We start from the raw sequence: 264,356 nt of genomic DNA, 5'->3' as shown, positions 1-264,356 counted from the left end.
CTCCAAGCATATCTTTATTGCTCCCTGTTCCCTTGCCCTCGAGGTCCTCAGCAGCATTTTTCTCTTAATATTTGCTCTATTATGTTACCAGGGATGAAGCTCTGTTGATGGGCAGTAATTGCCTGAACTACCCTGCCTTCCTGTGATGAAGATTGGTACCTTACCAGCAGCTGCCTCCCTGCTCTCCTGTCCTTCATCACAACATTATTGACTAGGAAAGTTCATTAATGAGACTCCTAATGACTGCAGCCGTGCCAGCCCAGCCCACAATGCTAACCTCCCATGTTTTGCCTTGGTGGCTGATGGTAGGAGGAGGCACTGCAGGATGTTTTCTAGATGTTTTCTGCATCTTTGGAGCCATGTGGGTGCCTGAACCACTTCTAAAACCCTGCTGACTCCTTTGCCAGAGAATGCTGCTCCTGCTGGGCTCTCATTCCCCTTGCTTTTGGTGTCCAATCCCTCCATGCAGGCTGTGCTAGCCAGACAGTGAAGGGGAGGTCAAGGTCAGCAGTGGTTGAGAGGTTTTGGGGCGTCCTGGGAGCATTCCTGAGGCTCTTCTGTCCTGGTGTTTGCTTTTCTGCCCACTGTCCCAGCACCAGCAGCCAAGAGCCAGGCTGGCATCCAGCCAGGCATGATGCTGGGATTAGGCACTGCCTCCTACAAATGAGCTGTTAATTATCATAATCTGGTAATTGAGAAAAATCTAATTATGCAAAGCTAATGGATTTAAAGCTGTGCTGGGGAGCACAGGCCAGGGGAGCACAGTTGGGCAGGGCCAGTGTCGCTAGCCCGTGGCTACAGACACCGCCAGAGTCTTGCAGTGCCTTTTGCTGCACTCTGAGGCTCTGTGGGTGCCCAGCCAGGGCCAAACATCTGCAGGAGAGAGCCCAGTCCTCCTGCTCCCCTCCAGCCCCACTGGGCCTGGGAAACACCTCTTCCCTGTGCCTGAGCATCCTTACCTCTGATTTCCCCATCAGCTCTCCTGGGAAGCAGGAGAGCACAGCCTGCTGTCCCAGCTGGTGTGCCCTCCCTGGCCTCACAGACACAGCTCTGCTCTGGGCCTCTGCTCTGCTCCCTGACAGCAAACTGGGGCTGGGGAATCTGCTCAGACAGGTCCTGAATGGTGAGCCCAGTAAGAGAAAGCAGCATCTTTTACTAGAGCAACTGAGATTGTTCAGAAAGGGACACAAGCTTTTGGGTACACAAGGCTTCTCAGCACTCACAAGCAACTGTTTCTTTCAGCTTCAACACTGGCCTCATAAAAGATTTTGCATCTTCCTGTGCACTGTGGACGTGAGGGATGCTGAGTGGTGCTGGGCCCTCTGCTGTGTGAGATGTCCTGGCCTTGAGGTAGCACCATAGTAGAGATCCTGGCACCATCCCTGTGGTGGTGTGCAGGTGGTGCCAGCACCTGGCACTCCCCTGAGGTCTGTGTCACTGCTCCCATGTGCTCTGCCACCCCTCACTCTTGCCTGTGCTTGTGGCAGCCTGGGCCCTTTCAGCTTTTGGGGATCCCAGAGGAGGTGTTTGAGTCCAAGGGCACAGGAGCTGTGGCAAGAGTGACAACTGACATCTTGACTCCTTGGCCAGCCCCATGAGCTGTTCTTCAGAGCTGTGCTTCTGCAACACTGGTGCAGAGCTTGGGGTTCTCCCACATCTCCATGCCCCAAGACAGGCTGACCCCCAACACAAGCCTGCCCAGGCATCTCTCCTGAGCCCAGGGCCATGCAGCCCTGCCCAGGTGGCATCTACATGTCCTGGCAGGGGAAAATGAGGAATTTGCCTGTCTCCCCCTTCCCCGGGGAACCCACACTAAGTGCACGGAGAGGGTGGAAGTGAGCAGGACTCCAAGTAATTGCCCACAACCCCGGGGGACAGGCAGTGAGAGTGCCCTGGGCTTTGCAGGATGTTTCAGCCTCTGGCTGCAGTTCCTGCAGGATGTGGTGATCGCTAAGTACATCTGCGATCTCGGCACTCGGCGAGCTTCCCGCTCGGGGCACGGTGCGGGCGGCACAGTCCCGCCCCGGCTCTGCTGCGCATCACAGCCGCACCGCCCGGGGCTGGGACGGTCCTCCACCCCTGGAACCTGGTCCGGCACCTTGGTCTCAGCGCGGAGAGGCAGAGCCGGCCGGCAGCATGTGGCTGGAGGAGGCTCAGCGGCCTCCCCCACGCACCTGGGGTCACCCCTGGCCCTCTGCAGCCCTTGCTGCAGGGGACTGCCCTGACAGGCAGCCAGCACGCAGTGCCCCAGCCCCACGGCAGCCCCCGTGCAGCCTGGAGGAGTTTGCCAGCCGTTCCACCCTCCACGGCATCCATCACATCTTCCGGCACCGGCGCTACACCAGCCGCAACTTGCTGTGGCTGCTGGCCTTCCTGGGCTCGCTGGCCCTCCTGATTCACGCCTATGCCAAGTGTGTGGGCTTGTACTTCCAGTACCCCCACAGCACCCAGCTGGAGGAGGAGACGGAGCACAACAAGATCTTCCCCGCCGTTACCATCTGCAACCTCAACCCTGCCCGCTTCTCGCAGCTCTCCAGCCATGACCTGTACTGGGCAGGGGAGATGCTGGGGCTCCTGGATAGCGCTGGCCGGCCCCTGGTGCCGGAGAGCCCTGAGAGGAGAAGGCTGGAGGCTCTGCTGGGGACGCTGGCCGTAGGTGGGGAGGAGAAGAGCCGTCCCTTCCACCTGGAGGAGCTTTATGAGCGTGCGGGCCACCAGCTGGAGCTGGGCGAGATGCTTGTCCGCTGCACGTTTGCCAAGGAGGACTGCAACAGCAGCGACTTCCAGACAGTGAGTGGCCAGGGCTGGGACATTCTGGGGGCAGGGAGGGCTAGGCATGGCCCCTGGGCTGGCACCACAGCCTAGTGCACTGCTGTGGTGCTGATAAGGAGATCCTAGCCCCCAGTGACCAGGGATCAGGGAAGGGGAAGGATGTCAGGCACCAGTTTTGGTGGGCTGTAAGGCCTTCGGTTTGCTGGGGCTGGGGCAGAGCCCGTGCAGAGCTGGGGTGCACCAGGCTGGGCTGGGGGGGCTCTGGCAGTGCTTGTGCTGTGAAGCCAGGCTGAGAGGCACCGAGAAAGGGTGGGCTGGGGGCCCAGCCTTGGGATTAGCACAAACTGGATCAGCCCCAGCAGAGGCAGGCTGTGACCCGCAGCCTTCACCAGCCTGCCTGGCAAGCCTGGCTCCTTTCTCTGCCATGGGCTCTGGGGGAGAGCCAGGCTCCTGAGGGTTTGCGGAGGGAGGGGAGGTAAATCCGGGCCTGGAGGGTTTTAGAAGGAAGCAAAGCATATTCCCTCCTGGCAGAGCAGGTACCACGAGATGAACTCAGGCAGTGGTGTAAGTGAGCAGAGGAAGGCACAATCCTGCCCTTCCAGTCAGAATGGGGACATGCCAGGGATGTGGGCACAAGGAGGTGGCTGAGCCCCTGGTGTTATCAGAGCCAGAAGAAGTAAAAACCTCATGGAAGTCCCACTGATGGACACCACACAAGTGCTCTTGGCACAGACACCTGGCACAGGTTTGTGGGATCTCAGTGGGGCCAAGGGTGAGAGAGAACTACAGCCCTGGCCCAGGGCTCCGAGCCCTCCTGGGCTGGGGAGAGCTGACACACAGCTGGCAGGACTGTGCAAGGCCAGTGCCCACACCCAGAGTCCTGCCAGCCCTGCCATGCCACTGCCTGGTGGGCAGCCTGGGGGCTGCAGCCTCTCCTGGCAGTGCAGGAGTGCCCACTGCCACTGGCTCTCCCAGCTGGCAGCTGCTCCAGCTTGGCATATGCAGAGCTGTGAGCTGGGAGGGTCTCTAATCTAGCATGACGCCTCTGCTCATCACCCTAATGAGAACAAAGCGGGGCTGTCACACTGGGCCCTCCTTCCACCAGGTGTCAGGCAGCAAGCGGGGACCCAGCCGTGTGCCAGGAGGGCAGGGCTGGGCAGAGGGGACCTGTGTGAGCCATGGGGCCATGGCTGCTGCCACAGGACTCCTGCCACTGTGCCACCTTCCCACGGGCTGAGAGACTCCAGCACCCAGCGGGTGTGGCTGGGTCAGCCCAGTGTGTCGGCAGGCTTGGGTGGGATGCAGGCAGGGCAGGGGCAATGCCCAATGGGAGCCATCCCTTCCCTTCTTTCCTTTTTGCTCCTGAGTCAACATAGGAGGATTACTGGGCTGTAAACAAGGGGATCAATGGTGCTGATGGGAACATTTCCTGGTAATAGCTCCGGCCTGTAAAACACAGCGCAGGGGGAGGAAGGGGAGGCTCTGCTCTCACAGCATTAACCCTTCCCACCCATGCTCTGGCTTCTTGGTGCCTCGGCTTGGATCACTGTGGCTGGGCTGGACGATGCCTTGGCTTGGGCAGGCACTCAAGGTAAACCCTGTCAGAGGTGATGCCAAGCTGGCAATACTGGAGGAAGCATCCTGACCTCTATGACTGTGGCTGAGGTGGCTGGGCCCTGCTGCTTGGAGATGGCTGTGAAGAGGCAAGTGTCATCCCAAGGAAATGCTTCCAGCACTGCTGGGAAATGTTAAAGCCACTGTAGAAAGATGCCCAACTCTGGTCTGTGCATGGGAAAACAGAGCTGCTACAGGCAAGTGCAGAGGTGCTAACAGCTGCTGTAGAATCTCCTGGGTGCTTAGGAGAGCAGAGAGTGCCATCAGCCCTTCTTGGCAGCCCAGACTGCAGGGCTTTGGACAGGTGAAAAGGTTTCCTCCTGCTGGTTGTAGGGAAGGATGCCCAGGTAAGAGGTTTCTTTCAACATCCTTGAGCATCTGCCTGAGCACCTCTACTGTGGATCTCAGCTCTACCTGCTCTTCTCACCACCACCCCTCTAGGAGTAATAGCACCCAAGTGGCCCCAGGCTCAGGCCCCAGCCCAGTCTGAGCTCACTGCCCTTCCCATGCCACAGCTTCCCACCTCACTGCCAGCTGCCCTGCTGCCCACTTCCACACACAGGCAGCCCTGAACACACCAAATCCCCTTCACACAACCTGCTGTGCCATTGCCCAGCATCCATGCTTGTGTGTGCCCAGAAGGCACTCCTGCCTTGGCAGGACTCCCCATCATTGGTGCTGCCCTGTGACACTGTCCTGCTGTCACAGCCACACTGCTGAATGCCCCAGGCTGTCTCTGCAGTGTGGTGGTTTGCAGGGGTCCCAGGATGAGGGAAGAGATGAGAATCTGACTCCATGTTTCTGAAGGTTGATTTATTATTTTATGATATATATTATAACTATACTAAAAGAATAGAAGAAAGGATTTCATCAGAAGGCTTGAAAGGAAAGAAGTGGAATGATAACAAAAGCTCGTGACTCTCAGAGAGTCCGAGCCAGCTGACTGTGATTGGCCATTAATTAGAAACAACCAACATGAACCGATCAAAGATGCACCTACCTGTTGCATTCCACAGCAGCAGATAATTATTGTTTACATTTTGTTCCTGAGGCCTCTCAGCTTCTCAGGAGAAAAAATCCTAACGAAAGGATTTTCATAAAATGTGTCTGTGACACTGCAGCCTGAGCAGGATAGAGGGTGACGAGTGCCTGGCACTCGAGTGGATGCCTGCATCCCTCTGTGGACACAGGCTGGTCGTGGTGCCCTCTGCCTGCCCTGCTTGGGGCTGGCAGGTAAATGTCAGCCTATTTTTATCTGCTCCCCCATAGGGTGGCTGTTCCTTCCATCCAGATGAGCAGACGTGCCTCCATTTTCCATCCCACGGGGAACAAGGTTAATCTCCCTGATTTCACTTCCACGCTTCCTGGAGCTGCCCTCCCTGGGTCCGGGCAGCGGGGGATCACGGACTAATCCTCCCGGAATGAGTCAGGCTGCGGTGGGCTCTCGGCATCGCAGCACGGTGGCTCCCAAGGGCAGCACCTGCTGGTGGTGACGGCCAGCTCCCCGCTCCAGGATGGCAGGGCTGCCTCCTCTCGTGGCTCAGCTAGGCTGTGTGGGGCCAACCTGGCTGCAAAAGGTGGAGAGGGCACTGGGGTGGGGCAGATAGGTGCCATGGGATTTGCACAGTGCTGGTTTGTTGTGGGACTGGGCACACAAGACCTAGAGGAAAACAGGCAGCACTGAACGGCATCAGTGCATCGTGTAGCCAGCAGCACAGGTAGTGGAGCTGCAGCTGGGACACTCCTGGTGGGCACTGTCTCTGTAATTATACCTGCTTCCAGTGGTTTTCCCGGCCAGCACGGACCGCCAAGGGGCGGGCGTGGTGGCCGAGCCCCGCTCTGAGTGATGGTGTGTGTAATAGCAGGGCTGGCAGGTAATAGCAGCCTGGGAGTCCATCAATAACTGCACTCTCTGATGGATGCCGCCCTCCCCTCTCCTGGCACAGCCCACAATTAGCTACAGCAATGCTTGCCACTCTCCCCTCTGCACTGGAAAGGTCCCGGTGGGGGTTTTGGCTGGAGCAGGAGGTAGCTGTGCAGGTCATCCAGGTAGCCTCAGCTTCACTCCCACCTTCATGCATCACACAAGAGCAGATAGTTTAATATTCTATTAATAGTTTTACCCCCTTAAATTATTGATCAAAATTTACAGTCAGAGCTGCCAACTTCAGGGATCAATGTGGCATCCTGCATAGTGGATTGGGGGCAGAAGGGAGGCAGAAGGGACAGCTGGCCAGGCATGGGGCATGGTGTGGGGCTGGGCAATGGGGGCAGCACGGTGTGGGGCCGCCTGGGAGCCCTGCTCTCCTCCTGACTCTGCTAAACTCTCTCAGAATGACGTGCTCAGTGCTTCTCCTCCGTGAACAGCCCAAGCCCTTCCCTCCCAGCTGGCAGGTGCCAGCAGGCCCTGGGCAGCTGGCGGGGACAGCAGCGCTATCTCTGCCACCCAGCCGTGCCTGCGGGAGCACCTGTGCCCCCGCTCACCTCCGTGAATTATTTACAGCTTCTCCGGGTGCTGCAGGAAGATAACATCAGAACTGGGGAAGAATGGGAAGCTGGAGGCATTGGGCAGCTGGTGGGGAGCAGCTCCTGCCCATGCTTGGGGTCTGTGGCAGCCCTGGAAGCGTCCCTCTGCAGGCAGGCTGGCCTTGGCGACAGGAGTCACCCCTCAAGAGCAGCTGGCGTGGGACTGCGACCCTGGAGCTGGAGAGGAGATATGACCAACACAGGAGTTGTTACCCCTCCCACAGCACCCAGGACTGTCCCCAAGGGTGCAGGCAGGGACCCGAGGCAGGCGGAGGTGTCAGGGCCAGCCAAGGTGCCCCAGCGTGGGGGCGGTGAGGTGGAGGGGCGCAGGTGGGTGGCCCCCGGCCCTCTCGAGGCTGATTGCAGATCCGCCTGGCAGGGGATGCGGAACCTGCCGAAATAGCGGATTTAATTATCTCCGCGGAGCAGCGGGAAACCAGCGAGCAGGGAGGGGGTGGCGGGGACACGGCGCTGGGGCGTCGCAGCAGGGGAGCAGTGAGGGCTTGATCTAGCCAGGCTATGCCCCACGCAGCCCCCAGCCCCACAGCAGCCTCTCAGCAGCCCCATGCCAAGAGCCCCCTTCCCGCTTCTCCTGTAGGAAGGATGCAGCCCCGTGCTGCAGAGCAGCCCCCTCTGTCAGCTCTCTGTCCCCACAAGGCTGGGGACCCCCTCAGCCGTGCGCCCCCCTGCAGCCCCCTCCCCAGCCCCGGCCCTGCTCAGTATGCTGCACGCTCCCTCTGGGCACTGGGCAGGAACTCTTCATTTCACACATCATTTCCTGCTGCTGCTGCAGAGCCACCTGCAGCCCCATCCCCGTCCCCCCCCGGCTGCCCCCATCCTCATCCCCTTGGCATCAGCCCCCAGCTGGCCCTGGGACTGCTTCCTGCACGCTGCTGTCCGTGTGCCCTTGGCACTGCCCGTGGCCATCGCACGCTGTCCCCTGGGAACCGCTCCTTTGTCACCACCTACCGTCCCCCTACGCTCAGCCCTAATCCTTGGCACGATGCCTCATCCCCTCTGCGCTGCTCCCTTATCACTGACTGCCATCCTTGTGCCCTTGGCTCCTCCAGCCCCTCTCTGCCCCCTTGGCCCTTCTCCTTTCCAAGGGGTGCTCCTAAGTGCCAACCCAGCCAGACTCCCCCTGCCTGCTCTGCTCTGAGCCCCAGACAGGAAAAAAACTGCTTTTCTCCTAGGAGATGGGCCCTGGCATCCCAGGCAGCCTGGACCCGGCGTGCTCCTTGCTGCACCAGCTGCTGCAGCACAGAAGGGTGCCTGGCCCCGGGGGCCCGCCGGTCTGCAAGGGTTAACAGGCAGGGGCTGGGAGGTGAGGGAGCAGCAGGAGCCACCAGGAGTGATCAATACGGTGTGCTGGAGCCGCGCACAAATCGCGGCTCGGAGCCATAAATCTGCCTCCCGTCACATGCGATGAGAATGAGCAGCGAGCTCATCTCCTGGCTGCGGGGCCGCCTCTCTGACAGGCGCTGCCGGGGGAGCACACCCAGCCCGGTGGGAGCACCCCACGGTCCTCACAGTGAGGGCTGGGTCAGGGGTGGGAGGCTGGCACCTCCCAGGGTTGGTACGGCCCGGTTGCATCCATGAGGAGCGCTTTTGTGGAAGCAGGCATGCGGATTCATCCTGGAAGCCAGGATGATGGACTGGCTCTGGGCAGACATCCTGAAACAGCTGAAGGCACCCTGGCTCTCTGGCTGCTCCTGCCAGCCACCTGGGATGAATCACCCAGGGCGAGTGAGTCACCTGCCGGCCCCCCTGGCCTTGGCCACGCTGGCGGCAGAGCCTGGCAGCAGCACCCACTGCACTTCCTCACCCTCCCCTTGGCACAGCAGCAGGGCTCTTGCTGCTCCGCTTTCTGCTAGGGAAGAGCAGTGAGGAGATGTCCAAGGGCTTGTGGAAGAACAGGCAGCACAAGACACATGGCAGGGTTGCCAATAGTGACTCCAGTGCCCTGTGTGTCCCTTCCCTGTCACCTGCCAGATGCCAGGTGACCCCCATCCAAGCAGCAAATGCTCCAGGCAGGCTCGGACAAAAGGCATGTGGCAAGCAGCCTGCTGCTGGCGTCTGGCCGGGATCAATTTAATCTCTCCAATCCAAGGAAATCCAGCTCATCCAGATCTGGAAAGCACCAGTGCCTGGAGCAGCAGGCAGGCAGGTGGGCAGGTAGGCAGGCTGCACCCACAACCCCATTCCATGACCCTGGCCAGGCTCCAGCTGCCCCAGTGCGGCGGGGCCTGTCATTTATGGGAACTGTGGTGAGGCCAGGGCTGCTCTGTGCTGGCAGGCTACAGCCCAGAGCATCCCTCAGCTGAGCCAGCTGATGACCCTATGGCCAGAGAAGGGCATATATGCTGTCACCTGCACCAGTGCCTGTGAGCCCAGAGGCTCCTGCAGCCTCCAACCTGCAGTGCAGGCAGCACTGGGCAGTGTGCCCTGGCCAGGGCAGGACCAGGACGTGTCACCGGGTGCTGCCCAGACCCCAGCAGCAGACAGGATTGGCTGCTGAGGGCTGGCAGCCATCCTTATCCTGCCTGAGAGCCTGGATTGGTGAGGTGCATCACTAGCCCAGTGTGACATCAGCCAGGAGCTGAGGCCCTGGAGCAGGCAGGCATGGGTGCCAGGAGGTTCCTCACCAGGATCTCCCAGCCGAGCTTACTGTGCAGTCAGCAGCTGAGCTGGCATTGATTTATTGATCCAGCATCCATAGGGGTGGCAGCTGGGAGGGGCTCAGGCTTTGATCAGCCTCCTGCAGAGGAGACAGGCATCAAAGGCTGATGAGTGGGCAGCAGGGGCCCCGCTCTGGGACAAGGGGGAATTCCGGCTGTTGTCTTGGTGGGCATGGCCTGGGCTGGGGGCCTGGCTGCTCAGGTAGCCACAACTCTCACCCACACCTTTTCTGGTGCTGCTGGGGAGGGGAAAGGGCTGGCAGGAGCCAGGGAACCCCTGGATGATGCTGAACCCCAGGCAAGCAGGGGTGCCACAACAATGGGCAGACAGTTTCTCTCCAGGCAGCAGTGTATCTGCCATTCCCAGCAGAAGAAGCAGACCTGGCTTCAACTGCATTCTGGGGTACAACAGGCAGTGATGTGGGGCACTGTGGGCCCCATGGCTGTGCCCAGCTCTGCCCTGAAGGTAGATGGGCAGGAGAGGTGAAGGGAGCAGGGCAGATGTTAGTGCAGCTGCTGTGCAGGGGTGACAGGTGGGATAAACGATCCTGGGTTCTCTAGGGGCCAGTAAATTAGAATCAATAGGAAGCAGGAATAATTTATTTGTTTGACATCGCCTGTTAATTAACTGGGCTGATGAGTGTGATGGGGAGTGGCAGGAACCCTTCCACCTGCTCATTTGGTACCTTTCCACAAGGGCTGGGAATGGCATGGGGGAGTTCCATTCTCAGAAGCCCAGCATCCATCCCCACCCTCAGCAGTGGGGAAGGAGGGGACAGTGTGCAAGAGCTCTTGGTGATGGCCTGACCAGCTGTGGCAGGACACAATGTGGGGAAAGGCTGAACATGGGGGTGCTGCACGGCCAGTAGGCCAGCAGTGCACATGGCCCCTGCGTGGTCACCTTTGCTCAGCATTTCCTCCAAGCCCAGGCACTGCTAGGCCTTGGCTCCTGCACCTCCCTGGCTGCTGCAGCTCTGGTGTGGCCCATGTGTTTGCCTCACCAGCCAAGCATGCCTGCACCCAGGGCTACCTCTGCAGGCTGCCTCCACTCCTGCCCTGTCCCCAGCACAGCTGGTGGCTGCACGGGCAGGGTCACTGGCTTGGCGCTCCTCCACGTGTTGTCCACACTCCCAGCACACATCCTTGGCTCTGCCTTGCCTGCATCCTGCCAGGCTCACAGGAATCCTTGGCAGCTCCATCAGGAATGGCTGCAAGCACAACTGGCTGGGGATGTGTGCCTAGGCAGTGCCACCCCCACCAGGGCGCGGGCACAGAGCTGTCCCCAGCTCCCCGCTGGCAGGGTGCTGGGCTGTCCCTGCTCCACAGGCCTGCCTCAGCCCCAGGCAGCGCCGTCACCTCCCTCTGTTTTTTTAAAAAGAATAACATTTCTGCTAAATACTTTAATCAGATTAGTAGCAGTGTGTCTGCAGTGCTGTTAAATCAATGCTCCCCAACACATCTCGGCGGCTAGAAATCAATTACTGTTTAAGCCGTGCCTTGGTCCCTGGCCTGCGATCAATATGGGAGATGTATTACTCTCCCAGAGACTTTCCCACTAAAAACCTTTCATTTGTATAACAGGAGCTCAGGCAAAGTGCTGGTGCCCTCCTTTCCCACCTGCCCCTCAAGGACCAGGCGGCCCCATCCCACCTTCACTCAGGGTGGCTGCTGGGGCCAGCTGGCTTGGGGGCTGTATGATACAGGATTAGGACAATCCCTGCTCCAGGAGGAGAGGTGCAACACTGGGCCAGCACAAAGTGTGTGAGACCGGGTCCTGCACACGATGGGGTGGCAGGTTAGAGACCCACAGGCAGGGCTGCCTGGTGCCCCTGGGGCCTCCTGGGCCCAGTTCCAGTGTGGCTGAATCCTCTGCCAGCCCCAATGCCCACTGCCTTGGCTTCTGCCCACCACTGCATCCCAACCAGGGCACTGCCAGACCCACGCATCCCACAAGGAGGGTATGACCCTACTCTATATGCCCCTTCCCAAGAGCTTTGCCCCTCTGTAGACCCCTCTCAAAGGGCATTTCCCCCCCTCCTCCATCTTTGTCCCATAATTTGGAGAGTGATTTCCATTATTCATGATAAGGATCTTTAATTAGCTGTGAATATTAATGACTTACTCTGTAATTAATCATGCTTTGCATGCTGGGGGGGGGGCAGCTCCTAGCACCACCTTGGCAAAGTATGGGTGTCTCCAGCAGTGGCAGCAGCCCCAGGGTCTCACCCCATCCCAGGTCAGCACCCCCACCCACCCCGTGGGGGAATCTGGCCCTCCATAAACACACTGGCAGCTTACATTTGGGCACTCAGCCCCACACCCCCAGGCCAGGGCTGAGGGGTGCTGTGAGGCACTGAGGGGTTGCTCTCACCCTTCTCCTGACCAGATCCTGCTGGAAGGCTCACAGCCTGGGCTGTGCTGGGATCATATCTCCTTGCCCAGCTCTGAGGGTGCCTGTGAGGAATGGAAAGTGGCTTTTGGTGTGTCACCTGCTCTTCTGCCCCATGCAGAGTGCTCTGACAGGCTCTGGGTCCTGCTGGGGCTGCTGGGCCAAAGCCCTGCGGGGCAGCTCTGCAGTGGCCAAATCCATTGACCAAATCCTCACCCCTACACAGCTGCAGGTGCCCTGCCTGAAGCAGACAGGCACCATCCTTCTTGCAGCTCCCTGCCCTCTCTGCCTGCCTCTCTGCACATTACCTCTCAGCCTCTGCTCTCAGGGAATTTATGCAGTCCCAAATCTTGCCTGGTCGCCCCAAATTTAGTTCTAGCATTGTCTGCACTGAGGAGAAACTGGGGCTGGTAGTGCAGGGATCACTGCCCATCCCCATTCTGACATGGCAGGGATGTCCCAGGTGCCAGTGGGAGTGCCAGGGTTGGATGTGCCAGGTGCCAGTGGGAGTGCCAGGGTTGGATGTGCCAGGTGGGAGTGCCAGGGTTGGATGTCCCAGGTGCCCCAGGTGGGAGTGCCAGGGTTGGATGTGCCAGGTGGGAGTGCCAGGGTTGGATGTCCCAGGCGTGTGGGTGACGGATGGCGAGCAGAGGCACCCGCTGGCCACTGGAGGCTTCTGCCTGCCTGCGCCGAGCGCTCCCACGAGGGCAGAGTTTGCTTAAACAGAGACAGATTTAACTATTTCCATTACAGCTAAATGATGAGCCCCATAAACTTTATGGCTCCATGCGCATGAGAGCGGCTCTAATGGCCTTCACCATCTGGAGGAGATGGCTCCGTGGGGGACCTGCCGCCCGCTGCCTGCCCACGGCCAGGACCTGCACGCAGAACCAGAACCTTCCCAGCTCCAGCACCAGGGCTGGCACGGGGCTGCCAGCACCTGCAGGTGGCACGGTACCACTGGCTGTCAGTGTGGGGCTGCCTGTGTTTGACCCCAATGTGATCCTGCTGTGAAGTGCTGAGCTGTACCTGCAGGTGGCCCAGTTAGCTCTGGGGTGGCCCTGCAGCCCTGCTTGCCCCCACACTGCAGTGGGTGGGGGAGAACACTCCTGGGTGCCTTTTCCTCCCATTCTCTGCCCCACAACTCTGCCGGGGCAGGCTGGGAGCAGGTACTCACTGTGGTGCTGCCTGCACCTCCAAATGCTTCCAGCACGTTCCCTGTCACTTCTCTGTGGGTACAGTGCTGCAGGGTTTGTCACAGGTGGGTGCAGGAAGGCTGCCCAGCAAGGCTGTGCTCTGAATACCCAGCTGCCCCTCAGCACTGCCCCTCCAAGGCCTGCTGCTGGCTGATTGTGCCAGGTTTGTAGGGGGCTGTGGGGCACCTGTATCAACCATCCTCTACAGAGGACTGTTGGTATGACTGCAATCCTTGCAGGGATTGGGCTGGTGATTCCTGATGGAGCTGCCCAGCTGCTGCTGGGCTGGCAGTCCAGGCAGGGTACTGCAGGGACAGCCCTGAGAGGTGGAGGGATGGGCAGGTGCAGGTGAGGACCCAAAAGCCATCGCCTCTGTGCTCCTAACCCCTGTTTTTGTGGCTCCCATGGCAGCCACCCCACGGTGCAGAGCATTCCCCACGTCTGTGGCTGGTGGGTGTGTGGCTGCATGGCCATGGCCAGCCAGGGCAGGAGGGCTGTGGGGCTGCCAGCTCCCAGCCTGGAGCTGAGAGTGAGGAGGGCTGGGGCTGCTGGCACAGTGCTGCAGTAGAGGATTAGGTTTGGTGCAGGAGAGCCAGAGAGATGCTTTGAAGTCTCATGAATATGAATCAGTGGCTTGGGGCAGGAGCGGAGGGTCTACGGCTAATCTCTCCCTTGCCATGGTGACAAGTGTGACAAACAGTGTGTGGGCCTGGAGGCAGGGCAGGGAGCAGGCAGGGGACAAGGGATGGCAGGAAGGGCAGCCCTGGTGAAGGGGGGCATGCTGCTGGCACAGGCTGGAGTGCTGCACCAGGTGCTCTGCAGTGCCCCCCGCACAGCCTCCCCCATCCTTGTGCCCACCTCAGCTCTGGAACCCCACTCTGAGCAGGGTGCTGTCCCCAAGGATGCTGGCACCCCGCGGGGCTCTGGGTCCCAGGGCAGAGGTGCTGGTGTGGCTGCTGGCAGTGCCCATGTGGCACGGCACTGCAGGTGCCCCAGCTTGCCACTGGTGGTCAGGCAGGGAGTGCAGCTCTCAGGGCAGGCAGGATGCAGCTCTCAGGGCAGGCAGGATGCAGCTCTCAGGGCAGGCAGGATGCAGCTCCTCAGGGCAGGCAGGATGCAGCTCTCAGGGCAGGCAGGATGCAGCTCTCAGGGCAGGCAGGATGCAGCTCTCAGGGCAGGCAGGATGCAGCTCTCAGGGCAGGCAGGATGCAGCTCCTCAGGGCAGGCAGGATGCAGCTTCAGGGCAGGCAGGGAGTGCAGCTCCTCAGGGCAGGCAGGAGTGCAGCTCCTCAGGGCAGGCAGGATGCAGCTCTCAGGGCAGGCAGGGAGTGCAGCTTTCAGGGCAGGCAGGATGCAGTTCTCAGGGCCAGCAGTGTGGGCAGGGACGGCTGCCCCAGCTCAGCCCTGCTGGGCATTTGGCCAGAGGCTGGGGTCAGGTACCACAGCTAGGAAAGGAACCCAGCCCTTTCCTGAGCTCATCCCTCCACCAGCCCAACCTTGTAGGAGCTGGTAGAACCCCCCTGGGCCCCAGCCAGCCCCCATCGATCCAGGTCCTGGTGCCATCTGCTCAGTGGTGCTGTGGCCCTGCCTGCCATAGCCTGGGCTCCATGGAGATGTCATGTTTGGGTCTGCTCCTCCTGTGACAGCCTGAAGGCCTCGGTGCTCTCCTAGGAGACAGTAACTAGAGCAGACGCTTGCTCCTAGCAGGACATGACTGGGGCTTGCAGGAGAGTCTCTGGGATCAATTTGGAACTTGTTTTGATGCTCTCCTGTTGCAGCATGGCGGCGGCAGCTGCCTGCTCTGCCCAGGGGAACTGTGCATGGACAAGCACTGGCTGGCAATGCTCGGTGGGGCTCAGAGGAACTGTTTGGGCTGGTGCAAGCCACAGAGAGGCTGTTGGCTCTGCAGCCTCTCAAAGACTGTGGGTGCTGGCAGTGAAGCTACTGTTTGCTCCGAGGGTGCCCAGAGCTGCCATCTCTCTTCCAGCACCCATGGCCCAGGATGCTGTGGCTCAGGGCCAGGACAGAGCACTGAGCAGGGAATGCTGTCCAGACTGATTGCCAGAGGACAGGGAGGGGGGAATGAGGGCTGGAGCGACATTGTGGCAGGAAGACAGACAAATGCAGAGCAGATGTTTAATTATCAGCACAGCGTTCTCCAATCCCTGAAAATCTCTGCATCCAAATGTAGATATTTTATGGGAACATACGCTTCTGCTAAGAGCTGGAGCTGTAACACAGTGCCCACTTTCCCATGGGCTGTGCATCACCAGGGCTGGCACTGTTTGCTGTGGATGGGGCAGCTGTAAGGCTGGAGGTGGGCTGGAGAGGGCCATCAGGAACTGTGTGCCATTGTGGGGATGAAGCTCACAGCCCCAGAGGCATGGTCCTCCATCCATCCTTCTTCATTCCTGTGCAGGGATATGCTGGGATGCAGCAGCTGCCACCCATGCCCAGCTGGGGGCCTGACCAAGCACAGGGCCAGGCAGGGGCTGGAAACTGCCTTCTCCTTACATCCATCACCTCTGAAAGCTGGTCCCTACTGGCCCAGGCAACTTGCAGAGATTTCTTAAAGTCCTCTGAGACCTCTGTGGTCTCTGTTTTATAGTGTAAGACTTGCAAGGTGTAGGTGTACATGTCATCCCTGCATGCAGGCTGTCTCTGCTCTACCTCACGTCTCTGCCCTGGCCCTTGGCTGTTCTCTGGCAGACCTGGAGCAGTTGGAGAGCTCTGCCACTGTTAGAGTGGGAGCTAGGGGAGGCTCAGGCAGAACAGGAAATGGAGCCACCCGGGGTTCTGGGCTGGCCTGAGCTTTGTGCACCACTTGCCTCTTTGCTGTTGGAGGAGCTGGAAAGGCTGCCTGCCCTGCCACGGGCTCTGGACCACTGTGTGTCCCTCAACACAGGGATATGCTGTAGGTCCCTTGAGATATTCCAGCTTGAGGCTGCAGCCAGACATGGGGCTGGTCTGCAGCACAGAGCCCAGTGCTGCATCTCTGTAAGAGCATCCTGCAGGAGAGGGCTGGTGGAGGGCAGCCCTGGTCTCCCTGCCTGAGCACTGGGGCATGGCTGCCCGACTGTGCCAAGTAATCAGCGAGAAGAAACAAGTACAGGCTGGTCCTCACCCACAGGCAGGTGTGAGGGGCTTTGGGGCAGAAAGCACTAAAGACCCCTCTCTAGGATCACTGTGAAAGACCTCTGCAATCCAGGAGAGCCCCCATGCTGGGGCTTTGCCACAGGAGAGGGTTCAGCTCAGGGGCAGTGGGCTTCCCTGAGTCTCCCCTGGTCTCACATCAGGTACCAGTTCTGCAGAGCTGCTGAGGGGATGCCCATGCGGAGGGAGAGATTTCCAACAGCACATTAGGGATGGCAGCAGTCTGTCCCCAGCATGGAAATCTCATCCCAGGCAGCCCAGCCTGCCTTCACTGCTCCGCAGTCCCTTGAGGCTGTAAACATTTTGGATTCCCTGCCTCGCCTGCTCAGGCACCTTGTAGATTCAGGGCATGTTGCTGTCTTAAAACCTATCAGGTTTCCTGTCACCTCCCAGGGCCCATGAATCTGTGGGCTTGATGTAGCTGGGACTGAAATGGTCCTGCAGGCGAATGGCTCTGCACACCCTGCACACCACCACCTGCTCCCCGCATGGCTCTTCCCTCCACAGACCTAAAGTCCCCCCAGCCCATGGGAAACTGTTCCAGCATCATCCCCAGCAGGCTGGAACTGGCTGCTCTTCTCTAGGTTAGCTGGAGTTCCCAGGGACATCCTGGGCATCAATCAGGTACCACATCCAGCTATAGCCAGGACTGTGCCTTGCCTGCCAGATCTGCCAGTGGGCTTAGAGCTGGGGCAGGCAAAGGGTCTGTCACTCTTGACAGCCTAACAACCAGGACTTAGATTCTGGGACATTTTTCTTGCCACTGCTATGCTGTTTCACTGTGTGCATCCCTGCTCCTGGGGAGGGGGGAGCTGGTGATGCTGTGAGTGCTGGAACCCCATCAGGCAGCGGCCAATAAGGGCTGCACGTGCAACCGACAGCTCCAAACCCTCATAAATCTCCTTTGCATGGCCCATGGCTCACCTAAGTAGATTTGATTTGTCAAATATTAAAATTAATTTAGAATTGAGTGGCGGCCTGTGTGCGCACCCTGCTCCCCTGCCTTCCCCCCGCCGCCACCTCTGCTCCTGCCCAATGCATCATCCCCGGCCCCGCGCTCTCGCCCCAGCCGGGGCGCCGGGAGCCGGGATAAATCATCCTGCCGCCACGCTCAAAGATGAGACGATTGCTTGCTCGGCGGCAGGGGATCACAGGGGAAATCACACCGCGTGCCACCCGCTCCGTGCCGGGGGCGGGGGAGACGCCACGCTTAGGCAGAGATTTATTTATTTGATTTTACTGGGCTGGGATTTTTTTTCATCTCTCAAACACCCACGAGGGAATTGCAGCCCCTGGAATATTAATGCCACACAGGACGCCAGCTCGTTAAAATGTCACCTGGCTGTAATTTCTCCTGTGTTTATTATTCCCCAGGGAGGGCGAGCTCCCATTCCTCCCTGCTCGCGGTGGTCCCGGCGCACGGGGCAGCCCTGCCCGTCCCCTTCACTGCAGCATGAGCGCTGCTCGATCACATCACCCAAAATGTTTCTGGCCCTCTTCCACCACCGCAGAGGTGGGCTGCACCGTCTCCAGCATTTCCTGCTGAGCTGAGCCCCAGGAGCCGATGCTGTGAAAGGCAGCACCGGCACGGTGCAAACCCAGCCTGGCTGGCACAAGGGATGAGGGGTGGGCAGAGCTGGAAGGGCAAGGGGTCGGCCAGCGGCCAGTGCCGGCATAGGCTGGGGACGGGGTGGCACAGGGAACAGCTGCCTTAAGGAAACTTTGGCTCAGTTCCTGCAAATTGATGTTTTTTTCCCAAACAGTTTCCTGGCGCTAAGCGCGACGCGGGGAGCAATTATCTTTAGTGTCGATGTTATTACCATAAAAATTGCATTGAGGACTTTTCTCCTCCGATTAGAAAGTTAACGATCATCACTGCCTTCATTGTTCCCCGCACCGTGCTCGCTCTAATAAAGAGTCTGTGCACTTTACTTTTCACTTAGCATGAAAATTACCCAGCTGCTGCTGTGCACGGCTGTGCAGCCCCCGCGCTCACCTCCTGGTGACGGGCCCTTGGCAGGTACTGGCACGGAGCAGCCGCCAGCTCGGCTGGGATGGACGGACGGACTGCCTGGCGGCTGCCCCGCCTGCCGGAGGCCAGGGCTTGGCTCAGGGCAGGGAATGCTCGTGTCACGGCTGCCCAGCCTCTCTCTGAGCCTCAGGGAGCGCCTGAGGAAGCTTTTCCATGTGCTCTCCTTCAGGGATGTGCTGTCAGCAGTCCCTGCCCATGCTGGGCATCCTTGGACCCACAAAAGCCAAACCCATAGGGGATCACCCCTCCTTCTCTTGCCAAGGGCTTGGGATGGGTCCAGCCTTGCATGGTGGCTGCACTTCTACTTGAGACCCCACCATGGCTCTCCATCCACGGCCAAGCTGGGGCTGCCTCCTGGCCATGCTCCCATTTCCTCTCACGGGCAGTGGCACAGGTGAGCCCTGCTGCTGTCACCTGCTGCTGGCCTGCCCTGGGTGCCCTGCAGACAGCACAGCATCGCTGCTTGCAGCAAACCAGTGCTGTGCCTGCCTGTGGACATCCAGGCTCTGGCACTTGCTGTCAATCCCACCACCTCTGATTTTCAGAGGGAATATTTGCATCGTTTTGCTCAATACCAGCATAGCTCTTTAAATGCTTGAAGTGCTGTAAAAATCTTAGCTAATCTTCAGAGAGCTTTTTTTTTTTCCAAAGCTCTTCATTACTCCCTAATTGTTCAAACTTCTCTTCTTTTCCTTCTGATTAAAAGCAGATTTTAGAAGTGCCGTTCAGTTTCTCAGCTATTTTCAAGTCAAATGGATTCCATCCCCCTCTCCATGTATTAATAACCTGTTCTCGTGCATCCCCCAGTGAGCCAGTAAAAGCCCTTCTGAGCAGAGACAAGGTGACAGCAGCGCTCCGGAGGGAGCGATTGGAAGGGGGTTACAGCTTGGAGGGAAAGAGATCCATCCATCCAGCTATCTATCATCCATCCTGCTATCATCCATCTACCAGAGAAATAACATTTGCAATTCTGCTTTAGCTCTTCCTAATAATCATTAATATTTTCTTTTACCTTCCCAAGCAGTAGTAGGAGGAGATGCAGGGGTTTGGGGCGCAGCAGCTGCAGGGGCTGGGGGTGTGAGAGGAGGGGGTGCAGTGTGTGTGCCATGCTGTGTCTGTGTGTGCTGTGTGGGATGGCTGCACTGCTGGGAGGGGAGAGCAGGGCAACCCAGGGCTGGCCACCAGCACACCCTGCAGCAGGAGGGACCAAGTGCCAAGCAGGAGAAGCACCTTGCTGAGGGGATTTTAGGATTCTGGAGGTGATGATCGTACAAAATGCTGCTCTGGGCTCTGCCCCTGCCCAGCAGGGTGAGCTTGATGTCAGCTGTGGATCCAAATGGTGCAGTGTGGTCACCCACAGCACCCAAACACACTGCGTGCATGATTCTCTCCCTGTCTCCTGGAGTCCCACTTTCTCCAGCCAGTCATGCCAGACACCACACCCATCCCAGAGCCCCGTCCTTGGCCAGCTGGCCTGCCACAGGAGATGGGACAGTGATGGATTGCAGCATTTACACATCTTCCCAGGGAGGAAATGCCAGGTCCTGCAGGGCTCCATCAGCTGTCAGCAGCAGGCAGGGAGGAACCGAGGCCATGCTGAGGAGTGGGTGCTGATTTCCAATGAGCAATGCAGATGGCAGGAGGGGGAATCCCGTGTGCCACTGCCCAGGCTGAGCACCTATTGCCTGTCTTGGGCACATTCCCTCCTTTTAGTTATAATCAATCCCACTGCCTGCCTGGGGCTGGGGCCATGGCCCCATAAAGCATACCTGCTCATCTGGAGGGGTCTGGGGGAGACCCCAGCATGGCACAGGGCATGAGCTGATGCAGTTAATGGCCCTGCTCTGCAGTGGGCTTCAGATCTGCTCCCATGTTGGTTTGCATCATCTTCGAGCCACTTGTTACTCTCAGATCACCTGCCAATACCAGCAATTATAAAAGTTTTAGAACTTGTGAGCAATCTCTTTGGCTGCCAAGGTTCTTCAGACCCAAGCTAAGGCACTGTTCTGCAGCTCTGAGCTTCAGTGTTACCCTGGATGAGCACACAGCAGCTCTGGATCCCCAGCCACACCCATAACAAGTCCGAGATGTTTCCTGCCCTGCTGGAGCGATCTCTTCTTCAGGCCACCCATGCCTCCCATGGAGCACCATGAGACAAAACCAGGGAGCTGATAGAGCTGGGAGGCTGGAGAGCCAGGGGTGGTAGCAGTGGCTGGCACCTGGTGCCTGGCACCTGGGAGAGCCTGCCAGCAGGGTCACCCACCCCAGCCTTCAGGAGACGCCAGCAGGCTCAAGGCTTTGGCCAGTTCCATGGATGGAGGGATGCTGGTGGCCCAGGCTGGGAAGGGCTGCTGTGTGCCGGGTGCCAGCATGCCCTGAGCTGGGCTGTCCCGGCAGATGGCAGCAAGGATGCACCACAGCCTGCAGCGCATGGGGACCTGTCTGGTGCCCCGACCTTGGAATAATCTTCAGTAGGATTAAGAGCTTAAACGTATCCGTGTAATTGCCAGGCCCCTGCTGAGCTGGAGAGAGTGTGAGTGCCAGCACAGGGAGGCAGTGCCCAGGAGTGCTTGCTCCTTCCTGCTGCCTGCTGCTGCCTCCTGCCATTGCCACCACTGCGGGCACCACCAAGAGCCACCAGCCACCCTAAGCATGGATGGCAGGTGGCTCAAGAGAGATGGTGCCCAGGCACTGACCAAGAATGGGCTCCAAAGGAGAGTTTCAAGAGTGCAGAGCCCTGAGCGTCCTGCCTGCACCCCCCTGGCATGGCTTCAGTCCTCCTAGACATCCCTCTGGATGCCCCTCTGGCATCCCTCCAGCTCTGTGTCCAGGAAAGAAAATGGATCTTCTCCTGTGTGTGCTTTGAGGAGTAAGGAGGATTGGCTGGGATGCCAGGGTCCAGGAAACTGTCCTGCCAGGCTGAACCTGATCCTTTGGTGATCCTTTAGGGTTTGTTCCTCTGCCAGAAGGGAGCAGAACATGCAGTTCACAGTGTCTGCATCTCTAAGGTGTTTGGTGTGGGTTTTCAGCCCCCATCAGAAATCAGAAGATATTTGGGGCTGACAGAGGTGTCAGGGAGTCTCAGACACCCCCAAGGAGCACCCAGGTGCTGGACTAAGGACACACAAAGCACTATTGTGAGCCATGCCAGCAGGGTGCCAGCACCCCAGTCCCAGCCCCTCTGTCTGATGCAGGGCTTGGCACAGAGTGGGGAGCTGCCATCCCAGCCCCCTCACTGTCTGCCTAATGGTCCCTGACATTTAAATGAGATTTAGTGCTCAGCCCGATGCTGAATATTCATGAGCCCATGCGGCCCTGACAGCCCGGCTGGGGCTGCTCTCATGATTAATAATTTGTTTTTCCCTTTACTGTAAACCTCACCTGCACTCGCTGCTTGCTCTGGCACTGCCAGCTCTGTCGCTGCTGGGAAGCACCCATGCCCTGGCCCTGCAGGTCCTTCACCCCCCTGCCTGCTCTGGAGCACCACTGCAGGGCCAGGCACGCCCAAGGACCCAGCCAGGGTGGCATCTGCCAAGCACCAGGAACCTCTTCATTGCTCTTAGTGGGCCAAGCCCTATGCACAGGAATGAATATCCTGTGTGCTACCGGAGTACAGGCCGCCCTGGATGTCTGGCCTCTGTAGGAATTCCAGTTGTCCTCACACAGAAACCCCCTGGAGAGATAGAACCAAGTTCTCCTGCTGCTTGCATGCCGGGCTCCCCCTCAGCTGCAGCAGCTCATGTGGTGCTAATGCTTCCAGGCTCTCCCAGATGAACATGCAGGAGGTGAGTGGTCCACAAGCCCAGGTTCCAAGACCTGCTTTTGGTGCTGTTCATCGGGTTAGTGTCTAGTCCAAACGTTCCCTCTGCAAACACAACACAGCATTGTCCAGCCCCACCTTTGACACTGAGGTTCCTTACATCCATTCCCACTGCTCCCAGGACCCTCATGTCCCATCTTTCTGCTGGCAGTGGTGTCCTGGAGGGGTGTGCAGCAGCCCAGACAAGAGGGACCAGCCCCAGGGAGCTCCCCAGGGGACCCAGGGGCCCAGGCTGCCATCTCCCCTCTGGCTCAGTAGATCGGCTCTGGCAGCTCTGCACAAATTGCATAAATATTCATGGCGAGCTGAAGGAAATGTGACTGTCCTGGCTGATTATACGCGCCTGTCCTGAGGGCTGCGGCTTCTCTCAGGTGCTGCTGGCGCAGCTGCTGTCTTACAGTGAGATACAGCAAGGGTGCCCATGGCGCCCTCCTGCAGCGTGGGGCTCGAGGCTGCTAGGGCCTCACACAGGGCTGGAACGAGGCCTGCGAGCTCGAGCCAAGGATGAGGCTTTTCCAGAGAAGGGCCAAGATACCCAGCGTTTTCCCAGAGCATCACACCAGTCTCCACACACAGCCCAGGGACTGCCCTGCCTGTGGTCATGGTAAACCACTCTCCAGAGAGATGTCACATCCACTTTGGTGAGTCTGGCACGTTCAGCACTGCCTCTGCTCCCTGGTGCTTTGGGCAGAGAGTGGGACAGAGCTTCCGAGAACAGCCCAGGGAGACTTCCCAGGGAGAGAGCCCAGCTGGGATCTCTACACGCTGTAGAGATTAATCCCCTGCAGACCTGAGCAAGGTGCTGGGCTAATAGCCTGATTTATTCCTTCCCGTCTCTCTGGAGCACGGGAGGTTCCCCACTGTGTCCTGAACGACCTCATGCATAATACCATGCACAATCCTATTAATGCCGCCCCGCCACGCGCTCCCTGCTTAGTGCCGCCACTCGCCAATGCAATTTCCCCATGATATATGGGAAAAATAATTGAAGTATATTTGAAAATATATTGAGAATTATGGCACGCACACGACGGGATTTATAGGGGCCATATTTCACAAAACCATAGCCCTGCACACCAAGGTGCCCGGTGTTTCTGGGGAGACACCCATGGTCGTGGTGGGTGCCTGTCCAGGGCAGGCAGTGGGGGACCAGGTGCCACCACCCTCGTGGGTCTCAGTATGTGCCCGTGGGAGTTGGTACAGGGTGCAATGGGATCTGGCACAGACCGGTGCCTTGGGAGCAGGGGGGCTTGCCCCAGGAGCAGGCGGTGGGTGCAGCAGGATGCAATACCCGGCTGCACTGGGAGTGGAGGAGGCAGCTGCAGCCACACATGCAGCTGTGTGGGCATGGCCACTGCCAGCCTGAGCTTGGCTGAGCTTAATCCCCTCCCAGTGGGAGGGAGGAAATGCTCCTGGCATGGTGCTGCCTGCTCAGCTGCATGGCCTGCTCACTGTGCCAGGTGGCCAGTTAGCCACATGCTGGATCCCCTGGCCTGCCCTGAGGTGTCTCCTCAAGGGACTGGTGGCTCCCCACCCTGAAGGAGGTGGGGAAGGGGCTGAGGGCTCTGCACAGAACTTCCAGACCTGTGATCCTCTGCAGCTGCCTCTCTAGCCCCTTCAACCCCTACCCTGACCTGTCTGCAGAGGAGCATTTCCCTGCCCAGCACTGGATACACAATGCAGTGACAGGGCACAGGGCACATGGCACATCCTTTCCCTCCTCATGCCACCTCTGCCCCCTGCATAGCCCCCCTGCTCTCTGGTCAAATGCCCCAGGCACCTCTGCCTGCCCACCGCCCCCCCAGCTCCCAGGTTTCCATGCTGGGCACGTCCTCAGCACCGTGGGCGCCGCTGGCACAGGTGCCGCGGGGAACATTAATCTTTAATTTCCTGTCAGAGCCTCTCGCTGGAGAGAGCAGCACCTGGCACGGGGGTACCACAGATGCCCGCTGTGATGGGGGGCAGGAGACAGGGTGCCCCGGGCACACAGGGTTCAGATGGGGCACTCAGCCCTCCGCTGGGTCCCACAGCTGCGCAGCCCTGTGCCCGAGGCAGGCAGGGGAGCAGCAGCAGCAGATGTGTGCTTGCCTACAGGAATGAAGAGGAGAGAGGCAGCTATGCTGCCCAGATGGAGAAGCTCCCCCAGGACCACTGGCTGCCAGGGCTGGGTAGGGAGATGACCCTGTGGGAAGCCCACTCTCCCCCTGGCCCTGGCTGATCCAGCTGTCCTCAAGGCTGTCTCTGGAAGGGGAGCATGCAAGGATGGGATGGGATTTGCTATCAGCTCTCAGGGCTGAGGGGTCACAAAGCCTTCATCTCTGTGGCCCATTGAAGGGATCCCAGGGCATCACTGTCTGGAGGAAACTCCCAGCATGCCCTGGGGAAGGGGAACTATAAATAGCTGCTCAGTGAAGGGCGGAGGGGGACTGTTTGGGAAGCTGCTTTGTGAACAGGACAAAGAAGAGGCGTCTTTGCACTCGCTCTTCATTAGCTGCCTTCCTCTGGCTGGCCGGGCCAGGATGCGCTCACATCGAACGACAGCAGGATGTAGCTGTCGGTGTCAAGGACGCGAACAATAAGGGCTTTAAATAGCAGCACTGCCTTTGAAACCCACTCGCCTGCGCCACAGACAGAGCCCGGGAAAAGCATGCGGCACAAGAAACTGGGGATGTGGGAGCTGAGGTGCCCCCACCCCAAGGAAGGCACCCCCAGTGCCACAGCTGCTGCCCGTAGGCAGGTGGTCCGTGGCCAGGACATGGGAGCCCTGCCCAGAAGTGCCACGGGATGCCTGGACAGATGCACCCAGCCCCTCTGGCAGCTCCCAAGCAGCAATGTCCAAAGCTCCCACTGCACGGTCCCCTGAAAGTGGTTAACTGGCAGCACCTCCTTGTGCTGCCAGAAAGGTGACTCTTGGTCGCTGTTTCCTCTCCTCCTGCTCTGGCTCCTGGGCTCTCAACTCCTCCTACTTTCCAATAGGAGATGAAAGAGCCCCGAGGGACTGCCGGTGGCATTCCTTCCACACAGGGCATGGGGAAACCTCTTCACCTCCATGAGGATGAGCCGAGCAGCCAAGCAGCATCACTTGGTGGCACGTGAGATGGATAAAGAAGGTGCTTTGCTTTCCTGGGGAGCCCAGCTCCATGGTGTCCCGGTGCAGGACATGGGGTAAGGTGCTTGGGAGCAGCACGTGAGACTGGTGGAGACAGATCGGAGCCAGCGAGCCACGTGTGAGCACGTGTGTGTGCACGGGGGGGCCCTGGCTGTGCGTATTAGCAGGCCCTTAAATCAACACAGCACTTCAGACAGGAAGGAAATAGGCTTTGCCGACGGCAGGAGCGGCACTTGCTTTGTGCACATTACAGAACATCAGGAAAATGTCAAATTTACATAAAAATGATACAAACTCATTGGAAGAAACATGCATCCAATTATCGGCCCCAGCGCTTCTGGCGCGGCTCCGCAGCCAGAGGCTGGCCAGCGGCTGGCTGCAAGGGACCCAGCCCCGGGCCATGCATTTCATCTCTGGCTGTTTAACATCAAAGCTGCAAACAGCCTCAGCTCAGCTGGCCTCCGTGCTCACCCACTGCCTCCCACCATGCCATGGCCACGGCCACTGCCATTGCCACGGCCACAGCCACTGCCACAGCCACTGCCACAGCCACAGCCACAGCCACTGCCACAGCCATTGCTGCACCACTCGGGCATGTGGGGGGCAGGGCAGGGGTGGTAGTGCCCAGCTGAGGATAGGTGGGGTTCGGTCCCGCTCCTGCCATCTCCAGTGGGGAAAGGGCTGTGTGATTGCAGCACCCCTGTATGGCAGGGGCTTTGAGGGGAGCACAGCTGAGCAGCCTGGAGTAGCAGGAATGGAGATGGTTTTGCTCATACAAAAACACCTAGAGATTTTTCTGGCACCAGGTTGGGACCCTATTCCTGGCTCTGCACTAGGTTGTCCCAGTAGGCCCTTCCCTCCTTTCTGTTCCCACAGTATGGCCACTGGCATCCCAGGCCTGGGGAAAGCCACATCTGGCCCATCCCTCCTGCTGTGGCCCCTCAGCTGGGCAGCGTGGACTGGGCACAACAGCCTGCATTCTCCTGGGGCTGGGGGCACCCAGGGGCACCAGGGGTAAACATGGGGATGTGGGCAGGGGCTGTCTCAGTGGGTGCCCTCCAGCCTTGCCTGTGCTGGCATCTCACCCTCCTGCCCAGGACTGATGGCCCATCCTGCTGCCCCTTCCTGGCACGCTGAACTCTCCATTTCTGTCCCCGCCACCCGACAGGATTGATGTCTCACTGAGCACAGGCAGCAGCTGTAACTCATGCCCGGGAGCTGGGCTCTGGCTCGTTGCTCACTGGGCACTGTCACCACTTGAGTTGCAGTTCTGCCTCGTGCTGGGCGGGATCAGGGCAGGGTGAAAAAGGCTGAGGCAGGGCTGAGGCAGGGGGCAAACCTCTCTCTCCAAGCCATTCCTCAGGCTGGCATCCCCGGTACACCCACATGCAGCCTGCTGACTGCCTCCCTCCCTGGCTGGGAGGTGGGCACGCATGGCCCTGGGGTGTGATGGCAGGGTCCTGGCAGAGGTGGAGGGTGGCACCACAGCTGGGATTCCCCGTACCACACCCGCCAGCTGGTGCCCAGGCTGCAGGAGTGGGGGAGGCTGACGAGCTGTTAATTACAGGTGCTGCTTGGCTGGTGCAGCGCGTCGCTGCTGCTCGGCTGGCAGAGCCGTGCGGCGGGTGACACACTCCATGATAAATTGATATCCCGTTTAGCATCAATTTTCCCTTCTCTGGTGGCAGACAGCTGTGCTAATGGGATGGGACAAGTGAAAATGAAATAACAGGCCCTGAGCACACCGGCACACACCACACTGTTGGCACTACTGCATGGCTGTCGCTCCCCAAGAGACAGGCAGGACCCCACGCACCCTGGTGTGGGAGAACCTCCAGGCTGAGCTGCCTTTGCCGTAGTTGCTGGGGCTCACCTGGGGTGGGTTTGTGACATGTGCTGTGTCAGCACTTGGTGCCACCAACTCTGGTGTTCGTAGCACCTGGAGAAGCTGCTCCTTTCAGTGGGCATTGAGGCTGGCACAGGAAGAGGTCTGGCTGCAGCATGACCAGTTCTCAATGGTCAGCGTGAGACTGCGTGGTGTCTGCATCCACTTGGTGTTTGTATTAGCATTAGAGGGTGGTGACTTGGCACGTTTCTTATAGCACAGCACATAGCTGGGAACCAGTGAAGGATTTGGTTGGCATTCAGTGCCCGTGCTATATTGGGCATTTGCAACGCACACAATGCCTGAGCTGATGTGTGCAGCATTCCCAGGCATTCTGCCTGTGCCAGATTTGGTGTTTGCAATAGCCTGTGGCACTCTGTACCCATACTCACATGCTCTTCAGTGCCCTCAGCACCAGCCACATGCTTGTTATCAGGAGTGTATTTGTCAAATTGGTGCCTGCAGTGTGTTTGCAGTCATGGCGTGTGCAGCGCTTGATGCCCACAGTTTGCTTGATAATTGCAGAGTGCTCAGCACTTAATACCTGTGGCATCATTGTTATTTACACAGCCCTTGCACTCAGTGTCAGCAGCACTCGGCATACACAGTGTGCTCAGGATGTGCACCCCGCCGCTGATGATGTTTGCAGCACCTTCAGTATCTGGTGTCAGCTGTGGTTTGTGTTTGCCAAGCGCTCAGCAATCTCTCCATTCAAGGTGTGCCCTGCGTCTGTTCGATTTGGCTTTGGAGCACAGCCCGTGCTCCCACCAGCCAGCTCTCCATGCTGTGCTCAGTGTTTCGGTTCCTGTGGTGTGATAAGTGTTCACAGCACACTGCTGGCACTGTGCTTGGTGCCCAGTGCCAGTGCATGTGCAGTGCCCGTGGTGAGCTCAGTCTTGGTGCCCGTGGTGGGCTCAGCCTTGGTGCCCGCAGTGGGGTGCCCACAGCCTGCTCCCGCTGCCTGCACACTCCCGCTCGCTCCCGCAGGTGTGAGCTCGTGCCCTGCATCCCTCCCCAGTGCCCAGGGTACTGCTCACTCACAGCGTGCTCTGTGAGTGCAGCCCATGATGTGGTCAGCACAAGGTTCCTGATGCTTTTGCCATTTACAGAGCTTGCAGCACAGTATTAGCGGTGTTCCTGCTGTCCAGCTTGTGTGTGGTGCTGGACACTGGCCTGCTTTGGAGCAGCTGCACAGTCTGTGAGCACTGCTAGCACCAGCTCTTGTGTTAGCAGTGCCAGCAGCCTGTGCTGTCCCTGTTGAGGCTCACTCCAGTGCACTCAGAGCTCACAGTCCGTCACACATCCCATGCTCACAGCACAGTTTTCAGTGTCTGTGGCACATGTGGCTCCAGCAATGCCCTCCATGCTCAGCACCAGCTGCCAGTCTGCAAGGAGATGGCACTTGGTGCCTGATGGTGACATGTTTGCAATGGCCCAGCTCACCTTTGAGGTCGATGTTTCCAGGGCGCTCCACAGTAGGATGTTTTCCCTATTTGCAGAATGCCGCAGATGAAGAGCAGTGAGATGTTTGGAGTTTGCAACATGCACTTGGTGCCAGCAGCGTGCCTGGGGTTTGGAGCACACAGGGTGATGAAGGCACCAGTTCCTCAACCCCTGGCACAGCATCTGTGCCGTGTTTGCCATGTGCTCTACAGCCAGGTGGGCACTTGCCTTGCCCTCAGCACTCATGACCAAAGTAGGGGCCCATGCAGTGTGCTTGGTGGCCACGTGTGTGCTGTGCCTATGCTGTACTCAGTCCAGGGTCCCCTTCCCAGGGACTGTCTCCAGTTTCCCACTCACCTTGCAGACCCAGTCTGCCCACCACATCTTCGTCAGCCATCAGGGGGCAGGGGCACTCCTGGGCTCCCAGCCCCTTTGCCCAGCAACCTGGAGAGGGCAGGCAGGGTGCCCCCACCATATATGCCATCAGTGGAGCTATGGCATTAAGGTTGAAGTTTTAATCACACAAATGTTGGAAAATGGGGAGCGATGGTTCCCATGGTAACACTAACTCTGCCCCTTGCCCGTGGCGCACGGCTGTGCACACGCAGGACCGTCATGGGCACCATGCAGCTGAGCTATGGCTGTCTGGGGAACCATAACTCCCAGCCTCCTGACTTGGGTGCATTTAAAACCTCAGCCCTATTGCTGTGCTGAGGCAGCTCTGCTGGCAGTTTATGACTCTGTTGTTTTTAGGAAAGCCAAATGGGAAGCAGGAGCTGCCTTGGTGAAGTACAGCAGATGGTGCAGGAGGAGCAGTCCAGGGCTAGGAGGAGTCACAGGGTGCTTGACCCAGCACTGAGTACCAGTGACTGCAGGGGTTGGGGCAGGATGGGGCCTGCAGGCACAGCTGAGTGTGAGGGAGCAGCTGAATGATGTCTCTCAGGGCAGATCCGCATGCTCCGCTGGCTGGGCACACTCCTGTCCAGCTTCTCCCATCCCTCAGGGCCAGAGATGGGATGGAGGAGTGGGGTGCAGCCCTGCTGCCCGGTGTGGGTGCTCCTGGAGTGCCAGCATTTCCTGTGCCCTGCCCTGGGGCTACTTGCAGGCTGCCCTTCTCCAGTGAAGAACCTGGTGCTGGGCTTCCTGACACTGCTGGGTTGGCCTTCAGCCCTGCAGCGTTCATCACCCTTCCACTCTGCCCACCCTCCAGCCACCTTTGCTCAGCTGTCACTTGGGAGGGAGTTAAACAAGGGGTTGTCCCGCTCACAGCAGGACCTGGGTGAAGCTTGTCCATCTCTGGCTGCCTGACTGGAGCATCTCCCAGTGCTGCCCTCTCTGCCCAGCTGCTGCAGCTCCCATAATGTATTCATCCCAGGATGCCCCGCTGCAGCTGCAATATAATTATTGGCGTTTATTACACCATTAACTTTAAAATTTTATAAACCGCCAGGCAGGTGACAAGTGGTGGAGGTGGGGGGTCTCAGGCTCTGGACAGAGGGGCTGTGAGGGAAATAGTGCTGGGGACTGCCCCAGCAGGGGGCTGAGCCTGTTTCCCTGCTGTGCTGGTGTTTTTGCTAGCAGTGGAAGCCCAGTGGCACCCCAGGAGGGTGCGCCACTGCCGAGCTGCTCAGCACAGTGTGGCCATGTGCCAGCCCACCCCACTGCCCTCCTCAAGATGGCAGGGAGAAGGGAGCACCAACCAGCTGCAGCAATAAAAGGCTGTAAAACCAAATGGCTGTCTCTGCACACTGCACCGATGGCTCCCAGGGTGCCTTCCCCTTCCTAACAGTGCTGAGGGCAGGAGGGACTGTGCACATCCCATTGCCCATGCACAGAGCCAGGGCTCCTGCTGCCATGCAGCCGCTCCCTGGTCACGTCTGCCACAGCCTTTCCAGCCGTGGGGGATGCTCTGAGGGTGGTGAGGCCATTTCCTCCACTCCTCCCACGCAGGATTGGAGGGCAGCGTCAGCTGAGCCTGACCTCCTGCTGGTCATGGGCCAGCGAGCATTGCCAGATCCGGAGTCAGGAGATGGGTGCTGGGTTGAGCATCCTCCTGGGAAAGCTGAACACCCTCTGTGCTGACATCTGGGCATCCTGCTGGGGAGGATACTCTGTTTTGCTCTTCTGCATAGATTTGGGAGGCTTTTAGATTTGTTTTCTTTCTATGAGAATGTTTGTGCCGTGCAGTCAAGTGAATGGCTCAGTTTGGGGGTAGTTTGTACTGACAGGGTCAAAGCAAAACATGGACAGGGGGTGCTGGCTTTCAGCCTGGCAGAGCCAGGACAGCATGGGTCTGAGGCACGTGGGTTGTCTCAGGTGGAGACCAGAGGCAGGGGCTGCTGCACATGGGTGGGAACTCCACAGTGTCCACTGCCGCTGCCTCTTCCTGGGCACAGGGGCAAAAGCTGGCTGGGTGAGCATTTCTGGGAAGAGGAATTCAGGAGGGTGACAAGTGAGATCTCACCACTCACCAGGATTAAATACCATGGAATCAGCCTGGGCTCAACCCTTTTCTCCCATGATCAGACAGGGATTGGACCCATCATCCCATTGAGTGTCCATGGGATTTAACCCAGCTCTGATGCAGGCATTGTCCTCTCAGCCATCAAACAGAAGCTCCTACACTCAGATCCTACCGAAACCCACTCCTTAAATTTCTGGAGGCAGGACCTCAAAAGCCATATAAACTCAGTGCTGCTTTCCTGGCAGCAGCAAAAGGTGTCCAGGGCACCTTGTGCGAGCTCATGCACACAGCTTACAAAAGAGACTTTGTAATTGAGGTTTTGTGCTTAATGAAGGAATAAATTGAATGGGAGTGTTGTCTTTAATTGGGGTGTTGCATTAATTAAGGTATTGCACTTAATTGGGGTAAAGCATTTAATAAGGTATTGTGTTTAATGGGGGTAGTTTACGTAAATAGGGTCAGTGCGTTAATGGGGTGCCGCATCTCCCATGTGTCTGCTGACCCTGGCGGACCCTTCATCTGTCACAGTGGGCCAAACTGGGGACCAGGGCCACCGGTGAGGCTGGTGTGCACACTGGAGCTGCCATCTTCCCCATGCCAGCACGATGCAGCTGGTAACAGTGCTCACATCAATGGCTCTGCTCCTACCCTGGTGCGTCCAGCTCCCTCCCACCACTCCCAGTGGGTGCAGGAGGATGCTGCAGAAGTTTCAGCAAGTGGGGTGCAGGCAGCATTACTGCTCCTGTGCCTCCCCCCAGCCAGCTCCACAGCAGGCACTGATGCCTGGCATGCTCATCACACTGTCGCCAGCCCTGCTCTCCTGTAATTGGAGTGGACATCTTGTCATCCCACATCTCCCCACAGCCGAGGCACTTGCTGTCCTTGCTGCACAGACTGACCTGCTGGGCAGGCGCCGGTAGCATGCCGGGGAGGCCATGGAAGGAGGCTGTTCTTGTTAAGCCAACGTGTTTGCAAGGGTCTCAGAGGATGCAACTTGCATGAGGCAGAGCTGAGTGCTGCGGCCAGCTGGGCTCCGCAGTCACGTTCCCTTCAATTAGATCAAAAGTAATGATTGCCCCAGATCCACTTCCCTCTGGGCGTGGGGCCGTGGCCAGCGCCAGCTCTGGAGTGTGAGGAGCTGGCGAGGAAGACGTAGCAGCCAGCTCATGGCTTGGGCTGGCAGTAAAGCACTCAGCAAGCTGCATCCATATCCTGGCCAGTTTGGCCAGCAGGATATCAGGTGGGAGCTCCCTGATCGGAGTCTCCCGTTGGACAGCTGCCTGCTGACCACCCAGGTCTGTAACTGTCTGGTCACCCATGTCCCCCACCCTCCAGGGCTGCCCCTGCCACGTCACTCTTGGTGCCCTGAGCTGATCCCCTGTGCCCCTCCTGAGGAGCTGCAGTCCCACAGGCTGGCTGGGAGGGTGAGATCACTGCAGTGGCACAGCACCAGTGAAGGAGTGCAGTGGGAGTTTGGGTCTTGGTATGGAAGAGTCAATCCCTTGGCTGGGTGACAAGAGAGGGAAATCACATCCAAACCCTCATCTGGACTGGGCTAAGAATAGAAACAGCCAGTGCCTGTGTCTTGGAGGGGATGAATCACCATGAGGGTGCTGGAGGGCACCACAGCAGGGTTAGGTTCACCAAGCATCCCTGCAGACTGTGGGGCCAGCTTCTCCCATGTGTAGGCTTCACCTGTCTCCTGCTGTGTTCTGTGGGTGTGTCAGAGCCCTGATGTTGTAGAAAGCCCCCTCCTTCTGTGCTGTTATTTTGTCCATGGATACAGCCTCTTAACCCCCTCTGCTCTCACCCAAAGCTCCAGTGTCTCCAGCCAGTTTCCATCACTGCTCTCTGTTACTGCCATCCTCTAAACTCCATACAATTAGTTTGGATTTTTCTTGATGTGTGTCCCAGACCTGACACAGGGCTCCCAGTAAGGCCTTGCCGCCAGCAAACGCCTCAGATGCCTCACGCTGATTCTCCTTCTCACGCAGCCCTGAGCAACATTGTCCTTTTCACTGAGTTCAGTGCAGTTGCAGGGCTGCCAGAGATCCCACATTAAACTGATAGATCCCATATCCCAAATGAAGGAGGTTTCTCCTATTTTCTCCTAACTCCCAGCTGCTTTTCCAAGCATCTGCCTGGCTGCTGGGCATCTGGAAACAGCTCCTGCTCACACAGATAACTGCACCTGCAGAACATGTCCTGCCTGAGGGTTCCACCCCTCTGCATGCCTTGTTTATCCACCTGGGATTGTCCTGGGGTCTGGTGTTAAACTCAGACAAGCAGATGTTGCTGCCCACTGCTGGGCCAGGCTCTGTCCTGCCCTCCTGCCCACTTGGCAGCCCTGCCCTCCAGCCGCTCGCCCTCTGCTTTCTGGGCAGATTTGCTTCCCACCCCAGCCCAGCTCTTGTCCTTTTGAATTGTATCTGATTGTTTTCAGGCCATTTCTCCGATTTGTCAACATCATTTTGAATTCCAGTCCTGTCTTCCCTGGCACCCGCAGCCTCCCCCATCTGAGTGTAGTACATGGGCCCTGTGCCAAGTCCCTGACGATCAGCATTCCCCTGGCTGGGGGGCACAGGGGTAACCAGGAGAGACTCCACTCTCCCAGTCTGCTGGCAAGCCCTTGGCTGGCTCTCCCATCGTGTTGGCTTGCACAGTGGCTGGTGAAGTCAGCACAGGAGCCCAGGGCATTGTGTTTCTCCTGACTGTTAGCATCCTATCCAAGGAGTGGATGAGGGAGCATCAGGGGGTGAACAGACTCTGTAGCTGCATGTGGCCAGGTGAAGGGGCAGATGACCCCCACTATACACTACAGAGTCCCCCCATGTGGCCTCATGCCTCCATGTGCAGGCACTCAGCCACAGGTGAGAGGCTCCAGTGTGGAACCTTGGGGACCTGCAGACGTGTCAGCAGCACTGACACACTGCAGACAGCACCAGCCATTCCTAGCGCATGCTTTGTTCTTTGCCTTGTCTGGGTAGAAAGCAGTCCCTAAGCCCTACTGCCTGGCTTCCCAAGCTATGCTGCTTCCCCACTCCCTGCACCTCCATCCCACTGTCTCTCCCAGCATGCTCTCTCTCCCAGAGCTCCCTGGCTGTGAAGCCATAGTCCTCCCCTCTCCATGGCTTGTAAAAGGCCTGCAGCTGCAGCTGGGCATGGGGCTTGTGCTATGGGTGCCACTCACTGGGGCACAGCTTGATCCCAACCCACCCTGGCTGCACTCTAGCCTTGGGTAATCCTGCAAGGAGATGAGTCCCCAACATCCCTTTGCCCTTGCTGGATGGGCAGGCAGAAGCAGAGTACAACACGAGAGGAGAGCCAGGAAAGGAGATGGGAGAGGACTTACCTCTTTGGTCACTCAGGAGGGGATCATGCTGTGGGGATGGTGCTGAAACATGTCCCCAGTCCAGGTGGCAGTTAATAATGGAGTTGAAGACGCCCAGAGAAAGCAGGGGGATGTCATCCCCTTGGTATGGGGGACAGAGAAAGCAGGGGTATGTGATCCCCTTGGTATGGGGGATAAAGAAAGCAGGGGTGCGTGATCCCCTTGGTATGGAGGACAGGGTCCTGGGGGGAGTTAAGGGACAGTCCTGCTCCTGTGCCATGACTGTCCAGCACACAGGACATTGAGCTTCAGCTGGTCCCACACTCACACAGCTCAGTTTGCCCTGTACCTCAGGGTCTGTGCTTATGGGGTGATCTGCCTGGCAGACCCTCCATGCCCTCATGTCCCTTGCCACCACAGCATCTGAGAGGTGCAGGCAGGGTCTACACATCCAGCTCTGCAGACCAAAGACGCAGGGCTGGCCATTGCTGACTCCATGGAAACTCCTTCCACAGGATCAGGCTGTTTCCGCCCATGGTCCCGGCTGGGCCAAGCATCCCCCAGGGAGCCAAGGGTCCCTGTGGAAGCATCTGGGCCCTGGTGGCTGTGTGGCTGGGGCACCTGTGGTGGCAGCAGTGCTTGGGTCACCTGCCCAGCCTGCTCCTACCACGTCCTTCGGAGCTGGAGGTGCAGGGCTGGCACGTGCATGCTGCATCCCCTGGGCAGGGAGAAACAGGCAGCTGGGGCTGTGCGTGCTCCTTGCCGGAGGCAGCCTATCATGCTGTATTGACCCACAGAGAGGCAGAAACATGTGTGCCATGCACAGATCGATGGGAAGATTGAAGATGCATGTGCGCTTGCCGGACGGCTGGGGAAAGCTTTGCCGTTGGCATTGGCAGCACAGTGAAGGTCACGCTGACCTGCGGCGCAGTCCCCGAGGAGAGGCGAGGCCTCTGTTGCGCTCATGGGCGGCTGTCTCATCACTTGTCCTCCGGAGACCCTGGATTCCCTGCCAGGCACGCACCTTCTCAGCAGAGCCCTGTCTGCTGGGGGGGGGTACTCAGTGCTGGGCTTGCTCTGGGGACAGGGAGATGGCGTTTCCCCCACCACTGTGCCACAAGGCAGTGTCACGGAGGGTTGCTTGACTTGTGAGTGAGTGGGTTGGTTCAGCAAACCCTCCGTCCCCAGCTGGTGAAACCAAGGCAGGAAACTGGGAGAGATTAAAACTTGCTGGCAGAGATGTTGTGCATTGGGAAGAGACAGACCCAGGTGCCATGTGGTTGGTGCCTCAAGGTTGAACCCATCACCTCATGACCGAGCCAGGCTAGCAGATCCCACTGCCACGGGCAGGACAGGACGGGGCAGGAGGACACCCTGCTTGTCACGCTGCGTGCAGGGCAATGCTGCCTCGGGGGCTGGGTGCTGATGGGGCTGTTCGAGGGTCGACGGCAGCGTGCCCTGGAGGGAGCAGACCCCGGGAGGAGCAAGGGCTCGGCAGGGCAGGACAGGGTGAGGGCTACCCCGGCTCAGCCTTTCTAGCAGAGTTGGTCCCTGCCTGTGGTGCCCCCCACATGTGCGCTGCCGTGGAACAATGAGGAGCACCGAGGGAGGGAGGGAAGGGGGCAGAAATGAAGCCGTATGAGCCCATCCCGAGTGCACAGCGAGCGCGGTGGAGAGGAGGGCGGCGGACACGGGGCGCGGGAGGCGATACTGCCGCTCTCCTGGCTCCGGGGCACCGAGGAACACGGCGGGGCCGGGGGGAGGCACGGGAAAGTGCACCCCTGGTGCCCCGTGTTCAGCCCCGCTCCGGGGGCGTCTCGCCGGCCGGATCCCGCCGGGACAGCCGGGGCCGGGGCCGGGACGGCCGTGACTCGGCGCTGGCCGCCGTGGGTCGCGGCGGGCCGCGGCAGGGAGGCGGTTAACGGCCAGGGAGCCGCCGAGGCAGGAGGAGTCCGCAGGCGGGCGAGCAGGAGGGGGCCGCCGGGCGAGCTGCCCGCAGGCTGCCCGCCCCCGCCGAGCCGCGCCGCGCTCTGCCCCGGGGCGCACGGGCCGGCGGGGCACGGCGGGGCCAGGCGGAGAGCGCGGCGGCAGCGGCGACGGCGGGGGACAGGCTTCGTGCCCCGCCCGCCACGGCTCGGCTCGGCACGGCTCGGCATCGCACGGCGCGGCGCGGCACGAACGACTCGGCATCGCACGGCGCGGCACGGCTCGGTTCCGCTCGGCACGGCTCGGCTCCGGCGGCTCCCGAGCCATTCAAACAAGTGGCTCCGGCAGCACTTCGGGGCCGGAGCTGAGGAGAGGGCGCAGCGTGGCTCCCTGCCCCGGAGGCGCCGGGCCCTTCACACTGCCTCTTTTCTCTGACGCTTGCTCTTTATTTGACGATGAAATAATGTTGACATGTCTTGAATTATTAAGTATTCCCTGGATTTTATTAGCACATGATGCCTAAATGCTGCCTGTATCTGCTGGGGTCTTAACCAGAGAGGAGCGAAGGAGAGAGGCAGAGAGACAGAGCGAGGGAGAGGAGAGAGAGGGGTTTTTGACAGCTGTATTTGTGCTGATAAGCGAAGGCACAAGGAGACGATCGACTAGTGAGACAAGAGGGAAGCGGCGGCTCGGAGCTGCTGAGAGGGGCTGCGCTTCCCTCCCGAGACGGCTCGGCCCTCCCGGTGCCGTGCTGGGGCTTGGGGGGGACCCGAACCCCCTCCCAGCGCCTGGCCGGGCTCTCGGCCGGTGCCTGTGCCAGGGGGCAGCTCGCTGGCTGGGCACACCAGCTGCACGGGGCAGATGCCGATTGAGATCGTGTGTAAAATCAAATTTGCTGAAGAGGATGAGAAGCAGAAGGAGAAAGAAGAAGGGGACAAGGAGAGCCTGATCGAGGAGCCTGCCCGGCCCCGCTCCCGGGATCTGGCCACCTTTGCCAGCACCAGCACGCTGCACGGCTTGGGACACATCTGCCGGTCGGGACGGCTGGGCGTGCGCCAGACCCTCTGGGCATTTGCCTTCCTGGCCTCCCTCGCCTTCTTCCTCTACCAGGCGGCCAAGTCGGCGCTGCTCTACCTGGAGCACCCCCACGTCATGGCCCTGGACGAGGAGGCCATCCGTGAGATGGTGTTCCCGGCCATCACCATCTGCAACATCAACCGCTACCGCCACTCGGCACTCACCGACGCCGACATCTTTCACTTGGCCAACATGACCGGGCTGCCCCCCAAGGACCGCGATGGTCACAAGGCCACGGACTTGCTCTACCCTGACCCCGACATGGCTGACATTGTCAACCGCACCGGCCACCAACTCGACGACATGCTCAAGAGCTGCAACTTCAGCGGCGAGAACTGCTCATCCCGCGATTTCACTGTGGTGAGTGCACACCTGGCTCAGCTTCCCTAGGGGCCCCTACCGGCACGGGGGGCACCCACCCGATCGCGTCGCACCGGAGCAGGGCTCCCTGGCTCACTCCGGCTGCTGAAGTTTGCAGCTCTCTCTGTTTGAGTTTCCCTCCAAGTTTCACAGGGAGAGAGGGAGAGGATCCTCCGTGGGAGCTCTCAGCAGGGCTCTGCGCCACAGGACTGGGCTGTCGCAGGTCTGTGACTGAGGGGCTCATGGGCAGGAGCCGCGGTGGGTGAGCAGCAGGGTCCAGCGGTCCCCAGGGTGGGTGTGCGGCGGCCAGGGGGAAAGCTGTGGCAGAGAGTCCTGCTCCAGCCTGCTCTTCCCCCGGATCGAAGTGCCCTGACACAGGATGCTTCACTCAGCGAGAGGGGCTGGAACAGGGGGGCAGGCAGAGACCCTTTGTACGCAGGGGAACCCTCCTGCATTTGTGGGATTAGCACTGGGATGTGTGTAAATGTGGGGACTGCAGGCATTGCACACGCACGTGTGCACATGCCGAGCACAAATGCCGAGCCGCTCCGCTCTGGAGGCACGGCTACAGCCGGGCGAGCGGGGGCTGCCCGGGGCTGCCACTCACTGCCCGGGACTGGCAGCACGGCCTCTTCCAAGCAGCGCCCAGTCTGCCCAGGCACAGAGCCCCTGGCCGACCGCCGCCAGTGTGCAGCTCTCACCAATATTGAGCCTGGAATCATAAATCCCTGCTGTGGTTTGGGAAAATAAATGTGCTGAACGGGCGGAATACCTGATGGGACCCTTTTCAGACCTTAATGACTCTGGAAATGAGCCGCCTCTCTCCTACGGCTGCCAGGGGCTACTGCTCAGCTGGCTCCCGCCTTCTCAGGAGCGGCGCTGCCAGCCGAACCCCGCTCGTGCCGGGGAGTGGGGTGTGATGCCATGGGCTGTGCAGGATACTGGGGAAGAGAGGAGGCTCCGTGGGGCTGAAAATGGCTGATGCAGCATGTTCCGTTTCACTTCGTGCCCATCGGTACAAAGCCTGCTCAATGTGCAGAGTGATGCTGTCCCTGGGAAAGAGACTTTGCAGGGGGGAGCTCCCTGTGCGGGGGGTTGGTGGTGGCAGGGGACACTGCAGTGGAGTGGGAAGAAGGAGCCGGGGACAGCAAGCGGGCAGCCCCACTCCTCCTCCTGGGGATTTGCTGGGCTCTGTGCCTGCTCTACGCCAGCTGCTGGAGTTTGCCAGGGAGCAGTGTGGTTCAGCAGGGTTTGGAGCAGGAAGCTCTGGTGCTGGACCGTCCTGCACGTGGCTTGGCCATGCTGACTCCAGCCCTGGGATCCTCCTGGAGGATCCTGCACAGCCTTGGTTTGCGGGGGAGGCAGCGAGCCCAGCCTTGTGCTGGGCAGAGGCACAGCGTAGCAATGGGATTTGGTGTGTGCTGAGCTGCACTGTGATGTTGGCAGGGCAGAGCTCAGGTGGATGGAGCGGTACAGGCTTCCCACAGCGTGGACAGAGTGTGTGACATGTGCTTGTGCTGTGTGGCAGTGAAGGGTGACCACCAGGACAGTCACTGGGACCCAGTTTCTCAGCATGTGGCTGTGCAGGACCAGCTGGCCTGCCTACCTCATCTGCTTATGAGAATGCCCTGGGGATGCCCAGGCAGCCAGGCTCTGGTGTGCTGGCACTCTGCACTGGAGCACGTTTCAGGTGTAAGAATGGCTAGTGCCAGCCGACCCATGGGCTTATGCCCAAAGAAGGGGAGTATAGGGCTCCTAAACCCTCCACCCACCCTGTCCACAGCTCAACATTTCTGGCCTTTGAGGTATCAGGGGCTGTCAGCAGAAGGGGGCGTACCTATCGCCTCTTACTTGCCTGCAGCAAAGGGGTGAACCTGGGGCAGGAGAGGCTGCAGAGATGAGTGTGGGGAGGGATGGTGAAGATGTGATACAACTCTCTGCCACATAACATGTCCCAGAGCCCTTCCATGCAGCAGTGGGACCTGTCAAGGCATCACACCATTTGCAGCTGGAACCTTCTACTCCCATTCCCTAAGCCAAATCGGTCCCTTGTGCCTCCTGGGAATGACTGAAACACAACACAGGCTTCTTGGCAGGCGGGTTGAGTCCCAGCTGTGCTGTGTGGGCTTGGGTACTCCTGTGCCTCGTAGCTGTGGCCCCAGTGAAGGCTGCTCATGTGGTGGGGAGCTCCAAGCTTTTGGTCCCATTTCTGGGTCCCCATGTGAGCCTTCATGTTCAGCAAGCTTTTGTGCCTGCTCTGCTGTGGGCGAGTGTGTGAGTCACAGCATGTCCTAGCAGTGATGGGGGGCTCCCAGACTGCAGCACATCCCAGTAGGGCAAATGGCTTGGGGTCCCAGGGCACTGAGCCCACAGTGAGCAGCCTCTGTAGCAGAGACTGTCCCCCAGTGACACTGGAGAAGGGAAGGAGCTTTCCCTGCAGCCATACTTGCAGGCGTGCTGGAGTCTTTCCTTCCCTCTGGGCACGAGGTGGACTTTGTCCAGAGGCTGGAAGTTTTTCAGCATGAGAGTGGCCAAGCTGTGGGGCTGCCGCCGACTGCCTGTCCAGGAGCAGGAGCAGTGCCAGGGCTGGAGCATGTCCCCTTGCACTGCTGCTTGCAGCCCGTGCTCACGCAATAAATAACTTGTGCGGATCCTTTAAGTAAGAGCCGTGAGTGCTAAATGATCTTCCCCTATTCAACGTCACAAATCCACATTCTTTATGGGACAGCAAATTAAGAAACTATCGGGAAAAAAAAAAATCCCCAGCGTAAGCATCTTCCATGTAATAAAGCCCGGCTGGGCTGTAAATCTCCCCAGCGGCGGGGACAACCCTGAGCCGCAGCGAGGCTCCCTGCAGCCCTGCTGACAAATGTGCCCCCGTGCTGGCTGCTAGAGGGCCGTGCTGGAGCCTTGGCAGAGCCTCTTCTGACCCACTGAGCTGTGCCTACCATGCTGCACAGCCCCCCAGGCCCTGCAGTGCTCGGGGCACTGCCCAGTGCCCGCTAACACGCTGTCCGATGGGTGCCTTGGTGGGGAGCACTCCTGGCTGGGCAGTGCAGCTGCAGAGCTGAGGGTGCTGGTGCAGGAAATCCGTGGTGCTCTATACATGCCACTCAGCAGGAGGCTGGGAAGTGTCCCCACGGGGCTGGGGCTGAGCTGCCGCGGGTGGCTTGCATCCCCTAAGCTCCCTGCCTGGCACCCCGGTACAGCCACAACCCGAGGCCAGTTCTGGCCATGTCAGGTGGCACTGAGGCAAGGGGGAGCCTTCCCGACAGTGCTCTGGAGATGGGGGTGCAGCCAGATGGGGTGTGCAGGAGTTTGGGGCTGTGGGAAGAAGCGCATGGAGGGGCCCCCCTCAGCTGGCAGCAGCATCCCGCCTGTTTGCCGGCAGTGGCTGCAGCAGGAGCCTCCGCTCTCGCGGCCGGGAAGGAGCCCAGTGCCTTTCTCAAAACCTCATTCGTTGTCAAAAGCCTTTTGTTTGTGATGTGTGGCTGCCGAAGCCAGTTGTGCCGGGGCTGGAAGCTGGGGGGGAGCAGGGAGGTTGCTGAGAGCTGGCAGTGCCTCTCGGAGCTGGCAGCGGCCCCGGCTCTCCATGCTAGGCCTCCTACCTGCCCGGGATTTGGGCTGTGAGAGGGATCTCCCCAGCACCCCATGCCGACCCCAGAGGGGGAAGCCCTGTGCTGAGATGGGCAACATCCTCAGCTGCATTCCACATGCACACAGGAGATCCTGGTTCAGGGGGTGGGCGGGGGCAGCAGACTGTCGCCTCCTCCTAGCAAGGCTCTCCCACTGTTCCTGACATGGGAACTCTCTGACCTTTCCACCAGAATCGTACTTAATAAATGTCACATTTTCAACCTATTTTTACTGGGTAAAAGAGATGGACTGATTGTTTTTCACCTGCCCTGCCCTGCCCTGCCTGGTGCCTGCTCAGCCCCTGGCATTCAACCACTCCATTTTCCCTGTACTCCTGTGCAGGGCTGGGCCTCCCTCAGCTGCTCAGTGGGCTCCAGGTACTGCAGAACCTGCCCTGGCTGGGGCACAGAGTGGCTCTTGGGGTCCCAGCACAGCATCACCTCCTTTGGAGAGTGACATGGCCGTGACTGTGATGGGTGTCCTGCCATGCCTGGCAGGGACTGGCTGGGTTGGGGCTGGTGGTGTCATTGCCCAGGAGAGGCTGAAGCATCCCTCACTGATCCCATGCCCGCGAGCTGCTCAACTGAGCCCATCTGTGCCCATCTGGGTTACAGCATTCCACTCACTGCATCCAGTCCTGCAGTCCCAGCCCAGCGCCTGAGCCAGCTACTCAGGGGCTCACAGCCCATCTGGAGCCCTCCATCCTCGCAGTCTGGCCACTGTGCTTGTGCCTTTCCAGCCCTGTGTCCCGGGCAGTGCAGACGCGTCGCAGGTTGGCCGTGCTCTGTCCGGAGCAGCGCAGCGCCATCTCCGGCGCTGTTACACATGAGCCGCCTGGGCACGGCTCGAGGCGCTGTTTGTGCCAGAAAACGGGGGACTTTAATGCAATTCGTTGCCATTTAATTTTACACAATTCCTGCTGCTTAATCCGCTGAGAAATGCTAATTTATACAATTCACGTCTAAAAATAAATGTCAGTCCAGCAGCTCCCAGCAGCGGGTAGCTGCTCCCACCAGCCCCCACTGAAGCCTTCTGCAGGGACCCCAGTGCGGAGCCCACTTTGCTCCCTGCCAGCCATGCTGCTGCTCCTTGTCCCAGGTGCAAGTGTGTGGATTTGGGGATAATGGGATTTTGGGACACTGTTGTAGGAGAACAAGGGGTTGGCTGCACCTAGGGGTGTCGCTGCAAAGTCCCTCATGACAGTGGGGTGGGGTGACAAGGGGACAAGCAGGCGTTTTGGCAATCTGACTCTCTTTCAGATGGCTGGGAAGACGTTATTGGTGTGGGGGTCATGAGGTATCTTTGAGACCACTGCTTCCTCATGGATTCCCCCAATAAATCTGGGAACAGCCCCAAGTGCAGCTGCACCATGGGCTATGGCTGGGGGTGCATGGAGCAAGAGGGGTGCCTGGTGCAAAGGCCTGGCATGCACATGAGGGATCTGGCCATGGGTCAGGGCAGGTGCCACCTAGTTGAAAGATACTAATTGGTCACAAAGTGCCATTAATGAATGTGGGATGGGAGGCAAGCATGCACCCCTCCTGCCTGGGGAGTGATGCATCATTAGGTGTCTGAGGAGGCTGGTCTGCAGGGGACAGCAAGGGGGCTGGATCATGGGGACAAGGGGATCCATGGCTGGGAAGAACCTATACGGAGCTCCCAGCCTCCTGCCTCTTGTGCTTGAGCATCTCCACACCCTGCTGCCCTCTACCCCACTGCCACTGCCCCTGCCATCTCACACCCATCGCCTCCCCTTCCCCTTCCTTTGCTAAGCGGACCCCCATGCCACCTCCATCCAAGTGGGGTGGCACTGACACCAGCAGCAGCACTGCAGAGAGGGTGCCAGGGCAGTGGGGTAGGTATCAAGGGCCATGGTGGTGGGTGCCAGCTCCCTGCAGGAGGGGGGCGAGGCGGGGGAGCAGGGGGGTGCGGAGGCGACGCAGCGGGGGAGCAGAGATGCTGGAGGAGCCGACGGCTTTCCCACCGTCTCCCTGATTGAGATCGGATCACCGTGAGCATAAAAAAGCTCTCTTCATAATTATATTTAATGAATTGACTTTAAAAGCTCTTATGCTCTTATCTGGGTAATTTAATATCACACACTTAATAAGCCTGTCTCTGATACAGGGGGAGCCAGCGGCCAGGACGCCCGCGCCTGGTGTGTCTCCCCAGGGACGTGGGACGTGCCGTGAGGCTGGGCCCACGTGCCAGGCTGAGTGGAGGGGGACAGTGGGGACAGTGCTGCCCCCTGGGGCCAGGGCACCCGTGGGGTGACTGTGGGGCACTGCTGGCTGCAGAGGGGGCTGGGCACCTCGGATGGCTGCGAGAGGAATGGGGACAAGATAGCAGAGGGGATTGGCTCCAGGAGCTGGTGCTGGCTGGTGCCTGGGGCCACAGTGGGACCATGGGGCAGTGGGAACACAGGGCAGTAGGGCTGACAGGGGGCAGGGTGGCAGATGGGGCAGGGGGGTTCATGGGGTGCTGCATGGCTGGCTGGGCATGGGGCAGGGCTGGCTGTGCCAGCGGCATGGGTGGATGACATGTGACCCCACTGCTGAAGGGCATTGCTGTGACCCCATCCTTTATGCCAGTGCCAGCTGTGGCAGGGGACCCATGGACAGCGCTGGGGACAGCCATGGGTCAGAGTGCACCACAGGCTCCAGTGCCATGATGCTGTTAGATCCCTGTCTCCTTCTGGCTCCAGCCCCTGGGGTAGTCAGCTGGGATGTCGTGGAGGTAAAGGAAGGCTTGTCACCACGGTCTCTGCAGCTCTGTCACCTCCCCACCCCCCCACCCCCCCCCCGTGCCCCCCCCAGCTCCTGGAGTCCCAGAAGGGGTGTGGGCTGCCTCCTGCAGGCCGGCATTGCTGCAGCCCCAGTAGGAGTCTCTGCACCCCCGCCCCCCTCGCCACCCCGCCACGATCCATCGCTGCGGGCAGGCGGGTGCCTGCGGGCGAGCCGGAGGGAAGGCTCTGCCATATGGAGCCAGGGGCCCTGGGGACTGCAGGAGCCTGGGGCTGGGACCTGTGGCCATGGGGGCAGCCCCCAGGATCCTGCACTACAGACGTTCACTGGGCAGTTGGGTTGAAAGCCATGGCCAGCCTTGTGCTCTCTGCATGTCAGAGTTAGAGCTGCTGTGAGCTGGTCCGTACCCCCAGCCTGGCACCGTGTCCCCAGTCACCCTGCGCCCTCAGGTCCCTGATTCCCAAGTGACAGAGGACAGAACAGCACCTCCCAGCATCCATGACTGTGCTGCCCCAGGACAGGTGTCAGGGACAAGGTCACAAGGGCACAGTGAGTGATGTTGGCCCTTGGCCAACCATCCCCAAGCTCTGGAGTGCCTGGCAGTGCCGGCTGCCATCCTGGCACTTGGTGCCAAGGCTGGGCGGGCTGGAGGGAGGCACATGCCAAGGCTGTGGGGTAGGGGAACAAGGACCCAGCTGCCACCTGGCCCTGCAAAGGCACCGGGGTACAGCCCCAGGCAGAGAGGGGATCCCAGCTCCTCCCTGGGGCATGGGGCAGCCGTGCCGGGTCTCCCTCCATGAGGGAGTGTCTGGGGAAGGAGGTTTACGGAGCTGCACTAAGTGACGCAAATGGTTTGAAGCCCATAAAGAGAGACGGTTTTATGTAAGACGACTATATAAAGCTCTGCTGTTCTGCCATTGATGAGATATAGGCCTTTATTTATAGAAGGCAATGTTTGCGGTGCGAGTGCTGAAAGCCAGCCAGGGACCCGCAGATAGGGCGTAGAGTCATTTGACATGCAGCTGCCGTCGACACTGTTCACACATTAAAGAAAAAAATTAACAAGTTTGCAGCCAGTCAGGTGGAAAAAACAATAATTGTAGAAAAACGTATTTCCCCCTTTTTCCAATAACAAATAACTGGAACGCTGTTGGGGAGGCTTCAGCTCGCTTTCCCTCTGGGAAAGGATGGGCTGAGGCTCCAGTCAGGCTAGTGGATGGAGTGGGCAGGGGGAGGCAGACAGGGTGGGATGAGAGCTCAGACAGGGGATGCTGCCACAGGGTGGATGTCCCTGCCTGGGCATTTTTATGTCCACGACTGGAATAACAGGGCCTACAGGCAGGGATGAAGGCACCAACAACTCAACATGGCCATGTGTGTGCTGGGGGATGAGGAGGGGGGAACAAACACCAGGAGCTGAAGGTGCTTACTACATGAGGGGCTGCAAACCAAACCCCACTGGATTTTTCTGCCTGGCCTAGCATTGTCTCTCTCCACCTGCACACACAGGGATGCTCTGAGGTTATTTCTTAGCCAGATGTGGCTGGGTTTTTACTGGAGAGCATGCAGCCAGTCCCTGTGGTCAGAGTGCCCTGCCAAATTCTGTTTCATGCACGAAAGGAGGAAAAACTTCTCATGATTAATTGTGCAATAGAGGAAAACGTGCATCTCTAACCTGCTCCTTGCCAGTTCCTGGCCTTTTCTCCCAGGCACTGCCAAGGGAGGGTGAGAGGACAGGAGGGTGCTGACACCTCTGCCATGTCCTGCCCTGTCCTGACTCTGCCATGACCATGAAGGGTTCGAGCAGGGAGCAGGCAGGCTCAAGGTCAAGTAGCTTCCCTGCAGCTCCCTGCACTGTTCTGTGAATGGCTGTCCCCTGCTCACATTGCAAAGCCTTCCCCCACCATGCCCTCTGTGCTGTGCCAGGCACAGGCAGGGCTCTGCCAGCCCCATCACCCACCATGCCACCATTGTGCCAGCAGAAGGCAGAAGGTGAGGGTAGAAAATGGCACTGCTGGATTGGGTCAGGGGACTGGACCTCCACCCTGGTGCACTGGGACTCAGGGCTGCTGCATGTGCCTGCTCTGTCCCCAGGAGATATCACTGGCTGCATGGCTGATCCTCCCCTGCCACCCTGGTGAAGCCCCTCTGCAGATGCTCTCCAGATCACTTGGCTCATCTCTGGGCTCTCAGACAGAAGCCTGAGCACACTCTGCACATGATGAGCATCAGCTGAGCTCAGCTGGGCTCAACAGGTTTTCTTCCAGCAGAACAAAAGGTTCTCACCTGATGGCAGCTTGGGGGAGGTGAGTGGAGGAGGAGCTGGGGGACAGGAAAGCCAGTGGCTGGAAGGAGCTGTAGGCACTGTGTCCCAGTGGCACAGGGGTTGGGGACCCCTCTTTGTGTTGGAGCCGAGTCAGGCAGGGAGCAGGGTCTGAGGACACCCTGGTCACTGCTGGCCACTTGCTCTTGGATGTGCAGGGCAGGAAGGGAGAGGAGGCACAGCCTTGTCAGAGTAGAGCCTCTGATTAATGACTAACTGCCGGCCCTCCAGCCAGCAGCTCATTAGCAGTTTAATTCCCGGTGCCCGGCATGCAGGAGGGCTGTGCAGCTCTGATTGAGCTGGATGCACTCATCTGGGCAGCTGCAATCAGTGTGACCCCACTCTGGTCACAGTCACAATCAGTGGCCACGTCCCCCATGTGCAGGGTGGGCTGGATAGCAGGTACTGTAGGTGATGCAGGTGCTGCAGATGCTGTGGGTCCTCTGGCCAGGCAGGGGTGGAACACATCGGTGGCAGGGGCTGCAGAAAGCTTGTGAGCAGGGCCAGGGGCTGGAGATGTGCCCATGTCTCGCTCTGTATCCGTCGATAGTCTGGCTGTGCCTGGAGTGTGGCGGTCCCTGCGGTGTCACGGGGCTGGGAGCAGCTGTCAGTGGTGTCAGCAGCCATGCAGAGGCACTGTGCTCAGCTGCACGAGGATATGTCACCAGCCTGTCATCTCTGGGGTCAGTGACACCCTGCACATCCCTGTACTGCCCCGTCCCTCTACCCCCCCACAGGGCAGCAAGTTGAGGGCTGTGGTCCCTGCCTGCATCCTGGTGTTCCTGCCACCACCCCAGGGTCTTTTCTCCCCTGGATCTTCCTCCTCCCAGACCCCTTTACTGATGAGATGGGGGGATTCACCTGGGTCATGGGAGCAGCACTGGGGCAGGAGGGAACTGAGTGTTCCAAGAAAGAGGCACGGTCTGTGGATGCTGCCTTTCTCTCAAGGACCTTAAACTCCATCTGGGCATACAGAGGTGGGCACTGCCATGCCCCTCCCAGCTGCCTGGGGGTGTTTGCAGCTCAGCCTTATCCCTTTGCCCTCCAAAACTTGCTGCGTCCTTCACTCCCAAGCTGCTGTCTCCACAATTTCTTCATAGCACAAGGAGTGAGGGAGAGACCACAGCAGAGAGAAGCATCTCCATCTGTCTTCAATGCTCCAGTGGCTGGAGCAGGGCAGGGAAGGGGCCTGCAGTGCAAGGAGGGCTAGGGTGCATGTGGGGGCAAGTCAGGGGCCATGCTGGGGCTGTGACTCCTGCAGAGGAGGCAGGGCCAGCCCAGCATCTGGTGCTGCTGCCCCTGGGAAAGGCTGGGAGCAGCCTGCCTCCCTGAGCAGCCTGGGACTGAGGGCACTATGCAAATCCAGCTGAGATTGATGCAAGTATTAATTATGTCCCATCAGCTCAGCACTTGCCCAGCAAGGCAGGGCAACAGGTCGTGCTGCAATTTGTGCAGGAAAGATGGATTTGCACTGGCGGCATGTCCCCTGTGCTGTCCCCCTGTCCACAGCCTGCTCCCACCACCCTGCTGTGACTGTGGTGTGCCATGCCAGGTCAGGCTGGCTCTCCCAGCCCCATGGCACTGCCTGGCTCGGGGGTGAAGTCATCACTGAGCAAGAGGGTGAACAGTCTGAGGCAGGAGCAATGCAAGCACTGTCAAGCAGTCTGCCATACCCAGCTCTGAGATCCTGCTAATTAGAGAGTGTCTGCAATTACATGTGCTAATTATGGGCAGGGGTTCACGCTAATTCCTGCCCTGTTGGCATGACACTGGTCACACCAAGATGCATTGCTTCTTCATAAAGACAGGAAGAAGTAAACAGGACTGTTCAGAAGGCTCTCCTGGCCCAGGAAATGGTGTATTACCAGGCCTCCTGCCCATCCCCATTCCCATCCCATTCCACCCCATCCCCACCCCACTCCACCCATCCTCATCCCCATCCCGTTTTACCCCATCCCATTCTCTCCTGTACTGGGCATGGTACAGCATGTACAGTGCCATACATGGAGCCCTGCCTGTGTGGCCATGACAGCTGCTCTGTCCCCGAGCACCTGGCTGATCACATCTCAGTGGAGCTGCTTTTCAGAGGGAGTTTTTCAGGCTCTGACCCCCCTGTGCTGCTGCTGCTGCTCTGACATCCTGTTTCCTTATCGCCTGACATGACCTTAATTAACTCCCTGTGCTGATAATGCTCTGGGCTTCTCCTCCAGGAGCTGTATCTCAGCATTGTGTCCTGTCTCATCCTCTTATGGACTACTGCAGAGACTGCACAGGCAGCCTGGAGCAAGGGGGAGAAAGGGATGTGTGGTGCAGGCAGGGCAGGGCAGTGATACTGGGGCCACTGGGATGACATGGAGTGGATGCCCAGCGCTGGAGCCAGGGCATTGGTGCTGCATTGAGAATTTCAGGGAGATGCTGACGTGGTAGAGATGGCTGTCATGGTGCAGAGGTGGGGGTTCTGGCAGGAGGGGGGGCTGTGCTGATGCCCAGGGCAGGGTGGCAGAGGCAGTGGTGCCCTTGGCAGCAGCATCCATCCCAGGCTCCAGAGGAGGTGTGCACCAGCATGGAGGGATCCTGGCTCTCCTTGCACTGCTGCAGGGGGCTTGGTGGGCTGAGCTGGCAGGACCCCCCACCCCTGGGAGCTGCCTGACTGCCCGGCTGCCCCTCCACTGCCAGCCTTAGTGGACTGAAATTCCGGCATTAATGACTTGTAGCCACTTTATCTCCCATGCTTGGCAAATATTGGCAAAGAGGAGATGTTTCAATAGTGAGGTTTGTCGATGGGAATCTCAGTGTGTGATCCTACCAGCTCCATGCTGTGCAGCAGCTCAGCGGCTTCTGAGGCAGCTGCTCACCGGGGTTGAGCCTGGCACGGGCACAGTCTGGGGCCCATGGGGGGCTTCCAACGCCTTTTCCCCATGGACTGGTTCCCAGCAGGGTGCTGTTCTGAGCTTACCTGTGTTGCAGGTCATGTGTCATCCTCCAGCACAGGAGCAGGGCTCTGGAGTAAGGTCCCTGATCAGGGCTCCTGTCACCTGCAGGTAGCTTTGACCTGGCAGCAGCCGGGCCAATGCCATGAGCCCTGCAAAAACCAGAAGTTGCAAAATGCTCTCAGACAGTCTCCTCCCAGCTTGCAGCCCCACAACCCTCATCTTCACTCATATTCCCCACAGCTCCTAGTCCCCAAATCTTTAGTCCTGCCTGTCTCAGGTGCTCAGCTCCCATTCCCAGGCCCACAGCCCAGGCAGTGATTAGGAGGAAGGACCAGCTGTTCCTGGGGCAGGAGTGAGCAGGGTGCATTTTGACCCCTCTGTTTCTGCTGCCTGCATACACAATGGGAATTGTATTTTTCTTAAGCTGGCCATGCAATGGAAACCTCAGACATTATGGAAAGTGTGCACAGATATACCTGTTCCCAGCATGTGATGTATGGAATACTGGGAGCAGCATACAGTCCTAGGAATGAGGCACTGGATCCAAACAGGGGCAGGAGGAAATGGTCTGAAGAGAGGAGGTGGGAGCTGCCAGTGCTGCTCCCCTTTGAGTGGGAGACAAAGTGGTGTAAAGAGGGGAGAAGGAGGTCCCCAGCTGCAGGGGCAGGTTGCCTTCCCCCATTCCTGTCCCTGCTCCCACAGCAAGCCCTGGGAGCTGGGAGGAGCTGAAGAGGACAACTGAGGAGCTCCTGCAGGTGCCAAGGACCATGGGCAATGTGACCCAAACATGCAGGAGAAGCAGATGCCTTGGGAGTCCTGAGACACACAGCCCATCACCTCCATGGAGAGCAGACAATGGGGACGACAGGGACAGAAGGATATGGGCTGCAGGTTGTCCCTGCCTGCCAGTACTCGCAGCTCTTCCCCTTGCCGGCAGCCCCAAGGAGGGATCCCCTGTCAGTGCCCGGGTGCGGGGGCTCTCTCCATCAGCCCCTCTGCCCAGGAGCACCCAGGCTGGGGAAAGCCAACCCCTATCATGTTTGTTCCATTGATTTAGCACCGCGGAGAGGGTTTAATCAGCCTTTAGCCTGCACGCTCCGGCATTAAGAACAAATCCATTAGCCACGAGATAACCACAAAGGGCTGCGCTGAGGCTGGATGAGGTCCCAGCGCCTTCAAGATGCAAATTGGCAATCAAAGATCAAAGCAGTGCAGCTCCCTAATCTCTGCTAAAAGGGCTCAGCTATTAAGGAGCCCTTTCCCACTGAGCTGTGATCACCCCACTTCACTAGGACTCCCTGTGTGCTGTCGGGTTGCACCATCATCCCCACTGGCCTCTCGGCCCCAGGAAGGGGGTGCATCCCTGGCCCTGAGGAGGAGGGTACATCCAGGGCTCACTCAGGCTGTTTGCTTGCATGTTGTTTCCTTCAGTTCTGACATATTGGAGTCAAATTCATGTTGTCAGAGAGAGCAAAGCCCACAGCAGTTTCGGGGGTCAGCGGCTGGAGGGGAGGAGAAAGGGAAGAGGTGGGAGTTTGGATGGGGCAGGGAGGTGTGAGAGCTGTGTGGGGCTTATGTGGTGCCTTCAGAGATGGGGAGGATGCTGGCAGGTGGCTACCCCTCCTGCTGCTTGGGGATTTAGCCTGGTTCAGCCCCTGCCTGGTTGCACCAGGTGGCTCAGGGCAATCCCTGCTGGCCCCAGGGAAATCAGTGGTGGGGAGCGTGGCCTGGGGGCAGGCAGCAGGGAGCGGGTGAGGGATCATGGCACAGCAGGGTGTTTTGGAGCCAAGTTCCCCTTTTGAGGGTATTCCTGCTTGTCCCATGTCACCCTGGAGCACAGGGGTGCATGAAACCCTGGTTCCCATAGCCACCCTGCCAGTTTCTGGTGCTGAATTCAGGCTGCAGGATGCAGTCTGCCCCCTGCTCCCCACCCAGGCCATATTGCCTGTGGTGGCTGCACACATGGCTGCCCCAGCAGCCCCATGAGCCCCGGTCACCTCACACTGTGCAGGAGCGCCGCAAAGCTGCCGAGCTGTGACAGGACCTGCAATGCCAGCACTGTCAGCAAATCTGTGGCAGCACAGATGTGTCCTCTGCTCTGCATGGTCCAGCTCAGGGACCAGTATCCCCTGCATCCTGCTGAAATGGTCAGAGAGTGTGTGAGGCATCTTGCAACAGGTGGGCAGGGAGCCCATCAGCCCCGGCAGCGGGGAGCAGAGGGTCATGTCTGGCTCTCCTTCTGTTTGGGGACCCACTCTACTGGCAACTGCTCATTGAGGTGCTGCTCATCCCCCTCACAACACTCCCCGGCAGGCAGCACAGCCTTGCGAGAGCAGCAGGCAGAGAGGTGCTGGCACCTCCGCCAGGGTGACAATAAATCTTATCAGTGCAAACCCATCCGTAGGCAGGAGGATAACCCCCGTGACAACCCGGCAAGAGCAGAGGCTTCATCTTCACCGTGTCAGTGCTGTGGATTTACAGATAAATGCCACGGCTGGAGGGACCCCCTCCTCTCCCGCCTAACCCGCCCTGAGGCGGCGGGAGCTGCCAGGTCCAGGCCGGTGTGTCCCAGGGACAATGGCCATGGTGTGCCTGGTGGGAAGAGCGGGCCTGGTCTGGGACTCGGCAGGGGGATACCTGGATGGGTGAGAGTGGAGATGCAGAACAAGATGGCATTGCCCTGGCTGCTGTCCTGACCCTAGGGTGCTCTACATGGACTGTCCCATGGAGCCCTGCATCCTTCATGAGCCCATGGGGGCTTGGGCATCGTGCTGGCTGGACCACCGAAGCTCAGTGATCAGGAAACGTGTGACTGAGTGTGTGACACCGGCAGTGTGTCCCCGAGGCCGTGTGACAGCGCCTGGCGTGAGCAGCATGCTTCGTGGGCGCAGGCTGAGTGCCCATCCCCGCGTGTGCTCCCCCCGCTCCGGCCGGGCTCCGAGGGGTGCGGTGGTGCCAGGAGCGGGGGCTGCTGAGCGGGGCGGCAGGCGGCATCCCTGCCCCGGGCCCCGCTCCTCGGCTCAGCTCCCCCATCTCCCGGCAGCCGTGGGAGCAGTAATGAGATGGAGCAGCAGAAGGACGGCGAGATAAGGCTGCCTGCGCTGCCCCAGCAGATTAAACGCTGGGATTAAGCAGGCGGTGCCAGCTCTGCTGCCTTTTTATCTCGCTGCTTCTCCCCTCTTATTCTCCCGCAGTCGATAGAGAACGGTCTCCGAGCTGTCAGCAAAGGAAATTGCTTGTTAACCCTTTGGGGACGGGCGGCAGAGCTCCCTGTACGGCTGCTTTCAAAGAGAAGCGGTCCCCGGGGGATGCGCTGCCCGCGGAGCCAAGGGGGGATGCGGGGCCACATCCCCGCAGGGCCCCGCATGCGAAGGAGAGCAAGACAGGGCCGGGGGTGCCCAGGATCTGCAGCCAAAACCCACCAGCGCCCAACCAGCACCATGCAGAGGCACTGGGGTTCCTGCGAGGTGACAACAGTTGAAGAACAGAGGCTGCCTAAGCTCCACAAAGGAGCCCCGGGGACATTGCATACCACGCTTTCGGGTATCCTTGATGTTCCCTGCTTCCTCCAGCCTGCAAGACGTGTGGGCTCAATGCTACATCTCTGTGAAACCACAGGGCTGGGGATCTTTCTCTGGTCCTGAGGACAAGTGGCATGGGCCAGCTGTGTCTGCACAGTACCGTGCCTGGTGCTGGATCTCCTCCAACTGCCAAGGGGAGCCCGCTACCCAAACCCATAATTATTGCTGTCCGTGTATGTGAGTGTTTTGTTGGGTTTGCAGCAGGGAGGCTGAGCTGCAGCCCATCCCAGTGCTTATCCCTAGCGTGCTGTGCTGTGCTGTGTGCCCAGGAGCAGCGTGCCTGGCGCGGGGGTGTCTGAGGGTGGGAAGCCGGCTGGAGAGTGCCGGAGGGTGCACAGAGGGATGGCAGGAATGCTGCTCAGCACACTCCAAACCCAAGCTGCCAAGTCTTGGCAGCTCGACAAACTCGTTGTGGCATTTTTGGGGGTGTAGCTTTGGTGCAGTCTTTCCCGTGGGGACCCTGAGCACCTCCTGAAGCAGGAGGCAGAAACATGGGGCAGAAACCTTCTGCAGCTCCAGCACCCCACTTGTACTAAGGGAGAAACCAGGGTAGGTGGGCAGCATGCTATGCAATTCAGAGGGGTTTTCTGGCTGCTAACAGGATGAACTGGACTTCCCCAGCCCCTGCCCCCTCATTTCACTGCTCTTGCCTGCCCTCCTCCTCATATCCCTGCCTTGCACTGCAGCATGCCTTGGCCACTGGCACTTCATCTTCTGCAATTCCCTTGGTGTTGGTTCCTTCACCTGCCCAGGTGTTGCTTTTGGTGGATTCTTACAATGAAAACAAGCTGTATGAAAGCACAAGCTGCCAGGAGATCTGCAGGGAGCAGGCTAGCCCCAGCTGGGGCAGCAGTCCCAAACGGCTTGGGATGCTGCCCCATGGCTGCTGTGGAATGAGGGGCAGAGCTGTGTGCGAGCTCTGGGCAGGCAGGGCTGAGGAGCTGGACCTGATGCTGTGCTGGGCAGCCGGGCTGTGCAGGCAGGCAGAGGCTGAATCAGGAGAGGAAACCAGAAGCAATTGGCACGTGAAGGCTGGCAGGCTGGAGACTGCGAGGGGATAGGATTGCTGTTTATAAATACATCAAGGGAGTAAACACAAGGGAGGAAAGAGAGCTATTTAAGCTAAGGGACAATGCTGGCATGAGAACAAATGGTAAAAACTGGCCGTGAATAAATTTAGGTTGGAAATGAGTGAGATTCTGGGACAAATTCCCCCCAGGAGCAGCAGGAGTAGAAAGTACAACCACATGATGGCACTTTTCTCTGCTACAACAGGCTGTCATGTGTGCACAGTGTGCTGCCATGCCTGTGCAGTGAAGTCAAGAGATGAGGAGCTGGGGTCCCCAGCTACTCCCCTCTGTGTCACAGCCACCCTGGCTCCATGTGGCATGAACAACACAGCTCTCTCCAGCTTCTGGCTTGGCCAGGGCAGGACTCCTGAGGCAATGGTTTGCAGAGAAAGGTCTTTCTCTGGCACACGAGTTTGGGCATGCTGTCACAGGTGCTGATCCTGAAAGCTGGATGGTGCCAACATCCCCCTGCTTTAACAGCCACTGGCAGTACTGGGGCAGATATTCCAGGAGGGTGTCCTTGCCCATGTGCATGGTGCACCCCTCTGCCTTGCATTGCATCCCTATGCTCCTGAGCCACTAGGAGCAGGAAGCCTTGGCCTAGATCCTACCTGCTCCTGGGGACATGGGTTACACACTGTCCCTGATGCAGAAGGCTGGTTGTGACATGCTTGCCCTGCCCAGTGCCGGGGCTGGGGTGTCTCCCCCTGCTCTGGCTGGCCAGCAGCACAGCCTGCAGCACAGCTGAGCTATTGGTATTCCAGCAGCGAGCCTGCTTGGCATGAAAAGGGCTCTGCCAGCCCCACACGCCCACATCTCCACTGCTGGCTCAGGCCTAGCCAAGGGGACTCAGCTGGCAAGGGCTGTCCTGTAGCACAGAGAGAGGCACAGCTGCAGTGGCAGGAGGGGTCCTGGCCTTTCTGGGATATGCCTGCAGCAGCCTCTGACCACCTTGCCCCACACTGTTTTCCCTCTTTCTTTGGAGGTAGATCAGGGAGCCGCAGGAGATATTCCAGAGCTTAGTCCTTCACAGGATGGGGGAAACAAGAAGCCTAAACCATCAGTTGTGTGTGCTGTGCCTAAGGTGCCCTGCTCTGTTTGGGCTGAGGATGCAGAGCCTGGTGCCCTGTGGAGGCAGCAGCCCCAGACCCCATATGCAGGGCCATGTGTCCTGCAGGAAGCATCCCAGCAGCTCTTTGTGGGGCAGGGGGCTGCACTGAGGGGCTGCTAGTGTGGGAGATGGTTGTGCTACTGCCAGAGCTGGGGTCGAGCCAAACTGGCACCGTTCCCCAAATCCTCCTGGGAGCGGGGAAAGGAAATGGTGCGACCATGCATGAGAAGGGACGTTTGCAGTGGCAAAAACATCCCACTGGCTCAGAAAATTGCTGCAGAATCGGGCTTGAAATGAGTTGAAATTGCTGAATCCAAGCGGATCTCATATCCCGGGCAGTTGTAATGCTGGCGTCAGCGCTGCGGCTTCCCTCCCGGGGCACCCAGGCGGGGCTGGCTGTGCTGTGCGGGGGGGAGTGGGCTGGTGGGGATGGGGGCTGCCTCAGGGGGGGCCTCTGGCATGGGGAGGGGCTCCAGCAGAGCTGGGATGGCCACAGTGTGGGGCAGGAGCAGAGCAGGAGGCAGGGTGCGTGGGTGTGCCATTGCCCCAGCTCTACCAGTGTCATACCAGTTTGGCTCCGGCTCCTGTGCGATGTCTCCTGTCCAGGAACATCCCTGTGCTCCAGCTGCCTGCACACAGGCAGGAAACAGCATTTCCAGTTTTGGAGGCTGCTTTCCTTTGTGCCACAGCCTTGCTCATGATAATTTGCTCTCTGGGCTTAGGTACCTGGACATGCCCCTCAAGGTTACCCCTGGGCTGGCATCCCCACCAGGTCCAGGTGGGCAGCACTCCGGTGTCCTCCCATTCCTGTCCCCATCCCCATTATGCCCCAATGATGACTGTTCTCAGGGGTGCTTCTACGCTGGGGTGATTGCTCCTGTGTGGTGTGCCCATGCCCAGGGCCTGCCCGTCAGCTGCATGTCCCAGTGGGGATGTGGGAGCAGGGCAGGATGCCCCTGCAGGTATGTGGGAACAGGGCTGGCTGTCCCAGTGGGGATGTGGGAACAGGGCTGGCTGTCCCAGTGGGGATGTGGGAACAGGGCTGGGTGGCCCAGGCACACAGCAGCAGGACCCGCTGGCACCACGCATGTTGCAGCTCGTTCCCCTTGCATGAAAACATTTGGCTGGAAGCTTAGTGCGGCCTCTTGTCTCCTCAGAGCAATCAGGATTTGTCACTGCCTGCAATGTTTAACGTCGTCTTCCAGAGGCTAAATACCGTGGGGAGCCGTGTAAGCCATGGAAATACCTGCATGAGCTGGGATCAGCCCGAGGCTGGCACAATGGGCTGGCAGCACTGGGGATGGGGGACTGGGAATGCCTGATGTTGGTCCTCGCCCCCAGTGCTCACGGGTGGGCTGGCATGAGCCAGGATGAGGATGCTGGCGGTCAGCATCTTGCTCCCAAAAGGCTCCCTGCAGCAGGGGGGCTGGGAGGCAAGTCTTGGGAGCGTGGGGGGCACTTGGGGGACCCTAGAACTGTGTGGGTTGGGGAAGAAGATGCTGGGGTCCCCAGCAGTATCTGACTGGGATCTGCCTGCCGAGGCGCAGGCAGCTATTTCTGTCAAGGTCAGTGTGTCTCCATGGGAGAGAAAGGAAAATGAGGAATCATGTCAAGAAATTACCTCCCTAATGGGGTCTCCCCTGCATGAGAGCATGGCGTGGGGATACCGGTATGCACTGGCTGTGCAAGGAGACAGGCATGTAACACGGGAATGCTGCATCTCTGGCCCTAAGACTGTAACATGCTTGGGTGCCCAGCAGGCAGAGCCAGGTGCCCAAGGGCCCATATCTCAGTTGCTATCCTTGGCTGGACATGTGTGCTTCAGTCCTGCAAGGTATTTTTCTGGGTCAGCTGCGGGAAGAAAATCCTGTTCCTGGTACAGGCAGGCTCTCCTCTGCTCTTCTTCCTCCTCCTCCTCCTCCTCCTCCTCACGCGCTCCCTGTTATCTAATTGGATTTGTCATGCTGGAAAGGCAAAGCCCTTCAGGACTGCACTGTGCTCTCACCAGTGTGATTTCACAGCTGGCCTTGGCACCCCAGTAGCCGACAAGTGAGTAACTCAGCTGGACACCATGGGCACCCCTGCTCCCCACCCTCCCCGACAGCCATGCCCACCTGCCTGGAACACGGCCACCACCACAGCTGGACCTGGGCCTCCAATCCTGCCCAACACTGGTCCCTGTCCCTAAGATCTGTCCCCATATGCCCCAGCCTCTGCATCCCATCCCCATCCCTCACCCCCTCCAGGGTGATTGCCATGCCGCCCGGAGATGTCTGAACTGACACGAGATGGAAGCGTTCACAGAAATGACATTTTCTCCAGCCTGGGGAGCTTATCCTCCGTTTAAAGAAAACTAATATAGAAGCTGCCCTGTTGTGCCGTGGCTGATGGTATCAGGCTGGCAGCCGCCGGCGCTCAAAGCCGCGATAAATCTCAAAGAGCCGAGCTGGCTGCAGCCGCCCCACAGAGAAGGGCTGAGCCGTGTCCTGGCGCTGCTGCGGGGATACAGCGCTGAGGGGACAGCTCAGGGCGGGTACCGTGGAGTGACCCACAGGGTCCCGAGCATGCAGGGAGCGGGGAGTCCGCGGCGGGGATGGTCCCAGCGCTGGACTGGCCGGTGGCGGGGCTGCAGCAGAAGCCGGAGAGCTAAGCAGCCGCCCGGCGAGGCTCAGGAGCTGCCTTGGGGCTGGGCCGGGCCGGGCCCGGGGGTGGCGGGGGCGCGGGGCAGCGGAGCGCGGGGCGCTGCTGCCCCCTGCCGGGCAGCGCCCGCCGAGCACCCGGCGCCGCGGGCGTGGCCTGTGCGGGACGGGACGGCGGGCGCGGCCTGCGAGGGACGGGACGGCGGGCACCGCCTGTGTAGGGACAGCGGGCGCGGCCTGTGGAGGGACGGCGGGCACCGCCTGTGTAGGGACAGCGGGCGGGGCCTGTGGAGGGACGGCGGGCACCGCCTGTGGAGGGAAGGCGGGCACCGCCTGTGGAGGGACGGCGGGCACGGCCTGCGAGGGACGGCGGGCACCGCCTGTGGAGGGACGGCGGGCACTGGCCTGTGGAGGGACGGCCTGCATGGCCCTGCCGCCCTTGGGTGCTGCCCGCTGCCTCTGCTTGTCCCCCTCGGGGCCTGTCCTGCTTCTGACCAGCCTGAAGTCCTCCAGCACCTGTAACCAAGCTGCCAGATGGGATCCTGGCCGTGTCCCCATCATGGCTATAGTTACGTGTTGCTCAGGCATCAAGGCCTGTGGCAGGGATGGTGCTGGGGAGTCACTGCTGAGGTCATCAGGAGTTCCCTTTGTTCCAATCTCTTCTGCCACCACTGGCCTTTTCCTGCCCTGATGCTGCCCTTCACTGGGCCCAGTAGCCCTGACTTGTCCTGGAGCTGTGGAGGATGAGGGACACCCCCTCTCCATGCCGGCCCACGCTGGGTGAGTGCCAAAGGTGGATGCCTGGAAGCAGCAGCAGCAGGAGATGAGAGGCTGAGGAGAGTACAGTGCTGAGCTTTGAAGGCGCCTGACAGGCTGTCGGGGCGCTGCCAGCCACGCTGACAGCTGGGTACAGACACCCACCCCCCGTCCCCGCCACTGCTGCGCTCTGATCACAGCCTCGCCGTCACTTCAAAGCACCCGCCAGATGCAGGTGGGTTGTCATGCAGCCTCCCACCCCATGGTTCCACTCCTCCTGACCCACAGTCTTGCTTCTCCCACCCCACCTGGCCCAGATGCACTGAGGACCCCAGCTCCAGGGACAGGGAGACCAAGGTACAAGGTAGACAAGGTCCCAAGAAGAACTTGCAGCAGGTGATGGCCTCCCAGTGCTGTCACTGTCCTGTCTCTGTGGGGCAGAGTCCCCAGCCCCCAGAGACAACTGGGGACCCTTGAGGTCCAGGCAATATTTTGTGGTGACAGCGAAATGCATGGCAAGGGACAAGGAGGAGGAGCTGAAGCATGACATTCCTAGGCACAGGGTTCACACAGTGTGCCTGAGACAGGTCATTGCTATCCAGACAGAGATGCCCACCGTGCTGGGACGCTGGGGGCTGCCAGTTCAGCTTGCCTGGGGTAAGACAACACACACCCCTGTCCCAGCCCAGCTCGAGAAGGAATTTTCCATTCCCGAATGCAGGTTGGGGAAAGGCGTGTTTGCAGCAACCCCCTCCTCTCCCTCCCCTCACCCATCACTGAAGCAGCTCAGGAAGGCGCCTGCCTTGTTCATCTCCAGGAAGGTGCAGAGCAAAAGCCTCCCAGGAGAGAGAGATCCCTGGAGGGGAGCAGGGACCCTGGGCAGCTTCAGGGGCAGTCTGCAGCCCACTTTCCAGAGGAGCCACCCTGAATGCAGCCATGCCGCTGCCCCTTGCCTGCTGCCAGGACGGGGAAGTTCTGACACGACCCCAGGACAGCAGCGCGCCCCAGCTCGTTGTCGGCATCCTGCGAGCCACCCGGATCCCCGGGCTGCACTACATGTGTACCCGGCCCCAGTCCCGCCTGCGCCGCCTGCTCTGGAGCCTGGCCTTCCTGGCCTCCGCCGGGCTGCTGGCCACCGGCACCGCCGACCGCCTGCACCACCTGCTCTCGCGCCCCGTGCACACCCGCGCACGCCTCGCCTGGGCACCCCAGCTCCGCTTCCCGGCTGTCACCCTCTGCAACCCCAACCGGGCACGCTTCCTGCACCTCACCAAGCCCGACCTCTACTCGGTAGGAGAGTGGCTGGGGCTGGCCCGGGAGAACCACTCGCTGGTGCCCGAGATGCTGGCCGTGCTGGGGGAGGACCAGCGTGCCTGGCTGACACGTCTGGCCAACTACTCGCGCTTTCTGCCACCCCGCCGCTCTGAGCGCACCATGCAGAGCTTCTTTCACCGCCTGGGCCACCAGATCGAGGACATGCTGGTGGAGTGTCGCTTTCAGGGAGAGCGCTGTGGCCCCCAGCACTTCACTCCTGTGAGTTCCCTCCTGGAAGGTGCAGGACAGCTGGGCTGCCCCATGGGTACTGGGAATGATGCTTCACCTCCACTCCAGCAAGGGTGGAGGAGTGGTACAGTCAGGAGTCAGGCTGAGATGAGCCTTTCCAAAGGTCATGAAAGACTGTACCTTCCTTCCATCACCTCTATGGAATCAAAAAGGAGTTTCTGGACCTCATCCTTCTTGCAGAATACTTGACTAGATCCCTGCCTGCTCCCTTACCACTGCTCTCTCCATCCCCAGGTCTACACACGCTATGGTAAGTGCTACACCTTCAATGGGGATCGGAGGAATCCACGTGTGACCCGCCAAGGTGGCATGGGCAACGGGCTGGAGATCATGCTGGACATCCAGCAGGAGGAGTACCTGCCCATCTGGAGAGAGACCAGTAAGTGGGGCTATGGCTCAGGCAGGGCACAGGTGATAGGTGCTAGGATGCAGGGTTGCTGGGCAGGCAGAGCACCTTGTGAGGGGATTATGGATAAAGCAGGGCATCAGAGGGGTGCAGGTGCTGGGTCAGTGCAGGCAGGCATGCAGCACCTCTGTACTCCCACAGATGAGACATCATTTGAAGCTGGCATCCGGGTCCAGATCCACAGCCAGGATGAGCCACCCTATATCCATCAGCTGGGCTTTGGTGTCTCGCCTGGCTTCCAGACCTTTGTGTCCTGCCAGGAGCAGCGGGTAAGGCGGGATGCCCCACAGCCTGGGGAAGTGCCTGCTGGCACTTAGCCCAGCACAGCCCCGTAGCAATGCCCTTCTCACCCCAACAGCTCACCTACCTGCCACAGCCGTGGGGGAACTGCCGGGCCAGCATGCAGGGGGAGCAGCTGCTGCCTGGCTATGACACCTACAGCATCGCTGCCTGCCGCCTCCAGTGTGAGAAGGAGGCTGTGGTGCAGAGCTGCCACTGCCGCATGGTCCATATGCCAGGTGAGGGGTGTGCATGATGGTGTTAGGGGCACCCCACTGCCCCAACAGTCCTGCTGGGGTTGCTCCAACTCCCTGCAGTCTGCACCCAAAGATCACCTCTGCCCCAACACTCTGTACCCAAGGATTCCCTGGGTCCCATCTCTCTCCACCCAGGGACCACCCCATTCTCTCCACATGTTGGGTCAGCCCCCTGTCCTATCCTCCTTACACCACAGGTCAGCACCTTCCCTGTTTGCCTTGTACCTGGGCCACATCTGCCCCAACCAACCTGCACCCAAGGGTCACTCTTCTCCATTTCCTCTGCACTCTGCCCTCGGCACTACGTCCAAGGGAGTGAGTTAAGAGTGGGGGGCAGAATCTGCTGGACTCCCCCCCTCCCAACCACCTGCTTCTCCACAGGCAATGAGTCCATCTGCTCCCCTAATGTGTACATCGAGTGTGCTGACCACACGCTGGGTAGGTGCGGCAGTGGGTGGGCATCTAGGGGCTGGCCGAGCGCCCCAGGGAGGGGCTGGAGATTGTGGCTGTGCCAATGGGTGTCTGCCCCCAGACGCAGCAGTGGAGGACAGCCAGGAGCGCTGCAGCTGCCCCACACCGTGCAACCTGACACGCTATGGCAAGGAGATCTCCATGGTCCGCATCCCCAACAAGGGCTCAGCGCGCTACCTCGCCCGCAAGTACAACAAGAACGAGACCTACATTCGGTGAGTTGCCAGCACTGGGGTATTCCAGGGGGTAGGCAGGGGGCTGGGGACCCGGGGAACTTCCACTCCACTCCTGGCAGCATGCAGAGAGAGGGTCCTGGCATACTTGGTTTCTGCAGCATCCTCTGTGCACGGGTGTTTTCACTAGAGCTTCTTCCCAACTTGTCCAATCTTCCCAGCCCTCCTGCCAGCACCTGCCCACCCCACTGTCTCTCCTGGCCTGGGACATGCCCCATCCATGTCCCCACTGCACCAGCCCAAATATTCACGAGGGCCCTGGGAGCATCTGGGAGCACCTGAGAGCTGGAGGGCTGGGTGACACGGGAGGTTTGAGGGAAGTGGTGCAGGAGGGTCCAGACCAGCCCTTTTTGCTCAGCATAATGGTGTCCCCACAGGGAGAACTTCCTGGTGCTGGACATCTTCTTTGAGGCGCTCAACTACGAAGCCATTGAGCAGAAGAAAGCCTATGACCTTGCTGGGCTTCTCGGTGACTCCCCTCACCTTCCTCTGGGGCCCTAAGGCGTGGAGCTCTGGGTCCCAGCCCTGGGAGGATGAGGGTCTGGTGGGGAAGGAATCACACAGAGCAGCAGCCAGCCACAGGCTGGCTGAAGGGTGGAACACTGCTGACTGTCCCCTATCCCGCATGTCCCCCACACCCTTGGGCCTGCTGACCCTGCCCCCATGGCTGCTCTGTGCCCCACCATCTGGCAGCCTTGGCACTGCCCTGCTGGCCCGCCCCCGGCTTCCAGTGGGCTGCACAGCATCTCCTGGTGACCATCTTCCCCTCCTCCTCCACAGGGGACATCGGGGGGCAGATGGGCCTGTTCATCGGTGCCAGCATCCTCACCATCTTGGAGATCCTGGACTACATCTATGAGGTGTGTTAGCCTTCAGGGATGTGTCTCAGCAGTGGGTACAGAGATAGGCTTCCTGGGGAGGGCATAAAATGTGTGGCCACCCCAGAGGGCTATAGCAGCTCCCAAATTAGGGAACACCCAGAGGAAGGCAGTGGGAGGAGAATGGGTCCCCCTGCATTCCTCAGTGACCTGAGGACAGGGAGGGTGGTGGGCCAAGGTACTGTCCCACTATCCCTGGGTGAGAAGGGGAGCAGGCAGCAATTCTGTGTAGACTGGGGTGTGCGCACACAGAGTGCTACCTGTGTGCAGGTCTAGGTCTGACCCCCCATCTGCACCCAGGTGATCCGAGATAAGATGAGCCGGGTCCTGCGCCGCTCCAAGCCACCTCTGAAGAAGCCCTCAGGCAGCATCGCCACACTGGGATTGGAGGAGATGAAGGACCAGGTACCCCTGCAGGGCTGGGCTGCCTGGAGGCTGTGAGGACAGGGCCTGGCCACTGTCTGTCCCCACTCCACAGGGAGGGGACATCATCCCAAGATCGAGGGTGGCTCTGCATTTAGGTGCCTTCAGGCTGCAGAGTCAGGGCAGTCCCAGGGGGGCAGGGAGCTGGGTGTCCCCTGAGGAGCTCCTGTAGATAGACTGTGATGGGTGCGAGGACTAGGGAGGTGGCAGGATGCATGGAATCTGTGTCCACCCTATTGACTGCCTTCTCCACAGAGCCCCTGTGAGACACTGGGTCGGCACGTGGAGGGCGCCTACAATGCGGGCATCCTGCCCAACCACCACCACCGCCACCACTATCCTCACCAGGGAGTCTTCGAGGACTTCGCCTGCTAGGCAAGATTGGGTTTGGGGGGCAGCCCCCTGTCACCCCCCTCCCCAGCGTTCTCATGGAGAGGGACTGTGGCACTGGGTGCGGTGGGCACAGGCCCCTGCCTCCCCCACCCCACTGCCAGCACCAGCCACACCGTTCGCCCCCAGTGATGCCACTGGAGCTGCCTCAGCACCGGCACTGGAGCAGCCCCCTGGCCCTTTTGCCTGTCCCCTCTGCTTGCCCCAAGCACGTGGGCTCAGCCCAGTTTCAAGCACACAGCGTGGAGGGGGATGGGCATGCCAGGGGGTTTGGGGGAGCAGCAGGTGTGGGCTAGAGAGGCCCTGGTGCTGCAGAGCATGAAGGGGGTAAGCTGAGGTTCCTGTGAGCCCCTCCAAGCCCTCCCTTGCTGACCCCTCCTGGGTGGTGGTCTTTGCCCTGCATGGTTTTCCTTAGGAGAGAGACATGCCTGGAACAGCTTCCTTCTGCCCAGGAACCACCTCCTCCCCTTCCTGCTGCAGGGCAGGGCAGCATTGCAGGGCACCCCTCTGAGCAGCATGGCCCTCGTGGCCAGCCCAGGGACACCCCAACTGCAGCCACACCTGCATGGCACCACCCTGACCCCTGGCACTACCACCACCACTGTGACACGCCCCTAAACATCTGCCCACCCTTGCCCAACCTCATGCAGTCTCTCAGGGCTGCAGCCCCTCCATCACTGTTCCCAGCCAGACCCCTGCACTGTGACTCCCCCTGCCACTCCAGTATTGGCCCCCAGTAATTCCCCGTCATTTCAGCACTGCAAACCTACTGCCTCCCCCGTCTCCTGCCCCAATCTGTTGTGAACCCATCCTCTCCTTGCCCAGCTATTGCCCAGAGTGGCTCATCCCTTGGTGTAGCTGCCCGGCACAGCCCAGGCAGCGTGGCGGGTCCTGCCCTCACTCCCCTGCCTGTCGCTGCTCTTTTGCACCATGCACGTACCCCTTGCCATGCTCCCAGCCCCAGGTGCTGAGCATCCTCTGTGCCTCCCCCAGACTGCACATGGTTAGGAGGGTGCTCTGTGCCCAGCCCTGTCCAGACAGCCACAGTCCAGCCCACTGGCCGGAGCCTTGGCCAAAACTGGCACCCACAGTCCTCCTGCCTGCCCTGAGATGGTAGGACGCACAGCAGGACGCACGGCAGGACCCACAGCACTTCCCCTGTCCTGTTCTACATTGCCTCCACCCCCTCCACTGTAGCAGCAGACACCAGCGCAGGGCAAATTGCCCCAAAATATCTCAGGAGGGGGGGCGAGCTGGCAAAGCCCCCCTCAACACACACACTTGGCAGAGGGGGACCCCAGGGCAGGAATTTGGGACCTCTGGGGAAGGCTGGGGCTGAGCCAGGCAGCCTCTGGCCCTGCTGGTTTGGTCCCCATCCTTGGTGCCCACAGATGGATCACGGCCATGTTGTGCCATGCCCAAAGCCATAGATGCAGGAGGAGCCATCATCCCTGCAGTCCTCAAGGCCCCACACATGGGAGGTGCAGGACAGGAACCAGGGCACCAGCAGCCCTGGCTCTGGGTCTGCATGGTCCAACAGCTCCCCTGAAGTATGCACCCACATGTAAGCATGTTCCCGTGGGTGCAAGCACCCAGCTGCGTGGTGTTCCACGTTCCCCTGTGTGGGGGATATACAGTGAGCCTCCCAGCAGGTGAGCCACACTGATGCTCCCCAGGGAGCCCTCCAGAGCACCCTGTGCCAGCTCCCCATGGGGTTCCCATGCGCCAACCTGCAAGCAGTAGGGTTCCCACAGGGGTGCCACATGTTATCCCAGGAATGTGCCACGGCCATGCCAGCCAGCCTTACACCAAGGTCTCCTGCAACAAGGAGGGGGTGCAGGATGTGTCCCCTTCTTGCCAGTGGGAGCAGCAGGCCCTGAGCAGGGTGGGCACGGACACCATGGTGGGAAGGCCAGCACAAACTGCCCTCGTGCTGGTGAACGTGAGATGTGCGTCACTGTTTTATAAATGTACAAATGCTCCCTAATAAAGAGGCACAAGTAGGTCCAGAGATGCCTGTGAGGGCTGATGGGGCAGAGAGATGGGTGAGACACCATCCTAGAGGAGAGGTGGCGGTGGGACCCAGGGAACACTTCACAATCTTGTGCTCATGTACAAGGGGTGCAAGGTGAAACTGAAACAGGGGAGACAGAGGATGGGTGGAGGGGAAGGGGGGGCCCTGCTGGGGCTTTCCCTGGCAGAAATGCTCTTCCAGTTCCTGCCTTCTCCAAAACTTTATCCATCTGCCCCAGCTACACTGCAGCACAAAGGGGACACAGGAGGAAACAGAAGCTGACCTCTTGGAGAAGGCTGCCAGCACCAGACACCACAGGTTTCCTTCTAAAGCAGTGAGGGCTGAAAAATCCTGAGTTAACTGGGTGCAGCTGGGATACAGGGCCACATCCCACAGATCACGCCATGCCCTGTGAAAAAAGCATTGAGCTTGGGTGCTAAAGGGAAAAGCAGGGAAATAGCTACATGTTCCATATCTTGTTATCATCAAGTAAGAAGATTGGATCCCTTTAGGATGAGACTGTCCCTGCCACCAGACTCTGACCCATCTGCCCCTCTACAATGCCCTGTCATTTCACCTGCACCAAGACAGTAACTGGGAGCTGATGGTGCTTCCTGTTCTACTGTGAAGACGTGTCACAGGAGCTGAGTAAGGAGAGCAGGATTGTGTGGTGGGCCCACAAGGTCGTTCCTCATTATGTCCTCCAGCTCCTCCAGCACCATACACAGGAGTGAAGCGTGGCAGAAGGAAAGGCTGAACTTCATGCATGGCCCATCCCAGCTTCTATGCCAACAAAGCAGCCTCAGGACCATTCCCAGGAGCCCTGTAGTGATGATCTAACAAAGATTTGACATGTATTTTTCTCTATTGCTCTCACCACCTTTATTCTTTAATTTGACAACTTCCAGGTGCTATCTGGAAGTGACAGCTCCTGTCACTTCCACTTCTCCAAACAGGACAGGCAGACGACATGAACCGAGCACCACTCCCTGCCTACGATATGCCTCATGTCCCAGCACAGATGGCACTGGGCTGAGGAGGGCCAGTGGGACAACCCAGGTTTAGCACCCCAGGGTCAACCACAAACCCCAGTGCTTTGGCTCCTGGGTGCCCCCTCCCATGCTGTGCCTGTTCAAGGGCCAGCAGGGACTTAGTCCTGCCCAGAGATGGAGATGCTGCCACCTGGGGCTCACCCAGCACAGCACCGCTTGAAACACCTGTAATGAACCACATGAAATAGCTGGGGCATAATTAGAAGGAGATCCACTACAGTGAAACAGGCCCTTAATTTTAATGAGCACAGTGCTCTGGACAAATGCCAAGTACCTGATCACAGCAGGACCGGCTGTACTGGCGACAGCTTCTGTCACCACAGAGGTGACAACCCCAGAAGACACAGCAGGAGTGGCAGTAGGGAGTAGGCACCAGGATGGAGCAGGCAGCAAGGATCTCTTCTGTCTATGAGGCAGGCATCTCCTCTGGGCACTTTCCAACATGCCTCTGCTGCCACGAACAGTAATTACATCTGTTCTCATAGAAAAGCTGCATTTCAATGAAAGAAAAACCCTCCAGCTTGGGAGCAAAGGGTTTGAAAGTAAGCCCTGAAATGCAATGGGACATGTAGCCTCACTGCTGTCACCTCCTCCCCAAGCATGGAGATGCTGATGGTGACAGGCAGCACCTGGAGAAAGGAGTGACTCTCAGCATGTCTGTATGGCATGCAAATGCCAAGCTCACTGCTTTGCTCTTTGATCAGTTGCCCATGACCCCCTTGCTGGAAAAATGGATTGGTGGTGCCAAGCAGTCAGGCCAGGCAAGGGACACACAGCATCCACTTTCCAGTACTCAGTTCCTGACAGTAGGCAAGGAGGCAGCTGGAAAAACCAAGGAAGCAATTAAAATAAAAATCCAAGCAAGCTGCCTGCCTCTTCCCCCAGTGCCAGAGCTTCAGGGTCTTGCATTCTGCCAGTGCTGGGGTGGTGTGTCCCCAGAGGGGACATCCCTGGGCATAGCCAGATATGCCAACACCCCATGGAAGGAAACCCCTGCAGGAAGGCACACGCTGACAGCAGCTGTGCCTGCACCTACAGCTTTCCCTCTTCATTGAAATGCTCTGATTTCCCTGAGCTTGGCCAGAAAACCCCCTAACCAAAGCCCCACACACCCTTCAGAGGGGCTAAGCAGTATGTTGGACATCCAAGGCATTGGATGCAGGCACAGCTTGGTACCTCCCTGTCTGCTCCTCCTCAAGCAGACCAGCTTCTTCTGCCTTCACTTAAAGACAGGAGGAAATGTTTGCTGGAATTGGATCTTGGCCTGTGGTCAGTAGAGCTGCTCCTGTGTGACAGGCACCCCTGGCCCCTTCCCAAAAAAAGCACAGGGAAGAAAGGGCATTGCATTTCCCCTTGCCTTCCAGCCCTTTAGGGGCATGGCTGCAATTCCCATATCCTCCCAAAGGTCAGCCATCAAACTGATTAATACTGCTGGGCCTGAAGTAGCTTTGCCACAGAGTTGAGCACAGCCTGAAATGACCCAAGCAAGGCTAGAGAAGTAGGTTTTGCCTTCCCTGCTCACAGGCTCACTGTTGTGTTTGCATACACAGGAAAACAAACCACGGGGGGAGGGAGAACAGCAGTAACTTGGGTTTTCCCCAGTTTGAGTCTCTTTCCTCGCTACAGTGCAAAAATGAGAGGAGGCAGGAGAGAAGTCAGGTGCCCACCCAGGCCCAGTGTATTCAGACATGCCCTTGTGCTTCAGAGCGCTCCGAACCACCTCTTCACTCTCTCTTCTGAAAAAGTTCCCAAGAGAACATTGCTCTGTCTCTGTTGATTGCTGTGGTGAGCCAGTAACTCTTAGAAAATTTCTGCAAGGGAAGCAGAAGTCTACAGTGCAGGAGACAAGTCTTCTCCTGCCTCATTTGTAAAACTGACCTTTCACTGCCCTGCCTCTGCAACTGGATAAGTGCAAAAATCCACACATTGTATGAAAGTACAGGTCAAGCCCGAAGAGGGATCACAGAATGTCTCTGTTTTCTCATCTGCCCACATCAGCTGTTCCTTCTGCCCCTTTCAAAGGTGTCACTGTCCCAGTCTGGCCCCTTGCCTGCACCTGCTAGCCTGATGAGGGCAGGAGAGGGGCAGTGCACCTGTGCCCACGCCCCTGTTGCCACAGGTCTCTGCCACATCCCAGTGAGCACAGCCAGTACTCACTTCACAGCCAGCGCTCACCTTGCTTGCGTCACCAACCCCCTTCCCAAAGTTTTGCACATCCTTCTTTGTGGTTTAATCATGTTTTGATGCTGCAGATAGCCTGGCAAACACTAAAACAGCTTCAGACCCTGCGAGCTCCCTTGAAAAGGGAGCAGTAACTGTGCTGGGAGTGCCACAAGCAGTCATTTGCTCATACATATGCCAGAGCAGGGAGCCTCTGCTGGTATTGATAGTGCAGAGTGTTAAGTATGCAAATACCTCTAACTCGTCTGGGCGAACAGCAGTGAGGCAACAGCAACTTTATCTTGACAGTCTCATAATAATTAAATGACAATTCTGGGTTTCTTTTCACAGCCAACTTGATTTGAAGCTGCTTTATTACCATTTGGATACTCTTCTAATGCCTAATCACATCTTACTACTTGGTCCACTTTTCAAAGGATAAATGTATCTGTAACACACCTGCATCTGCCTCACTCCCTCTGCCCCAGATTTCCACTTGAAGGGAATTAAGGATGTGCTCAGGGAAGATCAAAAATAGAAATACTCAGAACAAGCGAACAGTTACTGCCTGAAATATAATAAAATTATATTTAAACATATACACTCCTACACCATGGATACAGAGACTGGAGCAGGAAGAGATGAATGAGGTATCCTTGGAAAAGGCATACCACACAGCCCAGGGGCCTCCATGAGTTTTGCTGAGCACTAGCAGCCTTGATAAGTAATAGTGAGTAGGTTCAGTTAATTTTCTTGAGGGTGTCTCTGATACGTGTATTTCATGAAGCAGTAAAACATGATGAGTAAAGGCCTGGTGGGAAGGGCACATGGAGTTATGAAAATCATGCCTGAAGCAGGAAGCACAGGCAGGGGACACAGTCCCCACACCTCATAATGTAAATAGGAGTGTTAGGTGATGAAACAGTCCAGGACAGGACCACAGTGCTCTACCCAACTAAGAACTGGAAAACACAAGTGCTGAGAAGCCCTGAGATGTAAAACAGCTCCAAAAAGAGTGAGAGCAATGCAGAGAGCAGATCCAGCACCAGTGATCCAACGCAGTGCTCAGATCAAGTTTTTAGCCTGGGAGCTCCCTTCAGAGCTGATCCCAGATCCTGGAGAGCAGAGTTCACCTCACTTGAGCAGCCAGCTCAGTCTGCTCTGACATGGACCAGGAGTCCCCCATGACTCACATACAGACCACAAAGGCTGTTACAGACATAGCAGATGTGGGAGGACACACAGCTCCACCAGCCCTTTACTAGTGCTTTTCCACCCACAGACAGGGCTGAGGAGGACTGGTCAGTGGGACCACAAGTTTACAGCAACAGGAAAGACAGGGCAGTCTGCACTGGACTTCCCACATCAAGGGGCTCAGCATCCTGCCACACAACCAGTGATGGCAACAGGCAGCTACAGCAGGACAGCCCCAGCTGACCGTGAGCATCAGAGGAAGTGCAGGACTCCTGCTGCAAGCTGCAGGGGTTCAAGCAGGTATTTCCAAGTGTCTGCTTGGCACATCTGCCAGCCTGTCCATAAGGCAATGGGCTCCCACAGCCTCCTTAAGAAGCAGGCATCTCCCTGCTCAGGTAAAGGATGTTGCAGGTGCTCGGGGAAAGAAGCATCTCTGTAAGGAATCTGTCCAGCCAGCTGCAGACAGAACTTATACAAGCAGCCAGCACCTACCACCACAAAGACCCCCAGCAGAACACCCATAGTTGCCTCATGAGAGAATTAGCCAGACCCACAAGGTACATCTCTCTCCATTTTATTAGTGTAAATGCACCCCATCCCCCCTCCTTTCCCCCCTATTAAATACAAACCAGGAGCAGTGAGCGGCTCCTCAGTCGCTTTCTCCTTAGGAGATGCACAGCCAAACCCTCTGCCATGCCCATCAGTGTCAGGCACAATGTCCCTCGACCCTGAGGGCAGCCCCACAGCGGGGAGGGATCCCACCTCTGTCAGGAGGCTCTCGTCTGAGGGCTGTGACCTCCGACGTCCTATCAATACTGCAAAGGCCAAAGCGGCCTGGGTCATGGTTCCCATGGGGAGCAGCTCACGGTACATGAAATCAGCAGGATCCCCTCTGGCACCCCCTACACCCAACGGCCTCAGGGGCCCAAGTTCCTCACACCCCAACCAGCCAGGAGCACTCCAGCTCATTGCCAAGTGTCAAACCCCAAAACCAACATCCTTATTGCTCTTTTGGGATGGGATGTGCCCCATTCCACTGTCCAAGCTTGTGGCGGGCACAGGGACATGATCCTCCCTGTACAACCAGGCCAATGCTCCAAAGGAGCAAGGAGCACATTCCCGTCCTAGGACACTGGGAGAACTATGAGGGATCACTCCAGGCCCTGTGGCAGTTACAGCCCTGCAGAAGGGGGACTTTGGGCTCTACATTCCCCCAGTTAAGGGGGAACAGCAAGAGACACAGTAGCCCATCTCCCCAGTGCTCAGCAGCAGGGCCAGGACAGATGAATGGGGCCAGCAGCCACCAGCTCTGAGTGAGGAGCCAGGTGTTCCAGCTTGCAGCTCAGTGACTCTGACCCCATCTTGCCCGGGGTCTGTACAGCCATGGCTGCTTGAGAAAGACCCAGGCACCCTGGGCTGGCAGACCCCGGCCTGGGGAGCCCCAGTGGGGCAAGTTACGAGCTTGGACACCAGCAGCCGCTGCAGCCGCTGCAGAAGGAAGACAGATTAGGGCAGAAGAAGAAATAGAGTGGGCAGGCAGGCATAACATGGCAGGGCCAGCCCCTCCACCATCCAGGGTTCAGGTGCTGTTCCCCTGCTCCTGCTCAAAAAGGACCATGGCCAGCTGGGAGCGAGAGCCTACGCCCTCCAGGCTGCTTTGCACACAGCGGTGGTAGATGTCCTCACTGAGCCGGGGGTTGCAGGCCTGGTGCCGGTAGCGCTGCAGCAGGGCAGGCTCCACAGCCCGGAAGACATGGAGGTTGGAGTACTTGATGAACATATCGTAGATGTCTAGGGTCTCCAGGATGTCCTCATTCTCCTGCACGTCCCCCGCCATGCGGGTGCGTGCTGCCATGTAGTCAGCGTTGTAGAAGCAGGCTTCGTGGAAGACGTCACGGTCAAAGCGCCCCATGTCCCTCAGCAGGTCCAGTGTGGTGGGTGGCACCTGGTTGTGGTAAGCAATGGCTGGGTTGTAGCCCTGGAAGTGGATGGGGAAGAAAACCTGCCAGTTGTTTATGGTGTTCATCCGGCAGCGGTTAAGGAAGTCAATGGTGACCTCTGTCCCCACACCAGCCACAAAGAAAAGTGTGTCCACAGGATGCTTCTTGGAGATAATGTCCATGACCTTGATTTGGGAGGGGGCGTCTGTCTTAACACTGATCCAGGGGATCTTTACTTCTGCATACTTGCGCTCATACTCAGTGATCTGGGACTTCACAGAGGCAAAAATGTCATTCTGGGTGACTCGCTGGGCCTCAAAGGGGTCATAGATGAAGAGGAAGGTGAGCACTGCATTCTCACTGCTCTCAAAAGCGGCTGCCGCATAAGCCTCCAGAAAGCGGGCAGCGTAGTCCCGGTCATGGGCTGTCAGCGGCAGGATGACATTGATGCGACTGGCCTCTGTCACATAGGGCATGGGGATGATCTCCACCTCGCTGAGGGGCCGCACCAGGTGCACTCGCTTAGTGATGGAGCGGCTATGTCCCTTCTGGGTGACCACCTCCACCTGAAGGTCCAGCGTGTACTCCATGCCACGTGTGGGGTCGAAGCGCCGGTAGCCGTTCACCAGTTGCTGCTTGCGGACGTGGAGCACCGGCTGGTACTTGCGGTTCAGCTCCTCCATGGCCGTGGCCACCACATCGGCCACGTCTGCCAGATCCGCACCATGCAGCTCACACTTGGGGGAGCCATCCACACAGGCATAGACCTGCTCCTCTGTGAAGTAGTCCCAGCGCAGCACCTCAAAGCGAGTTTTGGGCTGGAATGGGGGCGGGATGCCAATGGGCCATGTGGCGATGTGGTCCCCATCCACAGACAGGCTGCTGGCGTTCTGGATCTCCATCTGCAAGATGAGAGACAGACAAGTGAGAGCCAAGGCAGGCACAAGCAGGTCTTCCAGCTCTGGCAGCACTCAAGCTGATTTCTGATACACAGAGATTAGCCAGAGCTAGCTCAAAAAGCAGTGCCAGAACAAGTGTGCCCTCAATCGGACTCCTGTCCAGCACCTCAGATTTTCTCCCCCACCCTACCCAGCCTTTGTCAGGTAGTGCCCCTGCACTCTGCACCCTTCTGTCCTCATCACCCTGAACCACCACTGCATCTCCAGGACCCATCTAGGTCCAAAGCTGCTTTCCAGACAGCAACACTGCCTCTGTAGCCACATGAGCTCAGCTGATCCTGTCTAACAGCAGGATCAGGTGAGAAACCCACAGAGAAACTAGAAAGCCCACAGGGATGACAAACAGAACCAAGACCCTCCCAGCCAAGCCAGGTCTCACCTGGAGCTGCTGGATCTCCTGATAGGTTCTCTCAAGCTCCACCTGTGCAAAGTACTTGTGCAGCCGGTACATCTGGAGGGGATCCAGCACAGGGTGGACAGTGAAGGCGCTCTGGAAGCGGAGGTCGGTCTCCCGTTCAGGGTCTGCGTTCTTCCCCAGCTCAAAATAGTGGTAATGCAGACCCTGCGCCAGCCAGGAAAGATAGGTCACAGCCAGCCCCAACCTGTACTCCCACACCACCAGATGCCAGCACAGCAAACTCAAAGGATGTCAGGGTGCAACAGCTAGTCCTCCCAGGATTGAGAGAGCCCACAGGGAGGAGGGAAAACACTGGGAATAGATCCAGACATCTCTGCTTCAGGACCTACCTCGTGTTCCTCAACACAGTTGACACCTGTGTAGTCAATGATGCAACGGCCCAGCCACTCATCAGGCCGGGCACTGAGGATGTCATTGCGGCAGCTCTCCAGGTGCTGCTGCAGGAGCAGGAGGAGGCTGCGGGACAGCAAGTAGCCAAACCCTCCATAGCAATAACGTCCCTCAGTGTCCCCACCAATGAACTCCTCAGGACGACCCAGGTAGAGGTGGGTGTCAATGCTGAGGTGGGCAACCAGGCGGCTGATGCGGTGTGCCTCTGTGTAGGTATCGTCCTGCACCAGGAAGAACCAGTCGAAATCGTTCACGTAGTGGTCCAGAAGGTATCTGACGGTCTGGTACATGTTCCAGATGGGCCGCTCGTCACTGTGTGTCACCACCGTCATGCCATGGGGCACCTTGCGGCCCCGTGTGCCGGTGAAGTACACCAGGCGCTCCAGGCGGTGGGCCAGCGTGCGGTTGACAGCCACCCCCAGAGTGTTCAGCGTGCTCTTGGAGGTCAGCACACCCACAAAGAGCCGCTGGCGCATCCCCAGCTCGGTGCTAATGTACCGGGTCCTGCAAGAAGAAGACAATGTAAGGCCCCTAGGGCACTGCAACCCATCCCAGCCTGCACCTCCCTGCTGTAACCAATGGTATCGACCTTGGTTCCTCTGCAGGAACTGCTCCCAGGCTTCAGACACAAACAAAAGACATCACCCCAGTATCACCAGCTGCCACTACACCTGTCTCAGAGGCACTGCAGAGCACTTTGCTGAGGTCCCCGTCAACATGACATCAAAGGGGACCCTACCTTCCCATAAGCTGGCCAGTCCAGCTCAAAACAGATGCTCTCAAAAGGCTGAGCACAGCTAAAAGCAGGAAACAGGGCTGTACAATCCAGCTGTAGCAGGGACATGACCCACCAGACACCCCAACCATGAGGCTAGCCCCAGACAGGTCTGAACTGCGAAGCACCTTCCTGCCACCCCTGCCAGTCATACTACTCTAAAGCAGGCAGGCAGGAGAGCCCGTGCTGCCCTCCCTGGGGAAGCCAGCCCCCACACAGGTTGCTGAAGCCAGCAAGGGGGCTGGTTGTGTCCCCCCGCCCAGCATGGCCCCCAGTTGTCGTGCTCACAATGACTTTCAGGTTTAATTCTCCCAGTCTGGCGCAGTAGCAGGAAGCGACCCCCCCCAGCACGTCCCCCCACCGCCGCCTGGTACACAGTGGCCTCATTCAGCCCCCTTCATCCGCCCACCACCTCGCCAGGACAAGGAGGCCCTTTCACTGCCTACTCCCTGTCATCCAGGGGACGCTGGGATGGGGCTGCAGCCGACTCCGGAGCGGGCTGGCGTTTGTAGCACTGGGTGGGGACGTGCCACCACGGCAGGGGTCCCTGCTCAGACAGGAGGGGACGGTCGCAGGGTGCCCGGCAGCACGTGCTGCAGCAGGCAACCTTCGCACAGCGGGCACCGGCATGGGCAGGACGCTCTTCGCTGCGGGCTGGGGTTAAGGGGAGTCGGGCACAGGGGAGGAAAGGAATCAGCTGGGAAAGGCACTCTCAGTGAGAAAAACCCGTCTAGGTGGCTGAAAGGAGGGCACAGCATACCGCTAAGCCTTCTGTAAAGCCTCCCTTTGAAGCCCCCCAGCCCCGCCAAGGCAGGTACCGGAAGCTCGCCCGCAGCTACCCCCAGATAAACCCCGGTGAGCGGCGGCCCAAGTCCCCCAGCCCGGCCCGGCCCGGCCCGGCCCCCCCGCACCTGACGGCCTTCTTGGCGGCCCTGCCGGGGCTGGGCGGCCGGTAGGGCACGACGCGGGGCTCCCAGTTGTCAGCGCCCAGCGCGGCGGGCACGGCGTTGGGCCTGCGCGCCGCGTTGCCGTTGGCGGGGCCGGGGGGCGGCGCGGGGCCGCCGTCGAGGTGCGGGCGGGTGGCGGGGCGCGGCGGCGGCCCGCAGGGCTCCTCCACCCAAGTGACGCTGAGCAGGCTGAGGGTGAAGCCCAGCGAGACGCCGATGGCGACGGGCCCGGCGGGCCGCAGCACCGACAACACCAGCGACAGCCGCATGGCCGGGACGGGACCGCGACCGGGGCCGGCAGCCGCTGCCGCTGGCGGCGCCGCCGTCCGACGTGTCACCCGCGGGCCCCGCCCTGCCGCGCGTCACCCGCCCTGACCAATGGCCCGCGCTGCGACCGACGCGTCACGGGGCGGGGCGGCCAATCGGGGGAGGGGGCAAGCGTGGGGGCGGGGTCAGGTTGCCGGGAGACCGCGGGGCAGCGGCCGAGCCGAGGACGGCGCGCCGGGCTGTTCCGTGCCCGGCACCCCGCACCCCGCACCCCGCATCCCGTGCCCCGCACCCGGCACCCTGCACCCCGTACCCGGCACCCCGCACCCCGTACCCCGCACCTCTCGGGGCTGTTCCGTGCCCCGCACCCCGCAGCGGCGCCGGCTGGGCCGCCGGGAGCGCCCCCGGCTCTGCGGGCCAGCAGGGCAGCGCCTCAGGCCTCGGCTGCCGGCTCATAGAGCGGAAAGCGCATCTGCCGGGGACCGGCACCTGAGAGGGCTTTAGGGAGCATTTACCCGGCCTTTTGTGCCCGGGACACGAGGACCTCCGCGGGGCCGTGTGTCCCCTCCCCGGGACAGCCCAAACCACGGCGCTGGTGAATTCATAGTGGAATGTTAAATTCATGGTGGGCTTGAACCGCCAAGTTCCCCAAACCGCTGCCCGAGGGTCGTCCCTCGGTGTGGCTGGTGGCTGAGTCGTCGGGAGGACTAGCGGGGGCTGAGTGTTTCAGGTCAGAGCAGCACAGTGCGGGCTGCGGGCTGCAGGAGGCAGCTGGGCATGCCGCCTGCCTTTGGAGCAGGCATAGCAGCAGAGAAACGGCGGCTGGAAGACCTTTAGATGCACAGAACCAAACCATCCCGGGCAGTTAGAGAGCAGGCAGACACCAGGAGATCCCAGCAGCAGGGGCCTTTATCATGTGCTTCAAATGGGAGCAAAGGGAGCTCCTCCAAGTGGGGTCAGGTCACCATCCCACTCTGAGCTGTCTTGCAGCATAGATGCACCATTGCACAGGCCGCCAGAAAGAGCCCCTGGGCCAGACAGAGCTGAAAGAACCGTATCAGGACTGAGTTTGCTGCACAAACGGAGCTTCCAGCACAGGAATGATCCAACCCAGAAGCTGCAAGGCAAGCAGCCCTACATGGCTGCTCAGTGCCAGGCATTGCTGAATAAGGACAAGAAGGAGGACCTGGCCTTTCCGCCCGTTCCCAGCCCATGGCTTCACTTCCACAGCCTTGCAGCCGTTGGGACTCTCAAGTGCCCCTGGATTTACTCTGGGTGGGCAGATCATTCCAGCCTCCCATGAAACACAGCCCACTTGCCGTGGGGAGCAGCCAGAGCACTGCAGGGCACTGAGGGCATGTGGGGGCCCACTCAGCTCCAGGATCTCTTTCATTTTCTGAAACAAAGCAGCCTGTTTTCATCGGAAAGCAGTTGGCAGCATCCCACCTCCCTGAGATACTACACCATCATCCAAGCCCGGCTGCTTTTCATAGGCCTTTTTACTCTTGAATAGACCAAGACAAGCAATAGGCAAAAGCAGTCACGTGGATGGCAGTTTAATGAAGAACATATAAAAAGTAGAATCAGAGAGAACGCAATGGGATGAGGAGATACCAAAAGGAAAAAAAGATGCAGAGCTAAGAAAGGAACAGAGATCTTCCATGCACAGAGGTCAAAAAACAGTTGTGATGATCAAAAAACCAAAGTATCCTGTTTTCTGTACATAGCAAAATGCATTAGAAATAGATGTATTTGATTTCTTTTATTGGTTAGAATATTTAACTTTAGCCACCTTACACAAACCCAGATCATTTTATGCAAGTGATGAGAGGTTTCATTCTGAAATGACCCTGTTGATCTGAACTTATATTCAGATAGAGGTGCAGATCAGAGAAAGTAATGAAGTTTCCACAGTCTGAGCTCAGGAAACATGCATGGGAAGCTGAGGGCAGAGCACACACCTCCCCAGGGCTTGCTTGGCAGTGGCTGAGCCCAGGGTCCCCATGCCTGGCGGCCCTGGAAGATTCTGTAGGGAAGCAGCAGGAAGGCAGCAGTGCCGTTCCTCCAGCAGCCCCTTCTCAGCCCCCTGCCAGCTGCAGCTCCCGCCTTTGTCTCCCCAGTGCTGGCAGGGGCTGGGAAGGGGCTGCCAGAGGGAACGGCAGCTGCTGCCAACAGTCTTCTGTGTGCCAGGATTTCCCGGGGGTCCCTAGGCACTACAGCCAGGAGGTGCCAGCTCCAGAGAGCTCTGCCTCTGCAGAGCACCATGTCCCCCCACCTGCTTGCCATGGCTGTATCTCTCATCCACTCATGGGGGACGGGTCGGCAGCTGCTCCAGATACCCCTGACATGTGCATTTGCCCCTCTTGAACGCAGGCACTCCAGTCCCCATGGCCCTGGCACACTGCACTGTCAGGTCCCACCTGATACAAGATTATCCTGCAGTGCCCACATCCATACCTCGGCACCCTGTACTGCTCTGTCCCTGCACACAGTGCCGAGGGTCTTGCAGCCCTCGCAGCCGCTGCACACCCAGCACATGGCACACATGGCCCAGCGCGGGGTGTGCTGTGCCACAATGCGCGCGCGCACACACAACCTCGGGCTGCGGCCCCGGCACAGGGCATGGCACCCCAGTGTACCCCCAATGGGCACCCCAGTGCACCCCCAACTTACCCCACCTCAGCCCCGCCCCCTGCAGAGGCCCCGCCCCGCCTCCGGGGCCCCGCCCCCGGCGCGCGGTGACGGCGCGGTGACGTCAGCGGAGCTGTCCGCTCAGCACCGCGCGGCGGCCGCGCCGCCACCATGCGCGGGGTCCGCGGCCGGGAGCGCCGGGAGCGCCGGGAGCGCCGGGCGCCGCGGGGCCGCCGCCGCTGCCGCGCCGGGAGCGCAGGTGGGAGCGGGCGGAGCGGCAGAGGGGGGGAAGCACGAGGGGATCCGGCCGGCGGGTGACGCGCCGGACCCCTCGGGGGAAGGGCTGGGGCACCCGGTTCCCGATCCTTCCGTCGTCCGGCGGAGCGAGCGCGGAGCCCAGGATGGGCGTGCGGGGAACCCGCCGTAGCGCCCCCGGGACCCCCGCCCCGAACAAAGAGAGGGGCGGAGCGGCCCCGCGCCCCGGCGGCCTTTGCGGCCGTCGCTCGGCAACGCCGCGCCCGGCCCGGGGCCCGGCAGCCCGGCGGGTGCAGCGGGGCCCAGCCGGGGGGCGACGATGGGGGCGCCGCAGCGGGGCTGTGCCCCGGGCGCTGCTCTCGGCCTCCGCCGCGCTGTGGCCTGCGGGGAAGGGAGGGGGTTCGGGGGCCCGGGGCGGGCGGCAGCAGGTGGGTAAGTCCCGGCGCCAATGAGCAGGCGCTGGGCTCCCCTAGCAACAGTGCCCGCGCCAATGGGCGCCGCGAGCCGCCCGCACCGCTGCCCGCAGCCCTGCCCCGCAGCCCGTGCGGCCCATGGCATCCCCGCAGCGGCCGGCCAGCCCTGCCATGCCGCATCCCCGGTGCCCCGGGTCGGCAGAGCCCTGCTCTCACTGCACACACCATCGCCCATCCCCAGCAGGGCCGGAGCGTCGCGCCTGGGCTCTGCGGGTAAAGTCCAATCCTGCTTAGCGTCCCCCCGCGGGCTCGAGAAGAGGCCCAGCGCTTGGCTGCCCACTCCCTACCCGCCTGCTTCCTTGGGATTAGGCTCTGTGCTCGACTTCCCCACGGGGATTTGCCGTGGCTGGTGTTGCCTTCCCCAGCCAAAGGGAGGAAGGAGGTTGTCGGCAAGGGATGAGATGCCAGTGGAGCCTGTCTGGGCAGCAGCAAGGTGCTGGGCAACAGGAAGCCATGCCTGCAGCCTTTGCCCTCTTCCCAGCTCCTTCCCAGAGCGCTGTTTTTGTGAGCTGTCCTGAACTGGCCGCATAAACTTGGCACTTGAAAGGAGTGATGCTGGCCTGGGGACAATTTGTGACAATAAACCCATTCTAAACCAACTGAGCCTGTAAAGGGACTAGGGGAGTGAAGGGGTGATGGAACTGGCTCCAGGTGGGAGCATGCAGACGGACACTGTAATTAGGTTTAAACTGAAGCTGGATCAGTCTTTGCAGGGGATTATGACCCCTCCATCTGTGTAGGCGCTGCAGGGGGCCTGGTAACTGTTTGCTCAGCATCCCAGCATAGCCACAGTGTTACGGGTGAGCCCTTGGATAAGGGGCAGTGCCAGCTACAGCTGGTGCCCTTCCAGCCCCATGGATTGCTATGGGAGGGCTAGATCTAGTGTGAAGGCCCAATTTGTTTTTACAAGGACAGTGGGAGCTGGAACAGAGATGAAAAATAGCCAGAAATATGATTAGAGGATTGGAGAAAATGCCTTGGAGTACAAGCTTAAAGAGCTCAATCTGTTTAGCCTATAAAAATAGAAGACTGAGGGGTGACTTAATTACTGAGCATAATTACTTCACAGGCAGAAAATACCAAGTTGTGGAAGTCTCCTATTAATCGAACAGGGAAAGGGTACCGGAGAGGCATGGGCAGGAAATTGAAGTCACAGACAAATTATTAAGCGACACGAAGCTCCCAGGGATACAGGCAGACTCTCTGGGGACAGCACATCCCTTCAGCCACAGGTTGGGTGACAGTCTGCACCCCCACTGATGAGGCTGTTCCCCCATTCCCTCTGTTCCTACCCACATAGTGGGGGGACAGAGCAGGATTTCTGGTAGCCAGTGGTGAGTGGTGGGATGGCTGCCGGGCATGTGCCACCAGTTCCTCCATTCTCCTTGTCTCTCTCCCACCAGGTGGGGCGGGTGCCAGGACACAGTTCTGCTGGTGGGCTATGAGGCAGGAGTGGAGATTTTGATGCCTCTCCCAGGAGTCCCCAGAGCCATGACTGCAACTGTGCAGACGCTGCGGTTCAAGCTGCTGCCGCACGAGCCAGGCCAGGAGTGGGGGCACAGCTGCCAGCAGGAAATTGAGCGTCGCTACCAGGTGGTGCCCTCAGTGGTGTGCGCCATGTGCTGCCTTTTTGGCATCATCTACTGCTTCTTCGGTGAGCCAGGCCAGCCCAACTGCTGGTGGGGCAAGTGGGGAGAAGGGGAGAGGGGAGCTGGGGGGTGCTGGCCATGGTGGTCTCCCTGACTATGGTGGTCTCTCCACAGGCTACCGCTGCTTCAAGGCTGTCATGTTCCTGACGGGGCTGATGTTCGGCTCTATCATCATCTTCATGCTGTGCTACAAGGAGCGGGTGCTGGACACACAGCTGAGCGTGGAGGCCTCAGTGGGCATTGGGTTGGGCATTGGAGTCCTGTGTGGGCTGGTCACCATGCTGGTGCGCAGCGTTGGCCTCTTCATGGTGGGGCTGCTCCTGGGGCTGCTGCTGGCGGTGGCCACGCTGGTGGTGATGGAGCAATTCTACCACCCACCAACGGTGTGGATCCCCATCGCACTGCTCTTGGGTGTGGGCATGCTCTTTGCTGTCCTCACACTGCAGTGGCAGCGCTTCTTCACCACCCTCTCCACCGCCGTCTTCGGCAGCGCCATCATGACCGTCACTGTCGACTACTTCATCGAGCTCTTCCTCCTGGTGCAGTACATCTATGAGCGCATCAAGGTGGCCCCTGCTCGCCCCGTGTGCTGGTACAGCTGGGTCATCCTGGGCATCTGGCCGCTCCTCACCACACTGGGTGTCCTGGTCCAGTGGAAGGTCACAGCCGAGGGCTACTCCCATACAGAAGGTGTGTGGGTAGTGGGGCAGATGGGCATGGCACAGGGTGAGTGTAGGAACTGGGAACCTGGAAACCGGGGTGGATGTTTCCAGCATGGGGTTCACAAGATGAGATATGGGGTTCAGGACTCTGTGGTGGCACACCACCCAAGGGAGACCTGGTTGCACAAAGCTGGTGCTGGTTTGGCTGTGGGGATCATTTGGATGTGCTCCCCAGTGCTCACAGGCCACTTTGCTCCACAGTGATCATCAGTCGGCAGCAGCGCCGCGTGCAGCTGATGCGCATCAAGCAGCGGGAAGACCGAAAGGAGAAGAAGAAGAAGCGGAGACCCCACCACCCCCCACCCCACCAGCACAAAGCCCACCCCCCCGAGCCTGCTTACCGCCGCAAGCCCAACCCTGTGCGCCGCTTTGATGGGGACGTGCTCTCCCCCGTGAGTCCCGCAGCCAGGGTAGAGATCTCCCCCAGTCTCCACACTCATTCCTTCGCATCGGGGGGCTGGGGCATGGAGAGGTGCCAGGCACCAGCTAACATCTGAGCTCCTCAAGGGATGAGACTAGGGTGTCCCAGGGACTGAGCAACTCAAGTTGGAATGGGCCATTCCTACCATGGAGCACTTCAGCCTTTTCAAGCAAATGAAAACTGCTGGCCAAGAGCACTGTTGGCATAGCAGAAATAAGCAGTAGGCAAGGTGCAAAATGCCCAGGGGAGGGATAAGGCTGTGCTCCCTGCTGTGGCCAGCCACTGCAGGGCCCAAGTACTGGGGATTTCACTGGGTTGTTTTTGGGAGGGGGCAGGGAGGGGGGCTGCAGCAGCATTTAGGATGGGGTGGAGGGGTCCAGGAGCAGAGCCCCCCTCACTTTCTGTTCCTCTCTCACAGAGCTACATCCAGAGTTTCCGAGAGCGGCAGACAGGACCGTCACTGAACAGCCTCATTGCCAGCTCCCATGCCGTGGTGGACCTGGACTATGACTGCAGCTCCACCGTGCCCCTCACCTCGGGCTCTGGCCCTGCTGTGAGGGTATAAGCCAACCCAGTGACCTCGAGCAACACCAGCACCCCAGCCTGCTCTGACAGAACCCTTGAGACAGGCAGGGCTTTGTCCTCGGCCCCAAGTGGCCACATGCAGCTTGGGGCTGCAGATGGAAACCCTTCTTGGAGACACATGGGACTTGTCTGGGGAGGCCCCAGCTGCCAGTGGGGCCCAAAGGTGCTGGGGAAGCCCTTTGGCAGGGACTCAGCCCAAGGACCAGAACCCATGGACGTGCAGTGCGAGTGGCTCTGCTGGGGTGGTGGGTCCCCAAGCCCCCACTGCTGTGCATTACCCTATGGCCCGGGCACGCTCATCCTGCATCTTAACGTTTCCCCATATTTGAGTCCCTCCCCTTCCCAGGAGCAGCTCCCCACCCCATTGCACCCCCAGCAACTCCCCAAGTGCCTGTCCCCTATGTCCCTTCCTCAAAGAGCAGGTCCCATGCCCTTTTCCCAGCAGGGAATCCCCTGAGCATGTGAGCCCTGTCCCACCCTGTCCCCAAGAGCAGCTCCCAGGCAGTGCTTCCCAAAACCTGCCTCCTCAGAAGATCCTCCTGCCCTAGCCACCCTCCCTACACCCCAGAGCGGCTTGCCACTCCTTTTTCCCAAGCTGGACCGGGGTGGTCCTGGGGCAGAGACTGCCACGGCCAGGTGGTTCCCAAGGTGATGCTGGCAATTGGTGCCTGTCCAGCAGGAGCTGCGCTGGCAGGGTGCATCCCCCACAAAATGTTTTGATGGGAGACAGGACATTGGCTCCAGCCTTTGGGCAAAGGCTGGGCTCCCTCAGGGATGCGGGGACCCCTGCAGCATCAGAGACTGTCGCTGTTTTGTTGGCGACTGGATTTTTATAGTGGCCGGGGGACCCTGGGGCAGGGCAGGGCAGGAGCCCCTGCCCAGAGCACTGCTGCGGGCAGAGGCTCACGCCTTGTATATATTTCTCTTGCTGTGATTTGTATTAACTTATTACAGAGTGAGCCAGGATTTCCCCATGGCCAGGCAGGCAGGATGGTGGTGAGACTGGACTGGGGAGCCCTCTGCTTTGGGAACCCCCCCAGCCCAGCCCAGCTGGCCCCGCTGCCCCAGGAACTGCATGTTTCTGCCAGGCACCCCCTTCCCGCAGCATTGTGCTGCCATCCCCCTTTTCAGTCTCTTTTGTAAATGTGCCAAACGCTGTCGAGGCCTCGGCCACACAGTAAAGAGCCTTTCGGAGTCTGGCGTGCAAAGCCAAGGGCTGTGGGGGGGGCAGGGGTGAGGGTGGCCCAGAGGGCCGGGCTTCCAGGGGTGCTGAGCAGGATGTAGAGTGATGCCACCACTTTTCTCTTAATGAGACCCCAGCTTGCTGGTGTGGAAGAAGCCATGTCAGAAAAAAAGGCTGTTTAATGCAGAGCCCTGAGGCTGGAGCAGGCTGGGGATGGTGTCCGTGTGTCTGTCTATGCCAGGGGGAGCATGACCCCATCTCTCAGCAGTGGCATCTGTCAGTTTGCATGCAGGCCCTGAGAACTGCATCCTGGCTTCTAGCTCCCTGTGGGAACAATGGGAGTCAGAGTGAGCTGGGGCATTGCAAGAACAGTTGGGCCACCCAAAAGTTGTGTCACAGACAAGGAGGAACAGACCCCTGGCCCTGTATCAACCTGCTGCCTCCAGCCCAGCACTCAGACTCTTGCAAGCAGTGGGGGACAGGGGCACGGCACAGCAGCACTGGCAGCTGCCTGCGGTGTCCCTTAGGTGCCCACTCACCCTCCACAAGGAGCCGGGCAGTGGAGCGGTCGTCGAAGGCATCACAGGTGTACGAGTCCTCGTCCTCGGGGCCCACGCGGTGAATGATGAGTGTGCGGTAGCAGTCTAGGTTGCAGATCTCATACTTGTCACCGGCAAAGATCTCGGTGTCCCCACGGAGCCAGCGCACGCGGCCCCGGGCGTGGGACACGGTGCACTCCAGTGTCGCCTTGTGCCTCGCCAGCACCGTCTTGTCCCGCAGTGGCTTCACAATCCGGATTGGCAGTGCTGGTAGATGGGGGCAGGGCGTCAGCACCATGGGGTGAGCAGGCTTCCATGGGGACGCCGCAAGCTGACCTGGTACACCCCAGCCCTGGTGCTGGAGCCCAGCCAGACCTCGCAGCCTGTACTGGTACCTTCCACCTGCAGATTGGCCTCCGAGGTGACTGTCCTGGCTGTGAAGCGGATGAGTCCCTTGTCCTCAGGGCGCACACCACAGAACAGCAGGAAATGCCGGGTCCCTGGGGAGAGAGAGGCTGGCTCAAGGTGACAGCAATGCACACCCATAGTGAGCAGGGGGGCAGGGACCCCCCTTTGTCTACACAAACTCCTCTTGCTTGAATTTGCCCTATCCCAGCCCCAAACCCGTTGTGGAGCCACCTGCATCCCCACCTTCTTGCCGTATCTTCACTGTGCTGGAGACCTTGATCTTCTCCTCATCCCGAAACCACTCGCCCTTCACATCCCCATGTGACACCTCACAGGTGAAGACTGCATTGTCACCCTCCCGGACCTGAACGTCCTGCAGCTCCTGCACAATGTGGACCTGGCGCTCTGCAGGTAATGGACAGGGTGCCAGGGCAGCCAAGGATGAGGGGAGCAGGCAGCGCAGAGTTTGGGGGTGTACACACTGCTGGGAGCTGGGTGACCGTACCCTGTACGTGCAGCATGGCAGAGGCGCGGCAGTCACCTGCATCGCAGGTGTAGCTGCCGGTGTCGGTCAGCTCGCAGCGGCTCAGCTGCAGGATGCGGCGCCGTCCCGCCGAGTAGATGCGGCAGTTGGGCCCTGGCCGCAGCTCCTGCCCGTCCTGCACGATAGCAAACAGGCAACACCCCACTGCTTTGGCCTCTCTGCTCTGTCTGCAGCCCTGGCAGGGAGGGCAGTGGCCAGGGGACAAAACAAGGAGGAGGACACAGCCAGGTGCTGCTGGAGGGGGTAAGGGTGAGCCCTCACCTTGAACCATTTCACCTCTGCATTGGGACGAGACAGCTCACACTCGAAGCTGGCGACTCCCGTCTCTGGGACCCCCAGGTCTCGTGGGACCTTCACCATGGTGACTGGAGGCTCTGAGGAGGCAGGACACAGGACAGGAAGGCTTGATTGGACAAAGGCATGGATTTGGGGCTGCAGGGAAGAGTAGCTGTGCCATTTCAGCATGGGGTGAGAGTGGCACCACCCATGGGCAAGCACTCATGAGTGGTGTTCCAGCTGGCTCTGGACCCAGACCCTGGCCAGGTGTCCCCACTGCTCAGTTCACATCTCCTCCCTGAGGACAGGGGGACACTTGCCAGCACTATATTACCCCTGCTGAGGACAGGAGGACACATGTGCCCAGGGTGGCCCAGCTCAGCCTCGGTGTCTCCCGGTGTGCCAGCGCCAGTGCCACCCACCCCCAGCCTGCCCCAGGGATCGTACCCCGCACCCGCAGATGGGCGCTGCAGCGCAGAGTGTCAGCAGTGAAGGTGACGGTGCCTGAGTCTTCCAGTGCAAGCCTCTCCAGTGTCAGGCTGTGCCCGCAGCCTGTGGCACTGATCCGGCACGTACTGCTGGGCTTCACCCGGATGCCGTCCCGTGTCCACACCCCGGTCACGCCAGGGTGAGACAGTTCCAGGTGAAAGGTGGCCGTCTCCTTCTCGAAGGTCTCCACATCTGTCAGTGGTGTCCGGATCGACACCTTCCGGGCTGTGAGGGACCCATGTCTGTGAGTAGGTGTCTGCTGCACCGCAGAGCCCCTGGCATCCCAGTCTGTGCTTGCTGGATTGTCTAAATCTAGTTGTTTGTACCGGACTCCCACCCCTGCCCACACACCCACCTCTCTGAGCACCCCTTCCAGCAAGTACCAGCTCTGCCCACATGCTCCCATTGCAGCAGCAATGGGTGCCCTCGCTGTCCCCATTCCCAGCCCCATTGCCTTCCATCCCCATCCCCAGCCTTGTACTCACGCTCCACGTGGAGCTTGGCCTGCGTGCGGTCGTGCAGGCTCTCGCAGCGGTAGGTGCCGCGGTCAGCGGGGCCAAGGCAGCAGATGGTGAGGGTGCGCCGGCACCCTGACTCCTGCAGCTGGTACTTGCTGCCCGGCTGAAGGAGGATGCCCTGCTTCAGCCACTGCACCTCGGCAGCCTCGTGGCTCACCTCCACCTCCAGGCACACGTCCCCCTGCTCCTCTGCCACCACATCCTGCAGCTTCCGCACAAACAGCACCTGTGCCTCTGCATGGCCCATGTGCTGGGTCAGCAGCCGGCCCCAGGGCTGTGTCTTGGGCTGAGCCCCAGCTTTGTTCTTCCCCCTCACCTTGTACACTCAGCCGAGCTGTGCTCACCAGCCCCTCGGCATTGGCTGTCACAGTGCCTGCATCACCGGTCTGGCACTGCCGGAGGGTGAGGCTGTGGCACAGCCCACTCCTTGTCACCAGCAGACGCTCACTGGGGACCACGGACTGGCCATTCAGCTGCCATGTCACAGCCACATCTTCGGGGGATACCAGGCACTTGAAGGTGGCATCCTCCCCCTCCAGCACTGTCAGGTTCTGCAGCTCCATGATGATCTCCACCACCCTGGGGACTACAGCCAGGTTGTTAGGGCACGGCATAGGGGACCCCCCGTCATGTAGAGACGCTGAGCATTCCTGCAATCCTGGCATCACTGTGCCAGCATCCCTACCACCCCCATGGAATAGGCGTCCCCCAGGTGGTGGAGGAGCCTTGGGCTCACCCTGCACCGTCAGCGTCGCCAGGGTCTGGTCGTCGTTGGACTCGCAGCAGTACTCGCCGGCATCCCCGGGCTCCACGCGGCTCAGCACCAGCGACCGCTCCCGTCCCTCTGCCGTCATCTGCCGGCGGGGGCCAGGCGCCAGCACCCGTCCGTCCTTCCGCCACACCACGTCGCCCCGCGCCTTGCAAAGCTCGCACCACAGCACCACCCGCTCGCCCTGCCGCGCTCGCACGTCCGACAGCCCGCGCAGGAACTTCACCCGCAGCTCTGCACAGTCAAACCCCCCATATCAGCACCCGCTGCTGCTGCAGGGGGATCCCCGGGCACCCCCATTGCCCCCCTGCCGCCCACCTCGGACGTTCACGTCGAATTGCATCTGGTCGTGGGGGGAGAGGCAGGTGTAGGTGCCAGCGTCCTCCATGGCCACGTTGTGGATGATGAGGCTGTGCACGCGGCCGTCCCGGCGCAGCTCGCAGCGCTCGCCGGCCACTGCTGCCTGCCGCGGGCCCAGCCAGGTGACATCGCATCGCTCCGTGGAGGTGATGGCAGAGAGCACGGCACTGCCGCCCTCCAGCACCAGCAGCTTCTCCTGCTCCTCTCGTTTGTTCACGAACAGCACGGGTGCCTCTGCCGGAGGAGCACTGGGCTCAGCTGTGGCCCTGCCAGTGGCACCAGCATGGCGTGGGGGTGCCAAGCATCCCGGTGTGAGGCAGGATGAGACTGCTCCTGCCCCTGGCATGGGCGCGGGACACCTCCAGGCTCACCTTTCACATGCAGTGTGAAATGCACCTCATCATCACCAGCGTCGCAGAGGAAGATGCCACCGTCACCCAGCTCTGCTTGCTTGATGGTGAGGCTGCGCGTGGGACCCTCGCTGCACACCAGCAGCCGCCCACCTGAGCACAGCATCTGTCCATCCTTCTGCCACTGCACTGCCGCTGTCTCCGGGGACAGCCGAGCCACCAGTGTCACGCTGTCCCCCTCCTGCACCTCCAGCGGGCTCTGAGCCTCCTCCTTGTTGACAATGCACACAGGCCGAGCTGAGGGGCACAGGGGACAAGGCAGGGTTCAGGGATGTCCCCACAGTGTGGGGCAGTGCAGGGATAGGACTGCTTCAAGAGGAGGGGTGATCCCTCAGTGTTTGGCAGAAGGGCTGTGGGGCTGGCTGGGGGTCATGGTGGGACTAGACAGGGGTCCCAAGGGGTAGGCATGCAGGATGGAGAGGTCTGGCAGCTCAGGGTTCACTCAGGGAAGGGACAGCAGCAGAGCCCATCACTCCCACATCACTCCCTGTACAGGCAGCACAGCTGCCATGTTGAGACCATTAATTTCATTGTACGCCCCCCACCCAGAACACCTTGCTGGGGAGCCAGGACACCCGCCTGCAACAGGCCCCCTCCCACCCTGCACAGCCCTCCATCTCCAGCTGATAAGGGTCCAGGCTGAGCTCAGCCTTTGGCAGCCAAAGCAGGAGGAGCGGCGCCTGGGAGCCAGCCAAGGCTAAATTTAAACAGCCCCTGGCTGGGGGAGGCAGCAGGGACATGTCTCGCCACGACCCTGACATGTCTCTTTCTAACCAACGGCTCCTGTAGGGTTGGGGACAGGGCTCCCACCCTTCCCTGCCATGCTGCCACCCCGGCCTCTGCATCAGCAAGGTCACAGAGGCTTCCCCTCCCCTTGTGTCTGTGGCACGACCCCACCATTCTGGGGGTCCCTGGGTTCTGAGCCAGCTCACCCATCACCTCCACATTTGTCACCATGCGGTCGCTGGCAGCGTCACAGATGTAGCACCCTGCGTCGCCGAGCTGTGCCCCAGTGATGGTGAGCTGCCGCAGCACCCCGCGGGCCTCCACCTGCACCCGCTCACCCGGATGCACCTCCTGGCCATTCCGGAGCCAGCGCACAACGGCGTCAGGCCGAGAGAGCTCACAAGCCAGCACCAGGTCTTCCCCGGCCACCAGGCAGAGATGTGCCGTGGCACCCGTGCTGCTCACAATGGTCACCGGTGGCTCTGGGACTGGAGAGATGGGCTGTCACCACAAAAGCAGCCTGTGCTGGGCATCACAATGGCCAGACCCTGTCCAGACTCCTCTGGCTGCAGCTGAGCAGCACAGGGGTTTCCACAGGGCCACCACACAGATGCAGCCCACTCCCCATGTGCCCCCCACCAGCCTCCCTGTGCTCACTGCCACCCAGCCCAGCCTCACACCACCCTGGCAGCAGCCACAGACCCACCTCACTCCTCTCCCCCTACCATCCCCACCAGGACCTCCTGCTCACCTTCTACAGTGATGAAGAAGACAATGCTGTCATCACCAGTGTCACAGAGATACTCCCCAGCGTCCTTGCCCGTAGCACCCAGGATCACGAGGGATCGGCGCACCCCGTCCTCCTCCAGCCGCACACGCCCCGTGTCCTGCAGCTTCTCCCCGTCCTTGTACCACTTCACCTCCCCATGGGTGTGTGAGAGCTGCACCTCCAGCACCAGGTCCTCCATGGCCTGGCAATGCCGGTGGGTTGGCAGAACATCCTTCTCCAGGATCCTGACCAGCGGATCTGCAGCATCCAGCACCAACAGAGCTGAGGTCTCTGGGGTTTGTGCATCCAGCAGCCCACACCAGGCTCTTCCCTACCCTCATGCTCACCCAACACTTGGATGGTGAAAGTCACTGTGTCATTGGCCGTGGCACAGGTGTATTTTCCAGAGTGCTCAGCTTGGGCAGCAGGGATGAGCAGCCGGTGATGGACACCCTCCTCCTCCAGGACCAGGCCGCCCCCAGCCTCGAGCCTGACACCCTCCTTTGCCCAGCACACGGGTGTATCCGCACGGGACAGCTCACAGCACAGTGTCACCGTCTCCCCCGGGGACACCGTCATGACAGGGACAGGTCTGCAGGGCTGCAGGATCCTCACTGGGGGCTCTGCAGGTATGGCATGTCTGTGATACAAAGCAGCGCAGGGACAACGCAGCCCTGGGCACTCCTCTGCTGCCAGCCCCAGGTAAGCTCCTGTGCTGTGTGGCCCAGAGGATGGGCACCCACTGGTGGCCAGAACCACATCAGCACTGACCTGACACTTTGACATCGAAGGAGACGGCCTCGTCCTTGGTCTCGCAGATGTACTCGCCTGCATCCTCTGCACTGCTCTTGGGGATGAAGAGGCAGCGCCAGGCCCCCTCCACCAGCAGCAGGAGGTTATCGGTCTCATCCACCTCCAACCCATCCTTGAACCAGTGCACCGGAGCATCCGGCACGGAGAGCTGGCACCGCAGTTCCACACACCCCGGTGCCTGAACCAGCAGCTCCAGTGAGTGCTGTGGAGGCTGCAGGATCCTCACTGGTGGCTCTGTTGGGGGTGTAGAGGAAGAGTGTGAGACCTGCTCAGTGCTCTGCTCCTGGCTCTGCTGTGTCTATTTACTGTCACCTGTGTCCCTGTCCCCATGGGGCTGTATGGAAGATACATCCTCTCACCCCAGGGCAAGGAGGTTGGAACTGCTCAGGGGAAGGGGCACAGAGATGCAACTGCATGCCCTCCTCCACAATGCTGAGGGCAGGGAGTAGGGCTGGGGACCCTAGAGCACAGAGATGGGGCAGTGCTACCCTTTCCAGGATGTCCCTGCTGTGCCACCAACCTGCCACCAAGATGGAGTAGGAGACAGATGCATCGCTGGCATTGCAGAGGAACTCCCCTGTGTCTTGTATCCGGGCACAGGGCAGCACCAGGCGGTATTGCAGCCCTTCCTGCTCCAGCACCAGGCTCTCGCCCACCTCCACTTCTTTGCCATCCTTGTACCAGCGCACGGGGGACACTGGGCGGGACAGCTGGCACCAGAGCTCCACGCGCTGCCCGACCACGTAGGAGTGAGAGGCCTCCTTGTTAGAACTGACAATCCTCACTGGTACCTCTGCTGGGAACATGGCAGGGCTCAGCTGTGCTGCTGGGTGAGTCCCACGTGAGGACAGGAATCCCCTGGGCAGCTCACTGCTCACGGTCACCCTGAAGCTGGCAGCACCGTCCCTGGCACGGCACATGTACCCCCCTGGGTCAGGCAGTGCAGCTGCAGCAATGTGCAGCCTCTGTGAGCATCCCTCTGAGCAGATGGCCAGGACCTGCATTGGGACCATGACCTCCCTGTCCTTCAGCCAGTGGACAGGGGCATTTGCAGAGGACACCTGGCACTCCTACACCAAGGGCAGCCTTCTAGCACTTCCTAGAGCTGCTCTGCCTCCATCACTGGGGTGAGGTGGGCCTTCAGGGCTGAGAGGACCAAGACCTTGTGTCACTTGGCCTCCCATCCTACCTGCTCTGGCAGCAGTGGCCATGGGTATCCCAGCCCTGCAGTGCTGGTAGCTGCAAGCTGAGGGAACAGCAGGGCTGGGGTGTGAGGTGCATCACCCAGAGGCAGGCAGCTGGTTGTGCTCTGGAGTGTAGGGGGGCAGTGTGACACAGAGCTCTGGGAGGAGACAGACCAGCTTGTATGCTCCTGCCCACATCCCCTTCCAAGCCAGGGGCATGGGCAAGGAACTACTACTGAGGTGCTGAAGCCACAGTGTGAGCAAGGAGCTGGGGCAGAGGGAGAAGGGGGAGAGGGATGTAGGTGTCTGTTGTACCCACCTGCCACGGTGACTGTGTAGAAGACAGAGTCCTCGCCAGCATCACAGACGAACTCCCCTGTGTCCTGTGGCTGGGCGCAGGGCAGCACCAGCTGGCACTGCAGCCCCTCCTGCTCCAGCACCAGGCTCTCACCTGCCTCCACCTCCTCCCCATCCTTGTACCAGTGCACGGGGGCTGCTGGGCGGGACAGCTGGCACCACAGCTCCACACGCTGTCCAGCCACGTAGGTGTGGGAGGCCCCCTCGTTGGAGCTGACAATCCTCACCGGCTCCTCTGTCACGGAGAGACATGGGGCTCAGCCAGGACATAAGGACCAGAGCCAGTGATGGTGGCCATCACAGCCCTGTGTGGAATGATGGCTTCACCATTTGTTGGCTTTAAGGCTGGAAGGCACCAATCATCTACATTCTACATAGCACAAGCTTCTGGACCATCGTGCCTGGGTCTCCCTCTTCTCTCACATATTACAACCAGGAGGAGCACCAGGCTTTGAACTGGCTGTAAATTGCTGCAGTGCCCTTGCTCCCATGGTACCTGCCCTGCTTTTCCCTATGGTGGAGCTGAAGGTTGTGGAGGGAGGATGCACATAGGCAAGCTCCAGCACTGATAACCACTGTCTGTGGTGCCAGCACCAGCCCCTGCAGCTGCTCTTCCAGGGGGTGCCCTCCCCTCTGCCTATCTCCCAATTTCAGAGGCCACCAGGTGCCAGCCAGTGCTTCTGTCATGGCTCAGCCTTGACATTTGCTTATGCTGTGGCCCAGGAATGTGGTTTGCTTGCAGCCAGCAGCCCCATCCCTCCAGCTTACCAGGACCCAGGACCCAATTCCAGATTGCAGTAATCACTAAAATCACCATTAATTTGCTATATAAAATATGTGCCACTGCTCACACCGCCCCTCTGAATTGAGTCAGAGCTCTAAAAACAGAGGGGCTCCTAGCAGAAATTTTATCTGACCAGCCCTCCTCTCTCCTGGGAAAGTTCAGGATGCCACCTAGAGCCAACACTGCCTGTCTGGCTGTGCACACTGCAGCCAGCCCTAGCTGCTCCCGACTCTGGTGCTCACAGAACCCACGGCTCCGTGCGGGCACAAGGTACAGCCAGCTCTGGGCCACAGTGGTGGACAAGCACTACCTGCCCTTCCACAGCCCTCATCTGCTCCACGCTGGGTGTCGGGGTGGAAGCTTCCCAGACAGCTCCCAGCTGTGCTGCCCAGGCGCAGGTGCACAGCGCTGCCCCGCAGAGTGCGGAGCGGTGCGGCGCCGGTTTGCAGCGATTAACCTGCCGCACGCTGAGCCTGCATCCGCCCAGCCCCCTGATCAAAGCACTGGCGGCCGCCTCTCTCCCTGGACCTGCTAAAAGCAATCACATTGCTGGAGTGCAGCTGGAGGTGCTGAGCAGCACTGAAGTGAGGGGATAATGTGCCAGCCCTCAGCGGGCAGCATCGCTCTGGCCTCAGCCTCTCACTAGTTCTGAGGGAGCTCCAGTGCTCAACAGCTGATAGAAAACCCAGAGGATGCTGGGGATAGCCGAGCTTGAGACAGGCAGGCTACGTGCCACAACAGCCCGATGGGGGATAGCTGAGATGCCTCAGGGAAACCCAAACGTGCCACAGCAGTGCTTGACTGCAGCAGCCAGCCTGGCACTTGTGCCAGAGAGGTGTCAGCCTGAGCCTCCAGGCACCCACCCCCAGCCCTGCCGGTGACATTGATGTCCAAATCCAGATTGAACCAAGACAGCCTCCCTAAGACCCTTCTGTCAAAGTGATGCAAAGCTGCTCAGCCAAAAGGCTGAGCTTCAGCAGATGGTGTTCCCTCTCCCAGCCTAGGGAAGCAGAGCTCTCCATGCCCCGCACTCCCACACAGCACACGACTCTTGCCTCTTCCCAAAGCCCACACTGCCTGTCCTTCCCACTGGCAATTTTGCCTTTATCTCACTAAAACCCCCTCCCTTCCTCACCCTCCTAGCAGTCACCACTCCACTGACTCTTCAGCATCTCTTATCACTCATCATATCTTCACTCCTGCGTCCTAGGCCATCAAGTTTGGCCCTTTGCCATGTGTTAACACCACAGTGAGGCTTTACCACTGTGGTCACATCACCTTTCAACTGGGCTTGAGCCCTGCCCCTGCTTGCCTTCCTGTGGTTGTGGGATGTGGGTTTTGGGGCCAGCAAGGGGAAGCCTTTCACTTGCTTTCAGCTTTCATTATCCTCTGCCAGGCAGTGATGCCAGCAGCTGCTCCACAGCCGGGGCAGCCGCCCCAGGGTGCTGAGCCCTGCTCCCAGCCAGCAAACAACTCCCAGCCATCGGTCTCCAGGCAACTGCTAATTTTCAGGTCAGCAATTAACGCTGTCCATCAGAGCAATGACCATCCATGAGTCACCCCATGCCAGGTGCCAGGCCCACTATTTTTAGGACCTTGGAGGAAGGCTTGGTTACTAGCCATGGCAGAAGTCCGGCAAACACCCTGGTGTGGAGGTGCTGGGTGCTCTCCTGTGCTCTAGTGTTTCAGACAGGCTGAGTGAGCTGTTCCCTCTGGCAGCTGGTCCGAGTCCCACAAGGACCCCAGCAGAGCAACCAACCAAACTGCTGGTGAGCACCTGGCAAGATCATGTCTGACAAGTATCCCATCACAGCAGGTGACAGCAATACTGACACCAGCACATGCATTGTGGCATCCTGCTCTGGCAAAGAAAGCCCCCTGTGACCCTACCAGCCCTCCTGCATCACACTCACCTGCCACAGTGATGGTGTAGAAGGCAGAGTCCCCACCAGCATCACAGACAAACTCCCCTGTGTCCTGTGTCTGAGCGCAGGGCAGCACCAGCTTGCACCGTGGTCCCTCCTGCTCGAGTACCAGGCTCTGGCCCACCTCCACCTCCTCTCCATCCTTGTACCAGCGCACTGGGGCTGCTGGGCGGGACAGCTGGCACCACAGCTCCACACGCTGTCCAGCCATGTAGGTGTGCGGGGCTTCCTCGTTGGAGCTGACGATCCTGACCGGCACCTCTGCCAGGGATAACGTGGGCCTCAGCATGACTGGCCTCAGCTTTCAGCCACATGGTGGAGGCAAGAAGCAGGGCAGGAGCACTATCAGGAGGTAGGGGCCAGGCTCCCACACAGTCCCCAGCTCACCAGTCACGGTCACCACAAAGCTCACGGCATCATCCCCAGTGTCACAGGTGTACACCCCAGTGTCTGAGGGACACGCTGAGCGGAGCAGCAGCCTCCGCACGCAGCCTTCTGCCTGCACTGCGATAACATCATCCAGGGGCACGGCCTTGCCATCCTTCAGCCAGCAGACAGGGGCATCCGGGGTGGACACCTGGCATTCCAGCAGCACAGGCATCCCTGCTGGCACTTTTCGGAGCCGTTCAGCCTCAGACACTGGGGCGATGCGGACCTGTGGGGCTGAGAGACATTGAGAAGCAGTGAGAAGCATCCTCCAGCATGACACCCCCTGCTGCTGGGGTCCTGGTAGGACTCCAGGGTGAGTGCCCTGATCACCTTGCACATGCAGGATAGCTGAGTCCCGCACACCACCAGACACAAAGGTGACCTGGGCCCCACTGTCAACCAGTTGTGCTCCCCGGATCAGCAGCGAGTGCTCCATCCCACGGTGCTGTACACTGCACCGGCCGCCCGCGTCCTCCTCCTCAGCCAGCCTGGCACCGTTGAGGAACCAGGACCCATGCACCGCAGCCGACAGCTCCAGGGAAAACTGTGCATCCTCACCATCCCTCACCCACGCGTCCTGCAGACCCCTCTCCAGACGAGCTGCTGGGGCTGGAGCACAGTCGGACTGAGCCTCAGTGGCACTGACTGCCAGCACACTGTGGCACGACATCCCAGCTTTAGCCTGACTCCTCACCAAGATGCACAGATCCAGGGAACTCCACAGGGCTGCTCCTGCCGTGCTTGTTGGCGGCAGAGATGCGGAAGCAGTAGTCGGCCTCGCGGGGCACGCTGTCGCCCAGCACCCGCACGCTGCTGGGCAGGTCGGTGGCAAGGCACTGCACCCAGTCCCCTCCCGCTGCCTCCCGACGCTCCAGCAGGTAGTGGCCGGCAGGGCGGAGGTGGGAATCAGGCGCGGGACACCAAGTCAGCAGAGCCGTGTTAGTCTCCACCACGCTCATCTCAGCTGCCACCGGTGCGCTCGGAGGGTCGTGCTTCACACCTGCAAGTCACAGCCCAGGTTGCCTACTTGGGGAGGCTCTAGGTGGGGTGGCAGAAGGGCTAAGTGGGGATACACAGCCTGTTTCTTTGGGGATTCTCTCTCTGATGGAGAGGATGGTCCTGCTCCCATGTAGCATGCTGCTGGCTACAGGGGTTTGTGAGTGCCTGTGAAGCTGGGATCCTGGAGCCCAGCTCGAAGCCCCCTTCCCAGAAAACACATTGCAGCATCACAGCCCCAGCATATAGGGTGCCTATTCCATCAACCCTTCTGTATCACCCCTCTTGAACAGGCAGGAGAGAGGACACAGGACCCCTTCAAGGCTGGAGCTTACACTTGACTCGGAGCTGGGAGGATGTCTGCGACTCCCCGACAGTGAAGGAGATGATGCCCGCGTCCTGGCGGGTGACATGCACCAGCACCAGGAGGTGTGTCCTGCCGAAGCTCTTGAGCACGGTACGGGGTGACTCCCGCAGCTGCAGCCCATCCCGGCTCCAGCAGCTGCCCTCCACCACATCCCGTGTCTCCACACAGAAAACTGCGTTCTCCCCCTCCATCACATCCAGCTTCCGTGGCAGCCGCTTTGCAATCACCCCTATGGGAAGAGATATATTAGGGAGGAATTCTGGGAACCGGGATGGGCTCTTTGAGGTGGGAGAGGAGGAGGAGGAGGAGAGGCAGCAGCAGGCACCAGCCAAATGGAGGGAAGGCAAATGCAGGGGGCAGTGGGGATCCTGGCAAGGAGGGAAATAGGAAGGCAAAGCTGTGCTACCGGTGGCCTGAGCCCACCTCGGACAGAGACCTCGGCGATGCTGCGTCCTTTGTCCTTCATCTGGCAGAGGTAGATGCCGTCATCATCGATGCGGGCATCGCGGATGGTCAGGCGCCGCACCACCCCCTGCTCCTCCATCACATACTTGTGGCTGGGCTGCAGCTCCCTGTCCTCCAGGTACCAGGAGGTGGGGATGGTCTCCAATGGCACCTGGCACTCCAGCACTGCATCCTCCCGCTCTGCTACCTCCACGTCTGCCAGCTGCACCTGGAACCGCAGCCGGTGCTCTGCCACAGGAAAAGACAGGAGCTTAGGGCATGTGGGGTACAGCATCCACTGTCAGCCCTTTGCTCAAGGTGCTCCCAGCTCACAAAGAGCTGCAAACCCTTGTCCCTCCTTTGCCCTCTCCTTTGGCTTGCATGAGACAGACACTGCCCTGACAAGGACATCCCCCAGAGCAGGGAGGACCAGGGCACAGCCTGGGGAGACACAGGGATGCCTCCAGTATCTCAGCAGGAAGTTCTGGGGGATGCAGGAGCATGGAAGCCAGCATGCTGCAGCAGGCATCTCAGTGGAGGGGAGCAGTGGGGTGTAGGCAGGGGCTGCACCAGTTCCTGGGTAACCCCAGCCACGGCTGTCCCCAGCTGGCTGGATGGCTCGGGGGGAATTGGGCAGCTGCCAGTGCAGACTGTTGGAGCCATGCCCTGCAGGGCTGGCTGCCAAAATCACTCAGCACTTCCAGGGGAATTTGTCACCAAGGCACTGTCCCTCTTCCCTGTTTGTGGCTGGACACCTGCAGTCATCCTGAGAAGCCACACCTCTGTTTGCAAGGAGAGAGACATGGACCAGGACACAGCTCCTGGAGAAGCCCAGCGTCCCCTGCTTCCAGGCCACAGCTCTGTCCTGAGGAGCCTGGGGTGACCCTGGCTGCACAGGGCAGGAAGGAGCCCAGAGATGCTGTGCTCCCACACAGACACACCCCTGCCAGACAAACTTCCCTGAGCCCCCCCAGGGCCCGGCCACCTCTGACACTCCTTGGATGTGTTCCTACCTTTCACCTGGAGCTGCACTGCGCTGAGGGTCTGGCCAGCAGTGTTGGAAGCAGTGCACATGTACAGCCCCTGGTCCTGAGGTTTGCAGTACAGCACCTTGAGGATGAAGTAGCCCTCCCGGTCCTCGTAGATGAGATGCCTGCGGCCAGGAGCGAGGGGTTCACCATCTTTCTGCCAGATGATCTCTGGCTTGGGCTTGCCAGTAACGTAACAGCGAAACTTGGCGTGCTTCCCTGCGCTCACGGCAAATGCCTTGGCCCCTGGCACCCTGGCCGGCGCTACGCCATTGGGCACCCAGGTGTCCGGTGCCAGGCGCCGTCCCGCTGCGTGCCGCCGCCACCGCTGCCGCTCCGCCAGTGCCTCGGCACCATCGGCAGGGCAGCCATTGGGGAGCCCGTCCGGCAGCGCCTGGGGCTCAACCAGGAGCACGGCAGCAGCCAGGGCCTCCTGGGAGCCGCTGCGTGCCCGGCAGACGTACACTCCCCCATCCTGGGGCCGGGCACTGAACAGCTTCAGGAAGTGCCAGTCCTCCGGTTTCTGCCCCACTGCGAAGTGGCTGCTCTCAAAGAGTTCGGAGAGCTTGTGCCCGTCCTTCTCCCACTCCAGCACGGGGCAGGGCTGCCCAGACACCCTGCAGGTGAACATCACGTCCTCCCCCCGGCACACCCGCAGGGAGGAGGGGGCAATGAGGAAGGCAGGTGCGACGCTGCCTGAGCATCCCTCCTCCTCTCGCCGCTCCGCTGGCTCCACCCTGAGCATGGTGGCAGCGTAAGTCTCACCAACGCTATTCTTGGCCCTGCAGACGTAGAGTCCACTATCCTTGGGGGTGGCACAGGACACCAGCAGGCTGTACAGGTCCCCTTTGGACTCCATATGGAAACGGCCCGAGGGCTCAATGGCATTCTTGTCCTTTTCCCAGAGGATGCTTGGCTGGGGATCACCCACGATCTGGCAGCTCAGGACCGCATTGGTGCCACTTCGGACCGTGAAGGCGCGTGGATAGGCCAGGAACCTGGGGGCTCCCCCGAACCCCTCCATCACCAGCTCCCCAGGGTCACGGCAGGCAGCTGGCTGGAGCAGCAGTGGGGACCATCAGCCTGGGGGGACGTACACACAGACTAGAGTGGGGGCTCAGGCTTCATCAAAGAGATGGACCAGTGTGGAGCCCCCAACCAGGAGGGACCCACACCTGGAGCCAAATCCCCAGCATGGACCCCCTGCTTCAGGAGCATCACCCTCATTTGGAGCAGAACAGCCCCACTGGATCTGCCCCCGAGTCACCCAAATCATGCATTTCCCAGCCCAAGGCAACAGGAGAGGTGACAAAAAGTGGCTCTTTGCACCCCGGGGGGCTGAGACACTTGAAGCTTATCCCAGGGCTGCAGAGGGGACTCCAGTTCCAGAGATGGGGGACCCCTGTCTAGACAGGGAGCATGGGCAGCTGCTTGCTGGGTGCTGGGGCTGGGGGACAGCGGAGGCAAAAGGGCCCCCGCCCGCCCCTTCCCCACCCGCCGGGCATTCACATTCCTGCAGTATCGGGTGGTGGCAGAGCCGCATTCCTACAGCATCTGGGCCGGCTCAGCGGGCAGGTGCTGACACGGGGCTGTCACGGGCCCGAGGCCCCGGCTGGAACCGGACTGGGACTTCCTCCCAGACCTGGGTGGGCAGGGGACCCACTGTGCCACCCCACAGGGCAGTGCCCTGGGGCAAAATGGGGCTCTGGGAAAGGGTCCCCCTCCCAGAGAGTAGCCCCACAGGCAGGATCCAGCCCTTGTGCACTCAAAACTACAGCTGGAAATCATCAGTCCCAGGGGAAAAAATGAAAGCCGGGGAGATGGGTCCTGCTTTTGCAGGGCACTGCCTCCATCCCCGGCTTTGTGGGTAACCGTGCCCACCGTCAGGGGCAGTAGTGGGCAAGGTGCTCTGTGCCTCCTCCCGGTGAGTGCACCCCACCCTCTGCCCGCACCATGGCTGGGACTGGGGCAGGGTCGTCTCTGACTTGCTCAGGCAGGGGGAGGGGAAACAAAAATACTTCTTGAATGAGCCAGAGGGTAGGAGAGGGCTGGTCCCCAAGGAGCTACAGGGACTGTGGGCTGGTCCCCAAGGAGCTACAGGGACTGCGGCCAGCTTCTCCTCCCAAAGCCCTACCCCGGATCAGTGCACCCATTCAGAGCCATCTCTCCCATCCACACGGCCCTGACCCGTGGGCCACCCCACAGCAGCCCCTTTGGACACAAAGGGAGGGCTCTGATGGCTCAGCCACACCATTGCACCCTTCAACCCCTCCCTTCCCCAGCCACCCTGCCCCAGGCAGCCCCCAGCCCAGCCCCTGCCCCACTCAGGTACCTCGCTGTGCCACCTCTCCCCTGCGTCTCTCAGTGCCGGCACCCAGCTCCTGCTGCTTCCCCCAGCTCCCCTCCGGGGTGTCAGTGCGCAGGGACCAAATGTTACAAATGCCTGCAGCTGCTGTCCCCAAAAATACCCTCTGATGACACGCGGGGTTGATAAGAGCGAGCCTGCTCCGTTCAGCGCCGCGCCGAGGCTGGGCTGGCCTACCTATGTATAGCAGCCACCCCAGAGAGCTGCAGGGCTGCTGCAGGCCTGGCTGCGCCTCTGTGCTGGCTCAGCCAGCAGCGAGGGACAGCGTGCCCTGTGGAGAGCATGGCATGGGCTGCAGGGTGTGCTGTACCCTGAGCTGGACACCAGACTGCAGTGAGACAGGACGTGTCACACGGGACATGCTGCATGGGGGGATGTGCTGCACTGGGTGCTGCATGAGATGCCAGGCTGTACTGAATGGGATGTGCAGGACGCTGGGCTGCCAGAGATACAGAGGGGATGCACAGGCTGCCCACCATCCACAGGGCAGGCAGGGTTAGTGGATAGGGAACACCTGGCACTGTCCCCTCAAGCAGTGATGAGAGGAAGGGCATTTGGTCTCCTTACAGCCCATGCCTCTTCTGCATCTCCCACCCTGTGAGCCAGCCCGTGGCTAGACTGCCTGAACAGCATCCTAGGATACTTCTCCTGTACCTGCTGCAAGGTCTCCAGCTAGCCTGCCTCTGTCTCATCTGCTCTTCTCCCCCTAAAGCTGGGCCAGCCTTCTGCAGCGCCAGGTAGAGCAGGAACCTTTTTGCCATCCCTCCTGCTTCATGTCCCCAGGACCCTGCCAATCACCAGACTGACATGGAGATGCCACAACCTCCCTGCTTCTCACCTCGCCCTTTTCAAGGCCCCATCCTCACCTTTTGGCCACCCTGGGGACTGCCACCTGCAAAGTGCCTCCCCCATGCCAGATCCTCACAGTCCTCTGATCCCCACCAGGTCCTTGCCCAGATTTCCCTGCTGTGCACAACTGCTGTCACTTCCCACTAGCTCCCCAGAAGCCCTAGACCTTCAACTCCTCCACCTGGGGGGCACCCAGCATCAGCAGCTGCAAAGCTCACCCAAGGTACCCCCCTGCATCCCTGCCAGCTTAGGCTTCTGGCAGCACCCCAGCCCCAGGCACCCACTGCTGCCGGCAGCATCCCCCTCACACACCCCCCTGCCCGGCCGCCAGCCCCCCCCAGACCACACTGTCCTTGCAGTCCTCGCATTCCAGACGTCTCAGCGCTTTCACAGCTCAGAGATAATATTCACGGCGAGCAGACGTTTGCGTCAGTGTCAGATAGATCTCAATGCCACCCTGCCCCGGGGGGAGCGCCGCGGGCAGACGGGCTGGGCAGGCAGGCAGAAGCCCGCGGCAGAGGAGCCCCCCGAGCTGCCAGCCTGCCAGCCGTGTGCCCCACGGTCATGCTGCTGCTGCTGCACCTGCTGCCTGCCATGCTGCCCAGCGCCGCCCTGGCCAGCTGCACCGCGGCCGGCCCTGACCGGCAGCTCATCCTGGCCAAGGTGCGGGCCCGGGTGCTGGAACACCTGAGCCCCCCCCTGCTCCAGGAGGAGCCACAGATGGAAGCGAGGAGGGTGCACCGGAGAGACGTCCTTGAGAGCACCCAAGTGGAGCCAGAGGAGCTGGAGGACACCTCCCAGGTGATCTTATTCCCTGCCACAGGTAAGGATATCCGATGAAAGGGTGAAGCAGGGTGGGGGGTTGGAGCAATGCAGATGCTGAATGATGGAGAGGCTGATGTGGTGGTCTGTGGGACAAGGGGAGGAAGGTGTGCCAGGCTGGGACATGGGCATGAGTGAGATTTGGTGGAGACCCAGGAGATGGAAAGGTATGGCACACAGGGACACGCAGAACAGTTCAGGACAGACAGCTGAGGGACAGGCAGCACAAGAGGGTGCTGAGAGGCTGGGAAACAGCTGGCCAGGCAGGATGCAGAGACATGGGGAGGGCTGAGGAGCAGGGTGGAAAAGGATGGGATGCTAGGGAATGGAGCAGGATACTGGAAGGTGGCTTGGGATACTAAGGGACAGGGCAGGATGCTGAAGCATGGAGCAGGATGACCAGCTATAACAGCAGGAGATGGGGCAGAATGCTGGGGGATGGGATGGGATGTACATGCTGGGGGAAAGGGGAAAGGATGACCAGGTATGGGACAGGACTGGGAGATGGGCCAGGATGCTGGGGAGGTGGTCAGGATGCAGAGGATGGGAGAAGGGGACAGGATGACCAGCTATGGGGCTGAATGCTGGGGGACAGGGCATGATATGGACTCTGGGGGAAAGGGACAAGATAACCAGCGATGGGGCAGGATATTAAGGGACACGGGTGACAGTATTGGACCAGCCTAGGGCATAGCAGGGATCAGCTGTGGGGCACACAGCTGATATGGACTCTGGGGGAAAGGGACAGCACAGAAGCTGCTGCACAGCACAGCAGCTGCCCTGCACCCTGCCACAACCTATGCCAGCAGCCAGGTGCCCTGCCAGCACTCCAGGGACCTCTGCAACATCCCACTTGCCATCTGGCATTGGGGATTCTCCCCAGGTTTGGGTACACACCCTGATCATCTTTTCCCCCCCGACAGATGTTCCCTGTGAGCCCACACAGCCAGACAAGCTGCTGGAGGAAGAAGGGATTTTCACCTACCTCTTCCAGCCCTCGGCACACACCCTGAGTCGTGTGGTGACTTCTGCCCAGCTCTGGTTTTACACAGGCCCCTCGGCTGCCCCCAACCACTCCACCCCTGACGTGCTGACCCTGTCACCTCAGGGCCGGGTGCCAGTGCCGGCCATGGTGGAGCGAACACCCGAGCACTGGACCGTGTTTCACTTGGCCCCGGTGCTGCTGCCCCAGCTCTGGCAGCCGCTCTTCGTGCTCCTGGTGCGCTGTCCTGGCTGCCCCTGCCTGGCCGAGGGGGACAAGATGCCTTTCCTGGTGGCCGCCACCCGGGCCAAGGGCAGCGAGAGGGCTCGTCGCTCTGCCATGCCCTGGTCCCCAGCTGCCCTGAGCCTGCTGCAGCGTCCCTCCGAGGAGCTAGCTGCCCACACCAACTGCCGCCGGGCTTCCCTCAACATCTCCTTCGAGGAGCTGGGCTGGGACAAGTGGATCGTGCATCCCAGCAGCTTTGTTTTCCACTACTGCCATGGGAGCTGTGCCGCAGGGCACGGGCTGAGCCACCGGCTGGGCGTGCAGCTCTGCTGCGCTGCCCTGCCGGGCACCATGCGCTCCCTGCGCGTCCGCACCACCTCCGACGGCGGCTACTCCTTCAAGTACGAGACGGTGCCCAACATCCTGGCCCAGGACTGCACCTGTGTCTAGGGCATCTTGCAGCCCAGCCCCAGACCGTGAGCCCACCCAGGAGGAGTTGCTTTCCCAGTGGAACCCTGGCCACTGGGATGGGGCAGTTTGGCTGTACCACCCTCCCCTGCACAAGCCAGATTTTTGGGCTGGCCCAGGTACCATCACACTGCCAGACTTGCCCTAGGGCCAGTCCCAGCTCAGAGCAAATCAGGGCATGGCTGGGCATAGATAGGCACAGCCTATGGCAAAGGCATCGCTGCCCTGCCAAAGCCAGGCTGCTGTCCGCAACCGGTTTAGCCCTCATCTCTCCCACCTGCTTCCCTCCTGCAGTTCTGCACCCCTACGAAGATCAGTGTCTTCCTCCTGCTGCAGAGTTCAACAGCATCCCCCGTGCTCCAGGCAGGGCCAGGCTGCTGCAGCAGGATCAGGAGGTGCCTGGGTGAGCCCATGAACCTCACACTGGTGGGCAGGGCTGGTAGCACACATGGCACCACAAGTGAGCCCTCTCCCAGCAGCACAGCTTGTTGGAACCTTCATGGGATGAGTGAAATAAACCTGTTCCCTTTACTAAAGCAGCCTGGAAACACCAGCTTCTATCTAGATGGAGAAATGAGGGGATGGGCAAATACTGTTAGAGGAATCCAGCTCTGATTTGGGGTACCAGAGCGGGGATTGGAGTATGCTGGCCAAAATGGGCATGGTGTGGCTGGGTTTGATCCTGCCCCAGGCAGGGGTGTGCAGAGCAGAGCAACATCCCTTCTGCTCTAGGCAACAGGTTGTGCAGGAACAGGGGCAGCGGAGGGCTGGGGAGCCAGGGGCATGGTGGGAGGATGGGGAGGCAGAGGAAAGCCCCTCGCCTGGCCCCCTGACAGTGATAGGGCCAAATGGGAACGTGGCCAGTGCAATCCCTCTCCAGCAGGATGATGACGGCTGCCCCAGCTGGCCGCAGCCGCCTCCTCATGGCAGGAACAACTGAGTCACCCTGGGCAGCAGGGAGGTCCCAAGGCACCCAGGGCAGCGCCAGCCCAGACGCACAGGATTCCCTTCCCACCCCTTCCTCCCAAATGAGCGGATGCAGCAGTTCAGTACAAAACGTCTTCAGCCTTTACTAATATAGATATTAAAAAAAAAAAAAAAGAAAACCAGAGTGACAATCATTTCCGAGTAAAAAACAACGCTACAAAAGTCCCCATGTGACCCAGGCTGAGATGATGAGGAATGCTCCACTGGCTCCCGGCCGAGCCCAGCTCGGGGCACCACGTCCCCACACTGTGAGGCCAGGGTCTGGCTCTGTGCAGGGGGTCCCAGCCCTACAGCCAGAGTGGGAGGAGACAAGTTTTGGTCCAAGGGCGGCCTGCCAGGACAGGGCGGAGGCAGTGGGAACGACAGCCCCTGACCTCTGCACAGACATTTCCAAGCAGGCCAGCCACGCAACTCACAGCTCCATGCCAGGATGCTGTGCAGCACAGCCCCCCAAGCTACAAAGTCACTTTCTGGCAGTGCAGTGCCACCAGGACCTCTCCCACCCCCTCCAAAAGTAATGCCAGCCTGGCCCTCTGTCCCACAGCTTGGCCCGGCCAGCCAGACCCCCAGCTTGCTCCCCTAAGTCCCTCACACCTCAGGGAGCAGTACCAAAATCACTGGCATATGCACAGCACCAGCCAGTGCTGCCACAGGTGGCAGAGGGCATGGGGGGGCACAGGGAGGTGTGAAGACAACATGCTGGGGAAAATAGGTGTGGGAGGAGGAAAAGTGGGTGAAACAGGAGATGGGGGGGCACAGGCCCAGAGTGGAGATTGGGATGGAGTATAAAAATGCCAGGGTGCACATGTTGATGGGTTTATAAAAACGTACAAAAATAAGATATTCCCTTTTTGAAAATTAAGTAGGAATGAACCCCATGGCCCTCGAACCCTCTGCTGCCCACTGGGACAGGGCTGCCCAGACTGCCCCGCTGGGCAGGCGTGTGGCATCCTTTGCCCTGTGCTCCTGGCAGGACGCCTATCCTGCGGTGGCGGTGGCAGCCACTCCAGCAGACACCGCTGTCATCCCTGGCGACACTCACAGCCCTGTGGGGAGCAAAAAGCAGGTTAGCACCCACCCCAGGGGGAATGGCATCCTCTCTCCAGGGGAGCCTTGGGGCAGCCCCCCATGCCTCCACCCAGTGGGCAGGATCCATCCCCCGTCCTGGCTCACCCGTGGTCCTGTCGCAGGTGGCGGTCCCCTTCTCATGGGCCAGGTTGAGGCGGTTCTGCTCGGCAGCGATGCCGTTGGCCTCGGGGCTGCTGCTGCGGGCAGGGCTGGGGGGCCGTGGCGGGGGCTGCAGGTGGAAGGCCACCTCCAGGTGCTCCTGGGCCAGGCGCAGGTGCTCACGCAGCCGGTCCAGCTCGTGCACCGGGGGAGCTCCAGCCAGGGCGAAGCGCCCCTGGGCCAGGCTCTCCCGGTAGTCCAGCTTGCTGTTGGTCAGTGGGGCTTGCGGCAGCTCCTTCTTCAGGGAGTGGTAGGTGGGGGGAGCGCTGGGGGCTTTCTTGGGGTATTGCGGTGCAGGACTGTCGCCAGTTGGGAGTGGGGGGCCATCGGCTTGGCTCAGGGCATCACGGATACGCCCCACGCCAAGATGCAAGAGCTCGCAGAGGTTGAGGAAGAGGCAGAGCCCGCTGACGGCGTACATGATGAGGAGGAAGATGGTCTTCTCAGTGGGGCGGGAGACAAAGCAGTCGACAGTGTGTGGGCAGGGGCTGCGGCTGCACACGTAGGAGGGGCTCACCTCAAAGCGGTACAGCAGGTACTGCCCGAAGAGGAAAACCATCTCCAGCACGGAGCGGCACAGCAAGTGTAGCACATAGGCACGCATCAGCCCGTCCTGCTTGATACGGCGCCGGCCATCGTGCTTCTCTCCGCCCTCTGGGCTCTTCTCCTTCTCCACCTCGATCTCCTCAAAGATCATGGGGTCTTCTTCATTGTCATCTTCTGCCTCCTCATAGTCTCGCCCGGCTCCCCGGCGCACCATGGGCATGCGTGCCCGCTGGGCTGCCGGCGGCCGGCGCCGCGAGGCCTCGGGCATGCGAGCGATGCGGTGCATGGCAAAGCCCAGGTAGAGCACCGACGGCGTCGCCACCATGATGATCTGGAAGATCCAGAAGCGGACGTGGGACAGGGGCGCGAAGGCGTCGTAGCAGACGTTCTCACAGCCCGGCTGCTGCGTGTTGCAGACAAACTTGCTCTGCTCGTCGTAGTAGATGGACTCTCCCCCCACGGCCGTCAGCACGATGCGGAAGACAATGAGGACGGTCAGCCAGATCTTGCCCACGAAGGTCGAGTGGTTGTTGATCTCCTCCAGGAGCCGCGTCAGGAAACTCCAGCTCATCCTGACCAGGCAGTTGACTCAAATCCTGCAAGGAAGGGGCAGGCAAAGAGGCACTGAGTAATTTCACAGGCATCTCACATCTCACCGGGACCCTGAAGTCTGCCAGCTGCTAGCCCAGCTCTGTCCCGCTCCCTCTTCCAGCACCACTGTCCCTTCCCTTACCCACAGATCCATAAACACAGCCCTGCTCAGGAAGCTGCCTCCCCAAAACTTTATTCCCTGCTCAGCACCGCCTCCCTGTGCTCCCATCTGCATCCTGCTCCCATCCTCCTGCCGGCCAGGTGGGTGGAGGGATGGGGAAAGGCTGGGACATCCTGGTTGCCTGCAGGGACACATCTAGGGGAAGAGTGAGCACAGTCACAACCAGAGCAAACATGCCAGTGTAGGGCAGTACCAGCTGGGGACTGTGAGGGGACAAGCAGGAGCAGAACCACTTCCTTCTCCCCTAGTGACACGACATCTATTTATCACCTGGCACTGAACAGGTCCCTAACCAGCGTCATACCCTGTGAAAGCACTCACACCCTCCCACAGGGGTCCACAGGCCACTGGAGGAAGGCAACACATGGCAGCTCCACTGGCCCACTGCAGCTGCCAGCCCTGAGCCCTGGCTGAGGGGGGCAGGTCCCCAGAGCAGCATCCCCTGCCATGTGCTAACCAGCCAGGTCCCCTTCACTCCACAGAGCTCTCCTCCGAGGGCCAGTAGAGATGCAGCATCACTCTCCCACCAAACCTCAGTGGTGCACCATCTCTCCTGCAGGACCCCAGCCCCAGAGCCTGCAGTGGCCAGTGCTCACAGCACCCTGCATCTTGATGGAAAGGGCTGGTGGGAGAGTAGAACAGGGAACAGGACAGTGATAGCAAGGGGCAGTGTGAGGTAGCCAAGGAATTGCACAAAACCCTGGCAAAACAGCTGACACTAGAGATTGGGGAGGAAATTACAAGGACCATGTCACATCTCCTGACCAAAGAAGACACAAGACACCCACACCCACTGCCCACCCTGGTTTCAGCAGCTTGTGCATGAGATGATGCAAGCCAGGGCAGCAGGTGGCAGGGATGGCCCAGAGTGAGCAGAAGGTATGTGTCTGCACAGAACCTCCAGCAGCCCCTGCCAGCCCCATCCCATCACCTCTGGCCAGGGCATGTCCCTGCAGATAATGATTGATGCTGCACTGATTCCACTATTGTCCAGAACAAGAGGATCTCTTACAGTAAGCTCAGCCAGCCTCCTGACCAACTACACCAAAGCAGAACAGTCCCTCCAGCACAAGCATCTCTGCTGGGGACGTGCTCTTGCTGCAGGAGGTGGCACAGGCTGGTGGCACCAGGGACCCAAATTCAGCCCATCAGGGCCACCATCCTCCCGTGGTCATATGCCCTGCAAGGTTTCACTGCTGCCCTGTCTCCCAGGTGTGAACCCCTCTCCCCCAGCACCTCCCTGGAAGGCGGGTGCTTTGTGTCTGCCTTTACCCTAGTCTCTAGCAGCACACCACCCTGGCACCAGGGTGAAGAACAAGGTGAGGGGACAAGGCAGGAGGACAGTTCCAGGAACTAAAACCCAAGCTATGTCAAACCACGACAGGTACCAAGGCCAAGGAAAGCAAAAAAATAGGGTGGCATTGCTGTGGTGGCTATGGAAGTGTGGCATGGGAATGGCTGGCAACGTGGGATGGCAGCAGCAGTGGGCATAGCCAGGGCAGAGCTACCTGCAGCCTGTCCCCTAGCCGGGGCAGGTGTCCAGAGGCCAGTTTTCAAAGCAGCACAGCCACCCAGGGCCTCCCGGCCACGCTGGGAGTCAGGACTAGCACTACATACCTTGGCTGGGCCCTACACCCAGCCCTCAGTCCTACCGACCCCAGTCCCCCCGCGTGGGGCTCCCAGTCCCCTCTGCCCTGTCGGGGACCCCCAGTTTCCCCTGCCCAGGGGCACAGCAGCAGGCATCTCCCCCTGGGGCTCACCGGCCCCTGCTCATCCGGGGTCGCTGTCCGACTGACCCCTGCCACCCTGGGGACGAGCCCTCAACCCCAGCCTTCTCCGGGTCCCCGGTCCCACCGATTCCAGCGCCCCGAGGGCATCCAGCCCAGCTGGCCCCGCCTGTCCGAGACCCCCAGCCCGCGATCCCAGCCGCCCGCGGCCCCAGCCCACGCCTGGGGCTCCCGCCGCCCGGGGTACCGTCCCCTGCCCACCTGCCTGGCCCTGTCCCGCCGCCCCGCTCCCTCCCGCAGCACCCCGGCCCCACTCACGGCGCACCGGGACGAGCGGCTCCCGCCGGCAGGGCGGACAAAGCGGTGGGGCGGCGCGCCGCCGCCTCCCGCCGAACAAAGGGGCCCGGGGCCGCCCCGCCCCGCTCCCGCCCGCCGGTGCGCACCGACCGCCCCGCTCACATCCCCCCCCCGCGGGTCCCGCTCCGCAGCGGCAGCGCCCGCGCCACGCGGCCCGAGCGGCGGCCCCGACCCGACCCGCCCCGCTCCGCTCCGCGCGTCCTGCGCCCGTCGGGCGGTGCCGCCCTCGGTCCTGCCCGCCCGCGGCTCGGGGGGCCGCGCTGGGCTACGGGCAGGGGCCGGCGCTGGCCAAAACTCTCCCAGAGGCGCCTCCCGCCCCCGCAGTTCCGTCCGGCCCCGCTGACCGGCTCTGTCTCCGCGCCCCCGCGCAGCCCTGGGCTCCCGGGAGGCCGCTCCCTCCCGGAGCGAAGCGGAGGCTCCCCGCCCGCTGTTCGCTCCGAACCGCGGGTGCGGCTCAGCCCGCGGCCTTTTCAGGGGTGAGTCCGGCCGCAGGGTCAGAGGAAGGAGCCCCCGCTCCGGCCTGAGAGTCTTCTGCACAATAACCTCCTGTTCCTTGTAGCATTCTTCCCCGCCCAGTGGAGAGCGAGGATGGAAGAAAGGAGAGATCTGGTGGCGCAGAAGAGAGGTGACCCCACACATGGTGGGAACGCAGAACAAGACATGCCTGTGTGGTGGTAATGTGCCTCAAGCCTTTTGAACCCCGTGCTGCTTCTGGTGTCCCAGGCCAAGTTCCTGCAGCAGGATAGGGCTGAGCATGCAGCACCTCGAGATGTGCCCTTAGAGTCACCTACTGCACCGCCAAGGCCAGCACAGTGGCAGCAGCGGCTTTGAGTCACCACCCTGGAGACGTGCCCTGTCCTTTCACCAAGGGACCCTGGCCACTCAATTTCTGCACTGCTAAAATTGGCTCTGTGGGAATTTTGTTGGGGCTGAGTTTCCACACTGGGCCAACCACACCCTTGACGTCCTGGGCCCCCAGGAAGGGATACTGAGCAGTCTTGCACAACCTGAATCATCATGCCAAAGCTGGTGTCTGCATAAGCTCATGAAGGACTGCTTCTCCTTACTGAAACACCTGCTCCTTCTGCTGAAGGGTTTCTATGAACTGGCGCTCTGGTGCAGCACTGGGGCTGGCTGGGGCAAGGAGAGTTATGGGGACTGTGGCCATCACATCCAGTGTGGGGTCTTGGTTATTTTGCTGCAGCCCTGCTGCTTCCCTAAATCAGCAAAGCCACCAGGGCATTGCATCAGCACCCACAGAGCCTGGACACAGGCTTATTGCTCTTACATGGGAAGGCAACTGGAACCCCTCAGAGCAGTGATCTGTATCCTGACAGAGATGCAGGTGTGTGCACAACAGGCTGGGGAAAAGGGCCTTGCTTGGTGCTCTTGCTCACTCCTTCCTTCTCCCCAGCTCATGGATGGGTCAGTCCCAGGTAACAGATTAAGTTCTATGGAGGGAGAGCTGCAGCAAAGGGAGGGGAATTTGACCAGAACATGAAGAAATAGTTTTCATTGAATCCCATTCTCATGCATGCAACTGTGGGATTAACATTTCTGTAAGGGAAAAGTGCGTTCCAGATTCAGCACAGACACTTGGGTCATAATCTCCATCCCAGGCCAGGAGAAACAGGAAGAGGTGGATGCAAGGAGACAGCAAGCTGTGCATGGAAACTCAAGCTTTTTCTTTTGGAAGGATGTAGGGGAGGTTTCAGCTCCAGAAATGAAACCCAGAGCTGCAGGGAAGAGACACCTGCAGTGCAGCATGGAGAGGTGGGAACAGGGCAGTGGGCTGCCAGCATGAGGACAGCATTCCAGCATGCTGGGGAGGTCAAGCAGCACATGTTCAGCCTCCTGCTCTTGCCTGGCAGTTGAAGTGACTTGTGGCTTTCCCCACAGTAACCACTTGTTTTCTAGTGTTTCCAGCCTGGAAAGCTTGCCTCCAGCCTGGCTTCAACCCCAGGCAGCTGAGCAGTTTGCCAGGGGTAAGGGACCTATGTGACCCCTTGACTCTGTTGCTCAGTGCATTAAGAACAAGCCCCTGTTTCATCAGCCTCACGTTAAACCGGGAGTGTGACCTCCAAGACGCTGCAAAATGAAGCCCTTGTGCCCAGAAAGAAGGTGCTTGTTGCACTGGGGTCAGGCACCACTGCTGCAGCATTTTTGCACAGCACAGCTCAGCCCATGCCTGGGCTGCAGGGTGGGGATGGCCTTGGCAGGCCAGGCCTGGGGCTGGTGTCACACAGCCCACAGACAGGCATTACTGTGCTTGTCAGCATCCAACCATTGGCGTCAGAGCCCTCCAGCTTCCCCTGTGATGCTGCCCTGAGTGTTCCTGCACTCTACCCTTTTCTTAAACTTGCATAATCCAAATGCCTGCAGAGGCATCATTCTTTCAGCTTGGGGCAGAGGGGAAACCCACATCATCCGGGAAAGGAAGACAGGGGACGAAGGGCGTTGCCCACCCTTATCCCTTTCCACATCAGCTGAGCCTGACAGAGCATAGTGGGCAGGAAGGATGTACAGACCAGCAGTCTTGTGGGCTCTGGTCAAAGACCAGCTTTGCAGAGGAAACAGGGGCACTGTCACTATCCGCAAAAACCGGGATCAGCCCCAAACCTCCGAGTCTGTGGGGCAGAGCCACGGAAGGGCAGCTGCACAGCCTAGTGAGAGCAAGGGGAGCTGGCAAAAGAGGAGATAGTGGCTGAGGGGGAGTGTAAGCAGAGGGATAAGAAGAACATCCACTTCTTGGACAAGTGCTGCAGCTCAGGATGGACATTGACAAGAGCTGGTGCAAGAACTCCCTCTCTGTTTAGGCACAGTGCTGCAAGAGAGGCACCCTCTGAGATGCCAGTGCCAGCCCCTGCCTTGGCCACGAGACACAGGGTGCAGGGCCCAGTCTGGCTCTTGATAGCAGCCTCAGTTTCTGCTCTGATCAATACAGCAGGATGGGCTGGGCCCTGCCGTGACTGCCTCTGCTTTTGGGGACAGTGGCAGTAAGGCAGGTGGTGGGGCTGGGCGCCCTGGGTGTGTTTGCTGTGGGGTGACATGGACAATGCCTGGCTGCTGCTTGGCAGTGGGCTGAGGAAGCCAGCTCCACCCTCTCCAAGCAGGGCCGAGCAGGCAGCACTAGAGGTAGGTAGCACTGCAGGTAGGCAGAGGTAGGCAGCACGCAGCCCTGGCAGCAAACATGCTCTTCCCAGATTAAACAACTTCTCTGGCACTGGGACATGGAGCAGACAATTCTATTAGGGATTGTTTGTCCTGATACAGGACAGCTCCATAATTAGCTTAATACCCTTCCTCTGATAAGGGGCAGAGGCACACTCCATTGCAGCAGCACAAAGGGCAATGACCGTGCCCTCCATCAGAGGCTGAGCAAAGGCTAAGATGGCTTTAAAATAGTTTCCTTCCCTTTTATTCCCCCACTTGATTATGCAGCACAGTAGGGGCACAGCCCCTGCTCTCCTCTCTCATGCTACGGTGTCCTTCACAGTTCCTGGGTGCTTCTGGTGACTTCTGCCAGGACCATGCACAGCACTGGAGCCCAGCCTGTGTTGGCTGCTCTTCCCCTGCCTGCCAAACTGGAGGGCAGCCCACAGGGAAGGGCTTTACACAGGCCCCCGACCCTGCTCTGTGTGCTGGGTAAGGATCACTGGCACCTTGGAGAGATGAAGCTGGCCAGACAGGTCCATGACAAATGAGGAACATGTGCTCTTTGCTGCTACATCTCACATCCCCTGGAGATGAGGCCAGCAGGGATATTCTGCTAGAAGTAAATGACCAGTCACTCCAGTCACCAGGCTTTGCTAGTTCAGCACGGTGCAAGGGAGCTATGAGCATACAAGCTATATGTGCTCAAGGCAGCACTGCTTTAGAGGGCAGAGATGCAGCAAGAAGCACTGAAATAGCCAAGCCCATGACTGAAGGCATCATTTTCATTGATAACAGCAGAGTGAAGCAGGGCTGGTATGTGCCCATGGAGCAGTGGTGGTAGCTTCAGGCTAGTGGCAATGGCCCGCCCGAGCCCATGGCTGCCTGCAGCCTGTCTCTAAAGCCCTGTGGCCACCCTAGCCTGGGAATCCTTGCAGCTACATACACCTCGAGAAGAGACTGCTGCAGGCAAGCACAGGCAGAGAAACAGAGGTTCAGACCAGCCTTACTCGGTGCTAGCAGCTGAGTGCTGGAGCACAGTGCACCCAGAAAAGGAGAAGAAGGAGCAAAATCCAGATTGTTTAAGAGCACAGCTGGGGGATGGCATAATCAAAACTGAGACAGGCAGAAGGTATCTGCAGCTGGTTCAATGTATATTCCACCTTTCTGCAAACCCCAGCTGTCCTACACAGGCCCAGTTCCCACACAGCCATCAGTGGGATGCCTGCAGTGCTGGATGGTGGAATGTGTTAGGGGAGCCCTTGCACACACCCAGCTGATGCAAGGAGACCAGTGAATGTAATCACTGCACCAGGTGCAGGAGGCCCTACAGCAAAGCATTTGTGATCATGGAGTAACCAAAAAGGGGTTAATCTGTAATAACCAGGAGAAAATGCTAAGCGAAAACAAATCAAGTGTTTCATGAAGAGGCAGGAGACAGGTTGCAGCAGTGCATGTGAGCTTTCCTGTCAGTGCAGCAGCCAAAGGAATGCAGAAAAGCAGGGTGCTGTTAAGGGGACCAAGAGGCTGGTGCTGAGCTGGGAGCACAGACCACCAGAGACATGGCAAAGATGAGAAGCAAATAAGTAGTTACCTCTGAAATAAAACGTGGGAAGAGCTTGAGAAGAGCTGTGGACAGGCACACAACCAAAACCTTTGGTTCTGGCAGTCCACACTTTGTCAGGCCCCTGAACACATACCCAGATACTGGAGTAGCAAAGGTACAGCTTGGCTAGGACCAGAAAAGCAAGTTCCAGGGATGAGTGTTCTCAGGGAATCAGCTGGAGCAGAAGAGACATCAACGAGCTGGTCCAGTAACTCCAAATTTGACTCTTGCCCTTTGTGAAAAACGCAGCTATAGAAGGTGAAGGCAGAACTTACACAAGCTCCTTAAATGGCAAGATGAACACATAAATCCTTACTGGTGTTTACTGGCTCAGCTCTCTCAGAGTCCTTGAGCAGCAGCCACATGCTGATTGAGGAAGAGGGGAGAAAGTGGGATGAATTGTGACATCTGCCTCTGGACACTACAGATCTTATCAAGTCTATAGATGGCTAGATAAAAATATTGGCCACTGTGGGCCTTCAGCAACTCAACTGCCTCTGAAGTGACAGAAAAATGTCCAATAGTACAGTGACCCCAAAAAAGAGTGGCCTTCAGACCCAGGATGGAAACTGAACTTCCTGCTCTCCTAAGGCTATGAGAATGGCATAGATGGGTTTGAGCAGGAAGGGAAACTTTATTGCATCTTTCCAGGGAAGCAGCAGGATGCAGTGAGGCCAAGTCCCTGCTGTTTTCTTGATGACAGAAACTGAAGCCACTGACACCAACTTTGGGCATGTGGAATGTTTAAATGTCATAGAGACTACTGTGAATAGCTGCCATATTCAATATCCAAAGAACACAGGCATCAGGTCACTGAATGTCAAAAGCACATCTTTATAAAAATCAACATCACATTGACATAAAATACAGGTTTGTCACTAAGGACTGAACAGTCAGAAAACTTGCCCTGAAGCTGCAGACTGAACATTCATAGGAAAACAGAGATGCTGTTCTGGGAAAAGCTACCATCAGTAAAGGTCCCTACTTAGGGTATCAGATCCCACCTATCAGCACCTAATGTAACAGGTCCATTTCTGCCCACCCCCACAGGGAGCTTCAACTGCATCAAAACATCACACACAGTTCTATCTTTGCTCTTCACTGGGCAGGGGCAGAGACTACGAAATTAGCAAAGCCCTGGCCAGGCAGCAGCATTTTTTGAGGCACATTTAACTCTGTAGGAGAAGTTGAGACAAGGTAAAGCTCTATTTGGGGAAGAACATAGAGGCAGGCAGTCCCACCTCTACAGCCACACCAACAACAGCTCCTGAGACAGGTAAGCCTCTGAGGGCCTGTGCAGCCAGTAAGCAGTGTGCTGGGGCTGAAAGGCCACAGGATGCCCACATAAGGGCAACAGTCAAAGGAGAACACCACAACCTGTATCTGGTGTCAGTCTAATCCTGTCTAAAATTGTTCCTTTATTGCTCCTTGGAAGAAAGTGGAGAAAATTAGCCTAGCATCCCATTCACACCCACCCTGAACAGGACAGGGAGAATGGCCTAAATCCAGTGAGATGTTAGGGAACCCTCGAGGCAGCAGCAAAGCTAGTATGGAAGCCCTTTGAAAGACATTACACCACTGCAAAAGAATGAAACAAGGAAAACATGACAATTCAATAAATATAAGCTTTTATTACAATAGAAAATAGTAAAACTCATGTTAAAATAGACTCTTGCTCTTGGACTTCTCAGAAAAAGCTTAAGCCTTGCTTATTCTTGTTGGTGCCCATCAAGGTCCTGACCCCTAAGCAATGAGCAACTCATTTCTGTGCTGAGAACCTCGAGGCTCCTTCCTCCCAGTGACAGTGAAAGACTACAGCAGCAGACTGAGCCATGCCCCATCAGGCACAGAGGCAAGGGCTCTCTGTGGGGTTGTGTACAACATGCTTCATCCCCTTGTGCAATCAGGCTCCAGTTTGAAGCAGGTAGCTTTAGGGAAACCATGGACAAGAAGGAGGGAGAGGAAAAAAAAATCATCAGCATATAATGATAGCTGTCCTGAAACAGCTAAGAAGGCAGCAAATGCATTTGCCAGAATTGGCACCTGACTGCCTTTGTGTACCTTACACACTATTACAAGGAACACTCTCCACCTTCTCCTTGGGTGTCCAATCCAGTGCAAATAATTGACTGTGCAGTCTGAACCATCATGTGCTCCCCTCTTACTGACCAGAAGGGGCCAGGGGCAAGAGTAGAGTGGAAAACAGAGGCCACAGGACAGCAAGGTCAGATGGAGTGGGAGACACTTGTACACCACTGCTGGCACAGCAGCACTTGGCTGCAAGTCCCGCCTGCTCCAGCCAGCAGGCTCACTCCAGTGCCTCATGCACAGCCTTCCGGAGCTCGATTGAGAACATCTCCTCCCAGGGCCCGCGGATCCACTCCACCAGCTCCACCAGGAGCTCAGGGCACTCTGTGCGGATGTGCCACGTGCTCTCCAGCTTCAGTACCTGGCAGGGAGGAACGGCAGGCAGGTGAATGAGCAGACTGGCCTGACAGGCACCAATCAGCCCTGAGCCACCATCCCCCAGCACAGCTGCCGGCTCCTCCTAATTCCTCTGTGACCTCCTCGACCCTCTCTGCTGCCAGCAGCCGAGTGTCCCTTGCAAGACTTTCCAGTGTGCTCCCCTGGCTCTGTGGTACAAGGCGCTGGGTTAGGATGGGAGATGACAGCCCCAAGACACTCTTGCAGGAACAGGATTTGAGCACAGTCAGCCCCCAGCACCCTGACCCCATGAGCACCTCCCGCTCACCTCATCGTAAAGCATCAGCTTGATGTCACAAGGACAGAGGCGATAGGTGATGATATTGCTAATACTGGTGATTGGCTGCTTCTCCTTCAATTGCATGTTGCTCCTAGGAGGCATTTCTGCCTCATGGTCTTCATCCAAGGAGGGCTGCACTTGCCACTGGTGATTCTCCTCCAGCAGAAATAGCATGCTTCGGGTACTCAGCAGGGTCACAGGAAAAGCAGATGCCCCTAAAAGGATATGAGGGAATAAGAAATGCTTTGCTGAGAGCCTGAGTCACCACAGAACCAGCTTTGCTCTCCATTCCTCCCCTAGGGAAATCCTTTACAGCAGCAGTAACTTGGGTGAATGACTTTATCCAGTTTCCTGACTGAAGAGAGGACCAGGGTACTGAAATGTGGCTGGGCTTGAACAGCTTATCCAAGGTTGTTGCAGGAGCATGCACATGAAAGACAGTGCCCAGCAAGGCTTGTCCAGCCCATGCCCCAAGTGAGGCAGGAAGAGTCACCTGAGTCCTTTGACCTCTTAAACAACATTTTACTACTCCTTAGTTAAAATTTGACAGCTGCAACTCAGAGCCTGCCTTTTTTGGCCTGGATTTGTCTGGCTGCAGATATCTGATGGGTGGAACAGAGAGCACACACATAAAGTTTAATACCAAGCTGGGATGCATCATAAATATGACGGGAAGTAAAGTAGTTTTGATAAACTTTAGGCAACATAAATATAATCCAGCTATTTCAGTTGATGCAAATTAAAAGCACTACAACTTGGGAATAAGTTAGATGCACAGTAATAGAAAACCACTAGCAAAACTGGCTGAGGTCACAGGGGATCACAAGCTGATGCAGCAGTATGTTGCTTTACTCATCACATCTCACTCTTGGGAATTAGTAGGACTATCAAAAAGGGGATTTTAATTAATCCTGTCCACTTGGTAATGAGATCTCAGCTGGAACTGTGTCCAGTTTTGGGCACCATACTCTGGAAGAGGAGAAAGCTGCAGAGTGAAAAAAATGCACTGTAAGTTCTCCCTCTCACATACTATTTGTTCAGCTTGAGGATAGCAATAAACATACTTCCCACAGATTCCTTCTGATCCTCACACTCCCATGCCTCCCCAATGGCCAATGGTGACCAGGGGGGCAAAAGCTTAGCAAATTGGTCAGAATGTGATTAAAAGCCAGGTTGCTTTTTTTCAGTGTCCCAAGCTATGACGACACTGGAACTGTTCACTGAAGACTCAAACCCCAAATTTAACACATCTGTCCCTCAGCAAGGCCTGGAACAAGACTTGAAGGGCTCCAGCAGGCTCCTCCTGTACTATCATCTCAGGTTCTGGACACCTACTTCTGTTTTCTCAAATGAAGAAGCCTTTCAGCAACTCAGACAAACCATCTGTTTTTATGACTCCTCATCTTTCCCTCAGATCAGGGCAATGATCCAGCCCTCAGATAATCTCTAGCTTCTCAAGCTGTCACCAAAACTGGTGTGCAGGACCAGCTGCTCCCTAGAGCTTAGACTTCCATGTAGAAAAGGACTGGGAGATTTGCTGGATGAACAGAAGTATGCTGCTATTCTACACAACCCAACACTAGAAAAGAGCCCTCACCCATGCCCCCACCCAATTTCACTGCTGGAAAAAAGGCACAGCTCTTTTCCCCCAGACTGTGCACTAAAATCACAAGCATGTAAGCAGACAGCACAATGTGTAGGACATCTGGCTACTGAAATCTCCTGTACCTTGGATCAGGTATGCCAGCAGGTAGAAGAAACAAGTGTCAGCTGCAGCTGCAGAATCTGTGGTCTTGGAGTCTAGCAGAGGCCTGGAGGAGATACAACATTGGGCTGATAAGGAAACAATCTGTTTCCAGTCTAGGCTTGCTGTGAACTAGCTACTGTTCCCAGTCCTTCCAGTGAAGGGAAGGACCCATATCTCCCAGATAATGCAAAATCCTCCTTCTCCTGGTCCTCTGACTACACCTTGCCAGCCAGGAGCCAAATGTTTCTTGCAAGTAAGAAGGCCTCCCACTTTTACTCCCTCCATTATACCCTGGTTCCTCCAGAAGAGCTGAAGTTGCCCTGCCTGGCTCAGCCCATGACACCCCTTTGCCAGCTCGCCCTCTGTGCAGTAGGCACTTGAGACAGCTGCCTTAAACCACTAACATAGGCCTGGCTGCAACTCCAGTAGTGCCTCCTTCTGTGCCACCCCCAATGCTTCCCAGGGTCTGCTGGACAAGCAGACATCCCTTTCTACCTCAATCCAAACCTCTTACAGGCTCTTACCATAGCCAATGCTGGGGATTCATTTCCACAGTGGAGATTTCCTTCACCTTACTCCTGTGCTTAGCAGGCAGTTCTTGCATGAGATCTAAAGAGGGGGAGAAGGCAGCTGTCTTTTATTGCAAACCCAAGGGCAGTACATAACAGTTCAGGACACTTCTCTACTGTTCAGAGAGGTGTTCCAAGTTATGATGGCAGTGAGATTCTCTCCCAGCTCTTTGTCTGACCTGTCAAGAAGTTTAGTTCCAACATCTATTCAACAACAGCTGTTCCCCAAGAACAAATCTTTCAAATCCTCTCCCCCATGTCCCTACAGCTCTACTCTTACCTGTCAGGGTCTGCAGGAACTGGTCACAGCAGCTTTGGTTCCGGATCAGCAGATTGTAGGAAGTTTTTGGGTTCTCAAACTCCATTCGCAAGGTCTGGTGGCAGAGTCCCACTTCCAGATGAGAAATATCAGACAGGTAGTGAGAGTCATTCTTCTTCAGCCAGTCTGCAGGTTGTCCCCTAATCACAGAGCACAGCCCTCAGCTGCAGCAGGCTGCCCCATCTCCTCTCCCACTGCAGCAGGGGGTTTGCCAGAAGAGCCTGCGCATGTCACCAGCCCTCCAGGGTAAGGGCAGCAAGGCTGGCACAGGCTGGCACTACCCAGCACTCACACACTTGCTGCAGGGTCCTCACCTGATAGCTCCAGTGACTTCCAGCACGTAAATCTTGAGGTCAGAAGCAACCAGGATTGAGAGGAACTCTCCTGGCCGGCCAAATTTCACCAGGACCACCTAGAGCACACAGAGGGTGGGTCACAGCTTTTGGCCTGCCCCTTGACAGCTCATCCACAGAAAGGCCAGACTCAAAGACACTTCAGCTCCCTTCACACCGCCAGTCTCTGAGATGCCACTCAGTGCAGAACTCACAGGGTGGGCAAGAGGGACAGCAGAAGAGCTGTAGGAGTGGTGCTGTGGGAGCTCACCTTGAGGAAGCACTGGAACTCCTCAGCATTCTCCTCAAAAACTTCCATGTCCAGGTAGAGCTTCAGGCGATGATCCACTGAGCGGAAGTCCCTCGTGTTCAGGACGCTGTTTACAGCTGAGGAGAGCAAAGGGCAGCAATGACACTGTCCCCTGGCCAGGGGCTGCCCGAGCATGCAGACAGGCACCTGGGCACAGTGTCACCCCCTCTGCACACCTGCTTCCAGCAGGTCTCTCCTCAAGACAAAGGGCCAAACCTGTGGGCTTTACAGGCCACAGGTCTCCATGTGGAGATAAAAGAGGAATTAATTGCTCCAACACTTGCTTTTTTTTTCAGATATACAAAGCTTTGGTCTAAGTCAGATTCAAACTGTTCTTGGCTGTTTAGTCACAGAAGGACACTGCTTTGCTGCTGGATTTGGCAGGAGGACAATTCTTTATCACAAAGCCAGAAAGATAGTTCTTATTTCAGCTGGTGTCAGCTCAGGTCAACTTTTTAACTGGTTTTGATCGTGGCAAGGTTAAAGAGGCCTGAGGAAGACCCCAATAAAACTGCTAAAGAGTATAATTAGGTTTGTCATGAAATTGTATAACCAAAAAATTTATACAACAGCCACAGTACTGCCCAAGAGTTCACACTTCCCAGCAGAGCCTGTTCTCCACCAGAAATGCTACACTAATCAACCACTCCTCACCAGGAACTTTCCATAGGCTCAGTTTTAAATTGGGACCTTGCAATTTGATCCCAGAAAAGAGACTGCCTTATTTCTCATACTTCAACTGTACAAGACTGAACATAACAACCTTAAAACTGTGATTCTACACAGTCTCCTCTTCTGAGGCACAGCAGTCTTGAAGGACTGGGGGAGACCTCTATAGATCAAGAAAACAACAGGTTGTAAATCAGAACTACACTCAGCTGCAGTAGAGTCACTTGCTGGGCTAGACCAGATAACCTCCACAGCTCCTTTCCAACTTGTATTCTGTAAATCACAAGCTGCTACCCAGGCAAAGGCAGTCTGCTACATCAGAAATCCAAGGTCATTCAGAAAAATAATTTGTGGACCTCCCGTCTTGCATGACAGCTCTCACACAGCCAGCATGCAGTCTCTTGGACAGGTTTTGTCATCTGAAGGTCACAAAAAAAGTGAGGAAAGCACAAGCAACTGTAGATCCACAAACCAGAGCCTCCTTCTAGCACACCAGCCTCACACTGCACTTAAGCCAAAGAATAAACAGAGAGGAATTGTGCACACTATTCTCCAAAGGTAACGCTCCAGCTGGCAGCTCATGGATGCCACAGGAACCCAGTCTGTCCATAACTGAGCAATGCAGCTTCCAGAGCAAGACCCTATTACTCAGAGTCTAAGCAATAATAGGTATTAGGAGCTGACTCACTTTTCCTACCTTCAGGCATGAGGATTTAACAGCGAGGGGAATGAAAATCTCTGCTCATAAGAACCGTATGTTTATGGCTGCTCATACTTGATGTCCCCCTTTCCCATTAAACAGGAGAAAGTGTACCATGCAAGCACCAGTGATAAAACCAGCAACAAGCTGTCAACACCCCTAAACCCTGCACAGCTTCCTCATACTCACAAGGACTGAGATTCCATGTTTCCTCGGACTCAGAGTTCACAGGGAGCGGGGAAGGCGTGGGCCCCCGAGAAGTGCTGTAACGGCAGCTTCCCACCAGGCTGCCCCCATTGCTGTCCGGGTGGCTGAGGGACAAGGACTGGCTCTTCACACCCTGCTCCTTCCCAGAGCCAGCCTCTGATCCATGGCAGGTGGGATGAGGAGTGCTGCCAGGCTCAGGCTCAGCGCTCAGCTCCGGGCTCCTGGCACTGTTGCTGGTGTCTATCTCCGAGCTGTCCTCCCCACCAATGTAGAACTTCCCGCTCTCAGTGGCCAGGACAGACGTTTCCTCTGGGCCCTCCTGCTGGCTGCCTCCCTCCAGCACGGAGTCTGACAGGTCCTCACTCGTGCTGTCGGCACCGGGCGGCAGAGGTGTGCTGGAGCATTCCTCTGAAGGCAGAATGACCACGTGGTCACTGGAACAACTGGGACAGGCTATGGGCTCACCAGCTGCTGCAGGACCTGTGAAAGATTTTGTCAGGTATAAAGAAAAGGCAGAACAGCTCTCCCCAGCAAGATTTTACTTACCCCACCCCCTCTGCAAACCATGAACCCTCCCTTTTCAAAGTAGAGAATAGTTACAGTCTGACTTGAGCAGCTTGTTGAGCAACTTGTTCAGAAGCATATCCTACATACCTCCCCTCACAAATCAGCTGGAAATTCTGGATCAGTGCCACATGAAATAGTTCTGCTCAGATTTAGGGCAGCCCAGTGTGTGCTGTGGTTGCAACTGAAACTGTACCAGGGCTTTGTCTTGTGACTTTCCTCCACTTCACATCTGCAAGTGCCCACATAACCTCAGAAGCCCAAGCTCATGACCACTCAATCCAATCTTCCTTAGCCACCTCCATCCCCAGCATGCTGTGTCCCTTCCCCAGCTGTCCTCATCCCTTCTGACACTGATTCCTGTTGCTCCCTTCACCCACACCAGAACAGACTCCCAGCTGGATCATGGGATTCCCATTACTCTGGCAGGGACAAGAAAGTATCCTGGGATGGAGAAAAGTGCTGCAGCCAGGACAGCACTTCTGTGTTCAATGCAGTACTTCAATCCCAGGATACTTTCTCAAAACAGCATCTTCTCAGCTATGGCACTCCCCACTTGGAATATAAACTGAGCTTCAAAAAACACAGCAATCACAAGATGCCTACACAGGAATAGCCACATCTCAGCTGAAATACCACATCTAGTTTTAAACAGCCAAAGAAAAGCGTGGACAAATGGGAAAAAGTACAAAGACTAGCAAGAAACTGAATGTATGAGATATGACTGACAAGCAAATTATCTAGAGAATTGAGCTTATTTAGTCTAGAGGACAGAAACCAGGAAAAGTTGCCAGGGGAGAACAATGGCCCTCAAGTACAAAGAAAGAAATAAATTGCTCCTCCGAAGTGGCAGCAAGAGTGGGCTTAAGATCACAGACAGGGAGACTTAGATTAGGGTTCTGGTTTTCTAGTTTTCTGATGTCTAACAGCAAAAGTTTTACCTGAAATACTGATGCAGATTCCCTGGAAGCTTCCATTAGCAAAAGCTCTTTAGAACAAATAAAGTCTCTGTGGCAGAACTGACTACATGACCTTTAAGTCCTCTCTCAGACTTCAGTTTCCAGCACCCTTGTGTTCCCCCAGGCCACTCAGCACAGGAGTGATGTTTGCTTAACCTTAAACCAGTGGTTTATTCCTGCTAGGAAACAAGGCAGGCTTTTCCCAGTCCAAGAAGGCCAAGTGAGAGTTCATCCCACAATAGGTTTTAAATTCCAGTACAGACAACACATCTCCTATACATTTCATGCTCTGCACCACAGCTGCCACCCTGGAAGTCTGCCTGGCATTAATCAGCAAACATACCCTCTTCTGGGCACTACAGCCTACCTTGACCTGGGGCAACTAGAGTCTCCAGGATTTTGGTGTCTCCAAGCTCTGAAGAATAGGAACCTTGATGCCAAGGGGGCAGGGACTGTGAAAACTCCTGCTTGCATTTCAGGCACTGGAGCTTCATGGATCCCTTCTCTTGGTCCTGATTTCGCCGATTCTCCTCAACAGCTGGGGACAACACTTCAAGGATACACTATAAATAGCAGCACAGGGAAAAGGATCAAGCTTCTGACACCTGCAAGTCTTTTCACGTGCCTCACTATAGCATTTCAGAGTGTAAGGGGTGCAAGATTATTTCCCAGCTGTGCAAGACTTGCCAAGGGCACGGAGCTTCACTGCAGAAGACCAAGACAACCTGTTTTTGCAAGTCTGTGCCTGATAGCTACATACTGACAGGCTCCCTCTGGAACTCTGATCTCAAAGGTCCCATCTATTTGTGTCTTGTCTCTAACAACTTGTTCAAATGTACTTAAATGGTATCTTGAGAGAAATTATAGAATGAGAGACCAGAGTCCCTACAGCAGCTGTGTGGACATAGCACAGACATTTACTGTCCAGAGGACCAAGCACAGGCCAGCACATCACTCAGCACTCACAAAAAATTACATTGCATATGCACAAGTAATGATCACTAGCTTGACTACAAAGTTTTCATCCCAAGAGGGAGGAAACTGCAAGACTCTCTCCTTGAGAGCAATGTTTATGCTACAGGAGCTCCACTGCCCATGGCCATGCTCACAGGGCCCTCCACAGGTCACCTGTGCAGAAGAAGAAATCCCTACAAGCCAGACACGGGCAGCAGGTGCTCACGTGCTCTGAGAACAGCAGCCCTGTGCTGGCTGGAAGAGTTCAGTGCCTTGCAGTAACAGTGCTCCCTGCCCAAGCCCCCACCTGCAGACACTGCTCCGGGCAGTCGTCAAGCACCACATATCTGCGCTTCTGCCGGTCCTTGCGGATGTAGCTGAAGTGCAACGTGAGGACAGGGAAAACTCGCTCCAGGTCCTGCAGGAGACAGAAAACACCCTTTCTAGGATGAGGGAGAAGCTTTCACAGACTACATTTGCTTGCAAAAGGCTGAAACATGGCCATACAAGAACTTAATTTAGTGAGTCCTAAGCATCCCTCCACAGCTGATAGCATTTGGGAGTCTGGTAAAATGGGCAGAAATAAATAAACAAAGATAAAGCTAGTGAGTGCTGACAAGATTTGCATTGAGTGCTTGAAAAATTGCATGAGCACTTGAAACTTACAACAGTAACTCTCAAGGCCTAGAACAAAGCATTTCAAACAAAACACCTTTTTCATAAAGGTATTTCAGAAGAATATCAAACCACAAACATTCAAAAAGGCACAAGGACAGGGTTTAAAAATGAGTTGGAGCTTTTAGAGAAAACAGAATTAGAGAAACCTGTGAACATGTCTGTATGCAGACTGAATGTTAAAATCTTACCACATGGAAAAAGGGATTTCCAGACTCCCTTTCTAAAGAACCACAAAAGCCAAAGAGGGCTGGTAATGCTAAAGTGTGCACCTAGAGCAGATGGCACACTGCCCACTGAGCTGCTAGACTAGACTCTGTGCTGCTCTAGAAACAATGCAATCCACAGAGTCCTCCAAACCCAAGGTGATATCCCAGTGAGGAATGGATGGGAAGGAGATCTCCATTTCATTTAAGTTCCTCTTGAGAAGTCTCTCATTCCTCCACACCAGAACAACTCCAGCCATTGTCTTTAAATTCCAGCTTTGGAACAGATTTGATGCTGGCTTCTGCTGCATTATCACAGGTAGTCTAAGCAATACAGGTGCCATTAGATACACATGCATTGGGTTGAAGGGATGCTTAATGAGGCTTTGCAGGAGCTAGGAAAAGACCTGCAGGATTCTTGACAGGAGCCCAAATCCAGAATGCTGCCATACACAGGGAGTAAGATGACAAAGACTCACAGAAAAGTGTAACTCACCATCCTCTTCCAGGTCAACTCAGAGGTCTCTACATTCTTCAGGCATTTCAGCTCCAGCTTGTGGAGGACTCTGGCAGCCTTCAGTTCCACCTCAATCACATGCTTAGCTGTGACTCGCAGGAAGATCCACTCTGGCTCTGGGTCCCCTTCTCCTTCTATTTGGCTCACCAGCACTGGCTGGCACAGGTCCACTGCCAAACAAGACACAATACAGGTCAGTCCATGCAGTATGCCTTCAGTCCTGCTGGACCTAGGTGCTTAGCATTCGCACAATACTGGGCACCATGATACAGCTTCAGAGACAAATCACATTTGATTGATCTATTTTGTTGTCATCCAAGCCCTTAAAAACAGCAGTGAAAGGACCTGTTTACCTTCTACCTTCTCGTCTTCTTCCTCTCCAAGCATTAGCTCATCTGCCTCCTCTTCTCCTCTCGGTTCTCCTTCCATAGGCTCATCCAGCTGTACTTCAGGCTCTTCCTCCTTTGCAGTGTCATCCAAAGGAAGAGAGGATCCTTCTTCCTGGGATACTTGGGGCTTTCCTTGCTCTGGGTCAGAGCTCTCACTCTGCAGGTCCATTGCAGCAGGTCTGCCTGTGATCTCCTCTGCAGAGCGGCTGCGGGACATGACGGGCACTTGGTCATGCTCCTCCAGGTGTCGCTTGTACTGCAGCCAGTCAGCACCAAAGCGATCCCTGAAGCTGGCCAGACGCTTCATCTCCTTCTGATGCTCTAGGACCAGACCTGCAAAGAGAAAACTTGGGAAGTATGAAGGTAGTCACCAGGCCAGAGCACCCTTACTGTGGGCAGTTTAGCTGTTATGTTATTAAGGAAGACAACAAGGCTCACCAGCAGAGAGGGGTAGTGCCTGGGGCTCGTGTTCTGTGTCACTTGGCTCCGAAATACTTGCTCTGCGCACTTTGACTTTTCCCTGGAAAAAGCCAGGATAAAAGTAGTTGTGAGGAACTAGAACAATGAAAACAGCACCTGATGAGGGGCTCTACCAAGCTGAAGGGTTTATAGCTGTTACAGTGTAGGGACAAACCCTGAAACACTTGTGAGGATATATGAAGATTAATATTAAAGCCCTTTCCTAACACACAGCAGTGTAGAGGCTCATTAACCATGCATTCAGTACCAGACCACATCTCACTACAGGAGGCTTCACATCAAGGCATCCTCTTCACCCAACATGCCAGCTACATGGCTAAGAAGCTATGTCAGTCCCAGACCTTGCTTTTCTTTCGAGGGACCCTGATGGCCACATTCTCTGATGGGGACTGGCTGTCGCTGAAGTCTGCAGCACAGGAGCTCTCCAGTGCACTGCGGTCCAGTGCAGTCTTCTCTGAGGTAGAAGTGTGGATGGACTGGGACACACTTTGCACAAGTCTTGGAAGGTGCTAAAGCAAGAAAAATAGAGTATTTCCAGCTGAGTGCAAAGGGCAGACAAGGTAACCAAGCCACAACTCAAGCTGACAGCTTTCCTGCTCCTCACCCCAAGCTTTCACCATCTCAAAGCACTGACAATAGATCCTGCCTGATTGATTGGATTGTTTATCACAACCACTCTCATTTACCTCAATCTCTGCCTTTCTTAAAAACAGCAGATGGGAAACTGATAACTATTTTGCTGACATGTAGCTCAAGTGTCAAGTACCATACAGGACCTGAAGAGGAAACAGGCAAGGCTCCAAGTCCTGCAAGGCTATATAAGCCAGAATAAATTACACTGGCCAGTTCCAGCAATTATTAGGAATTAGCATGAATTGAGACAAAATGATCTGTGTCAAAGTCAAGGTAGCCCATAAAGATTTAATAGGACACATGACAATGCAAAAACCTGTCAGAGTTCCCAGTCCAAAAGCCAGTAAGATCAGTTTTTAACAATTATACTTACCATTAGGTCTGAGGAAGAGAGTGGCTCCCCGTCCAAGAAGAACTGTAATTAGAGACCCATTTGCAGTCAGATTCCATTTGGCTGGCACATACTCAGGACAACTTCTGCTGACTCCTACTTCCCTCAGGCCACCCTAGGGTTGGGATCCCTGGCAAAAAAACTGCAAAGAAACAACCCTGTTCCTGCCTATCCACCACTCCTTTAGTTGTAGCTACCTAACAGCATGTAGGCCAGAAGGGACCTTGTGGTTTTCCTGTTTACAGACTTTATAACTTCCAGAAACTTATCCAAGACAGTTCGCGGAAGAGGTACAATGGATTATTCTACAACAACTCAAATTGTTTTGAAAGGTACTCACTTTCACATCAAAGCCTTTATCCTACTTCTAGCCTGACTCCACATAGCTTCCAGTAATTTGAGCTCAGTGAAAGCTTTTTCCAGGAGGCAGTTTGAAGACAATGAATCCAGCCATTTGCCACTGATATGAACGGCAGACCAGCTCTGGAACACCTCTGACCCTTAGCAAGTAAGTTTATTCTGCTAAATTGCCAAAACACTGGATTTGCTGGCTTCTTTATTTGAAATCAGATTACCAAGAACTGACCTAAGCACTGGAGTGTAAGGGAACAGTAATGACGCCTGACTGAGAGCAGAGTGAAGGAGACAAAGAGGTGGCCATGGCTGCCAAAGTTGTACATACTTTGGTAAGGTGGGCAAAGATGGTGAGTTCCTTCTTTGCACAGTTCAGCTACATTGTTACTTATCTAGCATGAACAAGGTTCCATCTGTGAGCAAAACTGAAGAAGTAGACAGTGAAGCCATATTAAGACTTGAAGTGTTGCAAACCAGAGATCAGTATTCAACTCTGTGCTGGCCAGCACATCACTTAAAAATTTAAGGTTAAACTACTCTACTGCAGGTAAAAAAAAAAAAGAAAAAAAGAAGCAACCACAAAACGATCACCACTGTTACACAGCCGGAATAAATTTGCAAGTATCTTTTCCCTCATTTGCCCCTAGTGTTAGAACACCCTATGCCTTCAACAGCAGGGGCAGAAGGCAGGTGACTAATACTCACATTGGAGAAGGCTGCCCTGGGAGACACATGGACAAGGGCTGCAGATCGGTGATTTTGATGGAACCATATTGGGTTTCCCTCCAAATGCAGCTGGGTGAGGGAAACACAAGTTGTTACTAGAAGCAATATTCTCTACCCCAGTCTATCCTGCCTGCAGGCTCCAGTCTTTCTCTCTGCTTCAAGAAATATCCTTGCAGTGGAACAGTTATCAAGCCAGGAGAGGACTAGGCTTTTTAAAATTATTCCTGAAATTAGTTCAGCAAATAGAGAAGCAGATTAAAGTACTTCCTACTCATAACCTAAATCTGAGTTTTTTTCACTAATTGACTCTGAGAAGTGTTGGAAGAACAGTCCTGTGCAGGCACAGAGAAGCTGTAGATAGATGTCCCATCCCTGGAGGTGCTCAAGGCCAGTTTGGATGCGGCTTTGAGCAACCTGGTCTAGTGGGAGGTGTGTCCCTGCTCAGGGCAGGAAGGTTGTAACGAGATCTTTGAGATCCCTACCAACCAAAACCACTCTCTGATTCTATGATCTTCTTTCACAAGCACTATAGTGACTGCCATGCTCCTTCAGACTTCTCTGAACACATAAACCCACAACAGGATTATGGGAGGATCTTTATTGAACTTGACAATGTTAAAATCAGAAAGGATGAGCAAGGAAGTGGGGATGAATGTATGAAAAAAGGTTAGCTTGAGGAAGGGTCACTAAAAATGAAGGCTGAAACACAGGTGTCTATGTAAGGCTCCCCCATCAGTTTCCTGCAATAAAACTAAATGCTCAAGAGTTGAACTTATCTTTCAAAACTCTCTGGTTACTACAAAGTCTCCATCTTGCACACCCTGACCATGAAATCCCTAATTTACCAGCCCATCAGGCTTTATGCTTACTTTTTTTAAACAGTGCAGAGTGGACAATGGTGCCAGCTGGTCATGTTCCAGCAGCAGGTTATAGGCCACATCCAGGTGCTGCAGATTCACAAGCTGTTCCACCCCTGTGAACAAAGCAAGACGCCATCAGCATGCTAAACAAATTAACTTAGGAACCTTCCCCAAAACTGAACCCTAGTCTAAATAGTTGTGCCCAAGCTTTCAAGTTCTGTTTGTTCCCAAGGACGACAGGAAAGCTTCAAACTCAGAAATGCTTCTCCCTTGTGGGCTCACCGTTGATGCTGTCGAGCTCATTGTTGCGCAGGATCAGAGTCACCAGCTTGGATCGGCTGAAGATGCCAAGGTTTGGCACCTTGGACAGGAAGTTGTATGCCAGATTGAGGTATTCTAGCTCTGTGAGGGTCTGTTCAGAGAGAATAGCAGCATTGGATCAGTTGGGACGTTATTTCAAAGCCTGGACCTGAACTCAAGGCAGGGCACTAGCTTCTACCATTTTTTTCATCCCAACAAGGTGAACCAACAAGTGAGTTTCTTTAGACTGTTTCTGCAGGAAGAGTTTGATGTTCACATTGGGAGTGGCTTGTTTAGGGGCACTCAGCATCATCTGACTGCTTTACAGAATTTGCCAGGAGCACCTTTCTCTTTCCTCACCAACTTCGATGGAGCATAGGAAAGGACTGGACATCCTGCCTCAGAAGAAAGGAGTGAACTACCAAAATAAACCCTTTCTTACCTTTGTAAAGAAGATGGGCAATGATACATTGTGAGCCCCACCAACTCCAGGAAAAGCTGTTTCATAGCTTTCCTTCAAAGAAGCAGATCCAGCCCAGTAAAGCATGGATTTCACTGCTGTTCCCCAGAAACACACATGCCATTGTGATGGACTATTCCTTTTCTAGAGTAACTGACTGGTTTCTGAGAGCAGGAAGTAAATGCTGCTGGCAGTTTGAACAAACTGAACAGCAAGCTTCTACAGCCCCATGCCTGGCTACATAATTCTCACCTGCTGCACAGATTACAGCAAAGTCTTGGCCACAGTGGAGTGCCCACCCTGTGAGGGGCTGTACACACAGAGCACCCTGTGTGTATCAGTGCATTTACCACTCAGCCATGCTGGGCTGCCAAGTGACAACTAGAGCTAACTCTCTGTCTTAGAGGTGAGGAACACTGCCTTCCCTGCCTCAGTGGCACTAGGACTGCACACACAGGCAGTGGTTTTCAGGCTGCAGGCACAAGCTCTAAGCCACACCACATCTGTCATTTATTTTATTGTACGTCACCTAGTAGGAACGCGATGTCAATGATTACAGAATTTTAGCAGTATCCTCTGCACAGGAGGAAACTCTGCTGGTCAGCCCAAAATACTCACCGTTAAATAGTGTTCACAATCCTGGATCTTGTTGTGACTCAAATCCAAGACCCTCAGAGCATTCAATAATTGCTGAGGGACAAAAAGATACTAGATCAGATCCTACAACTGCCTCTGTTACAGCATGAAATGCCTCTCCTGCTGGGAGAGGCCAGCAAAATTAACACTGCCCGCTTCCTCCCACCCAGACCTAGCAGCATCAGTAACAGAAGGCCTGGCTCTTGGCTGTGATCATCTCCTCTCTTCTCCTCAGCCATGCAGGAAGGATGCCCCACTCACCAGTGAGTCATCCAAGGCAGTGATTGAGTTATAGCTGAAGTTCACAGTCTGCAGTTCCAACCACGGGAGAGCACAGCTCAGATCTCCACCGCATGCTGAAATTATTTCCTAGGAGAGAGGATCCATATCTTGGTGAGTACTAGCTGTTAAAAGCAGATGAACACAGGAGAACAGTCTAGAAGATGGTTGACATACTGTGCTTTACGGACCTTGTTTTGCTTAGAGAGGCAGTGACTTTTATGTCCCTAATTCAAGTATTTGGAGGTGATGGGAATCCCATGGCCAGATATTTAGAAAGAAGGGAGATGCTTTTGTTTCCTATTCTGAAGTGGCAATAGTTAACCTAATCTGTTAGATTTCTTAGGCTCAGAACACTGAGCACAAAGATTCATGCTAACAAAATCATTTTCAGGCCTCCCTCAAACAAAAGCAAGATACACACTTGTATCTTAACAGATAAAAAGCTCTGAAAGCACTCCCTACCATGAGCTCCTGCTCTCCAGCAGGTGTCTGCTTCCACATCCCACAGAGAAGCCCAGGGGCCCATGGCCAGCACAGCCCATGCTACTCAGCTCTTTGTGGCTGGAGCTTGCCTTCACGTCTCAGAAATGTGCTGGGCAGCAGTGTAGGTAAGACACTGGGGCACAGCATTTCCTCTGACAATAAGCTCTAAAAAGGCTGCTGAGGTACAATGACATAAACCTTGACCAGCTGCAGTCCTTGAATGTGGAAACAGCCAGATACGCAGAGCTGTCAGACCTAGCTGGTACAAATGTTGTCTAGAGCCAGAAATTCTCAAGAAGCTAAAGAGAAGATTACAGAGCACATGTGCTTGCAAGCAGGGAATCCTTCAACACTGCTTGAGACAGGAGAAGGGAGATGAAGCCATACACAACATGGATGAATAAAAGGGCTAACACCATCTTCTACATCTTCCCTGTGTGAAGAGCTGTAGGATGAAGACAGCCTTTCTCTTGCAATTTGCCCCATGAGCTGTGTGGACACTCACCTCCAGTGTACTGATACATTTGCAGCAGGTTAGAGATTCCAGCTGAGAATAGACAAATCGCAGTCCCCGGAGGCAGTGTGGAGGGACAGACCTCAACTGCAGCAGTGATGAGAAAGTAAGAACAACATACATCAAAATATTACAGTGGTGGAGCAGATCCAAGTTTTAACCCAAGCAAGTGTTGCAGGAGTTTAGTCTTAGCTTTCCAGGGAAGCCACAAAAGCCTACCCAGTTTTTAGGAGTAGAGGCAATCTGCAACCACAAAACTAGCCAAGAAAACCCAAACAGCAAGACTCAAAACCACTCTTGCCATCTCTACTTACTTCCAGATGCCGGAGGGACTTGAAAGGGAAGATCTTCACAGCAGATTGCAAAACACAGTTTGGAACATGAACAAGCTGGAGAAATTAGAAAGGAAGTCTCATGTCAAGCTTGATTTGTGCTGCATTACCACTTTCCTGATGCACCAACTGGAACACCTTGAACAGGCTGTCCCTCCAGCTCGGGTAATCCCTTAAAAGCTCTCTCCCAGTGCTGGTAGTGGCACTGTCCACTGTCTCCCTGGATCCATAGTACAATAGAGGTCACAGAGAATAGCATGTTAGCAAGTGTGGTCTGCCGGCCCACAGAGCTCCTCTTCATCTCCCCTGCCCACATGGCTACATCACTTTCAGCACTTTCAGTGAAGCTGGATTCCTCATCAGCCACAACCAGCAAATCTACTCAAGACAAAACTAACTGCTGGAGGTATGTTTATCAAGCAGCTGAGTAGAACTAGCACTCTGGTGGGAGGCGTGCATGTACATTTCACCACAAGAGGCCAAATAAGGCAAATCACAAGCAGATACAATGGAAAACAGAGTTGGTCTCCAAGGCACTGTTAGTGTTAGACTGAGGTGCCTGCAAACCTCCTCTTTGTATTCTGTAGTTCAGCACAAGGCAGTTAGGCTGTGTCCATGCACCATAAAGCAGCTTATTAAAACCACCTTCTTACGCTTTCTAGCACATAAACAGTATTTCTGGCTGCTACTGAAAGTGAGTAATGAAACAGTTACCACTTCCACTGTGGACAGCAAAGTACAACCAGAAAGACCATCTCTGCTAGTTACATATACATTCACACAGAAGTGACTCATCAGATGCCAAACAGACATCCTAAGGCCTCATCACCACTACTGCATCCACAGCGACAGCCCTGCCAGGAATGAATCACTGCCCACTGCCTGCCAGCACTAATGCTGCATGTTGAACAAGAGCATTTGTAAGGGGAGCTTGCACTGGCAACCTTTAATGACCAGTTCTAGCAAAGTTTATTTCAGATACCATTCTTGCTGTGTGTCTTGATCATCTCCTCTCCCTCCACTGTCTTAAAAATCTGTCAGGCTGATATAAATTATTAACTTCTCTAAGTAAACAGTTACCAGACATTAATGGGCAGAGGCTTCTTTAGAGGCTTGTTCCAGAGAGAGCACATTTTCCAGTGAACAGGAGCACTCACCACAACATCCCTCTGATTGCAGTGTCCCTCCCTGCCTCCTCCTGCCAGGAGACCCAAGTTTCTCCACTGACTCTGGGCCCCACTCACTACACTGTTACAAAATCCTCCCTACAACATTCTGATACTGCTCCACTCTCACAGGGAAAACAAGTTTTTAAAGACACCACAGATTTTAGTGCTCAGCTGCAATACCTTTTGAGCCCCATTGCAGAACCCAAAACAGCTGCTAATGCCTCTTCCCCCTTTCAAGCTTCTTTCACCTCTACTACCCACCCAGCATGTCTCAGTGCTGAGCAGAATCATGTGCAGCATCATTGCACATGCCACCTTTCAAAAACCTTTAGGAAGAAGTTCTTGATCTGCAGTTATATCTTTATTACAGCCTCTTTACTACAGCTTATTTGTTGCTAAAATTAATGAGGATATGTTACTAGAAATATCCCGTGCCGTGAAACAGACCAACCAGAACCACTGCCCAGGCTGCCGAAGTAAGCAGCAGCCTCAGAGTGTGCACAGCATCTGACCCCTCTGCTAAAGTTCCCTGGCTCTGCTGCCTTGGGCACATCAATCATCACTCCAGGAGCACTCAGCTGTGCTCAGGTGCCAGATACAGCCTGAATTGCTCAAGCCCTTCAGGAAATAATAATTTCCCCAACAATTACAACACCTTACCAAGGTCAGAACTTAATTAACTCCTGTTGCCCCCGTTTTTAACTCCGAGAAACTTTCTGCTGAGTTGCACGGCTGACCCTAGGTAAGCAGCTACAGACTATCCTGCTAAGCGACGACTCCACTCCAGAGCCCTGGGAGAGCCCTGTGACCCACGGGGCCCGCAGGTCACACGGGGACAATGGGCACCAGAGGAGGCAGCTCTGAGGCTGTGCCTGCCACCTCCCCTGGCCGGCCCTGCAGCACGCCCGGCCCCGCTGTGTACGGACCTTCAGAGAGTGAGTCTTCTGCAGGACGTCGAAGAGGAACTGCGCCTGGAGGATGGCGGCTGTCTCGGCGGGGTGCGAGGGCAGCGCCACGAAGCCCCGGTTCTGGTTGCGGGAGCCCAGATGCTGTTCGAAGACCTGCGTGAGGTGCTGCAGGGTGGAGGTGAGCAGCGTCAGCGTGCTGGAGCCGTCCAGGACGAGGTCCCCTGCAGGACAGGGAAGGGACGGGCCAGGCCGTGAGTGCCCACACACCGGGGGCACTGACGCGACCCGGCCCGGCGGGGCCCGCGGCGGTCGCCACTCACCGGCGTCCTGCAGCAGCCGCGCCAGGCCGCGCACCAGCGTCTCGGCCGCCGCCATCTGCAGCGGGGAGGCCGAGGCAAGCCCGGCCCGGCCCGGTCGGCCGGCCCGGCCGGTCCCGCCGCCGCTCCTCCGCTCTTCCGCGTTGCCGCCGAGGCGCGCCCTTCCGCCGCACCAGCGAGGCGGCCGCCGCTCACATCCGGTTGCCATGGAGCCCGCCCCAGCGTCCCCCTCCCGCTCGGCGGGGCCCTCGCCCCCCGGCCCCCGCCCCGCCGCCGCCCCGCGCCGCCGCCCCGCAGCCCCCCCGGTAAGCGGCGGAGGCCCGGCAGCGGCGGCGGTCGGCGCGGAGCGGGCCGGGCCGGCGGGAGGCCGGGGAGCAGCGCCGCCCGCCGCCAGCGCGGCGCGGCACGGCACGTGTCGGGCGGAGCGCGGCGGCGGGGCCGGGGCGCGGCGCGGCGGCGGCGGGCGGCTCTCCTGCTCCGGCGGTGCGAGGTACGGGCCGGAGGGAGGGGGTCGGGGGTGGGTTGTACCTGCGCTACTGCCCCGGCTGCAGCAGCTCCGCCTGGCTGCCCTGCCCCGGCCCGTCTGCGGAGCGCTCCGGTGCTGCACGGTGCGTGGCGCGGTGCGGGTGGCTGCCGGTGCGGGGCATGGTGCATGGCACGGCACGGTGCGGGGCGGTGCATGGCACGGGGCACGGCACGGCACGGCACGGCACGCAGCGCGGTGCTCGGGGCTGGATGCGGCGCGGCTTGGAGCAGTCCCGCGCTCCGCACCGTACGGGCTTGCAAGGCTCGGCACGGCACGGACGTGGTGCAGTGACCCCGGTGGCTGTCTGTCTGTGTCCCTTTCCTTCCCCGACTGTACGTGTGTCTGTCAGAGCCGTCCGTACGTCCAGTGGAGGGGTGGCTTATTGTTACTGTCTGGTGTTGGCACTTCGTTCTGGAGTGAATTTTGTTCCGTGTGTTCGTTTGTGTGTCTGTGGACCGTGCAGGCTCCGTCCCGTCTGGTACCCTATGAAGGGCCTGTTGAGAGGGAGAGTCACGGAACAGACAGTGCTTCAGGAGTGAAAGGCTGTGATGGTTCATCCAGGGTAGTTCAGTGGAGTATAGGATTCATTGAAATATTTAAGCCTTCTAAAGTGTTTGTGTAATAATACAAATTTCAGCATAGCCATGTGGGAGAGAGATCTACAGGTTAAAACCTTCGTGCCACAAAACTTTGTGTGTTTACTGTCTTATGTGTTGCCTTTTCATTCTGGTATGTGTGTCCTGTTCCTCGGCCATGACAGAGGAGAGGTAGGGGCAGCGCAGCCCACTCCTGTTTTGTTTGGCTTTGAGGCTGTGAGTGTCACAGTAGCATCCGAATGCTTTGATGTATGCAGCAGCACCCCTCCTGCTCCTTTTCTCTGTGGACATGCACATCAGTATTTCTTCCCAGGAAAATCTTCCAAGGCCTCTAATCCTTCTCCTTTGTGAGCTCTCCCAGTCTGTGTCTATCAGCCAGAGTCCCTTCTCTTCCCCTATCCTCAAACCAGCTTTGCCCCTGTGGCTTTATCCGTATCTTAACATCCACTCCTAGTCTAGACACTCCACAACTAAATTATTTTCAGCCAATGGCCAAGGGATTAAGGAAGAGCTGAGGAGATGGATGTGGGACCTGATGGCTGTCTCCATGCAGCTCCTTGCCCACGGAGCTGGGGCAGTCTGCCTGCAGCCTGACTCATCTTTGTTGCAAAGGGACAGTATGAACTGCTCGCCTCGGCCCTCAAAGATGTGCCAAATTTTGTTTTTCTCAGCAAAACAGGGAAGCACTGGCACTGTGAAGCAGCCTTTGGGGATGAGGGGGAGCCCCACTGGAGTCCCTGTGAGCAACATGTAGGAGATGCTGTAGCTGCCAGCATTGCAGGGACGTGCCTGCTCACTTTCCTTCAGAATCCCTTAAGCCTAGGTGGTCAGTACAATGGTCAGTACAAGGTATGGTGATTTTTGTGAGCCAGTTGTGTTTACTGATGTGCTCGTGGAGAGAGCAGGGATGAGTGAGTGCACACAGGTTGGCAGGCTGTGGATTTTTCTGGCCTCCCTTCGAATCTGGCCTGCTGGCATGACGCTTCTATTACTGAAAATTACTTCTAGCGGGAATGCTGAATCACGTACTCCCCATAACCAGGAGATACAGTAGGATGAAGGTATCAGTCATTTACTTTTCTTTAGTGGTGTTTGTTTTTTTATTTTCCCATTTTATCTTGTGCTCTTCTTGTGGCAACCCAGGCAGTGATGCCAGCCGGCTGGGCACTTCAGCATGGTGCTTATTAGCAGAATTTTCCCTGATACTCCTTTTAAGTTTCTATTTTCAATTTTAACCTATTCTTAAGTCTCTTTATGAAGGGCTGCCTGACAAAAAAAATAATCTTCAGTTGTGTTTTACATCCTTGAGATCTTTCCAGACTGCTGGTTTGTTCTATCTCCATCTTAGTCATCCCATATTGTGCTAGATAAAATTAGCTCCTAACCTTTCCTTATAAATCAATCCCTCTGGCCCACTGGCAAAATTTTGCTCTTCTCTGAACTCCATCTGTTGAGGGTGATAGAAACGCCAGGCAGGATCCCGTAGGTTTCCATCCCACCTTCCTCCAGAGGTGGCACAAAGTGGGGGGCAGGTGGCCTCTAGTGGCCGTGGACAGCCGTGAATGTGCTGAATGGGAGCAGCAGTGCTTTTAGGCTTTGGGCTCTCCATTCTTCAGGAACAGGAGAGCTGGTAGGGTTAGAATCAGCGAACACACCTCTCATCCTCACCTCCTCTCTCGTCCCCAAAGCGTCAGAGCCTTCCAACAGCTGGGCCCCAAGTCCTGTCAGATCAAGGTGCCCACACATCGCATCATGCTTTCATTGATGGAAACCCCGTGGGTATCTCCCAGTCCCTCTGAAATTTCAAAGCAAGTCCCCAGGGCTCTCTTACTGCTACTACAACTGTCTGGCTTTTAGCTGTTCAGCCTCATTAGAGAAATGGCTTCAGCATAATTTTGAATGTGCTGCTATGATGGGTAAAGAAAGACTAGGTGCTGGACTTTCCCTCCCTTTTAACTTCATTTAGGCAGTTGGGCTGTAGTTTTAAACTCAGTATAACATCTTAGAAATCTGGTGTCAGCAGAATATGTTGCACCCAGTAGTTCTCCAGGATGTAGGTTTCCTCCCTCCCAGAGCACAAAATGCCCCTGGAGCCTCTGCCTTGCTTCAGACATACCTAAGGTTGCCCTGAAACAAAGCACATTGCTTCACAGCCCTGCTGATAGTTTTAGTTTACTTCGAAGGCCCCACAAGGCATGTTAGTGGCACAGAGGTGAAGCTGAGCATTAGCATTTCTTTTGTTAAATTACCTTACCATTTTGCTAAGTATTAGGGATTCTGCGTCTACAGGAGCTGCTGTCCAAAGCTTCATTATCTTTTTACTCCCTAAGTTATAGTCCTTGCAACATGTTTTTTCAGTCATTCTGTAGCTGTGATTGTTCTGTTCCTTAAAAATGTCCAATCCTTTCTTTAACAGTGGTGATTCCATGGCCCTGCAAAGTGAGGTTCCCCTGCCAGCTCTTCCCACTGGAATAAAATGTTCCCTGCCTTCAGTTCCAAAATTACTGCTGTTTGTTTTCATGGAATTATACCCTTTTCTTGAATTAAATGCAAAAAAAAAAAAAAAAAAAAGCAAAAAAGCTAAAAAAAGACAAGTATTAACCTTTTCTCTATCATGTCTCCTACTTAAAGGATGGCCTGGATGCTGTATTTGCTGCTTAGATGTCTGTCTTGGCAGCCTATTTCTCTTGAGCTGTTGATGTCTTACTGAGGATGAAATTAGTGATGAGTCCAATGAAGTGTGTTTCAGGGGCTTCTTCCATTATGTTTTGCCTCATTCCTGATAATTAGGAAGGTAGAGCAAAGGACCATCGTTCATCAGTGGTCAGATTAGCTCCTCAAAATCTTGCCTTACAGATGGCCCTGGGATTTTTGGTTTGAATAAGTTCTTCATGTAGGCAGAGTAAGCAGACTGTAGACCTTCTGGAGATCTTCAAAGATAGAAGGGATGATGAAGTGGCCTTACTGCTTTCCTCCTTAGACAACCTTTAGTGTTTTAGTCACCTGTCTTGAACAGTGTCCCATGCTAGGTACTTCAGATGAGATAGTAAGAAGCCCCTCAGCAGATAGCCAGGACATAGACTGTAGTACTTACTCCAAAGCTTTCATAGCTGGAGAATAGCTTGTTCTGGAAGATGGGTTTAATTTCTCTTAATTTTATTTGTCATAAATACACAAGTTCTTACCAGAGAGATGGCCAAGCTATCCTCTGACATTGCAGTGTTTTGCTCCTCGATGACATCACTGAAAAAAAACATTTTGTCGATTTTGAATTCATTTGTATTCTACCCTTGTAGTTTTAACAAGTGTCCCTTTTCTTCTGCTGTGAACTGAGGACACTTTGCTTCTCCCTGTGCCCAAATCACATATATGTGTATATGCTTACATCTTCTCTGTTCCAGATGAGTTTTTTGGGATCAGTGTCTTCCCAGTGCCAGCCTCTGTACTATCTCCAGTTCTTCCTGGAGTGCAGCCCATGCTGTTTAGGCTGTGCTGCTGCTGTAGATGCTTTGACCAGAGGTATTTCTGTGTTAGTCTGTATTGCAGTCCTTGTCAAGCGTAGCACCTCTTTGCCTTCCTCACCTGCAGTTGTGTATTGAGCAGATTGTTCCTTTGTGCTGTCCTCAGGGACTTGTGTGTCCTTTAGCCCTGGCAGTGCTGACAGGGCACAGATCTGCATCCTTGGTCTCTTTGCCTGTAACATGTATTGTTTTGTGTGTGGCGTGTGAATGATGAACTGTTTGTCCTTGTCCTATTTCTGTGGTCTGCACAGCTCTCTCTGTGGTTCCTTCTGGCCTTTTTTGGGATCTGTCCAGTTAAAGCTAGGTGCCACAGGACCACTCTGCTGCCTGCTCCTGGCATGTACTCCCAGCACCTCATCTCTCCGACTTTTTCTTTCCCTGGTGGTCAGTCACACCCCAGCTTTGCACTGGTGTGCTGCTGTAGAGGTGGCTGAGCAGGAAGCTTTCCTTTCTCTTGCACAGCCTATGCAGGAGCTATATGTAGCTGATGTCTCCGTTGGCCCCTCTGACCTTTCAGAGAAGGACAGGATCCCATCTATCCTTGATCAGCTGGAGCTGGTGGCCAAAGCAGCCTGGGCTGGGCCACTTGCCCCTGCACACTGCTGGGGACAGGCCTGTCCTAGTGATGCCAGGGAGGTTCTTCAGGGGCTGCTGAGGTGACCTCTGGATCAGGAGCCAGGGGCTTGAGGGCAGTGGCCAGCAGTTTCCCACGACATTCCCTTGTCCTGCCCTCTCTCCACAGGTTATGCCACTCTCCAGGTTTCCTGGGTGCCTGCCGGTGAAAGAGAAGGGTTGATATTTTGCCCAGGCCCTTAGGTCCTGAACCAAAATGGCAGCTGGAGAGTCCCCTCCCGTAGGAGATGTCTTCATCGACTTGCAGCAGGTGAGCTGGGAATCCAGCAGCAGCAGCAGCAGCAGCAGCAGCAGCGGTGGGGCTGTCTCTTCCCCGGGGGCCGTGCTCCTGCTGGCTGAGAGCGGGCCCGGTGTCCTGTGCTGCAGCAGGACAGGAGACACAGCCTGCGCTTACAGGGACAGGCTGCACCGAGCCCCGATCCTCTGCACACAGACAGCAAACTGCGGCCCAGGAAAGGCCAGGGATTGCTCTGTGAGGTCCCTCTGCCTCCACATGCCATTGGGTAGGGTTCACAAGTGGCAGGAGGAGCTGAGCAGCTTGAAAACAGACTGTCCCTGTTTAGGCTGGGCTTGGGACACCTGTGCTAAGGTGAGAGGCGAAGCAGTCTCACCCACAGACACAAAGCTGCTCCTAGGCCACAGCTAAGAACAGTGATGCGAGGAGAGGGATCTCTCAGCTAAAGCTGCCTTGCTCCCTCTTTCTGCCTAGCAGATTTGTCACAGTTGGGCCTCCTCCTGTTTCCATGGAAACACGGGAGTCCACAACAGCTCCACGCTGGCATTTCGGCTATATTGATGGAAAATTTTACCAGCTGCAGCTGCTCAGGAGAAAGAAAGAAAGAAAGAAAGGCAGGCCGGCTGGCCGGCAGGCACCTGGTGATGCTCATGTCAGGGCACTTCCACCAGCAAAAGGCAGAGAAGTTCCCATTGCCTGAAACAGGAGGAAAATAGGCAGAAAAACCTGAAGAAGGCATCCAAGAGGAACGGGGAGTCTCTAGATTGTGGAGGGGAGGTGGGAAGGCACAGGGTGGTCACTGACCCAAGGGCAACTCACCAGAGCAGGGATGCTGTCTCCCAAGGGGAAATACAGAGGAGGCCTAAGAATTAGAGAGATGGCAGACTGAGCAAAAGGAAGACCAGAGAGCAGCAGTTAAATGTGAGGAGAGAGAAATTCCAGCCAAACAAAAGCTACACATTTCCTCTAATGGGAAAACTGGCACTGGCATATTCCCTTGATACCTGCCACTCAAGACTGGTGTGGAGGACCACTAAGGTATCCCTGCAGAGTGTGCCTTGGAGCTTGATGGTCCATTCTGGCACTTGGTTCTGAGCAGAGCTGTGCCTCTATGTGAGACATTGTGCCCCAGGCCTGTTGTATGGAGCCTGGTGCTGTTGGAAGGGCAGGAGGATCCAGAGGGCTTTAGGGGTCTGCCGTGTTTGATTCTTACCTGGCGGTTTCTGTGCAGGGCAGAGATGACGCAGAGAAAGCCTCTCCTGGTGCCGAGGACGATGAGGACTTGGATAAGACTTTGTCAATCGAGAGATTTGGGGACCTGATAAGCAAGTCAGCATCGAGCAATCTGGAGAAGCAAAGTCGCAGCTACAGTGAGAGAGATTTTGAATGTATGTAGGTTTTGAAACATTGTACTCCCTTCCACCCTCACCACCAGCCCTCTCTCAGTCCCACATGCTCTGCAGCCTTGTGCCAGGACTGCAGATTGTATTAGCCTGCTATTCACTTCCTTCCTCCAGAGCGTTCCCAAGGTGCTATGAACACACAGTTTAGCACCAGTGCCCACGGCCTGTTTCCAGTCTGTTCCTGTTTTCTCTGTCTCCATAGGCATAGCTACTGCACAGCCCACCCAGCAGCCGTAGCTCAGCCAGGGTGTTCGTTCACCTCCTAGACCAGTCTCTGAGGCCTCTGCAGCTACTTCCCCAAGCTGAATTTTCCAGTTTTGAAACAATTTTTCTTCCATGTGGCTGCAAAGAGACAACCAAACATGACCAGAAGCCAGGCTGTCCTCCCCAGTCTGAAAGCAGATGGCTCCAGTCAGACATGCCTGTGTATTTCTAAGTAGCACTCAAGAATCCACTGGGCTTATCTGATCAAAGAAAGGAACTGCAAAATAAAAATGGAGTGTGAATTTAAAGTGCTGTAGTTATCTCACCTGAATTCATCTGAGCAGTGTATCTGTTCCTCTATCTGCTCTTTCACGATGAAGGCAACTGGCCTGCCCAAAGTCACTTTGTATGTTAGATGAGAATGTACTGACAAGAGTGACCATAAGCTGTTGCCTGGCATAGGTGTGTTATGTTACTCTGTAGTAACAGCAGTAAAGGGCAGGAAGAGGCCCCCATCCAGCAGCCTGTTTGTGTGGCAGACACGTAGCAGTGGTTGGGAGATTTTCCCAGTCTGTGGCTCTCCACAGTCACATATTGCTTCTTTTCCAGCTTGGCTTTGATGAGCTACAACCTTGGGAACATTATGTCCCAAGTACATCACCAGGCTGTTTTCTGCTTGGCCACTCATTTCCAATGGCTGTTATAAAAGCTTGCTGGTAAAAGTCTATTACTGTAGTGCACCTCAGCTGCTGTTTTTTGCCTGTGTCATTTCTCTACAGAGGCTCCATTTAAATAACACCTCCCATCTGGGCTCACAGTCACTCGTGCACATGGCTGCAAGGTGCTGATAGCTTTGCTGTGGGTTGAATTCCTGTCCTGTAGGACCTACCTGCTCAGAAGCTCTGCCTGTGTGCACAGGTGTGCGGATTGGCTTGGAGGACATGGATGATCTGCTTGAGCATGCATGGCAGAAGCTTTTTGAAAATTTTAACTAGAGATTTGTACTGTTTGGGGTTGGGTTTGTTCCCCTTATTAATAGGAGAATCATTTTTCTTTTGTCAGAATCAAGTTTGTTTTCCTTTGAACTCCTGAAGTATTTCTGTTGTCTAGGGCTACATCAACCCTGGTTATCAAGAGTTTTATGCAGTTTGTATTTATAAAGCTGGAAGATCTGGTTAGGTCATTAGACTTTTAAAGATAACATACCAGCCCATAGAGGTGAATGTTCTCTGGGCTTAGAAATGTTTCCTGCCTCAGTCGAAGCCAGGAATTCCTAATATGTAGGCTCTTCCTTCTGGGCTCCCTATCTAAATTACTTTTTCATATCTCTTGTATCAAGTTCACCAAGAGATGTAATCAAACATCTGGGACACTAGTTTGGCAGTAACTTTCCATACAGGCAGGCAGTGCAAGGAAGGGAGCAGGGAGGGAGGGCAGGGACTGGATGCACAGGAGGACAAGGAGGAAGAAGGGGGAGGTATGAATCCTTTTGTGTTTGGGAGAGGTGTGTTTTTCCCACCTCCAGACCACCTCTGTGGAGATGTGATCAGTTGACCCAAGGAAGGCCGAGTGCAGGGGTGAAGAGGAGAGCAGTGCTCCCCTCTTCTGTGCCAGATCACTCACCATCACTGCCCTTCCCTGCAGTTTCCTTCTGATCCAAAACATAAATGTTTCTGTCTTGGACTGAAGTGAACAAGCCAGAAGGGAAAGATGGGCTGTGTCCTCATCAGCAGCTTTGTGCTGTTGAAGGAGCAACGTGTGTATAGCTGGGGTCTTCCTTGCTTCTTATATTAGAAATTCGTGCCTGACCTACCTGTGGCATGCTGTGGAAGTACAGCAGTAGGACAGGAGGGTCTGTCTTCCACATCTTGTGAGTGAAATAGGGTACACCCAGTTAAGTCAAAGAAAAAATCACTTCTGAGAGAAAAGTGTTTCTAAAGAGCCCAAACTCTTTCCAATGTGCAGACGTCTGACCATTCTAAATCTCCTCTAATCTTGCCACAAGCTGCTTCTTCTGAACCAGGGGGATGTGTGAAATATCCCTGCTGTTCCCAAGGGGGGAAACAAGGAAGAAAAGACTTGAGAAACCAAAGGAAAGGAAACATGACAGCAGAACAATGAACCTGCCTGGCTCTCCCAGGGAGAAGGTTACAGCCTACATTGAAAATGTCCTTTGAAGGTAGTTTTCACTATAAACAGATTTTGCTGCCATGTCACAGGAAAGCTGGGAAGGAACCAAATCTAAACCGTCTGGAAACAATTGCTCAGGAAGAGCTGCCGAGCAACACCCCCTTGCCAAGTGGCTGGTGCCCCCTGATTTCAGCCTCTCTGGGTGCAGCCCCAGGACCTGTGCATCCTGCAGACTGTCCGTGGGAGGCTTTGTGCCTGCAGCTAGCCCTGGCAGCAATGGCTTCTCTTTCTCTCACAGTGGGATGCTGAACTTACCCTCTTCCCTGCCTGGTGTGTTGCCTTTGTTTTGGAATGAAGGCTCAGAAATGTCCTTAATTTCTTCTCATTCTGTAATTCCCATGACACCCAGGTCAAACCTGTATGAATTTCTCTTTGTGGATTAGTTTAAAGAAAAGTCCTTCTGCCCTGTTTCTTTACCCTGGTTTTTAAAAGACAGCCTCCTAACTGAACCTGAATTTCAGAGGCTGGTACAACACATGCCCTCAAAGTACCTGGGATTTGGACTTAGGTTACTTCTGCACTGTTGTTTCTATGGCTGAGTAGAAGGAACTTTCTGTCAAAGTCTGGGGGATAAATAAATTACATCTATTCAACTCAAAGAAACATTATGCAGAAAAGAAATCATTATCATTTAGGATGGAAAGACCTTTAAGATCATTAAGTCCAACTGTAAACCTAACACCAAGTCCACCACTAAGCCATAGCCTAACCACTAACTAATGTCCCTAAAAAGTTTGTAAAGGACCCAAATTTTGCTTGTTTGAGGATGCAAGAAACATTTCCCCATGTTTAGGAAGAGGATGTTGCCCGTGGCAGGTCACTGCAGCTCTGCACAGCCATGCAAATGGCTTTTGGCAACACAGGGAGAGTGCTGCCTTCCCCAGGGCAGTGGAGCTGTATTGGGGTCGTTTGGCATTGCACAGGGGCTCTGTCCCCACCTATCCCAGGCTGGACACAGCCTGCCACATCAGTGAAAGAGCTTTGCTATGTCCCTGTGGGCTGGTGGCTCTCCTTGCCCTTCCTGGCCCTTGATCTTCAGACCATGCTGTTTCCTGGAGGGGCGCCTGGCAGGTTCCTCCCAGCCTCTTCCTGCCCCTGACTCTCTTTTTCTCTCTCAGTCCACCGCCAAACCTCGCACCACATCCATCATCCCCTTTCCACTCACCTCCCTTCTGCCCTCAAGTTCCAAAAGAGGCCACCCCGTGCCAGCAGGAGGAAAAAAAGAAGGAGGAAAAAGAAGAAAACTTCAATACCTCCCTCAGAGGTGACCCCCACCATCCAGGAAGAGGACGAGGAGGGAGGAGAAGAGGAGGAAGAAGAGGAAGAAGAAGAGGAGGAAGAAGGAGAATCTGAGGCAGAGGAGGTCCAGGAGAAAGAAATCTCTGCAGAATCTGAGGCCGAAGCTCGTGGGAAGGACACATCCCCTAAGCTGGAGTCCCCAAGCAAACCAAAGGCAAGGCCAGGACGTGCCTATCTGGATGGGGCTTGGAGTCTGGAGGGAGGTGGTAGGAGGGTGCCAGCAAGTATGCTGCTCAGGGATAAGAACTTGTAGCTGTGCAGTATTGTGGGAAGAGTGTTTTTGTCCTTGTCTAGTAGAGATGGCCACCAAAGGACAGTGACAGGTAAGTCATTGCTTGGTGTGGATGCAGGGGTGGGTGTGCATGAGCATTTTGAGGCTGTAAGACCCATGGGGGAAGATGAGTGTGTCTGTTCTTAAGTTTTATAGTACAGTGGAGGGCTCAGTATGAGCAGTCCCAGGGTATGGGGCATGTGGGGAAAGCCACTGTGGCCCATCTTGGGTAGGACCTGTGTGCCAAGGATTGGGGTGAAGGCTGCCTGCCCAGCTCTTGCTGTCAGGGCTGTTGTCTCTGCAGTTCACCGTTGGCAGCGATGAGGAGGAGCCCAGCAGCACTGCAGCCCCCGCGCAGTTCCACATGGAGGAGGAGTGTGGCATCCTGTCCCCCATGCCTCGCTTTGCTGACCTGCTGCAGGACAAGGGCCCTGCCTCTCTCCACAGGTAGGTGAGCGGTGCCAAGCTGCCTGCTGCTCTGCCTGGCTCAAGGTCACTGCACAGAGTCTGTCCCCAGGGGCAGTGGCTGTGCTTAGCCCAAACTTCCCTGATGAGTCAGAAGGGACATGGCCCCAGAGGGAGAGCATCTGTGAGCGAGAGGGCTGCTCTCTGGTGGGATGATGATTCCATGGGACTCCTGCAACCTCCCTGGGTCCATGGGATCCCCATAGTGCAGGGTTAGAGGCACTGGGCTGCACACCTGGAGTACCCTTCCTCCCAGCTAACTTGTGCTGTCATGCTGAGCTGCTGGCTGGGAAGCCCCAGGAGGGGACCATGAGGCCATTGACTCAGGGGTAGGTCCCTGACACTGGGCACAAGCTGATCCCACTCTGTGGTAGGGAAGAGGAGGAGCAGAAGGAGCAGCCTTCAGGTTTTGCAGAAGATGACTCCTGGCCCTTCTCCTTCTCAGAGGCTTGCTGGTCAGGGCTGGGCCATGGGACCCCAACCCCTGAGGCCACTGGCCATTGTCATTCACCCTGCTTACTACTGTCAGTTTCTTTGGTTCCTACAGCCCCCCTGGGCCTCGAGAGCGTCTGTCCCGTGGGTGGGAGAAGCGCAAGGCCTGGGGCCAGGTGGCGAGTGGCCAGAGGGGTACCTATGACTTGAAGGAGAGGATGTGCATCGGCAGCATGACCACCCTGGAGAGCGCGGCCTACCAGCGCGTCCCCACTGACGAGGCCGAGGCCCAGATGCTGGCGTCTGCTGACTTGGATGGCATGAAAAGTGAGGCTTTACAACACTACCTGTGTTACCAGTGTGTGTGTCCCTTTGTCCCGTGCTTCTCTTGCTCTCCCCTAGCAGCCTCAGGCATGGTCTTCAGCCTGCCACAGGACCTCACCTTCCTGTTCCCCAGATCCTTCTTTCCCAGCAGTGTGTCATCTCTGTTAGCTTTGCATTGTCCACAGTGCTGATCCTTATGTTTTCAGCATCTCTACTCCCACCTACCCCATGGATGCCTGCTCCACCACCCACCCCCCTGTCCTCTCCAGTTCAGGGTTCCCAGCATTTCCCTGAGACCCAGCTCTCTCCTCTCCTGACACACTTTCCCAGCAATCAGCCCTCTGTGTGACACGCTGCCAGCTCTGCTATTGCAGAAAACCTGAGGTGAGGAGCCTCCCCTCTCCTCTGCTCTCCTGCAGAGGCAGCTGCCTCCTCTGGAGCGCCTCAGAGGGGGACTGCCCCTGTGCGTGGCACGAGGACAGAGACAGAGACGTCATGGAAATGCACGCTCCGGGCCTGAGGACATGGAGAATTCAATAGGTTGCTCTGCAGGCTGGAGAGGGAGGGAGACACCAGAGGGGAGTGAGGGAGAAAAGCAGTGCTGCACATGCAGCCTGGCTGTGCCCGGGCCACGGGTGGTGCATCCCTGGGCATCTATCACAAGACCCCACGGAAAGCGAGGACCCTGCTCTGGAGGAGCTGGTGGGCAGCCCCCGGCAGAAGCATCCCTGGGTGGAGCCAGTCTTCCTGGAACCTCATCAGTCCTCGGGGCTGCTGCAGCCGGCACCTTCATGCCCCGTGAGCAGGGGAGCGAGGCACCGGGGCTGGCCCCAGAGCTGTGCTGAATCCCCCGGGGGGCAGCTTGCTTCCCACACGTCAGCCTGGCTGTCCTGGCTCCTCATCTGAAGGCGTGTCGTTCATGACACCTGACCCCTGACCTTCACAAGGACAACATGACAACCCTTCAAGAGCGAGAGGAGCCAGCAAAGGAATCAGAAGGGGGCAGCAGCCCGGAGGTAGTGATAAGCACCTGTATTCGCAACTCACTCGGCTATGAAGACTTTGATGAATTTGCCTTCAATTTTGAAGACTATGATTTATGGGAGGCCATCAGAAACCATCTGGGCTACCCAGGCGGGGAGCCCACCTGTAAGTACCAGAGCAGTGACCCCGTGATTGCAGCTGTAGATCAGAGCCCCCTGCTACAAGTGCATAACCCCCCTCCTGTGTTTGTTGTCTGTACCCTCTCCATGTCAGGTTGGTCTTCTGGTTTAGAGGAAGTGCAGTCTGCCCCACTGTGTGTCTGGGGACACCAGAGGAGCTGCCTGAGGCCTGTGTGTCTGTGTGAGGTCTTACAATCTGTGTTGTAGTGCTGAGGTGCTTTCCCCTGTGTGTCTTGCTCGAGCAGCTCCAGAGACAGCTGCATCTTGCTGTTTGTGCTTATCAGGATGTGGCCCATGCCGTGGCCAGAGAAAAAGCAGCTGTTCTGAGGTGGGTAAGGACAAAGAGATTTCCCCTTCCATTTGTAGCACAAGGTGACAGTGTGCTGCTGCTCTTTTTCCTGGAATTTGAGTTGAGGTGCGGATCTGACAGCAGAGGTGGGTATCAGGTTCTAGCTCTGCACCGTAGCCTAATTGCCCAAAGGAAAAAAAAAATAACCTAGGCTTTGTATCTGCATGCTTGAACATGGCTGTGAAACTAGCTGATAGCAGGCTGGCTGGTGTGCCTGGAGAAAAGAGGAAGAAAGCAAGCAAGAGTGGGAAAAGCAGGGAAGGAGAGAATAGGAATCTTGAGAGTCAAGAATGTCTTCCTGTTCTCTGCATCTGTTTCTGTACCTTCACATCCCTTGCAGAGCAGTCTCTGAGCTGTCTCAGAGACCATGCAGAAACCAGAGCCTGACTCCCATCTCTCACAGGGCTCCTTCCTTGGTGCATGTTGCTAAAAGGTGGCCCACCTTGGCAGTGGTACTGTTCATAGCCATGGCTCATGGGTGATTGTCCAAATATCATCATCTGGATCATGTGTTAATTTTTCAAGGGATTTTAGGAGTGCACATGGGAGGGTGATGTCCCAGAACTAGCCCACTAAACAGCTTTACACAAAAGAGTGGGAAAGCAGAGTGATTGTAACTGGAGCTCAGGATGCCTTGGTTCAGCTTCTGCCTCTGCCACAGACTGTTTGATCTCAGGCAAAAAACTGAATTTGCCCTGCCTCTCAGTCCCAATATTGTGTTCTCTTTGTCATCTGTTCCATCTTTACAAGCCCTCAGGAAAAAAATGTCTGCCTATGTGCTTCTGCAGGGACCAGCTAGTGGGGATTAGCTTCTGGCTGTTACAGTAACAACTCTGCTACTTGTTACTGTAAATTGATCGGGCATATAATAGTAGCAAAGTTCAAAATAGAAACCTGGAGCAAATTGGTCCCATCATCTGTCCCAAGCTGAATGAGCTGTAAATTAAAAGTGTGAAGAAATTGTTCTAGGTTCACCTTGGAAAACATGGATATTCTTGGGAAGGTAGAAGGGGCAGATCACTCTGCAGGGTGTGATAATGCATCACTTACAAAGTGGGGAAATTGGGCTTTCTAGTATTTAACACATTCATTGATTGCTACAGCTAATACTGTAGGTGCTCTGTACAGTAAACTCTTAATTGTATAATGACTCCACATTGTGGATTAATCCTGCAGAGAGGTATGGCAGAGTTAGACATGGCCGAGACACCAGAGTCTGTTTTGTGCAGAGCCAGCTCACTTTCAGCCAGTGCCACTTGCCCAGCTATTTACTCCATGGCAATGCCTCTGCCAGGACCAACTCAGATCCAGAAGGAATATATTTTGAACAGAATGGAGTCCTTGGTCTCCTTGCATTCTTTAAAGTGTTTGGAGCATGGGGAGTGCTGGACCTGGCTCCTGGTTGGCAGCAGGGATGAGCTATCCCTATCACATTGAACTTAGCATCAGCCAGAGAGACTTGGGCTCTGTGCAGGACAGGACAGTAGCTTTTTCCAGAAGCCAGCATGGGGCTGTGTCTTACAGTATGTTGATTAGCATTTCATTTAGTCTAGTTTTAAATATTTCAAAAATCTGAGTTTTTAGTATCTTTTCATATATTTCAAGAGTCTGAGTTTAAAGTCTTTTTTCTTGCTATAACTTAAGCATTAGGGTGGATGGGCAGTGTGCATTATCCTTGTGATGCCAGGATAGCAGGTTGCTGTCTAGTACTGATACAAATACTTGGATGCCTCTTTCTGGTCTTCCTTCTTGTGGATTGAGGGAAATGAAAGGAGGGGAGCAGGAGCTATTGAAGATCTAAATTGAAGGCAATTGCCTGCTAGCAAAGGCATTCGTGGGGAAGACTTTAACCAGTGCAGTCATATTTGTCATATTCAGATTTAAGCTGGTGGAAAAGGAACTTGTTCACCTGAAGAAATCTGACTGTGGAAGCTAACGTGACGAGATCATCTTCTGGAAGAGACTTTAGGAGATGCTGTATGGGAGGGTGACATACCAGTTCATTGTAGTGGAGCTACCATAGGAATTGCTCTCTGTCCTTTGACATCACTGTCTTCACACTCAGATCCTGGGGAACACTGGAGAGGAGCTACAGCAAGAGCAGCACTCCTTGGGGAGTTTGGCTTCAAGCAAGAAGGACAGACATATGCCTCAGCATATCACCCTTTGGTCTCAGTCTAAGATCCTGTCCTGAATAAAGACTTTTAGGTGCTCTCTTGAGCTTGACTTTCATTGGGGAAGGCACCAACCTTACAGGACACAGAAAGGGTCTCTGTAGAGCAGCCTGGACCACTTCAGCTGGGTTCTGCATGGGACTCCAAAGCCAGTGGTTCTCCTAAATTAAGATCAGGTGCCCATCCTGCTCCTATAAGTTGTATCCCCCAGCTGGCATCTCAATAGCCAAAACACTACCAAGGAAGAGCAGCAAAGTAGATCTCTCCTTAGTCTGCTGTAGGTAGGGCTCTGGAGATGTGCCTTCACCGATGCTCTCTGACCCTGCAGCACTCTGATTCCTGTCCCTGTCAGTGAGTGTGGGAGTCACTGGAGGTGCTGTCAGGGAACGTGGCTCCTTGCTTTTTATCTGTCCTCCAGCCATTGTCTGGCTAAAACTGTGGATACTTTCTAGGGCTGTTGTTGAAGAGCACTGTGTAATAAGTTGTCATTGCTGAGAGTAAAGCTTGCTGTCCTTTGTCTTGCTGGGTAGAGTGTACTTGGAGCCTGGTTTCCCAGGGACACAGAGAGAAGGAGTCCCAGGGTGCATAGGAGAATCAGAAGCTGCAGGGGTTGGAGCAAAGGTGCCAGATACCAAGATCATTTGCATGCTGGACTGCTTGTTTCATGCATGAGCTCATACTGAGTGTGCTGAAGTGGCTGCTGTGCGTGCAGGAACTGAGAAATCCATGTGAAACTCCATGGAAGCCCCACACGTGCCCGGCTCCCAGAAACGTTCGTAGTGGTTATTGGGCTGGTATTGGCTCCTATCGACATTGCAGGACAGTAAGTGGAGCAGGGAGGAGTCCCACCATCAGCAGGACGTGCATCAGCAGGGCAGCCAATGGGGGAAAATGCCCTCAGGCTCAGTATTGATTCCTTTTATATTTAATTTAGCGACCCAGATTTCCAAGGTGCAAGACCATGGTATGCCTGGCCTGATGCTGGGTGTGTCTTTCCATGCCAGAGGTGTACAGATACTTTTCTGCAACATCAAAGAGGCCACTCAGACTTAAAGCCCTGTGCTTTTTACTGTCTCTCATACCCTGAAAGCTGCAGGTCTTGAAGCTAAGTGCAGAAAGATATATGCAAGCAGAACATTCACCCCGGCCAATGGAAAACTGCCCTTGCTCTGCCAGGGAGGAGACCTTGGCATTGTCTTACAAGCACAGCCAGCAAACCTCAATTGACCAAAGCTGATCAAAAGCCCTGACTCCATAATCTAGTTGGGTGAGCCTGCCCATCCTGTAATGAGGCTCTGAGGGTTTCCATATTCCTGTGGGTTGTCTGTGCTGAGAAAGATACACTTGCTGTCCCTGGGTAGTGTCCAGGGAAATCCTCCGTGGCAGGCTGTTGCCTGGTGCTGTTTTCTGGGTTTGCAAAAAGGCTAGCATGGTTGTGGCTGCATTTTGGTGGGCACTGGCTAGCCAGCAGCACAGTGATGGGTCTGTAGAGCAGCCTTAACAGCCTTTGTGAGGCTTTGTGAGGCTTTGCCTCAGCCAGCCAGTCTCTAACTCAGACCTTTTTGAGGGCATTACAGCAGCACTGCGGATCATTTAGAAGCAGTGATAGCTCAACTTCACTGCCAGCCTCCGAGCCAGCCCCAGGCTGCAGTGTTATCCTACCGTCTCGTCACACAATTAAATAAAACAGACATTGATATTTCCTTATGTCTCCCAGACCAGCAGCTAAATATCCTTCCCTTTCACTGCCCTTCATGCTTGCTGAGCACCAGGCCTTCCCTGGTGCAAGGGGTGAGGCCCAGCCAGGTGCCTGCCTTTGCTGTGTGGGTGCAGAACTGTGCAGGAAAGGCTGCAGGTTGCTTTTTGTTGGGGGAATATGGGGAGGATTCCCACACCACTTTCTCGAGTACCATGAGTAAAAGCATTTGTGATGAAGCCCCAAGTGTAAGCACAGCCTAGGAGGAAGCCTTCTCTGTGAAGAGTTTAGCTCACATCTCTGGAAGAGATGAAAGTAGGCAAATAAGGCAGAAAGGATCTTCAGAATTCTGGCAGAGGATGGTGAGTTCTCCAGTTGCCAGGGCTTTGATAGCCTAAGTTAATGAGCAAAGGACGTGCTTGGATGTGTTTCCCTGCCAGACATTGTATATCCATTAGACAAATTGGTGGCTTTTTTTCCTTTCCTGTGTCTTCAGGCCACCGCTTTGAAGATAACCCAGGTGTGAGGAGACATCTGATGAAAAAACCATCTCGGAGTCAGGTCACCAGGACAAGTAAAAAATTAGCATCAACTCCATCTGTCAAGAAAAAGAAGAAGAAGAAGAAGTTGGATAGAAAGCCCCACGAGGTATCCATGTGCTGTCCTCCCACACTTGTTCAGAAGCCAGAAATCAGGACTAGAAACATGCAATTTATAAAGTGATGTGTTTCAATATAATTATTTACATGACCTTGAGGGTGACATTTCCTGCTGTTATCCATTACCATGAGAGCCGAAAATACACTTTTTTCAATATAAGGGGAGATTTTCCTGTAACCACAAAGCTCTGACTTTAGGAAAGACATTTAAAAGTCACAGAAATGATGATGTTGTTGTGGAAGTTGGCAGCACAGTAACATCACTATCTTTGGTAAGTGTGGGAAATTTAGGGGGACACCAAGAGGAAGGCAGAGGACAAAATTGCAGCAGTTTGGTAGAAAGGGATGCCGCATTGCATTATTCTCTCTTTTCTGCCCACATCATGTGACTTGGAGCTTTCTGGTGCTCCATGTGCTGATGGAAGCTCCTGCCATGCTGTCGGTGGTATTTATCCTGGCTGCTTCTGTGCAATAAACCTGTGGTTAAACCGTGGAAGGTTTGTTCCAGTATCATGTCAGACCAGGCAGTACCTTGAGAAGAGAGCTGAGGCTTCCTATGTGCTAGTAGAGCTGTATGCATCTCGTGTCCTTGTGATCCACACTAGGTGTTTGTGGAGCTGAATGAGCTGGTGGTGGATAAGAACCAGGAGATGCACTGGAGGGAGACAGCCCGCTGGATCAAGTTTGAGGAGGATGTGGAGGAGGATACAGCAAGGTGGGGGAAGCCCCATGTGGCTTCACTGTCCTTCCGCAGTCTGTTGGAGCTCAGGAAGACTATTGCCCATGGTGAGTGAGGAAGAGCAGACCAGGGTTTGTCTCTTGCTCTAGGACAGGTTTTGCTGGATAGCTTCTGTCACTGTTAGGTCCCTCTCTGGAGGCATGAAACAACATCTGTGTCCAGGCTTCATGGAGGGTCTGTGGAGACAGACAACCTGCAGCCTGTTTTCAGGGTTGCATTAGCTCAAGGGTGCCTGTGTTGGTTCCACACTCTGCTTCACTGGTCTCAGGCACATGGAAGCTGCAACCCCCAGCTATGCCTTGGCCAGCAGGCCTTGGACCCATCTTTGACGTGGTTAGCAAGTTTGGTCAGAGTGGGAGACTGAAATGAAAGGAGATACCAGAATTACCACTGCATCTTGGAGCTTTTGGGTTCTCTTGGGGCAAGGGTTTACAGAAAGGACATGGGGCATTTGGGCATTTCTCAGCTGAATCTGTACCCCAGCCAAAGCCTGGCTCCTGGTGGAACAGCTGTGTCCCCAGAGTGAATGCAATGGGGAATGTTGCACTCTAGGAGCAGGGCTCTTCCCCTCATGCTGGCAGGTGCCGTCCTCCTTGACCTGGAGCAGACCACTCTGCCTGGCATTGCTCACCTCATGGTGGAGACCATGATCATCTCTGACCAGATCAGGGCAGAAGATCGAGCCAACGTGCTGCGTGCCCTGCTGCTGAAGCACAGGTGGGTGCATATGGATGCGGGCTCTCAGGGCCCGGGGGTTATCTGTGAGCCCCAGGTGGCAAGGGAGGCACGTCCCCTCATGGCCACCACTCTCCCCTCAGCCATCCCAATGATGAGAAAGAGGGCTTCTTCCCGAGGAACCACTCCAGCTCCAGCATGAACTCCATCGTGGGGAACCACCATCACAACCACACCACGGACACGTGTGTGCCCCTCATGGGGGAAGAGCGCATTGAGATGGCTGACCCCAAGGCCAACGAGACCGAGTGCAAAGAGGTGAGGGTGACCTGGGCGGAGGGGGGGTTACTGTGTCTTTTTCCACACTCTGAGGACAGCTGTTGGCTGCCAGCAGGCCATGGTGCCCACCTCTGAGCCCCTTTGTGGGGAAACTTTGTAATGCAAGGACTGGATCACCTGGAGCACTGGAAATCGGGTCGCTGCATTATTATTTTGGTACCTAGTCTTGGCTTTGCACTGTATGCAGATGTCTGCTTGAGCATGTAATGGCAGCAGCAGCTCTGGGGCTTGCAGGGTGGCCTTTGCTGTGAGGATGCCTTGCTGTGAAGCAGGCGTTGGGTGTGCAGCCAAGGCAGGCCCAGCTGCGTTTGTGCCAGTGGAGTGCGAGGCTGTGTAGGGAGACCAAAGCATGGGGACTTCACCCTTACTTATTTGTATTCTTTCCTGGCAGAAAAACCCACATCTTCATAACTCTGAGGGCCATCGTAAATACTTGAAGCTGATGGAGAAAATCCCTGAAGATGCAGAGGCCACAGTGGTGCTTGTGGGTAAGAGGTGGCATGTAGAGTCCCCAGTGACTAGTGCAGATCCTGGTGTGCCCTCACTCCCCAGGGATATTTGGTCCTCTCATACATGTTCAGCTGGGGAGTGAGCCTGGTACACTCCCTCCTTTGGTGATGGTTCATCTTCTGTTTGTGTATAGCAAATATAAGGCCTGCCATGCTAGTTCTTTTCCTAAATTAAAAAAGAGGTTGATGGATGCTGCTCCTGGGAGCTGGAGCCCAATTTAGGGGTGGAAGTCCTGCCAGGCTCACGGTATGTCTGGTTTTGCAACTCAGAAGTAGGTGAATGGTGCCTGAGGGACTGATGGCCAAGCCATGACCCTTCCCCTTGACCATTGCTGCTCTCTGTCTGGCTTCTTAACACCTTGCCAGCAGCTGGGCCCTGTCCCTGACCAGTGTTGGCTGCTGGCTGTGTGGCCAGCAAGCTTTGAGTTGACAGAAGCAGGGCCTGGCTAGTGGCAAGGTCTCAGGTATTGACTGTAGCACTACCAGGACATATTTCCCTGTACAGGAGGGCCGTGAGCAGACAGGCTTGAGCATCAGTGGGCTTGGTGCCTTCTGATTGCAAGAGTATTCCTCTTGGCACTTTGCTGGCTTTAACTTCTCAGCAAACCTAACTACACTACAAGCAAAATAAATGTCATTGTCTACCCAGTAGATTAAAAGCTCAGGCAAAGAGGCTTGGCAGCTCAACCAAACTGATGCTTAATCATGATGAGGCCAAAGCAGGTTCATAAGTGCATTTTTGAGTACTTAAATAACTAAACATTGGCTTGTTTCTGAGCTAAGGCTGTGTCTTGGGATTTGCTTTGACTCTCAGAAGGCCCAGATTTGCCAGCCTGACACAGAGCACAGCTCTTTGCTGGACACAAATGGCAGAAAGATCAGTAATAATGCCAGTGAAATACCAGTATTCAATAAACATTTGTGCTGGGTATGTGAAGGAAGTGGCTGGTGTGCTGGAGGATGCAGGAGTACTTCCCAATCTGTTAGGAACCGAGGAGACTGCCAAGCACTGACGAGATGCAGACAAAACAAAATGTAAAACAAAATGTGCAGTTTGCACCTATGAGTCTTTAGAGCACTGACTTACTTTTCTCTGAAAAAAATAGTTTAGGAATACAGGGAAGGTACCAGTTAACAGAGAAAGCTCATAGCTCAAGGAGGAGAGAACAGTGAGCCAGTTCCTATAGGCTGTTTAACCTGACATCCTTCTCGGCCAGCATAGTGGCAGAGCTAATATGGGATTCAATTATTAAAGAGCTAAAGAATATGAATGTAATTATTGCCAAGCAGTAAGGTTTATGGGAAATAGGTCATGTCGAACAAACCTGATTTCATTCTTTGATGAGATTAGAAGTTTGTTCGATAAAAGCAACATATAAGAGGTTTCCTTCCATAAGTGGGAAAAAACCTTCTGATTTAAACTTAGAGCTTTATAGTGTAAGTAGAGCCCATCTGTAAGGGACTGAGAATGGGCTAACTGGGAGGCTAGAGAAAGTAGCACTGCTTTTGAATGATCAGTGAAGCACTTGGAGCAGTCCTCAGTGTGAAGTTCAGTGCTGTGTCAGTGGTCTGGAGAAAGTCCATGACTGCAGGGCTTCTAGGAACCTCCAAAACCCCTGTCTCTGCTGTTAAAGGCAGCCCAGTACAGCTCACTCCAGTGATTAACTCTGCTCCAAACATTGCCCCCTGGTAGGTTGTGTGCAGTTTCTGGAGCAGCCAACCATGGCCTTCGTCCGACTGAATGAGGCCGTCTTCCTGGAATCTGTCTTGGAGGTCCCAATTCCTGTCAGATTCATCTTTGTGCTGCTGGGACCTAGCCAGGCCAACATGGACTACCACGAAATTGGCCGCTCAATCTCCACCCTCATGTCTGACAAGGTGAGGAGCTGATGGGCAGTGATGCTGTGAGGGAGCTTTGCTGGCTCCTTAGAAGACAGCCCTTAGATGAGAGCTGTGCAAGGGTTCAGATGGGGTAGGGAGGTGTGAGCACCTGGGATTTTTAAGATCAGCCTGGCTTGGCCAAGGTAGAATGCTCCAGTGGAGAGGAAAGAGTAGGACAGACACTTATTTGGCTGGGACAGAGTGTGCTAGGCTGGGTGAGAAAGGGACCATGAGTAAAAGCAGGAGAAAAGGATGTCCCAAGGTTAGAGGAGTGGTGTTCAGTTGACATTTCACAGAGAGGTGGGGAGGCTGAGTGATGCCTGTGACCATGGCACCTGGCCTGGACTACACTAACAAAAAACCCAGCAGTTCCTGGGGACCATTTTCAGGTGTTTAGATAGAGCTTTTTTAGCTGAGTCCCATGGCTGGGGCATCCATGCAGAGGAGCGCATCCATATAGGAGAGATGAGGAGACAGGAAGGTTTTTCTGCCAAGCAAGTGCACTGCTGGAAGTCCCCCATCTGTCTAGATGGCAGTGAAATTGATTACCTTGGTAAGGAATTAAATGCAAAGAAACAATCTGAGCATCTGCTGCATACATCCAGCACAAGAGGATCAGAGGTTCACAGGTTCTTCCTGCTGGTGCCATGTAACTATAAGCAAGTAACAAACCTTCCTGTACTGCCTCTATTGCACAACTTTCACTGAACTGGAGACTAAAAGGCTCAATCAGAAAAAGTGCATTGGAGGCAGCAAGACTGAAAGATTCCTTCCCTGAAGTTGTGTGGGGCTCAGCTGAGAATGTGCTTTTAGCCAGAAGAGGTGAGGTGCCATTCCAGCTCCAGTGCTGTGTTTGTGGGCTGACCTCATTCATTTGAGTCTCTGGTCCTCTTGCTGGAAGGGCGGAGCCAGCTGCTGCAGCCAGGGCTGGCCACAGCAAGGTTACACAGTCCTGGCGCCATGGAGAGAGCACAGTATCATTTACATTGAAGCTGTGGCTCCAGGGAGTCTGTGTGCTGCAGGGACCTTAGCTGTCCCCTACCTCTTTTACAGGCTGTTCACTCATTCATCATCCTCCAGCCTTTTCTCTGGAGGCATGTTCCAGAGGCACTGCAGCACTTCCACCTGTTTGCCAGCAGCTCCCTGACTGGTCTCCTTAGTCCTTCCTTGCTAACCTGCTCTTGCTGTCAGAAATACCTCCCCTTTTCTGTCTAGTTTCCTTTGCATGGCTTCCCTCATGCTGTAGATGCCTATTTTCTCGCTCTCTTTCTGTCTCCGATGTGGAGACTCTCAAGAGTTTCTTATGCTCCCTGCTCAGTTCAGGGTTCTTGTGCTTTATAACTGTGATGCTTTAGGGCTCTACCAGCTTCTCCCTCAAAACAAGTGGTGGGATTCAGGAGTGTGGGTCACAGAGTGGCAGTAGTGAGATGAGTAGTGGATGGAGGGGGAGAATGTTACTCTAAAGGTCACAGCAAGCATTGTCTTTCTGGGCTGTAGTAGCTGGATCTAGTCTTGGTCTGAGCCTTCTCCCTCTCTCTTTTTCCCTGCCCCTTCCAGCACTTCCATGAGGCTGCATACATGGCAGATGACCGTCAAGACCTCCTCAATGCAATCAACGAGTTCTTGGACTGCAGCATTGTCATTCCCCCATCAGAGGTGGAGGGGAAAGACTTGCTCAAATCCATTGCCACCTTCCAGAAGTTGCTACTGAAGAAGAGGAAGGAGAGGGAGCAGAAGTCCATGAAGGAGGGCACTGCTCAGGAAGCCAAAGGTCTCTCCATTCACATTTGGGCAAGTTTGTGCCTAGTGCCCTGTGTGCACCAATGGGCCCTCCCCTCCCAGAGCCTGGTAGAAGGGTGAGCAGGGCCTGGCTCCTGCAGTGGGGAGTGAGGAGCAGGCAAGGGGAGCAGGGCAGTGACTGTGGGCAGCTCTGGTGGCTGGGGACAGCTGGAGGCAGTGGGATGTACTGTTGCAGGGGCCCACCAGGCTAGTGCTGCTCTGTGAGGTACTGGGGAGAGGGACAGCCCAAGGGCCCAGCTGTGTTCCTTGCTGAAGCCTTGCCCTCCATGCACCTCCAGAGCTGTGTGAAGTGAAAACTGAGGAAGAAGAGGAGGAAGCTGAGGATGACCCTTTGAAGCGAACCGGGATCTTTTTTGGAGGTCTGGTTCGGGACATAAAGCGCAGGTACCCCAAATACCTCAGTGACATCAGAGACGCCTTGCACAGCCAGTGTCTCGCAGCCGTTCTCTTCATCTACTTTGCTGCTCTCTCTCCTGCCATCACCTTCGGGGGACTCCTAGGTAATGGGCCTGCTTTCTGGTCTGCTCTTTGCACTCTGGGACACTGGCTGTGTCTGTGTGATGCTGTTCTGGGGTGGGCTTTGGTGCTGTTCACTCAGGGAGAGTGGTAGTGCTGTGCCTCGGCTGCTGCCTTGTTCCCTCCCTGCCATTTGGCCTCTCCAGCCTCGGCTGCCAGGGCTCCCTCCATGCTCCCTGCCTAACACAGGGCACCTCTGACTGATGGGATGGGGACCTGCCTCCTCTGTCCAGAACTGCCTGTCTGTGGTGATGGTGCCTGTGTCCAGGCTGTAACACTCATACATTGTTCTCTTTCCCAGGAGAGAAAACTGAGGGTCTCATGGGGGTCTCCGAGCTGATAATCTCCACCTCGGTTTTAGGGATCCTCTTCTCCCTGCTTGGAGCCCAGCCACTCCTGGTCATTGGCTTCTCAGGGCCTCTGCTGGTGTTTGAAGAAGCTTTTTACAAGGTATATGTGAAGCAGTGTCTGTGCTTGGCACCTGCTCAGTCTGTTCTTGCTCTGGAGAGGGCAGCTGGCATTTCTCAGCTCTACAAAGGGTCTTTGTTACTGTGAACTATTTGAGTCCTTCCAGGCTGCTCTCAGCTCAGCCAGGGCTGCCCTTGGCTCTGCTGACCCTTGGCAGGTCTCACTACAGGGACTTCTACCTCCCACTGCTGTATCCATTGTATCCATTATCCCTTGAGGTGTGACACTGATAACAGCACTCCTCTACATGCTGACTGTGAGGAGAGCACTGTCCCCCAGCCCTGTGCTGCAGCTCATTGGGATAATGAGCACTTGTAGCTGCATCCTAAAACTTTATTGTTCTTGGGGCTTCCTTTGAAGTCCATTTCACCACTTTTATCTGTGTCCAGGTTTCCTTTTATGGGAGCTCAATAACATTGAGTGTACCACCCATTTGGGACGTGCCACATATATTACTCCCACCTCGAAGGATGAGCCCAAGGGTGTGTGGAGAGATATCCTGGCCAGCCAGGATGGATATGTTTCTTTCTCAAGTAGCCTGACCTCTTTGCTCTTGAAAGCATCCCTGTATCACTGTACTTTCAAGCAGTGGATCTAATTCTTCTCCTTTTCTCTGACTCCCAGCATGTCTGTGTCTTTGAAAAAGCATGGTTTTTTCTACAGCTGGATTTTCACCTTGTCAAGAGTTTGGAGCTGGTGATGCTATTGCAGAGTAGGAATTTCTCTGCTCTCCCGTGACTGCACTTCTCACTGACCACTTTTGCTTTGTCCAGTCACTGTGTACAGAGGAGTACCTCTGCCTGTGCTGGTACTGAGGAAGGCTGCAAAGGGAGGGGTATGATTTGTCCTGGAAACAGCTGGGGTGTGTAGATGAGAAGATGCAGTGGAGATGGTCTCCTCTGTGGTGGCAGCATGGGGCCTTTTCTCCACACACATACAACTGTCTGTACACAGGGTGCTGTGTGAGATCATGGCCTTTATGCAGTGGGATGTAGCAGGATGCTCAGGCTCTCCTTTGTAGGGAACAGGCTTGTGCTGGTGAGTGCATGGAACAATGGAGAGCTGTGTTTGAGCAATGGCACCTCCATATGGGTGGGATGGGGAGTGTTATGCATGGGCTGGCTTCAGCAGAGCATGAAGGAGGTACTGTTACAAAGACTGGAGCAGTAAAGACCTGCTTTGTGGGAGCTGTCAGGTGTTAATGCAAAGTCTGCAAATTTAATTGTGATTCTAGCCATGAATTGACTGATTCTGTGCTGGATGCCCAAGCAGATGTAGATGCCTTTTTTCCAGGACAGTCTTTGATCTTAATGGGGAGTGGATGCAGGAGGCAGCCTGAGGAGACATGAGTAACTCCTTCCCCTTTCCATTTCAGTTCTGCCAGACACAAGGCATTGAGTATCTGACAGGCAGAGTGTGGATTGGTTTGTGGCTCATCGTCTTCATCTTCATTATCGTGGCAGCAGAAGGAAGCTTCTTGGTGCGCTACATCTCGCCCTTCACCCAGGAGATCTTTGCTTTCCTCATCTCCCTCATCTTTATCTATGAGACCTTCTACAAACTGTACAAGGTGAACCTTCCCTGGGGAGATGGGCTGCTGCATCTCTTAATCCCTTAGGAACCTGCTGCTTTAGCACACAGGAGGCGAGGGAACAGGGCCAGCTCAGCCACAACTTTCCTAGACATTCTGCAGAGCAGTTCTTTGCTGGTCTCACGCCTCAGCCCAGCTGGCTCCTGTGCCACTATGGAGACTGGCAGGAAGAGCCCTAATGTCTCTCTCCCCTTCTCTTCCTGCAGGAGGCATTAAAGAGGGGCCACTTTTCTCTCCCCAACCCTCTCCAGCTGGGTAGGTTGCGAGGCGAGGTGACGGATGCTGGGATTGTCCGTGCCCACCATCTACTGCCCTCACCTCTCCACAGAGCAGGACAGCTCCACTTCCCCCTGCCCCAGTAGTGACAGTGCCCCCTGCCCCTCCTTGTGGTAACTTGTCTGCTGCTTCTCTCACCCGCTCAGGTGTTTGCAGAGCATCCTTTGCTGAAGTTCTACCCACCAAACGTGCAGAGCAGCCTGAATGCCAGCGTGCTCTCTACGGATACAATATCAATGGGAACCAGGATGCAGCCCAACACTGCTCTGCTCTCCCTCATCCTCATGCTAGGCACTTTCTTCATTGCCTTCTTTATGCGCAAGTTCAAGAACAGCCGCTTCTTAGGAGGAAAGGTGAGATGTTTGTGGGATTCACATGTCAAGGACAAGGGACACACCAAACAAATAATAATGCTTCTGGCTACAGATCTTTATTCTCCAGAACACTTGGACGTTCCCCAAAGAAACACCAGAAACCCTTTAAATACCTTGCAGGAGGGATGGTAGCCTACCCTAGGGTGCAAACAAGAGCAGACTGTTGATGATGGTATCTGCACTGTCCTGCTCCAGTGAGGCTGCTGGAAAGTCCTCTGGACCTGGGGAAAGCTCATTGGACTGGATACAAGTCTGTTAAACTAGAATATAAGAAGAAGAGCCTACAACTTTTTCTCTTTGGACATCTCTCTACATGCAGGGTATCTGTGTAGTACCTCGAGCACTGTCTAAATAGGCCAGGAGGAGCAATTAGCCAGTCATATAAGAGTATATTGTGTGGGCAGTGGGATGCACAGCCCTGTGGGTCAAGGCTGAGTTTCCTTGCCCTGCCCGTCAGGAGTGCTCAGGTTTGGAGTGATGCTGGCCCCATCTGGGGCTTCTCTTTGCCATAGTCTCCCTGTGCATGCACGGAGCTGGCCTGTTCCTTTTGCTAATGACAGGTCTGTGTTCTGCAGGCGCGGCGGATCATCGGAGACTTTGGGATCCCCATCTCCATCCTGGTCATGGTGCTGGTGGATTACACCATCACTGACACATACACACAGGTAGGTGCCAGCACTGCCCTCGGAGCCTTTCCTGCAGCCCAGCAGTGATCCCTGTGGCACTGGCCTGCTCTTGTGCAAAGGGGAATTAGTATTTCCTGCCTCTTTAGTCATAACAGCACAAAGCAAACAGAAACATTCTCCTCATCCTCACTCCCACGCTGAAGGGAAGGTCCAAGGGTCTTGCTGAGGCTGAGGCCAGAGCTACAGGGACTGGAGTGCCCTGGTATCCTTCTGCTCTTCTAGCTGCTAGTAGGGGAAAGTTTAGGGGCTTTAGGGAGATTCAATGCAGCTCGTTCCTTCTTTGCAACATTAAACACTTGCATTCAATCAACAAGACATAAACTGTTTATGCACACTGAAGAAGGTGGCATGTAGAATAGCTTCAATGGGGTATTTGTCATGAGTTTAGTACTCAATGTACTTATTCTTTCCTTGATGGTAGGATACTAATATTTTGATAACTTTATCTCAAATACAACTTTTTTCCCAGTTTATGCACAAACTTAAGTTTCATAACTTAATGTTATCGAACAAACATATCTCACAGGTTTTATTTTATTTTTCTCTTTCAGTAGATATGGAGTTATATATTGGGTTGGGTTTTTGTTTTTTTGTGTTTGGTTTTTTTTTTTTTTTTGCACTAAGATTGGGAAGAGGGTGAAAAGTATTTCCTGTTCATCATGCAAGCTTTTTATCAAAACAGCCCAAGGCTTGGTGGAATCCAAATGCATTTTTATTCATTTGAATTTCAATGAAAAATTTCAGTCTATCAGACATTAGTAAAATCATGCACTTTGTTACATTCTTTTCATACCCTTCTACACTTCTACAGTTAATATCAAAAGCATTATCATTTTAGTATTAACTCAGCAAATGTACAAAGCTTTCCGAGAAAATGGTACTTAGTTACACAGCTTAACTCAAGGACAAACATTCCAGAAATATTATTCATACTTATGCTGATTAACATAAATGCAAATCATAAACTCTGCCTGCAGTGCAGATAGCAGAAATTGCTGTAGAGCAGCACAGAGCCAAGGGTTCAAATGCTGATGAACGCAGGGTCAGGATGATGTACAGCTAGGAGTCTGTGTGGTCTGATGGGAGCACAAACATGATATTTCCTCTGAACATGGTCAGGGTGAGGTCATTTCACAGAATGTGGCCACTTCTGGGGTTTGCACTTCAAAAACAATGCTGTAAAACATCTCAGAAAAGCCTTGGAAAGTCTAGAAAGCTACCTCAGAAAATGGTAAGCAGTTCAGAACACCTAATTTGTCCAAGCAGAGGTCAAGGAAGCATTTTAACCATGGTCTGCAAGGACTGACATGGGAGCAACGTTCCTGAGAGAAGATATTTCCTTGGTCTCTTGGAAAAAATGAAGGGAATTTATGTAGCTGAAAGGAAATGACACAGGCCTATGTTAAGGAACATGGGGTTTTTTATACTGAAGGGGATTATCCATGAGAAAGTCCTGCTCAGTTCAGGGTGGCTTATCCCATCATCTGAGGTGTTCAGACTAGGGAGAGCAGGAGGATCAAAGCTGTGTGAGGCTGTGGGCTTGTTTGTATTAATGAGTAACTGCTGGGTTTTGCAACTACACCACCAGAAGCTGAATGTCCCCTCCGGCCTGTCGGTCACATCCCCTCACAAGCGTGGCTGGTTCATCCACCCCATGGGCAGTAGTGGGACCTTTCCACTCTGGATGATGTTTGCCTCTGCCATCCCTGCCCTCCTGGTCTTCATTCTTATCTTCATGGAGACACAGATCACTACGTGAGTACCTCCCCCTCCAACCTCAACCACTGCTAACCCCTAGACAGGCAAGGCCAGGATGGGTGCTGGTTCACTTGGAAATGCAACAGACATCCCAGAGGAACAGCAAGAGCAGGATCCTGGCCATTTCAGACTGTACCTTGGCTTCTCCTGTCATCTTTTGGTTCCCCTCTTGGCAAATAGTGTGGTAGAGACTGCCTCAGCCAAGCACAGGAGGAAACTGCTAACCTGAGGCTGGCAGCCACCATGCCCCTCCTCAGCCATCTTCTTGTTATCCCCATGTGTGCTGTCTCCAGAGAGCGAGTTGTCCCCAGCTGCAGGGCTGTCCCTGGGCTCTGACCTGGTCCTTGCACTGACCCAGGCTCTATTTTCTTCCAGTCTGATTGTTAGCAAGAAGGAGAGGAAGTTGCTGAAAGGCTCTGGCTTCCACCTGGACCTTCTGCTCATTGGCACTATGGGGGGCCTTTGCGCTCTCTTTGGGCTGCCCTGGCTGACGGCGGCCACGGTGCGCTCCGTCACGCACGTCAATGCCCTGACCGTCATGAGCAAGGCCATCGCACCCGGGGAGAAGCCCAGGATCGAGGAGGTGAAGGAGCAGCGTGTCACCGGAGTGCTCATTGCTGCCCTTGTCGGTGAGCCTCTGCTCAGGGAGCAAGGGAGGGGAGAGGTCAGCACCAAGCACTCGAACCTCCTGGCAGTGTCCCTGCCCCATGGGCCTGTCCATGCTCTGCCTGCTCACTGCAGGAGGACCCACACCTACCCATACTGAGCTTCCTTTCCCTTGTGCTCCAGGGCACAGAGGAGGTGGGGAGGCTGAGGTGCCTTGTGGAGGGGCTGGTGTGGGACACACATGCCCTGAGCTCTGTCTGTGCAGGTCTGTCCATTGTGATGGGGAACATGCTGAGGCAGATCCCCCTGGCCGTGCTCTTCGGCATCTTCCTCTACATGGGGGTTACATCGCTCACCGGCATCCAACTCTACGAGCGCCTGCTCCTGATCTTCATGCCATCCAAGCACCACCCTGACCACATCTACGTTGTCAAGGTGAGCAAAGGCAGGTTGCACAGAACGAGGTAATGAGGAGAAGAGGAAGAAGAAACAGGTGAGGAGAGGATGGCATTTTGTTAGAGTGATACTTGGCTTTGTGATCCTGCTTGGCTGCAAGTTTGTGCTGAGAAGTGCAAGGCGTGCAGAGAGGTGGTACAATGCTGGCAGGCTCCACCCAGGAGTGTATTGCCAGGATATTGTATGGATTTGACACATGATTTGTAGGATTGATGCACTGCTTGAGGGGGTAGAGGGACACTGCCTTGCCTGGTGGGTATGCTGCCAGGTAGCACAGAGGCTGATGCGTTATGGAGTTCTACCTGGCTGTAGAGTAAAGGAGGATAGACTCTGCAGCTGCAGTACTCTGCTGTACTATGCTATGCAGAAGAGTTTTGTTTTGCCAGTTAGGTCTTTGTTAATCTGTGTGGAAAGATAATGTGTTCTTAGACTGGATTTACCTACTAGGTGAAGACCTGGAGAATGAATCTCTTCACCTGCATTCAACTGGCCTGCATTGTACTGCTCTGGGTGGTGAAATCTACAGTGGCATCGCTGGCCTTCCCCTTTGTCCTGATCATGACAGTGCCATTGCGACGCTTCGTGCTGCCCCGCTTCTTCCACGACAGGGAGCTCAAAGCGGTGAGCTGTCCTCAGTCTAACTTGCAACACTGGAATGAGATTGAGGAGATTTGGCAGCCTGAAAGGCTGGGAGATCATGGGCCAGCAAAGCCTTGAGGGTCTTTGCTCAATAGCAGTAAGTGGGTGGATGGCTTCCTTGGATCTTGTAGCCCTGGGAGTGCAGTAAGAGATGGATGGGCAGCCTGGGGCAAGGAAACAGGTTCCTACCAGGCAGAGGCCTGGAATAAGGATTTCCCCTTCCATCCTGTGGCTCATTCATCAAGAAACACACCAATTCCCCACTGAACCAGCAGCAAGAACAGCCCAGCAGCACATCAGAGCCTATGGCTGTAGGCACTTCAGCATGTAACCACAGTGCCAGGGTGCTGGCAGCTCTTCAAGAGCTGGCAGCTCCTCTGCTGCTGTCAACATCGTGAGCTTTTGTTGGAGGAGAGCCTGGAGCAGCACCCAGAAGTGAGTGCTGCCAGCAGGGGGAGAGGAAGGAGCTGCAGTGCTGGACCAAAGCCCCAGGCTTTAGAATAGAAAGGGCATTGGGCTGGGGACGCATGGATGGGCATGAGGGTTTAAAGAAGGAGCCTGTTGGGAGGGGAAGGAGCAAGAGCTTTGCTTTTCCCAGCACAGCTCAGCTGACTGGGTGGCTGTGTACTGATCCCTCTGTGCCAGGCTTGACCCCACCGTGGGGGCAGCTGTGGCCTTCATAGCCTGGTCTCTGCCTCTTCTCAGTTGGACTCGGAAGATGCGGAGCCAAATTTCGATGAGGATGGCCGGGACGAGTACAACGAGCTGCACATGCCTGTGTGAGCTGGGAGCTGCCCTCCCAGCTCGTGAGACAGGCGGCTCAGGCCTGCTCACCCCTCCCAAGAACTAACTGGAGACTTGCCATGAGTCACACTGTCTCTTGCCTGGACCAATGAATGGCTGTTCCATAGTCCTGCAGGATGCAGCCCGGCTCTGGCTGCCCCATCGCTCGCTCAGCAGAGGCTGTGAGTCTCTCTCCTCTTGGACCTGGTGTGGTGAGAGATGCCTCTCACATCCCAAAGCTGTGTGGGTCTTGAGTGCCCCTGGGTCAGGGGTCTGTCCCCTCCCTGCTGGAGGCAGCCTGTGCCTGGTCTCCAGGCGGTGAAGGGGAACCATGCCAGCTGGTGCCACTGCATTCCCCTCCACTACCATGACGCTTGGGTATCTCAGCATGTGACACTGAGCACTCACAGGAATGGGCTAGAAGCTGCCTCTTCTCCCAGGCCAGCAACCTCCTTACTCAGCCGGCAGATGCCTTGCTCTTGCTCTCTCTGCCCCCTTCTAGGAGTGCTCACACTGGGCCTCTGCCACAGCTTCTGGCCCACGAGGCTGCTGCAGCCTGGCAGACAGGCAAAGAGGGACTGGCACCCTAACCCAGTCCTCCAGACTGTTTTCTGTCCAGTCACCTTCCCACATGACTGTTTTCAGCTCTTGCTTGACATGGAAGAGGCTGTTTGGCTCCTCTCCCTCTCAATTTTCCCAACCTTATTTCCAAAGGCAAACTGCACAGGGAGGGAAGGGTGGAGACAAACAGGTATTCAGAAGCCTTGAATGCTTGCCCTCTTGCAGGAATTAAGAGGAGTCCTCTGCCATTCTGCACCTCCACAGAGGTTGCAAGAGTAAACACTCAACACAGGGCTGTGTCCCAGTTCCTGATCCCCACATTCCTGTCTCTGAGAACAAACCATATTTAAGAAGCTACACAAGAAATGTAGTGCTGCAGCACAAAACAGTCCTTTGGGTCCCCTCTGTTTCCCTGTGCAGTGATCCACTGAGTCTGGCTCCTGCAAGCCTGCAAGGAAGTCACTGAAACCCCAGCCCCAGTTTTGCTGCCATACTGAGATTGCCTTTCATGTCCAGCGGTGTCCTCCAGGTGGGAAGGAGCAGCACTAAGGGTGCCCAGCACTCAGCCCCTATCACCTCTGGGCAGCTCCACAGAATCACAGAATGGGTCAGGTTGGAAGAGACCACAGTGGATCATCTGGTCCAACCTCCCTGCCCAAGTCGAGTCATCCCAGAGCACATGGCACAGGATTGTATCCAGACAGTTCTGCAATATCTCTAGGGAGGGACACTCCACAGTCTCTCTGGGCAACCTGTTCCAGTGCTCAGTCACTGCACAGTAAAGTTCTTCCTCGTGTTCAGGTGGGACTTGCTGTGTATCACACCTTCCCACCTGACAGACCTGTTCCCTGGGGTGTCCCCAAGCTGGCAGCCTTTGTTCAGAGCTGGCCCAGAAACTGTTTGATGGTGCCCTTGCTCCCCCTGGAAACTCCAAGGTTAGTTCCAGGAGAGAAAGGCAGCTCAGCCTCTTCTTGATGGTCAGAGCTGGACTGTTCTTCCAGAGGAAGCTGGGATGCTCACTTCACCATTGGATTTGGGAGAAGATGCTGCCCCCATTCCCACGTACCAGCCTGGCTCCTGCGAGAGATGGTGGGTGCTTCATTACCGGGAGGGTCCAATGCCTTCCTCGGGAGGCTGCAGAAATATCCCATCAGAGAAAGAAGCCTCCCCCACAGCAGGTCCTGCCCACAGCCTGGCCCCCTACAGGGCCCAGGGCAGAGAGACGAGTGTCTCTGTGTGTCTGTGGCCGTGTGTGTCCTGTCCTCCCTGTGTAGTGTAGGAGGCCTGTTGTTTCTGTGCATTGTGACTCTTCTGACTGTAGTGGAAACAGCTACACCAATAAACTCTTCACAGGAACTGTGCCTCTGGCTCTATGCTTCTGGTTTTATCACCAATGGCAATAAATTAAATGGATTGAAATTCCCCAGCACAAAACTTCCTTGCCCACCACAGCCAGCAAGGTAGCAAGCCCCAGCTGGAGCAGGGACTCTCACCATGTTACCAGCATGGAGGTGGGCTTTCTGTCATCATCATTGAGCAGGGTGGTTACTATGCACTCAGCCTCCACACTGGCTGCTGGAAACAGGAGGCTGAGCCCCATGTTTCACCACATGAACCACAAGAAACACATTCTCCTGCCTGTTTGCCACCAGTTCTCCAGGGGGTGGTCTGGGATTGAGCTAGTGTTCACTTGCTCCCTCATAGGGGACTCAGGCTAGTCCAGGACTGCACTTCTACCAGAAGTTTCTCCCTCTTTTCTATATGAGAAGGGGTTTATTTTTACAAAAGTAAACCTGTCCAGAGCCTTTAAAATAGAAGTTCTTTTCCCAAAATTATCAACCTTATTATTTCAAGCAATTGTGTTTTTTAAGCAAACTGTTTGGGTTTCTGTTTCTGCCACCTGGGTTCAAGTACACTCAAGTTATCTTCTCCAGTTATTTTTGTTCTCTGCAGCCAGGAGGGACTGGCACACCTCTGTCAGATACCACTGGCAGCCATTCACATGGCTGTGTGGCTGGGAAGTTAAGGAAACGGCTAGCTAAAGCCATTTCTACAACAAAACTGTGAACAAGGGCCAGTGGCAAAGTTTCCCCTTTTCCTTGCCTGAAAGTTCTTGCGGAGGGTTTTGTCTCTGCTTTTCAAACACTCAAACTTCATTACAAGAAAATGTGAAAACCTTATTTCCTCTTCCCCATGAGGAGGGGTTTGGGGGGTGTGGGGCAGGTAACAATGGCAGGAGGTGGCAGCACAGTGCATTCCTCACATTGGCAGGAGTGAGAGTGGCTCTGGTTTGCAATCCCCAGCACAAGTGGGTTTGTTCAGATGTGAACTGCCCCATTTTGGGGAGGGCAGAGCTGATGCTGAGCAGGACAATGGCTGTGTGTGAAGCTCCAAGAGCAGCCCCAGCTCAGGGGTGCTGGGGTCCTGCTGGCTGTTGCAGATGCCGAGGACCACCCTCAGCAAGTGCTGCTGAACACTGGGGACCTTGCACATCCCTGCCACGGCCCCAGCCCAATGCTCTCTGTCTGCTGCCCTCCATCCACCTCCCCTTTGTCCCTTCAAAAGAAGGGACTCACCAGCCCCAGGAGAAGCACCAAGAAGAGAAGAAAGAGCTGTGCAGGGCCCTGCTGACCTCCAGGGGAGGAACATGCCCTCTCCAAGCATGGACACAAACCTTCCTTCCCATGGGAACAGCAGGTTTGGACATGTCCCTCGTGCTGCAGCCAGCCTTTCCCAGAGCCAGTTGCCGGGCCCACAGACATTGCCACAGAACTACAGGGAAGAGATGAAGCTCCATCGAGCTCTTCTCCCTCACACAGGTCTTAGCAAATGATATTTTCCTAGCAGGGATGTCTGAATCCTGGGCACAGGCTCGGACAGCATGTTTCTTCAATACAGGTGAGTGCTCCTGTAATTTGTCTGGCCTTCGCTCCTTTCCCTGGGAGGTTTGCTTCCTGGCTGCTGCCCTGTGCCCCTGCCCCATCCCTCCCAGCTCATCATCCCCTCAAGGCTCTCCAGCCCTCTGGCTCTCTGAGGTGCCTGTGCTGGGACTGGTCTCCAAAGGGACTCTTTGCAGCAGTGATTGAGTCACTTCTGGGACAAATCTGTGCCTGTGTAAGGTTCCCCTGTCCAGGTACATACTTTTATCTGAGATATACCTGGTCACAAGCTGCTGTGTCTTGCTCGGCAGAGATGGCTCTCATGAGCTCCCATGCAGAGAGGAGGCAATGCTGCTGTGAGGTGGGGACTGGGAAGGCTCAGCCTGAGCTCTGAAATGTGACTGCCAAAGCTTCTTCCCTGCAGGGAGCAGCAAGGAGGTGGGCTGGCACCCATGAGTGTCCTGCGTGGCTCAGAGGGGGCCATGCAGGAGTCAGAACAAGGAGAAGTGCTGAGCATCAGTGCTGCACAACATCCCCCATCTCTCCTGCCACTCTGTTCTGTGACCCCCTGGGCTGCCAGATGTGATCTTGTCACTGAGCAGGATGGGAGAATAATCCTCCTCATGTGATTTCTGCAGAGAAGGGGGGACCTTGTGATCTCTGCTGCAAGAGCCCAGCTGGATGATTTCCTTCATCCATCAGCCCAGTGTCCCTGGAGGATGTCCCCCCCTCCAGCACACAGTACAGCAGCCTCACTGAGGCTGGGGGAGGCTGAAGCTGCCTCCTGCTCTGCCAGGCTCTCTTCCTCAGCACAGACACCTGGCCAGATGCTGGGGCCAGCTACTGGTGCTCTGAACTGGGGCTGCACTCACTTTTTGGCCCTGGAGGTGTTAGCACAGCCATGCCTGCTTTTTTCCTTCACTAGTCCAGGAGCGCAGCATTTCAGGTTGCCTCCCAGGACTTAAAAGGGACAAGCACAGAACAGGGCAGGGATTGGCATCATTTTGGCTGCAGGTGCACAGCAGAGAGCTCTCTCCTTCAGCACAAAAATTATTTTGCAAGCTGAAACTCTGCAGGCAAGATCAGGAAGAGGAAACGTGCACAGCTCAGGCTACCAGCACCCATCAGCAGAATTCAGCCACAGCCAGGGGTAGTGATACGACACCATTTAACCTCCTTGCTTGCTCGCCGGGGTTGCTGGTTGTGAAGGAGACAAAGAACTCCCCTGGCAAAACAGCCCAGTCTGGGAATTGCCTCCACCACAGCTGCCTGACGTACTTTCTACAGCATGAATCACAGAGTAATGGTATCTGCAAGCAAAGCCCTGCTTATGCATTTAATTGAGCAGAATCCACAAAGCTGCTTGTAGCAGAATCAGCTGTGACCTCCACAGCATTGTGCCATTAATAGCAAGGTTTGGTCTGGGTCAAACAAAAGCAGGGCAGACTTAATAGGAGAGGAAATGAGATGGATGCGCTCGGCTGGCCTCTCCCCACATGCTCCTACTGTAATTATAGCCTGGTGCTGTTCAGCTCCCTCATTCACAAGTCTCATCACTGGGGCTGCATTTCTCGTGGCCAAGGTGTAAAAGCCACACACAGATTTGCTGTGGCTCCAAGCAAACCAGCAGCAGCACAAAGGGAGCAGTGGCAGGGAACCTCACCTCATCACTTCCAGGAGCTGGATGTGTGGCCTGGGATGTGGAAGGGAAAGGAAGGAAGGGTTGGGCTGAAGGAACAGGAGCAGGACCGCTATCTGCAGAGAAAGCTGGAGATACCCGATTATGGGTTTGGTTTGTCAGCACGGCCAAGTGCAGATGGGGCTGGTAGAAAGTCCCAGCTGTAGTGCTTGTCCCAGTGATGCAGCTCAGAAGGGTCCTTCAGAGGGACATGGTCACAGTGGGGTGGATGTGCCCACCATCCACCCTCTGGGCCCATCTGCTCCAGTGATCTGCTTTTGTGCTCAGGCTGAAAATGAAGACGACATCCTGTTTTCCTGACCTACAGAGAAAGGGCAGCCCTGGAGGGCATTCCTGTGCCTGGATAGGATAAGAAGCTTTTCCCACTGTGATCAAACTAAGCAAGGGTGTAGCCACCCTTGTCCTGAGCTCTGTAGTGTGCAGAGGCAGCGCTGTGCATTGCAGTGAGACGGGCTCACTGCTGGTGGCTGAAGTGATACAGGAGCCAGAGGGTGCCCAGGACAAATAAACGCTCCCCAGCCCACACCGTGCTCCCTTAGGAGCAGGACTCCCTCTCAGGCTCTGCTCTCTGGGGGAGCAGGTGCCGCAGTGCTTGGTGTGACCCTGTGAAAGCCTCTCCAGACATCCTTAATCACATTCCTCTGGAACAGGGACACATCTGGTACAAACATGATCCTGTCCCCAAGGAGCTCAGGCTAATTCCTGTCACAGAGCCTCGGAGCAGCCCCGGGCAGGGAGAGCTTCAGCAGAGCTTTGATCATCACCATTGTCACTTTGCAGGGGATGGGGCTGCAGGAGGGATCCACAGCTTCATGAGCTGAGTTCAAGCAGCCCAAGCCTGAGCTGGCCTGGCCAGACTGACCAAGTCTGAGGGGTAGCTGGGCAATCCACAGTGTGGGAATGGGAGAAGGGAGGACCTGCCCTTTGCAGATGTTGATTTATAAGCTGATTTCAAGGAATTGTGAAACTAGAACAAGGAAAGGGCCAGAACTGTAGGATCAGTTTGCACCCTACTGCATGGTCTGTGTTTCCCCTTCCTCTTGCATACATGCAGGCTGTGTTAGGAGAGTGCTTTGGCATCAGGGTCTGGCAGTGGGTGGCATGCTTGATTTTTGGCTGCTGTTCTCAGTAGTTCTCCATCTTTGGTGAACACATTCCTGGCTGCCCTGTGCTTTGTGCAAGGCAGAATTTGCCTCGGTGAAGCAGCAGGGCCCTGGCAGGGGGGGCTGTGATGGTGGCAATGCACAGTAGAGAACGGGTGCTCCCCTTCTGCATCTGTGCCTCCCTATGCCTTTGTCTGGTCCAAAGTATCCTGCCTCTGCTGCTGAGTCTCCCAGATGAGATCATCCCAGGGATGACCGTGGAGGAAATCAGTCCTCCACCCTAGGAGCAGAGTTCTGATGAGCCATTGAGGACCTGCAGCCAAGGTGTCACAGCTCGTCCCTTCACAGCTGATGGGAGAGCAAGTCTGTCAGATTCTTCCCACCCACAGCGGGGCATGCCGGCCTGCCTGCCTCCCAGGAATGTGCCAGACCCGTGGCAGAAGAGGAAATTAAGATATTGTCTGGAGTCCAGGAGGAATTCCTGCCTCAGCTTGTTCCTGCCAGTCCTCTGCCGACCTTCCCTCGGCGTGGAAAGCCCAGCAGGAAGCTGACTCACTGTCTGCTGCTGCCACGGCTGGGTGCGGGGCCCGGCTGCCTTTCAGGGATGCAGGGATAGCTCACTGCTCAGACCCACAGCACCTGCCTGCCCTGGCTGTCCTCTCCCCGGGCCCAGCACTCTGCTGACAGGCAGAGAACAACCATGGCATCCTGGTTCTTGTGCTGGCTGCAGCTGGGCTGGGAGCTCGCTGGGTTGCTGACATTGCTGCCAAACACTCAGTCAGCACTAGTGTGCCAGGTTTGGGGAAGGAGGCAGCCCCGAGGCTGGGGGGGAGGAGCGGGGGGCTGATGGGCTGGAGAGAGGTCCTGGGCTTTTCCTACACAGTGGGGCTCATGTGATAGTGAGTCAGCAATCACCTGCTTATCAAAGCTCTGTGAAGCAGTAGGTGGTCACAGCCAGCCCTTCCCAGGAGCAGCACCTAAAGCCAGCTAGGAAACAGTTCAGAGATTGCAGTTTCCAACTGGGCTGTACAAATGCAGGACTAGTGCTTTAATCCTGTAGCAGAAAGGAACAAATTTCAGGTGTAAGTTTCTTGTCAAGATTCTTCCCACCTTTTCTACTCAGCTGATTGAGTATAGGGCTTACAGCGTCAGCCACTGATGCCCCATTTGGGGAATCCAATGTTTATTGACTGAAGAATTGGAAAGTTACTTTGTTCTAAGGACTGGGTCAAGGCATCTTCCATTTCCCTCTTGGAAAGTGTCAGTCAACAATAGTGTAAACGCTAAAAACCTTGCCCTTTTGAAAGGTTGTATCCTTCTCTTCTATCCTGGATGACAGGAACCATGGCCAGAGTTTCTCCTGAGAAGTCTGGGAGGGGATGTCTGGTGGCAGAGATGCTTGCTGGTGGAGACTGCTGGCTGGCAGGCAGATAGAGGAGAAAGAAATGCGCTCCTCAACTTTCCCGTGGTTGTGAGGAGCTCCACGGCCCCCTGGTGACCAGCCAGAACTGAGAAGCTTAGCAGCCAAAACTGTCTGCAGAAACAGCATCAGCAGGAATCCCCTCTCCTCCCGCGAGGAGAAAGCTGGCTGTGGCAGAAACAGCCTGGCAACAAATGTGTGGCTGTAAGGAGGACTGTCAAGGACACTGTGAGTAGATCTATCCCCTTCTCTGACACAGCGATTGGCCTTCTGCATAGAGGTATTAGATGTGAGATAAGAACTGCAGTTGGGCTTCTGGTGCCATCTTGCATGGTGCTTTCATAAGACAGGGAAAGTGGTGTAGATTAAACTAATCCAGCACAAGTACAAAATAGCCTGGATAGTCACGCTCAGGATAGCTCTCAATAACTTGGTATCAAAATGGAAGGACACATTGACAGTGACTCATATACCAGGAAACTACCAAAAGGCCCAGAGTGTGAAGGTGGAAGAGTGGTGGGAGTGGTCATCACAGGTAAGGCAGTGGCCTCAGTGTGACTCTGTCCAGTGGCAGATGTTGAACAAGATACTGCCAATCTACCTCAGAACCCTCTCTGTGTTTTAAGCAGTTTAAGACCCTCCCATTATTGACTATATAATAATAAATTAAAAAACCCTTCCCCCACATCCTCCATTACATTTCCTTTCTTTCAGAAAAAAGAAATAAATTCTGATGGAAAGAAACACCTTCACAGAGCACTTGTGAACTATGATCTGGACACACTTTGATCTGTGATCGAGTTCTATCTTTGAACTATGATTTGGAGAAACTTTGCCCAGAGTATTGCTCTCTGCCCCCTGTTCCAAATCTCAGAGACATAATTTCAAAGCTCTGTCAGGATTCCTGTTAACGGTCCCTCTCCCTGCATCATGCTATGATGGTCTGCTGAAGGAGCCCCAAACCCGAAACGTTTGCTGTTCTGGGTGACATCAGTAGTCCTTACAAAGGTCCACACTTGGTTCCTGTGCCTGTGTACAGCAGTGGTCCCCCGTTCCCGTCGCATGCCCGAGGGTGGCACCGGCCGTTCGGGCCTCCCCCACCCCAGCCCTTCTCAGTCCCCTCCTCTCGAGATGCGCTCCTCTTCCTCGCCACTCTCATCCCGCTCCTGAGCGCTCCGGCACGGGCACGGCCCCGCCGCTGCCGCAGCAGCCGCACTCCCGGGCGGGCGGAGCGGGGCGGAGCGGGCGGCCCGGCCGCTCCCCGCTGCCCGCGGCCGGCGAGGCGGAGCCAGCGCGGCGCGGGGCCGGGAGCCGTGCCCGCCCGGCCGCGGCGGTGCGGCGCTGAGAGCCGGGGCTGCGCTTCCGCGGGGGCTCCGCCGATGGACGCCGCTCTGCGCCAGGTGGGCAGCGGCGGGACGGGCGCGGCGGCGGGGCTCGGCCCCGCTCGGGGCTGGCAGAGGCGGGGGCCGGGCGGGGGCCGGCAGGATTGGGTCTCAGACGGGCATCGGGGTGCCGTGCCCGGGCCAGGAGCGCCCCGGGGCCGTGGGATGTGCGCTCCCCGCGGGCCGCGCCGCGCCCCCGCTGCCCCCTCGCCGAGACGGTCCCGGCTGCACTTTCTCTGGAGCGATGGGATGCGCAGGGTTTTGTCCCCGAGCGCTCCCCAGCCCGGCGCGGCACCGCGCAACCCAGCGAGGGGCTGAAGGGGTTGCGGGAGCCGGAGCCCGGCCGATGTGCGGTGTCGGCAATGCCGACCGGGGGCTGCTTGCGGGAGGAGAGGGTTTGTCGCATGATAGTCATGGCTGCCCGGTGCTGGCTCCTTAATCCTCTGGAACGACTTCAGGGTCCGGAGCCTGCTCCTGCCTGCATGTGTGTGTCTCAGAGCGGCTGGCCTCGGGGGCACCGGGCCGGTGGGCAGGCGGGCAGCGTGCGGCGGGAGCGCCCTGCTCTTCGGTGCCGCTGCCCAGTCACCGTCACGCCGGCGGGCAGAGCGGCTGCCCGAGGCCGGACCCGTACTGTTACCCGCGGCTCTGGTCCCGCCTGGCCGCGGTGCCCTCCCCGGCTGAGCACACGGCCGTGCGGGCGCGGTGCTGCCGTGGGGAGCGAGTCACTGAGTGCGCGGGGCCAGGCGCCGGGCACAGCCCAGACGCTCCGAAATTCTCCGTGCCGTTTTTCGTGCCTGAGCAAACACGGGTCTCCAGCCCAGCCTGGTGATGGCTTTAGTTGTGAAGGGCAGGTGGGTGCAAGGCCAGGGCAGCCCATTTTGGACCCATGGTGACAGTGGGTGCCCGTGGCATTGGCAGTGGGCATGGCAGACATTGTGGGGTGACGGGGCCTTCTGGAGGTCTGCGGCTGAGGTCTGAAAGCCTCCTGTTTGGGGCATGACACATCTGCCCCCTCCAGCCCCCAGATGGTTTCCAGGCCATTAACCCCAGTGTCTGGCCTTGCGAGTCACGGGTGCGGAGGGGGAGCTAGCAGCGCTCCGGAGCAGCCCGTGGTCGCTGGGCTGGAGCAGCTGATGGGCTCGGGCCTGCCCCCTCCCTGGTGAAGCGCTTTCTTTATCAGAACAGATGTTTTCCCAGATCTGGCCGCAGAGAGGAAGGAGTGGCTGCCCCCGGGCTGTGCGGCTGGGGCTGCCCCACAGCATGCGGCAGTGCATCGCCAGCATCCCCCAGCCATTAACTGATTAACCTGCTGCTCCTGGAAGTCTGGGCCGTCTGTATCTAATCAGATGGAGGCCAGAGTTTCCCAAAGGGCCATTTCACCACAGCCTTTATGCCCACCCCTCTGTCAGGAGGAACCTCCTGGCCTCTTGCAACAGGAGTAGCCACTTTGGAGCCTGAAGGAACTGATGGGAATGGGAGGCTGGAAAGGGGATGCCCAGAGGTGCACGCCTCAGCAAGTAGCACTCTTCAGAGAACTGCCTGCTTTGTCCAGCTCCAGGACGCTGTCCAGGCATGATTCTGCCATTATCTGAAGAAGCAGGGATTTCCAGGGAAGGGCTGAGGGGCAGTCCTGGAGCCAGAGTCTCTCTAAGAGTCACACGTCTCTTGTAAATCACTTTAATCCTGATGAAGCAAGGTAGGCAAGGCTGGAGAACTGGGGTGAGTGTGTGCAGGAAAGCATCCGACTCTGCTTTGCAGGAAAGGCAGTGGGGGTGGGAGAGAGGGAATGTGACTTCCCCAAAGACGGAATGTTTGGCATTTGCTGCACCCCAGCCACTCTTCCTCCTTCTCCATGGGGGTTCTTAGTGGGAGGGAAAGCCTGAGTAGAAGGGAGTTGCTTCACTTCTTTCTGCAGCAGCAGAATAGATCTTGTCCCAGGGGATGCATGTCATGTCTTAGAGTGAATAGCTTAAACCCCAGTGTTCTCTTGGTCTTGCCTTAGCAGGCGCCCATGCTGTGCTTGCAGCATTTAGATTATCACACTCAGCTGTGGATCAGTATTTGGGATTAGGTGGGGATGTCATGGGTCTTCACAGCTCCCCTAGCTCCCCCTTTGGCATGCTGGAGACCAAAATGGCTTTGTGGAGGGTTCAACCCGCTTGCCATCCTGGTTCTGCAAGGGAGGAATAGTTTTAGCCAGTTGTGCCAGCTTGACACTGTGGAAGGGTTTCCCATGTGCTGTGCCCTCCTCTGCTTGCAGACCCCAGGGACAGTGAGCTGCTGGGGAGTGTGCTGCTGCTGCTCTTCTCCCACAACGTCCCAAGCGGGTCAGATTAGAAAACCTTCATCCTCAGTGAGTGGTACAGCACAAAGATGTGTGTGTGCCTCTGCCATGGGAGCTCTGCTGTGCAGCATGGCTCAGAGATGTGATGGATGAGGCCTTTGCTGCAGCAGGGTGGGAGTGGAGGAGCCGTGTGTGTGTGCTCTGCCATCCTTGCTTGGCTGCTGCAGGGAGTCCTGTGCCCAGGCAGGAGGAGGGGCCCTGCAGGCCCGGGCTGTGGCACAGTGACAGATGATGGTTTCCCTGTGTGTCTGGAGTGTGGGCAGGATGTGGGGTTGACACAGAGGATGTGACTCGCTCTCCAATTCCCCCTAAGGGGCAGGAATGTCATGGGCAGGGTTAAAGGAGACACTTCTCCCATCCTGTCCTTCTGCACTCCAGTTGGAGTGACCAGTTAGCAGGATCCCCTAGTCAGTCAGCACGGAGGAGCAGCATCCAGTGGAGTCACAGATGCTGCTCTCCTTCTCACGTGCCACTGGCCTAGAAATGCTGGCATTTTAAGTGTTAAACAGTTTTCCTCATTGCTCTTGTGGTGAAATCCAAAGCTTTTCATCTGTGTTGTAAAATAAATCCCCTGAAATTCTTAAGCTTTCTGACATGGGGAGAGAAAGGCGGGGTAATTCTGTGTTCATTTCCTGCATGGCTGTGGTGATTGGAATTGTCCTCTCTACATCTGTCATGGTCTTGACTCACTATTCCCCATGTTCCCCATCCTTCCCTGGCCACAGCCCTTCTCTTCTTTGTGGCCTGGGGCATCTGCCATGGAGACAGGGAGAGGATCCATCTCTCTGGGGAATACTTGCAGATCAGGGAGGAGCCTCAGAGTCAAAGCTGTGAAGGAGTACTAAGGCTACTGGAGCTGCCACCATGCATGCACCTGAGCTGCTTTCTTGGCCTCAAACTGAGGTGGAAAGCAGCTACCTCTGCCAGGTTTCTTTTGCTCTGGCAGCTTTGCCCTGACTGCTGACTACTTGATGCAAGTGGAAAGTGCCTGACTGCTCCACAAAGCCATCAGGGAGTCTACAAAGTGTGGCCCTTTACTGGCTCCAAGACACTCAACTGAATTTGCTGTGCTTTGAGCATCTAATGGCATGAAGTCATGTGTATAAACATCTGCAGGCAGATGGGGAACATGGGTAAGGGAACAACTGAAAGGACTTGACTGTGAATGCACCTTTGCGGTGTGGAGCCTGCCTGATTCATGGGTGCAGCAGGTACAGGACTGGTCTGATTTTTGGTTGCACATGCAATTGTCACCACCTTTGGGCTCTCTGTTGAAGCTGCTTGGATGCATCATCCAGAGACCTGTGTCCCCAGGGAGCCCAGGTTGTGCTGGGTGGGAAGGGTTTGTACATGGCTGGATTAGGTTTCTCAACAGCTTGGTTTGCCTTTCCCATGCCCCCTGCAGTTGGGAGAAGGAGGAGCTCCTGTGAGAGAGGAACATGGCCACATGTCTAGGAGAATCTATCCAGAGACTCTTGTCTGAGATAAGGGAAATGGTTCAGCTGACGTGGATGATGCTGACCATGAGTGATGGGCTGTCTTTACAGATAACAGTAAGCTGAATGCCCATGGGTTAACAACCATTGTCTTAGGAAAATGCCATCTTGGGAAGAAAAGGTACTAGAACATCATCTTCTTTAGCAGTGAGGCTGCTCTTTGAAGGAGTATTCTGGCCAAGCCTCTCTCCACCTCTCAGGAACATGTGCTTTGCCAGCTTCCCCTGACAACCTCCTCTCAGTCTACTGAGAATGTTGTGACCTCTCAGAAAGAGAACCCGTAGGGTTTAAGAAGAGACAGAGAAATGCTGACTGTAACATCCATCTTGTGTATGTAATGCTCTCTGTATGAATAGCACACAGAGCACACCCCCTCTGTTTAATTAGCCTGTATAGTGCAGCTGAAGAGCAGTACCACTGTCCTTGAAGATATCCATGCAGCTGGTGTAGCATGGATGTTCCTACACACAGAATCCTCCATCCAAGCTGTTGGATCCTCCATCCAAGCTCCCCCAAACCATTCAGAGTGATAAAGAGGCAGATATAGGACAAAAGGGTTCGACTGCCCTGTTTTGGAGCAGCAATTGCAAGGAAGAGAGCTCTTGTGCCAAAGGTGACAGGAAGAAGTGTCTGGCGGAAGAGAGGGAGTCCTGCTAGCTCCCTCCTTAGGGCATTCATCTGGAGCCAGGCTGTGTGAGCTGTGACCTTGTCACATCCCATCAGCAGCAAGAGGGTGGGCTGGCACAGGCTCTCAGTGAGAGCCCCCACATGAAGGGAAGTCAGGTTGCCCTGGGCCAGCATGCAGCTGCCCCATTGTGGCCTCCAAAACCACCTTATTCTGCTCTGGTTTCACTTCTTGCCACACTTACATTTAACAGAATGATCACAAATGTTTTGCAATTTCTTTTTCCCATTTTGCTGTAAGGAGAATATGCAAACTATCTAAATGTGATTATTAAGACTGAAACTTGTGAGAGTCTGGATTTCCTGGTTATCTTTCAGTTACCTCAAACTCTGCAGTTCTGCCTCCTCATTTCCATCTGAGATCACCCACAGTTCAGCAGTGCTGCAGAGCCTAGTCTCAGGAAAAACACCTATGGAGGGCCTGTTATGCCTCACTTGGCACAGTACCCAGGGGACTGAGGGGTCCTGTCATACAAGTGCAATAATTATCACAGCAACTGAACTGGTGGTGGGGCCTCTCACAGATCCAGTCATCAGTCTATTTGATGAGAAGGTGGAAATTAGGATGATGGGGGGTGTATTAGTGCTCTTTATTCCTCTTACTTGCATCTTGAGCCAATGATGAAGATTTGGCTGAATCACACTTTCTAGAAGGGCTTCTTATTTCTGGAGGATCCCTTGCTTTTTGCAGTTTCTGCAAGTGGTTACACAACCTTGTTTTAAAATAAATCCTGCTTCATTTCTGAAGCGTCTGGCAGATCCATCCGTTTTCAGGTCCTACTTTTCTTCTGCTTCATGAGAGTCACTTTGTCCCAAATAGCTTCTCTGTCTGCAAAAAATTATTTTCTGGCACCAGGTTGCCTCTGAGCTGCTGGCAAAGGTGAGCCAGCAGGTAGCAGAGAGGGGTCTCAGTACTACTGTCTGTCGTGTCTCTCAGCAGGGCTGAGTCAGTTGAGGATGCAGGGACACAGATGAGGTTTGCAGCCCATGCTGGGCCACATGCTGCTCTAATCCCCCCACTATCACTGTCTGGGCTAGATAGGTCAGCCCTAGCTCTGGCAAATCTACATAATGACATTAACATCTTCACAAATACTTTTGCACTACAAGGGATCTTTCTGAATAGCAAAAATGACTGAGCCTTTTATGTTGTCTCTGGAAGGCTTCTTTCTCACACCTCAAAGCATAAGTAAGCAGTAAACTTCCTTACTCCTGTTTATACATCCCAGACATGCATCAACTCTTGTTGCCACCAAATGTCCTGGGAGTTTCTGCTCAGCAATTTGCAATCCTCTTTGGGTCTGTGACTTTCCAGAAGACATTCCTCTGTTTGAAGTACTCCTTGCATTCCTTCTCTCCTGATGATGACCTTTCTGTTTGGCTGTACTTTAATCCTGTTTTGTTCTAACAGGGGGCTGTGGAATCCACACTGCTCTGGTGGTCACATCCTTGTGGGGACTTACTTATCTGCCAGATGTTGGCATCTGCTAGTACTGTCAGAATTACTTTAGATTTTAGGTCCTTGATGAGAATATAAAATACTACTGACCCTGTCACTGCAGACATTTGTTGGAAACTCCCTCAATTAGTAGTGATTTTCCCCATCCATAACAACAGTTTTGAGATCCCTTTGCTGCTGTTTGCTCCTCAAGAGCTGACTTTTACTGAAATTCTGTGTTCTACATGGCAACACCACGAGAGTCAATCATGATCCTATTTATCTTGTGTGCTTGGATGCTAAGGAAGAAGAAGCCTTTTTGACTCGACTTCCTTCCCCATGTTAACTGGCACTGGACAGCAGTTAAAGCCAGAGTATCCTTAAGATGGAACAGCAGAGAGCAAAACCTCTGTATTTTCCCTTGGGTTCTCAGACTAAGCAACCCATGGTTGCTAGGGATAATCCTGCTATCACTGCTATTTAGACTCTGACTCTTTCAATCTCTTGGAATTTCCTCAGCATTACCAGACTTATAAAAAACTAATAGCAACTGTTGAGAAACTTTATTGGACACATCTCTGGGAACTCTTGGACCTGTTGATTTTTAAAATGTTTTGTGTCCTTTCCATTTACTGAAAGCACTTCAGCATCACAATGTGATGCAAGATGGGTGCTTTCCAGGGATGTTTATTAGAAACTTCTGTCTCCATCACCACAGCACCAAGCCTGCCAGAGTTCAGGAAGTGTTTGGACAATGCTCTGGAGCACATGGTGTGACTCTTGGTCCTGTGCAGGGCCAGGAGTTGGACTTGATAACCTTTGCAGGCTCCCTCCAACTCAATTTATTCTGTAATTTTATGGTAACTCCCAGTGTTGCCATCCACATCTAGTAGTTGGATGCTGCTACTAGCACATGTCTTTGTACCCAGTGATTTTAGAAAAGAGTGAAACAGACTCTTCTGTCTTTCCTGTCTCCCAGCTTCTTTCTTACATGGGTTATTTGCCCCATTTTTCCCTATTTCCACTCTTATTTCAGATTGAAACACTGCAACCCAGCTCAGAGGCACTCCACTTGCTTTCTGAGTGGTATTTGAAGGAAGGACACAGAGGACGAGCAAACACCAGGAAAATGTCTCACATGAAGAGTTTAAAAACCTGAGATTACTTTATTAGTGAAATGACAAATAGGGGGAGACATGGCAAAAGAGCAGAAAATAATGGATGAGACAGAGAAGGTGGATTGAATTCCTCTGTGCCTCTACCTCTGACTGCAAGAAAAAGGGATTTTGTGCTTCACAGTGATGAGATTGGTTTAAAAACACATGTTTCTGTATAATGTGTGAGTAGGTGGTAGAACTCCACAGGGTAGGGAAAGTCAAGGATGTGGCAAGATGCAAAAAGTTATTGGGCATAATCCCAAATTATGCATAATAAACATTGCAGAAGACATACTGTTTCAGGGCTCTTTCTGAGATTTTTACAAAACATGTGGCACTGGGGCTGCCCAGTGACAGACCACTGTATCCTTGTGGCTGCCTGAGGCCCTGGGCTCTATTCTGTGGACCTCCAAGACTTCTCAACTGTCCCTCAGCCCAGCCTCACCCTTGAAGCCATTGGCTGAATTTGAGAGAGGGAGGGAACTGCAAAGAAGCCACCTCGCTATATATTTGGTGGCAAGTGGGAGAGGCTTCTTTGAGAAGCACTGCCCAAGTTGAGAGCAGGGCAGGAATACCTTTTACTTGCTCAGTTTTGAGCTGCAGGCTGGTCAGGGGAAGTTTTGCTAGGGCCTGGCTGGGGTTTAGCAGATGCCACATTACCTCCTTTCTTTCAGGGCTACAGAAGGGATGTAGGAAAGCCAGTGCAGCTGTGATGTGACAAGGAATACACATCTGTAGATACCCGTGTGATTAATGTGCTTAGGGAACAACGAATTTTAATTCAGTTCCTAACTGAAGTTTTAGGCAGGGAAGAGCTTGTATGGAAGGCTGGAAGTGGTGTTTGCTTTTATGAACTTTATGAAATTCAGTATGCATTTTCATGACTGGTGATAATTGCTCAGGTGGTTGCAAGCTCTGTAGGACTATTAGTTCATCTGAGGAGGAGAGTGACTCCACTGCCATGGTGGAATTGCAGGGGGCAGCTTATCTTAAACTGAGCTTGGAGAGAGTGTACAGTGGAGTCTGGAAGGATTCACACTTGCCTCCTTTCTGTGGACCTTGTGCTCATGGCAAAGGGCAGCTCTGAAGTATGTGGAAAACAGCTGGGGGTTCATTCCCTCCCTGCCCATGACAAGACAAGCAGTTTGTGTGGTTCCTGTAGTGTGTAGCTCCTTCTTTGAGAAGATTAAGAATTACCTCCACAAACCAGGCATTTCCTGGGAAATATTTGGAGATGTTCTGGAGAGTGAGAAGAAAAGCTGTGCAGCAGCCAAACTGGGGGAAGAGACAGGAACAGAACAGATGGGAGGGGGAGGCAAAAGGGGAGTGGGAAGCAGTGCATATACATCAGTGACCAGAAGTGAAAATCTCTTAATGCTCTTAGATAATTTAAAACGCACAAACCTTTTCCTGATACTGCTATTCTGCAAAGCTGCTGGCAGACTGAGGGCTCTGCTCCTTAATTAGTGAGGAATGGGGCTGCTAATTGGCAGAACTAGAATGAGTCATGGGCTCAGCCTGGGCTGCAGCTCTGGAGTAGCAGGACCCATGGCTGCAGTTTGTGCAGCTCTGAGCCCTGCTGGCTTGCAGGGGCTGCCCGAGCTCAGTGAGCTGCTGTGTGGGAATTGTGGGACCAGACAGGTACAATCCAGCCCCTCTTTGCTCTACAGTGTGTCTCCCTCGTGCCTGACAAGAAGTAGACTTCGGTTTCTGTTATCCCTACTGCTCTTGCAGGTATTGTCCCTCTTGCCAGCTGCTCCATGCTGGCTGCTGCCAACTGAGCTGGTGCTTCTGTCTCTCTTACCTGTGATCTCTGGGCTGCCCCTCCCTTCCAGGAGCTGGTCCCAGTTTTGCTGATCAGATACAGCCCATGGCTTCATTTCAGCCTGCCATCAGAAAAACAGCAAAGTTGCATTCCTTGCCATATGGGGCTAGGCTGCCAGGGACTCCCCCTCCCCACCAATCCTACATCCATTAGCTAAGGCTCTTTGTATTTATCCTATCACTTATTCATGATCATTCAGATCAATCTCTTGGAAAGTGCATTTATTGAAACCTGATTCCGGCTTTGTCTGAATTGCAAGGGCCTTTCTGGCCCAGTCTCTGCCTCGTGGTTTGCAGCCACAAAGCCACTGAGGCTGGGAAAAGAGCTGGCTCAGCGCTGTGCTGCCAGGAGAGCCTTTCCTAAGCCTAGAAGCATATGGATCCATTGCCAGGAGAAACACAAGGCTTGGGTGCCCAATACCCACTGAACAGCCTCAGTGTGCTAGGAGGACAAAGGTAAGTTATGTATATAGTACTTGTAGTTGAAAACTTGTTGCACCCACAGAGGTTTTTGTCTCAGACTCTCAGTGCAGGGGTGTAGGTTTTTGAGACATCCCTGCCCCTTGCAGAAGGGCTGATTTAGTACAATTACCTAAATCAAGGAAGGCATTGCAAGAACCTCTTGTAGTGTTGTGTTTGTAGGTAGATCTGGAGGCTGAGACAGTCAAGTTCAGACACAAAGAAAACATTAAAAACATCCTGTACTGGAAAAAGCAGACAATTGTATGCTCCTTTCACACTGAAAGGTGTCTTTCAAACAAAACCACTTTTCCTCTCTGAATAACTCTGGAAAATTGTTGCAGCCATCCTGGTTTAGCCCGTCCTGAGCATGTTAGTCCTGGCAGTTGTGTAGGTTTGTGCACAGGGGTAGTGGGATGTCTAAGTGCACTCAGAGAGGGGCAGCCCTGCTGTGTCCTGAAGTTCAGCTGAGACAGCTCATTCTTGCTTGTGCCTGGATAGAAGCAGTTCCCAGAAGACAGAGGATGTCCTGGGAAATCATGAAGATTCAAGGGTAGTCCAAAACACGGAGTAAGGAGAACAGAATAGCAAGACTTGTTTCTGAAGAGTGATACAGCTGTGGAACTGCTTTCTCATGTCAGTCCCTAAATGGGTCTCCTGCTGGACTGGGAGGCCCTGGAGAGGCCAAGGCACCTGCATGTATGGAGTTTTGTGTCTTGTGCTCTGGAGCTTACCTTGCTGCCTTCAGCAGCTGATAACTGATGAGGATGTAGCTGCTGGCTACACACTCTACTTCAATGTGTGGATGCCTTGCTGCTGCAGTAAGGGCTGTGTGCTGCCTTTCTGCCTCTCTGCCCATTCCCTGGGTGCAGCACACGAGATCTCCCTTATTCCTTCCCTGCTGACCCACCATAGTATATCTCCTGAGGTGAGATACAGGCATGTGAATGCAAGGGAGAACTTCTGGTTTCAGTCACTCTTAAAAAAAAAAAAAGGCAGAAAAGGCCAAGAAATCTGTGGCTTCAATTGAATTTTGATATCATGAATAGCAGGAAATGTTATTTATTTCTGAGTCTAGGATCCAAAGTGCCATGTGTTATTTGAACTGAGAAATGACGTCTTAGAGTTTACTGTCCACAGTGGAAGGCATGATGGTGTGACCATGGGCCAGTACTGATGAAACACTGCTCTCTGTATGCAAGCAACTTTATTTTCTGAATTACAACCTCGTGGTACAAGATCACTTTTCAGGATTGTGCTTTGCTGTGCACTTTGTGGCAAGGCAAGTTCATGGATAGATTGTTACTGAGGCCATAGGAATGAGGATGTTGGTCTCAGAGTTTGTTTAACATCTGAGTGACCTGCCCTTGATATAGCAACTGGTACATTACTGTTTTATTCTTCCTTTCTGTTCCTGCTCTTGTTCCCTTTAAAACCAAAGCAGTAGACCAACCTAATAAACTCCTAGTAAAAGAATAATTGGGTGGGGATGAGCTCATTATATAAGGGGCTTGAGTTAACTGCATGATCAGTATTCAGCCAGCTTTATTTGATGGAAAGTGATTACACAAAATTGTCACTGCTGTTCCTCCTCTGTCTTAAGGTGTTCTCAAATTGGTGATTGCTTGTTGCTTCATTTTGTTAAGCTGTTTTGTCTGTGGGTGAGGGTGGATCTCCTGTATCCCAGAATGGAAGTTGAAGGGTTTTTACTCTTGTCCTGGACGAGCAGGGTTTCCCATCATGGTGCTTGTGGGAGCTGGGGCTCCCCGAGCTGGCACATCACTGCTCAGTGCTACTGACCTTGCTTCTCCTATGGAAGTTCAGCCTTGCTGCCTGGCAGTTTTTGGAAGTTTTCTGCTCAATTTAATCTTTTCAATGGATCAATGAAATGTTTGGCATTGGGGGACAGGGGAGTAAAGTGGGGCAGTCTCTTTGGTGCCACCATCTGCTCCCGTATTTAGTCAAGGCTCCTTGGGGAATTTCATGTTTAGAGAAAAGGCCTGGTGGAAGGAGATGCACTAATACAAACTTTGCCTTTCAGGAAATGGGGCTATGGCTATGCTGGGCAGAAGTTAAAATAATTATTTGCTCTGTGGTTCCTTTTCTGGCTGTCTCAGCAGAATATTCCTTTTGGAAACAGCATAACTGGGTGCAGTTACTCTGCTGTGCAGAGGCAATTGCTGTTGTACAAATAGCTACAACATGAAGTAAGTCTACTACTAAACTGAAGTAAGTCATTCTGGGCAGCTGGAATATCACAGGGCCTGGGAGTTTCAGCATGTTGCTTTCTATTCTTAGCAGCTCACAGAAGGACCTGCCATAAGCTTGTGTGGTGTTGTACAAAAGAGCTGTGTCTCCTTGGAGGAGTATTTGTTAATACTTTTGCACATGGACTTCTGCTGGGAAAGGGGTCTGAATCAGTTGGACTTTTAGATAATTTCTATGTGTTGAAGATAGCTGAGTGACCCATTGCCTATCTCCCCCTTTCCCTTCTGAGTGGTAGCTATTAAATAACAGTGTTCATGCCCATGGATTGTCTCTTCTGTGTCAGATTATCAACTGCCTGTAGCTCCAAGTTAATTTCTGAGCTCAGGGAGCAGGAAGTCTGTGTAACCTGGATGCCCCTGGTCTCCAGGGGCAGAGTGTTTAGGGTGCCATGATGGTGGCACACTGCCATACACAGGGTGTGTGTGCTGTGGCACTGGGGCACAGTGTGCATGGCGGGGTGCAGACTTGTCTTCTGATTAAACTGCACTTGCCTCAGGCTCTCATCCCTGCCATCCTGGCTTACTGGTGTCTGAAGGCATTGAAGTGCACTGTTGGGGATGTTTACACTAAGTGTCTTATAAAAGGCTTTCTTTCATCCCTCTGTTTGGAGACACATCCTTCCTGTTTTCTGACTCTTTGCTTTCTACCATGGTGGTAATAGGAGTCCGGTGAAAGTAGCAAAAAATTTTCAAACACATGTTGATGTGCATATGTTTATGCACACCAGTCAAAATGTGATTTGGGAAATTGATGATTTCTCAATAGCAATGTCTTGCCCAGATGCCTCAGGACACTTTATTTAAAGCATACAGAGTTTCAGAAAACTTAAGGGGATGTAACAAATCCTCTGTATAGTTCTTCAAAATCTGTGTGTGATGTACTGTCCACACCAGCACTCTGGGATCTCAAATCTGTAATGTAAGATTCCATTTTTTTCTATTGCTATTGTTCACTGGCCATGAGGTTGATCTCTGCAGACTATCCATGGGTTTAGGTGCTGATCAGATGCAATGGTGCTTTTCATTCACTTGGTGAGGGGAGATTAATCTGCTTGAAACTCTAGACCAGAGCACAGCAGTAAAGCTAGAATTATGTACACCTTTTTAACGTCATTAAACCCAGATCTTTTGTTGGGAGGACTGGAGATTGGCCTATAGATGTATCTCTTACAGCAAGGAAAGTCCGGGGTACTAAAGTGTTTAGAGTGACTTAAGTAGTTTAAAAAAACCCACCTAAACTAAAAACAAATCATTAAAAATAGAATTAGTGTTTCACATTTTGGATAATGTAATATAGAAACACTATTCAATTTCTTCAAACATATTAAGCCTACAAGCAAAGAGCTAATGGTGCTGATGGGATTAAGAGGGTAGGAAGGGCTTAAAGCTCACAATCAATAATTTAGGGGCATTAAAAAAAATAGGAAGAAAGTCAGTATATGAATCAATGAAAGGCAGCATGGCCCTAATGTTACTCAACAGTTGAGCACTTTGGATTTTTCTCAATATTTATCTAAGCAGAGTTTATGTGATTTCTATGGGAAGACATGGAAGTGATTAGTTTGCAATAACTGAAATGTGGTGTGACTTCATGCCTAGCTCTGTAATTGCAGGTCATGCCCTGATCTGCCTTTGTGCTCCTGTTCTTTCCCTTGTACCAGGTCCACAGGCAGAAGAGGCCAATCCAGCAAACTTGTTTTCCTTAATATTTTGGTAGGCCAGCTATGAGATCTACCTGTCCTGCAGATCCCTGCATGTGTGTTACCAGAAGTCTGGGTTTGTGCTCAGACTTGTCTTGAGAGACATGGAGAAGTTTAAGATGTTGTAGTGTATGTGCAACATCATATAAAAAACCCAGATATAAACACCAGTGCGTACATACATCAGGCATAAGGACCATCGTGTATACATCTGTGTGTAGATACATCAGAGAAACACTCAGGTCATGTCAGTTACCAAAGGAAACTCTTGCCAGAGTTTGCAAACAAAGCTCTGTGAAATCCTCTTAGCTGGTGATTTCTGGAAGCATTTTGACTTACAATGATGCGTGGGTGTATTGTTTACATTGTAAACATGCTTTATTTATATTTTCTATTATTATTATAGCATGGCTTTTAATGACCGGCTATTCCAAGTTTTAAAATATTTAGACAGTCAAACCAACTATTCTATGTGTTGGTATCTTTCCATGACACTTTCTATAAAAATTGGTGTTTCCTTACTTTAGTTTCCGCATGAAGCTCATTAAAACTGCTTTTTCTTCCGCTACTGTTACATAAGGAAAAAACAAACCCAATTTCTCTGAAAATGTCAGTAGAACTTACTTAAATATTTTAAGCAGCTGTAGCTTGGAAGTAGCCTCTGAATACTGCAGCTTCCCCCAGCTTTCCTTGGGTGCAGATCTCACAGGCTCCAGTTCTTTCTAATGGGATGTCTTCTGGTTTTTGCAGGGTGCCAGGGTATGGCTGCAGGAGCAGGACCAGCTGCAGCCATGCACTGTTGGCTTGTGTGCCAATGGAAATGTTCTCTTCACCTCAGATTATGGCATGGTAAGTGAAGTTTGCATGAATTTGTACCCTCTGCCAAGCTGTAAGATGGACTTCTTCATTTTGCATGACCATCATGTTGAAATTTATCAATGGAAATGCTGCAATTATCTCTGAAAAGTGACCTGGCTCTGTTACACCAAATATCTAACAAATGTTAAAAGGAGAAGATTGTTCTTCTTGTTCTCTTCATTTCTCTGCCTACCTCACTTTTCTTGGTTTCCCTTGTGCCATCTTTGAAGGAGCTGCATTAACAGCTGCCTAACAAAATCATTATATTGGCTAAATGCTCCTGGAAGGAGGCAGCTCCAATAACCAAGCAGCCCTTCCTGCCAAGCTGTGCGACTCTAGGGGTGCTTGTGCTCACCACCAGCTGCTTCAGCAGCTTTTGCTGTCAGCCCTTTGGCCAGGGGCACGTGGCAGTGGGCTCCCTGTGCCAGTCAGTGTGTAAAGGCTGCAGAGATGCACAGGACAGCTCAGCAAGGCAGCCAAGCTCCCCTGAGAGCAGAGCTCTCCAACAGGGATGAGAACAAGCTCCTTTTCTGCCTGATTTCCAGCTCTGTGCTCCTTGTGGTCCCCTGGTGCAGTACTCATGGAATAATATTGGTAGGAAGGGACCTCTGGGGATCACCCAAGTCCTCAGTGAGTCAGCTCGCTTGGCTAACCCTGGGAAAACTATCCACAGCCTTCAGGGAGGTTCTGGGTGAGTCAGACTGGTGCCTGGGCTGGGAGGAGGATGGGGAAATGGGCAGGACTGTGCCCTCCAGCAGTGAGCAATTAGACCTGCTCAGCTGTTCTGGTGCATGGGCCCTGCAGGTGGCTGCTTTGTTACAGAAAAATGGATAGGTTTTCTTCAGCCTCTTACCTGGCAAACAAAGGAGGGCACAGGGGGAAAGGGGATTTAGAGCCCTGGTTTGTGGAGTCAGTGGTAAGACTAGTTTTTCAGTCTTGCCTTGAAAGATTTGAAGTCATCATTCTTTTATAAAGAGCCTGATTTGTTTCTCAGAGATGGAAATTCCCCTAGCAAACACAGATTTTTGAATCTGGTTACTGTGGTCTTTTAGACCCCTTCCTGAGGAGTTGACTTGTTTTAGGAGTGCTGGATATCACTAACACATTTTAAGGGATCACAGGTAATGCAGCAGCCTCCAGAGGGACAAAAACTGGTGACGGTACTTCTGTGACTTTCCCAGTTCTATCTCTTCTGACCTGCTGCTGTGGCCTTGTAAAGTCTTTCAAACCCACCTGCCACCTCTAAAAGAACACCAGAAATCCCACTTTAGAGCTGTCTGTCCTCCTCCAGCCTGTGCCCTGTATGCTGGAAAATATGATCAGGATAATGCTTGGTGGCTTACAGGTGTGGAAGAAAAAAGCTGGGTTTGGGTTTTTTTCTTCCATGAAACAAGAAACCACTAGGCTGGAGGAGCATGTGCTTTATGGCTCGTGCAGTAAAAGCTCATGGTGATCATTAAAGGGCTTTCTTTGTTCGGTGCCACCCACAAGAGCTGTCCTGTGTGCTTCCCTCACCTGCCACATTCATTGCTTCACACCTCTAGGAGAGACTGGCACTCCTACCCCGGATAAGGACTCTGATAAATGTCTTCACTTTGGGTTGGGTGGGGCAGTTGACCCCTCTGATTTTTAGCACCCCCAAATCTAGCTGTCCTCGTGTTTGCTCTGGCCCAGCATCCCTGCAGCTCTTGCAGCTCTGAGGTAAGAAGTCCAGTCATGCTTCAAAGCTTTTGTCATTTGTTTTCACTTCCTTAAAAACACCTCAGGCAGTAAATGCATCAGAAATGTGACTTCCTGGGAGGAAAGGAGGAGCTTTGCTTGTGAAACACAAGATTGGAAAGCACGATCCAGACAAAACAGCCAAATGCTTTATGGATAAATATAACTTGGATGCCAGGTGGGAGCTTTGCTTATGTGCTCAGCATGGCACAATGGATGGAATTGAGTTTGAAAAGGAATAATTTCTCCCTTGCTGAGCCTGGTGAGCAGCACTGGCAAGCCTCATCTTGGCTTGTTTGCTGCCCAGATTTTGCTTTATTCCTGACCATTGCAGGGCCTTGGAGAGAGTCAGGGTCATTTTACCCTCATCTTGGCTTGTTTGCTGCCCAGATTTTGCTTTATTCCTGACCATTGCAGGGCCTTGGAGAGAGTCAGGGTCATTTTACCCTCATTTTGGGCTAAATTTGAGGCAAATTGAGTTTATCACTGGTAAGAAAGTAGAAATCTTTGGCTGTGAGGTGCCTGTTAGACTTAAAGCTGATTATTTTCCTTCCCAAAAATAAAGATCTGCTTATTAACACCTATAACTTTGTGGTTTATATATTAGCTTGTTAAAAAAGAGATATTCTGGGGGCAACTTTTCTGAGAGATCAGTTTGCCTGAGTTCTGACTTGCTTCAGGAAAAATCAGCTGTCATATTCAGCTCAGTAGTGCTAAACACCAGCCTGGCATACCCTTCCTGGAACAGGATGATGGAGGAAAATCCTTGAAATTGCTCTCCTGCAGATTGCTGGAAGCATCCAGGGGTGAGCAGTGGGATAACAAAAGCTTCCTTATGGGGACTCTGAGGATGGAGCATCATCCTGTTTGTGTCTCAAACCTCTGAGCTCCTTGAAGAAACTCACTTTGACAGTCTTAGGACATGTGTCTGTGTCCAGGAGCATGGATGATCCTTGCAGCCTTTTGGTGATACAGAGACTCTGCCCCTGGAGGGCAGAGAACAAATGAAAAGTCAGCTTTCTTTCAGTGCCAGGGATGACCTGAAAACTCTCCCACATGTCACAAGTGTCTTCCAGAGGCACAGAGCCATCGCCTCCCAAACCTCAGTTATGCTGGAGGCCCCAATCAAGTGGCTCAAGACAGGTATAATGTGAGTTTCTAAGCCCTACTAATAATTTACTTGTGTATTTAGGACCCCTGTTCCTCTTCAGGGTTCCATTTCCTGCCATGTTGTCATCAGGAACCAGGAAATGAGCTCTGACCCATCACTTTTCGTGCATGGCAGCCTCTGGGCACAGGTACTGCCAGCTCCTGATATCTTTTAGGACACTTGTCCACTCAGCTTTTTGTCTTAATGTTTTCTTAATGTTTCTCTTCTGGCCCAAATGACTGCAAGTGCTGACAGAGCAGTAGTAGATGAGTAAGTACCAGGCAGATATAAGGGAAGATCACGTCATGCTGTTTTTCACTTGTCCTATTCCAAATTTTGTGTAAGTCAGCGGACAAGAGAGAGCCAGGGTCATTTGCTGCCTCCTGGTTTGAAAGTGCTGTACTGATTTTGTTCCTGAGAGTCCAGATGTTGTACGTCTGCAGCTTGTACTCTCTCCTGAATTTAATTGTGCCATTCTCCCTTTCTGCTCCCTCAGTTTTCTGGTGAAAGTGCCTGAGGTCTCTGCTCTGAAGAAGAAAAAAAAAGTTTTTCTTTTTTAGGGTCATGCTTGCAGAGTGAGGGTCCTTCTGCTGACAGTCAGACCTCTCTGACACCCAGCAGCAGAACTGGTGTGGAGAGGCCTGGAGAGAGCATTTTTGCAGGACTGGGCTTTGTTTTACACTGATCATGAACGCAAACTGTGTATTTTTGAAAAAAATAAAAAAAACCACAAAATTTTTTGAAAAAATTTTGAAATTTTTGAATTTTCTTTTTAAAAATTTGAAATTGAATTTTTGCAATTTTTGAAAAAAATACACAAAATTCCTGGCTGGTGAAAGAAGTGGGCTGTGAAGGAGCCTGCCAGTGGAAGAGGCCGAGTAGTTCTTGCCACACAGGTGTGACTGGTGAGAAATGGGGCAAACACACCTGAAGGACTGAGCCAGCTTCTCCTCCCCAGCTCCCTCCCAGAACAGCTCTTGTGGCTGTACATCGTGGTGGTTTGTAGGGGATGCTGTGCTGGGTTACTGCTGCCCTGCACTGAGCCTGGGGGTGAGCACCTGCAGTGTGCTGCAGTGTGAGCGCACTGCAGGGACTGGCAGGGGGGGCTCACTGCAGGGGGCTGGGTGACCTCATTCTGTCTGCAGCCTGCAGCTGCAGGGACGGCCTCTCCCCAGCACAGACAGCAGCCTGAGCAACCACGGAGGTGGGCAGGAGAAATTACTTAGGGTAACACTACAGATTAGAGCTGGTTCTCTATGGAGCCCATCAGTTTCTCCCTGGCACTCAGGAAGGCTGACAAGCAGGGGGGGTGGAAATGAGGTAGAGACCAGAGCCCCAGGAGAGGAGGAAAAGCACAAGATTCTTTGGTGGGGTTACTGTGGACCGGTTTCCTTCTCCAGGATGCCTATATGAAGTCTCCCATCTGTCTCTCTTTGGGTCTTACCATCTAGCACAGCTTTGGATGCTGGGTGGGAGATGGCACATGGCTGAATCCAAGAGTGGGAAGCAACTGAAATAACTTGCGTGAAATGCCAGCATCGTGCTTGAGGAGGAGGAAAGGAGGGCTGGGATGTGCGTGTGGTGGAGGGGAACAGTCACATAATCTCAGGGGAGTGAAGGAGATGACCTGATAACTGAAGAGTGGGTTATTGAGGAGGAGAAAGCTCTAGAGGAAGAAGGATGCTGCAATTGAAACAAGATGAGTGCAACTGCACAGAGAGATGAGCACTTCCTAGAGCAGTGATAGAAGTTAATAGGTGTCACTGTACAAATATTTTGAAAGCTGTATCATACACATATGTGTCATCACACAGAGAGAATGTCACTACTTTATTTGGCTTCTCATGTGCTTTGCTTTCCTTTGCTCTTGAGATGACAAACTCTTCCAGATGCTCTCTGGCTGCTGCTATGGAGAGTGCAGGGCCAAACTTGCAATGTGAATTAGCTTTTCCTCTCCTTCCCCACGGTTGAAGACATGATCTCACCTTTGTTTTTTGTGAAAGACTGTTCCTGGTCTCTTGGGAGCAGCTGCCATCATTATTCACAGTCATGAGTGCAGTGTGTAATACCTGTCTAGCCTAGCAGCTGGAGGCTGGTGCCCTGCTTCTGTTAAGGGGAAATTAAGTAACCTTGTGTTGATTTGTCCCCATCAGTGGTGAAAGTGAGAGATTGACTGTGTAGCAAAAGAAGGGAGTGTGCTGTATAGTTTCTGGCCAGAGGTCTCAAATATGTAGGAACAGGAATGGAAGGGTTACTGTAAAAGTAGGGAGCAGATCTCTGTTTTATTAATTTCCTTTTCCAGTGCCAAAATACAAAGGTGTACATTTCTGGTAGGAAATCAGACCATGTGCCAGGTGTCATTAGACTATTTGTCCTTTTCTCCATTCTCCCAGGTGTTCCAGTACCCCAAAGCCACCCTGTCCAGAGAAAAGGTCTTACCCATGCACCAGACCAGCATTGATGGGGTGGAAGACATGTCCATGCTGGGAGATCTGCATGAAGCTGCCATCCTGCTTAACCTTCACCAGCGCTACCAGCAGGGTAACATCTATGTAAGTGCTCTTCCCTTTTGCCTTAATGGTTTTTGTTTAGCTTCAGGGCTGCTACTTTGCATGTGAAGTACTGATGTTATCCTTGTCTCTTGAGGATAGGAACTGGAGGGGATTTCCTGCCTTGCCAGCTCCATCATCCCTGTGAGATCCTACCCTTATCAAAGGGGCCTCTTTGCCTCTATGGAGGAACTTCCAAAACATGAATGTTCACCTCTGAGCTTTGTGGTAATTGCACAGCTCTGTATCCTCTGTGAGCATCCATGTTTGATGAGCTGTCATTCACATTCCCCAGGTTCTCCATTATGGCTGTTCCATGGTTTTTAGGGCCAAGCAGACTGGAAGATGCAATGTACACAGGGGGTTGCTGAGTATCCCTCCTGAGCCAGACATATGATACTGCCTAACAAAACTAGCAATGCAAACCTGTTGCCCAACTCTTCTGCTTTTACATGCAGTTGTGCCTTTTGGTTTTTTGGTTTTTTTTTTTTGATTGCTCTGCTCTCCTTGCACAGATGAATGAATGCTCACAGCATCTCCTGATTTCCCTCTCAGGAAGGAGACAAGTGTTAGGAAAGGGACTTGTGAGAAAAAGCACACCTGGGACAAGACATTCCTGAACTGCTGGGATGGCAGTGCTCTGCTAAGACTTGGAGAGAGCAAGGAAGATAGATTGCAAAGTCTGTCTTACCTTGCTTGTCCATGCTATGTGCACACAGAGTTTTCAGAATATGACAGAAAAAATGAAAATCTCTGTCTGTGTTGCATAGCAACCGTTATCAAGGCAACCAAACCATATGCACCTGTATTCCAGTAAATTATCAGTAAAGTGACCCTGTTTCTGAACCATCTCCTGTGCTGGATGCAGAGGAGACTGTAAATTCTTTTTCTTTTCTTTTTTTTTTTTTTTCCTGTAGACACGTTTGCCTGTCTGTCAGCACAGCCTTGTGACCCTATGACAGTAGCCACGTGCAGACATTATTTTGATGGTCCATATCCTTGCTGCTCTTCTTGTCCTGTGTTTGACACATGCTATGTGTTTGTGTAGCTTTTGACCCCATTTGGGCATATTCCTCCTGTTTCTTCTTCCTCACACCTTAAAATGCAATGCAGGATTCTCTTCCTTTTCAGTCTGTGCCTTGCACCAGAAATGCCACAACACCAGCAGTGTCATAGCAGCTGTACCTCCTTAAGCCTTTCAGCTAGCTCTGATATGTCATTCCTTCTCTTATTCAGCATTAGTTCTGTGCCTTCTCCATCTCTGCATAAAGGTGTTAAAGTTTAGCACCTTTACACCTCATTTTTTGCCTTTGCATCATGCATGAATCTCAGATGTGCATCTCAGGTCTGAAATTTTTGGAGATGTATGAAGGGGCCTGACCTCTGTAACACGCTCAGCACTGGGAAGAACCCCTCAGTGTAGGATTATTAACCCCACCATGAGCTCCTAAAGGGGATTCTTTCTGATCAGGGAGGGTAGGTAGCAGTATATCTAGACTGCTCTGGCACCCATAATTAATTTACTACAGTAATACTGACAAGTTCAACAGTACCTTTTGTTTTCCAGATAAATACTATTCAAGCTCTACCCAACCGTTGAAGGAAATTATATGAGCACAGCAACAACCTGCATTTTCCCTCTTCATTCTTACAATTCCTGTATTCCTTAATAAAAGTAGACCAAACATAATGAGAATGATGCAGAAATGAGCCAGGGGCTGTACTGCCACATTTTGTGCTGTCCTTAGCAAAGCCATGCCTAACCATCCAAGTAGGATCTCTTGTCCTGAGAAGTAGACTTGCCACATGTGGCTTGTCCTGCTCTGGAGAGTTCTTTGGCGGCAATTACTTTGCTGATAGAGTAGCTGCTATGTACATGGTTTTACTGCCATTAAAAATTATGGATAGAAATTGTCTATAAGGGAATGCATGTGATGAGGAGACTGCAGGTGGGTGGTGGAAAAGTTTTCTAGGAACACCTTTGAAAGAGATGGCTGTAGTGGAAGAAGTTCTGGAAAGGAGCTCTGTTCTTAGTGAAACTACAATTGAAAATGCAAACTGAAACATCTGGGAAGAGATGCTGTGAAGGACATAGAAATGTCTTGAAGTCTCTGGACAATGCCTGTTCCTTTGCTGCCTGTACAATGCTTTTCCCCAATTCATGTTTTAACACTCAATGCTTTCTTCTCTCTCTCTCTCTCTTTCTCTCCACCTCTCTGGCCAAAGATCATCTGCTTCTTATTGCTTTCATTACCAATTAATTATATTTCTGCCCACAAAGGTCCCTGTTAGAAGGTCCTCAGGACTTGATCCATGATAGTGTGTTTATACTGATAATGCAATTTGTCCTAGGTGATTTTCCCTCCCACAATGATCTCTGAGTGCTGCTTTAATAAATGAGTTTTAAATATTTTGGTGACTACAGCATCTTATCAGTCTGGCTTCTGGCTTCAGAGCTTGGCATTGCTATAGGCTCAGATTTCATTTTGCCTGATGAGTCTTCCTTGTGACCACTTGTTTAATTTACAGCTTCTCCAGTAGATACATTCAAGTGCTTTTATATCTGATGGGTGACTTGTAGTTAGTTCATGGTTTGGAGCTAATGCTAGATGTTGTCCCTGACCACAGAGCTTGGCACCTCCTGCAGCAATCTAAGTGTTTGTTTGGTCATGTCTGCTGAGAATGGGTATTCCTTGAGTAGGGCAGTCCAAGATGTCCCTGTGAGGGAGGCCACCACACCAGCAGCATGGATGTTGACCATATTACAAAGCCATCATTAGGAGAGAGGTGGCACCATTGCTCTGAACTGCAGCTCTGAGAATAACTGGATTTGAGCTGGTTGGCTGAACCGAAAAAGTCATGCCCCAAAAAGCAAAATTAATTTCCTTCTCACTACACAAAATAATACATTTGAAATTCAATGTTGTTGTCTGGGTATTTTATTTTAAGTCTTGCTACCTCCTTTTTGGACTGTGAGATTTTCAAAATAAATATTTTCAAAATAAAAGGTTTAAAAAATACAGAAATGTTTTGACTTGAATTCTGGAGCTTTATCCTCAGCTGTCAATTTTGATTTGGTTTGCCAAATTATTTAAGCTGCACCAAACAGCATTTTTTCAGCAGAAGAAAAATTATGTGCTTTAGTGGTTCTTTGCACATGTGTGTAGTGTGTGTGTGTTTGTGCTCCGACTCTGTTCAGGAGGTTCTTGAACCCTGCCAAGCCCCCTTTGCTTAGGACTGTGGCATTGAAGGTATCTCCTGACACTCTTTCAGTCCTGGCTCTGCTGCTCAGCTTCAAGCACAGTGCAAAGTAGCTGGGTATGAAGATGGCTTCATGTTTTTTAGTTGTGTAAGCTTAATTTAACAAGGATAATAGGATAAGAATGTTATATTATAAAGCAGCAAAATTCAGATTGCCCCATCCATACCCAGCTGTACAGCTCCTTCTCTGGGGTTTGACATCTTTGCCAAACTGTGCAGCTCTCTGCTGAAGCTCAGTGTCCTTATTTAGGCTTTCTCCTTCGCCATGACTTATTTCAGGGTCTGGCTTTGTTGTGATTTTTTTTTTTCCCCAGGAGCTTGCTTCATTTTCTTTCTGTGTTTTGTTTTTTCCCCGTAGACAAACATTGGCTCCATCCTGGCATCAGTAAATCCCTACAGAGCCATCCCTGGTCTGTACGGTGTGGATGCCATGGAGCTGTACAGACAGCACCGCCTGGGTGAGCTGCCTCCCCACATCTTCGCCACCGCTAACGAGTGCTACTGCTGCTTGTGGAAGCGTCATGACAGCCAGTGTGTTCTCATCAGGTTAGAGATGGACAACCAGCTACTCCACGGCTGCATGACACGCCTGGCTCCTGCCGTTCCATTTGCATTGACATCTGCCTGAGTACCCACACCACCCTCCCTGCCTTTGCCTGATCCCTGCTTGTCACAGCGGAGATGTCACATGTTTGTTCCTAGAGATCACTTCTGTGCCGCGGGTAGGATGGTCATCAGCTCTGTCTGTCCTGGATTTGTGAATGAAATGTGTGTTTTTTCTTAACAGTGGAGAAAGTGGAGCTGGAAAGACTGAGAGCACCAAGTTGCTCCTGAAATTCCTGTCAGCCATGAGCCAGACCTCCCTTGGGGCCCCTGTGTCTGAGAAGAGCACTCATGTGGAAGAAGCCATCCTGGAAAGCAGGTACAGTCACCCCCATGGGCACCCAGAGTGCTGGGTCAGCCTGCTTTTGGGGGGCCCTGCCTTTGGGGGGCTCTGCCTTCTGGCAGGGATGGAGCCAGACCTGGTAGAGAGGATGACAGAGCTGAATGATATCACATCAGGGAAACACGAAGGTTGCTGTCTTGCTGGGATGTCTCACCCTGGCTGCTCTCCCAGCTGTCCATGGATGAATCAGGCTTCTTTCCAACAGTAATGTGGGATGTGTCTCCTAAGCTGGAGAATTAATGCTCTAGCTCTCAACTGTAGCTGTCCTCACAGTGAGTCTCTGTCATAGTCCTGGTTTCCTCCATGAGCCCCTGCTTTCCCCCAGCCTCCCTGTGTTCCAGGCTGCTGGTTTGTCTTGCCCTCAGGAGTCCCACGGGCAACCTGGCAGCTCTCCTGCTGTCCTGGCAAGTGATTTCATGGAGAACCATCCATGGGAGCTGGCACCAGGGAACAACCACCACCCACCTAAACCCTGACGAGGCATCAGGCAGGCAGAGAAGCGCCTGAATCAAATATGTTTGAGAGAGAAGCTGGCAGCAGTGAGGGAATGGAGACACATTTCAGGGAAAATACTTAATGCCAGAAGAGGTCCTGACACCCCTGAGGGACCATAGCCCACAGGTGACCTACTGGAACAGACACATGAAAGGAAAAAGTATCTGCAAAACCTGAAGAAGAAAAGTGTGGCTGAGGAAAACTAGTAAGAGGCAGAGAGCAGCAGAGAAAATAAGGAAGCAAAGAATGACAGAGAGAAGAAGTCCTGAGTGTGACCCCAGGCTCCTGTGCTGCAATGCTGGGGGAAATTTTGAGGGAGTGAGTGTAACCTGAGTTATAAAAGAAAGCTGAGGCTAAGAAATGGAGGACAGTAGGTGTTTGACATCAGGTAAGCCTGGGGAAGAGGCAGGAAAGATACATCTGTTTTGTTGTTTGTGTCCTTGTTTTCCTTAGTACCCGAATTATATTAAACAAATTACATTAAAATTTCCTGACTGTCTTGCCTGTGGCTGAAGGACCTTGCTGGCTGGTCCTGCAGTTTGGTACTGTCAAGGCTGAGCCTGCAGATTAGTCCCAGATGGAGTCTGTGATATTTGCAGAAACTTCCAGAGGAGGCAGCTGTGAGCGCACTGTGGGTTTTAGGTCCTTATAAAGCAGAGCAGCCTTGAGCAGAAGGGCTGCTGCCCTTGGACCTGGTGTTCCAGAGACTGTTGTTGGATTGTTGGATGATTTATCCTTTGCAGGTGTGCAGGTCTTAACAGGCATGGAGGCAAATTGGACAAAGCTCTGAAGAGCAGTACAGTCATGACTTAAGATCTGCAAAATCTGCTTTAAGGCAAGCGGCTTAGAAGGCTCAAGCACTATTAGCAGTGAAGTGATAACTTGACAGTGATCAGAGCTTATGATGGTGGGTAGGTGATCCCTGAGTCTGTAAGATGCCACAGCTGTGAGCTGGAGTGAAGTTAGAGATCACAACCTGTTCTGTGTACATCTCCAGTGCTACATGAACTATTGCAGTGTGAATGCAATAGAATCTGATTTGTCACCTTTCTCTGAAGACAAGAAGCTGAAGGCCTGGCCCAGACCCAGAAGCTGCTGCTGCCTCTCCTATGGACCCTGCCTCATGTGTTTGGAGTTCAGCTGCACTTGCTCTAACATTGGCCCTCCTCAGGTCCACTTATGGTGGATTTTCATGCTTGCAGCCCAGCACATACCAAGGAATAACACTGGATTCTTTCTCAGTTTCATACAGCATTGCAAACAAAGTGTTCATCAGCTTTCTATGATTTGCCTGTGTTGGTGTATTTCTCCAACTTGGTGTATTTCTCACAAATCAGGCTCTCAAAACTCCTTTGGCACTGTTGATTTTGTCTCCTTTCTTGAAAATATCCATCAGTTCATTAAAAATTCTGCTAACTTTCAGCTTTTTTTCTTGCTTGCTTCACTCTGAAGCTCCCTTCTCCATGTTGGGTGCCACTGCTGACAGCATAACCACCTTTCCTGCTATTCACCCCACAAGTCTTCAAATCTTTTTGTCTTCAACTGTTCATCAGAATCCTGAGCTGCATATGGTGCAGTATTTCTGAACTCCAGACTTCTCTTTCTGCTGCCCCGCTGAAACTGGTTCCCATTATTCTGAATGCTGGAGTGCATCCTGCCCACACCCAGCGAGCAGCCAGCATCACCTTCCGGATGTGCTGCTCCCCCTTGCAGTGCACTTCTGCCTCAGGTGCCACACTGTGATGTCCTGCAGGCACAGGCCATTTGCTCAGCCCAGGGCCCCTGCCCTCATTCCTGGCCATTCCTGCTCACCCCACCCTCTGCCTTGCAACTGCTCAGACACCCTCCTGCTTATTTCCCCTCCTAAGCCTGAAAGACTTTGCACTCGTGTGTGTGAGCCCATTGCCAAACTGAACTATAAAGATATTTCCTTGTGCTTTTCTTATATAATTTAGCATGATTTAGAGCCATAAAGATTGGCCAGCTGGCTCCTGCACTCTCACTGCATCTGTGGTGGTCATATAACCCTGTTGTCCCTTTTCCTGTCTGTCTCTGTTAATTTTGTTGATTCATGGCAGTGGTGTGGATATTTCTGTGCAATGTCCTTATTTGCATACTTGTTTCAGAGGTGTGGGTCTTGGAGTTCAAATTCTCCAGGGCAAGAAACTTCCCTGATCTGTGCACCCAGATTTCTCTAACTGGCATTTCAATGGTTGTAGTATGTTTTAACAGAGGAACTTTCATTTCTATCCTTGTCACTTGAAAGTGATTGTTTCAAGAGGTGTTAGGAAAATACTGCCTGGATTTTCCTGAAGGTTGTTGACTATTTCATTAAGCACAGCCCTCCCTTAGCTAACACTTGCAGGGTCTGAAACTCTGCAAACTTCAGGGTATCTCTAGTTGTGGTTATTTTTTATGCTGTATTTACTAATTTGTGAATAATCCCATATCTGCCCCAGTCTCCAGTGGGACTGCACAATAGATCTGTGGAGATGTTTAAAAGCCAGTATTTCTCAGGGTAATAACAGCAATAATTTTTGTTTAAAACTATGTATGTTTTAAAATTAGACATGAAAACATACAGGCTGTTCTTATAGCACCTCTGTGATTCCTTGCTTGTCAGCCCTTCAGATTATTTTAGGATTGGTTTAATTGCAGAAATGAATATTTTAATCCTGGATTCTGTGTGTCAGTTTCAGTGGTTTAGGCTTTTCCCTTGTACTGTTCTGAGAAGCAAGGACCAAGCATTTTAACTGTTTTTTCCTGAAGATGAGAAGGTGAACAGCAGACAAAATTCTTCAATTTATGGCTGGTCTGATGTTTGGTGATAGATTTTTTTGCCCTATTTTTTTGACCTGAAGTGGATGATGATACTCTCTTAGAATGTAATTTCCAAATCTATAGTGTGTCTATAGTCCCTCTACTTGGAAACCATGTAGCTTATATCAGCCTAAGCAAGATTTAGGTAACAAGGGCTTGTGTGTTCCAGTATGAAATTTAAATAACAAACAAATTGTTTTGTTACTGTTTGTTTGTTTGAAGATGTTTGCCTGTAATTTTAAGAGTTAGATTATCAAAGGCAGAATGAAAAAATGTAGAATGAATATAGAAGTACGTGGTTTAAAGCTACAGAGTGTTTGTCATATATGTCTGATGCTTCTGAAAATCCTTGAAAAAGTACACTTGCATTCATGGGATGTGCTGTATTGAGGACACAGCCTGGCTCTTGCCACCTTTCATTTCCTCAAGCCACACTGGTGGGGAATGCCCTTGACAGTGTGAGCACCAGCTGCCCATACAGACTGGAGACTGATTTAATTAACTGCAGTCCCAAAGGTTTCAAATTTATCTAGCAGCATGTTAAATTGCTCTTGCCATCCTTCCTTTCCCTTGAGCTCTTCCTTCTTGTCCAGGCTGGTGCTGTAACAAATAAATCTCTTGGGGCAGAACACAGCATGCAAATGTCAAAAGACTCGTTTTAATCGTATCCCATCACTAATCATATCTTCATTGCCTTGTTTCTACAGCCCCATTCTGGAGGCCTTTGGAAATGCCAAGACAGTTTATAACAACAACTCCAGCCGCTTTGGCAAGTTCATCCAGCTGCACTTCTCTCAACATGGGCACATCCAGGGAGGCCGAGTCACTGATTGTATCCTTTTCTGCAGTGCACCAGAAATGGATTTGGATTGAGTGAGCAAAGACCAGGACGAGCTCAGTGTAGGTCAGGAAATCCCTCATCAAAGTTCTTCAAAGTCAATTTACAACAGTGGGCAAATTTGCAACTTAAACAGGGAATAAGTGTTTGTTTTGTGGCTCTGCAGCACCTAACTCTGGGAACCTTTTCTCTCAGTACTGCATTAGGTAGGGGCATAGTTTGACTTTTCACTTCATTAATCTCAACACTCGGTACTTAAAGCCCTGGAATTGTCTACCTTGGAGGATCCCCTAGGTTGATTACATTCTGTTTGCTCCACATAAAATTGTTCACTTATCTTAGCTCTACCATCATGAATTTGTGATTGAGAAAAATGAGACCAAAGTAAGAATAAATATATTCTGCAAAATATTTGGGTGCAGAAGAGAATGTTTTGGGCTGCCATCTTCAGTGGACCTTGGAACCCTAGTCATAGAATCAAAGAATATTTCAAGTTGGGAAGGACCCAAAAGGATCATTAAGTCCAACTCCCTGCTCCTCTCAAGACTACCTAAAATGAAATCATATGACTTATGAACACTGTCCAGATGCTCCTTGTACTCTGATGAGCTTGGTGATGTGACCGCTTCTGTGGGGAGCCTGTTCCAGGGACAAGAAGGACAGTGAAGACTGGATATAGTCAAACTGTGTTGAGCCATGATGACTTTCTTCCCAGTATGGCCAGGTACTCCTCTCCCAAAGGCTTTGACACATCTTTTGTCTCCATGAGGGAGGTAAAGCTGCCCTGGCTACATTTCCTGATGTATGTTCAAAGCTGCTGCTGACTGCAAACCACACCAATTGGCTCTGGAGGAGCAGCCAGATGAATTTACTGCTGTTGTAAATGACAGGCTTGGATTGTTTGGCCTCTGCTCTTTGTGCTGTCAGGAGATTTAAGATAGTGGTCTCCTGCAAGAGCAATGAGAACTGATGCAAGACTTGCTGTGTGCAATGCAGGCTTTCAGATAAGAGTGGCCTCTAATCTTTCTAGGTGTCCCTAATGTGGCTCATATTTTGTTAGGTTATCTATGCTCTACCTGGTCCTGCCCTTTTAAATATCTCTTTGGCACATCATACCTCCTTGGACAGTGAATAGAGAGGATGATCTAAGATGATGTTTAGCACCACTCAGTAGAGGCTTTCCAAAGTGTCAGTTATTTCATGATTTGTTGCTGGTTGCAGGGTTCATCCCAATGTGTCTGGAAGATTTTTTGCCTATCATCAAGAAATCTGTGCTTCTGTCACTTGGATGGTTTTTCCTTAACCTGCTATTCAGATTTACTGGAAAAGGTAGGTATCACCTCCACTGAGTGCTGGGTGAGCCCTCTCCTCAGAGAAGGTGTGGCAGTGCCAGATCACTTCCTGGATGAGGCTGTCTGCACTGCAGCATGTAGACATCAGCTCCTGAGCTGTTACTACTGCAACTGTCCCAGCTGAGGAAGAGGCAGAGGAGCAATGTTTGTTCTGTGTCTATCACAGCCTGTTCTCCCATCTTTGATAAACTCTGTGCATTACAGAGAGGTTCCAAGAAAGAACTGTTTACCAAGGAGAAAGGGAGAGAGAAGTACCTGGAAATGTAGCTCCACAGAAAAGCATATGGGGTACAACTCCAAAAGCAGGCATCTCTGATTGGATGTAGTTTACTTTGGAGTCAGGAATTCACTGAGGAGCAGGGCCAGAGCTGACAAAGTTCAGTTTGTTAATGTGTATGCTCAGTTGCACAGCCACAAAGATCTTGATGTAGAATTTACTTAGACAAAACCATCATTAAATAGCAAGAAACCCCTCTTGTGCATTGGCCCTGGAGATTTACCTGTGTTCTGGTCCTCTCTTGGTCTTTGCAACCACAAGTCTGATCTTTTCCTGCTGGCTACTCTTGTATTCTTTGTTTCAGAACAGGGTGGTACATCAGAACCCTGGGGAGCGGAATTACCACATCTTTTATGCTCTGCTAGCTGGTGTGAGCGGGGAGGAGAAAGGTAATTTCATTTTCTGGGATATGTCTCTTGTGCTCTTTCCAGTCCAACATGTGAAGCAGGTGTAAGTCAGTTAGAGCATGGATAGTTCACGTACTTGATATGTAGCTTCTATCTGGCCAGCCATGTGGTGATTTTGTGGGAAACAGAAAGGAGAGTTAAGAGAAAGAGGCTGAGGATTACACAAATTCCTTATGAGAAAAGACTTCAGGCATTCTCTGCTGAAGAAAAAAGTATGTGCAAAGTCATGAGGTGATGGAACTGGCTAGAGGCAGAGGAAGGGTAAAGAGTCTTGATTCAGTTGCTGGTGGGAGCTGTTCAAGGAGCTCAAAGGATGGACTGATATATTTTTAGAACAAATCTTCAGTATAGGTAATAGTAGAGAGAAGAATTACAAAGATCAGTGATGTAGTGAAGGTACTAGAGTACTACATAAAACATGTCTTGTGTCTGAGCAAAGGGTTTATAGCTCTATATCTGGAGAAGAGAGGTGGGTCTGAAAAAGTGCACACAGAGACAGTGGCAGCTGCAGCCTGTGGACAAATCCTCCCTGTAGTGCAGCATCCCCCTAACAACTTTTGTGTGTGTCTGTCCCAGGCATTGCTGAGCACTGATGGTGTTTCTGGAGAGGTCAGATAGGCAGGCAGGAACATGTTACAGTTGTACTCTGGTTTTGAGGGCCTGGGGAATTTCTTTATGCTTTTGGTTTCTGTGTGTTAGGATAATCAGATGGAATATTTGGGCCTGACAGAGTAGAAGGGAGTAGGATTTCAGTTTTAGGGGGTACATGCAGGAATGGCTACTTAGGTCAATTCAGAGATCAGTCTAAAGCAAAGGAAAATAGTGGGGATCGTGGTTATTATCAATTGCTTAGGGAAAACATACAGAACAGATTCCTGTCTTCAGGAGATCTCTGCTATTCCTCCCCATCTACTTCTCCAAGCTGGCGTCCCAGGCAGCTTCACCTCCCATCTGTAATGTGGTTTTGGCTCTTGATCATCCTTGTCTCCTTTCTCCATTGATCTTTTAGTTCTCTACATTCTTTACAAAATGGGGGATCAAATCTGCAGATAGTGTTTAAGTGCACAGCAAATATACAGAGACCTAATTCTGGTTTTACATTTAGTTTTGTGAACTATGCTCAGTTTTTAACTACTGCTTAGTGCTGAATGGCTTCAGAAATCTGACTGTGACTCTCTGAACTCTGTGTCAAGTGATGATATCTAATTTAGAGGTCATTACCATATGTATACAGTTAAGACTATTTTTCTGTACACTTTTGGAGCTAGAATTCAAAGTTTTTTTCTTGAGTCAATTCAGTATTGAGATATTCCTCTGAGACTCTGCAGCTTGGGATTTGACTGTTCTAAATTACTTTGCATACCATCTGCAAGCTTTGTTACAGCACACCCTCCCACCCTCCTCTTCTATGAACTTAAGGACTGGTTACTAAATAAATTGTTGTCTGTCCCCTGCCTCTTTTTCTTCTGTTGCAGAGAGCCTTTCCCTGTGTGAGCCAGAGACTTATCGCTACTTGAACCAGTCTGGCTGTGTGACTGATGAGAACCTGAATGATGTAGAGATGTTCAGGAAGGTCATGGTGAGTCCAGTCCTAACTCCTCCTGAACTTTTGGGCACAGTTTCATGGACTAAACATGCTGCATGGTCTAGATCTCACAGGCAGAATTGATTTGCCTTAAGCTAAAATTTGGTGTTCAGCAAGTCCAAAACTCAGCTAAAACAAGACTCAAAAAGCTGCTTTAGTGTACAGAAATGGGGGGATTTGGAAAACAGTCAATATGAGTGATAATTTAGAATGATAGAAAATTTGGGGGAGCAGAATCTAGGTGCCTCCTAGATTCTCTGATTTGGGGAACCTCAGACTGACCATTGGAAAGGGAAGAGTTTGGTCTGAAGGTACTGTTCTCCAGAAATATTCCAGTGAAGTTATATCACCTGGGCAAATCACCTATTCTGAAATATCACAGAGATTTAACAGACACCTGTTTATCAGAGGTTAAGGGATTAGCAAGATGAATGTGCAAATTCATGTTTTGTTTGATAACACTTGTTGGCCTGAAAGCTTTAATAATGTCGGTGAAACCTGATAGGCAAGATGAGTAGAGTCAGTTTAGGATTTCAGTACCTCCTGGTTCGGTGTGATTTAAGGGAGGGAGGCTCCTGTACAGCAGAAGTTTCAATGGCAATATGGCATTTATTCTTCAGCTGAAGAGCTGCTGGAGGAAAAAAGGGAACTAGAAGCCCAGAGTGCCCCACTGACAGGGTGCATGCATGAAGACTAGGCCCTACCTCTCAAAGTCAATTTATGCCCCAAAAACCCTGGCTCACATGCAGGCATTAAGAGGGAATGTGCCATACTTCCTCATTATCTGATAATCTCTTTCCAACCATCTAACAGTTAATGCTGAAAGCCTGGTTTTAAATCTTGCTGCATAAATCTACTATACTGAGAATGAATTAAAGGGGTTATGTGGCTCAGAGTAAATTAAGTATCTTATATGGATCCATCCTTCAGGGAAGAAAACAAGTGAGAATGTGGAAGCTATCCAGTAACATCAGTAACCTGTTCTGCCAGTGTTCAGGGTAGGATTTCCTCACACAGGCACAAACATTCTCTTTCTTGTGACAGACTGTCAGTGGTGGCAGCAAAGTGCAACCTGAGGATGGGGACAATGCCCACCTGCCTTAGGTGGCAATAGAGTAAATGTAAGAGAGAATGGGAGACAGTAAAGATCATTGACAAATGTATAGCTCAGAGAGGTGCTGTGCCATCCCATTTCATTTGTATTCATGGTGACTGTAATTCTGAGTTTTACATCTTACACACACTGGACCTGGCTCCGGTGGTTGCATTGTACCTGGCTGCACATACCACTAACATTAGCTGTTTGGTTTTGCACAGACTGCCATGAAGGTGGTGGACTTCAGCACTGAAGAAATCAGAGACATCTTCAAACTTCTTTCTGGCACACTTCATTTGGGAAATGTTGAATTCATGACAGCTGGTGGGGCCCAGATTACAACAAAAGCAGGTAAGTAGGACCTTAGCAACTTGGTAGACCATGCAAAACCCCATAAGGTGCCCAATAAAGCCCTCTCCCTATTCCTTTCTCTCTCTGTTATGCTGGTCTGTAGTACCTTCACCAGCAGGTTCCCTGTAGTTGAACTCTACAGAAGCATTGCCACAGGATGCATTGCCCCTGGGTACCAGTGGCATTTAGTTGGTCTGTGGCCCTGTGATCCATTCGTGCTCCTCGATATTCTCAGACTGAGTCCACAGCCTCACAGTTTCTCTTTTGAATTGAAAGAAATGGAAGAAATAGATCAGGAAGGAGTTTGAGATAAAAGTGCTCTGTTAGAGCCTGTCCCCCATCTTCATTTGAAGCAGTTGCTAGTGTGCACTTTGTTACAGTTATTTAATCTGAGATGGTCTGCAAAGCAAGTCCCAAAACAGACAGAAGCAATAAAAATGTATTACAAGTGTTTCAAGTCTTAAGTTAATTGTCTCCTTAACATCCAAGTTTAGCAATCCCATGCTCAGACTGCAGTATTGTGCTTTTACAAAACATATCTTCTCATGCAGTGTTTTGCTGGTGCTGAGTCTTGCACATGGTTTTGCTCTTCCTGTTGTCAGCAGGAAGGCTGACTTATATGAGTACCTGACTGTACTCTATAATGGGCATATGAGCCTCAGACTGGGAATGTGAGCCTACAGCTTTGGGTCTGCCCAGGAGAATCAAGTAAGAGGGAGTGTGTTTTGTGCTGGAGTTTAGTCACCTGTTTTGTAGAAGTCCCTGGGATTTCCTGACCACGCTGTAAAAATATCCCTATGAGTGATGGGGATCCATGCAGGAGAAAAACGTGTGTCTTCCTTTTAGTTCTGAATGTTGCCAGTGACCTCCTGGGCTTGGACGCCTTTCAGCTCTCTGAAGTGCTGACACAGAGGTCCATGATTCTGCGTGGGGAAGAGATCAGCTCCCCTCTCACTGTGGAGCAGGTAAATGTCCTAGTGTATGCTTCCACTTCTGCCACTTCTGCATTTCCAGGTCCTGAGTCTTCCTCTGTGTCACCCATTCCAACCTAGGGCCTCCTGTTTCTCAGGTATTTTGCCCTTATTGGTAGCTCAGGTCCCAGTGTTGACTCTGCTTTTCAGACTTTACAGGGGAGTTCACCTGCACAATACTGGTTTTAAGTCACCTTCACTCACCAGGAGCTGGTCATACTTGTGTCATGCAGCCGGTGCATCAGATGTTTTGTGGTAATTGCATGTGTGCGTGCTTTAACCTGCAGAACTTCCAGGCTGTGCTGTGTTTACTGGAAAGTAAAAGCTGGCACACAATTCCCACAAAATATCTGGCAGATGTTGGGCTGTTACCCCACAGCAGCTTCTTTCTGGATCCATACAACCACAAAGGAGGACCACATAAACTGATATGCAGCTCTTGTGGTGCTGCTGATCACTTGAGGGCACTCTTGGTGTTTTAGGCCATGCACAGATAACTGTAGAAAATCCTCTGTCATTAATAAAATGCAAGACACTGGAAGACAGGGAGTACTATTACTAGGATGGAAAAGGCACCATGTTATAGCAAAATGAACATCTGTAATGGAAATCATGTGCTGGCACAGACTGCAGAGGGTTATCAACCCAACACCTACATTGGCAGAGAAGCCAGAGTTACTAGACTCTCTCTGATGGATGTCTGTCTAACTTTCCTTCAGATTTCCCATGGAAGGAATTTCACAGCATCTTTAAGTATCCTGCTTTAGCTGCAGTGGAGTCTGGAGTTGAAAAGATTTTCCTCATATTTTAGATTACCTTTGACATCCCAGCTGTCCACCTTACAAGCTTTGGCTTCTGTGAAGTTTTTCATGTGGTGTTCTCTTTTCTAAGCTAAACAATCCAGTTCCTTCAGTGCTTCCTTGTAAGTAATTTTCTAAATCTCTTTGTCTTCTGTCTGTTTTCCCACATCTTTTAAGAAGTGGAGTGCCCCTAACTGGGCACTGTGTTCAAGCTGAAGTCTCAGCAGTGCTCATTATGGTAGTGTAGTTGCTTATTTTCTTGCTGTAGACACACATGCTAATATATCACAAACAAAGCTTTGCCTTTAAGAAACGGTCTCCTTTTTCTGCATAGTCTGTGACCTTTCTTTGCAGTGAAATTTTGTGAAAAATATTTTCCAGCCTGTAGTCTGTGGTAGATATTTTCAATATCAGACACCACAGTTTTTTTCTCAGCTGTCAATTCTAAATAAGCCACATCTTTCTCTAGCAGTGTGTAAGGCTGGATAACAGATAATACCAGAGGCACTTCATGCAGTCCACAGCAATGGCATGCAGTTGTAGGATTGACAGAGTCTCCCTGAACAGAGCTTTCCCTGATGGTATAGCTGTTCCTGACCATGTGTGTGTATTGGACCCCACACTTACTGCTTGGAGCCCAGTGAAGTACCAAGGCTACAAAAAATTGTGATAGCAAATGGATGCTGCCATTTAGCTGTGAGCCTGTTGCACTCAACACTGGGCCTGTAAAGGCTGTTCCTGCCTAAGCCCTAAGTGCTGCACCCATCTATTCCCACTGGTGGGGTAGCATTGCTGGGGATTTCTCATTATGTAATGGGCTCGTTACCCATCTGAGCTTTGACATTTCAGTGGGCTGAAGGATGAACTGGCCTAAAGGCAGGCAAAGCTGGCAGGATGAAAGGCGCCTTTGAGAATCTCATTTGAGCCATATTGTGGGGAAAGTGGCTTTGCTTACAGCTGGATGGGGAGGTCCTGTTCCTGGAAAATGTGTCCAACTTACTGTGTAGCCAGATACACTACAGAGGCATGGCCTTGAGGGCATTCTAAGTCCCAACCAATAAGGCAGATCATCTGATGGAAAGAAGAAATAGCCAGAAAAGGCGTGTGTGCCCATGCTTTGAAATGTTCTCTTTAGTGGAGAAGGGAGGTTATTCTGTGTCAGCTTTGAGCTGCTGAAGAGGAAATAGTACCAAGGAAGAGAAAGGAGGAGAAATGTGGTTGGGTGAAAAGGAGGGTCTGGCAGGCTGGGCCTCAGAAGTTTGTGAGACACTGGAAGGGATCAGAAACAGTTGACCTGTGCCATTAGCAAAGAGTTCATGTTATTTAGGGTTGTAAAACTGAAGGGGGCTCGGATGTATTTGTCATTGCTGGTCTGGCCTACTGAAGGAATTGCCCTGCTGGTGTCACAGGCAAGACAGGGGAAACAACCTGTAATCTATTTACTGCAGTTTATTTACCAAATGACAAGATTACAGCTTTCACCCTACTTGATTATTTCATGTACTGGCTTGCTCGCCCCTCAGCATTACATTCTCTGGAACTCTCTAGATGTCAACTCCTTTTCTCAGTTGGGAGTTTGCAGCTTGTCCAAGAGGGTTGGGCAAAAGCTTGTCTGGGTTTATATTGTGCAGTTGCAGTTATCAGTCTCAGTACTACCAGCCAAAGTCCTTGGGCCCACCCTGACATTTATCCCCATATTTCTGATCTCCAGGATCTTTCCCCCCTTCCAGCATCTTTCTTCCAGTCATGATCTTTGCCATCTTCTCTCCTGGCTCCTTTTTCTGTCCTCTGAGATCATGTCTTCTTGTTAGGGAACCTTATTTTTGGCCTTCTCGTCTTTCCAGAACCCTAAACTCTGGTTTCCCATTCTAAATAGTGTATGTGCAGAAGGACAGCACATGACATCAGACTCCCAATTTGTGGTTCTGTCTCATGTCTCTTTATTAATTGGAAGATTTAAGGTGTGCCTCTTTTGTTTGTCCAAGTGTTATCAAAATATGCAACCAGCCCATTCCTTGTGCAGCTATCAGTAGTAGGCTTTTGCTTGAGATACCAGAAGTTTGATTTTGGATGTTCATCCACATGCTTACATACACTCAGTTATCTACTGCCTGTTAGTGATTGCAATTTAAGTTAATTTAAGATTTAAGTTATTTTTCCCATGTGTGACACTTGGTTATGGTATCTGAATGGGATGTTGGGTCAACTGCAGCAAAGTTTCAACCCATGAACTTCTGGGGCATGTGTCCTGGCTGTTGGCCAGCCTAATTGGATTCCAGTAGGATAATGCTGTTTGCAGGAATGTTTTGGAAACGGAATTTTTGAGGGTAACTTAATGACAGAATATTCTATTAAATCCTGCCCTACCAGTTTTTTGAAAACTGAGCAGACACCCATTTGACAGCTCTGCTAGGGGTACTGAACCAAGACACCTTGCCTGTCACTGCAAATGTTGGCTCAGGTGATACAAATTACTCCTGTGGGCTTAGTTGTGAGGTATTTTGCCACCTTCCCTGTCCCAGCACTTGTTCCAAAAAATGTCACTGATTTTGTTACTTCCTTCACCCTCTCAAGTGCAGTTACCCAAAGATTATGGCTTGTCTGTGTGTGGCCTGGCTATTTGAAAACTTGTTAAAAATAAATACTGCACTGTACACAGCCAGTACAGGGGCTGAGAAACCTGAACAGGAGTGGAGGAACCTGAAGTTCCACAGAGATTCGTGTGGCCCTTATGTCTTCTGTCCTCTTTGTGACTCATTTTTTCTCTCTGTATTTACAGGCAGCTGACTCCAGGGACTCCCTCTCTATGGCACTCTATTCCCAGTGTTTTTCATGGCTCATTAGCAAGATTAATACAAAGATCAAAGGCAAGGAAAACTTTAAGTCTGTGGGCATCCTGGATATCTTTGGCTTCGAGAACTTTCAGGTCAGGATTTTGTTTTTTGGGGGGTGGGTTGGTTTTGGAGATGTTGATGCATATTGGAAGAAACTTTGGTGGGTTTGCATCCTGGTAAGGATAGCATAGGGAATTCTGGAATCTCTACCCTGCCACTTTCCCCTGAAAGCAGGAAGACATATTTAGCTGCCCATTTCTGCCAGCCATATTCATACAGGCTGATGTTCAAGCCTGTATGGTTTGTGATACAGACCCTAAGGAGATCTGCTGTGATAGACAATACAGAATTTTTTATTTGTATGCAAACCAACTATCCAAACCCTACATGTACATTGTTTGTTTACATCTGTTTGGCATTGTGTGGAGAATCCTGCATGTGATGCTTCTAACTACAGCTGATGTGAGATGTATGTTGAACAGTCATAGAGTGACTGCTCAGATATTTCATAGAAGATAAAGCCCTGTGACCTAACAGTTAGGGAATTTATTTCTTCCAAGAAGAGAAACATAATTGGCATGCTTTACTATGAATTAGATTTACTGAATTAACCTTGCATGGGCTACAAAAGCTGTTCTCCTAGTGGATCTCTCCATACTGTCCTCCTCATATCCACCTGACACCACTATGTTCTGTGCCTTTACTCCAAGCCTGGCACCTTCCCTTTTGCTGCTATAGATTCTTTTAGAGCTCAAGAACAAGAATGTAAAATTTGATAATTGTTTCTTCTTGCAGATGAATCGTTTTCAGCAGTTTAACATTAACTATGCAAATGAGAAACTCCAGGAATATTTCAAGGAACAAGAATGTAAAATTTGATAATTGTTTCTTCTTGCAGGTGAATCGTTTTGAGCAGTTTAATATTAACTATGCAAATGAGAAACTCCAGGAATATTTCAACAAACACATCTTCTCCTTGGAGCAGCTGGAGTACAACAGGTGACAAACAGTGGGAGTGGGGCCCCACTGCTTTCATGGGTAGTAGAAGGAAGGACATCATTCCTCCCGTGCTGCTCAGTCCCTACCACTGAAGCAGGAGAGACAGCTGGGCCTTAGTACAACCCTGGCCGTGGATGTGTATTGTTAAGCATTGTCCATGTGCTTTGCCAGAATAAGTCACTTGTTTTCAGGAAAAAGCATTCTCCATTGTAGTGTGCAGAAACTCCAGATTTCCTTCTGTCTCTCAGCTGAATGGAAAGTTCCTGGGCTTTAACCCATTAGACTATATGGTCACTGGGTGTGTTACTGACTTTGGTAATGATTTATCTATGGCAGTGGTGGTGCAATGCAGATGGAATCCTGGTGTGCAAAAAGGAAATTCCCTAAAGATAGAGATATCTGACAGCTCTTTCTGTCCTAGAGATTCCTATAGTGTGAAAAGGACTCTTTTCCTTAGCAAGATTTACATCAGGCTGAGCTTGGGACCTTCTGCAGAGCTTTTTCCTCTTCTGTGGGCTTCATATTGGATTGTATTTTGTGAAGTACCTGTGATGTTCTAGAGTATTTCTGCTTCTAGAGAAGGCTGCTAGTCAAATACTTCAGTTGTTGCTCTGAAACAGAAGCCTTTATGTTTGTGAATGAAGGAATTGAATAGGGTCAGTGAGGGCAAATGAGAGCAGCCTTGTAAAGGGAGACGGTTGAATAGGCAATTCATTAAATTCTAAAGATTACAAAATTGCAAGGCTATTTATGTGCTCACTTCTCAGGCCAGTTCCACCATTGCAGGAATCTTGTATTAAAAATGGTGCCATCACGACAAATGATTTTTTCCTGATGGTTGCATAGATATTTAAGTTCTGTGGCTGAACTTTGGAAGGAATGACTACATGTCAAATAATTCTAAGGCAATATACCTAAAGCTCATCTTTCACCGCATAAGCTCTGCTCCCTCAAGCTTAGTAAGTTAGTTCATGTATCGCATCTTGATGCTTTGAACATTAAAGTATGAAGCCTGGGCTGAAGCATTTGAAGGCAACAGTTCCACTATCTTCAAAATGTTAGTCTCCACCTGAAAGGAGGAGTTATCAGAATGTCAGTAAGTAGCTTCACACATAGCCTCTAGTCTTCCTTGTATTCTTAAGATTTATTCTAGGCTTCTCTGAATTCTGAAAACAGACATAATCCTGTACTATGGGAGTATAAGAAGATGGTAAGGGGAAGAACACATTCAGCATTTACAGGATGTCATTGGTGATTTTCAAAGCACATTAATGCACTACTGTACCTACATCAGCTCCTACTCTGAAAGATGCAGGGCCACCCTCTAGGCTCCCTGCATGACAGGCTAAAGCTTATCTGTGTCATCCTCTTCAAAACTCTCCCTAGAAACTCTCTCCACTCTCTTCTCCTGGTGGACCTGTGAGCTGTGGTTCAGTCTTCTGCCAGATGTGCTTCAGGCCTGCTTTCCAGATTAGTGGGTCAGCATCTGACTCTTGAAGCTGTGTAGCAAACTGTCCATCATCACTACTTTGTGGGCTGCTGCTTGTCACTCCAGAAAGGGCACAGTCTTAAAATTCACGTGAAATTTGCTCAATTACTATAAGAAAAGCATCAGTCTATGTCACTGGTGTGGATAAGAAAGGCTGCCTCTTATTTCCATCTCCTTGTGTTAGCAGTACATTGTTTCCCTTATTCGTCTTCCTCAGCCATAAGCCGTAGCAAAGCCTAATTCCTGCAAATCACCTTGAGTCCTGGGACAGCTGCCAGGCTCAGTTACTTCTGCTCTCCTACACCCCAGGACATTGGATCTTGCATTTCACAACTTTGTTCTGTTTGTTCTTGTCTGTCAGGGAAGGGATAAGCTGGGAAGCCATTGACTGGATGGATAATGCAGAGTGCCTGGACCTTATTGAGAAGGTAAGCAGTTACCTGTGACACTTTCTAGGGATCAGTGGGGACTCCTGAATGTCTTGAGATCTTCCCTGACATTTCCTAGTTTTAAAAGCAGATAGCTGCTTAGATCCTCTTCCCATAGTGACCTGGCAAAAGTATGAGCTGTCCTACCCATGGTTCTGTCTCAAGAAAGCAGATCTCTGCTTATTGTTGAGAGTAAGCTTAGGAAGGGTGTCATAGTTTTAGACAGGGATTAGCGTTCAAGTAAAACCTTAATGTGAATTTTTTATTAACAATCTCCACTTATGATGTGCTTGCTGAATGCATTAACTGTCCAGAATTCTGCTTTCAGTTTGAGTTTTGCTGGGTATAACTCAAGGGTTATTGCTCAATGGTCTGTTCAGATCTCCAGTTCTTGGCTTGGTGCTGTGTAGTGAAAGCTTTTGCTGACTGTAAAAGCTTGTTTCTTGTTTGGCTGTAGAAACTAGGTCTACTGGCTTTGGTGAATGAAGAGAGTCGATTCCCCAAAGGCACAGACAACACCCTTCTGGAAAAACTTCACAGCCAGCATATGGTAAGTAAGAAAATAACCTGGCAGGCAAATGATCAGTATGTTAGCCCCATCAGCATTTCAAAACCTAAAGTGAAGGTTTTGTTGATGTAAAATATGTGCTTTGTGCAGTAAATTTAAAACGCCTTAGGCCCGAACCTGCAAGTGTTTAATAAGGCTGCACTGAACACCAGTAATATGGAAAGCAACCTGAGCTTGGGCTCCTGTGCACACAGGGAAGAGGGAGTGTGCATTCCACAGGCTGCAGGCACAGGAGGTTTGACTCTGCATGGGATGGGGTCAGGTTCTGCTGCTCTGCGCCGGGACACGAGGCAGCACCCCAGGCACAGGATGTGGTTGCACAGTGTGTGTGGGTTTCTCCTGCCAGCTGACTCACAGCAGTCTGCTCCAAAGCATGTCAAATCTGTCTCCTGGGGCTGGGGACGGCTTTTGCCTCATGACTTCTAATGAAAGCTCTCTTATTGTTCCTAATTAATTAAATTCTTTCATCCTCTGTCTTGTGTTCTGGACACAGTAGTGGAACTTTTTCATGCAGGTCAGAAAGCTATCCTGGGGACACAGAAACCCCACTGAGATCACTGCAGCAATCCCTTGTTGTCTCTGGTACAGCCAACACTTTGTTCTAAATAGCAAATAGACTGAAAACAAAGCAAATTAAAGCCTGTAGCATGGACTTATGGAATAATTAACTACTTCAGTAAGAGCATTGTCAGCAAATATGTTTTCTAGTCATCTAATTCAGGCTTCATCCAAGCCCGAAAACATACAAATCTGTATCCTTTATCTGAATTTTAAAAATTGGCATAGATGCAGATATTCTCATTTTTCATATATGCATTGTAACTCTGCTAGTAATTCTCATTACTTAGTTAGAAGAAATAACAATGACTTTTGGTTGGCTACATACAGCTCTGAGGAAGTATATACTTTCCTTGGGCTTAAATCAAGACCTTCAATTTAGTCCACTGTGGCTTTGCCTTGTCTTGCAGGTCAAGAAATGTGAGAATGCCTGTTTTACTTTATTTTTTAAAAACTGTTGTTGGTATTTCTTAATATGGAACTAATGAATATTTTTAATGTATCACTTGTTATGAATTTGCTTTCTCAACTTTCCCAAACTCTTTAGTTTGTATCCAAATGGAGAAGTTTCAAAGCTCCTCTTTCTTTCTGCTGCTCATTTCTGAATTTGTCTACATATTTTTTTCTCTATTCTTTTCTGAGATAAATAATCAGGCCAGAATGCAGTTTCCTTGGTAAGAAGGTACCTGTGGTTTATTGTAAAGCAGCATGAGACTGCCAGTATTATTTTGCATTCCTTTATGCCCCACTACATTTTGGCTGCTATTTTTGGTGATTTCTGTGCATTGAGTAGCCTTTTCATTAAGCTGTCCATAGTGTCACCTCTGTCTGCTTTAAGGCAATAGCAGTTAACGTGGAACCCTAGGAAGCTTGCAGGAGATGGAAGAGACTGAGTTATAAGTGCAGGGAGGAACAGTGGAGAGTGCTCTAGGACTTGCATTTGCTGAAGGCAAAAGCATTTTTTATACCAGTTAAAGTCTCTAGTGCTGGCTGGAAGAGAATTGGAAGACATCCAGCCAGCATTGCTGGGAAGCCTGAGGAGAACAAGCCCTCTTCTCTGTTATTTTCTGTGGAATGCTGTAGTCTTAAGGAGGAAAAGCCTAAAGCTGGGATTTAAGAGAATATGACCTCTGAAACAACTGGAGAGAGGAGCAATAGGGAAGATAGCAGAAGGAACCAAAAGTGTTGTGAGCATGGGTGAAATATAAGGGCTTGGTGGAGAGGAGAACAGGATGCCAATCCACATGAGAGATCCAGTAGCAGTCATTTTTGGAGTGGAAGGCAGGGAAGTTTGTGGTTGGAAAAAGATGACAATATGGGGGAAGGGTAGAGCAATGAAATGGGATCAGTGTGAAAAGAAAAACACATGAAAAAAATTTCAGTAGCACTAACAAATTATCAGCATCAGAAGCTGTCCACCTGCTAAATACTGCTAAAAGATCTTGAAGATGAAAGAGCTGAATTACAAACAGCATCATGCAACATGTTACTTAAAATTGTTTTAGTACTTTTGTCTGAGGAGGTGGGGGATTATATTAATTTTTAGAAAGTGTTGTAGGAAACTATAGGCCTAATAGTTCTGATTTCACAATTGGGTAAATTCACAGAATGTAAAAGGTCAATTACCTTAATGACAGGAGGGCCTGCAAGTGAGACAGTCTCCTACAAGCACTGAGGATTTCTGCTGACTCACAGGGAAGGCTGGTCTGAGAGGGGCCTCATGAGACTGATTGTGTTGTAAAGTGAAAATGAAAATGAAAAGCAGAATAGATAAATTTCTCTTGAAAAGAGTCCTGATTTCACCTTTGAAATGATGGTCTCTGAACTGACTGTTGCTCTTCAGGAGTGAGACCCAGACAGAGGCTGTGATGGAGTTCCATAGAAATACCAGCAAGGGGCTCAGCAGTAATAAAAATCCCCAAAAGAAGTAGTAAAAGCTCCCAGGAAACTAACAGTAAAAGTAGAAGCATTGCTTTGGAACTGTATAGTCTGTAGATCACCTTCACTTTGAACCACGTACACCATGGGGCCCCTCCACTCGTGGAGAGCTTCTGTCAGACCTGGTATACAGCAGGTCTGGGACAGCTTCAGTGCTACAGAAAACTGCATTGAAGGGACCTGCAGTGTGGAGACAAGACATCTTGGGTGGGTGTGATGGGTGTAAAAGTCATGGCCTATAGAAGATTAATGGCACTAATGGAAGCCAGGCTTAAATCCAAACAGCTCTAGTTCCACACATGTAGTTGTTTGAGAGCTCTCTGTGAAAGGACACTCCAGATGCAAGAAGTCTGCATGGGTTCACTTGTGGAATGAGCAAGTATTTCAAAGAGAAGTCCCTTTGGGGTTACTAGTTAGGCAGGCCTCATAGAAAGAATTAGAGTTTGAGGGAATATTAGGATGAAAGTATGATTTACTTTCCTTTCTTTGTACTCTATCCTACATAGCCAGTGCTAGAGGCAGAATACTGCTGGATAGACTGTTGGTCTAGAGCAGCATGGCTGCTCTTAATCAGTTAAAATGGTTTTCACAGAACAGAGAAAGGAAGGGGAAAATGAGAGAGGAAAAAGAGAAAGGAAAACTGAATATTGAATGTAGGGGAAGAGAGGTGCAAGGAAAGATAAAATGTAGAGGAAGACAGGAAATTGGTATGTTATTTCTTTTGATGAAGAAAAGGTGTGGAGGTGTTATGCAAAGCTGCCATCTTCCCTGCATCCTGATCCTGTGTCCTGCACCACATGGTTTGTGTGGAGCTCAGTCTCCTCAGGTGTCAGACACACAAGAATTAACATTTCATCCATGGCATGCCTCTGCAGCCTTGATTCTGCAAGCCCTTGCTCACATGAGAAATGCCTTGAAGGGCTGGATATTTCCATCTTAAATTTGAGTAACATATTTGCAATGTAGCTGCAGACAGCTGCAGCAGATGTGGTCGGGCTCTGCAAGAGCAAAGGTCCTTGCCCATCCCAGCCTTGTCATAGTCATGGCAGAGTTCCTGACTGACTTTTTATTCTTATACCAGCATTATAAGACAACTTGTTTTTCTTTCATTTCAGAGCAACCCCTACTATGTGAAGCCTCGGGTGACAGACCATCAGTTTGGCATAAGACATTATGCAGGGGAGGTAGGTGCTCATGATGTGTTTGTGAGATGCTTGGTATATTCTGGACTTGAGGTCCTCAATTCTAGATTCCAAAAACCAAGAACATCTCTGAGCTGTGTGTTTCCACACATTTGATGTCCCATACCAGAGCACAACAAGTGTGATGGCCTTAAAATAACACGTCACTCTTCAGTACCATATTCTCCAACTTGGATTTTTGAGTTTCTCAGGTAACTTTTTGTTTGGGGGATAAACTCCTTACCTCTGTTATTCATGTTACCTTTTCTTGGACATTCACAAACAAACAAAACTTAAAGGAAAAGTCACAAGGAAAATTTGACTTTTCAAGAGGAGGAAAGACTGAATACCTATTGCAGAAAGAAAAAGGTTCCTGACCCTTCAAGGTTAAACGTTGCTCTTTATTGTGAAGAGATATGAAGCAGATGAAGGTGTGTCAAGGGAGGACACCTGCACATTAAAGAAGGGCTACCCTCCTCCCAGAATAATCTGCTGAGCACTTGTGGTTGGGAAGTTGGGGCACTGGGTGGCTGTTCTCTTCACTCTCCTGAAGTGAATAGAGTACCTCACACCTTGCAGAGGATTTCCCCACAGACCTTTTCCTGCCAGGCAAATCTTTGCAGCTGTTTCACTTGGCTCTTGTTTTTTAGGGGTTTTTTTTGTGGGTTTTTTTTTTTTTTTTTATTGATGGCTAAAAGCCACTGTCTTGCCAGTAACTGCAGAACTCTGTAGCTCTTTGACCCCAGAAGTTCAGATCTTGGCACATACCTGCAGTGTTCCTGTGTAGCTCTGCTGGAGGCCTTGTACATTGGCATGTAAATGTGGAAGGACCTTGTGATCTGTAAGGTGCTGCTCTAGTGGCTGTGTCTGTGTTGCAGGTGCTGTATGATGTGAGAGGCTTTCTGGAGAAGAACAGAGACACCTTTCGTGATGACATTTTAAACATGTTGAAAGACAGCAGGTATGCTTGTCAGGAGGCCACATCTGTTGGGCAGAACCAATTGCATTCATGTAATAAACCAGACCAAGGAAAGCAGTTGCTTTTGCCAGAGCATCAGGCATAATTCTTAATCATTCTTCTCTTTGTGCTGAAATGTCCTGATAGAAGAAAGGAGAGCTGGAGAAGTCAGATGAGGCACAGATTTAATCAGGACTCATGTTGTCCCAGTTTTAAAAAGAGCTTTAACAGCATGAAAGGCATCCCTCCAGGCAATTTGGTTTTTTCCCTTTCCCCTTCCCTTTTCTTTCTTCCTCTTATCTCCCTATACCTACAATGGCAAAGCTTCCCCTGAATGAGTCAATGCTCTTTGCCATGCTGTCAGTTGCCAGCTTTTGTACAGATGCTGCTTGTTTTCCAGCCTGCTTGTTAGTGGAAATCATCTGTCCTTATCCTGAGCCAGACTGAGCTGTTGCTGTGGGACTGGGCATGGACTCTAATGTTATATCCCAGAGCTGCAACATGATCTTAGAGAAATGAGCTAATTTTGATCTTGAGCAAGATCTGGGAAACAGAAGCAGGGCCTAGTAGGAGGGAAGGATTTAATACTACAGAGGATCCTACAAGTCTTTGAGCAGCAACTCTACCATGTGCCTCTTAGCACAGTCCATGTATTGCCTTTGGGCTCCAGCCCGATGAGACTGTTTCAGAACTGCATCTTCTCTGAAGCTGCTGCAGAGTGTGCAGTGAGAAGCTTTGAAACAACCTGAGGGAGCTGAGACTATGAGCTGCTCATAGTTGTGTTACTTGGACAGTAGCATCTGGGGAACATTTTACATGAGGCTTGAGGCCAGAATTGTGGTTGTTATTGTCCAGCATAATAGATGGACTCAGGCTTTTTCAACATGCCAGAAGGGAGCCATAACAATAAACTGGTACAAGCAGCTCTGAAGAACTTTGTGCAACTTTGTAAGAACCAGCACTAATGTGGTTGGTTCTCATGTGCCACTCAGGAGTGGCAAAATGGTGGAAGATTCCCTAGAACTGGAGGGCTAGCTACATGGAAGGCAGCTCTAGAACTCCTCTGGCCACAGAAGAGCTGGGCTTCCAATTTTGTGATCATGTCATGGGGGCTGATCATGATTTGGGAGGCATGACAGTCCCAGTGCAGCTGGCATATCTTCAAGGTAGTTTTGCCTGGGGACATATCCTTGCTCAAGGGAGGTGTCCTAGCCAGTGCAGAAGGGAGATTTTCCTTTGTGTAATATCCTACTTGAAAGTGTGGGAGGGGACTTCTGGCTTTGCAGCTGAGTGTGGCATACAGGGCAGCCCACAGGATCTGGGCAGCCACGTGGGAAGTATTAATTTCCTCACTGAAGTGCCAGCTGAACTGCTTTCTCTGGCACAGCAGGTATAAAAATGAGATGTTTCACAATAGGACAGGGCAGTAGCTGACAATAATAACCATCTTCTCACAGGTGGTAGGTGCCTTGCACCTTCTTTAATTCTTTTCTTCTCCCTTAGGCTGGACTTCATCTATGACCTTTTTGAAAGGGTCTGCAGTCGTTGCAGTGAAGAGACACTGAAGATGGGCACCCAGAGGCGCAGACCGACTGTCAGTTCCCAGTTCAGGGTATGATGTTTTCCAAGAGAGCAGCAGGCTTCTGGGGAGGAGCAGATGGGTAAAGCAAGGCCTGCAGCCAAGAGGAGTCATTCATCCTTGTTTTGTGTCCAGCGCTGAAAATGTGCAGGAATGTTGCAGTGCTAAAAAAAGACAGTGCCACTGCCCCAAGGATTTCTGTCTGGTGTAAAACGTGAGATGATAAGATGGAGCAGAGTGGCAGAGGAGAAGAGTACTTTGCTAAGTATATGAAGTTCTTGAGGTTCTTTGATCTTTCATATTGGTTGGGTGTTTCAGCTAAGTGTACGTGTCCTTTTAGGCCATATTTTTACAGGTATAATGACAATTCCAATAAAACCTTATTAGGAGGATCTTGCAAGTATGAATCTCACACACTTGGATTGTCTGCAGACCTTCTGTTCATTTCACTGTTTTGTTTTCCTGTATTTAAAGTTTGAGAGACTTGTAAAACTAACTCACAAAAGCTATACAGCTCCAAGAACAAGGATAGCCATAGTCTTAAGAGCAGACTGTGTGGGTATGTTTTGGACAGGAAGGAATCTCGTGGGTTAATGAAATTTTGGTAGGCAGAGTCAAAGGACATTAGGAATGGGAGGGCTGCACGAAGACCTTATTGCATCAAATGTAGCCCCTTTCCCTTCTGTAGTGACTGATCCTTTGGGTCTCTCTTGCTGATCTTTAGGATTCTCTCCATTCCCTGATGGCCACGCTCAGTACTTCCAACCCATTTTTCATCCGCTGCATCAAACCAAATACAGAAAAGGTAAGTGTGTCCCCCAGCCATATGTGTGCATGTGACACAGCCCTGCATGGGCACGCCCTTGCACAAATGCCTAGCAGGTGCCTCAAACTGAGGGTAAGAGCAGTTCCTCCCACCTTCCCTTTTTAATTCTAGTTATCTTTCAGTTGAGAAAAAACACACCCTTGTCCTGGTAATTAGATGGAAAGACTGCATTCTGAATATGAGATTATATAGCCATTCCCACCTCTTTCAGTGCTTATGAAGCCTGGAGGATTAACCAGGCTTGTGCAGAATTCAGAGCTGTGCTAGAAGAAGCAATCACTCCTGTGTATAGTGCCTGTAGAGAAATCTGTTCTGGAATGAAGAGCTTGTGCAGTAGGCACTGTCTCCTGCAGATCCCTGGCTCTGAGGCAGTGGAAGTGGATGCATCATGAGCAAGTCACAGTGCTTAGGGACAGGCTGGCTCTTGCTTGGACTGTGAGCTGTGGCGGGAGGACATGCTGCTAACTAGATCTGAACTGAACCTTTTCTTTGCGTGTTTTGAAACCATGAATGATGTGGCAGAAGACAGACTGCTTAGGGGATTTATGCCAGAAAAGAATTCTATAGTTTGTCTCCAGTTTAACTGAAAAGAGAGACTACAAAGAGAACTGAGTCAGGGTTCTGCACTCTGTATGTGTTCAGACATTGTATTTTTGCTTTCCTACCATAGTCTGACTGTGAGTGCAGTCTGCAAACTGTTTTCCTTCTTCCAGAATCAGCCCAATTCCCTTTTGTCCCTTATTCTGCACTATGCAGTGCTGTGAGGTTGCTTTCCCTTTGACCCAAACTTTCCCCTTTTTACCTGGCATGCCCAAATATGCAGGGTTGGCTTTTTACACCAGAACAGATACACAGCCTGTGACTGCCTCACTTACTTGGTTTTGATTCTGGATCCCTGTTTAGGCGCCGAACCTCTTTAATCCAGATGTGGTGCTGAATCAGCTCCGCTACTCAGGGATGCTGGAGACAGTGAAGGTTCGGAGAGCGGGTTTCCCTGTACGGCGCCTTTTCCAGGACTTCCTCAGCAGGTAATTGCTCTCACTGTATTGTATGCTGGAACAGCCCCAAAGTATTGAATTCTACATGACTGTTCCCTCTTTAACTGCTTCTTCTGGTATGGATCATCTGTGGGATGTTTTTCTAACTGTGGCCTTAATGCTCATATCATCGACTGATCTGGGAGGCCTTTTGGAGACTTGCCTTTAGGCTAAAAGTCAGAATGGAAAAATAGCCAGATGGTCTTTGGTCTTTTTTTCTTTGTCCTTTTTTTTTTTCTTGGTAGCTTTGCCAGAGATTTGCTAGTGTGATGCTGTGAAACCCAGCTGGTCATAATATGTAAAAGGAAAATACCATGCTTAAAACCTTTAGGCAGCTGAAGAAAATTCTAATGGACAGTATAGTTGATGATTAATATTGGAAGAAGTGATTATTTCTTTTAATGAGCTACATCAAAAGGATTTTTTTAAAGTTTAAGGCTAGAAGGGACACTGAACATTGCTTCCTTTGTCTCTTGGAGCACTAAATGCCACCCCTACACTGAACAAAATAACTTGTGTCTGATGAAAGCACATGTTTCAAAAAGACAGTTGTTCTTTACTGAAAAATTCTGTTGAGTTTGTATTCTTTTACTGGGATTGCAACAATAATTGCCAGTGTGGTAGAAACAGATAAAGGTTGGGGGATGGAAATTTCCAAATTGGAAGGCAAACATGAAGAAGGAGGGTCCCAGAGGAAAAAGGACTAATGAGAGGAGGATAATTAGAGTTAAAAGATTGGGAAGAGAGAGGAAAGGGGGCAGTTACTGTCATCTGTAATCTGATGAGATTCTGTCTTGTTCTTAGGTACAAGATGCTTGTGAAGGGGCCAAGCCTCTCAGACAACAGCAAAGCTGTATGTGCAGGTTTTCTTCAGACCTATGACAGCAGCAAGAAAGAATGGCAGCTGGGTAAAACCAAGGTACTGCATCAGTGTGGGGAAGGGTATGGCTTTGCTCCAGCTGCAAGGGGACGTGATTGCATCTGGTCAGATTGCAAGGCAGTGCAGTCATGATCCTTTCAATACACTGGCCTGTGCCACTGACCTGCAGCATCTCAAATATTTCCCATATTATGCACCTAGAGACAAAGCAGTTTTTTTTTGATTTTATCTAAACTCCTAGTTGACCAAGCCAGATTGATTTTGTTGTGTCTGATCCAATTTAAAGATTCAAGGGGAACAAGCATGGCTCTCAATTTATGTAATTGTGATGTGTGCCATTAACTCTTGCCTCTTGTGCCAGGTATTTCACTCAGCTTGACTAACTGAAATTCTTGCCAGAGGTAGTGAACTGAATCTTGGTGTATATCTAAGCTGTGAATAGCTACATCACCAGATGTATGACAGCTTTCTGTTGGGGAAGCTCAGATGATGCTTTTGCAGCTAGCCCAGATGCTAGCATACATTTTCTGTGAAGAGGTATCCAAATGCTTCTGCCCATTTGCGTAATTCAGATCTTGCTTTGGTGAATGTTTAACACTCCTCTCTTGCCTGGAATAGTCTGGATTTTCATGCAGAAATAGATGTGAGCATTTTGAGGTATATTGCTATAGAAATCTGGGAGTGTGAAGCTGTCTCTATCACAACTTTCCACATACTCCAGTAAATTCTTCAAAGAATATTCCAAGATGGATGGTGTCCAATGCAGGCAGCATTTCTGAATAGTGGGTATGCAGTCCATATCTAGAGCAGATGGTAGCAGATGGATCAAAGCAATTTCTTGCTTTTTTTTTTTTGCCCTTAAGCCTTTAGAAAAGTACTTCAGAATATTTCCAGTGTCACAATAAAACCAGAAGTGATTCAGTGATTCTAGTGAACATTTGATTTGTCCAGGAGATCAGATAATGACATTTGTTGCTTTGAGCAATTATTTCTCAACAAGTGGATAGACTATAATATTTATTAAAGCAAAATCTCTCTCCTCTTCCTAGCAGACTGGTGGTAGTCCAGTTAAGAGTCTGGGCTATGAGCTCTGTGTGGCAATCAAAGAAACCACTGGCCATTATTGTGGGAAGGACATGTATTAATCTGGAGTTTGGTTGGTTTGTTTTGTTTTTTGTTTTTTTTTCCCATGCCTCCACTGATGTTCCAGAAAGATTTTATCACTTAGCTGTATTTCTGGTCTGTGATTAAAGTGTTCCCCATCTTTGATTTTGGAATCAGGAGTTTCCTCACTGGTGCCTGCAAACCAGGAAGCATTTTGGTGATTCCTGTCCTTGGATAATCCACATTGCTTGGGTGACTGCCAGTCTCCCAGCATTTCAGTGTTAAAGCCTATGAGGAGAGTGTGTGTGTTGCAGACCTGTCTGGAAAGCTTAGAAAATGGTGGTTAGAGCTGGTAAACACAGAGTTTGAACTTTCTTCCTAGCATGACAAGAGCTGGAAGATTGCTGCACTATGGTAAGGGCAGCAGGATGGAGGACCAAACTCACATGCGCATAACTCACCTTTTAGAGTACAAAAGGTTATAAGCTATACAGCTGAAGTCCAAAGCCCACTGCAGACTAACAACAAGCAGGAAACCCAGGATGCTTTGAGCCCCTGGAAGCTCTAGGTCCCTTTTCTCTTCAGTCCCCATTGTGCATCATGAAGGACTGAGTCCATCTGCTTGTTTTCACTCACTCCTTGACCTGCACAAGTTATTTGGAAAAAGACAATATGGGTGGTAACTGTGGCAAAGAAAATATGTGTGTGTTTTGTCAAAACTCTGGATATAGTCCAATGTATTTATTTTTTCATGATTGTGTCCTGTAAACTAAAACTTGACTGAAGAGCTGTATGTGGCATGTTGGTACACTGCAATCTCTCTGCTTGGGCGCTGGCTGCTGTGAGTCTGGATATTGTGGAAAGAAAGAAATGATTAAGACATGCAGTCTTTGTATTCCTGATGCCTGAGAAGCAAAATTCCCTGAAGCTGGGAAGCAGCTGAGCCATCTTGTTTGGCTGTAGATGTTACTTTCTATTGGGCATGGTTTGTATTAGAGATGTGTGTCCTGGTAGAGGGGAGCAGTTCTGTTTATTGAAAGAATGGATCATTCCAAGGCTGTCCTGGCATGTTCCACACTTGCTGCCATACTGAATGGCTGGCCAGCCCCTGGCTGCTTCAAGGTGCTGTCATTCCAAGGTGTATTACCCTGCCATTACATTCTTCAGATGAGTTGCTTGGCATTCTTTCCCATGCAAAGCCATTTCCTTCCTCTCTTGGAGACCACTTTGCAACTCAGCTTTGTCACAGTGCCTCCAGAAAGCCTGTCCCTAGGAAAGCAGCTGCCTTGCAGAGGTGAGGCCTTGCAGAGCAGTGGTGCTTCCTGATAGGACCTTCCCTGCTGTCTGGATCCAGCTGCTATGCCTTGGATTACAGACTGCTTTGTCTGCATTCATGTTTCAGCTGGTGCTAGGTAACATAGGCCTGGAATACTTGGATTGATGGAGAAATGAGCCTTATTTTTCCAGAGTCTTTCAGGTAAAGGTGAAGCTACCAGCTAGGGGGAACAGAGCATAGGTCATTGTCCTGAAAAGGAAGTCCCCTGCATGGCCTTTCTGCCACTTCTGCTGCTACAGGTGCAGATCTGGGTACTCAGGTTGGTATTCTCAGAACTAATCTTGGCTTAGTCAGGAGTAGCTACTGAAAAAGGTGTGACAAGCCCATGGGGATGTAACCTAGGAAGAAGTATAAGGGGTGGGTGAAGAGCAAGGCTTATAGAAGGGGGAATACTTCCTGCAAAATGAATGGAAGGATAATTATATCCCTAGCAATTGTTTGAAGGAGGAAGGAAAAGACTCTGTGAATTAGTGCAGGGGATTGTGAAGCTTGGGAAAGGAAACAGAGGAGGAAGGGCAGGATGATCTTTGTGTTTTTCATTAAGAATAGAGCAGCTGCTGTGCTGTCAATTGTCAAATTAATGTTTATAAGAGGTATTAATGTATGCAATACAGGTTTTATATGGTGGTATGGCAGAGTTGAGGGCTTGGATGCAAACAAGCAGTGTGATCATGAAAGAGATTGTGCTAAGGTGCCTTTGCCTTCACTGGGAATGTGCAGGGATGGGGCAGCAGCTTCCATATGACCCTTTCTTCAGTGCACCTGGGCCTTCTGCCATACTTGCCATACCCACAACACAGATTTCCTACAGTGGTTTAATACAGTAACCTTTGCTGTTTGAAGGCATTAATTTCCACATTTCAACCTGCTGGTTTGCAGAGCCTGTTTGGAGGAGGTTGCTGTACACTGTTTGGCATCCAGGTCACAGTGACCCACTTCCTGCTTTCCCAGTGTTGTCCCCAAGAATCATATGATCCCACTTATGTACACATGGGTACCCAAAGAGTTACATTTGTGTCTGCTGATCTCTGTGACACCTTAGCATGTTCACTGTCCCACTGATGGTGCATGCAGGCTTTGAGGTTATGTGAGGAACAGCGTGGTGATGCACTGTGGTTTAAAACCTGGCCAGTGTCTAGTACCAGCAGAATATGATAGATGTAACCTTGTAAAAATCCGTGTAATACAACATAGCCTTGTATGTTTTGTTCAATCATTTTTTTCTCAAATGAAAACAATCCTATGTTTTCAGAAAATGACTTTGAATAATGACAAAGAAACAGCCACTTTCTAGTTTATTTCTGCAAGGTATCAAAAAAACTTCTGGACTTGAAATGCATGTTATTCTTCCTTGTCATCTCATGGAGTCTAAACAACCTCCAAACCTTCAAAATGCCAAAAGTTTATAACTAGACATTGCTGGTTTTTTGAGATTAACCTCTCACTCCAGCATATATAGATCCTGTAATCCTATAGGATTAGGGTTGAGTCTCATGGATCTCTGCATGCCCTGAAGTTCCTCCCCCACCCCAAACTGGTCTGGCTCAGCAAAGACTGTGCTTGCTAGGGAAATACTGATGGTCTGAGTATTTTTACAATTTGATGAAGATAATGGACCGAGACAGTGTTTTGCTGGTTGCATTCTTGAAATGGGTGACTGCTGCTTGGGTCTGGAATGTAATGGAAAGAGCAATCCCTGCCTCAAAGAAATCTTTAAAAGATTGTTGAGTTGACAGAGGGAGTGGATGTACAACTTGCAGGGAAGGATGCCAGCTTCATGGTTGGCAGTACCTTGATAATGAAGCTTCTTTTCAGGCTACCCATGGTTATTTAGTCATTGCAAAACAGCTCATTTCTTAATGGAAGCTGCTCCCCAGGAGAAATTTAAGTGCAGGAAAGCCACTGGCTATGGGTACTAACTCAGGGAGAGGTGTCAGTACACAATGGTAATTGCAGGGGGAAGGAAGAGCCTTAAGGGATGAGGCCAAAAGCAGTGATGGAGGAGAAGGTATAGAGGGACATAAGAGGGGAGATAAGTGAGAAAGAGGGCAATTGGTGCAGGGCACTGGACTAAATGACTGTTCAAATCTTTGGCCTCTCAGCACAACCACATGAATCCAGTACATTTGTAAGGAGTTTCTACTGATTAATGTGGTTCTGAGTTCTGCAGACTGATGAATATCAGCTCACATTCTGTGTATATGAGAGTGCTTTAACAAGTGGGGCTGCACTTCCCTAGTGTAGCCTGTTCTGCTGCTGGCCCTGGCAGGGATTTATTCAATGCCAGGCAGCAGGTCACACGAGCATGGCCATATGGCACTTGCTGCTGTGACTGCAGCTTGTATGGACATGTCTCACCAGCTTATTCTAGTCTGGGTACTGCTAGCAGTGTACCCACAGCACCGTGGAGCTCCCTGCAGGCTGCAGTCCGTCTCAAAAAGCAGCACATTTATTTCAGGAATTTCTGCTGAATCCTGTGCTAACCTAATGCAAGCCAGCTGATTTAACATTGCTTAGACGTGTCAGCACAATTCCTATAAACATGGCCTTATCTTGCTCGTATCTCAGTTCTTTTGTCTTTAACGTAGCACCTGCATTTTTCACAAGCATTTAGCACCGAGCAGAAGTTGTAAATACAGGCGGTGAAAGATGCTTGAGAATTAAAATACTGGACACTGGGGTGCAACCAGTAATACTTGGAGAGTTCTGTGGTCAGAGCTCAGTTGCCCCTAGTCATGCTCCACTGTGGAACCTCTTCAGCACGGAAGCATCTCACCCCAGAGTGTCTGGAGGTCGGTGGAGGGCTTCAGCACCGGTGGGCGTGAGAGTAAGCTTTCTGTCTCGACTGGGCTTTTGGCTTTTCGCCTGCCTTCCATTAAGATTCCTGTAAAAGTTACTTCCTGGAGTCTAGAAATCGAGAAGTTCCTCCCTTTCCTTGAAACGCGGAGGAGTTTCTTCGCAAAATATTTAATCACCCAAGCAGGTCCCAGTGCCTGCTGCAGGGAGGTACCGGATTGCGCCGGGAAAGCTGTCAGCTGGGAAAGAGTTAAGCACAGGCGCAAACTTGGGCTCTCCTCCTCCCTCCTCTTTCCCTCCTTCCTCTGCTCCCTCCCTCTCTCTCTTTTAAGTCTTGACCACCGAGTGAGGGCGGCGGGGGTTGGGCTCGGAGTTTGGCTCCCGCCGCTGCAGAACTTTTCCCGGCGCTCGCAGTGCGGGCGCCCGGGGCAGCGCGGGGGCGGCGGCAGCGGCAGCGCAGCCGCCCGGGCACGGAGCGCTCTCCGCGCCGCTCACCCGGGGATGAAACCGCCCGGCTCTCCCGGGGACTGACTTCTTTCCTCTCTTTGTGTTTACTGAAACTCCTCCCCGTGGCGTCAGGTTTTCCTGAAGGAAGCTCTTGAGCAGAAGCTGGAGAAGGATCGGGAAGAGGAGTTGAGGAAAGCAGCTATAGTCATCCGGGCCCACGTCTTGGGCTACATGGCAAGGTCAGTGCTGGGGGCTGCCCCACCATCCCTGTGCTTGCGTGCCTGGGTTGCCCCGACACCCTGCTTTGCTCTCTAGTCCCTAGCATCCGTCCCGTCTTCCCCTCCTGTGTTCTAAGGGAGAGTTGCAGAATCTGCCCTCCCTGCCAGCATCAGCTCTGCTGAAACCTTCCTGCACCCTTTGGCACCTCTTTTTCAGTTATGTGCACGTTTGCACCTTCCCTCGACGCTACTCAGCAAGGCTTCCCGTGGACTTTTGTACCCATTGCTTGCCTGTGATGACACCTTTTCCTTGCCTTCAGGGCTCTCCTAGCTGGGCCCCACCTACGCTTTGGGTCCCCTCCTTTCCCTTGTGCCTGTCAACTCTGTTTTCTGCTCCCCCTGCCAATTGCTCCTTCCTCACTTGCAGTTCTGCCTTTGCTCACCCTCTTTCCTCGCCCTGCCTGTTTGCCTTGTGATCTCCCCCTCCTTTTAATTAACTGTTCAGAATTGGTTTTTGGCCAGCTCTGCAACAGTAATCTCCTCTTGCCTCTCCCTTTTGCACCTGACCAGTGAAGGTTTGGGAGAACCAACTGCAGACAAACGGCCCCTCCTCTGCCCTCGAAGTCAGTGCAACAGCTGACTCCTTAATGGCTGTGGTATGCACACTTAATCCCAGTAAGATGCTCTTTCCTGGCTGGTCTTTGCTCCAGACACCTGTCAGTCAGGGTTGTGAGGAGGTGAAATCCCTGGCTAGCAGAACTGTTTCAGCAGGCACTCTTCTTAGAGCTCCAGTTACACCAGGTAGCTCATTTTTCATTGGGAAATGTGTGCAAGGGTTGTACCCTGCCTTGCCAGTGTGGAATATCAGCAAAATACACATTTGGTCTCTGGGGCTTTTTATTCGTTTATTTATTTCCCTCTAGGAAGACAAATGAGCTCGCTCTATTGTTGGTGCATGAGATTGCAAGTTCTTCATGTCAGGGCCTCTTCTCTCTTTTACTTTTTGTCTAGCGTTTGGAGAGAGGGGTAGGGATTAGCACAGGAAAATTGATTTGCTGGAAACACCACTGCAGGCATACTGGATTACTGCTTTTCTGAAATCCTGGTGAGGAAGCTGCTGTCCTGCAGGGCTGTGATGGAGACTGTGTGGCAGCAGTGTTCCTCTTGGTTAGAAATCTTGTGGTCCTTCAGCCTCCACACTTCTGAATTCCTCATCCCACATGTTGCTGTTATGAGTCTCATCCTTAAGGACAAGCTGTGCTTCTGCAGCCAGACTGTAAATCTTCACAAGCAGCTGGAGGTAACTGGACTTCACAGGGGAGGAGAGTAAAGAAGAGCTGGAAAGGGGGTCTGTAAAACTTTCTGTGAAGAGAGTTCCAGTTGCACTGCACCTGGATTGAAAAAAGTCCCGCAGGCAGGAGTTCATCTGGGCAAGTGCTGAATGGTCTGTGCAGAGTTGGGCAGGAATACCAGTATGTGTTGCCTTAAGCTTGTACCATTTCTGTTAGTTTTGCAAGTATAAGTGTATTTAAATTCATTTGGTCTCATGCAAAGTAGACTGGCAAACGAGGGATTTTACTGGTTTCTCCCCCTTTGTGAACTTGTTCTGAGCCTGGAGAACCAGATTTTCTTTGCTCTCATTCCCTGCAGCCTATGCAGCTTAGTGTCTCTGATCACTAAAATGTGAGACAAGAAAATCAAGCCCACTGAAAGGACCCCATTCTTACGTAGCTAATCTGGAAACTCTGAGATGCAGGTGATAGCTTCACCAGCTAAAAACCACATAGTACAGGATCCATGTGTGAACTTGGCTGTGCCCCTGGTTTCTTCAGGACTGCTCTTCATGGGAAGAAGACAGTAGCAAATTGCTCTGTAACCCTGTGATCTCTAGTCCTTGGAGGCATAACTGCTAACTACAGCTCATTGACAGAATAATTAAGTAAATTTCAAATACAGCATCGGAGTCTTGCAGCCAGCCTGCCCTCTCTGGTGTGCTGCATGGTCAGGAGATCTCCCAGCCCGTTTGCTTGGTCTGCAGGTTGAACTTCTTTGGCCAATGCAGAAGGGTGAGTGGAAGCTTGAACAAGGGGAATGAGATTTGCAGCCTGTGAGCAGCAATTCCAGCTGAAGGGCATCTGCAAGCTTGGCTGTGGTCATGAGGAATGAGGGGGCACTTCAGCTTGGCAGATTAGCAGGCAGTGCTGGCCTGGAGCTGGGCAGGGCTTGGCACATGTTGCACTTGAGAGAGTTTCTGGCAGATGCATTTTGTAAAAGTCAGAGCACCCTTTTTGATGCACTTAGTCTGCCTTGGCAGAGAGTGCATGTGCAGCTGTTCACACCCCATGTGCAGGGCACAGGGTGGACAGGAGTGGGGATGAGGGGACTGCAGCCCAGTAGTAATTAACCTAAAACCTCCTACTGCTTACCACCTCTTGCTTTTCCTTTTCTTTTCTCTGTGCTTCCTCCTTTTGACTTAATACTTATGGAAAAGAGCATGACCTCGGCACACTACATCTATTAGCATCCCTCTCCTGATTTTCTTGACTGGGCTGATGGATCTGATGTACAGGGAGGTGGCAAGCTGTCAGCATAGGTCCCTGTTGCCATTTGAAGGGAATTTCCTTGCCAGGAGAGGGATTTTAAGGTGTGTCTTTTCCTCAGGGTGTTGCAGAAGATCTGTGGGAAGTTTGTGTGAGAATACCATGCTTTTTCCACTGTGCTTTCTAGGACTGCAAGACCTCAAGGATTACTGTAGCCTTCTGGCCCAAGATCCTGTGCAACAGCCCCAGAGAATTTCTCTCTACACATTTTGTTTGGATTAGAAAAGTTTTTCATTTGACTAGTACCAATGGTTGTTTCCCCAGTGCAAGATACTAAGGCATCCAAATATATTACATTACTTTAAAAAATGTCTGCTTATTTTCAGCCTTAATAGATGTCAGCTTCAGGTTGGTTAAATCTTATGGCCCCTGTTGGAAAAATAGAAATGTGGATACTTTAACTGGGGTAAAGCCTTTCCTTAGGCTTTTCTGTTTCTTAAGGTCCTGCATGGAGCAATTGCTCTCATTCTGTAAGCCTGAATTTCTGGTTCCAGTCCTGCTTCCTCAAAAATCACTTGAGGGTCTGACATTGTTCTTGAAATGGGGGTGCTAGCACAGAGCACAGAATAAAAGCAGTATTCTATACAACAGTATTTCTGCTTACAAGAATAAGAATCTGAGTAGTATTTTTTTCTATAGCATTGTGGTGGGAGTTTGCCTTTGTGTGATGACCCAGGGCCCAAAAATCCAGTTTTGACTTGCTGCGTCCCAACATAGTCCCACATCAGTTGTGTTTGGCCTTTGATTCTTCAATACAAAACCTTATGATTGGCTCTTTTGGATTGTTTAATGTTTGCTTGAATCTAGTTTACAAATTGATCCAGATTACTGTGTAATGCTAACTCCTGTTATTTGCCCAGTTTATGTATCATGTACAAACTTCTACCAGGAACTTTTTTCATGTCCTTGATAAAGGTAGTCTTTAATGCAGAGGCAAAACCTGGCTTTTCTACAACATTACTAGACTACAGAAATACTAAATGATGATTGTTGTGTTTTGGGGCCCTATCATGTTCTTAAAAGTGCTGTAGAGTTGATTTTGATGTCATTGATGATCCTTGTGGGTCTCTTGCAACTCAAGATATTCTGTGATTCTTGTTTAGGCAAAATGTTGTGCAATACATTTGTTTATGTGAACTTGTTATGATGTTTGATTCAGCCATCAGTATTGTAGTATCAGTGTGTTTTCTCCCAGACAATGTGAAAGTAATGTCACCAAATCTATTTTTGCACTGTTTTTGCCTTTCCTGGAGTAATTTGCTTTTGGCCACTTAAGAGATGGACCAATATTTGTTCTCATATAGTAAGGGCATTTGCATGTTTCTATTATAATAAATCCATACTTAGTGATTATGCCCACTGCACAGTGAATGTGTTTATGTGCAATGCAAGGAGACTTTGGGCCAGAGGACTTTCCCTTTCCATGGCCAAATACCTCTCCCTCATTGTCTGAGAGTCTTCACAAAAGTAGGTGCCCATTGAAACAAACTATTGGTAGATTAGGAGGGAGAACAGTGAGGTGAATATGATTTACAGGTAGTGAGTGGCAGGAGAGGAACAGAAATCATGTCACTTCTGACCTGTGTTTTTCGAAAAGGACTTTCCTGTGGATGTGGTCAGTGTGCAAGGGCATGAGGAATGCAGAGCACGTATGACTTAGCGATGCATTAAGTATGTGGTTCTGTTTTCAGGAAGAAGTATCAGAAGGTGCTATCCAGTGTTGTAATAATCCAAAAGAACTACCGAGCATACTTCTGGAAGAAGAGCCTGCAGCGCCTGAAGGCCTCTGCAGTGACCCTGCAGAAGCACTGGCGTGGCCGCCTGGCTCGCAGCCTCTACCAGCACCTGCTGCAGCAGGAGCTGCGGCGCCGGCAGGAAGCCGAGGAGAGAAGGAGGCAGGAGGAGGAAGAGCAGATCAGAAGAGAGGAAGAGGAAAGACAATGGCAAGAAGAGGAGGAGCGTAGGAGGAAACAGGAAGAGGAAGAGGTGAAGGAAAGGTACAGGATGGTATCTTGCATTCTGTCTTGGGTTTAGGCAGTTTAAAGGGGAACATTCTAGAATGGGTTCTCCCCCTTTGTTTTAACCAGTCCCAATACCACCAATAAAGAATGAATACAAGTAGCTATAAGCAAAAAAATAAGTTTACTAACAAGTGAAGCTGCAACAGGCAAAAACCAACAGTAAATAATCACTATATACAAAATTGCTAAATCTCACAAACTCCCTGAGAACAATCTGAAACCCAAAATGGTGGAAATCCCTCTTTCCAAGATGGCACCCACCACATGCCATGGTGCACAGGGAGTCAAAGGGAAAATGGCATCAGAGCCTCCCACTCAAGATGACAGCCTTTGCAGGTGACCACGCTGTTGGGAGACAAAGGGGAAGAATGGCAGGAATCCCTTATGGGAATGAAGGAACTTACCTGGCAGTTCTTGCAGCAAATGGGAAGTGCTGCAGTCTGTAGGGTCAGCACTGCTGCTTGCTGCACTTGCTGGACTCTGCTGGGTTTATTATATATAAATTTCAACATATAATGGTGTGGTAGTTTGCTTTTCAGGAGTAGTTCTCCTAGGCTTTTGTTATGTACTTTCCCAAAGGGGGATCTCATCAGACTGTGTGGCAAGCATCAGAAAATTCTAAGGTTAGAAGCACTCACCTTGAATCCAGTGTGCAGTTTTGGGCACCAGAATATAAAAAGCATTAAACTAGAGAGTGTCCAAAGCAGGACAGTGACGATGGTGAATGTCTGGAGAGGAAGCTGTATGAGGACTGACTGAGGTCACTTGAGGAGACTGAGGGAAGACCTCATTGTGGTCTTCAACATCCTCATGAGGGGAAGAGCAGGAGTAGGCTCTGATCTCTTGACTCTCATGCCCAGTGACAGGACTCAGGAAATGTCAGGAAGCTGAGTTAGGGAAGATTCAGGTTCAATACCAGGAAAAGGTTTCTCACCCAGAGGGTTGTCAGTATTGGAACAGATTCCCCAAAGAAGTGCCCACAGCACCAAGCCCAACAGAGTTCAGGAAGCATTTGGACAATGCTCTCAGGCCCATGGTGTGACTCTTGGGGTGTCCTGCACAGGACCAGGAGTTGGACTCATTGATCCTGATGGGTCCCTTCCAACTCAGCATTTGTTTCTCTAATAGAAGGAAGGACCTATCTAGTTTATTGGCTATGGAGTGTTTTTGCCCTTCAGTTCCCAGAGCATGAGAAATGTGTTCAACCCAGCATCATGGCAGAGAAGTGTCAATGTTTCTAGGAGTCAGGCAAACTCATTTTATTTTCATTTTCTAATTAATGTTAAATGGCACCTGAGTGAGTAGCCAGGACGGTACTAGCAGACCAATGTGTCTAACTTCTGAACATCCATTTGACCTAAAAAATGAGGTGGAAGTCCACTGAGAACAAGCAAAAAGCAACACAAATGTAGAGACAAAGTCAGAAGGACCTAGGCATGATTTGAGCTGTAGTGAACCAGAAGTTGGCATGCAGTTATTGTACATACAGTTTTAGCAGAGGGGAGACACGGAACAATTTGGTCTAACATTCAACAGGAAGAAAAATAATAATGTTGAGAGAAATGAGGTATTTGATGCTATTTTCATCTTCCCCAAAAGTTTAACTGTTGGATATTAAATACGATTAGGAAGAATGTGCAAGAATTCAGAACATGTCATGGAAATAAAAGTTAGAAAATGCTCAGATAAATCAAATTACAAATTATAAAGAAGGTATGGGGATTTGGTGAAAGTAATGTTTGGATACTTCAAGAACTAGGTAAAGCAGTTTAAAACAATAGCTATTCTCTTTCTTCTTCTTTGTGGATAGTAATGTGGATAGTAATTTTTCCATAAAAATGGAAAATACCAAACAATTATGACCCCCTTTTAAAATGGGAAAAGGAAGATATATAAATAAGGGAAATGTGGACCAGTCAGCCTGACCTCAGTTTCAGGAAAATACTGAAACAAACAATCAAACAGTTGTAAATGCTTGATAAAGGAATTAAGCCAATGTGGATTTCTGAGAACAGTGTTAGAGTTACCTGTTTCCTTCTGTGGTGTCTTATGGCATGTCTTGTGGACAGGGAAAAGCCATGGAGGATAGGTAACTTGACTTTGGGTAGATAAAAGCTTGGTAAGGGCTTTGAAATGTTATGCCAATACTCTAAGATGCTTGAAGAAATTTGCTTTGGGAAAAAGTATGTGAAGCAAGATTAGGATTTGTATTTTTTCTGCATTTAATTAATAAACAATAGTAGCTTTTTGTTAAATAAAAGAGAACTCTTGAATGGGATTTTTCCATGATCTCTGCTGGATATGGTCCTTGTGCAATGTTTTCATAAGAACTTGGATAAGGAAATATGAATATCCTTATTAAATTTGCAGATAAAACCATCTGCTGAGGGGCTGTAGGCTTATAGCCTAGGATTACAGTTCAGATAATTTTGGCAAGTTAAAGGATCTGAAAAACAGGATAACTTGGGTACAGACATATGCAGATTTACAGTCAGGAATAATCAAATGCACAGGGAGCGGAGGAGGAATGCTTACTTCAACAGCAGGAGGAAGGTCTGGAGGCTAAGTTGAGTGTATCACCAGTGTCATGCTGTGTGAGAGGGGAAAGCAAATGATCTCTATAAACAGAATTGTTTCTGTAGGATGGGGTGATGCTTCAATACCCTTCAGTTGGAGTACTGTCCCTAGTTTTGGGTATCACATTTCAGGAAGAGTGTAGATCAGTTGATGATGACTAGAAAGCAGGAAGAAACACCAAAGGTTTAAAAACTGTGAGCAACAGTTGCAGGAATTTTTATGTAGATCATAGGTGGCACTCCTAATGTGTTTTAAAATGATTGTGATGGTGTTGCTTTTGAGCTGTCTTGTAATTTAAGGCAGTTGTTTTACTCATGATGACTGCTAGGAATCTTTCAGTGAGTAGAGTTGGAACCATCTGGATCTCACTTATGTCAGCTTTCATTTACAAATATTTCCTGGATTTTTTTTTTTTTTGAGAGTGTGAGCACAAGAGTGAGAGCTTTAAGGACTTTGTGACTTACAGCTGCAGTTTAGAATTTGTCTGGGAAAATCTGCAGGGCCTGGGAAAAAAATACCATTGCCCTTCTGTTCTCCCTGGGATTGAATTATAGGTTTGAAAGTCACCACTGGCAGTGGTCACTTTCTTCCATCCAGCAGCATCCTATTCCTGCTCCCTAAGCATGACCCTGGCATTTGTCTGTCTGCTGGTTCAGTTGTTTGTAGCATTCTTGCTCTGGAGAAACTGGCCATAGTGATAGCTTTGCTATGGAGTGTAATCTTTTTGAACTGGGTAGACCTGCAACACTGTGGGATAGTTTTTTTCCTCTGCTCACGTTTACTAACAAACTCTGACTCTTACAGTCTTCACTAACTGGATTTTGCATGCCACTGAGAAGTTATGTGAGTTGGGGCTTTAATACAGTAAAAGCAAAACAAAACACAGATTCAGTGCTGGTATTGCAATAATTCTATTTTTAAAAAATGAACAGTTTCCTGATATCTGTCAATTACACAGCCTCAATATGCACAGATTTATTGTACTTCAGAAGATTCTGTTTACATTTATCATGAGTCTGATTTGTCTTTCTGTCACTGTTTACAATGTCCTTCCTGGTGTGTTCCAACTAATCTAATTTCCTAATTGATCTGAAAGTTAAGTGCATGGGGAAAATCTGTTACATCCACAAAGGTCATGCCAACCACAGAGAACTGGATTTTTACTAAATTGCAAAAGCTTTTAAATCAGTCTTACAGCAAGTACCTCATTTTAACCTTATCCATGGAGGGATGATGTGTCCATGTAATTCTGAAAACCTCATGTAGGAGAACTAGGTCTGTCTCTGACTGTTATGTTTTGTTTTTGACAGAGAAAAGGAGCAACTGAATGCGCTATTGCAGGTGGCCCAGGTAAGTTTAAAAGTTGTTCTTTTCACGTGGTTTCTTGTGAATATCTGTGAAATGCCCTTCATTGCCTCTGCTTTGCCTGGATACTGATACTGTTGTGGCAGCATCAGTATTATGACAACACTATTTAAAAAATGGGCTTTGTTCACGCAAAATCTGCAGGCAAAGGTGCACAGAGTTAACAAGGTAGGGCTTTTTTCAAGGCTCTTGTATGAGCCTGCACTGGTTCTATTTGAAAATTTCCATATTGAACATGCAGCATCCTATTTTTATCTCTACTGCTTGAGCTTGTTAGATAACCTTGTGATGTGCTACACTGTGACACAGTCTGTTTCGCTGGATTGTTGCCTGTAACAGCCGAAATAAGAGTGCAGCCAACTGCTGCCATGGCTAAAATAAACCCCTTGTAACTGATCTAATTGTTGGTACTTGACATACCAAAGAGCAGACCACCTACCCTGAGGTGTGTGAAAATGGCTGTGTATTTCATTGGTTTTTTCCCATACCACTTGTTCCCCAGTTTCAGGCCATCTTTGTTCAGGAGAGGTTGGAAGCATAGAAATGCATTCATCCACAAGTAAGAGTCAAGTAGAGAACCAGCAACTAGGTAAATAAAGAAAACAAGGATTAAGGCTTAAATAAGTGAATATATTGACTGCATTGTCATAAGTCCTATCAGGAAGTACAAGAAATCCTATTGGAATTTATTTTTACTTTTTCTCATGTGTGTATCTGTTCTCTGATGTGTATGTTTTCAACATCCTCTGTGGAGGGGAGGATGGCTTTATCCAAAACATCAGTGAAAGTTACCAGAATCTTCCATCTTCCAATTATCATGTATCTGATAGAAATTTCCTGTTACTTCAGTGTGGAAAAGATAGAGTAAGACAGAGTCTTCAGCAGTCAGCCATCAGCCATCTAGTGATGGTAAAGAATGCAGAGAAATTCTGGGTGGAGTTTTGTTGGGCTGTGGTTGGAGTGGATACAGTCCTGCTTCATGCAAATAGCCCTTCCAGCCCCAGATTCTGATGGTCAGATCCTCATTTCAGGAAACAATGAAATTTCCAGACCTCTTAATGAATTTCTGGGAGATCTTCAGCTCTTAAGTAGTCTATACATGTATTCATATATAGTTGCTTTCTCCTATATGTGTGTGAGTTGAAAAAGAGAGAACAGACTTTGAGGCTGCTTTTATTCGAATTGAAGTGTACAGTGACCAACAGATAGAGAGGCTTTTCTAAAAATTCACTGAACCCAGTGAGCTTCTTTGTATGATTCATAATGGAGGTAGATTGCTGGGAAAAATGAGGTACCTATGTGCAGTTTTGGGCACCAGAATATAAAAAACATTAAACTAGAGAGTGTCCAAACTAGAGAGTGTTCTACCTTTAGCTTTTATACCATGAATGATTGCAGGATGCTTGGAGTCATCTTTCTGCAGATGGTAAGTATAAGGCAAGCACAGGAGACAGAAAGAATGAAGGGTCCAGGCAAGGAACACAGACAGGTTGAAGAAAGTGCTTTAACACTGTTCTAAATTCTTTTAAGGTGGAAACAGTAAACACTGAGGAGGTGGATATTCCCCTGCAAGAAGAAGAGAGACGTCAGATGGAGGAGATCTTAAGACTGGAGAAGGAGATTGAAAAGTTGCAGCAACAGAAAGAGGATCACATGTCTGTCATCTCTGAAGACACCAGGAATGAAATCTGTCGGCAGCGAGAAGAAGAGATACAGAGGTTGGAAAAAGAGGCATCAAGGGTTGCCCAGGAATTCTTGGAGCTGCTGGATTTTGGCAATCTGGATGAAAGTGTGCAGAACTTAGAGCGCTCACTTTCTAGTGAGGGGACACTCAACATTGACTGCAGCCTGGTGGCACCTCTGGCTGAAGAAGAGGTGGATGAGGGTTTTCATGCCGATGATGAAGGACGCCCAACTTCCAGTTTGGTGGTCTCAAATCAGCATGGCACGAGAAATAGTGGTAACTACTCAAAGGAAGTTGCAAACACAAGCCTTTTGCTTCTCCAGAGGGAAGTGGGAGAGGTTGCCCCTACTCCAGGGCTGCCTGTGGAAAGAACCACTAGTCCCAAGGAGCAGAGAGCCCTGTCTGACCCAGCAGAAAGCGTTTACAGCAGTGTCTCTGATACACAGAGGAGTAACAGTGGAGAGGCAGGAGAGCCCATTTACACCTCCCCCCCTGATGTGGAGTCTGACTATGACCATGAGGAGTTTGATGGCTATGGAGATGCAGGTAACGCCTCAGCTGAGCCTCTGAATGATGAGGAGGGTCTGAGACACTCCCATGGTACCAGCCTGGACTCCAACCGTGGCAGCCTGGACTCGGTGAGAATCTCTCCCTTCACCCTTCTGGACATTAGTGTGACTTTGTTGATGTTTATAATATCTTTGTCTTCTTACTGTATGCTTGCTCACTCTGGGTGTAGTTACTGATATGTAACTCTCTCTTATATCAATAATCAGCTTGAAAAAAAGGGAAGAGTCATAGATAGGCTGAAGGCCAGAGGGCTTGTGATTGTCTGGTGTCTGCTGGCACACAAGCTAGTACATGTGTACCTATTTTAGATTGTTTCCATTGCCATATATTATTGTAACACCCTTTAGGAGAAAGGAAAGCAAACAACTGGTATTTTGTAGGTGTATATTCTACCTTAGAGAGATTTCACAGAAAGGACATTGCACATTCCAGTGTGCAATGACAAGAGGAGATGGGAAAGGCTGGGAAAGGCTGATATGTCTCCATCACTAAAACTTCTCTTGTTCTAAGTCTGTTCAGAGTCAAGGGTTTATTTTCAGCTGCTGTGTACAAGTTAAGCTATTCTAAAGCTGGAAGAAATTACTGTGCTGATTGGGCTGGGTCCCAATGCACACAGCCAGGATCACTGAACCTTTTCATTTCTGCTGCAGGGACAATGACAGGGTGGTGAAGCTGGGCTATTGGCCTCGCACTTCAGCACCTCAGCTGAGATCCCGCACTGGGTCTGGACCTCCTGAGTGCTCTCAGGCCAGCAGCTTAATAATGCAGTGATAAATCCCCTTACAGGACCAGGATGTCAAGGCCCACAGAAGATAGTGAGGAGTTCAGGTGTGAAGCCAATGACAGCCACAAAAATATTTCTAATAAATGATATCCCTGAGAAGAGACACTTGAACTACAAAATATCTTTTTTTTTAGGAACTCAAATTTACTTCCTTCAGTGTGTTTTCTCAATGACAGATTGTGACCTTTCTTTAAAAAGTTGCATGGTTGTCTTGTTTGCATTTCCCTAATGTCAGCTGCCAGCCATCCGAATTTTTTATGTGATCTGCTTGAGTAAAGGTACCTTCTCTGTGGGCAGGTACTCACAGATCACTGTCAGGTAATCTTCAAATCATGAATCATTCTGTCACAGTTTAGGCTGGTTCCTACCATTAAAATGCAAATAGAAGTGAGGGTGGGCTCATTGGTGAGTAAGACTAATGAAAAAAACAGTTGATATTTTGTCATAGTGTGAGCCACAGGAAGTGATAACCTGCAGCTGAGTCAAGATCCCATCAGTAGCTGCTGTTTGAATTCTACCTGGTTTTTGAAACTTAATGCCAAGGGAGGGAATGAATGAGTGGACCAGGGATGAGACAAAAGGGTCACAGAGAGAAGACAGAAGGGAACTCAAAAGAAGCAACATGCATTTGAGGAAGGAAAAGGTCTAAGGAACTGCCTTCGTTAGTATTAAATTAATAAAGCAAATCAAAGGAAATTGTATTTTAGGTAAAGGAAATTATTTTGTGCGTGAAATACTTTCTTATGGCTGAGGGCCTTTATCTAGTTGGAGAACAGAGATGAGTAAATTCAGTACTATTATGTCAGTAATTCAGATTGATGTTTTTAGGGCTCAGTTATCCTGGACTGTGCTTTTTTTGTTAACCCAAAACAAGTAATTTCCTTGCTGGGGTTAAATCACTGTTCCATCTTGTCTGGCATTGTGGCCAGAAAAATCAGAAAACTTCTCCAAAATGAAAAATTCTCTCTTAATCCCATCAAATTAGATTATGCAAGGTGGGTAGTGCCTTGAAACAGGGAGTTTTGTTACTGCAGGGAACTGGAGCTTTCTAGGCATGTCCACTTCTCTCCTTTCAGGTATGAAAATTCCATGCTCTTGCTTTAGGCATTAATGGATAAGCTGTCAAGCCTCTGCTTTTACCGTAGTGCTTTTTTTGCAAAGGGACTGTGTGTAGTTTTGCACCTTTCGATCATGTGACTTCTCTAACCCTGTTAACTGCTCCAGTCCTCCTGCGACCAGGAGAACCCAAGTAGCCTATAGCTCTTCTTCTTTCTTTAGTTTCTGGAGAGTGAGGAGGAAGTGGATGTTTACATTGATACAGATGAAGAGTTTTGTAATGGACGAATCACTATCTTCAATGGTTCAGGTCCGCCCTATTTTCACAGTTACCTCTACATGAAAGGTAAGTGGATTTTGCCAGAACCATGGATAGATGGGATCCAGGAAACCTGCTTTCCTCTTCTGTTTGTCCAGAATAATCATTTTTATTTGCTCTTAGTTCTCAGTTTATTCTTCTTTTTTTATTCTTCTTATTTAAAAAAGCAAATAAAGAGAGAGCTGGATGTCAGAGATATCTTTGCCACTGAGACTTCATTGTGCCTACTTGGTATGGGCTTAAATGATTCATTCTCAGCTATGAAACTGAACTCAGAACAAAAATACTTGAGTAGTGCATGTATTTCTGTATTTTGCTTTTGTTTCACTAGTTTTGTTCTGTTTTTTCTGTGTTTGAAATTAGGCACAACTTTGTTTCTCTCCTTCAGTTCCTTTTTTTGATGTAGGAACTGAAGTGGCAACTGTTCCTGCCCGGGGGCAGGCTCAAGTGGAAGCATGGCCCCTGTTGTGTGTGCTGAAGTTTTGCTGCCTCTCTTTTGCAGGAGGTCTCATGAACCCATGGCGGCGGCGCTGGTGTGTCCTGAAGAACGAGGCCTTCATGTGGTTCCGCACCAAGCAGGAGGCCCTCAAGTCAGGCTGGCTCTACAAAAAAGGCGGAGGAATGTCAACCCTGTCACGCCGCAACTGGAAACGCCGCTGGTTTGTGCTTCGGGAGTCCAAGCTGATGTACTTCGAGAATGATAGTGAGGAGAAGCTGAAGGGGACTATTGATATCAGAAAGGCAAAGTGAGTGCAAAAAGAAATCCCTTTGATGCCTAGTATTCACTCTCTAAACCAGTAATGAAGGGTCCAGTGCTGCTGTTCATTGTCCTGTGTATCTCCCATGGTGCTTGGAGAATCAGAAACAAAGGAAGGAAAAGGCAATTACAGCATCTAGTTTTACTCTGGAGGGAGTCTGTGATTACTTGATAGTTCTTTTCCCAGTCTTGCCTTTCATAATCCAGCAGCAGCTCTTTCCAAGCCATGGATGGAACCAGACCAGGAGGGGCTAATTAAGTACATACCCCATGCATTCTCTCCTACCCAGACTCCATCTGTTTTCTGGCTTCTCCAGGCATTTCACAGAGGTATTATGAAGCTCACAGCGGGATTTGAATTTGGCAGCATGTACTGTGCCTTTTCCTGAGTCCTGAATGCTCTTTCTGCTGCCATAGTCAATTCCTCAGCTCCTGCTGTAAGAAAGGACAGACTGGTCACCTATTAGCATTATGCAGGCCTGTAAAGTGCCAAAAAGAATGGCGCACCCGACTTTGTAAACAGATCTCTATATCAGCCTGCCTGTTATCTCTTCTTCCATTTAGTCTGTTGGTGTCTTGAAAATCTATATAATGCCTTAAGCTTTGGTTTTTAACTGTACAGATCTTTTTAAACATCTTGATGTGTACTGGCGGAATTTTGTATTTCTGTCAGAGTTACAAGCCATCTGAACCAAGTGCTTTCCCTTCTGTGTGGTGAAGGGTATGATGTGAAAGAATCGACCAGATGGAATTCAGGCCTGTGAAAGGTTTTTAGCTTTGGCTCTTGTGCTTTCTTGTGTTCCAGAGAGATTGTGGATATTCATGAAAAGGAGAATGCCTTGGACATTGTGACAGAAGACCGAGTTTACCACATTGTTGCAGAGTCACCAGAAGATGCCAGGTACAGCAGGGAGTTTTGTTAGGTTTGTTCATTCAGTGCAGGCCTGACCCAGCTACTCATGGGAGAGTTTTAGAAACATAATCAATTCACTTTTACTGGAGAAAATGGGGGATTTGTTCCAGAGTGTCATTTCGTGCTTCCTGGGATGCATCACACCTACTTTGGGGACTTGATGTTACAGCTACCAAGGTTGTGGTTCAGTCTGGCAGTCACAGGACTGCCAGCTTCTCATGTGGCTATGAGCATGTGGAATTCAAGGGTTACTTCAGCAGACACACAAACCTTAATATAAACTGGAACATCTAATAGCTGATTTATTTATTTAATGGAATCTTGAATCAAACAAAAAGTCTATTCATGTTGTCTGTAAATGATTGCGAGAGCAGCTGGGTTTTATCCAGGAGACAGAAAAAGGCTGCAGCTTATCAGAGTCTGTAGTGTCATCTGATAAAATCTTCCAAGTGCAATGCAAACAAGTGACTCATGTCCTTCCTTCTTGGCATCCTGGCCAGACAGTGGGAATCAGTTGTTTAAGGGCAGGTTGGACAACCTGTCCTGGCTATGCAAAGCCAAGTTAGGAGGTTACTGTCCCCAGCCATTCATGTCTTCCCACTTTTACCAAGGCTTTTGCTCTCTCAGCCCTGACGGTGTAACTGTTTCTCTGATCTACTGGTTCTGTGAAGTTATTTAGGGTTTATTATTATTTTGGTGTAGGAGAGAAAGGGGCAAGGTGTTTGGATACAATTTAACAGAAATAGACTGAAGAACAGCCACATGGACAAGAAAGGGCAAATGTAGGGAGCAGTGGTGGAAGGAACGAACCCAGAACTTCCACAACTGCAGTAGGCATGCCCTAAGATAACACTGCAGAATTGTTAGGATGAGTGTAAACCAAATGTGGCCTCTGCCTATGCCCTATCAGTCTTTCTTCTGAGGGAGAAGAAAGCACCAGCACTTGCAGTAGCAAAGGGCAGATTAGCAGATGTTGCAGAGTATCCAGTTTGAGAATCCTCCATGAAGTATGGATGTTTGCTGATCTCACTGGAAGCTGCAGATAAGAATCTGCTTTTTCTGCAGCAGTGCTTAGCCTCCAGATATGTCTGTAAGAGAAGCCCTTTCACAGACAAAAAACTTCACTCCCAATTCACTTATAAACAAACCCATGATTAATTGCCAGCCATATGACTTTCAAGTTTATTAGCAGATCAGAGAGAGACTAATCAAGAAGACTCCCAGGCGTCTCTAGGACTCTAGTCCAGGAAGATTCCCAGCTAACCCTGTTTTTACAAGTCCTGTATGCTCTTCTCAGTCTGCTGACATGGGCTCCCTGTAAAGCCACTGCCTACTTAAGAGTTCCTTGAATAACAAGTGGAAAACTGGATTTTGCAGGAGCAGCTGTCAGTGGGTTGAAGAACGTGCACAGAATTTTCATGGATAAATAAGGAGGAAGGAAGACATTGGAATCTGGTATGATCAGCCCAAGAGATATTTTGACATAGTATTCAGGAAATTGTGAATGAAGAAATTTTCCCACTGAAATCTTTCCAGGTTCCTTGATCATGTTCTCAAGCCAATTTCACTACTGAAAGTTTAACTGTGATTCTGTTTTGGTTGGCAGCGGTTGGTTTAATGTTCTGAGCCGAGTGCACAGCGCTACAGCACAGCAGCTGAGGGAAATGCAGGATGAGCAGGCCAATCCAAAGAATGCTGTGGTGAGTTACTGTGCAACCAGCCTGTGGGCATGCTTGGAGCCCTCTGTGTTTAACTCTTTGTGCATGTTTTTCCAGCACGTGCAGTGCTGTGCTTCTTAAGCAGTGTAAGAAACTTGGACATTGGTAATTATAAAGAAACAGCAAAGCTGGTAGCAAAGAGGGTAAGCAGTGGGGAACATCATGGTGCTTGTTGAGGGTTGCTCATCTTGATCACAGATAGCTCTTTTCAGTTGGAGGAGAAGGGGGAGGCTGCCTCACACAGATAAAATGTCTTTGGATGGGACTAGTCTGGGTCACAGTTATTCCAGACAGAAGAGAGCAGTTGGGAAAAACGGTGTATTTATGTATTTTGCCAGTACAGAGATAATAGTTAAGGTTATTTCAGACCTTCATAATACCCTCTGGAAACTTGTAACTGTTTTTCCTCCAGTCCTGTGGAGCCCCTTGTATGTCTTGTACTCCTGTTTAAGGAGCAGAGATGACTCACTTGTGCCTTTCTCGTGTGTTCATTTCTACTCAAGCTATTGGAAGTCAGATGAATGGTTTCAATTCCAATCCCATTCACAGAGGAGAACACCTGTAATCTAAAATGCAATGTGTGTCTTCTTCACTCTGCAGGGAACCCTGGATGTTGGGCTTATTGACTCTGTCTGTGCTTCAGACAATCCTGATAGGTAGGTACGACAATCTGACCATCTCTTAAATCAGAAACTCCCTGCAATATTTTTGTGGGTAGGTCCAGGTTTCCTTTGGGGTTTGTATTTGTTTCAACTCATGCATCTCTTTCTCCAGACAAATAAACATAGCTGAAATCTTTAGCTTGTTTCAACCAATGTCACTTCATAGGCATGAAGTCCATATATGTATTGTCTTCAAGTCAAAGTTTCTCCTTCAGCTCCTAAAAGTGAAAACAGTATAATGTCAATGTTAGAAAATTATAGTTTTATCTACCACTAGCACTGAACAAATATGTCCAGCAAAAGCAGCGCTTCCATTTTTTCAACAGAGTAATTTTGAGTTAATTTTGTAGATTCAGGGGAAAGAAACAGCATTGTGGAAGAATAATGGATGAATTTAGAAATATGTATTATTCTTGATATTTGCAATGCAACAGAGCACAGACCTTTAGTTAGTTTCAGAGAAGAGATGACGGGACATTTCATATCCCTTTATGTTAACATTTAATTATTTCCCACATATTAACAGGTTCAGCCAGGGCAAAGATACTCACCACAGTGCTGAAGTAAAATGTTAGCTATTAAGTTATTTATCTCTGTAGTCTGGGGACAGAGCTCTGGGCTCTGACACAGGTTGCTAGGACTTTGTTTTTAGTAGTTTAGAAAATGCATTTCAGAAATGAACTAAGATTTCATTGATGAAAACATTTTAGGCTGTTCTCAGCCTGTACTCCTCATAATTAATCTGTGAACCCATGAAAACTAGGAACAAATAGTAAGCTTAACAGTGAAAATTTGTTTCTGTGTGTGCTGATATATGCTTTTCTGGAAAATCAGTGCTTGAAGCAATGTTAAACAAATTCTGAGGAGAATGCTTATTCTCAAACAACATTTTTATGCAGCTTATTTTGATCTTCCATAGATTTATGCAGTTTTCTAACAGAGCTTGATTGCACCTTTTGCTTCATACTTGCATTCTACTTTTCAATTTCTCTGTTTTCTCATAAAAACCTTTTTTTGCTTTCAAATGTTTCTGAGTCTATCCTCTTGGAACTGGTCATACTTCTATTTTTCTATTTTCCTGTAAAACATCAATTCTGTACAGAATTGTGAATTTTCCTTTTGTAAGATACAGTTGCAGGAGAAGGACAAAGTCATCCAGGTGCAACACAACAGTTTTTCCTCTGTTTTGTCAGGATCAGCCCATCCTTTGTACAACCAATCTCAAACATGTTTCAGCTGATCCTGCTGAGATCAGGGTTTGCTGTTGCATCACTGGTTTTAATAAGTACAAGGAGAATGGCTGTACCAGCTCAGCCCAGTGGTACAAGCACTGATTCACTCCAGTCAGTCAAAGTCCTTTGCTAATGAGCCAAGAACATTTAACAGCTGCTTATTAACGATTAATATTTTCTAGTCTTTGGAAGTAGCTTTTGAAATATATTTAATTTCATTTAGCTGGTCTCTGCAGTCATCAGTTGACAGAGCAACTGAAGAAGAGATGATCTTAAGTATTTCTGCACTCCTCTGTAGTTTGTATTCAGAAAGTCTTTCTGTTTATGGGAAGGTAAAAAACATGACTCTGGGTGTGCTGTGAGTTATTTGTGTGGTTATGACTAATTTTAATGCTTTTGTTTTCTGGCAGACCGAATTCTTTTGTGATCATCACGGCCAATCGTGTGATTCACTGCAACAGCGACACTCCTGAGGAAATGCATCACTGGATCTCCCTGCTGCAGAAACCCAAAGGCGAATCCAAGGTGGATGGCCAGGAGTTCCTTGTGAGAGGTGAAAGGAAATACATGCCATTACATGTGAAACTCATCTTCTGCTTATAATCTGACAGGGAGACTTGGTTGTTGCTAACTCAGTCTAGGGTTTAGCTGCTCCCCAGAAGCTGTCCTTCTCTGCCCCCCTCTACCTTCCTGCCTGCTGCTTGCTGTGTCACGTGTGTGCTAGCCTTGGCTCTTACCTAATTCCCTGCCAGGTGGGGGGAAAAAAAAGCTTCATATGTTTCTTTTTCTGATGATAATTCTAGCCTATTTAAACATGTCTGGCAAATGCCACCAGGGGATAGGAAGGAGCATGGCTGCTGATGAGGAGCAGCTGGCTTAGATGGAGTAAAACATGACACTGTGGCTTTTGTTGGCAGCTCCTTCCTTCTGACACCTGTCATGTAGAGAGGGAGGGAGGGAGGGAGAGAGATCTTTGTGGGATTGCTGCTGTCCTCAGCTAAACTAACTAACCTGGTTATGGTAGACAAAGTGAAATGAGAGAAGTTGTCTGAGGTTGAGCAAAAGCTTTGAATTACATCCTTAGTCAGAGCTTAGTTGAAGATGGTGGAGCCTGAGTAGGGATCACACATATATTGCAAAATATTCACCCATTTGTTTTAAATATTTTTAAATTTCCTCTATACTTTGAGCTCATCACATGGTCTTAAATGTATGAAGACATTCCTGATCCAGTCTGTGGAAAGCAAGTGGATGAACAAATTGCCTTGCATCTTCCAGAAATGACTATGAAGAAATAAAGGTCGTGGAGTGGTCATGGCAAGGCAGAAGGACAGGAATAAGAGGGTCACCAAAATGTGGCAAAAGCCTTCCAGCATAGTCTTGAAAATTTCAAGGAGATTGAATGATACAAAGGAGACTATGAGACAACAGTTTGAGTACCTTAACTTCAAAATACTTAATTTCAAGTCAACAGTTCCTTTTATCTGATATTGTCCATTAGTCAAAGAGAAAAAGAAATGATTGTTTGCAGAGTATGCTCTGCTCTTCTTATTAAGATGTCTCTGGTACAGCAGAGTAGACACAAAAGCCTATGTTCCGTAAGATCTATATATTTTTGTTTTTTTGAGCCTCTTGGTTCAGCCCCACCGTTTCTGAACATTTTGCTTTGTGGGTGGACATTGCTTTTTACACCTCTGAGTAGAAAATTATCTTTTTGACAGCTTTAGCAATGCAGTGCAGGCTGTAATTTTTTTTCTGTTGAAGTATTGAATTTTCTTAATCTTTTTTTTTTCTTTATTTTGCAACAAATCTAAAATGACAGTGAAATTATTTGTCCTGACCATGGGAGCAAGAGATGCAGGTAATGACATGTTTGTGTTTCCATGCCAGGCTGGCTTCATAAGGAGGTTCAGAGCAGCAACAAGATGTCCTCCCTGAAGATGAAGAAGCGCTGGTTTGTCCTGACCAACACTGCCCTCGACTACTACAAGTCCTCTGAGCGCACAGCGGCCAAGCTCGGGACGCTCGTGCTCAACAGCCTCTGCTCTGTGGTGCAGCCCGATGAGAGGGTCTTCAAAGACACAGGTGAGAGGGAGAAGGTGGTAAAGAGCAGACTCCAGGTGTGCAGCTCCTGAAGAGGGGATGGTACAGGACTGTAGGGGTGTGGCATGTTGAGAAGGCAGTCTTGATGTCACCTGAGGCTTTGTGTGTGGCTGCGAACATCTCTGCCCATAGACACTGTAAGAGATTTGCAAAGTGTGCAAAGTGCCTCACACCTGACACAGGTACACAGTGCTGATGTTTCTCACTGAGTAGAGCCACTGCTTATCTCAGTGTTCCCCAGGCAAGGTAACAGGTGTGAGTTCCTGTAGTTGACAGTAATTATTAGTACATCTCCAGAACTGTCACTTTGTAGCATGATCTATGTTTGTCTCTGAGGTCAGTGTTAACATGTTCAGTAGCAGCCATCCCATACACTGTAAGGGATGTACAGTGCATGTGTTATGGTACCACTCAACTTGATAGAAACAAAAGATAGCAAAGGCCCATTTGCTTTCTGTGCAACATGACAGAGTTCTGGGAGGGCAGGATCTGGCATGATCCTCCATTGCTTGCCTTAGGAGTTGGAAGGGACCCCAGGTTATCGGATAAAGGGTGAATCCCTCATACAAAGATTGTGAACCTTAGAAAAATACTTGAAATACTGGACATTTGAATGCTGGAATTGTTTGGGATACCTTTTAAAAGGGCTGGAAGCCGGAAGTATTTAGTAAAGGGAGATGAGAGGAAATTTATTCTGCTCATTCAGAAGAAAGTGTCCACATTTTTGGTATCAACAGATGTCTAGAGCTGCCTTTAGCAGATAGAATTGCCATCACGTTGACACATTCTCTCAGGTTGTCAAACATATTTTTAAAAGTTCTAAGAGTTGATTTGGCAATCTGACTAGGTGTGTAGAGTGGTCATTTTCCAAGTGATTAACAGGATGGTGTAGTCCAAATGCTGTCTGTGAAAGTGAGCTGCCTGGTTGGCAGGCAGGTAGTCAGGTTACAGTGCAAGATACTTCAATCTTGGAAAGCTGTCTTTGTACCAAACTCTGGACTGGGACTTGCCTATTTATAAATCTGTTTTGGCAATGGGGCTGTTAATGTCTACCCTAGTGGATTTTAACCAGACATACTGTATATTGCTATGAAAGCAGCAGGGGTTTTACATCAGCCACAAGCTACAGGCAAAAAGAGAATCAATGATCTCTTAATAATCAAGTCCAACCACTAGCCTAACATTGTCAAGTCCACCACTAAGCCACCCTAAGTACCACATCTACACATTTTTTTAATGCCTCCAGGGTGGGTGATTCAACCAATTCCTTGGACAGTCTGTTGGCAGTCCTTTCCTCTTGTCCTATTGCTTGCTACCTGGGAGAAGGCACAGACCCCCAGCTGGTTACATCCTCCTTTCAGGTAGTTGTAGATAGTAATAAGCTCCCCCTTGAGCCTTATTTTCTCCAAGCTGAACACCCCCAGCTCCCTCAGCCACGGGACTTGTGCTCCAGCCCCTTGCCCAGCTCCATTGCTCTCCTTGAGAGCTGATCTGGTCCATAGCCTTCCCTGGTATCAAGGCTGACCTGATGGACCTGTAGTTCCCCAGACTCTCCTTCTGGCCCTTCTTGTAGGTGAATGGCACAGTTCCTAACCTCTAGTCAGCTACATAATAGGGCAGCCAGTTTCACCTTCCAGGTTTGTTTCCCCCTTTGTTTCTGCCAGGCTACTGGAACATCATCGTGCACGGGCGGAAGCACTCCTACAGACTGTACACCAAGCTGCTGAACGAAGCCATGCGCTGGGCCTCTGCCATCCAGGGGGTCATCGACAGCAAAGTGCCCATAGAAACACCCACACAGCAGCTCATTCGTGACATCAGGGTAGGTGGCAGCCTGCTAATTCCCACCTGACTTGGGAGCAGCCAGACCACCACTGGCCTAACCCAGTCATTGCTGAGAATGTGGCAAAAATGGGGTTACTGTCTTAAGGGGAAAATGAAAAAGGGTAAAAAAATAAATTCACACAACTGTGCAACAAAAAAATAATCAATATTACATGAATTTTATTTTGCTAGCTGGTCTCCATAAGTCTAGACTATGACTCTCTGCAATTAAAAATTGCATGCAGGATTAGACCATCAAGTTATTTGCAAATCTCTGCTCCATCCTTTCCGCTCCTAAGCATCTGTCAGACACAAATACAAAAAAATTCATTCCTACCAGCTATCTGACTTTGATGTGCCCTGAAGATCTCTTCATACCTTAGGCTTGCATGGTTAAATATCAGAGTAAAGGGTGGAAAGATAATATCCTTCAAAATAGCAGAAATTGTACCACAGGAGAAATTTTTGAGAATAAACTTGCCAGAAACTTTGGCAAATAGACCTAGAATCATTTAAGAAGACACACCAAAGCAAATTTCAGAAGTGTGTTTGTGATGACCTCTAAACTAGATGCAATTAGATAGTTTTTATTTAGGAAGAAAGAGCTGGGAGTGATTGTAGAAAACGGTCGGAAACTTCAGCTCCGGTTTCAAGGACAAAAGGAACATAATTTATTGTTAGGAAGAAGTCTAGGACAAAATGCAGAAGAAGAATGTGATCCAGTGTGTATGGTAGTGACAGGCCCAGATTTTGAGCACCATGGAGCATTTTGGTTGTTCATTCTGTAAACCATGTAGTACAACCAGACAAGTTGAGAGCAGGCTCATTATTACACACTGAAAATGGTTGTAGTCAGAAAGTCCATTAACCATGTCCTGTTGAAAGCTTGAAGGACATAGGAGAGAGGGATCATGCCACATGTATTATGCAAACCATGCTTGAAGGCAAGATTCTGTGCTTGGTGACTTGTGGGATGATGTAGCATGGCTGTTCTTGTGTTTAATTTTCAGAAATAATGTACAGGGTAATTTTTAGGTACAGATTATGCTTTGATCACTTAATCCCCCTAGGCACCTCAGAAATTTAGAAAAGGTGCTTGAGCTTGAACCTAAATGTGTAAGGGCATCCTGCAAAGGACTGTGTCTGTTTGAGGATAATGACTTTTTGCTTTCTTTTCCAGGAAAACAGCACAAACTTTGAAGTAGTGGAACAGACGTATAGGAGGAACCCAATCTTGAGATACACGCAGCACCCCTTGCATTCCCCACTGCTCCCATTACCCTATGGGGATGTCAGTGTCAACTGTAAGTATTTTACCCAAGTGACAGAATCCACTCACATTTTGAGGGTCATTGAGGAGCCTGAGCACCACAAAATGGGCCTGTAAGCTCTCTCTGTGCAGGTGAAGTCTGTTTGGGGCAGTGTGGCCCACAGTGTTCAGAGAGGGAGGGGGCCCTTTCTTTTCCTTTCTTCTCTGCACTGTGTTCATTTTCACTGCCTCTTATCATGGGAGCATTGAATCTTAGGGTAAATGGGGGCAGATAGTTTTATCATCCATCCAGGGGGCATGCAGCCTGTCATCCTCTAGCCACAGCTGGGTTGTGAGTGGCTCCATTGGAAATACTACAATAGGATTACATCTTGCAGCTGGCAGTGGGGTAGTCTTTCTTCAGAAGTTTTCTTACAGTTCTTACCGTTTTCTGCTGTAAAACCAGATTAAATGAACCCTTTTTTCAAAAGTGTCAGAAACAAGAAAGAGCTAGAATAATGGGCCACCAGAAACCAAAGTGATTTGTTGATGATTACAGACTGTTTGACATACTAAAACTGAAAGCTGGTGAAGAACTATAGAAGAATGTCTCATTTGGAGAGACTGAGCCACAGAATCTTTTAAGAAATTAATTTCAATCAAAGCAACATATTTGGGAAAAACAGTCTGCCACACAGGTAGTGATCTAGCTGTGCTTAGGAAAGTGAACATCAATTTACATATCTTATGAAAATGTCAACTCTAGTGGTACAGTTCTGAGTACAGAAACAAAACAGCTAATGTAAGGTTTTGAAAGCTTAGAAAAGGAAAAATAAAGTCTTTGTGCAGCTGTATATGTATCATACACCTGCATCGTGAGTACAGGAGACAGTTTTGCCTTCTCCATCTCATCAAAGATAGAGGAGATGTAAAAACCTACCCAAAGATGATCAAAGGTATAGAAGAACTTGCCTACAATTATGTGACTAAATAGAGAGCAGGATTCTTCAGCCTCAAAATGAAATTTTTAGGATCAGAAGAATGTCATGGAGAAAGTGAAAGGATATTAGGTCTGTCACAATCCAATTACTTGGCAGATTAAAAGCACAGAGAAAGAAATTCTGAAATACAGGAAAAATACAGAGCAAACACACTGTGGAACTTACTTTTTAGAGCTGTGTCTTTGTTTTGTATAGTTAATACATGGCCATTGGGGAAGCAGTGGCTGTACAGGAGATTCAGAAGGACCTAAAGCCCAAGATGTGCACAGGAGGATGCAAGCCTGCATCTGAATGTTATCACACGTGTCCGAGCAGTTCAAAAAGCAGACATTTAGGTGCTCAAAAAACTCAGGTTTTGGGCTAAGCATTTTAAATCTAAACAATCGGTATAAGATGCATTTGTGGTACAGCAATTTGCCTAAGTTCTGTATTGGCCCAGGGGTCAAAGCTAATACAGACACAACACAGAATTTGGAATTAAACAAGCCAGGCTTCAGTGGCCACATTCTATTACTTTGGTTGCAGACACTGAAGCCTGAACTAGATTTCAATGTTCAGTTCCCTTAAAAATATTACTCTGCTTTTCTGCGCAGTCTATCCAGAAATGGATCGGGAGTGGTGACAAATCAGATGTTGGCAAATACAAATTAAAACTACACTTGAACATTGGGAGAGGAAGCATTGATGAATTTAAAGTATAAATTTAAGTTCAGGATATGCACTAGTGCTCAGGTTGCTGTTCTTCCATGACGGAGGAGTAGAGTTGACAGTAGTAATGCTGGGCCAGTAGAAAATGAGGGAGATGCTCACCTCTTGTCATCTTCGTGATTGTTCCCCAGTGCAACAAGAGAAGGGTTACAGCAGCTTACAGGATGAAGCAGTGAAGATCTTTAACTCCCTTCAGGAAATCGAGACAGTGTCTGACCCCATACCCATTATCCAAGGCATCCTGCAGACCTGCCATGATTTGAAGCCCCTCCGTGATGAAGTGTACTGTCAGCTCATCAAGCAAACCAACCACATGCCACATCCCAACAGTGCTGGCAACCTGCACCACTGGCAGCTGATGACCTGTATGAGCTGCACTTTCCTGCCCAGCAGAGGGATCCTGCGCTACCTCAAGTTCCACCTCCGAAGGTGAACGTCTCTTTCGTTTGCACTTGTTTCCTTTTGCTCTTCCTGATCTTCCACTGCTTGTTGTAGTTACCTGTCTCACGCTCTTGCTGTGCAAACATCTTCCTGTGGTGTTCCAGCCTCCTACCTTTGCCCAGTTCTTACCACCAGCTTTTCTGTGTACTCGGACTCCCTCCCCTTGCCGCCCATCTGTTGTGTCAAAAGGATGTGGAATAAATGTAAGTTACCAAACAGAATACCATGAGACTGTGTTGCAGTGGATTTACAGCTGATGACCTGCTGCTTACTAATGTACATATAAACATTACCAAGCTGCTGGTAAGGTGAAGTCTGTACTTTCATGCTCATGGAAATCTGTCCTACCTTGCAGCTGGCACCGGCAAAAAGCATACTATGAAGTAGGAGAGATACTGTAAATCCAATTTATAATTTTTCAAGATTTCTTTAACTAAGCACATAATGCTTACAATTAGTATTTTTAATCTGTTTTAACCTCCCATTTTCATGAATTAAATAATTTGCATTTCTTCCCAAGTCATCTTCAGCATCTAATGCAGCTTTACAAGGCAGTCTGCACTGGGCCTGATCTGCAGCTGTGTAACTTTACTCCATTCCTAATGATGAGCAAGGTCAATAAAATCTATTTGATTCCTTCCAAGCTAGGAAAGAGTGAGATGAGTTTTGTGTCAATATATCAAATAGGTATATCCATGGCCTGGGTCTAAGAGATTCAGATACTCCATGGAGCCATTTCATTCTTTTATCACTGGAGTTGAAAATAGTGTTATACTTAGACATGCTGGTCTTGGAGGAAAGAGAACAGTGTACAGGTATCTGCTTTCTATCTTCTTAATTCTCAAACATACTGTAGATATGGCTCAAACATAGCCAGCAAATTTTAAAAAAACAACCGAAAACATTAGGAAAAAATAAAAAAGTTTACATTTGATTTCACAGTTTTTATTCTCAGTGTTGTAAATTGAGATTGTCAATCCTGCTGTCTTAAGCTGTCACTAAACTCCTGAAACTTTGAACTGCTTATTTCATATATTGCTGAGAAATGCCACTGAAATGACTTTCAAATTACTAGTAAAAGCAGATTGTATTGTTTAGGAAATAAACTTGATTTTTGTGTGGTTGCATTTGACATCAGCATCTCTACCAAGCTCTTGCAGTAGTCTCATTTCTAAGGTAACATGTTGTTCACTGTGTAATGGGATTTTTTTTTTTTTTTGCTTCTCTTTACAATTAGGGTAAAAGATCTCTTTCCAGACTCAGAAATAGATAGGTATGCACAGTTCATAAGTGATTCCCTGAAGAGAACAAAGACAAGGGAGTTTGTGCCCTCCCAGGAGGAAATACAGGCTCTTCTTACCCGTGAGGAAATGACCACGACAGTGTATTGCCATGGTGGTGGCTCCTGCAAAATAACCATCAACTCCCACACCAGCGCTGGGGAGGTAATGCATCAGTAGGATTAACCAGATGTGAGCACATCTGTGTCTGGAGAGTGGGTCTGTTGACCCAATATTTTATTTTTTTTAATGACAACTCTTTTGCTATTTCTTTGGGAAAAGTTCAGCTTATTCTACAAGGCCAGGTTGTAGAGTATCACTTGAAAACTGTGTTGCAAAATCTAAACACTTCTGGTGTTCTCCCCCTTGTCTGAAATTTGCTAAACAGTTTTCTGGACAAGGAGAGATTGCAGTTCATAATGGAATCCTTCTGAGAGGGTTATTTCACCAGTAACTTAATCATTAGCAGGTCAGAAGCAGGATTCCAGGTTGCAGTAGTCATGTCTGTGAAAACATTAGTGCTAAACAGAGCAGAAAGTGGAATTGTTACTAGAGGAACTGAGAATGTCACCGTGACATCTGAATCCATTATGTGCCTATATCTTGTGCAGAATTCTAATTCCCTCCTCCTCAAAAGGGTAGGGAAGATTGAAAAGATTCAGAGAAGAAAAGCAGGGATGATCAAATACAAGTAATGACTTCATTGCAGGGAATGATCTTTTAGGGTTAGAATTCTTTAATCTGAAAACACAGTAATTAAGGGAGATTAAATGTGCTGGAGATGTATGAAATGATAGGTGTCCTGAAGAGGTACTGATTCTTCATTGTGAAAGGGGGAGTGATGCCCACTGTGTGATGTGTCTGGTTTTGCAGGTGGTTGAGAAGCTGATCCGAGGCTTGGCGATGGAGGACAGCCGGAATATGTTCGCGCTCTTTGAACACAACCAGCAGGTTGACCGTGCTGTGGAGAGTCGGGTGATTGTGGCTGATATCTTGGCCAAGTTTGAGAGGTAAAAGAATGCTTCATGAACCCTTTAATTCCTAGTTGGATGTAACACTGGGTTTCAGAATCCAGGGTTACCTTCAGATTGTGATTTGCACTGTGAACATTCCAGTACCATGGTACTTCTCCTTACTGGGTTTTTCCCTTCTCATTCTCTTGTATATTTTACAGACTTGCTGGCTCTGAAGAAGAAGAGGAGGAAGGACAGTGGCAACTGTATTTTAAGCTTTATTGCTTCTTGGATATTGAGAATGTTCCCAAAGATGGTGTGGAATTTGCCTTCATGTTTGAGCAGGTAAGCAAACTCTGGGAGAATGATTTGGTTTCCAGGATGGCAAAAGCACACAAGAGGATACAGAAAACTGGTTTACCTTTCATTAGAAGTGGGAATTCTGGTTGTTGCAAAAGAATTTAGTGTGTTGGATTTTTGCCTGGAATCTACTAAGCAGATAGACCATGAAATTTTCTAGGGAACATGAGTATTAGAACAAAGGCAAGAAAAGCTAGCAAAGACTTAGAAAAAATGAAACACTAATAATTTTTTTTTTAAACTTGGTCTTTAACTTTAGAAGGCAGAGAAATTCAGGTACTGATTTATGAGAATCATTAAAAGTAGCTGCTTGCAGAACATAGATGTAAAGAAAACTGGAACATCTCTCTGTCTATTACCAGAACTAACTAAGAACCATCTTTTGGGCAATTTCTTTTGATTAACAGAGAGGCACTAGAAGAGTACTGCAGACAAAGGAAAGGAGAATGTAGTTGACAATATTTATCTGCTGAGTAGTCTTACTTTTTTAAGTCACTGTACTCCATGGCACAGTGATACTGGCAAGATCAGAGGTCACACTGGTATGAAAGAGACTTGCAGCTGGAATGTAAAACTAAACCAACTAGAGCACCCAGCTGTGTGATTTGTCCCATCTGTATTACTTCAGTGAACACTGACCTTGCCTCAGAAAATCATAGAAAATTACTGAATCTGTGTTAATGGCAGTCAGTCATGAAGACTGAAACTCACTCATAGTCAAATGCATGGCATTTACATCACTCAGATGATGGTTCCATTCTTGAAATGAATCAACTCCCTCCTGACAGGGCTTTCAGTCTACACAGCTTTAACTGGCAGAGAGAAGTAACAGTAGGAGAGTAGGTGTTACCCAGACATTAGATGGATGTGCAAAAAGCCCCATTAATAGATTTCCCAGAAAAACAGGCAAAGGGAAGCAAGAAGATTAGTGGAGACATCAGGTGAAGGAGGAAGAAGTGGGAGGTGCTTTTTTGTAATGAAACTGAGGTTGAGAATCTTGAATTTATTATCTATTACTCTGGTGTTGAATATAATCTTCACACAGGAGCTGTAGCTGGTACAGTGAAAAACAAATTGCTTCAATTCTGGTCTCTCTCATCTGTTCCAGACCTAAAAGGATCTCATTGTAGGACTTTCTGTACAGGATAGGAGCCCCTCAAACATCTCTGTCCTGTTCAGGCTTGCAGAAAGGGTTGTTCCTCCCCATATCAACCACTTGGGTTTGATATATTTGACATATTTATTCCAATGTCTGCTCCAACCTCCTGAATTCTGTGTATCCTACTGGGATCAGCAGAAGTGACAGGACCCAGATGTGAATAAAGTGTGCTTTTGCTTTCTAATGGGTTTGGGCACTTTCTGTTTGTAGGCTCACGAAAGCCTCATAGCCGGTCATTTTCCTGGGCCAGAGGACACTCTGCAGCGTCTGGCAGCTCTGCGGCTGCAGTACCTTCATGGAGATTATTCCAAAATAAGCTGGACCCTTGATGGAATCTACCCAGTTAACAGGCTGAAATCCAAAATACTGCACTCAACAAAGAGCAGCAGCAGTACCAGTCACACTCTGGAGAGGAGACGGACCAGCTTCCTTGAAGGGACATTGAAGCGCAGCTTCAAGACAGGGTCTGTAAAGAAGCAGAAGGTAGAAGAGGAGCAGATGATGGAGATGTGGGTAAAAGAAGAGCTTTCAGCTGCTCGGGCAAGCATAGCACAAAAATGGACCAAGCTGCAGGGGCTCTCTCAGCATCAGGCCATGGTGAAATACATGTCCATTGTAAAGGAGTGGCCAGGTTATGGGTCAACCCTCTTTGATGTTGAGGTGAGTGATTAATAAACTCCTAAAACCACAGCTGAGGAGAGGTATCAGTCTGGAGAACGGATAAAGCTGTGTGTAACAGGTGGGAATTTTGGGAACTGGATACATTTTGCCTTAGTAATCTCAGAGAAAGCCTGCAGTATCACAATACCCAAGAGTTATGACACAGAGAGCACAGAGCAAGCAAGGCAGGGCATACTGGTAAATGAAGGGAGACAATGGATTCCCACTTTGTTAGAATAGTGGTGGAATGGGGGAGGAGAGAAGAGTTTAAGAAAGCGGTGGCTAGTGAAAGTCAAAGTAAAGCAAAGCTCTGCTGTTCTTGCCAGCAAACGTGCAGTCCTGGTCTGCAGCAGTACAACAGAAACTGGGCAGACTGGGGCGTGTTCAGCACTGTGCTCAGCCTGCTACAGGCAGAGGCCACAGTTCACTTCTGTCAGTTTTGCTGCTGCCAAGGTGGATCACCATGGAAGTTGCTTGCACTCATTGCATTATCTGTAAAATAAGAAGAATATTGACTTGCTGCATCACTTTAAAAATCTGATGAGAGCTGTCCCTATTACAATTATTTATTTCTCAACTAGTATTTGACTCACAGCTGTGTCACGTCCGAATCTTTGCAGCAGAAGTGCCTCCAGCATAGATTCTGCAAGTACCCTGGTTTGTGTATTGAATTGAAATGTCCTATAAGAGCTAGAAACAGAGGGCTTTTTCTTGAATGGAAAGTTATGTGATCCTCCACTGCATTTATGCAGAAGGTCGTGTTTCTCTTTCTGCAGTGCAAGGAGGGTGGATTCCCCAATGATCTCTGGCTTGGCGTCAGCACAGAGAATGTGTCTGTCTACAAACGAGGGGATCCTAAACCACTAGAAACTTTCCAGTATGAGCACATTGTTTTCTTTGGAGCACCACAGCCCAACACCTTCAAAATTACAGTGGATGAGAGAGAAATGTTCTTTGAAACCTCCCAGGTACGTGAAAGCACACAGCCACTTCAGTTAAGCTTCAAGGAATAGAAGAGCTCTTGACTAGTGGACTACACAGCCAAGGGAAAACATGAAGGGAGCTTAAGCCTAAAGGGCCTGATACCTCTTCTTGAATACAGGGATGAACAAAATAATAGGCTGGTTAGAAAGTGAAGGAAGTTGATTGGTATTCCAGTGCATCAGGAGTTTCCAGTTCTGGGTGCTCTTCAGTTTGCCTGGTTTTTTTTTTTTTTTTTTCACTCCTTTCCAGTAGATGAATGGGGAGTTTCACACTTAAAAAAAGATTTTGTAGAATGGGAGTTCCTTTTCTTTGAGCTAAAAATATTTTAAAGTGTTGCTACATCAGAGTACAAACTTGTCAAGCCTTTCTCTTCTTACTGTCATGTTCACATTTAATACTAACATGCAAAATTGATTCTGTCATGACTTTGGAGAAGGGAAAGCTCTTTCAGCAAAATGTCCTGTGTGTGTCAGTGCACTGAGGTTTTCAGAGTGCTTATGCTGTGTGCTGTGTTCTCTCCCCAGGTGGGTGAGATAATAAAGATCATGAAAGCATACATCAACATGATCGTGAAGAAACGCTGCAGTGTCAAATCAGCCACCAGCGTGGACAGTCATGCAAGCATCTGGACTAGGTGATACGGATGAACTGGCACTAGTTTAGTCATGGGTATCTGCAACTTGCCAGCACAAGTGTAGCAAAGATGTTTTTTAAGAATTCAACTGACTACTGTATTTAAAACCTGAAGTGACATCTACAGTACCATAGGATTTGCACCTCTGCCCAAAGACATTAAACAGTTACAACTGTTGTGAAATACTAATGGCCCAAAACTTGTTTTCCCCTTGATTGTTTGATGAACAATGTACCTTAAAGAAGCAAAGTCAGAAGCATCTTCCTCCTCCGTGTCCTCTCTGCTGCTTTCACTATCACCTGTAATACTGGCAGAAAAATTTACAAGGATCATTTCTGCAGGACAGGAGACAGACTTAAGCTTCCTTAAGAATTTTGAACATGCAGACATCTGGGATCATGTGATCACAGCATGGTCTGCTGAAAGAATATTTATTTATTTTGCAAACAAATCTAAAATATAAATCACTGTGGGTTTTGTTTGTTTTTTTTTTTTTTTTCAGGATATACTAACAATCTGATCTGGTCTTAAAAAGAAAAAGCCTTTGTATAATTGAAGTCAAGTGGTCCAACAGAGAGGTCAAACCCTACTCGAGAGAGCATTAAACAAAGAAACAAATAAAAACACCCAAGGTGGTTCTTTACCTTCCAGTAAAAGTTCACAGGTACACAATTGTAGAAGTGGCACTTTCAGTTAAACTATTAAATACTCCAGTCTGGGAGAAAACCTCTGGGACTGGCACCACTGAAATAGGCCCTAAGGTCACACTGCAAGCAGTGCCTCTTGCATAAAAAATGATGACTGCTGTTCTCCTGTACAGCCCATGAGAGGACATGGTTTTAGTAGCATTTCCAGAAGAGCTGCTCTTCACAAACTCCAGGTATTAGATGGAGGTTGGAGATTTACGTTGAGCAGCTTGCTTGCATTAAGATCCTTCTTTCTTTAGGGGGGATTTTAGGTGATGGGGCTCCCTGAACTTAGTTGTAAGTGAA

At 52.4% G+C, this 264,356-nt stretch overlaps 9 protein-coding genes across 13 annotated transcripts; 5 read left to right on the top strand and 4 right to left on the bottom strand.

The window, feature by feature from the left end:
- The first annotated feature begins 36,494 nt into the window (after positions 1 to 36,494).
- Positions 36,495 to 65,477, top strand: ASIC4 (acid sensing ion channel subunit family member 4). Of its 2 annotated transcripts, XM_036387071.2 has the most exons (10): positions 36,495 to 37,775; positions 60,366 to 60,510; positions 60,679 to 60,806; positions 60,896 to 61,055; positions 61,455 to 61,511; positions 61,606 to 61,759; positions 62,155 to 62,246; positions 62,558 to 62,637; positions 62,956 to 63,060; positions 63,334 to 65,477. In XM_036387071.2, the coding sequence occupies exons 1-10, from the start codon at positions 37,200 to 37,202 to the stop codon at positions 63,451 to 63,453; spliced, it is 1,617 nt and encodes a 538-aa protein (XP_036242964.1). In that variant the 5' UTR covers positions 36,495 to 37,199; the 3' UTR covers positions 63,454 to 65,477. The 2 variants fall into 2 exon arrangements, with proteins under 2 accessions (XP_036242964.1, XP_054371451.1); XM_054515476.1 differs by lacking the exon at positions 62,956 to 63,060.
- Positions 65,478 to 69,255: 3,778 nt separating this feature from the next.
- On the bottom strand, positions 69,256 to 75,630 carry CHPF (chondroitin polymerizing factor). The gene is made up of 4 exons (XM_036387010.1): positions 75,282 to 75,630; positions 73,535 to 74,099; positions 73,167 to 73,349; positions 69,256 to 72,730 (listed from the first exon to the last, which is right to left on the bottom strand). Exons 1-4 carry the CDS (start codon positions 75,584 to 75,586, stop codon positions 71,468 to 71,470), a joined length of 2,316 nt encoding a protein of 771 aa, XP_036242903.1. The 5' UTR covers positions 75,587 to 75,630; the 3' UTR covers positions 69,256 to 71,467.
- Positions 75,631 to 78,372: 2,742 nt separating this feature from the next.
- Positions 78,373 to 83,514, top strand: TMEM198 (transmembrane protein 198). Of its 2 annotated transcripts, none has more exons than XM_036386951.2 (5): positions 78,373 to 78,474; positions 80,347 to 80,597; positions 80,707 to 81,282; positions 81,516 to 81,724; positions 82,154 to 83,514. In XM_036386951.2, exons 2-5 carry the CDS (start codon positions 80,408 to 80,410, stop codon positions 82,298 to 82,300), a joined length of 1,122 nt encoding a protein of 373 aa, XP_036242844.1. In that variant the 5' UTR covers positions 78,373 to 78,474; positions 80,347 to 80,407; the 3' UTR covers positions 82,301 to 83,514. The 2 variants fall into 2 exon arrangements, with proteins under 2 accessions (XP_036242844.1, XP_036242843.1); XM_036386950.2 differs by having other exon boundaries at positions 78,374 to 78,474; positions 81,516 to 81,706.
- A 382-nt stretch (positions 83,515 to 83,896) lies between these two features.
- OBSL1 (obscurin like cytoskeletal adaptor 1) lies at positions 83,897 to 98,706 on the bottom strand. Its single transcript, XM_036386684.2, has 24 exons — positions 97,624 to 98,706; positions 96,590 to 96,859; positions 96,135 to 96,395; positions 95,498 to 95,803; positions 95,134 to 95,412; positions 94,762 to 95,037; positions 94,363 to 94,635; positions 91,628 to 91,900; positions 90,645 to 90,917; positions 90,083 to 90,358; positions 89,659 to 89,934; positions 89,294 to 89,569; positions 88,749 to 89,030; positions 87,778 to 88,053; positions 87,365 to 87,640; positions 87,014 to 87,280; positions 86,594 to 86,863; positions 86,245 to 86,511; positions 85,718 to 85,984; positions 85,256 to 85,368; positions 84,956 to 85,109; positions 84,694 to 84,855; positions 84,438 to 84,542; positions 83,897 to 84,309 (listed from the first exon to the last, which is right to left on the bottom strand). Exons 1-24 carry the CDS (start codon positions 98,660 to 98,662, stop codon positions 83,897 to 83,899), a joined length of 6,930 nt encoding a protein of 2,309 aa, XP_036242577.1. The 5' UTR covers positions 98,663 to 98,706.
- Positions 98,707 to 101,401: 2,695 nt separating this feature from the next.
- On the top strand, positions 101,402 to 103,378 carry INHA (inhibin subunit alpha). The gene is made up of 2 exons (XM_036387046.2): positions 101,402 to 101,675; positions 102,598 to 103,378. Exons 1-2 carry the CDS (start codon positions 101,417 to 101,419, stop codon positions 103,329 to 103,331), a joined length of 993 nt encoding a protein of 330 aa, XP_036242939.2. The 5' UTR covers positions 101,402 to 101,416; the 3' UTR covers positions 103,332 to 103,378.
- A 1,071-nt stretch (positions 103,379 to 104,449) lies between these two features.
- On the bottom strand, positions 104,450 to 108,975 carry LOC118689199 (gap junction gamma-1 protein-like). 2 transcript variants are annotated; one of them, XM_036387338.2, is made up of 3 exons: positions 108,934 to 108,975; positions 105,510 to 106,705; positions 104,450 to 105,382 (listed from the first exon to the last, which is right to left on the bottom strand). In XM_036387338.2, the coding sequence occupies exons 2-3, from the start codon at positions 106,678 to 106,680 to the stop codon at positions 105,375 to 105,377; spliced, it is 1,179 nt and encodes a 392-aa protein (XP_036243231.1). In that variant the 5' UTR covers positions 106,681 to 106,705; positions 108,934 to 108,975; the 3' UTR covers positions 104,450 to 105,374. The 2 variants fall into 2 exon arrangements, with proteins under 2 accessions (XP_036243231.1, XP_036243230.1); XM_036387337.2 differs by having other exon boundaries at positions 108,927 to 108,967.
- Positions 108,976 to 115,335: 6,360 nt separating this feature from the next.
- Positions 115,336 to 134,542, bottom strand: STK11IP (serine/threonine kinase 11 interacting protein). Its single transcript, XM_036386956.2, has 24 exons — positions 134,454 to 134,542; positions 134,152 to 134,354; positions 132,039 to 132,113; positions 131,716 to 131,811; positions 130,707 to 130,814; positions 130,428 to 130,499; positions 129,332 to 129,461; positions 129,059 to 129,162; positions 128,169 to 128,258; positions 127,092 to 127,133; positions 126,427 to 126,594; positions 126,044 to 126,125; positions 125,570 to 125,938; positions 125,196 to 125,386; positions 124,126 to 124,236; positions 123,232 to 123,427; positions 121,324 to 121,821; positions 119,727 to 119,842; positions 119,438 to 119,535; positions 119,085 to 119,263; positions 118,760 to 118,844; positions 118,217 to 118,299; positions 116,477 to 116,703; positions 115,336 to 116,173 (listed from the first exon to the last, which is right to left on the bottom strand). Exons 1-24 carry the CDS (start codon positions 134,506 to 134,508, stop codon positions 116,033 to 116,035), a joined length of 3,519 nt encoding a protein of 1,172 aa, XP_036242849.1. The 5' UTR covers positions 134,509 to 134,542; the 3' UTR covers positions 115,336 to 116,032.
- A 5,293-nt stretch (positions 134,543 to 139,835) lies between these two features.
- Positions 139,836 to 166,787, top strand: SLC4A3 (solute carrier family 4 member 3). Its single transcript, XM_036386453.2, has 22 exons — positions 139,836 to 139,976; positions 141,193 to 141,349; positions 144,877 to 145,211; positions 145,633 to 145,775; positions 146,341 to 146,552; positions 152,428 to 152,579; positions 153,196 to 153,376; positions 153,911 to 154,046; positions 154,148 to 154,322; positions 154,735 to 154,831; positions 156,546 to 156,730; positions 158,291 to 158,504; positions 158,812 to 159,033; positions 159,351 to 159,499; positions 160,893 to 161,087; positions 161,531 to 161,737; positions 162,334 to 162,423; positions 164,033 to 164,199; positions 164,578 to 164,831; positions 165,074 to 165,243; positions 165,712 to 165,885; positions 166,609 to 166,787. The coding sequence occupies exons 1-22, from the start codon at positions 139,923 to 139,925 to the stop codon at positions 166,684 to 166,686; spliced, it is 3,747 nt and encodes a 1,248-aa protein (XP_036242346.1). The 5' UTR covers positions 139,836 to 139,922; the 3' UTR covers positions 166,687 to 166,787.
- Positions 166,788 to 175,670: 8,883 nt separating this feature from the next.
- LOC118688879 (unconventional myosin-X-like) lies at positions 175,671 to 263,841 on the top strand. 2 transcript variants are annotated; one of them, XM_036386810.2, is made up of 41 exons: positions 175,671 to 175,748; positions 189,850 to 189,948; positions 195,220 to 195,378; positions 198,995 to 199,182; positions 199,424 to 199,558; positions 203,605 to 203,729; positions 205,051 to 205,064; positions 205,669 to 205,753; positions 207,247 to 207,350; positions 208,674 to 208,803; positions 209,650 to 209,768; positions 213,354 to 213,500; positions 214,307 to 214,407; positions 216,258 to 216,324; positions 216,782 to 216,874; positions 220,504 to 220,572; positions 221,448 to 221,530; positions 223,031 to 223,139; positions 223,831 to 223,911; positions 224,836 to 224,960; positions 225,774 to 225,888; positions 231,665 to 231,771; positions 236,042 to 236,347; positions 240,259 to 240,298; positions 241,844 to 242,635; positions 244,630 to 244,753; positions 245,229 to 245,472; positions 246,289 to 246,384; positions 248,003 to 248,096; positions 248,715 to 248,770; positions 250,419 to 250,561; positions 251,899 to 252,093; positions 253,776 to 253,933; positions 255,116 to 255,239; positions 257,025 to 257,322; positions 258,572 to 258,779; positions 259,488 to 259,624; positions 259,789 to 259,912; positions 261,297 to 261,746; positions 262,523 to 262,714; positions 263,255 to 263,841. In XM_036386810.2, exons 1-41 carry the CDS (start codon positions 175,728 to 175,730, stop codon positions 263,366 to 263,368), a joined length of 6,171 nt encoding a protein of 2,056 aa, XP_036242703.1. In that variant the 5' UTR covers positions 175,671 to 175,727; the 3' UTR covers positions 263,369 to 263,841. The 2 variants fall into 2 exon arrangements, with proteins under 2 accessions (XP_036242703.1, XP_036242704.1); XM_036386811.2 differs by lacking the exons at positions 175,671 to 175,748; positions 189,850 to 189,948; positions 195,220 to 195,378; ... (6 more) ...; positions 208,674 to 208,803; positions 209,650 to 209,768 and adding an exon at positions 210,550 to 210,696.
- Positions 263,842 to 264,356: the final 515 nt, after the last annotated feature.

Source organism: Molothrus ater, chromosome 7 (genome assembly GCF_012460135.2).
Source record: "Molothrus ater isolate BHLD 08-10-18 breed brown headed cowbird chromosome 7, BPBGC_Mater_1.1, whole genome shotgun sequence".
Taxonomy (NCBI): Eukaryota; Metazoa; Chordata; class Aves; order Passeriformes; family Icteridae; genus Molothrus; species Molothrus ater.
Note: the sequence above shows the minus strand (reverse complement) of the source record. Positions and strands in the feature narration are given on the sequence as shown.

What these genes read in the sequence shown, in the direction of transcription:
- ASIC4 (XM_036387071.2), top strand. Translation starts at nt 37,200, where the DNA reads ATGCCGATTGAGATCGTGTGTAAAATCAAATTTGCTGAAGAGGATGAG. An exon ending in TGTCCTGCCAGGAGCAGCGG is followed by an intron (nt 60,807 to 60,895) that starts GTAAGGCGGGAT and finishes TCACCCCAACAG; the next exon opens with CTCACCTACCTGCCACAGCC. An exon ending in TGGAGGAGATGAAGGACCAG is followed by an intron (nt 63,061 to 63,333) that starts GTACCCCTGCAG and finishes CCTTCTCCACAG; the next exon opens with AGCCCCTGTGAGACACTGGG.
- CHPF (XM_036387010.1), bottom strand. Translation starts at nt 75,586, where the DNA reads ATGCGGCTGTCGCTGGTGTTGTCGGTGCTGCGGCCCGCCGGGCCCGTC. An exon ending in ACTGTGTTGAGGAACACGAG is followed by an intron (nt 73,350 to 73,534) that starts GTAGGTCCTGAA and finishes TGGCTGGCGCAG; the next exon opens with GGTCTGCATTACCACTATTT. An exon ending in AGGAGATCCAGCAGCTCCAG is followed by an intron (nt 72,731 to 73,166) that starts GTGAGACCTGGC and finishes CTCATCTTGCAG; the next exon opens with ATGGAGATCCAGAACGCCAG.
- TMEM198 (XM_036386951.2), top strand. Translation starts at nt 80,408, where the DNA reads ATGCCTCTCCCAGGAGTCCCCAGAGCCATGACTGCAACTGTGCAGACG. An exon ending in CATCATCTACTGCTTCTTCG is followed by an intron (nt 80,598 to 80,706) that starts GTGAGCCAGGCC and finishes GTCTCTCCACAG; the next exon opens with GCTACCGCTGCTTCAAGGCT. An exon ending in CCGTGAGTCCCGCAGCCAGG is followed by an intron (nt 81,725 to 82,153) that starts GTAGAGATCTCC and finishes CCTCTCTCACAG; the next exon opens with AGCTACATCCAGAGTTTCCG.
- OBSL1 (XM_036386684.2), bottom strand. Translation starts at nt 98,662, where the DNA reads ATGGAGGGGTTCGGGGGAGCCCCCAGGTTCCTGGCCTATCCACGCGCC. An exon ending in AGCTCGGCTGAGTGTACAAG is followed by an intron (nt 86,512 to 86,593) that starts GTGAGGGGGAAG and finishes TGGGCCATGCAG; the next exon opens with AGGCACAGGTGCTGTTTGTG. An exon ending in TGCCATGCTGCACGTACAGG is followed by an intron (nt 84,856 to 84,955) that starts GTACGGTCACCC and finishes CATTACCTGCAG; the next exon opens with AGCGCCAGGTCCACATTGTG.
- INHA (XM_036387046.2), top strand. Translation starts at nt 101,417, where the DNA reads ATGCTGCTGCTGCTGCACCTGCTGCCTGCCATGCTGCCCAGCGCCGCC. An exon ending in GATCTTATTCCCTGCCACAG is followed by an intron (nt 101,676 to 102,597) that starts GTAAGGATATCC and finishes CCCCCCCGACAG; the next exon opens with ATGTTCCCTGTGAGCCCACA.
- LOC118689199 (XM_036387338.2), bottom strand. Translation starts at nt 106,680, where the DNA reads ATGAGCTGGAGTTTCCTGACGCGGCTCCTGGAGGAGATCAACAACCAC.
- STK11IP (XM_036386956.2), bottom strand. Translation starts at nt 134,508, where the DNA reads ATGGCGGCGGCCGAGACGCTGGTGCGCGGCCTGGCGCGGCTGCTGCAG. An exon ending in AATGTATCAGTACACTGGAG is followed by an intron (nt 130,815 to 131,715) that starts GTGAGTGTCCAC and finishes CCTCTCTCCTAG; the next exon opens with GAAATAATTTCAGCATGCGG. An exon ending in TCCCTCGAAAGAAAAGCAAG is followed by an intron (nt 126,126 to 126,426) that starts GTCTGGGACTGA and finishes GGCTTTTTCCAG; the next exon opens with GGAAAAGTCAAAGTGCGCAG.
- SLC4A3 (XM_036386453.2), top strand. Translation starts at nt 139,923, where the DNA reads ATGGCAGCTGGAGAGTCCCCTCCCGTAGGAGATGTCTTCATCGACTTG. An exon ending in TGACTTGGATGGCATGAAAA is followed by an intron (nt 146,553 to 152,427) that starts GTGAGGCTTTAC and finishes CTGTGTCTTCAG; the next exon opens with GCCACCGCTTTGAAGATAAC. An exon ending in GCCGCTTCTTAGGAGGAAAG is followed by an intron (nt 161,738 to 162,333) that starts GTGAGATGTTTG and finishes TGTGTTCTGCAG; the next exon opens with GCGCGGCGGATCATCGGAGA.
- LOC118688879 (XM_036386810.2), top strand. Translation starts at nt 175,728, where the DNA reads ATGGACGCCGCTCTGCGCCAG. An exon ending in GGCAGCTGGGTAAAACCAAG is followed by an intron (nt 225,889 to 231,664) that starts GTACTGCATCAG and finishes CCGTGGCGTCAG; the next exon opens with GTTTTCCTGAAGGAAGCTCT. An exon ending in CCAGGAGTTCCTTGTGAGAG is followed by an intron (nt 250,562 to 251,898) that starts GTGAAAGGAAAT and finishes TTTCCATGCCAG; the next exon opens with GCTGGCTTCATAAGGAGGTT.